Source organism: Entelurus aequoreus, linkage group LG14 (assembly GCF_033978785.1).
Source record: "Entelurus aequoreus isolate RoL-2023_Sb linkage group LG14, RoL_Eaeq_v1.1, whole genome shotgun sequence".
NCBI lineage: Eukaryota > Metazoa > Chordata > Actinopteri > Syngnathiformes > Syngnathidae > Entelurus > Entelurus aequoreus.
In genome coordinates, this window is record NC_084744.1 from 31,482,334 (window position 1) to 31,752,829 (window position 270,496).

The window sequence follows — 270,496 nt, forward strand, 5'->3', positions numbered from 1 at the left end:
GCGGTCAGCAGCACCGCGTATTTTAGCCACCTACCAAAAGACAAACATAGTCAAATAAAGGTCAGTTAAAATGTATATGTTACACCCCTGTAGAGGGGGGAATATTGAACAGAAACACGGACACGATGTTCACTCATTCAAGTCCAGTCCAATTTTCCAAAAACATACACTTTTAAACAATACTTTTTAAACATTGCACCTTTTTAAACATTTCTCTTTTTTTTTAAGCATTACATTTCTCTATTCAAAACATGAAAGAAGTAGAAAAATAAAGCATTGTGCTGGAAATTTAATCTGTAAAAATATATAATATTTGTATCATATTTTTATCAATAGCTAATCAGATCAGAACTGACACTCCTTTAGTGTAAACACAAATAGAAATGCATAATTATCATCACCAAATATAACTGATAAAGCATTGACTTTTAACTTTTCATTTTCCTGTACAAAATAACAACAGCAGAGCAAAATCTTTCATCTCAAAATCTACTCTCATGAAAACGACTACACAACATAAAAAAATACATCTCTGCATCAAACTACTCTCAACACGCACGCGCACATGCACGCGCACATGCACGCACACACACGCGGATGCACGCACACGCAGTCACACGCGGTCATCCACACGCTGGCAGCTTTAAAGCATGTAGGTATATACCTTACAGACAGAGAGCAAAAATACATTGCAAAGTGTTGAATAACCACATTTCTTTACCTGTAGAGGGGGGAATATTGAACAGAAACACGGACACGATGTTCACTCATTCAAGTCCAGTCTGTAATGGCTGAATGAAAGAACGTGTCTCCCCAGGCAAAAGTAGTTGAAACCCGATCAGTAACTAAAACAACAATTAAGCATTTTTAAAACGCAGGTACTAAAGAAAAACAACATAAAACCAGGAAGTATTTTCCAAACAAGCATTAGAATGTTTTTGACACAGATTACTATTTTTTTAATTTGTCTTTTTAGACTCTTTTGCACCAGGCAACAGTAATAGATGGCAGATCACCTTATCACAGCTTGGTTTGTCTTCATACCCTTTTTTTAAACTTTGTAAAGTAATTAGTTATGATGTTCTTTCTCCCTTTTTTTCTTACTTTTACCAGATACTATAATAAATTAAAGCTTTGTTTTTCTTCCTTCTCGTTTACTGTCTGCATGTTCATATTTACAGCAATTTTATAACTACTACACACTCCCCCTCAATATAGATGTCGTCCTCGACATTCATCGAGTAAGGCAGTCACCTAGTATACAATTCAGATTCTCAGCAGTTCGTGCATAGACAATCGGCCCACCCAAAGTCCTTGCGCTTAACCGGTAACGTCTATTCTAAATCGCAGCTGTTTCAACAGTCCAGGACGAGTGTGCGTGTGTATTAACACTGCTTTCGCAAAAGTCCATGAGTGTAGCAGGATGTGTGTGTTTGTGTGCACTCTGCTTTCGCAACGGTCCATGAGTGTAGTGGGATGTGTGTATGTTTGTGAGCACTCTGTTTTCGCAAAAGTCCATGAGTGTAGTGGGATGTGTGTATGTTTGTGAGCACTCTGTTTTCGCAAAAGTCCATGTGAGTGTGAATGTGCGTGTCAAAGAGTCCATGAATGTATGTGTATGTATATGGGTGTGATGTGTTCAGTTTCACAAGAGTCCATGTGAGTGGTTACCCGTACAGAAGCACAGGTTGGTAGGTGGGGGCCTGAACATAATCTGGCCACCGGGTCACTGGTTGATAGGCTCCGTAATGTTGCATTGGGTACATGGATCTGGCTGGGACATCCATATTGTAGCAGGCTGGATTACCAAACTCATCATAGGTGAATAACTTTGGTGGTCGTCGTTCCCTCTTTGAGCGTTCTTGTGCTTGTCTGTTGTCACTGTGGCTTTCATGTGCAGGGAGTGACAGAGGTGGCAGCACAGGGTCATTTCCAAGAATTCCAAGTCTCTCAGGTGCCTCATCGCTATTCAGCAAATCAATCCTGCTGTGATCCTCCTCCGGCTGTAGCAGTCTTTCCTGTTCCTCTCCTTGTTTGTCATGTGTTCTTGTAGGTTCAGTGCCTACCGACTGGCCAGTATGCTCCTCTTCATTACATGTCTGCGGCTGTGCATCTTGAGGAGGTTGTTGAGGTAGGTAATAAAACCAGTCATCCTCTGAGTCCTCATCACTGTCATCCTCTTGCTGAGTATTGATCGTCCCCTCATTTGTCGTTTTTTTTCTCTGCGGTCTAGCAACTTTTAGGGGAACTTCCAAGGGCAGGTGATCGCACGGGAGCAAGAGATTGCGGTGTAATATCCTGTTATCTCTCCCTTTTCCTTGTTCCGGTACAACTTCGTAAACTGGAGCATCCTTATTCACCCTACGAACAACCTTGTGGATAATTTCCTCCCAATGGCTGCGTAGCTTGCCAGTTCCTCCTCTTGGGGTCAAGTTCCTGACCAGAACACGGTCTCCTGGTTCCAACTCTGAGCTCCTCACTTTGCGATCATGGTTTCTTTTTCCTCTTTCAGCTGACTTTTTTGCATTGTTCTTTGTAATTTCGTAGGCTTCCTGCATCCCTTTTCGCCACTTCCGCATGTACTCTCTGTGGTCAGGTGTACCTGTTGCTGGTGTCAGTCGGAAGAGTATGTCGACAGGTAGTCTTGGCGTCCTCCCAAAAAGAAGATAAAATGGAGAAAAGCCAGTGACTTCACATCTTGTACTATTATATGCAAAAACCAACTTATTCAATGAGTCTTTCCAGCTTGATTTCTCTTTTTCTGTCAGTGTTCTCAGCATCTGTATGAGTGTACGATTAAAACGTTCGACTTGTCCATTTCCTTCAGGGTGGTAGGGCGTTGTTCGCGAACCTAACACTCCAGAGGTCTTTTTCAGCTGTGCTATGAGCTGGTTTTGAAATTCACCACCTTGATCATGATGGATACGTTGAGGGAATCCAAATTTCAGTGCATAATCATTGAAAAGTTTATCTGCCACTGTTTTTGCTGACTTGTTGGTTGTAGCGTACGCTTGGGCAAATCTTGAGAAATGGTCAATAATTACCAAAATGTACTCATACCCGCCTGCACTCTGGTCAACATGTAGAAAATCAATGGAGACTAACTCAAAGGGCTGAGTTGTGACAATGTTGGTTATGGGTGCCTTAATCTCTCGGCTGGGCTTCTTGTTTTTCAAACATGAACAGCTTCGAGCCACATAGTGTTGAATGTCCTGTTGCATATAGGGCCAAAAGAAGCGTTCTCTTACCAGCGATGTGGTTCGGTCAATCCCTTGGTGCCCCATATCATCATGCAGCTCCTTCAGAACAGTTGCTTTGTACTTTTCTGGCAAAACGAGCTGTGTTCGTGTAGCTGTTTTTCGACGCAGGACGCCGTCATCATCCAAGGTAAGTTTTTCCCATTCACTCATCAGTCTTTTACTCTGCGCACTGAATGATTTTAACTGTTTGTTTTCAGGTCTCTTATTTAACTGACGACACTCCATCACTGGGCCGATATTTTTATCTTCCTTCTGAGCATGACAAATCTTCGCTAGCGAGAGAGGCTGATGTTCTGGCTTGTTGATGTCTTTACACTGAGCAGACAGAGCCATGGACCACACTGTGTTAGAATTTGGGTCCTCAATTGACTGTACGACTGCTTGTACCGAACGAGATGACATTTCCTCAGTACAGTCTTTAAACATTGTCTCAATATCCAATGGCATCCTCGAGAGTGTGTCGGCATCAACGTTTTCTTTTCCTGGCCTGTATCGAATGGTGAGGTGAAAATCCGCTAATTCAGCAACCCACCTGCATCCAGTTGCATTTAGTTTAGCTGTAGACAAGACATATGTGAGCGGATTATTGTCCGTGTACACAGTGCATGATGAACTGATCAAATAGTCCCTGAATTTTTCACACACGGCCCACTTAAGGGCGAGGAACTCTAGTTTTCCAGAATGAAAATGGTAGTTCTTCTCGGATGTGGTGAGGGCTCTGGACGCATATGCTATTACACGCAGTTTTTCTTCCTGTTCCTGATACAAAACTGCACCCAGGCCCAGGTTGGAAGCGTCTGTGTGTAAAACAAAAGGTTTGTTAAAGTCAGGAAAGGCAAGGATTGGTGGTTCAACTAAGTGATCCAACAGTTCCTCAAGTAAGTGTTGATGTTTTTCTGTCCATACAATGGGCTGGTTGGATGGCGCGCCATTGTGTTTTCTTGTAAGCTGTCTTGTTCTTTTAGCACGTTCGTCAGTCTTTTGTACATCAGCAGGGGTTCTCATGAGGTCATAGAGAGGGGCAGCGATTTGAGAAAAATCCCGAATATACTGACGGTAATAACTCAGGAGACCCATGATAGCTCTTAATTCTCCCACATTGGTTGGTGGCTTGTTTTTTAGGGCTCTGACAGCTATGGTGTCAGCAGGGTCCATTTTGCTACCCTCTGCTGAAATGACCCGCCCAAGATAGCGAACCTCTCGTCGAAACATCTCACATTTGGACGGCTTCAACTTTATACCGTTCTCTCTCAGGCGCCTCAGCACAGTTCTGACATTTTCAACATGGCTTTCAAATGACTGACTGAACACAAGGACATCGTCAAGATATGGTACACAAATGTCATCTCGAACCCCCTCAAGACATTCTTCCATGCACCTCTGGAAGGCAGCCGGTGCATTCATTAGGCCAAAAGGGATTCGAATCCATTCATATAAACCCCAGGGGGTCACAAAAGCAGTGAGGGGGCGACTCTCTTCTGCCATGAACCCCTGGTGGTAGGCTTTCCCCTGGTCTAAGAGTGAAAACCAGGAGTTGCCACCCAGGCCATCCATGATGTCCTGCACCCTGGGGATGGGCTGACGGTCTGGTACAGTCTTACGATTTAACTCACGGAAGTCTATACACAGTCGTAAGCTCCCATCCTTTTTCCGGACACACACAACTGGGGACGCGTAGGGGGAGTTTGATTTGCGCACCCAACCTTGTGTGATGAGATCATGTAGGTAGCTTTTCATTTCCTGATACAGTGGTTTTGGTACAGAGAGGTAGGTCTTGGCCACTGGCTCTGTGTCTTTCAGTGAGATGGTGAGCTGCAGATTCTCAATACAGCCGATGTCGTCATCAGAGTTTGAGAAGGAGCCTGACTCTTCTTTTAACATTTGTTTCACTCTTTCTTTTTCAGGTGAGCTGAGATGATCCAAGTTGACTGGGGGATCCCATTCACCACCAGAAGCTTTTTCATTCCTTACTCCCACATTACTCACTGTTACTGGAGGGGTGGTGCAGGGCCGTTCAAAGACTGTCGCTGGATAAACTGCTTGAACTTGCTGTACCGTCCCAATAACAGTTCTGCCAGTGAGCACGATGTCATGATCTGTTGGGTTTTGCACGTCGACAAGTATGAATGGTTTTGCAGCCTTCCTCAACATCACAACAGTGTCAGTAAACTCAAGGCCCTCTGGCCATTGTGGATTAACACTAGGCTCAAAGATCAGCGTTGTCTCCTTTTGTAAAGGTGCAGTCAAAACTCGACACTCTACTTTTACAGAGGTGTGTCTGGGGATGTGCACTCGCTCTCTGGTCGTCTTAACTGCATACTCCCGAGGTTGCTGCTCAGCAGTAATTTGCTCTAAAAAAACTTCAGCCTGATCCATCCCAAAGCCAGGAAAAGCTGCTTGGACAGTTTTGATTAGCTGCTGTTTATTGGTGGCATTATCCTGCTGCAGTTCAGTAGCAACTATCAGTCCAATCACATTTGAGCCAATGATAGGTTGAGAAAGACTGTTACCTTTAATGATCAGGGTGGGAACAATGACCTCTGCTGTAGGGACTCCTTCTGAAGCTAATTTAAATGTCACCTCTATCCATCCTGTGTATGGCATGTCTCCCCCATTAGCTGCAATGAGGTTTAAAGTTTCATCAGCTTCAAGAAGTTCAGAAATGTCCCTTAATGTTACATGTGGTAAGTGCTCTGTTTTCCATTGTTCACTCACTACAGTCACTTGTGAGCCAGAGTCCCACAGAGCTCTAACCTGCTGACCTTGAATATGGCAGTCAATTAAATATCTCCTTCCAACTAGTGGAGCGACTTTGACCTGTTTTCTCTTTTGTGGTGTAGTTTGGACTGTATTGCATGAGGTTGTTGTACATTGATTCCTGTGGACTTCCCTATGTTCATGTTGACATGTTTTTGAACAGTATAACACACCTTTACATGTTGCACATTGTCTCAGCCTCACATTTCTTCCACGTACACCACACTTTGCACAGACTTGGGGCACGATTGATGAGACGGTCACTCCCTGCCCCGCTGGGGTGACCCTTGCCCATTTAAACCACTCCCTCTGAATGGACCTGATCTTCCCATTCTGCAACCAGCTGCGAAGTGTTCACTACTGCCACACTTGAAGCAGTGAATGCAATCTTCAGTGTTTGTCTGCTGGCAAGCATAACATCTTATTCTACGGCGTGGTGCAGGTGTGGGCGGAGCATATTGATTGCCAAACCTTTGGTTGAGTTGAGGATAGCAGTGTTGTGCTGCGGGGGCAGGAGTGGCCCAGTGTCTCTGTGGTGGGTGATAGTGAACTGGTGCTGACTGATGTGGAGGGCAGTCTGGTGCAGCTGATGGATCTGGGTGCTGTCTGGGGAAGTAAGAAGGCTGCTGCATAGACTCTTTAATGGAAGCCACTTCAGCTTTAAGATCTTTTAAGAGGGACATGTTAGCTTTCATCTCCTGCAGTTCTGTGAGAATATCAGTTTGATTCTTATTGTGGCTTGTTTTCTCCTTCTTTTCAGCTGGAGTGTGGTCAGACTGAGCAGAGTGAACAGCTACAGGTCGCTGTGGTGTTGTCATTTTTTTCTTGTCTTGCCTCTCACTTTCGTAGGCACATGCAGTATTCAGTTTCTCAAACAGGAGTTCATCAGGAACACGAGCTTGCTCTAGATATGGTTGGAGATCCCGTTTGATATTATCATTCTGCAAGCCAGTCATAACTGAGTGAAGGAACATGTTCTGCACTAGCACTGGGTCGTACCTTAAGCCTGACTCCGCCTCCTGTGAGGCAAACAGAATCTTCTGTCTTAGATCGAGAGCACGGATGAGGAAGTTTTGAGAAGTCTCTTTTGTGCCTTGGACTTCAGATGACAGCTGCTTATATAATTCTGTGGCACTCTTTTCTTGGTAATGACAGCGGAGTATTCTTCTCAAAGTCGGTAACGTGAGGTCACTTTTCCCCTCTAAGTAGCTGCGTAACTGCATTCCTGGAACAATGGCTCTTATGACAGCATCAACAATTTCAGTCTCTGGGAAACCTTTGAGAAGGCCATGCTCAATCTGTCGGGCTAAGCTGGAAAATGTGAGGCGGTCCTTTTGTCCTGGTTCTCCAATTTGTCCAGCTATTTTAAATTCTTTGTGCCAGGAGATAGGGGTTTGAGGTCCTTTTGGCTCTTCCTTTGGTACTACCTTATTACAGATCTTGTCTACTTCGTCTTTGAAGGAGAGGAGCTCTGCCATTCCCATATCCTCGAGTTGCTCTAGCTCCTCTCTCTGCAGGTGGTTACTTATCATTGTAATTAACGATGCTCTATTTTTTCCTTCCACATGTTTAAGAGCATCTCCAGCAATAGCAAGAGAGACACACAGTTCTTTTAGATTGTCTGCTGACAGTTTACATAAAAGTCCAATTAGTTCCAACTGCAATGTCTCTATCTCAGTTGACTCCATTATTGCTGTGGCAACGACTCAGTGTACTGTTGCAGTGGTAGTTTGTGTGCTAAACCTTGGCAATGGCGCTCCTGGTGCTTTAAGTTCACCTCAGATTGCTTGTGCTGTGTTGTAGACACTCCAACCGTCACCGTTTCAGTCACTGGATGCTGCCTCCCTGGGTAAGTTGAACGGGACTGAATGAGAGCTGGGGACGTCTGTCGCTGGCAGAAGTCGAACCTCGTCTCACCCGATCCCAGCGGTGCCTCCAAAATGTTACACCCCTGTAGAGGGGGGAATATTGAACAGAAACACGGACACGATGTTCACTCATTCAAGTCCAGTCTGTAATGGCAATTTTCCAAAAACATACACTTTTAAACAATACTTTTTAAACATTGCACCTTTTTAAACATTTCTCTTTTTTTTTAAGCATTACATTTCTCTATTCAAAACATGAAAGAAGTAGAAAAATAAAGCATTGTGCTGGAAATTTAATCTGTAAAAATATATAATATTTGTATCATATTTTTATCAATAGCTAATCAGATCAGAACTGACACTCCTTTAGTGTAAACACAAATAGAAATGCATAATTATCATCACCAAATATAACTGATAAAGCATTGACTTTTAACTTTTCATTTTCCTGTACAAAATAACAACAGCAGAGCAAAATCTTTCATCTCAAAATCTACTCTCATGAAAACGACTACACAACATAAAAAAATACATCTCTGCATCAAACTACTCTCAACACGCACGCGCACATGCACGCGCACATGCACGCACACACACGCGGATGCACGCACACGCAGTCACACGCGGTCATCCACACGCTGGCAGCTTTAAAGCATGTAGGTATATACCTTACAGACAGAGAGCAAAAATACATTGCAAAGTGTTGAATAACCACATTTCTTTACCTGTAGAGGGGGGAATATTGAACAGAAACACGGACACGATGTTCACTCATTCAAGTCCAGTCTGTAATGGCTGAATGAAAGAACGTGTCTCCCCAGGCAAAAGTAGTTGAAACCCGATCAGTAACTAAAACAACAATTAAGCATTTTTAAAACGCAGGTACTAAAGAAAAACAACATAAAACCAGGAAGTATTTTCCAAACAAGCATTAGAATGTTTTTGACACAGATTACTATTTTTTTAATTTGTCTTTTTAGACTCTTTTGCACCAGGCAACAGTAATAGATGGCAGATCACCTTATCACAGCTTGGTTTGTCTTCATACCCTTTTTTTAAACTTTGTAAAGTAATTAGTTATGATGTTCTTTCTCCCTTTTTTTCTTACTTTTACCAGATACTATAATAAATTAAAGCTTTGTTTTTCTTCCTTCTCGTTTACTGTCTGCATGTTCATATTTACAGCAATTTTATAACTACTACATATACTATATTAAGAATATGTGTACATATTGCATAGGGCCCTGACATCTAAAAAGTACAACTCTGTTCATTGTTATGTTCATGTATTTGTTATGTTTTTCATGTGTACGCACACATAAACACACATACAGTATGAGGTGAGATCAATGAGATAAGGTAAGAACAGGATAGAAACTGCTGTGGAACTAGTTACAATACAATATGCCATGGAAATACAATGTTAACACTTTTGTACAAATAAGTACAGTTGCACTTGTTTTTTCAAATGTGTTTATTCTGTAAAGGAATGAGTTAAATGTTTAAAATGACTGGTTAATAGTGCTATTATGAAGTGCAATGTCAGCACTATTTTTTTTCCTGCAATTTCAAATGCACTTGTTTTAATAAATAAATACAGCGTTTTAAAATCATACACAATATGTGTAAATATATTGGTCTGTGGTTAAAAGGACTTGAAAGGACTCGAAACTCAAAATGCAGGACTTGGGACTTGACTTGAGACTTTCCAGTCTTGACTTTGGACTTGACTCGGGACTTGCCTGTCTTGACTCGGGACTTGACTCGAGACTTGAGGGCAAAGACTTGAGACTTACTTGTGACTTGCAAAGCAATGATTTGGTCCCACCTCTGCAATCTGCTGTATGTGCTTTTTTTTGTTTTTACACAAATACTTGAGACATTTGACACTTGTTTTGCATGACTGCAAGCTAAAAGTGTTATCATGTGTGTAATGACAAAGCACCTCCAACACAGAATTGTATTTGTCAAGTCTTTACTGAATAAAACAGCCAGAATGTACATGAAACATAGTACACATAAAACACTGAATATCAAGAGTATATGAACGGCCTACTTTGTTTACTTCCCAAATGACATCCTCGCCATGTTTGGCAATCAAGCAAAAATATGACTATGCAAAAAGGAACGGAAATAACAGCAAATATTTGAAAAATATATAATTTTGCAACGCTTTGTCATAAATGTTGTGTCACTGTCCCCCTCCGTCACACTAACTGGTAGGTTGGCTACCCAATTCACTACTTTTGTAGGTAATGACCGAATTCCCTCGGTACTATCAATTCACGTAAAATCAAACGGTGCCATAGTTGGATACCTTTGTTGCATGTGACGTCATGTCCGGTTTCAGACTGGTCATGTCTGCTTTCAGACTAAACACGGGCTCATGTAAACAATCACTCAAGCAGCACTGAGGCCGGACTCAGCCAAACTCCCTCTAAGTCACCTTGACATTTTCAACACCAACAAAGTGTGCTTCATAAAAAAAAATGCTCAAAGGTAAAGTAATGCTACACTCTTTCAAAATGTGCTAGCTTAATGCTAATTTACACAGGATTTGCCATAGACAGCCTACTATTAGCATGGGCGATTTTACATGGTGATTTCAACACCTTGGAATTTGGTAAAGGAAACTACAACTAAGATTATAGTTAGAATTGTACAGTTTTGTGTAATGAGGACAATACTTACAGTATTGACACTTTGTAGGGCGCAACCTAACAAATTAATCTTCCTGGAAAAAAGCTACTTTCTAGTTTGACAACATAGCATAAATAGTTATACAGTGCTGCCATCTAATGGTCTTGGAAGTGCATTGCAAATGAGACTAATGTCATCAGAAAACAAGATATAACAACTGGACAACATTTTTAAATGTTACTGTCAGGTTCAAACACTGATGACATCTATTAAACAAGACAAAAGGCAAGGAATCAAACAGAGACAGAATTCAATGTGGACTCAATATTGAGGACAGACATGGCCACTGTACTCTCTGTACAGTCTTGCACCACGCTCTGACGAAGAAGGTTTTTGTCTTCTCTTTTATTTAGATGTTCAATGTTTCCGAAAACAACACATTTCTCAACAGGAATGGGGAGTATGTGAACAGTCCTTGTTTTCGGTCACATTGAAGACAAAATAAGAAGATCCCTCGGGCTTGGGCTTGTCCTGGATTCAGCTTGATCAGGTTTTCAAGGACAATGGATGACCCCTCCCGTCTCATTCCACCGTACACAGCGGAATCTTCCAAGCATTTGGCTTGGTGCAACAAAGACAGTTTCCTGTCTGTTCATTGGAAACTCAGAACGGAAAGTTTTTTGATAATTTAAATAAAAATTTTCTGACAGTTACATCAAAAAATGATTACCAAACCAATAACATTAACATACAAAAGTTCTTAAAATGGTACTATTGATCCAAAATATTAGTGAAAATAATGATGACGTGACACAGGGTGATATTCACTGATAAGCAGCTGTCTAATGGTTTGAAAAGGAAAGAAGAAATCCTTGTCAATGTGATGACACATGAGCCCCAAATGATGACATCACAACTCCATGGACACACAGATCAACATCAACATGATTGACTGGCAAAATATTGTTGAAAAATGCAGATTTTCTCAGCCATAAAGAGCCAAAGAAGACATGATGGATGAGATGAGGAGCAATTAGTGCATAAATGTCCAAGTGTGATGAGGTCCCTCAGCGATGGAGACATCTCTCTGTGTTCCAGTGCACAAAGCATCCTGGAGGAAGAAGATGACTCAGCACATTCCCAACAAAAGCAGGTGAATCCAAGTGCAGATGTTAGCATGTGGCAGAGTGAGAGCCAAGTTGAACATCATCTTCACACAAAGTCAGAAGAACATTTGGAGGTGCATGAAAAAGAAAAGTCCTCACTGTGTCTCACTCAGCCTTCAGCCTTCACGTCTCTCTGAGAGCTCGTGTAGTAGAATTTCTGACCTTTGACCTATATTGCATGTCTGTCAAGAATGTACGCTCATTTAATCCTCTTATATTCTGTGCCAGTGGGACAAAGGTGAATATGGAGTTGTGCCAACCTGTCTACAGAATGTTTAGAATTTCCAAATATGACTAAGAGATACAAGGTTGTTTTGGAACAGACAAAACCAAAACAAAACAATCATGACGCATTAGATAACAAACAATGACGCACAAGAGACATATAAAAAATGGCAGAAGACCGGAACTCGACAGTGATTTTGGCTTGTGTGTGTCTTGTTTACTCCGGAGTAACATGTGGTCTGTCTGCACGGCCAACTTAATTCAACCTGCTCTTCTGATAATGGGTAAATAAATTTGTTGTACTAAACTACTTTTGTTGCCTGCTTAAGCTTCGGACAATCCACTACACAAATTGGCGTCACGAGTGGAAGACGGGGACTGCTCTAACTGTCCTAGCACTGGCTGACTGAGGTGCGTCCGTGTGTCCTGCCACCCAAACCGCCAAAGTATATGATCACCAATTAGACGACTCATAATAGGAGCCTTTTGACTCTTATATATGGTGGGACTCAAGGTATGGCCGCTCATGTGAACTATCCTTACAACAATTAGAATGGTGTAAGATGGACAACTAATGACCCGCATTGTTCCCTCTGTCCTGCCTACGAAACCAAAAATTTAGGTCAAATGATAAAACAGGGCGTAGCTGCCGCTGATTGAACCGATACGCAAATACCACATTTTCAATTATTTCGGTTGTCTGTTAAAAACAAAGCTATTGGTTGCAATTTGGACACTCCTGCTGTAGGCTACAAGGAGCTAGCAGCTACACAACAGCTGAGCTAAAATAAAATTCAAGCATATCAAAAAAAAAAATTGTAGTTGCTTATTACATACACAAAGTCGCTTAGAAACAGAAGTCTGTAAAAAGTATTCAGTAACAAACGTGTCCGCATTATTAAACTTTCTACCACAGGAAACATACTGAACAAATACAGCAGTTACTGTCAGACTCTAATCCGGATTACCTTGTCTATCAGAGACATGGTTAAAACCCACAACACCTTTTGTTCTAATTAATGTCCCGGGGGACAAGATTACAGAAAAGACAGATCGAGTGACAAAGGGGGGAGGAATTATGATTTATGAAAGGGAAAACATTAAAAGTAGATCAATTTGAGTATGTTGAAATTAAAATCACATTTTCCTCAGAAATGTATTTCAAAGTAATTGTAGTATACCGACCGACCACAGCTAAAGACATTTTTCTTGATTCATTTTCAGACATCCTCAAACAGCATAGTATGAAAGAAGTAACGTCATGGGGGACGTTAATCTGGACTGGTTAAATAAAACACGTAGAAAGAAACTTAAGGATATTATAAACGGCTTCTACATGATACAAATGATAAGCAGCCCTACTAGAATTACAATTGGATGACAAAAATCAAAGAGAACATCTGTAAATACACGAATACAAAACCAGAAAGAAGAGTGCTAAAATAAAAATACCATTGGATTCTAATAAAGACATGAGGACTCAGCTCTCATAAGAGCAATTATAACAGGTCTAAATACAGATCGTATGATTTAAAAGTTTGGAGGAACAAAGTTACAATGTTTATGCGGAAGTCTAAGGCTGACTTTCACTTAGAATTAATCAAAGCTGCAAAAGGGAACATTAGAAAGTTATGGAAAACCAGATACAAACTTACGGAAGGAGAGCAAACAAGAAACAACATTATAACATTAAATATCAATGGCGCTACTGTCGCAGACAGTCTGGACATAAGTAATAATTTTAATGAACATTTCATCCAGTCTGTACAAACCCTGAATTAAAAGTCCCTCAAAATCAGTGCAAATAATTGTCATTTATTCAGGATGGACTAATTTTAGAATTAACAAATGAAACAAAGTCAAACAAAATCTTCACTGCATTATCAGACTCACGATCTAGAGATATATATATATGGGTTGGACACTATCTTCCTAAAAACATATAAGGATTGTATTATTGCTCGTATAACAACAATTGATAAATAAATCAATAACGGAAAACACTTTCCCTACCACGTCGAGAAACTGCTACTATGATTAAATCCATAAAGCAGGAAATAAAGAAGACCAGAACATGTACAGACCAATTAGCCTTCTCCACGTTATAACAAAAGGAATAGAAAATTTTAAGTTAAAAGGTGGCTTTGGAGCAATCAAGGCTGCTCACACGGTCACTAAGAGGGGCATTATGTTGACACATCAACTTAATGTGTAGTATATTTATCCATGAGAGCATTTTTGTTGTAAATTGTGAGGTATGGCTGTTAAAATCTTGGTTGTTGTTACGAATGATGACAGATGTGAACAAAAGCATGTATTGTCTTTGTGTGATGATGTAAATAAGGTGTGGTTGTATTGTATATTAAAGGCCTACTGAAATGATTTTTTTTTATTTAAACGGGGATAGCAGATCTATTCTATGTGTCATACTTGATCATTTCGCGATATTGCCATATTTTTGCTGAAAGGATTTAGTATAGAACAACGACGATAAAGATCACAACTTTTGGTATCTGATAAAAAAAAGGCTTGCCCCTACCGGAAGTAGCGTGACGTAGTCAATTGAACATATACGCAAAGTTCCCTATTGTTTACAATGATGGCCGCATGAAGTGAGAGAGATTCGGACCGAGAAAGCGACAATTTCCCCATTAATTTGAGCGAGGATGAAAGATTTGTGGATGAGTAAAGTGCAAGTGAAGGACTAGTGGGGAGTTGAAGCTATTCAGATAGGGAAGATGCTGTGAGAGCCGGGGGTGACCTGATATTCAGCTGGGAATGACTACAACAGTAAATAAACACAAGACATATATATACTCTATTAGCCACAACACAACCAGGCTTATATTTAATATGCCACAAATTAATCCTGCATAAAAACACCTACGTGTTTGTTATGCTAGCTCCTAGCTCCTCTGCTAGCTCCTAGCTCCATAGAACACGCCAATACAATTCAAACACCTGATCAACACACACAATCACTCAGCCCAAAAGACCGTTAACCTAACCCAATGTTCATAAAGCTTATATATTTTTAAAAAGTTACGTACGTGACGCGCACATACGGTCAAGCTATCAAATGTTTAGCAGCCAAGGCTGCATACTCACGGTACCTGATATTCAGCTGGGAATGACTACAACAGTATATAAACACAAGACATATATATACTCTATTAGCCACAACACAACCAGGCTTATATTTAATATGCCACAAATTAATCCTGCATAAAAACACCTACGTGTTTGTTATGCTAGCTCCTAGCTCCTCTGCTAGCTCCTAGCTCCATAGAACACGCCAATACAATTCAAACACCTGATCAACACACACAATCACTCAGCCCAAAAGACAGTTCACCTAACCCAATGTTCATAAAGCTTATATATTTTTAAAAAGCTACGTACGTGACGCGCACATACGGTCAAGCTATCAAATGTTTAGCAGCCAAGGCTGCATACTCACGGTACCTGGTATTCAGCTGGGAATGACTAAAACAGTAAATAAACACAAGACATATATTTACTCTATTAGCCACAACACAACCAGGCTTATATTTAATATGACACAAATTAATCCTGCATAAAAACACCTACGTCTTTGTTATGCTAACTCCTAGCTCCTATGCTAGCTCCTAGCTCCATAGAACACGCCAATACAGTTCAAACACCTGATCAACACACACAATCACTCAGCCCAAAAGACCGTTCACCTAACCCAAGGTTCATAAAGCTTATATATTTTAAAAAAGTTACGTACATACGCAAAAAAAAAGTTGCGCACATACGGTCAAGCGATCAAATGTTTAGAAGCCAAAGCTGCATACTCACGGTAGCACGTCTGCGTCTTTGTCATCCAAATCAAAGTAATCCTGGTAAGAGTCTGTGTTGTCCCAGTTCTCTACAGGCGTCTGTGTATCGAAGTCAAAAGTCCTCCTGGTTAGAGTCTCTGTTATCCGAGTTCTTCCATCTTGACTGCATCTTTCGGGAATGTAAACAAAGGCGCGCCGGCTGTGTACTGTTGTTGCTGACTTCGTTCGAAAAATACGTCCGTTTCGCACCGACAACTTTCTTCTTTGCTTGCTCAGCTTCTTTCTCCATAATGCAATGAACATAATTGCAACAGATTCACGAACACAGATGTCCAGAATACTGTGGAATTATGAAATGAAAACAGAGCTTTTTCGTATTGGCTTCAATGTGGAAGGCATACCCGTGTTCGCCGGGCTACGTCACACGCATACGTCATCCTCAGAGGCGTTTCGAACCGGAAGTTTAGCGGCAAATTTAAAATGTCACTTTATAAGTTAACCCGGCCGTATTGGCATGTGTTATAATGCTAAGATTTCATCATTGATATATAAACTATCAGACTGCGTGGTCGGTAGTAGTGGGTTTCAGTAGGCCTTTAAGTATGTGTCCATGAAGGGGCATTTGGTGACTTTTCTTAAAATTGATTACATGCTACAGTATGATTATTTTTGATTAATTATTGATTATTATGAATGTATATAAATTATGATTAATTAGTGTCATAATTTTATTGCTTGATTTTTGGATCCCTTTAATTTAGGTAGCCAGGGACTACAGATGGAAAGTAGCTATTTAGATATAATCTGGTACAGAACATATCTGTTTCTGAACTTAATGTTTCTGTGCATTGTCCCATCATAGATAGACTAAATTAAATACAACTATTTAGTGAATTATTGAGGCCACAATAATTCACCAGGTGTTGTAAAATATCAAAGTACTATTGCAAAAGCGAACAGTGACCTCAAACATGACCTGTCCTCCGCCTCTGTTCTTGCTGCACTTGACTATCAGCTGCCTTTTCTTTTTCTTGGATGTTTCTGAAACTACTAATACTACTACTACTATTACTATTACTATTACTACGACTAACACTGTCGCTGTGAGAGGGACAGAGGGGGGAGGTGAGTTTGGATTGGGTCAAGTTTGAGCGTGTTGAGGTTTTATTTAATCAATATGATCAATCCGGTACAAGGATAAAGGAACGTAATGATTTAGATTGACAATTGCAGTGGTTGGCGAAAGCAACCCCAACCTCAAAGGAGGGTGCCAATTCAGTAATTAAATGTTTTGTGAATGATCTAATATCCCGACATGGTTTCCCCAAAAAGATTAGGTCAAACAACGGCACCTATTTTAAGAAAACAGGTTAATCTTCTTCAGTCACAAGATCAGCACTTCTCAGGACCAGCAGCTTCCTAGGAAGGTGGAAAGACCATGAGACCAAAATGGTAAGTTTGCAAAATGTATAATTTGTGTGCCAGTTCCTCTGTGCAGATTTGAGGATGAAAGCAGCCACTCCAGATTCCCTTGCACTCGCTAAGAGGGGCACGGTCAAAGCCAATCCAGGACCAACACCCGATACCTGACTGGAAGGAACCGAGAGGAGAGACAACACCTTGCCAGCAATGACGAGAACGACTAAGGTTGCCAGCCAATATGTGTCCATCGGGACTCCAGCAGCTGTGGAAGGAGGCCCTGAAGCAAGCCGAGGGCCTGGACCAAAGCCCCACACCCCATACTCTGCCCCAGCCTTCCCCATAGCCCCCACAGCTCCAACTCTACCTGAGTTTTCCCCAATTTCGGCCAGCACGCACCGGCCACTGAACAGTCTGCCCAATGGACTGAACCACACCCCAAGAAGAGATAGAGACAGACTGTTTGAGTGGATCGCTTTCTTCACCAAGGCAGCCAAAAGCCCAACGAGGTGTCGACAGGCCATCAGCCTGAGGCACCACCGAGCCATCTATACGAGCACTAATCGAACATGGACTCATACGAAATTCAGTTGTGTGTTCAAAATCAATTGATAATTAACAATATTGGTAACTACATTCATTGCAAATGCCGGGAAAAATATTTTTGCAAATGTCTTACAGTCATAAGTCTATATACATTCATCTATTTATGTTCAATGATGTTCATGATCAAAGTATTTGTTATTCCTTTACTAAATCAAAGGGTAGGCCACTAAATGTGTTCTGTGAGATGGTTTTACTGCAGGCTGGTAACAGCGATCGCTCTGAAGGAGGGTCATAGACGGAATTTTTGCCTCGTATAAAAACATTGAGGTTTTTGCCTCTATCTGTGGTAGAGATTTAACTTAGTGGTCTACATCAGAAATTGTTTTGGTCCAGGGTCTTAAGACCCTGGAAGGCGGGTATGTAGTAGAATTTCTGACCTTTGACCTATATTGCATGTCTGTCAAGAATGTACGCTCATTTAATTCCTCTTCTATTCTGTGCCAGTGGGACAAAGGTGAATATGGAGTTGTGCCAACCTGTCTACAGAATGTTTAGAATTTCCAAATATGACTAAGAGATACAAGGTTGTTTTGGAACAGACAAAACCAAAACAAAACAATCATGACGCATTAGATAACAAACAATGACGCACAAGAGACATATAAAAAATGGCAGAAGACCGGAACTCGACAGCGATTTTGGCTTGTGTGTGTCTTGTTTACTCCGGAGTAACATGTGGTCTGTCTGCACGGCCAACTTAATTCAACCTGCTCTTCTGATAATGGGTAAATAAATTTGTTGTACTAAACTACTTTTGTTGCCTGCTTAAGCTTCGGACAATCCACTACACTCAGGGGCGGATTAAGAAATTTTGGCCCCCTGGGCCTGACATGGTCTTGGCCCCTCAACCCCCCGCGCGTGTGGGCGCACACACACGCACGCACTATGCAAGAAATACTGTATACTGTGAACAGACATGCACACTGTACTGTACAGAAGAGTGCACATACTGCACACACACTATTAGGTATACCACACAGACACTGACAAGCACAGGTTTCACACAGACACAGGGGGAGGGGATAAATGGCCTAAAAATAAACATTTTTGAAAATGATTACGCCCACTTCAGTGATGGTGCATTGGGTCATTTGAGAGATATTATGTATTGGAAGTTGGTAGCTATCATGAAATAAACCCCCCAACCCACCCAAAAAACTAAATCGGACATGATTTTTGCCCCCTTTTCCTCCCTTCTATCATTAAAAATAAAATAATATCTTAGGAAAACACATTGGCATAACGGCAGCTGTGCAGCAAATTGAGGCTCAAAGTCTGTATCTATTTGTGGTTAAGCTTGAGGAGAAGGAGAAAGGTAAAATGATAACATGCATCGGAGAGCACCACAAAGAAAGGTGTAGGCCAGTTCATGGTACAAGGGCTGCATGCAGGTCAAGATAGCCCATTTCCAAGAATGCTATAGTGGCTGGACAGGCACTGGACATGTCCTGAACTCAGTGTCAGACGTGGCTGCCGAATACTTGGATGAAGTGAAGCAGCTGACAGATCTCATGCTGCCCCATCTGAAGACTGTCCTGGCCAGGCAGAGGATGGATGAGGAGACCTTCCCAATGGACCCTGTCAGTGAACAGGCTAGTAACATTGATGGCACCCCTGTGCACAACATTGGGATGGAGAGACAATGTGGCAAGGTGGACTACAAACTGAAGAAGTTGGGCACACTGAACGCAGTCAATAGGTCAATAATTTTACAGAAGAGCCAGGAGCTTCAGAGGTTTCAAGGCAGCAGCACAAGCAAAAAGGGAGGTTGAACTCAACTGGAGTAAATTCATGAAGGCAAAATTCGAGAGTAGGGCAGATGAGAAACAAGAGATGGCTCAAAGAAAGGAGAGTAAGAGACTAGACATGCTGGACACACTGAAATCTTTTGATGGCCCCTTCACGATAGTGGGGAAGTTGAAAAGTTCCTTGTGGATGAAAGTCTGCACAAGAATGCAAAGCTGCAGAGAATGAAGCTTGAGGTTCAGTTTGCCAGAGAAAGCACCAAGCTTCTGCCTAAAGTCAATCCTATCTTCACAATCCAGGTGACACTTCCCAGAAATGGCAAAAGTGCAATTCTCCAAGTCATAATGGATACTTAGAATTTTATGGTGGTGGTAAGTATTCATGAAAACAGGTAGCCTAACATTAGTGAATGGGTGAATTCTGGAAATAACCTAAAAATCTTACACAGTGCACCTTTAAGCAAGGGGTTTCTTTCGTGCTTTCAATTTTGCAAAATCATCCACCACATCATTGAAGTCCAACTCTCTTGTCAGCTCACTCTCAATTGCCATTAGAGATAACGCATTTAATCTTTTCTGAGTCATTCTTGTGCGCAGCTCATTTTTTACTCTTGACAAAAGAGAGAATGAGCGTTCTCCCTCACAGTTACTGACCGGTAGAGTGAGAAAAATCTGTAGCGCAATGTATGTATTAGGAAACGTAGGCTGTAGTCCAAAATGTATTATTGTTTTGAGCAGTCCTGAAGGGGTCCTCTCCTCATCAGTGTTGTTGAGCTGTATAAAAGATTTGAACTGTATAAGCTCCTGTCCAAGACTTTCATTGAGGTCAGATGGGTATGATTCAGTGAGAATCTTGGCCTTGTGAAGGACTGAAGCATTGGACTCTGTATCCAAAGAGAAAAGGACACTGAACAAATTGTTCAGATGTTTGTAGGCCTCCAGACGGTGATTAAGGCTTGAACTCAGTTGATCAATAGAGGCAATAAATGTCTCTATTTGAAACAGTTGCCTTCCCTCAAGCACAACATCTGGGGATGCTGATTCATCAGCAAACTTTTTACGTTTCCTCGTCCGTTCAGCCCTGTAAGATGGGGTGCCACCCAACATGTTTAAGGCTTTCTGCTCAAAATGATCAAATAGATCTCTTTGGGAGAGAACAAAGGTGCGCAGAGATTCCAGCAATCTAACTGCTGTACCAAGGTCCATGTCTGCTTTTTGAAGTTGCAGACTTGTGGCCTGAAATCTGGACAGAACAGTGTCCCAAAAGCCTGCCATGAAGGCCATCTCAAGTGAATCCAGCTTCCGCACTAGACTGTCAGCTTCAGTTCGTGTGTCTCGTTTCTCTGTGTCATCAGTGGAAATAACCTGTAGTGCTGCTTTTATTTTACTGTAGTTCTGCCACAGTGCTTTGGTAGATTCTGCACGGCAACTCCAACGCGTGTTGGATAAAGCTTTAAGTGTGAGATCTATGTTGGAATTGCCAAATACCCTGTCCCATCGGTGTGTGGATGCAGTTGTGAAGTTGTAAATAGACTGAATCAAGTCAAAATACTTAGAGACTTCATTTCCACATCTGTCAATGCTGTTGACTCCCACCAAATTCAAAGAGTGAGCTGCACATGGAATATAGTGTATTAATGGGTTGCTTTTCTTTAAGTGAGCCTGCAACCCATTATACCTCCCTGACATGTTGCTGGCATTATCATAAGCCTGCCCCCTGCAATTTGACAGCTCTAACCCTAGATTTTCCAACACAGACATGACACAGTTAGCCAAACTTTCACCTGTATGGCTAGTAATGGGCTCAAAACCCACAAAGCGTTCAACAACACTGCCCTCTTTGCTAACAAAACGGAATATGAATGTCAATTGGTCCACATGAGATAAATCTGGGGTTGAATCCACAATGATAGAGTAGTATTTGCTTGCTTGCAGTTCATCTGCTATAGCCTGTTTGGTTTTTGCACCCATCAATTCAATGAATTCCTCACAAATGGTGGAGGACAGATATGAGGTATTACCTCGACCCATCTGCCCAAACTTTCTGATGTGATCCTTTAGAAAGGGATCAAATTCAGCCAGGACCTCCAGAATACCAAGGTAGTTCCCATTAAGAGGAGACCCTAACGATTCATTTTTACCCCTAAATGCAAGGCCCCTTTCTGCAAGGAATTTAATGACTGCAACAACTCTTTGTAACACCTGCCTCCAATAGCTGCTCTCTGCCTGAAACTGTTTGAACAGGTCTGCATCAACTGTGGCACCTTTGGCGCGGTTCAAGACTGCTTGCATGCAGGTTATGTGCTCAGCACTTCGCTCATGTTCACCAAATCTTTCTGAGTGTTTCCAATCACAATAGCCTGTCACAAAAGAATGCGTTTTTGGGGAAAACAGTTTGCATGCAAAGCAGTAAACATTACCAGTAGAGGGAGAGTACATCAGCCACTCTCTTTGTACTCGTTGTCCATTGGGCAAGTGTGAAGTAAAATGTTCATTGTTTAGGCATCGGGTTTTGCCTCCTAGCCCACTGTTCCTCACAGAAGCTGGATAATGGCTGTGACGGTTGTGAAATGATTTTGCACCTCTTTGAATAAGAACTTCCTTCATTGACTCAGTGAGGGTCTCAGCCCATTTAGCGGGATCACTAGGTAGAGTTGTCACTGTAGATGGTGTTGAAGAAAGATTCAGCTCATTTTCTATGCTGTCCAGAGGTGCAGTGACCTCACATTCATCCGAGCAACTGGCTACTGCTGAATTGGTTGAATCATAAGCATCAGAAGCATTTGGTTCAGTGTCTACACTTGTAGTGGTCTCAGGATCTTGGGAGCTACATGCTAGCTCAGGTGCATTGCTAACCTTAGCTGAATTTGCAGTAGCATTTATAGAATTGCTTTCAGTAGATGTCTTTGTACTGAAGAAGCTGGAGATATTTGGAACACTCTCAAGTAAAACTGATTCCTTTTTTTTCTTTTCTTGCTGAATTTTTTTTCTAGCTCCTCCACTTAAACGTTTATGATCCATATTTCCCTTCTTTCTTTGCACATTGGCTCTTTGCCTATCACAACAGATAAACCAACTATGTGTGTGTGTGTGTGTGTGTGTGTGTGTGTGTGTGAGTTTGTTTGTGTGTTTATGATCGGTGCTGCTTCCTTCAAGTGTGTGAGGTGATTTAGAAAACTAGCAACCCAGCATCAACACTCCAAAGCAGAGAATAACAGCTTACTAGCATAGACAATTGAGAGCAGAGAATCAACTGATTCGTCTGATAGACAGCAGGAGAGCAGAGTGGTCAGTGATGATCGAATCAAGAAAATGTCTAAATGGCAAGGGAACAGACTGATTTGTACTGAGGAGAAAGAGAGAGAGAGCCAATTACAGTGAAATATATTCCAAAAGAGCCAAGTGACTAGCTGAAGGCAGGGACAAATGCCTTGGAGTGACCAACAAGAGTGCAAAGTACCAAATGGCAAAATGTGGAAAGACCAACAGGCAGATCTGCTTTTACCTCTTATCTTCACAACCAAAAAGTTGCTAAATGATGTTTTCAGTCGCTAGCCAGGTATGGCCAAAAGACGCGAAATCTAGCGGCAAAGTCGGTCAATCACACTGACAGTGAAACAAATATTTTGAAAAGATAATAATTGTACACCTTTGTGCACTTTAGTCCATCCATCTTCAACCGCTTATCCGGAATCGGGTCGCGGGGACAGCAGCTCCAGCAAAGACCCCCAGACTTCCCTCTCCAGAGCAACATTTGCGACTTCCTCCTGGGGAATCCCGAAGCGTTCCCAGGCCAGAGAGGAGATGTAATCCCCCCATCTGGTCCTTGGTCTGCCGCGGGGCCTCCTCCCAGTGGGACGTGCACTTTAGTCTTCTATCTAAATATTTTCACAAAGGACACCAAGGCAGCTTGCTAGCTATGATGGGAGCAACGATGTCTGATAGACAGCAGGAGAGCAGAGTGGTCAGTGATGATCCAATCAAGAAAATGTCTAAATGGCAAGGGAACAGACTGATTTGTACTGAGGAGAAAGAGAGAGCCAAGTACAGTTAAATATATTCCAGAGCCAAGTGACTAACTGAAGGCAAAGACAACAGCCAGATACCTTAGCAGAGACCAACAAGAATTCAAAGTACCTAATAGCAAGATGGCGAGACCAACACAATAAATTGTATTAGGATTTAATTTATTAACGTTAATCTTAACAGCCAAAAAGTTGCTGAATAATGTTTGTAGTCGCTAGCCAGGTATGCCCAAAACAAGAGTCGCTAAACCTAGCAGCAAAGTTGCTTAATTGCAACACACTCTAGGATTCAGGGGAATTAAGGATAATAAAGATATTAATTGTACAACTTTTTGTACTTTTTTTCTAGTTTTTTGAGTCGCCAGCCATGTATGGCCAAAAGTCGCTAATTGAATGCCAACGTTGCTTAATCGCCAACACACTGGGACTCACTGAAGGACTGACTGAATAAAAAAGATAATTAAGATAATTGTGTACTTTTCTCTTCTGATATTTTCTCTAAGGACCCCAAGCTATCTGCAAGCAGCAATAATGTCTGACAGACAGGAGAGCAGAGTGGTCAGTGATGAATGGCAAGGGAACAGGCTGATTTGTACTGAGGAGAAAGAGAGAGAGAGAGCCAATTACAGTGAAATATATTCCAAAAGAGCCAAGTGACTAGCTGAAGGCAGGGACAAATGCCTTGGAGTGACCAACAAGAGTGCAAAGTACCAAATGGCAAAATGTGGAAAGACCAACAGGAAGATCTGCTTTTACCACTTATCTTCACAACCAAAAAGTCGCTAAATGATGTTTTTAGTCGCTAGCCAGGTATGGCCAAAAGACGCGAAATCTAGCGGCAAAGTCGGTCAATCACACAGTGAAACAAATAATTTTAAAAAGATAGTAATCGTACAATGTCTTGTACTTTTGTCTTCTTTCTTAATATTTCTCAAAGGACACCAAAATGTCGCTATCTGCAGGCAGCTTGCTAGCTATGATGGCAGCAACAATGTACCTTAGAGTGACTGACCAACAAGAGCTCAAAGTACCTAATGGCAAAATGTGGAGAGACAGACACAATAAATTGCATTAAGATGAAGAGAACTGTTGCTATTATTAATCTTAACATCAACCAGAAAGTCGCTAAATGTCACCAGCCAGGTATGGCCAAAAGTCGCTTAATTGGCCACACAGTAACAGAGAAACTAACAAAAAAAAGATCATAAAGATAATAGTTGTACAACTGTGTGTACTTTTGTCTTCTTTCTAAATATTTTCCCAAAGGACACCAAAATGTTGCTATCTGCAGGCGGGAGCGTGCCTATGTTCCCCGGGTCCTATGTTCCCCGGGTCCTATGTTCCCCGGTTGTTCCTGGGTCTTTGTATGCGACCGGGGAACTTAGGACCCTTTTTCTAAAAAAGGGTCCTATGTTCCCTGCATTGTATCTGGCGAAATTGCGAAATTGTGCCCTGACCAAAACCATCCCTAAACCTAACCTGTCACAGGGCGTTGTGGAGCACTTTTTTTTGGCGAAATTGTGCCCTGACCAAAACTATCCCTAAACCTAACCTGTCACAGGGCGTTGTGGAGCACTTTTTTGGCGAAATTGTGCCCTGACCAAAACCATCCCTAAACCTAACCTGTCACAGGGCGTGCGGCAGCAGATAGAGCAACTCAAACGCGAACTTCCTTCCTTCGACAACTTAAACGCGTCTCTGTCATGCGTGTCTGCGTGCGTCTTACTTAGTCGCGCATTGGAAGCAGCGGGGAACATAGAACCCTTTTCTGGAAAAAGTGTTGTACGTTCCCCGCAGCGGGGAACATAGAACCCTTTTTTTTAAAAAGGGTCCTTAGTTCCCCGGTAGAGGGGAACATAGGACCCGGGTAACATAGGGACGGGGAACATAGGGATGACCCGCTGCAGGCAGCTTGCTAGCTATGATGGCAGCAACGATGTCTGCCAGACAGGAGAGAGTGGTCAGTGACGATCGAATCGAGAAAATGACAAAATGGGTCAAAGACCAAAAAGTTATTAACTGACAGCAGTGACAAATGTCAGACTGTAAACTTTCTCGAAAGAAAAGGACAAAATGGGAAGATGCTGATAATAACAGCAAAATGGAAAATATAAGAATTTCCAAGTAATGCTCAACTCAAGTGTGTGTGTGTGTGTGTGTGTGTGTGCGCGCGTTAAACTTCTTGTTGAATGATTTCAAATTATCTCTGAGTCTGAACTGAGGGAAAGGAAACCAAATTTTGAGCAGTCTCTCACGAGTTCAAAATACCAAATGAGGAGATTCTAAAAGAACAGACCGGTTTATGAAAGACTTGATGGGGGAGGGGCACAGCTAAGAATACTTGAGTGAGATTCTGTGATCCAAATTCGAGATAGAGCTTTTTGATAATGATAATTTGTCAGAGTAAGGTTGTGTAATCAAAATTTGAGAATGAGCTTTGTCAATCAATCAAGAATATTTGCATTAAGTTCTGTGATCAAAATTCAGAAACAACCTTTAATAATTGATAAAGAATATGTGAGTGAGGTTGTGTGATCCATCCAATTTGAGAATTAGCTTTGATAATAATGATTGAGAGCCTCTGGCCCTCTGTGGATCATGGCCGCGGGGCCAATTTTGCCTGGCCCCTTGGGGCCTCTGTGGGTCGTGGCCGCGGGGCCAAGTTGGCCTGGCCCCTTGGGGCCTCTGACCCTCTATGGATCGGGGCCAAGTTGGCCTGACCCCTCGGGGCCTCTGGCCCTCTATGGATCATGGCCGCGGGGCCAAGTTGGCCTGACCCCTTAGGACCTCAGGCCCTCTGTGGGTCGCGGCCGCGGGGCCAAGTTGACCTGGCCCCTTGGGGCCTCTTACCCTCTATGGATCGTGGCCGCGGGGCCAAGTTGACCTGGCCCCTTGGGGCCTCTGGCCTTCTGTGGCTCGCAGCCGCGGGGCCAAGTTGGCCTGGCCCTTTGGGGCCTCTGGCCTTCTGTGGGTCGTGGCCGCGGGGCCAAGTTGGCCTGGCCCCTTGGGGCCTCTGACCGTCTATGGATCGTGGCCGCGGGGCCAAGTTGACCTGGCCCCCTGGGGCCTCTGACCCTCTATGGATCGTGGCCGCGGGGCCAAGTTGGCCTGGCCCCTTGGGGCCTCTGACCGTCTATGGATCATGGCCGCGGGGCCATGTTGGCCTGGCCCCTTGGGGCCTCTGGCCCTCTGTGGGTCGCGGCCGCGGGGCCAAGTTGACCTGGCCCCTTGGGGCCTCTTACCCTCTATGGATCATGGCCGCGGGGCCAAGTTGGCCTGGCCCCTTGGGGCTTAAGATTATTATTTTTGCAAAAGTAGTTTTGCTTGGGTCGCGGCCGCGGGGCCAAGTTGGCCTGGCCCCTTGGGGCCTCTGGCCCCCTGGGCCTGGGCCCGGTAGGCCCGGTCATTAATCCACCTATGACTACACTCGTTACCAGCGTCACCAGCTGTGGGAGCACAAAAGGCACCGTGAGCTGGTTACGCTGCTCATGCTAAGCCAACACCTCACTCTGGTGAAGGAAGTCCATCCAGAAGGTGCATCTTCACTCATATCACATCTTTTCAGCTGTCAATTCAATCAGAAGCAGAATTCTGCTCTTCTACTTCCTGACTAGTCTAAGACTAAGTCTCCAAACAGGTTCAGCTTGGCTTCAAGGCTCATGTGCAAGCAGCCCTCCAGTGTCTTAGTCAGGTAAGTGTCCCATTAGTGCCATGCCTCCGTTTCCTTTCACTTTGCCCATTTCATCTTCTTCTTTTTAGCTGCACATACAGTCCTGGTCAAAAGTGTACATACACTTGTAAAGAACATCATGTCATGGCTGTCTTGAGTTTCCAATCATTTCTACAACTCTTATTTTTTGGTGATAGAGTGATTGGAGCACATACTTGTTGGTCACAAAAAACATTCATGAAGTTTAGTTCTTTTATGAATGTATTATGGGTCTACTGAAAATGTGAGCAAATGTGCTGGGTCAAAAGTATACATACAGCAATGTTAATATTTGCTTACATGTCCCTTGGCAAGTTTCACTGCAATAAGGCGCTTTTGGTAGCCATTGACGGAGATATATATATATATATTCATACATCCATATTTTTGTGTTACTTCTTTACTTTCATAGTCATATTACAAATAGCTAATGTTCCATATTGTACTCTTTTGCTTTCAAATCATCTAATGACAAAGTGCTTGCACTGGGGCCGGCCTTGATGTAGAAGGCAGAGAGGAGGAATCCTCCTTGCTTTCCTTCCCAGGCCGACTCTAGATAAGAGACACAATGAGCATGGGTTTGGGGTGAGAGAGAGGAGGGCGGGGGGAGATATTGAAGAAGAGAGTGTTTTCCGTGATGTTTTCAGATCTGATAAGTCGCACCGGCTGAAAATGCATAATAAAGAATGAAAAAAACATATATAAGTCGCACTGGAGTATAAGTCGCATTTTTGGGGGAAATGTATTTGATAAAATCCAACACCAAAAATAGACATTTGAAAGGCAATTTAAAATGTCTAAAGAATAGTGAACAACAGGCTGAATAAGTGTACGTTATAAGAGGCATAAATAACCAACTGAGAAGGTGCCTGGTATGTTAACGTAACATATTATGGTAAGAGTCATTCAAATAACTATAACATATAGAACATGCTATACGTTTACCAAACAATCTGTCACTCCTAATCGCTAAATCCCATGAAATCTTATACGTCTAGTCTCTTACGTGAATGAGCTAAACAATATTATTAATGTGTTAATAATTTCAGACATAAGTCGCTCCTGAGTATAAGTTGCACCCTATGAAAAAAACTGTGACTTATAGTCCGAAAAATACGGTAATATTGGCTGCATTTCTGATAGTTGTTTGTGTGCCATGTTGTTCCAGACCACAGCAAATGTTACCCAGCTTGCATAGATTCTAATCAATTCATTAGAAGAAGACAGCCCGCCATTTCCTTTAACTTGGACACACACATCTATACCTTTGGCCATTCTAAGACAGTCATTTCGAGGAGTTGTCTCACCCTCTGAGAAGGTTTACTAATGTTTTCCAATGTTGTAAAAATAAAAGTAGGCTAATATAGCTAATATAGACACTTAAATCTGTGGGCTCTGTACCGAGGATGTCGTTGTGGCTTGTACAGCCCTTTGAGACACTTGTGATTTAGGGCTATATAAATAAACATTGATTGATTGATTGATTGAAATCATGTGTTGTCTTCTTTATAACACTTGTATAAGACTTTTAAAGCCATTTTGATAGTAGGCTAATATAACTAATACAGACACCTACATCATGTGTTATCTTCATTAAATCACTTATATAAGGCTTTTAATTTTTTGCCGTTCCAAACCAATTTTTTATTTTTTTTTGGACCCAAATGGCTCTTTCAACATTTTGGGTTGCCGACCCCTGGTATATACCAATAATAATGGAAGATGAGGGTGCTAATGCACAATCTTATTGATGTACTCTTCTCTTATTATAAACAGGAGGCTGCAACAACACTCAATCTAGGCCAGGGGTCACCAACGCGGTGCCCGCGGGCACCAGGTAGCCCGTAAGGACCAGATGAGTAGCCCGCTGGCCTGTTCTAAAAATAGCTCAAATAGCTGTACTTACCAGTGAACTGCCTCTATTTTTTACATTTTATTTATTTACTAGCAAGCTGGTCTCGCTTTGCCCGACATTTTTCATTCTAAGAGAGACAAAACTCAAATAGAATTTGAATATCCAAGAAAATATTTTAAAGACTTGGTCTTCACTTGTTTAAATTAATTCATTAATTTTTTTACTTTGCTTCTTATAACTTTCAGAAAGACAATTTTAGAGAAAAAATACAACCTTAAAAATTATTTTAGGATTTTTAAACACATATACCTTTTTACCTTTTAAATTCCTTCCTCTTCTTTCCTGACAATTTAAATCAATGTTCAAGTAAAAAAAATGTTTTTATTGTAAAGAATAATAAATACATTTTAATTTAATTCTTCATTTTAGCTTCTGTTTTTTCGACGAAGAATATTTGTGAAATATTTCTTCAAACTTATTATGATTAAAATTCAAAAAAACTATTCTGGCAAATCTAGAAAATCTGTAGAATCAAATTTAAATCTTATTTCAAAGTCTTTTGAATTTCTTTTAAAATTTGTGTTCTGGAAAATCTAGAAGAATTAATGATTTGTCTTTGTTAGAAACATAGCTTCGTCCAATTTGTTATATATTCTAACAAAGTGCAGATTAGATTTTAACCTATTTAAAACATGTCATCAAAATTCTAAAATTAAATTACTAATGATGTTCCATAAATTAGTTTTTAAATTTTTACAAAAAGATTCGAATTAGCTAGTTTTTCTCTTCTTTTTTTGGTTGAATTTTGAATTTTAAAGAGTCGAAATTGAAGATAAACTATGTTTCAAAATTTAATTGTCATTTTTTTCGTGTTTTCTCCTCTTTTAAACCGTTCAATTAAGTGTAAATATCATTAATTATTAATAATAACATAGACTTAAAGGTAAATTGAGCCAATTGGCTATTTCTGGCAATTGATTTAAGTGTGTATCAAACTGGTAGCCCTTCGCATTAATCAGTACCCAAAAAGTAGCTCTTGGTTTCAAAAAGGTTGGTGAGCCCTGATCTAGGCCAAGCTGGCTGTACACTGTGGCATTGAACCCAGCACAACTGGAAATGCCACAGCACAAGACAACACTAAGATCCTCCCTATGACCAAGGACTCGGAGGACAGCATTCCAGATGCCTTTGAGGTGGTGCCAAGAGTTCTTGTCCAGCATGACTATGCCAAATGGACACCACCTCAGAACTGTTAACAGTTTGAGAAATGTTTTTCTTTAATTTTTTTAAGCCGCTGCACTCCTCCACTTTGACCACTAGATGATGCTAACGGTCAGTGTTGTGTAGTAACCCAGTACAATACAGTACTGCCCTACTTTGGTTTTTGGAAGTGATCCATTTCAAAAGGTCGGAAAAAAACGACACAGTTTTATCTTTAAGAAATGATGCAAATCCAAAGACGCCCAAAATACGAACGCAAAACACATTTTATGGGGAATAACTCAAGTTTGACATGCAACAAACAATCTGACGCTGAACGTGAGGAGCGACAAGATGTGCATCTAATTATTCACACCTTTTGTAAGAGACATTTTTTTTGTACTAGCAAATTGGAACCAGCGCTTTATCCTTTGTATGTGACCTTGTGGGATAAAATATCTGTTTTTCATGAATAATGCTCAAAAAACAAGTCTATTTTTTTAATTGGTCAATTGGTTCACCTGTCTCTGATTGGCAATCTGGGCACACCTGTTCCAAGTTGCCAGTCAGGCTTCTTTTTATGCCAGCCCTGCCCTTCTGTCAGTGCTGGGCCATTGCTTGCCCTTGCTTAGTGATTGTTGTTTTGCTCATGCTTGTAATTGCAAGTTTCCTGTGCACTTCCCAGCTGCACTTTTTCGACCTTGTTTTTGAGTATTGACTACATTGGAGTGTGAGTGTTGTCTGTCTATCTGTTTTGGCCCTGTGATGAGGTGGCGACTTGTCCAGGGTGTACCCCGCCTTCCGCCCATGTGCAGCTGAGATAGGCTCCAGCACCCCCCGCGACCCCAAAAGGGACAAGCGGTAGAAAATGGATGGATGGATGGACTATATTGACGTAAAGTAAAGTAGACCATAAGAATGTACAGTATTTACCTTGGAGACTGGACTTTTACGGTATCTCCTTCCAGCTGCTTCTCTGGCAAACACACCATCAGCAGCTTCTACATACTTTCATGGATACATGTTTGCCTTTTAGACGTCTGCTATGTCAGGACAAGAACACTTAAAATGTTTTGTTCGTAAGACTTGAATAAGATGATTAAAGTGATATTTGACAATCATGTAACTATGCTAATAGGCTGTGTTATTCTTAAATGTTCTATTAAATCAGTTTCTTGGCACAACATGTTGCAAAGCTCCACACTGCAAATGCAGACTAGCGTATTGAGAAAGAAGCTGTGCAAAGTAGTTGTTGCAGGGTTAATAGATTAGTAGAAGTACATTAGAGTTAAATATGTGAGTTCACGTAGTTAAAATATATATTATATTCCATCCATCCATCCATTTCCTACCGCTTGTCCCTTTTTGGGGTCGCGGGGGGTGCTGGAGCCTATCTCAGCTGCATTCGGGCGGAAGGCGGCGTACACCCTGGCATTCACACTCACATTCACACACTAGGGCCAATTTTAGTGTTGCCAATCAACCTATCCCCAGGTGCATGTCTTTGGAAGTGGGAGGAAGCCGGAGTACCCGGAGGGAACCCACGCAGTCACGGGGAGAACCTGCAAACTCCACACAGAAATATCCAGAGGATTGAACTCAGGACTACCCAGGACCTTCGTATTGTGAGGCACATGCACTAACCCCTGTTCCACCGTGCTGCCTATATTATATTATTAATATATATTATGTTCTATTGTTTCTCTCCGGGTACTCCGGCTTCTTCCCACCACCACGGACATGCACCTGGGGATAGGTTGATTGGCAACACTAAAGGGTCCCGAGTGTGTGAATATTGTCTGTGTTGGCTCTGTGATGAGGTGGAGTTCCACCCGAGTGCAGCTGGGATAGACTCCAGCCCCACTGCGACGCTGAGAGGGACAATTGGTAGAAAATGGATGGATGGATGTTATATTGTATCATATTATATTATATCGTATTTTCTTTATTTTACGTATCAAGTATTACTAAATTAAATGCGTCAAATACTATATTATACTATTTATACTGCTATTAAGTGCCAAATATATATACAGTATTTTTTTTAGCAGTGTAAACATAATTTCATGTTATTTCATGCATACACTTCTTTTAAATGTCTAGTTGTATTTATTGTATTCGTATATACTTGTAATATGTGTGTGTGTGTGTGTACATACACACACATATATGACATATATGTGTGTGTATGTACACACACACACATATATTACAAGTATATATGTTAACATTAAGTATTTGTGTGTAAATGTGAATGTATGTATAATTTTATTGGAATACAATATGTATTATTATATTTATTATTAAAATATTTTGGTGTTAAATATATTTGTTATTATTATGTATCAGTCTGTCTTGATATGCAAACAAACAACAACGTTCCTTTGACTCTCCTGCGCATGACACATCTCGCGAGAGCAGAGTGGTACCGTCTTGTAACGTCAAGTGTGCGAACTGTCGTGAAAGCACATCGACGCAGAAAGAAATAAGCAGTGTCATTATTTTTCCTCCAGTTTGTAAAATTTAATGTCCTATAAATTACATATTTAATTATTTATTCAGGGATAAAATCGTCTCGGTGCGCGAGAAGCACTTTGCTGCTTCTCGTGCTCGTTTATTGTTAGTTAGCTTAGCTCGCTAGTTAGCTTAGCTTGTTAGCTGCTAACATAAGTTATCAACACATCGCTAAGTAGAGATCAAGTGTGAGAGTAAAGTGTTGTGATTGTGTGAAAATGTCTACATTACAAATGTTGAGAGCGTTGGTGGATCAGCGACTAACTGCTGCCGTTGAAGAAATATTTGTAGTGTTCGAAAGAACGATAGCAGAATACGAGGCGGAACTTTCTAGAACAAAAGAGGAGAACAAACAACTACTGGACGCTGTTTTCAAGAAACATCAAGTTGTGTTACACAGAACAGGTTTGTTGACTTCTTACTCTCAAATGTTTACTAACTTGATATTTGATTAATAACAAGAAAATGACATTTGGTATAATTGAAGTGAGTGGAGTAGCCTTGCAAGTGAAAGTAAACAATCTGGCCTGCAAATGAAAGAAGATTCATAGAACAGAGTAATGTAACTAAAGAAGAACATGGATAATCAACAGAAAACATGTCTAGATTTTGTTACAGAGGTAGTCTCGCAAAGTGTTTTTCAACCACTGTGCCGCGGCACACTAGTGTATCGTGACATATTGTATGGTGTGCCGTGGAAAATAATGTAATTTCACCTAATTGGGTTAAAAATATTTTTTGCAAACCACTAATTATAATGCACAAATGTGCCGTTGTTGAGTGGCTGTGCTGTCTAGAGCAGTGCTTTTCAACCACTGTGCCGCGGCACACTAGTGTGCCGTGAGATATTGTCTGGTGTGCCGTGGAAAATTATGCAACTTCACCTAATTGGTCCAAAAAATATTTTTTGCAAATCAATAATTATCATCTGCAAATAATGTGCCGTTGCTTAGTGTCTGTGCTGTGTAAAACTCGGCAGGGTAACCACGTAATACTCCATGTCAGTAGGTGGCAGCAGGTAGTTAATTGCTTTGTAAAAGTCGGAATGTGTCGGGTAAGACAAGGATGGTTTGTTGTGATCCCAATATGCAGACCACATCGGGAGGCAGTGTGCAGGTAAAAAGGTATGTAATGCTTAAACCAAAAATTAACAAAAGGGAAATGGAAAGGCAATGGCTATGCAAAACGAAAGTAAAACTGAACTGGCTACAAAGTAAACAGAAACAGAATGCTGGACGACAGCAAAAACTTACAGCGTCCACAAAGTACATCCGTTCTTGACATGACAATCAACAATGTCCACACAAGGAAGGATAGCGACAATGTAAATAGTCTTGCTTGCTAACACAAACCAGGTGTGCGGAATAGCACTCAAAGGAAGACATGAAACTGCTAGAGGAAAACACCAACAAAACAGAAAGGGCCACCAAAATAACAGCGCAAGACAAGAACTAAAACACTACACACAGGAAAACACCAACAAACTCAAAACAAGGCACGACGACCTGGTGGAGTTTCATTTTTTAACGTTTTCTGCTGGTGGTGTGCCTCCGGATTTTTTAATGAGAAAAATGTGCCTTGCCTCAAAAAAGGTTGAAAAACACTGGTCTAGAGCAGTGGTTCTTAACCTGGGTTCGATCGAACCCTAGGGGTTCGGTGAGTTGGCCTCAGGGGTTCGGCAGGGCCTCCGCCACGGAGGTAAAGACACATCCGACTTATCGTGTAAATAAAAACTTCTCCCTATCAGCGTATTATGGATACCCCCAAACAATGTTCCCTCCAATTTTCCATCTGATTTGCAGGTTGTTTGATTGATCGATTGAAACTTTTACTAGTAGATTGCAAAGGAAGAGAATACATTATATGAAACAGTACAGTATACACAGTACAGTACATATTCCGTACAATTGACCACTAAATGGTAACACCGAATAAGTTTTTCAACTTGTTTAAGTCGGAGTACACGTTAATCAATTCATGGTAATGTGTGTAAGGTGTGTCATTTGTTGTGAGTTCATGCACTGTGTTGGTTTTGTTCTTTGAACAAGGTGATGTTCATGCACGGTTCATTTTGTGAACCAGTAAAAAAATATATGATTTTTTCTTGAATTTGAAAAAAGAAGGGTTTGGTGAATGCGCATATGAAACTGGTGGGGTTCGGTACCTCCAACAAGGTTAGAGATTGGCAGAGTTACCGTGTAATACTCTTCCATATCAGTAGGTGGCAGCAGGTAGCTACTTGCTTTGTAGATGTCAGGAACATGGTTTGTCGTGATCACAATATGCAAAGGACAGCAGGAGGCAGTGTACAGGTAAAAAGGTATCTAATGCTTAAACCAAAAACGAAGAAAAGGCAAGTGCCGCTAAGAAAAGGCATTGAAGCTTAGGGATGGCTACGCAAAACGAAGCTAAAACTGAACCTGCTGCAAAGTAAACAAATACAGAATGCTGGACGGCAGCAAAGACTTACAGCGTGTGGAGCAGCAGACGGCGTCCACAAAGTACATCCATACATGACAATCAACAACAAAATAGGAGCGCAAGACAAGAAGTAAAACACTACACACAGAAAAACACCAAAAAACTCAAAATAAGTCACGGCGTGATGTGACAGGTGGTGACAGTACACCTACTTTGAGACAAGAGCTATATTGATGCATGGTTGGTTATGGTTTGAATTCATATCCAACAATTGCGAGAACAACTTTTTATTGTCAATATCAGCTGCTGAATTTCATTTTTTTATTTGTTCTGCTTGCTGTGTGCCTCGAGATTTTTTCAATGAAAAAAATGTGCCTTGGCTCAGAAAAGGTTGAAAAACACTGGTCTAGCAAACCAAAACGACAGCAAGCATTAAAGTGTCTGTCTACAATTTGCTTAAAGTTACTTTTTGTTTTTTACAAACAAATAGAACTAGATCATCACCGGCTTGCTTATGTTACTATTAGTGGCTTAACAGAACGTTTACATATTTTTAATTGTCCATTTTTTTTTCACAATGACTAACTGAGATAGGCTCCAGCGACCCCGAAAGGGACAAGCGGTAGAAAAGTGGATGGATGGATAATTATATTGAATAAAAATGGTTAGGAATTAGTTTAGTGTTCATGCTTGTCACTTACTGCTGTCTCGTGCACACACTGGGAGCGTGTGCACATACACTGAAACAGTCAGAGAGAAGCAACTAACAATTTGCAGTCATGTTGTTGTTGTCATGATAGAATATACATTCAATGATAACTAGGGATGTACGCTTAGCTTCTTCACTCGAAAATAGAAGTAATATGAAATGTTCTAAACAATTATAATATTAGCACTCAAACAACATATACAGTAACACACGTGCACTCATACTAATAAGACCTCATTCAGTTTTTTATAGCCAAGTAATACATACATTGGTAGTGCAACACTCAATATGGCTTCCGGTCCATGACTCAAATATGTCCGTGTGCAACATGAACACAAATAATTCCTATTGTACATGCACACTCACATTACATGCTAATTGACTATATTGATTTCCATCCATCCATCCATTTTCTACCGCATATTTCATTCGGGGTTGCGGGGGACGCTGGAGCCTATCTCAGCTACAATCGGGCGGAAGGTGGGGTATACCCTGGGCAAGTCGCCACCTCATCGCAGGGCGACTGTATTGATTTATATAATATATTTGATATGATGTATCATATAAAAGGTCTGTACTTTGCACATGCCTGCCATACATACATATTATTTCCAGCTGAGTGTAATTATAATGAACAGAAACCCAGTGATGGATGTGTGTGGTCTTTACAAGTAGATGACATAACTGCATTTCACCTTCCACTGCACACATAGTTGACTTCTTTAAGACTTAATAAAAACAGGTGTTGATGAAATACTTTCCTGCTCTGAGATGTTGCAGTACATCATGTTGGAGGTGTTCAACCTCTTGTGCTAGTATAAATGCTGATAAAAATAAATGTTTCTCATCTTTATTTCCACAAATTACATATAGGACTAATAACACTGCCGATAAATACCAGTATCGATAAGGAATATCGATAAGGGTAACGTATCGATAACATTCTAATGATATACATCACTACCCTTTAAAGGCCTACTGAAATGACTTTTTTTTTATTTAAACGGGGATAGCAGATCCATTCTATGTGTCATACTTGATCATTTTGCGATATTGCCATATTTTTGCTGAAAGGATTTAGTATAGAACAACGTCGATAAAGTTTGCAACTTTTGGTCTCTGATCAAAAAAAACCTTGCCCCTACCGGAAGTAGCGTGACGTTGTCAGTTGTTCACTCCCTCATATTTTCCTATTTTCAATGCAGCTAGAGCTATTCGGACCGAGAAAGCGACGATTACCCCATTAATTTGAGCGAGGATGAAAGATTTGTGGATGAGGAACGTCAGAGTGACGGACTAGAATGCAGTGAAATACATATTTTTTTTCGCTCTGACCGTAACTTAGGTACAAGCTGGCTCATTGGATTCCACACTCTCTCTTTTTTCTATTGTGGATCACGGATTTGTATTTTAAACCACCTCGGATACTATATCCTCTTGAAAATGAGAGTCGAGAAGGCGAAATAGACATTCACAGTGCCTTTTATCTCCACGACAATACATCGACGAAGCTCTTTAGCATGAGCTAACGTGATAGCATCTGTCTCAAATGCAGATAGAAACAAAATAAATAAATCCCTGACTGGAAGGATAGACAGAAGATCAACAATACTATTAAACCATGTACATGTAACTACACGGTTAATAGATCTCAGCCTGGCAAAGCTTAACAATGCTGTTGCTAACCAAGCTAAGGCTAACTTAGCAATTTAGCAACCGGACCTCACAGAGCTATGATAAAAACATTAGCGCTCCACCTACGCCAGCCAGCCCTCATCTGATCATCAACACCCGTGCTCACCTGCGTTCCAGCGATCGACGGCGCGACGAAGGACTTCACCCGATCATCCGTGCGGTGGGCGGCTAGCATCGGCTAGGCGTCTGCTATCCAAGTAAGTTGTCCTTGTTGTGTTGCTACAGCCAGCCGCTAATACACCGATCCCACCTACAACGTTTTTCTTTGCAGCCTCCATTGTTCATTAAACAAATTGCAAAAGATTCACCAACACAGATGTCCAGAATACTGTGGAATTATGAAATGAAAACAGAGCTTTTTTGTATTGTATTCAATGGGGAAGGCATACCTCTGTTCCCCTGGCTACGTCACACGCATACGTCATCCTCCAAAGGCTTTTTCAACCGGAAGTTTAGCGCTTAATTTAAAATTGCACTTTATAAGTTAACCCGGCCGTATTGACCTGTGTTGCAATGTTAAGATTTCATCATTGATATATAAACTATCAGACTGTGTGGTCGGTAGTAGTGGCTTTCAGTAGGCCTTTAATGCTTCTTGTCAATCTGGTGCGCCTTTTGTATTAAAATAGTCCCAAATAGACCTTCTCATCGGCAGAGCACCTTATAATCTGGTGAGCCCTATGGTCCGAAAAATACGCTATTATTAAATGTACCTTATGTCCCTTATTTTTATGAAATGTTGCTTACCACCATAAAGGTGTGGACTGGATGAATGATGCATTCTCAGTTCTAACTGTAAAGCAATTTGAGTGTCAGGAAAATCGTTGTCAAAAATTTACATACACGTGTAAAGAACATAATGTCATGGCTGTCGTGAGTTTCCAATCATTTCTACAACTCTTATTTTTTTGTGATGTAGTGATTGGAGCACATACTTGTTGGTCACAAAAAACATTCATGAAGTTTGCCTCTTTTATGAATTTGATATGGGTCTACTGAAAATGTGAGCAAATGTGCTGGGTCAAAAGTATACATACAGCGATGTTAATATTTGCTTACATGTCCCTTGGCAAGTTTACCTGCAATAAGGCGCTTTTGGTAGCCATCCACAAGCTTCTGCTTGAATTTTTGACCACTCCTCTTGACAAAATTGGTGCAGTTTAGCTAAATGTGTTGGTTTTTTGACTTGGACTTGTTTCTTCAGCATTGTCCACACATTTAAGTCAGGACTTTGGGAAGGCCATTCTAAAACCTTCATTCTAGCCTGATTTAGCCATTCCTTTACCACTTTTGAGGTGTGTTTGGGGTCATTGTCCTGTTGGAACACCCAACTGCGCCCAAGACCCAACCTCCGGGCTGATGATTTTGTCCTGAAGAATTTGGAGGTAATCCTCCTTTTTCATTGTCCCATTTAAAGCACCAGTTCCATTGGCAGCAAAACAGACCAAGAGCATAATACTACCACCACCATGCTTGCCAGTAGGCGTGGTGTTCCTGGGATCAAAGGCCTCACCTTTTCTCCTCCAAACATATTGCTGGGTATTGTGGCCAAACAGCTCAATGTTTGTTTCATCTGACATCACACGGACAAAGATAAGACCTTCTGGAGGAAAGTTCTGTGGTCAGATAAAACAAAAATGTAGCTGTTTGGCCACATATACATGTGTGTGTATACATACATATATATATATATATATATATATATATATATATATATATATATATATATATATATATATATATATATATACCGTAATTTCCGGACTATAAGCCGCTACTTTTCCCCCTCGTTCTGGTCCCTGCGGCTTATACAAGGGTGCGGCTTATTTACGGCCTGTTCTTCTCCGACATCGACGAAGAGGATTTCGGTGGTTTTGGTACGCAGGAAGAAGACGATGACACAATGATTAAAGACTGACTTTTCATATACCGGTAGGCTGGTTATTTTGATAACGTACAGGCGAGCACTTTGTATTACTTTGCACCGTTGTATTATTTGTACTCTGCACGAATGCTGTTCGCCATGTCAAAGATGTGAAAGTTTGATTGAATGATTGAAAGATTTATTGTTAATAAATGGGACGCTTTGCATTCCCAAACAGTCATCTCTGTCCCGACAATCCCCTCCGTGGTAGCAGGAACCCCTATATACTACGGTAATTACACATCAAAACCCTGCGGCTTATAGTCGGGTGCGGCTTATATATGGAGCAATCTGTGTTTTCCCCTAAATTTAACTGGTGCGGCTTATAGTCAGGTGCGGCTTATAGTCCGGAAATTACGGTATATATATATGTATATATATATATATATATATATATATATATATATATATATATATATATATATACATATATATATACACTCACACACATGTATATATCCAGCTCACCCCGCGACCCCAAAAGGGACAAGCGGTAGAAAATGGATGGATATATATATATATATATATATATATATATATATATATATATATATATATATATATATATATATATATATATATATATGAAAATGGATGGATATATATATATATATATATATATATGTATATGTATATATATATATATATATATATATATATATATATATATATATATATATATATATATATATATATATATATATATATATATATATATATATATATATATACACACTACCGTTCAAAAGTTTGGGGTCACCCAAACAATTTTGTGGAATAGCCTTCATTTCTAAGAACAAGAATAGACTGTCGAGTTTCAGATGAAAGTTCTCTTTTTCTGGCCATTTTGAGCGTTTAATTGACCCCACAAATGTGATGCTCCAGAAACTCAATCTGCTCAAAGGAAGGTCAGTTTTGTAGCTTCTGTAACGAGCTAAACTGTTTTCAGATGTGTGAACATGATTGCACAAGGGTTTTCTAATCATCAATTAGCCTTCTGAGCCAATGAGCAAACACATTGTACCATTAGAACACTGGAGTGATAGTTGCTGCAAATGGGCCTCTATTCACCTATGTAGATATTGCACCAAAAACCAGACATTTGCAGCTAGAATAGTCATTTACCACATTAGCAATGTATAGAGTGTATTTCTTTAAAGTTAAGACTAGTTTAAAGTTATCTTCATTGAAAAGTACAGTGCTTTTCCTTCAAAAACAAGGACATTTCAATGTGACCCCAAACTTTTGAACGGTAGTGTATATATACACTCACACACATGTATATATCCAGCACACCCCGCGACCCCAAAAGGGACAAGCGGTAGAAAATGGATGGATATATACATATATATATATATATATATATATATATATATATATGTATGTATGTATGTATGTATGTATGTATGTATTTATATATATTTATTACACCAAACACGTGCAACTGCCAGGCCAGATATGACCTTTGCCTCTTATTATTCCAACTTTCAAATGGATTTCCAATGTCTCGAAAGATTAAGCGGAAAATCATCGTAATTCTTGTCGACCAGCAGGGTGAGCTCGTCACGAGTTGGCTGGCATGAAGTACATTATTTCTTGTGTAATTATGACTTATTCAGAGCGCAAACAGCACACTTTCACGTATGGCGTTTACGATTTACGGAGTGCTGGTATTACTTTAAGGATGTGTTTATGTAAATAAGGTGGATTGGACCTTGGTCTTGGAAGGCATTTCCCTGAAGGTCTTCATGTGTAAGCTGGAAGTACCTTAGTTGCTGTGACGGGAAACTGATGAGATTGTGGTATATACTGGTGAAGGACAATGTCTTATGTGACTGAGCAAAGCTGGACGTTTGTAAGGCATGTGTTTGTCTTCTCGTGTCCCGCAGACCTCGATGAAGACCATCATCTCTGTGAGCAGGAGGAGGAAACACAGTCCCCCCACATTAAAGAGGAAGAAGAGGTACCACAGCTCCAACACAATAAACAGGAAGCAGAGGAACCACAGTTCCCCCACATACATGAGGAAGAAGAGGTACCACATTCCCAACACATTAAAGCGGGAGGGGAGGATCCCCAGTCCCCCCATATTAAAGACGAAGCAGCAGAACACAGCATCAGTCAGGAGGGAGATCATAATGAAGGACTGGTGGAGTTCCCAGTGACTGGTGTCCCTGTGAAGAGTGAAGATGATGAGGTCAAAGGTGAAAGTGAGGAGAAGAGAGAGGCGGAGCCTCCAAGCAGCAGCTCAACACAACACATGACAACAGAAGCTGATGGAGACCACTGTGGAGGATCACAAGCAGACAAGCTCTTAGCTCCACTATCAGATAGTGAGGACACAACGTCACACTCTCCTGACACTGATGATGAACACTCTAAAGATGATAAGACATGTCACACTGACAACACTCACTTGAAATGTTCTCACTGTGACAAAACCTTTAGTTACCATTGTCGTCTGAAAACACACATGAGAATACACACTGGAGTTAAATCTTTTTCCTGTTCAGTGTGTGGAACACGTTTTGTACACAAAGAAAACATGAAAAGACACATGAGAATACACACTGGAGAGAAACCTTTTAGTTGTTCAATCTGTGGCTTATCTTTTACAAGGAAGGAACATATGAAAGATCACACAAGAACACACAAAGGAGAAAAACCTTTTTCCTGTTCAATCTGTGGTTTATCTTTTACAAGGAAGGAAAATATAAAAGAGCACACCAGAATACACACTGGAGAAAAACCTTTTAGTTGTTCAATCTGTGGCTTATCTTTTACATGGAAGGCCAGTTTGAAAGATCACACAAGAACACACACTGGAGAAAAAACGTTTTCCTGTTCTGTTTGTGATTCAAGCGTTGCACGAAGTCGAGATCTGAAAAGACACATGAGAACACACACTGGAGAAAAAGTGTTGAGTTGCAGTGTGTGTGATGAAAGATTCTCTCATGAGTACCAACTTAACAAACACAAGTGTGCTGGTGAGAACAGCAGCAGTAAAATAGAAAAGCGCCCCGCAGACCTCCACCAGGCCAAATCTCCCAGTAGTAAAGAATCCTTCAAAAGAAGGCTGAATCCAAATGATGATCGGGATCAACACCAAAATCTAATCACTTGTTCCTTATCCCATTTCTGACATGTCCTGAAAGTTTCATTAGCGTCTGAATATACTTTTTTTGTTATGATTCCAACTAAATGACAATCAATCAAGCCCCAAATCACTTTTAGTTACTTTTCAATTACTTCAATATAAACATGTAAATATGTTTCTTAGTTACACATCCTGGAAAACAATATCCACACAACAGTTTACATGTATTATTCATTCTTACTAATGTATTTAGTTGTGTACTAACACATCAATCTGTATTTCTGCTAATATTTAAGAAGTGATGATGATGTTATGGTTCAGTGTGCCCCTTCACAGGCTTGCTGTCTCCAAATCAAGTCTCCACCATGGTGGTGCCAGCGGTCCTACTACGTGTACTTGTACACTATACAATATAATTATGCACAACTTTTGTAAGAGACATTTTTGTTTGTACTAGCAATTTGAAACCAGCGCTGTATCCTTTGCATGTGACCTTGTAGAATAAAATGTCTGTTTTTTATAAACAATGGTCTGATTTTTTGAGATGGTTAACAACAAAAAACAAGTCAAATGTTTTAATTAGTCAATTGGTTCACCTGTCTCTGATTGGCAATCTGGGCACACCTGTTCCAAGCATACTTGCCAACCTTGAGACCTCCGATTTCGGGAGGTGGGGGGCGTGGTCGGGGGTGGGGCGCATGCGTGGTTGTGGGCGTGGATAAGAGGGGGGGAGTATATTTACAGCTAGAATTCACCAAGTCAAGTATTTCATATATATATATATATATATATATATATATATATATATATATATACACATCCTGAAAATATGCAAACAAAACTGATTAGATAATTGATACTTCAAACTTGCATAAATAAATCTTAAGGAATATAACATAACTTGGCTTCTGAGAGCTTCAAAATGTAATGAACAAAATGCTAAAGTTGTTGATAAAGAACTAAGAAATGATTTTAATAATTAAATATGGTCATTTTAAATAAATTATGATCATTTAAAATTAATTATTTCAAATATGTTTATGTTAATGTATAATTCTATGGCTGGATGTAATAAGGAGTCAGAAAAAAACAAATAAAAATACAATTAATTTTGATGTTTTTAGCAAAATATAGTAAAAATGTATTTTTTTTATTTATTTTTTATTAATAAATATATTTATTTTTAGGTAAGATAAACATAATAATACAATTTATCTCTAGTCTGGATGATTTAGTTCTTGTCACCCTGTTGTCCTCCCGTCTCTTCCCCAAGGATGGCTCCCTGAGCTGGGCAAACGCGTGGAGATGCCCTACGTCATCAACACGGTCGGCGGCCCGTCGGCGCGCAGCTCGTACATCGCCGCCCTCTACTTCACCCTCAGCAGCCTGACCAGCGTCGGCTTTGGCAACGTGTGCGCCAACACGGACGCCGAGAAGATCTTCTCCGTCTGCACCATGCTCATCGGCGGTATGCTGGACGCCTCGTATGGACTAACGTGATTGGGCAAGCACGCTGTTTATATCGTGGGAAAGCGGACGTGAAAAAAGGCTGTCCTCACTCAGGTCCGCATGGAGCTGGAGGGGGCGTGGCCTCCAGCTCCGGCTAAAAATCGGGAGATTTTCAGGAGAATATTTGTCCCGGGAGGTTTTCGGGAGAGGCGCTGAATTTCGGGAGTCTCCAGGAAAATTCGGGAGGGTTGGCAAGTATGCTCAAGGTTGGCAAGTATTACCACTGGTCATTGTGATTATATTATGTATTCCAAATGTCATTTTGTTGTTATTAGTCAAATATAAAGTTAGTAAACACGTGAGAGTAAGAAGTAAACAAACCTGTTCTGTGTAACACAACTTGATGTTTCTTGAAAACAGCGTCCAGTAGTTGATTGTTCTCCTCTTTTGTTCAAGAGAGTTCCGCCTCGTATTCTGCTATCGTTCTTTCTAACACTACAAATATTTCTTCAACGGCAGCAGTTAGTTGCTTATCCACCAACACTCTCAACATTTGTAATGTAGACATTTTCACACGTTTTTGTTTTTTTTGTCATAAAAAAATACAATCATGTGTGCTTACAGACTGTATCCCTGCAGACTGTATTGATATATATTGGTATGTAATGTAGGAACCAGAAATATTAATAACAGAAAGAAACAACCCTTTTGTGCGAATGAGTGTAAATGGAAAAAATGTATTTATTTTTTTAAATTTTTTTTATTTCTTTTGCGGCCCGGTACCAATCGATCCTCGGACCGGTGATTGGGGACCACTGCATTAAAATATACAACACGCATAAAAACAATAAAATCCACTTCTACCCTGTGACACCCACACTGAATTGGGTTTTAAAAAAGGCATAAACACCACCCAGTTGGCAGCTATACCAAAATAAGGCAAGGATAGAATTGAGTGTGTATCTTACAGGTTGTCAATGTATTAAACTATATTGATACATAATGATCAAACAGGTTTTATACATCAACGCCAAACACAAGACAATATAAGAAAGACACTACATATTATGGATCATATACAAAGAAAAAACATTGAATCAATTGTTATAAGTGTGGATGCTGAAAAGGCCTTTGACTCGGTCAATTGGAATTTTCTTTACAGAGTTCTATACAAATTTGCCTTCCAGGATATAATTATTAAAACTATACAGGCACTATATAACAATCCTACTGCTAGGATTAAAGTCAATGGATAATTATTAAATAGTTTTACCTTAGAAAGAGGTTCTAGACAGGCATGTGCATGGTCACCATTACTCTTTGCATTCTACCTGGAGCCACTAGCTCAGTCTATCAGACACAATGAAGATTTTAAGGAAATTATGATTAAAGGGAGAGAGTATAAATTGACTTACTATGCGGATGACATTTTAGTCTACCTCTGGCACCCAACATACTCTCTTCTTAAATTAATGCAATCATTTGAACAGTATGGTCAATTATTAGGATATAAAATCAATATAGGTAAAACCCAGCTACTCTCATATAATTATAACCCACCAGGGGAAATCAGAAGCAGTTACCCCCTGATATGTCTTCTAAATACCTGGACATCATTTTATCAAAATATCTTACAAAATTATATGTGTACAATTATCTACCCATACATAAAAAAATAAAAGATGACATAGCACGATGGAACTTAATTCCTTTTTTTAGCCTTAGCTGTAGAATTGATTCCATTAAAATGAATGCATTTCCAAGACTGGTGTACCTCTTTCAAAACCTATCAATAGAGATGAACCAAAACCAATGATAAATGGGTTATACTTGTATAGCGCTTTTCTACCTTCAAGGTACTCAAAGCGCTTTGACAGTATTTCCACATTTACCCATTCACACACCGATGGAGGGAGCTGCCATGCAAGGCGCTAACCAGCACCCATCAGAGGCAAAGGGTGAAGTGTCTTGCCCAAGGACACAACGGACGTGACTAGGAAGGTAGAAGGTGGGAATTGAACCCCAGTAACCAGCAACACTCCGATTGCTGGCAGAGCCACTCTACCAACTTCGCCACGTGTAATGACAGATTAAAAAATGCTCAGTTTTGAAACTATTAAAAGGACACATTTATTTATTTACCTCAGTAGAAGCATTTAAGTCCCATCTTAAAACTCATTTGTATAATCTAGCCTTTAAATAGACCCCCCTTTTTTAGACCAGTTGATCTGCCGTTTCTTTTCTTCTCTCCTCTTCTCCCCTGTCCCTTGCGAGGGGGAGTTGCATAGGTCCGGTGGCCATGGATGAAGTGCTGGCTGTCCAGAGTCGAGACCCCGGGTGGACCACTAGCCTGTGCATCGGTTGGGGACATCTCTGCGCTGCTGACCCGTCTCCGCTCGGGATGGTTTCCTGCTGGCCCCACTATGGACTGGACTCTCACTGATGTGTTGGATCCACTGTGAACTGGACTTTCACAATATTATGTCAGACCCACTCGACATCCATTGCTTTCGGTCTCCCCTAGAGGGGGGGTTACCCACATATGCGGTCCTCTCCAAGGTTTCTCATAGTCATTCACCGACGTCCCACTGGAGTGAGTTTTTCCTTGCCCGTATGTGGGCTCTGTACCGAGGATGTCGTTGTGGCTTGTGCAGCCCTTTGAGACACTTGTGATTTAGGGCTATATAAATAAACATTGATTGATTGATTGATTGATTGATAAAAAAAACAAGACTCCTATCGATATTTGCAGTAGCGGCATTTTGGTAATATGAAGGTGAAAAATGTAACAAAGACAAACATATGTTTAATTGAACTGTTTTCAAAAGTCTGTAATTCAGAAACTATTGATAGAAGTGTTTCATGCTTGTATAAGAAATCACACTCAACTTCATATATTAAAACAACATGGGAGAAGGAAGGAGGGATAACTATATCTGAGGAAGAATGGACAATAATGTGGAAATATCAATGGACTTGTACCAGCTCACCCAAGTGGAGGGAGTTTGGCTGGAAAAGTTGGATCCGATTTTTTATTCCACCTTCTCAGAAGTCTCATTATGATAACAACTCCCCTGCCTGTTAGGGAAATTGTGGGAATCCAAACGCAAACCACTAGCATGTTTTCTGGGACTGCTCCGCCATAAAGGACTATTGGAAAGAGATACACCAAGCTCTACAGGATATTTTCAAATGACCCCTTGAAAGTAAGATTCTGTTTTTCGGACATGTACCTCAGGATTGGCTGAAAAAAGATAAATACTTCATGAATATCCTACTAGTGGCTTGTAAAAAGAGCATTACCAGGAAATGGATATTACAGGAGAGCCCAACTTTGAAGCTATGGATGGAAATCACAATGGACATTTATAAAACAGAGAAGATAACTGCTTTTATTAATTATAAATTAGAGAAATTTACTTCATACTGGGAATACTGGGTCGATTATGTCACGCATCATAACCCTGATTTTATTTTTTCTAATTAGTGATTAAACTGTTTCAAAAAAAGATTACTCCCTATATGTCTATTGGGTTTTTTTTCTATTTATTTATTTACTATCTGTTTATATTATTTTATTTTTTATTATTATCGTTATTATTGTTATTATTATAAAACTTTTTTTTTTTTGTTGCTGTTTTTCTCTTTTGGGGGGGGGGTCATCGTTGGGAAATAAACAAAAATAATATTTTGACCTTTAGGGCAGATAATAGATGTATGATATATGCAAATATGATGTAATGGATAAGAATGTCTGATGCTGGATTTCAATAAAAATAATAATTTGTAAGTAAAAAATTAATCTAAATTAAAAAACAATAGTTGTATTGATAGAAGTAGTACTCACTTCTCTCATCCGGGCTGTAGCCTCCAAATAAAAGACAAGTGAGGCGACATGAGAACAACATTGTGTCAATCCTGCCTTCCAGTCACAGTGTGCTGACATGACACTAGATTGTTTATCCCTCATTATCCAGGGTGTCAATCTTGGCTCAGGTCATTTCTGAGAGTCCATTTGTCACATCTGGTTACACCAGGCCGTGCCTTATGTTTGCATTGTGTTACTGTTCTCCGGTGTTTAGTGTTTTAGTTCCTGTCCTGTGCTTTTATTTTGGCGGCTCTTCCGGTTTTGTTGGTTGTTTTCCCTGCACCACCCAGTTAGCCGCTCCACTTCATTTCTGTAGGCAGACTCATCCCTCCCAGAAATGAGTCCCAGTACTGTGGTGTCGTCTGCAAATGTAATAGTGGTATTGCTGGCATGAGCAGGGATGTAGTCATGAGTGTAGAGGGTGTAGAGTAGGGGGCTTAGCACGCAGCCCTGGAGGGAGCCGGTGCTGATGCTGATGGATGTTGAGAGGTAGGAGCCTACTCTCACCCTCTGAGAGCGATGTCCAGGAAGTCCAGGATCCGGTGGCAGATGGAGGAAGACAGTCCCAGCCCCGTCAGTTTGGGCACCAGTCTGTGGGGGAGGATGTTATTGAACGCAGAGCTAAAATCAACAAAAAGTAGCCTTGCATAGCTCCCCTGCTGCTCTAGGTGGCTCAGAGCAGTGTGGAGGGCTGTTGCGATAGCATCCTCTGTAGATCTGTTGGCCCTGTACGCAAACTAGGGAGAGTCCAATGCAGGTGGCAGATTTGAGGTGATGTGCCCCAGAACCAGAGTTTCAAAGCACTTCATAATGATTGGTGTAAGTGCAACTGGACGGTAATCATTCAGGCTGTTTACTGCAGATTTTTATGGCAGTGGGACAATAACAAAGTCCTTTAGACAGGGTGGGACGATGTACTGGGACAAGGACTGGTTGAAAATCCTGGTAAAAACAACAGCCAGCTGGTCTGCACAGGTCTTTAGTACACGTCCAGGTACTCCATCCGGTCCAGCAGCTTTCCTTGGGTTCACCCTCCTTAGTATGCCCTGCACCTCATGTTCCTCCAACATGAGGACGTTGTCACGGGTTGAGGGTTGTGATGTGACTGCATGTGGTTGCTTCACCTCGAAGCGAGCGAAGAAGATGTTCAGTTCCTCCGCCAGCGAGGCGTCTCCGTCAGCCACAGCGAGGTTGTTGGATTTGTAGCCGGTGATGTGCTTCACCCCCTGCCACACCTGCCTTGTGTTGTTGCTGCTGAGGTGTCCCTCTATTTTCTTCTGATATGCTGTCTTGGCCTCTATGATGCCTCTCCTCAGGCTAGCTCTGGCAGCACTGTACTGTGCCCCATCACCACACCTGAAGGCCTTGTTCCTCTCCTTCAGCAGGGTCCTGACCTCACCAGTCATCCAGGGCTTTTGGTTTGGATAGACCCGGATGGGCTTCTCGGTCATAGCAATATCCGTGCAGAACTTGATATAGCTCAGCACAGATAAAGTGTAGTCGCCCAGGTCCTGCTGTTCAAAGATGCCCCAGTTTGTTCTTTCAAAGCAATCCTGGAGCTGCTGAGAGGCGCCCTCAGGCCAGATTTGAACAGTCTTAGTTGTCGGGGGAGCACTTTTCCTGAGGGGGGTGTATGCTGGGATTAACAACACTGACAGGTGGTCGGACTGACCCAAATGTGGTAGTGGCTTAGCCCTGTAGCTACTCTTGATATTAGAGTATGCCTTGTCCAGAGTGTTTTTCCCCTAGTTGCACATTTAATGTGCTGGTGGAATTTAGGGAGCACAGTTTTCAATTCTGCATGATTAAAGTCCCCAGCAATGATACGCACTTTGTTGACTGCTAATGGGGTCATGTAACACCCTGAGGGCCGTACTAGCATTAGCTGCCGGTGGTATGTAAACAGCCGCTAGCATGACAACATTAAACTCCCGTGGAAGGTGGATGGGTCTGCATTTCACAGTAACATACTCCAAATCTGATGAGCAGTGACTGGTAACAGTCTTGGTGTTGGTGCATCAGCTGTTGTTGACGTAGATGCACAGCCCCCCTCCTCTGCTCTTACTGGAGTCTTTGGTTCTGTCATGCCGATGTGTTGTGCGGCCCGCTAGCTCGATAGCTCGATGAGCGGGTGAAGCCACTTCTCCGTGATGAGCAGAATGCAGCTGTCCCCGACCATCTTATTTGTCGCAATCTGCAGCTTCAGCTCGTCCAGCTTGTTGGCGAGGGATCTTGCATTCGATAAAAAAATGCTGGGAAGCGATGGTTTGAATGGCAGCTTGCGGAGCCTAGCTAGCACGCCAGCTTTGCAGCCTCGCTTTTGCTTCCTGTTTCTCCACCTCCTTCTCCTGGGAAATGTAATCCACGGAGAGCCCGGTGTCCTGGCTATGTACGCCGGTATCTCGTGTAAGCGAAGAAATTCAGCTGTGACGTCTTGCTCACTCCGTAGTCCCAATTTAAGAAGTTCGGGTCGACTGTAGATGTTAGTCGCCCGGCATAATGTGGACAGACACAAATTGTCCCTTTTGCTACCTTCGTTGTCCGCACATTGGTAGAGTGGCCGTGCCAGCAATCGGAGGGTTGCTGGTTACTGGGGTTCAATCCCCACCTTCTACCATCCTAGTCATGTCCGTTGTGTCCTTGGGCAAGACACTTCACCCTTGCTCCTGATGGCTGCTGGTTAGCGCCTTGCATGGCAGCTCTCGCCATCAGTGTGTGAATGTGTGTGTGAATGTGGAAATACTGTCAAAGCGCTTTGAGTACCTTGAAGGTAGAAAAGCGCTACACAAGTATAACCCATTTATCATTTATTTATCATTTATTCACGGGTGACGATCGACTATACTTTTTGATGCCAATTTCTAGTTTGTGGACGCCGTCTGCTCCACATTTCCTGTGAGTGTTTTGCTGGGTTTCAGCAATTTGTTTTGTTTTCTTCATAGTTCCCTGTTGCTCTTGGTTTTTGTTCTTTTATCAATAAATATCCCTTTTTTTTACTGCATGGTGCCACCTCGTTCGTCTGCATCTTAAAAATCACTAAAGGATTTTATGTAGCATTCCCAATTTCCAGTTTTGGGTGAACTCTTGTGAAATATTCACTGTCATGTTACTCTTTATAGTTAATTAATTAGTCAATTAAGAAAATATTTACTGGGTCCTGCTGCTAGTTCACTTTTTGTGGTGTCATTTTGCTACCTGTTAAGGAAATAATTTGTTTTTAAATATATATATAATCCTCCATATTGGCAGCCATAGTGATTCATTTATTCAGCAGACCAATAAAACTTGGATCTGACATAAAAGTAAACACAAATGCTGTCTTCCTCGCTGATAAAACACGATAGCAACATGCATCAGTTAGCTCACGATCGCCCCCACTTCTCAGTGTGGCGAGTTGGAGTACTACAGGAGGCACTCTTAATACAGTGCTTAAATCTGTATTATTAGTCGTATTATATAGGAATAATGAGGTCACGTTTATAGTAAAACATTAATGCTAAAGTTTCGTCCAGTAGTGGACCAGTAACGTCTGATGATGATGATGATGACAATGATGACGTATCTGTGCAAGTGAACCCTTTCCACAGACTACACACACACCAGAAACATAAATCTTAGAAGCCTACAACAATATATTTGAAGAAGACTTTAGGATTAAAAGTGAAGATGTGAGGTGAAATAAGTACAAATGCAGCAATAAAAACAAGCAACTCCACTCACGATAGCTCTAAAGTTCAGTGATGTGTTGCTAACTTCAGCCTTTTTCTTCTTTGTTGATGTTTTGCAGTAGTTAACATCCATGATGTAACAATGCTGCTAATCTACCAGAGTCCACATTTTGTTAACAATTTTATTAATTCATATTTTTAATTGGACAATAACATCAACAAAATAGAATGGGAAACTTTTTTGATTGTATAAGACACAAAACCAAATGAAAATTATAATATGTCCTCTGTTTAACATTGAGGAAATAAAATAAAATAGTAGCTACAAATAAAATATTCAATAAATGCACATAAATTAAAAAGTAACTACAGGAGAACGTATAAGACTAGAAAATGAGAAGCACTACATACAACATCAAATATATACATTCATATTAAACATTTAAGTACATTTAGCACATTTTAAATCCCTGCAGCTTCCATGACTGTTACACACTTGTGTTTACTGACCTGCTTCTTGTACATGAACCTTTTAAGACACACAGTGCAACTAAACTGTTTCTCTCCAGTGTGTGTTCTCATGTGTGTGGTCATGTGTTGCTTGTTGGAGAAACTCTTCTTACAAACAGAGCAAGTAAAAGGTTTATCTCCAGTGTGTGTTCTCATGTGTGTGGTCATGGTATGCTTGTTGGAGAAACTCTTCTTACAAACAGAGCAAGGAAAAGGTTTCTCACCAGTGTGTGTTCTCATGTGTACTATCATGTCACACTTAGTGTTGACTCTTTTAGCACAAACTGAGCAAACAAAAGGTTTTTCTCCAGTGTGTGTTCTCATGTGTTTTTTCATATGGGAATTTACGGAGAATCTTTTCGGACACACTGAGCATAGAAAAGGTTTCTCCCCAGTATGTATTCTCATGTGTGTGGTCATGACAAGCTTTCTGGAGAAACTCATCTTACAAAAAGAGCAAGAAAAATGTTTCTCTCCAGTATGTATGCTCATGTGTGCGGTAATTTCACGCTTTGTGGAGAAACGCTTTTTACAAGCAGAGCAAGTAAAAGGTTTCTCACCAGTGTGTGTTCTCATGTGTAATATCATGTCATACTTAGTGTTGACTCGTTTAGCACAAGCTGAGCAAGAAAAAGGTTTCTCTCCAGTATGTGTTCTCACGTGTAATATCATTTCATTCTTAGTGGTGAATCTTTTAGCACAAGCTGAGCAAGTAAAAGGTTTCTCACCAGTGTGTGTTCTCATGTGTGTGGTCATATTACCCTTACTGGAGAAACTCTTCTTACAAACAGAGCAAGTAAAAGGTTTCTCTCCAGTATGTATTCTCATGTGTACTGTACAATTACTCTTCTGTCTAAATGATTTCCCACATTCAGAGCAGTCAAAGTGTTTGTTGTTAGTGTGATGTCTCGTATCACCTTTAGAGTCATTTTTACTCTCCAAAGGTTTTTGGATGTGGTCACTGTGATCAGACATCATGTGGTCCATGTTTGACAGTGGAGCAAAGATGCTGTCTGGTTCTGACTTTATATCTTCACAATGCTCTCCATCAGCTTCTGTGATGTGTTGACTTACAAGCTCCGCCCCTCTGTTCTCCTCACTTTGACTGTGATGAAGCTGTAAGGACTGAGCTTCATCTTCATCATGAAGTTGCTCCTCTTTAATGTGGGAGGGGGCCTGTAGCTCCTTCTGTCCCACACTGGTGTGCCACTCCTCTTCATGACTCCCCGCTGACACCCGCTGGATGTCTGCAGAACAAAAAACACAAATAAGGCGTTACTGTATTTTACTTTGCAGCTCTTATGCCAACCATCCACATTATGTGAGGTTGGCCTAAATATATGCATAAAAACTATAATATCTAAATCATTTATAGCTCTTATTACACATCTTACTGGAAGTATTTTATGGTTGTGGACTTGTATTAACCAACAACAGGACAACAATCAAATATGGTGATGATTGAATAATAGTTAGTTAGTTAAATGGGTGGCAGATGTGGGGTCCACATGCTTGTTTGTTTACATCAGGGGTCACCAACGCGGTGCCCGCGAGCACCAGGTCGCCCGTAAGGACCAGACGAGTCGCCCGCGGGCCTGTTCTAAAAAAAAAAAATTAAATCTACATAGAAAAAACACAAGATACACTTTCAATCAGTGCATCAACCCAAACAACCTCCCCCATGCACACTCATCCACACCCACTCACACAAAAGGGGTTATTTCTTTCTGCTACCAATATTCTGGTTCCCACAACATAGACAACACATCTGCAAGGGACACAGTCCCTGAAGCACACATGATTGTATAGGCTGCTGGTCCACTAACATTTTCATTAATTACTATTTTTTATGTAATTATTTTTATATTGTTTTACTTTCTTTTTTATCCAAGAAAATGTTTTTTATTTATTTATCTTATTTTATTTTTTAAAAAAGGGCCTTATCTTCAACAGACCAGGTTGTCAATGAAATTAGATTTGTTTAAAGGGTTTTTTAAACCAGGCCCAGTCCAGATAATGTCCAAGTCGGACTCAGCAACACACACCTTCATTCATGTACACAGAAAAAAATTAGGGAACACAACAGATTGCATATAATTTATAAACAAAACTACATTTTCAAAATAAGCATTTATGTACAGTCCAGATTATGTCCAGGTCTCTCAAATTAGGGAACACAACAACAGATATCATATAATCTATAAACATAATTATACTTTCAAAATAAGCCTTTGAGGACTTCTCATCTTTTTTTTAAAATGTTTTTTGGCATCATTATCGTTTTAAACCATGTCACTTTCTAAAGTTAGAAAATACTGAATAAATGTTTCAAAGAAAGTAATACTAAGTGAATATCTGTTTTTGGCCTTAAAAATAAACATTTTACCGAGTACTATAATTAAATTGACTAAATCATGATTGTCAATGAACTCTCCTAAAATAACAGAAACCACATTAAAGGCCTACTGAAACCCACTACTACCGACCACGCAGTCTGATAGTTTATATATCAATGATGAAATCTTAACATTATAACACATGCCAATACGGCCGGGTTAACTTAAAAAGTGACATTTTAAATTTGCCGCTAAACTTCCGGTTCGAAACGCCTCTGAGGATGACGTATGCGCGTGACGTAGACCGGGGAACACGGGTATGCCTTCCACATTGAAGCCAATACGAAAAAGCTCTGTTTTCATTTCATAATTCCACAGTATTCTGGACATCTGTGTTCGTGAATCTGTTTCAATCATGTTCATTGCATTATGGAGAAGGAAGCTGAGCAAGCAAAGAAGAAAGTTGTCGGTGCGAAATGGACGTATTTTTCGAACGTAGTCAGCCACAACAGTACACAGCCGGCGCTTCTTTGTTTACATTCCCGAAAGATGCAGTCAAGATGGAAGAACTCGGATAACAGAGACTCTAACCAGGAGGACTTTTGACTTTGATACACAGACGCCTGTAGAGAACTGGGACAACACAGACTCTTACCAGGATTACTTTGATTTGGATGACAAAGACGCAGACGTGCTACTGTGAGTATGCAGCTTTGGCTTCTAAACATTTGATCGCTTGACCGTATGTGCGCAACTTTTTTTTGCGTATGTACGTAACTTTTTTAAAAATATATAAGCTTTATGAACCTTGGGTTAGGTGAACGGTCTTTTGGGCTGAGTGATTGTGTGTGTTGATCAGGTGTTTGAATTGTATTGGCGTGTTCTATGGAGCTAGGAGCTAGCATAGGAGCTAGGAGCTAGCATAACACGTACCGTACCGTACGTGCGCGTCACGTACGTAACTTTTTAAAAATATATAAGCTTTATGAACCTTGGGTTAGATGAACGGTCTTTTGGGCTGAGTGATTGTGTGTGTTGATCAGGTGTTTGAATTGTATTGGCGTGTTCTATGGAGCTAGGAGCTAGCAGAGGAGCTAGGAGCTAGCATAACAAACACGCAGGTGTTATTATGCAGGATTAATTTGTGGCATATTAAATATAAGCCTGGTTGTGTTGTGGCTAATAGAGTATATATATGTCTTGTGTTTATTTACTGTTGTAGTCATTCCCAGCTGAATATCAGGTACCGTGAGTATGCAGCCTTGGCTGCTAAACATTTGATAACTTTACCGTATGTGCGCGTCACGTACGTAACTTTTTTAAAATATATAAGCTTTATGAACCTTGGGTTAGGTGAACGGTCTTTTGGGCTGAGTGATTGTGTGTGTTGATCAGGTGTTTGAATTGTATTGGCGTGTTCTATGGAGCTAGGAGCTAGCAGAGGAGCTAGGAGCTAGCATAACAAACACGCAGGTGTTTTTACGCAGGATTAATTTGTGGCATATTAAATATAAGCCTGGTTGTGTTGTGGCTAGAGTATATATATGTCTTGTGTTTATTTACTGTTGTAGTCATTCCCAGCTGAATATCAGGTCACCCCCGGCTCTCACAGCATCTTCCCTATCTGAAACTCCCCACTAGTCCTTCACTTGCACTTTACTCATCCACAAATCTTTCATCCTCGCTCAAATTAATGGGGAAATTGTCGCTTTTTCGGTCCGAATCTCTCTCACTTCATGCGGCCATCATTGTAAACAATAGGGAACTTTGCGTATATGTTCAACTGACTACGTCACGCTACTTCTGGTAGGGGCAAGCCTTTTTTTTATCAGATACCAAAAGTTGCAATCTTTATCGTCGTTGTTCTATACTAAATCCTTTCAGCAAAAATATGGCAATATCGCGAAATGATCAAGTATGACACATAGAATAGATCTGCTATCCCCGTTTAAATAAAAAAAAATCATTTCAGTAGGCCTTTAAGCTTCATAAACAAACCAATCCTTAAACACATTTTTTCAACTTCCACCCAAAACAAAGACACAATATGACAATACCAAAACAAATGCAGGGTGGATTCAGGCTCCTGACAACAAAATCGGCAATCATCTGACTCTGTCATATTCCATAATTTTAACATTTTCCCTGTGGGTAAGAAGTTATAAATAATTGTAATTTGAAAATAACGATTTTGCACATCGATAGTGGTTTTATAGATTAGTTTGAATATGGCATCCCATGGCAACGGGCAGTCAAAAAAGTCCTCCCATTTTCCATTTGTGTTGTATGAGGCAGCCTTCAAAGATTTCTTTATTGAATAAAAATTATATATTTTTCCATTTATTTTAGTTCCTTTTTGCCAACTAGAATTTCTTATTAGAGGTTTACAAACTAATAATTTAGTAGTTCCATAATTAATTATTTGATTCCATCTTTTCCCAATTACTCCAGTTACCGTATTTTCCGCACCATAAGCCGCACCTAAAAACCACAATTTTTCTCAAAAGCAGACAGTGCGGCTAATAACCCGGTGCGCCTTATATATGGATTAATATTCATATTTATTTTCATAAAGTTTAGGTCTCGCAACTACGGTAAACAGCCGCCATCTTTTTTCCCCGTAAAAGAGGAAGTGCTTCTTCTTCTACGGTAAGCAACCGCCCCCATAGAAGAGGAAGTGCTTCTTCTTCTACGGTAAGCAACCGCCCCCATAGAAGAGGAAGCGCTTCTTCTTCTACTGTAAGCAACCGCCAAGGTGAGCACCCGCCCCCGTAGAAGAAGAAGCTCGCGGATATTTAATTTCATTTGTTTTTCTGTAAAGACAACAAAATGTCTCCTACTAAGAGACACGCGTACAAGGTTCCACTGACTTTTGATATTCATGTGAACCGCACTGTGGATACAACGGGAACACGTACGGTGAATATTCGCACCACAGGGAATGAGAAGTCGTCCTACTGTGGTTGTAGCTTGCCATGCTAACGGCCAGAAACTTCCACCCACGGTGATATTCAAAAGGAAGACCTTGCCAAAAGAGAACTTTCCAGCCGGCGTCATCATAAAAGCTAACTCGAAGGGATGGATGGCTGAAGAAAAGATGAGCGAGTGGTTGATAGACGTTTACGCGAAGACACCGGGTGACTTTTTTCACGCAGCGCCGTTCCTGTTGATCTACGACTGCATGCGCGTCCACATCACAGATGGTGTCAAAAAACAAGTGAAGCACACCGAAGAAGAATAATTCGAGGGATTTGTAGATGAGTAATAACTTCAGAAAGTGAGCTTTAAATGTTTATTTTGTGTGTTGCGTGACACTAACGTATGAGCAACGTTGAGTTATTGATGTTGCTATTGCTCTGCACTATTTTGAGTGTTACTATTTTTGTGATTGCACATTTGTACATTACATTTTGGGGGTGAACAGAGTTGTTAGAACGCTGGTTTGTAATATATTATTAAAGTTTGACTGACCTATCTGACTGTTTTGTTGACATTCCCTTTAGCGTAGCGTAGGTGCGGCTAATGGCACGGGGCGGCTAATAGGTAAACAAAGTTTTGAAATATTCCGTTCATTAAACGTGCGGCTAATAACACGGGGCGCCTTATGGTGCGGAAAATACGGTAGTTGATAAAATGAAAAGCTTGAGCAAGCATCACCATACATAGCTCTAAATTCATCATACTTCATAATTTTACCATTCTCATTGATAATATCATTGACAAAAATGATTCCTCTTTCAAACATATTTTTCCAAAAGAAAGGCTTTCCATCTATTACAATATTAGAGTTCATCCATATTAACTGCTGCAAAATATCATCTCTTTTTTCTGGCACATAAAATTGAAAACACCACTATGAGTGGATTGTTTCCTTTATGAACCCCGCCATGTTTCCCAGCAGACTCTCTGGGAGGGGATCACTTGTAAAAAAGGATACAATTTCTTTTGATACAGTACATGTTTTTTGTCCAACAGGACATTTGTGTACCACTCAATGTTTAAATACATCTTTGGAACAATTGATGCTTTTAAAGACAGACACATTTTATTGAATAAACATTTGGGAGAAAAATGTGTGTGTTTAAAAATTCAGTTTGTTAAATGACAGTGTTTTAAAATGCAGTGTAAAAAATCAGAGCAGGAAAAAAATCTCTCGTCTGGTCCTTACGGGCGACCTGGTGCCCGCGGGCACCGCGTTGGTGACCCCTGGCCTAGATCTTTCAGATTTTCTGGGACAACAACACCAAGTATGTTAACTGGTCCATCTGTCCACAAAACAGGCACTTTACATTCCATTCGAAAGGACGTTCCCTTTAGATTTCCGATCCTTAACATTTTACATTTATCATAATTAAGCTTAAGGCCAGATTGCTGTGAAAATATGTCCAAAAGATTAAGAAGGTTCCGCAAACAATGAGGAAAAATCTTATCTTTGTGAATCAGCCTTTTCTGACATGAACTTCATCAAGAACAAACACAGAACACGCCTCACTGATGCACATCTGCAAGACTCACTCAGAGTTGCAGTGTCAAGTTACACACCAGAGTACAACACACTAGTTAACAGCATGCAATGCCAGGCTTCCCACTAACTGACAAAGAAACAGATAACAGATTTGGTGTCCAGTTCAAAGTGTGACATGATTTAAAAATTTGAGAGTTGACTTTTGTATTTTACATGAGTTATTATTTGTACAAACATGGTGCAAAGTAATTCATGATTTGTTAAAAAATGTTAGTGGCTAGCTAGTTAAAATGGGATATTGTGATTTCACAAGATTGTCTTAGAAGTGATCATTTGAAAATGTTCAATTTGAAAAATGTGCACTTAGAGAAAATATAAAAATAAAGTGTTGCATATTGATATTTATCTGTTTCTATATATATTTATTGTGAGAAATCATTAAGATGATCAGTGTCTCCACAAAGATAAATATCATTAATTATTAATAATAACAGAGTTAAAGGTAAATTGAGCAAATTGGCTACTTCTGGCAATTTATTTAAGTGTGTATCTAACTGGTAGCCCTTCGCATTAATCAGTACCCAAGAAGTAGCCCTTGGTTTCAAAAAGGTTGGTGACCCCTGGTTTACATGGACGCGTCCTCGCAAGACGCAAAGTTGAATGATAAAATCCAACCTTACCCGAACAAAAACCATGCATGGTTTATCAGCGAGAGTCTTGATACTATTTTACTTGACCCAGCCACACACAAATAAATTGTAGTCATCCATGCCTTTTTAAGCTTTCATGTCTTTTGTGGTGTAGAATGACGTCTGAAACTCAAGATAGTTCCACATGTCTGGGAAGGCGACCGACGGATATTCCTTGCTATTACTCAACAAATCTTTAGGGACCTATTTTGTTTCATAGTTAGATTTTTTTCTCGTATCTGCTTTTCACAGGAAGATCTAGGCCAGGGGTGTCAAACTAATTTTAGATGGGGGGGGGGGCACATGGAGAAAAATCTACTCCCAAGTTGGCCGGACTGGTAAAATCACAGCAAGATAAATTAAAAATAAAGACAACTGCAGATTATTTTCTTTGTTTAAAAATAGAACAAACACATTCTGAAAATGTACAAATCATAATGTTGTTGGGTTTTTTTACACTTACAAGTTGCGGTTAATAGTATTCTATCTTTATTTGTCCTTTTTTACACTTTCAGAATCAATTATGTGATAATGTTCTTTAGTCAACTCATTGGTGTTAATTTTCAATCTATAAAGATGAAATAAGAATATCAAAATCAAATTACAGGATGTTATTGATGTAGTTTGCTCATTTTCCCCCACTGGTGGGCTAACATTATGTGTTTGTTTTTTGTTTTTTTACATATGTAGCATCATCTACAAAGATACAAAGAATTGCTATTGCGACATCTAGAGGACACATTTAAAGCAGCAGTTTCTTTCATTCAAAAATGTCGACTCATATTTGTACTTAGCAAACTCATCCCGCGGGCCGGATAAAACCTGTTCGAGGGCCTGATCCGGCACGTGGGCCGTATGTTTGACGCCCCTGATCTAGGCTCTTTGTGTATTCAGAGAGTTGCTAGCTGCACAACAGACGTCTTGACTTGGTTGACCACCACGTTTTTCACTTCCCGGAAGAAGTCACGTGACTGAATACAAATATGTCAGGTTCAAACACCAAACTATCTATCAAACGTGACAAGAAGCAAGGAATCGGGCAGAGACAGAGTTCAATTTTGCTCATGAGGAGAAACGTTTGGGGCTGCACACTCAGTTACAGTCTCCCACCACGCTCTGAGGGGCAGTCCCACGCGCTCCTCTATTTATTCAGGTGTTCCCTAGTTATCACTGATGCTGCTTCTAGGGGGAGTGGACACATATTACGCAAGCAGCCCCAGTATCACAATACGTGATTATTCAGAATGCAAATGTGCTTGAGCTCGAGATTTCGCCCTGGCTCTGCTTTGTCTGCATGTTGTAGTCTTATCTTCGTTGAGGTACTTGAAGTCCGTCCTTGGCTGTTATAGCGGGCTGGAAGACAGAAACTGCTGCCGCGAGACAACTTGCAGTGGAAGATAACAAGTTAGGTAAACGCTTCCCGGTTCCTGCTAAGTTGCAACTTGTGCTTGGTTTACTCGGACAACATGAATAGGAATCCAAGATGGCAGCCATGTCTATTCTGTGTTCAGTGTGTTCTTACCTAAGGTTTGAGTTTTTGTGTTGTTTATGTATGAGATTTTAATTAATTTTAGTCTGAATGAGTGGTACTCTGCAAGATAAACAGAGTGGGTTTTCTGGTGGATAGTTTCTCATCAAATGTCAATGGATTGCCATAGACTTTGGCCTACCTATAATCCACCTGTTCAGGTAGCAGTAGCAGAAAGCTAGCACCATTCGGCCTGCCTGCTAGCCTTCCACCATCGGCCTGACTGCAGCTAGCCTTCCACCATCGGCCTGACTGCTGCTAGCCTTCCACCATCGGCCTGACTGCAGCTAGCCTTCCACCATCGGCCTGCCTAATAGCCTTCCACCATCGACCTGACTGCTGCTAGCCTTCCACCATCGGCCTGACTGCTGCTAGCCTTCCACCATCGGCCTGCCTGCTATCCTTCCACCATCGGCCTGCCTGCTGCTAGCCTCCACTATCGGCCTGACTGCTGCCAGCCTTCCACCATCGGCCTGACTGCTGCTAGCCTTCCACCATCGACCTGACTGCTGCTAGCCCTCCACCATCGACCTAACTGCTGCTAGCCCTCCACCATCGGCCTGACTGCTGCTAGCCTTCCACCATCGGCCTGACTGCTGCTAGCCTTCCACCATCTGCCTTCCTGCTAGCCTTCCACCATTCGGCCTGCCTGGTATCCTTTCACCATTCGGCCTGCCTGGTATCCTTCCACCATCGGCCTGACTGCTGCTAGCCTTCCACCATAGGCCTGCCTGATAGCCTTCCACCATCGGTCTGCCTGCTAGCCTTCCACCATCGACCTGACTGCTGCTAGCCTTCCACCATCGGCCTGCCTGCTAGCCTTCCACCATCAGCCTGACAGCTGCTAGCCTTCCACCATCGGCCTGCCTGCTAGCCTTCCACCATCAGCCTGACAGCTGCTAGCCTTCCACCATCGGCCTGCCTGCTAGCCTTCCACCATCGGCCTGCTGTTTGCCTCCAACCATTGGCTTAGTCTACGGGCTTCCACCCATAGGCCTGGGTTGCTAGCCTTCAGCCCTGTCTGCTATCATCTTCAAAAGTGGTAAAATAAGTGGAACTTCTCCTCTCACTATGTCACAAATCATTATATTGTGTTTTATACTTTTGTGTGGTTTTACTGATGTCCCAAATGGGTCTGGTCACCCCCCCTCACAAGCTATGCTACTTCAAGATGACAACTTTGATAATTTGACATTTCATCATAGTGGCAGCTACAAAATAACCTCGGCCTTATCTCAGTTGAAGATTTCTGTGACTTTGGACAAAACAAAATGGCTGCATTCTATGGTAGAGTCCATTCATTCTTATTGTTTCCTTGTTTTGAGAGATCACATCAACATTACTGCATCCTCCCGTATTGGGAGCACTTACTTTCACAGATTAAAGACAGACTCAAAAGATGGTAACTTTAAGCGCAAATGTTTAGTTATATTATTGTTATTGCTCTCAGGAAATGTTGAGACTAATCCAGGCCCTGATACACCTTCACAATGTTTTATACCTGCAGATTTTAAAACTAGATCTGGTTTTGGGATTATTCATATCAACGTTAGGAGTTTACTCCCTAAACTGGATATGATAAAGATCTGGATAAACTCAACAAATGCTGATATTGTAGTCTTATCTGAAACTTGGCTAAAACAATCTGTGCTTGATAAAGATATTTACATTCATGGCTCTAATGTCTATCGTACTGACCGACAAAGAATAGGTGGTGGAGTGGCCATATATATTAAGCAGAGGTTTGATGTTAAATTAGTGCTCTCTGAATCAGTAAGTAAAGAACTTGAACTGTTAGCACTTGAAATTGAATTAGCTAGAAATCACCACATTATGCTAGTGGGGTGTTATAGGCCTCCATCTGCCCCTAGTAATTCTCTATCTACTCTTGTGAAGCTTCTGTCTCAACTGAAATACAATGAAATAGTGATTTGAACTGGGACTGGCTCACATCTGTGTCTGACTCTTTGAAAGCACAGTGTGAATCTCTAAATGTAACACAATTAATTAACTCACCTACAAGACCTAATCCTAAATGCCCTCAAAAAGCTATACTCATTGACTTAATTCTAACAAATATGCCCTTTAAATGTGTTGCATCTGGTGTTTTCCCTCATGATGTGAGAGATCAATGTGTGATTGCAGCAGTGCGAGACACAAGGATTCCTAAAAGCAAGCCTCGTCTTCTTGAAAAACGTAATATGAAATTATTTGAGACGCAAGCTTTTTTTACATGACTTGCATCTTTTTAATTGGGATATAATTGCTCTTTTTGATAACGTTGAACTGGCTTGGAAATATTGAAATATTGAACAAACATGCCCCTTTTAGAAAATGTAGGGCTAAAGGCCTACTGAAATGAATTTTTTTTATTTAAACGGGGATAGCAGATCCATTCTATGTGTCATACTTGATCATTTCGCGATATTGCCATATTTTTGCTGAAAGGATTTAGTAGAGAACAACGACGATAAAGGTCGCAACTTTTGGTCGCTGATTAAAAAAAGCCTTGCCTATACCGGAAGTAGCGTGACGTCACCGGAGGAAGGACTCCTCACATTTTCCCATTGTTTACAATGCAGCGAGAGAAATTCGGACCGAGAAAGCGACGGTTACCCCATTAATTTGAGCGAGGATGCAAGATTCGTGGATGAGGAAAGTGAGAGTGAAGGACTACAGTGCAGTGCAGGACGTATCTTTTTTCGCTCTGACCGTAACTTAGGTACAAGGGTTCATTGGATTCCACACTTTCTCCTTTTTCTATTGTGGATCACAGATTTGTATTTTAAACCACCTCGGATACTATATCCTCTTGAAAATGAGAGTCGAGAACGCGAAATGGACATTCACAGTGACTTTTATTTCCACGACAATATATCGGCGAAGCTCTTTAGCTACTGAGCTAACGTGATAGCATCGGGCTCAAATGCAGATAGAAACAAAATAAATAAATCCCTGACTAGAAGGATAGACAGAAGATCAACAATACTATGAAACTAAGGCTGAAACGACGCGTCGACGTAGTCGACGTCATCGGTTATGTAAATACGTCGACGCCGTTTTTGTGCGTCGACGCGTCGCATAATTACGTCACACTACCGTCATGGTGGAGCGCAAAGCAGACTGTGCGAGCGAGGGGAAAAACGCACGCCAAAAGTCGTCAAAAGTGTGGGAGTATTTCAATACACAGCCTAATAATGTTGTTGTATGCACAGTGTCGAGCGTAAATGTCCTATCATAGCAGCACAACGGCTATGAACGAACATTTGAAAAGAAAACCATCAACCATCAACTAGTCAATCGTCCGCGTTAGCATACGTTGTCATCATTACACAAAAACATGAATGTGTCATTTGTATCTGCTAGGGGTGTAACGGTATGTGTTTTGTATTGAACCGTTTCGGTACGGGGCTTTCGGTTCGGTACGGGGGTGTACCGAACGAGTTTCTAAGCTAAAGCTAACTTTAGCTGCTAAAGTCTTAACAAGTTGCTTTGCTCCTTCTGCGGCTGCCTCTGTCTCAGCACGCAGCATTGTCCCACCCATACAACCATCTGATTGGTACACACGCAGCATTGTCCCACCCATACAACCATCTGATTGGTACACACGAAGCATTATCAGCCAATCAGCAGTGCGTATTCAGAGCGCATGTAGTCAGCGCTTCAGCGTGGAGCAGATAGGTGTTTAGCAGGTGAGCATCAGGCAGCGGACTCTCCCCAAATGATAATAAACACCTCCCAGTCAACTACTAGTAACATCACTATGAGCCCGTTGACCTACTAGAAACTTAAACTGCAGCTCAGCTCACTCGCAGTCCTGGCTTGAGGTGAAGGCTAATTACCTCTCAGTTCCTGCCACATCGACCCCTTCTGAGCGCCTATTTTCAGCTGCTGGGAATATTGTAAACAAGAAAAGAAGCAAAGCAAGTAGACATGCTAACCTTTCTTCATTACAACTGTTAGTCACTCACTGGAATGAGTAGAATTGGTTATTGTGTACTGTGTTGGACTGGATGTTTATTTTGCACATTTTAAAAGCAATACTTAATGTTTACAGTGCTCCAGAATATTTAGATTGGCACTTTTTTGTATTGATGTTTATCTTTATTTTTGCACATTTTAGCAAATAAGCAATACTTTCACTTTTGTTGAAATGTTTACACTTTTGTTACAGAATATTTCGTTTTGCACTTTTTTGTATTGGATGTTTATCTTTGCACATTTTAAAGCAAAATAAGCAATACTTTTACTTTTGAAATGCTTATACTATTGCAGAATATTAAGATTTGCACTGGATGTTTACTTTTATATTTGCACATTAAAAAGCAAATAAGCTACTTTTAATGTTGTTAAACGTTAAAAGTTTTAAATGTTTACATTGTTACAGAATATTTTGTCATGTTGTTGTCAATGTTGACTGAGTGGCCATACTTTTTTTTTTTGTAAATAAAAGCCATGCCTTTTGAAAAAACTGGCCTACTTTTATTTTTTCATCTTCATTTTAAATAAAATAAAATAAAAAATAATCGGTAAAAGGAAAAATAATCTATAGACGAATCGAAAAAATAATCTATAGATTAACCGATTAATCGAAAAAATAATCTATAGATTAATCGATAGAAAAATAATCGTTAGCTGCAGCCTTATATGAAACCATGGACCTGTAACTACACGGTTAATGCTTTCCAGCTTGGCGAAGCTTAACAATGCTGTTGCTAACGACGCCATTGAAGCTAACTTAGCAACGGGACCTCACAGAGCTATGATAAAAACATTAGCGCTCCACCCACGCCAGCCAGCCCTCATCTGCTCATCAACACCCGTGCTCACCTGCGTTCCAGCGATCGACGGAAGGACGAAGGACTTCACCCGATCATCCGTGCGGTCGGCGGCTAGCGCGTCTGCTATCCAAGTCAAAGTCCTCCTGGTTGTGTTGCCGCTAATACACCGATCCCACCTACAACTTTCTTCTTTGCAGTGTTCATTGTTCATTAAACAAATTGCAAAAGATTCACCAACACAGATGTCCAGAATACTGTGGAATTTTGAGATGAAAACAGAGCTTTTTTGTATTGGATTCAATGGGGTACCAATACTTCCGTTTCAACGATTGCCGTCACGCGCATACGTCATCATATGTAGAGGTTTTCAACCGGAAGTTTAGCTGGAAATTTAAAATTGCACTTTATAAGTTACCCGGCCGTATTGGCATGTGTTGCAATGTTAAGATTTCATCATTGATACATAAACTACCAGACTGCGTGGTCGGTAGTAGTGGCTTTCAGTAGGCCTTTAAAGGACGTGACAATCAGTGGTTTACAACGGACCTGTCAGATGTATTGCATGAGCGTAATGCTGCTTGGGCCAGGGCACGCAAGTCAGGGTTAGAAGCAGATTGGTTGAATTTTAGACAATTAAGAAATCAATGTACCTCTCTCCTTCGGAAAGTCAAATCAGAATTGTATTTCTCACAACTGAAAACCTCAAACACCCAAAGAAGTTTTGGAAAATCATCAAATCTTTGTCCGCTTGCTTTAAAGGCCTACTGAAATGAATTTTTTTTATTTAAACGGGGATAGCAGATCTATTCTATGTGTCATACTTGATCATTTCGCGATATTGCCATATTTTTGCTGAAAGGATTTAGTATAGAACAACGACGATAAAGATTGCAACTTTTGGCATCTGATAAAAAAAAGGCTTGCACCTACCGGAAGTAGCGTGACGTAGTCAGTTGAACATATACGCAAAGTTCCCTATTGTTTACAATGATGGCCGCATGAAGTGAGAGAGATTCGGACCGAGAAAGCGACAATTTCCCCATTAATTTGAGCGAGGATGAAAGATTTGTGGATGAGTAAAGTGCAAGTGAAGGACTAGTGGGGAGTTGAAGCTATTCAGATAGGGAAGATGCTGTGAGAGCCGGGGGTGACCTGATATTCAGCTGGGAATGACTACAACAGTAAATAAACACAAGACATATATATACTCTATTAGCCACAACACAACCAGGCTTATATTTAATATGCCACAAATTAATCCTGCATAAAAACACCTGCGTGTTTGTTATGCTAGCTCCTAGCTCCTCTGCTAGCTCCTAGCTCCATAGAACACGCCAATACAATTCAAACACCTGATCAACACACACAATCACTCAGCCCAAAAGACCGTTTACCTAACCCAAGGTTCATAAAGCTTATATATTTTTAAAAAGTTACGTACGTGACGCGCACATACGGTCAAGTTATCGAATGTTTAGCAGCCAAGGCTGCATACTCACGGTACCTGATATTCAGCTGGGAATGACTACAACAGTAAATAAACACAAGACATATATATACTCTATTAGCCACAACACAACCAGGCTTATATTTAATATGCCACAAATTAATCCTGCATAATAACACCTGCGTGTTTGTTATGCTAGCTCCTAGCTCCTCTGCTAGCTCCTAGCTCCATAGAACACGCCAATACAATTCAAACACCCGATCAACACACACAATCACTCAGCCCAAAAGACCGTTCACCTAACCCAAGGTTCATAAAGCTTATATATTTTTAAAAAGTTACGTACGTGACGCGCACTTACGGTACGGTACGTGTTATGCTAGCTCCTAGCTCCTCTGCTAGCTCCTAGCTCCATAGAACACGCCAATACAATTCAAACACATGATCAACACACACAATCACTCAGCCCAAAAGACCGTTCACCTAACCCAAGGTTCATAAAGCTTATATATTTTAAAAAAGTTACGTACATACGCAAAAAAAAGCCAAAGCTGCATACTCACAGTAGCACGTCTGCGTCTTTGTCATCCAAATCAAAGTAATCCTGGTAAGAGTCTGTGTTGTCCCAGTTCTCTACAGGCGTCTGTGTATCCAAATCAAAAGTCCTCCTGGTTAGAGTCTCTGTTATCCGAGTTCTTCCATCTTGACTGCATCTTTCGGGAATGTAAACAAAGAAGCGCCGGCTGTGTACTGTTGTGGCTGACTACGTTCGAAAAATACGTCCATTTCGCACCGACAACTTTCTTCTTTGCTTGCTTGGCTTCCTTCTCCATAATGCAATGAACATGATTGAAACAGATTCACGAACACAGATGTCCAGAATACTGTGGAATTATGAAATGAAAACAGAGCTTTTTCATATTGGCTTCAATGTGGAAGGCATACCCGTGTTCGTCGGGCTACGTCACGCGCATACGTCATCCTCAGAGGCGTTTCGAACCGGAAGTTTAGCGGCAAATTTAAAATGTCACTTTATAAGTTAACCCGGCCGTATTGGCATGTGTTATAATGTTAAGATTTCATCATTGATATATAAACTATCAGACTGCGTGGTCGGTAGTAGTGGGTTTCAGTAGGCCTTTAATTCAGTCAATCTCCCACCTAATATACTTGTTGAAGGTGTCAAAGTAAGTGACAGAAGAGAAGATGAAGTTTCAAGATGGCGGCGCTTCACGGCGGCAGCTTCTTGCGAGCACTCCTGGAAGTGTAGACCGATTTGGCAAAAATACCCCGTCAATTCAGTTAATTTCATGGCTGGCTCACAGCGTGTTCACTCCGTGATCACTTACGACCGACTTACGATTCTGGATGTGGAGAGATCGGGCCATTTTGGGCTGAAAGATGCGTGTACGGTGGACCTACTCGCTAGCTTGGGAATTCTTCGCAAGCTACATCCAGCAGTGGCCTTTGAAGCAGCGGCGTCCACTACCAGCGGAGACAGTCAACGAAAGAGACGTAAGCGGTGCGCTCGGTCGGGCGGGGCTAGCAACAAAGCTAAAGGCGTTGTTGTTAGCGGGGCTAACGAAAAAGCTAAATGCTAATCCACAAAGAAGCGCTAATAAGGAGTCTGTTAAGATAGAACTAGCCAGCGCCAGGCTGGATAATCCATTCACACATAGCAATTCTCTTAGAATAATATACAACTCACATAATGTTTTTTCTGCGTCAGAGGTGGACATGCATTTTACGGAGGTGGCAAACAATCTAAAAATTCCTGTCATATCAATTCCTAGATATGGTCGAAATTATTTAAAGTGCACTACGCATAATAAACGTAACATTATTAATATTGCTACTACGGATTATTTCAACAAAAACTCCTCAAAACAGCCCACTACCTATAATATGGGCTTTTTAAACATAAGGTCATTGTCTTCCAAAACGTTATTAGTTAATGAAGTCATTAGAGACAACAATCTTGATGTCGTTGGTCTAGCCGAGACCTGGCTCAAACCAGACGAATTTTTTGCGCTGGGTGAGGCGTCTCCTCCTGGCTATACGGGAACGCATATTGCCCGTCCCATTAAAAGGGGTGGGGGTGTTGCACTAATATACAACAAAAACTTTAGCCTTACCTCTGACCTAAATAATAAATATAACTCGTTTGAGGTGCTTACTGTGAGGTTTGTCACACCGCTGCCTCTGCACCTGGCTGTCATCTACCGCCCCCCAGGGCCCTATTCGGACTTTATCAATGAATTTTCAGAGTTCGTTGCTGATCTAGTGACGCACGCCGACAATATAATCATAATGGGAGACTTTAACTTCCATATGAATACCCCATCGGACCCTCCATGCGTGGCGCTCCAGACTATAATTGATAGCTGTGGTCTTACACAAATAATAAATGAACCCACGCATCGCAACGGTAATACGATAGATCTAGTGCTTGTCAGGGGTGTCACCACCTCCAAAGTTACGATACTCCCGTACACTAAAGTAATGTCCGATCATTACCTTATAAAATTCGAAGTTCTGACTCAATGTCAACAAACTAATAATAATAACAACTACTATAGCAGCCGCAACATTAATGCTGCCACAACGACGACTCTTACTGACCTACTGCCTTCGGTAATGGCACCATTCCCAAATTATGTGGGCTCTATTGATAACCTCACTAACAACTTTAATGACGCCCTGCGCGACACCATTGATAGTGTAGCACCGCTAAAGCTAAAAAAGGGCCCCTAAAAGGCGTACCCCATGGTTTACAGATGAAACTAAAGCCCAGAAATGATCATGTAGAAAGCTGGAACGCAAATGGCGTGCGACTAAACTTGAGGTTTTCCATCAAGCATGGAGTGATAGTTTAATAACTTATAAACGCATGCTTACCTCAGCTAAAGCTAAATATTACTCAAATCTCATCCACCTCAACAAAAATTATCCTAAATTTTTGTTTAGTACAGTAGCATCGCTAACCCAACAAGGGACTCCTCCCAGTAGCTCCACCCACTCAGCAGATAACTTTATGAATTTCTTTAATAAGAAAATTGAAGTCATTAGAAAAGAGATTAAAGACAATGCATCTCAGCTACAACTGGGTTCTATTAACACTAATACGACTGTATATACGACGGACACTGCCCTCCAAAATAGTTTCTCCCTCTTTGATGAAATAACATTGGAGGAATTGTTAAAATGTGTAAATGGGACAAAACAAACAACATGTTTACTTGACCCAATTCCTGGGAAACTTATCAAGGAGCTTTTTGTTTTATTAGGTCCATCAGTGTTAAATATTATAAACTTATCACTTTCCTCTGGTACTGTTCCCCTAGCATTCAAAAAAGCGGTTATTCATCCTCTACTCAAAAGACCTAACCTCGATCCTGACCTCATGGTGAACTACCGGCCGGTGTCCCACCTTCCGTTTATCTCGAAAATCCTCGAAAAAATTGTCGCACAGCAGCTAAATGAACACTTAGCGTCTAACAATCTCTGTGAACCTTTTCAATCCGGTTTCAGGGCAAATCACTCTACGGAGACAGCCCTCGCAAAAATGACTAATGATCTATTGCTAACGATGGATTCTGATGCGTCATCTATGTTGCTGCTTCTTGATCTTAGCGCCGCTTTCGATACTGTTGATCATAATATTTTATTAGAGCGTATCAAAACGCGTATTGGGATGTCAGACTTAGCCTTGTCTTGGTTTAACGCTTATCTTACTGACAGGATGCAGTGTGTCTCCCATAACAATGTGACCTCGGACTATGTTAAGGTAACGTGCGGAGTTCCCCAGGGTTCGGTTCTTGGCCCTGCACTCTTTAGTATTTACATGCTGCCGCTAGGTGACATCATACGCAAATACGGTGTTAGCTTTCACTGTTATGCGGATGACACCCAACTCTACATGCCCCTAAAGCTGACCAACACGCCGGATTGTAGTCAGCTGGAGGCGTGTCTTAATGAAATTAAACAATGGATGTCCGCTAACTTTTTGCAACTCAACGCTAAGAAAACGGAAATGCTGATTATCGGTCCTGCTCAACACCGACATCTATTTAATAATACCACCTTAACATTTGACAACCAAACAATTTAAACAAGGCGACTCTGTAAAGAATCTGGGTATTATCTTCGACCCAACTCTCTCGTTTGAGTCACACATTAAGAGTGTTACTAAAACGGCCTTCTTTCATCTCCGTAATATCGCTAAAATTCGTTCCATTTTGTCCACAAGCGATGCTGAGATCATTATTCATGCGTTCGTTACATCTCGTCTCGATTACTGTAACGTTTTATTTTCGGGCCTCCCTATGTCTAGCATTAAAAGATTACAGATGGTACAAAATGCGGCTGCTAGACTTTTGACAAAAACGAGAAAGTTTGATCATATTACGCCTATACTCGCTCACTTGCACTGGCTTCCTGTGCACCTAAGATGCGACTTTAAGGTTTCACTACTTACGTATAAAATACTACACGGTCAAGCTCCTGCCTATCTTGCCGATTGTATTGTACCATATGTCCCGGCAAGAAATCTGCGTTCAAAGAACTCCGGCTTATTAGTGATTCCCAGAGCCCCAAAAAAGTCTGCGGGCTATAGAGCGTTTTCTATTCGGGCTCCAATATTATGGAATGCCCTCCCGGTAAAAGTTAGAGATGCTACCTCAGTAGAAGCATTTAAGTCTCATCTTAAAACTCATTTGTATACTCTAGCCTTTAAATAGACTCCCTTTTTAGACCAGTTGATCTGCCGTTTCTTTTCTTTTCTTTTCTACTCTGCTCCGGGGTGGACCGCTAGCCTGTTCATCGGATGGGGACATCTCTACGCTGCTAACCCGTCTCCGCTCGGGATGGTTCCTGCTGGCCCCACCATGGACTGGACTTTCGCTGATGTGTTGGACTTTCACAATATTATGTCAGACCCACTCGATATCCATTGCTTTCGGTCTCCCCTGGGTGGGGGGGGGAGGGGGAGGGGGGGATACCCACATATGCGGTCCTGTCCAAGGTTTCTCATAGTCATTCACATTGACGTCCCACTGGGGTGAGTTTTCCTTGCCCGTATGTGGGCTCTGTACCGAGGATGTCGTTGTGGCTTGTACAGCCCTTTGAGACACTTGTGATTTAGGGCTATATAAATAAACATTGATTGATTGATTGATTGATTGAAATGGGTAGTTATTTTAATAATCATTTTATTTCCTCTGGTTTTCTCTATAATTCTGACAACTCTACTGAAGTTCCGTTGAACCGTTGAAAATACCCAGGTTTTTAACTTTACGCCCTTTACCACAACAGAGGTCATGAAGGCTCTAAAACAACTTAAACTTAGAAAGCCAGCTGGCTCAGACAAGTTGAAGCCGCTCTTCTTAAAGTTGGCAGCTGAAATTATAGCTGGACCACTGACTCACATTTTTAACCTTACTCTAATTTCAAATGAAATCCCCTTGGATTGGAAATCTGCCCTTGTAATCCCCCTATTAAAAGGAGGTGACCCTAGTAATCTAATTATCTTTAATTAATCTAATTACAGACCGATCTCTAAACTCTCTGTTCTGGCAAAAGTGCTTGAATCCCTTATCAGTGAACAGATAAAATATTTTTTGGACACCAACTTTATTCCGCCACCATTTCAGTCAGGTTTTGGCAAAAATCACAGTACTGTTACTGCTGCTATGAAGTTTATAAAATGATGTAGCTGAAGCTCTTGACAAGAAGCAGTGCTGTCTGTCCCTCTTTATTGACTTTTCAAAGGCATTTGATACTGTTGATTATGTAATTTTAATCAAACGTCTTTCAGCTGTTGCTTTTTCTCAGCAAGCAGTTGGATGGTTTGCAAATGACCTCACAAGTAGAACTCAGGCTGTTCAGATAGAAGGTTCCTTCTCTGACGTACTGCAAGTGGAAAAGGGTGTCCCACAAGGTTATGTGTTGGGCCCATTATTAATTAATAATTAATAATTTTGGACAGAATATTCCGAACTCAACTTTCCATTCCAACGCTGATGATACTGTCATATACTGCACAGCACCCACTCCTGCTGAGGCCTTTAAATATCTACAACATGCATTTGACAGAGTACAAGAACAACTTTGCGATCTTCAACTGCTTTTAAATGCAGAGAAACCAAAGTGTATGTTCTTTACCATATCAAAAACTGTAAGATCAGCACGGTGTGAGAACATTTGAACAAGAAATGGGCAACAAATTGTGTTAGTATCTCCATCCATCCATCCATCCATCTTCTTCCGCTTATCCGAGGTCGGGTCGCGGGGGCAGCAGCCTAAGCAGGGAAGCCCAGACTTCCCTCTCCCCAGCCACTTCGTCTAGCTCTTCCCGGGGGATCCCGAGGCGTTCCCAGGCCAGCCGGGAGACATAGTCTTCCCAACGTGTCCTGGGTCTTCCCCGTGGCCTCCTACCGGTCGGACGTGCCCTAAACACCTCCCTAGGGGGGCGTTCGGGTGGCATCCTGACCAGATGCCCGAACCACCTCATCTGGCTCCTCTCGATGTGGAGGAGCAGTGGCTTTACTTTGAGCTCCTACCGGATGACAGAGCTTCTCACCCTATCTCTAAGGGAGAGACCCGCCACCCGGCAGAGGAAACTCATTTCGGCCGCTTGTACCCGTGATCTTGTCCTTTCGGTCATAACCCAAAGCTCATGACCATAGGTGAGGATGGGAACGTAGATCGACCGGTAAATTGAGAGCTTTGCCTTGCGGCTCAGCTCCTTCTTCACCACAACGGACCGATACAGCGCCCGCATTACTGAAGACGCCGCACCGATCCGCCTGTCGATCTCACGAACCACTTTTCCCTCACTCGTGAACAAGACTCCGAGGTACTTGAACTCCTCCACTTGGGGCAAGATCTCCTCCCCAACCCGGAGATGGCACTCCACCCTTTTCCGGGCGAGAACCATGGACTCGGACTTGGAGGTGCTGATTCTCATCCCAGTCGCTTCACACTCAGCTGCGAACCGATCCAGTGAGAGCTGAAGATCCTGGCCAGATGAAGCCATCAGGACCACATCATCTGCAAAAAGCAGAGACCTAATCCCGCAGCCACCAAACCGGATCCCCTCAACGCCTTGACTGCGCCTAGAAATTCTGTCCATAAAAGTTATGAACAGAATCGGTGACAAAGGGCAGCCTTGGCGGAGTCCAACCCTCACTGGAAACGTGTCCGACTTACTGCCGGCAATGCGGACCAAGCTCTGACACTGATCATACAGGGAGCGGACCGCCACAATCAGACAGTCCGATTCCCCATACTCTCTGAGCACTCCCCACAGGACTTCCCGAGGGACACGGTCGAATGCCTTTTCCAAGTCCACAAAGCACATGTAGACTGGTTGGGCAAACTCCCATGCACCCTCAAGGACCCTGCCGAGAGTATAGAGCTGGTCCACAGTTCCACGACCAGGACGAAAACCACACTGTTCCTCCTGAATCCGAGGTTCGACTATCCGGCGTAGCCTCCTCTCCAGTACACCTGAATAGACCTTACCGGGAAGGCTGAGGAGTGTGATCCCCGATAGTTAGAACACACCCTCCGGTTCCCCTTTTTAAAGAGAGGAACCACCACCCCGGTCTGCCAATCCAGAGGTACCGCCCCCGATGTCCACGCGATGCTGCAGAGTCTTGTCAACCAAGACAGTCCCACAGCATCCAGAGCCTTAAGGAACTCCGGGCGGGTCTCATCCACCCCCGGGGCCCTGCCACCGAGGAGCTTTTTAACTACCTCAGCAACCTCAGCCCCAGAAATAGGAGAGCCCACCACAGATTCCCCAGGCACTGCTTCCTCATAGGAAGACGTGTTGGTGGGATTGAGGAGGTCTTCGAAGTATTCCCTCCACCAATCCACAACATCCGCAGTCGAGGTCAGCAGAACACCATCCTCACTATACACGGTGTTGATAGTGCACTGCTTCCCCTTCCTGAGGCGGCGGATGGTGGTCCAGAATCGCTTCGAAGCCGTCCGGAAGTCGTTTTCCATGGCTTCCCCGAACTCCTCCCATGTCCGAGTTTTTGCCTCCGCGACCGCTGAAGCCGCACACCGCTTGGCCTGTCGGTACCTGTCCGCTGCCTCAGGAGTCCTATGAGCCAAAAGAACCCGATAGGACTCCTTCTTCAGCTTGACGGCATCCCTCACCGCCGGTGTCCACCAACGGGTTCTAGGATTACCGCCACGACAGGCACCAACTACGTTGCGGCCACAGCTCCAATCAGCCGCCTCGACAATAGGGGTGCGGAACATGGTCCACTCGGACTCAATGTCCAGCACCTCCCTCGCGACATGTTCAAAGGTCTTCCGGAGGTGGGAATTGAAACTCTCTCTGACAGGAGACTCTGCCAGACGTTCCCAGCAAACCCTCACAATGCGTTTGGGCCTGCCAGGTCTGTCCGGCATCCTCCCCCACCATCGCAGCCAACTCACCACCAGGTGGTGATCGGTAGAAAGCTGCGCCCCTCTCTTCACCCGAGTGTCCAAAACATGAGGCCGCAAATCCGATGACACAACTACAAAGTCGATCATGGAACTGCGGCCCAGGGTGTCCTGGTGCCAAGTGCACATATGGACACCCTTATGCTTGAACATGGTGTTCGTTATGGACAATCCGTGACGGGCACAAAAGTCCAATAACAACATACCACTCGGGTTCAGATCCGGGCGGCCATTCTTACCAATCACGCCTCTCCAGGTTTCACTGTCGTTGCCAATATGAGCGTTGAAGTCCCCCAGTAGAACGAGGGAATCACCCGGGGGAGCACCCTCAAGTACTCCCTCGAGTGAATCCAAAAAGGGTGGGTACTCTGAGCTGCTGCTTGGCGCGTAAGCGCAAACAACAGTCAGGACCCGTCCCCCCACCCGAAGGCGGAGGGAAGCTACCCTCTCGTCCACCGGGTTGAACTCCAACATGCAGGTTCTGAGCCGGGGGGAAACAAGAATTGCCACCCCAGCCCGTCGCCTCTCACTGCCGGCAACGCCAGAGTGGAAGAGAGTCCATCCCCTCTCGAGAGAACTGGTTCCAGAGCCCTTGCTGTGCGTCGAAGTGAGTCCGACTATGTCTAGCCGGAACTACTCCACCTCGCGCACTAGCTCAGGCTCCTTCCCCCCCAGCGAGGTGACGTTCCACGTCCCAAGAGCTAGCTTCTGTAGCCGAGGATCGGACCGCCAAGTGCCCTGCCTTCGGCTGCCGCCCAGCTCACATTGCACCCGACCTCTATGGCCCCTGCTATGGGTGGTGAGCCCATTGGAGGGGGGACCCACGTTGCCTCTTCGGGCTGTGCCCGGCCGGGCCCCATGGGGACAGGCCCGGCCACCAGGCGCTCGCCGTCGTGCCCCAACTCCGGGCCTGGCTCCAGAGGGGGGCCCCGGTGACCCGCGTCCGGGCGAGGGAAATCTGAGTCTCGGTTCTTGTATTTCCATAGAAGTCTTCGTGTGTGTTAGTGTTAGTATCTTCTTTTAAATATTTAGGATTTTTAATTGATGACCACTTGAGTTTTAAGGAGCACATTCAGTATGTTGTAAAAAAAAACTGAAACTTTTACTGGGATTTTATTTTAGAAACAAGTCTTGCTTTTCTTTTACTGTGAAACAGAAATTGGTGGAAACAACTTGTTTACCTGTTATTGACTATGGAGATGTGTTGTACATGAATGCTACTGCTGGTTGTCTCCACAAGCTGGATAGTGTGTACCACGGGGCACTGAGATTCATCACCAACTTACTCACCATTGTGTGTTATACTCAATGGTTAACTTACTCACCATTGTGTGTTATACTCAATGGTTAACTTACTCACCATTGCGTGTTATACTCAATGGTTAACTTACTCACCATTGCGTGTTATACTCAATGGTTAACTTACTCACCATTGCGTGTTATACTCAATAGTTAACTTACTCACCATTGTGTGTTATACTCAATGGTTAACTTACTCACCATTGTGGGTTATGCTCAATGGTTAACTGGACATTTTTATGTGCTCGACGCCTCAATCATTGGTATGTGTTCATCTACAAAACCATTCTGGGTATCACCCCATCTTATCTGTCTGGTATTTTTACAAAGAAACAAGGAAGTCACAATCTTCGTTCAATGAATGTTCTGCAGTTTGTCGTCCCCAAAGTAAGAACTGAACTGGGCAAGAAAGCATTTAGGTTTTCAGCACAGAAGGCTTGAAATAAGCTACAATCAAAGCTTCAACTTCAAACCCTTGTTACATTAAATGAGTTTAAAACTTCTGTGAAAGGATTGCAGTCTACCTTGTCTGTATGCACATGTGTCATGTGAGCAAGTTTTAATGTTGTACATTTGATGTTTTATGTGTTGTTTACTGTTTTTAATGTAACCTTGCTGCTGCCCTCTTGGCCAGGTCTCCCTTGGAAAATAAATATTTGATCTCAATGGGATTTTACCTAGTTAAATAAAGGCTAAATAAAAAAAATCACTGAATATTACACACTGCAGACTTCCTGAGAGCCAACAAACACAATAAAACATCACTTACTGTACAAGGTCTGCTGTCACTATTACGCAGCCTGATAGAATTTTGTTATATTTCCGTTTGGATGCAGAATGACTCATAAACGTCGCACGGAAAAGGTGGGTGACGTCAAGCGTCTTTTTGTGTGGTTCACCATTGCCGGGTCTAAATTGGCTGTCAAACGATACCAACTTGTCAGAGTACATCCTCATCCTTCTACTATCCAGGTGAGAGGCACGATTCATGATCTGGAATAATTTTTCACCAGTACCGAGGCCAGGAAGGAGCTCACCAGCCGGTGACATCAACTTCGGAACACAATCTATAAATAGTTTGTCTGTGTTAGCACTTATAATAACAATATCACTAATACTTGGTTGGTATTCAAGCCACGAAATGCAAATGGAGTATTGTTGGTGCTTTTTGGATGGTTATAGAGGACCTCCCATTGGCTCCATTGCAAGTGGACTTTTATTTACATTTATGAGTTAGAATGTGATGAAAAAAAAAAAAATTCCATCCTCATGTCTTTTATAATGATTGTGAACGATAGAAAACATTCCCCCAAAAAGTGCAGTTCTCCTCTAAATTCCAGTGATTAGATTTAAGACTTGAAGTCTATGAGCATGAAGTGATGAAGCCTACTTGGATGAGAGGACAAACGTCTTCTAAGACAAAGTGAACAGTCCAGTTGTGATGGATTGAATGCCCTGAGAATAAAATGATATGTGGATGTTGTGCTTACTTGGACTGTGATGAAGCTGTGAGGACTCAGGTGGTTTGTCTTCATGCTCTTCAGTCTTCACAGAGACAACAGTCAGTGGAAACTTGGTGACATCATCCTCCTCCTGCCCTAGAAGACACTCTCCCTCCTGAGTGATCCACACTTCCTCCTCTTCCTCTTTAATGTGGGGGGGCTGTAGATCCTCCTCTTCCTCTTTAATGTGGGGGGACTGCTGGACGTCTGTTGGGTAAATAAGTAAATAAGATAAAGAGAGAATATAAATAGTTTTGGACTGACACTGTTAACACAATGACATTATTTGTGTTCTTTCCTGTGTTGTGTTAAAAGTGTGTAGCAAAACAACCAATAAAAACACAGGAAATACCTCCTCTTGTTCCAGCCACTAAAATTCATTCAAAAGTGAGTACAAAAACAGACTTGGAAATTTGATGATGGGCAATTTGAAAAGTTTTTTTTATAAGTACGAGGCAACATTGATTGAGGCATTCTTAACTTTACACTCACTGATGTAAAGTGTGTAAATATTTTATTCTGTATACGGTCTATGACACCTAAACTTTATTTCTAAACTTAACCATAATCTTTTAATGACATAGTCATTACCATAACTTCAATACCATGGAAATAAAAAAAATCTAATTCCAAAATCATTTAAAAAAAAACAAACAATAATGGTATGTTTTTGTCATCATGTAGAATACTTTTTTGTGGTCATTTTGTTGGCTGGGCCAAAAAGAACTTTTACCAAAACATGTTTTATTATGTGGTGTTTTTATGGAGTATCTCCATCAACAATTCCTCTTTAGGAATTGGAGACCATCTACGACACGCTGAAGGAAAGTCAGTCACCTTTATGTTCTTTTAATAAATAAAGTGTTGACTACTTTGGTTACTGAAAATAAATGTTTACTTTAACTTATTGATGCATGTAAGTCAGAATCAGGAAGTAAAATTATAACTTTAATTAGATTTGATTACGGTATAAAATGTATTTAGTGACTTTGTGAGTTTTGTGTAAACATGATACAGGTTTACATCTTCTTGGGGACTGGAACACATATGTCCTGAAAGGATGCAACCAATTTTAATATCTTCACTAAGCTGTGCCACCAACATTGTCTCGCTTAGCTCATTAAGCAAACTACCAGGGTGAGTGAGTCCTTTTAAACCATCATAGACCTCGTTGTTATTTCTGACCAGTCTAAGATCACCACAAGTGGAACTACTGTATGCGGCTTAAGTGATCATTCCATGAATTTCTGTATCCATAAAGAACATAGAATCAAGGCTGGTAGCCACAAAACAAGCAAAGGTAGAATCCTCAAGACCTAGACTAGCAAGGCTTTCAATGACAAACTTGGCATTGCTTGCTCCGTACTTGCAAGTACACAAGTCCTTGGGTCAATTCCTAACCTCAGAAAAGTAAATAACTTCACAGTCAAAGTGGGTGACAATATTATAACAAACAAAAAGGAGATTGCCTATCTTGGCTGCATTGTAGAGACTAATCTCTCCAGTGAAAACATGACTACTAAGGTAGTCAAAGAATCAACCGACGAATTCTGTTCTTACTAGTGTTGTCCCGATACCAATATTATGGTACCGGGACCTGTCCCCAAAATGTATTTCGATACTTTTCTAAATAAAAGGGACCACAAAAAGTGCATTATTGGCTTTATTTTAACAACAAATCTTAGGGTACATTAAACATGTTTCTTATAGCAAGTTTGTTATTAAATAAAATAGTCAACATACTAGACAACTTGTCTTTTAGTAGTAAGCAAACAAAAGCTCCTAATTTAGTCGGCTGACATATGCAGTAACATATTGTGTCATTTATATTCTATTATTTTGTCAAATTTTTTAAGGACAAGTGGTAGAAAATGGATTATTAATCTACTTGTTCATTTACTTTTAATATCTGCTTATTTTCTGTTTTAAAATGTTCTATCTACACTTCTGTTAAAATGTAATAATCACTTATTCTTCTATTGTTTGGATACTTTACATTAGTTTTGGATGATACCACAAATTTGGGTATCAATCTGATACCAAGTAGTTACAGGATCATACATTTGTCATATTCAAAGTTCTGATGTGTCTAGGGACATACTTCCTGAGTTTATAAACATAATATATATATATTTTTTAACCAAAGATGATGTTGTGATGCCAAAAAATATTGATGCAATCATAGAAGTAGTACTTTTTAGAGGCGGTATAGTACCCAATATGATTCATTAGTATTGCGGTACTATACTAATACCAGTTTACCATACAATGCTAGTTCTTACTTAGTAGGATCACCCCGCTGGTGGGTAGAAATACACTTAAGACTCTAACACAAGATATCATTTAACCCCACTTTGACTACGGAGTTCATGTTTAGTACCGTGACGCCTTGAAAGCCCTAAAAAACTAACTCCAGACAGCCCAAAACAAAATGATTGGGCTTCTACTCAACTGTCCATCTCGGGCTCACCTTTCTACCAACCATTTCCTTAACGTGGGGAGGCTCTTGGTATCTGATAGAGTACATCTTCTTGCAGTTGGTCTGGTGTAGAAGATACACCATACTAATAAAATACTCATGTACCTGTCAAGATACTTCAAAATATATTCACCATTATAACACCAGAGGTAGTTGTACAAATCACATTCAACCCAGATTTCACTCCAAAAAAGGTTCTAATTCGTGTGCCTGCTATACCACCAACATGTGGAAGTCCCTATTAAAAAGAAAACATATTACAGGTTGCGGCTACTCGTAACTGGGAATATACAAAGTCTTTTACCTATTTGAAATTATATTTTCATTTATTTTCTTAAAGTATATTTGTATTTTAAATGCTACTTTCTACATAGTACTGTGTGAGTTAAAATATATATTTCAACTGAAACCATGTCAGGCTTTCTTGTAGCAGTGAATGTGTACCGTGATGAAACTGTACCCTTTCCTATGCAAACTTCTCATAAGTCCTTCAATCAATCAATCACACATTGTTACAAACTGAGAGGAACATCAACCTCAAACTGTCTCGTTTTCATGAAGAATCTAAATCTTGGCATTGCATCATCCCCACAAGACAAAGCATCTTCCTATTGAAGAAAAGTGTTAATAATGAAATATAAAGTTAGTAAAGATGTGAGAGTAAGAAGTAAACAAACCTGTTCTGTGTAACACAACTTGATGTTTCTTGAAAACAGCGTCCATAAGTTGATGTTGTCGCTCCTTCTCCTCTTTTGTTGGACAAAGTTCCTCCTCATACTTTGCTATCGTTCTTTCGCACATTTTCACACAATCACAACACTTTACACTCACATTTGATCTCTACTTAGCGATGTGTTGATAACGTCCGCGTCTCTTTGTTAGCAGCTAACAAGCTAAGCTAACTAGCAAGCTAAGCTACCACATAAAGTGCGCTCAGACTAATGTATCCGGATACAAACAATGACTAACAATGTTTCATCTACTACACGACATATATGCGTACATGTATGCACTAAATACAAATACAGAAACAATAATGGCCAGTGGCCACGTTTAGGCCTTCTCTGTCAAACGCCATTTTGCTTTTTACTCCTTCGTCTTCTTTGGATTTCCAGCAGACTAGTAGAGCATCTTAGGCCTCCACAGCTTCTTAACGGGACTTCTTCGTCCTGTCCTATGGTCCATACTACATTCTACAGTACAGGAGGTCGCGCTAGCAACCTTTCAATTAGTGATGGGAGGAAATGTGCGGAGGCTTCCAGGTTTATGACGTGTACTTTTTCTTCTTCTTTGGTTTAATGGCGGTTGACAAGCAACCTTGTGGTGTGCATTACCGCCACCTACTGAAATGGAGTGTGGACGGAGATGGATCCCTACTCTATATTATTTTGTTCAACCCAGTCTTTTTTTGAATGTATATAAAATGTTTTATAACCTATGTGTTCTGAGTGCAATCCTAAAATATCTTCCACTACTAACCTAATCTTCTCTTTCACTAACTTATTTCCCAGTATTTGCCTTTCTCTATTGTATTTCCTACAATGTATTAAAACATGTCCTACACTTTCTATCTGATGACAACAGTCACACAGTCCTGTATTATGTTTCCTATCAATGTCAATCAACTATTTAGATATGTATGTCCTAATGTCATTCTAGTAATAATGTCTTCTTCCTTCCTATTTCTATTCCTCCTCTCATTACACCTACTCTCCTCTGGACTTTGTAATACTCTCTACCTTTTCTCTCCTTATTCCAATTATCCTGCCACTTTTTATTGTGTTCTATCTTAATGATGTTCTTCACTTCTTCTTTACTGTGGTTCATCTCCATGTTTACTTCTGTTTTAGTGCTTGCTTGTTTTGTGTATCTATCTGCTAACTCATTGCCCACAACTCCTACATGAGCAGGTACCAGAGAAATGTTACCACACTTCCTGCTTTATTTATTCTGCAGATTGCCTGAACTATTTCATCAACTAAATCTGGTCTTGTTTCTGATGCTATGTTTTTTATGTTTTTATCACCCCCACAAGCACGGCCAATAACCCCTGAGGCAGATGGCTCATCTGAGGAACGTTGTAAAATAAAAATAATAAAACTTGTAAAATAGTAAGAACCATAAGTAGAGAAACAAAAAATTAAATATATTTAAGACATACGTATGAAGATGAATAGAAAAAAAAGTTAAAATATACAAATTAAATGAATATATAACGCCTTTTACCATCCAAAATCGCTGCCATTGTGTCCTTGGGCAGGACACTTCACCCCTGCCCCCGGTGCCACTCACACCGGTGAATTGAATGATGAATGATAGGTGGTGGTCGGAGGGGCCGTTGGCGCAAATTGCAGCCACGCTTCCGTCAGTCTACCCCAGGGCAGCTGTGGCTATGAAAGTAGCTTACCACCACCAGGTGTGAATGAATGATGGGTTCTACATGTAAAGCGACTTTGGGTACTTAGAAAAGCGCTATATACTAAGTGGCGTTTGTGCCTTTTTTAAGACCCAATTCAATGTGGGGAATAAAACAGGTATTCATTCTTTTTTAAATTCCTTATACCACTCTGCCGTGTAACCGTCTGATCCTGGCGATTTACTTAATTTAAGCCTATTAATTGCAACTTTTAATTCATTTTCAGTTATATCTGCAGATATTGTTTGGTTTTGTTTTTCATCTAAAGTAGGTAAAGCCAGGGAGTTTAGGAAGCTGTCAATTTGGGTTATGCTCCTACTAGAGACCTCAGAGTATAAAGTTTTATAAAAATGTTCGAAGGCTTCCTGGATTTCGTTTGGTTTAGTTTTTATCTCTTTTGTTCTTGGATCCCTGATTTTATGAATTGTGTTTTCCGCTATCTTTTTTTTTAGTTTCCAGGCCAATATTTTCATAGACTTAGAGCCACTTTCATAGTGTCTCTGTTTCAAGAACATTAGATTTTTTTAAATTTCTTGTGTGGCCAAACTGTTAATTTCATTCCTTATTTCCCTTAATGTATCCTGTGCCAAATCTAGTTTGTGTTTTCTTTCTAATTATTTTAGTTTTTTTATTAAGTCATTTGATTTTGTATTCTCATTTTTTTTCTTAAATGAAGATATTGCTATAATTTTACCTCTTAAAACAGCTTTCAGGGTGTCCCATAACATGGGAGGCGAAACCTCTCCTGTGTCATTGAACTCCAAGAAGAGATTAATTTCAGATTTAATTTGTGTTTTAAATGATAGGTCATTCAGCAGACTTGAGTTTGGTTTCCATGTATTCTTTTTTGCCCTCAGATTAAAGTCAATAGATAGGTATATAGGTGCATGGACACTTTGATCTATCCACTTAGTTGGAGAGAGGCAATTATCTCAGCTATACCAAAAGAAGGCAAGGATATAATTGAAAGTGGATCTTACACGCCAATATCGGTTCTCAATGTAGATTATAAATTATTTACTTCCATTATGGCCAAACGATTAGAAAATGTCTTACCTATATTGATACATAATGATCAAACAGAAAAGCGCTATATAAATCCCAGGTATTATTATTATAATTATTATAACAAATAAATACAACTAAATAAAATGTTGCATAACTAATAGGATGAAAAGTAAAATACAAATTACTTCAATAAAATAATTGATATCAGGTAAAAGCCAAATCAAAAAGGTGGGTCTTAAGCCTGCTCTTAAAAACATGAACGTTCTGAGGTCCTCCGGCAAGCTGTTCCATATACAGGGGCCATAATGGTAGAAAGATGCCATCCCGTGACTTTGTGTCCTGACTTTTGGAATAATTAGGAGATGAGTGCCGGAGGATCTCAGGGCCTGGGAAGGTTCATCGGGTAAAAGCAAATCTGAAAGATAGGAAGGCCCAATACCATATAAACATTTATAAACCATAAAAAAAAAACTAAAATTGATCCTGAGAGGGGAGTCGATGCAGAGATTTTAAAACTGGCGTAATGTGAGCCTGCCTTCTGGTCTTCATCAGGACACATGTTTGAATTTTGGAGTAATTGCAAAGGTGTAATAACTTTTTTAAGAAGAGCAGAAAGCAGGGCGTTATAATAATCTTTACGACTTGTAATAAAAGCATGCATTAGCGTCTCATGTTGCCCTGAGAGAGAATTGGGCAAAGTCTGGCTATATTCTTAAGAGGATAAAAACCTATTTTTGTTATATTTTTTATATGTGGTATAAAACTAAGGTCAGAGTCAAAAACGACGCCCAGATTTTTCACTAAAAGTGATGGAGTTAATGACAATAATTGCAGTTTTGATATGTGTTTCTCTCTCAGGGTCTCAGGGCCAATGACTAAGACTTCAGTCTTGTCCTGGTTCAGCTGTAAAAAGGTATCTGCCATCCAGGACTTAATATCTGAAATGCAATTAAATAGAGTATCAATTGGTCTTGTGTCATCAGGAGGCATGGAAATATACAACTGTGTGTCGTCAGCATAACTGTGGACATTAATTTCATGTCTCCTGATGACACTGCCAAGTGGAATCATGTCAATATTAAAAAGAATAGGACCTAAAATTGATTCCTGAGGCACACCACATCTGATATCACAGGTATTTGAGTAGCATGTATCCATACTTACTAAACATGTTCTGTCTGACAGATAGGAAGTGAACCATTTGTGAACAGTACCAGATAGGCCCACTAGGTGTTTCAGTCCATTTAAAAGAATGAGGTGATCCACAGTATCAAAGGCAGCACTAGGATCCAGTAGAACCAAGACTTACAGTTTTTGAGAGTCAGCACTCAACGTGAGATCGTTTACAATCTTTAAAAGGGCCGTCTCTGTACTGTGGTTCACCCTAAAACCAAACTGAAACTTCTCTAAAATTTTGCAACTATTTAAAAAAATCATATAATTGTTTGAAAACAAGTTTTTGTACAATTTAACTTAAAAATGCAAAGTTTGATACTGGTCTGTAATTCTTAAAATTGCCAGCATCTAAATTGCTTTTCTTTAGCAGGGGCCTCACCACCGCTTTTTTAAAAGCAGCAGGAAAGACCCCCGTTTGAAGTGAGCAATATAAGATGTTTAAAATCTCCTCTCTCAAAGAACCATCAAATATTCTTAAAACATTAGTTGAAATTGAATCTAAAAGACATGTGGTGGGTTTAATAGTAGAAAAAACTTGATGCATCTGTATGTATTGTAACATATTCTCTGAGTATTTTTCCTCAATCCATTTTTCTGTCTGGTAATGATTTAAACTTTTATTCTTTAATAATTGCATATCTACATCTGGGATATGGTACATCCACGGGGGTATTACAGGGATTGGAACTGTAGGCTAACTTTAATATTGTCAATTTGAACTTTTTTACAATATGTCTACTATTACTGTGGATAAGCGCGTCCGAGTCTATTCCAACACAAAGCCATGGATGACGAGAGAGGTGCAGAGGCTGCTGAGGGAGAGGGACACCGCGTTCAGATCTGGCGACGGGGAGCTCTACAGCACTGCCAGAGCCAGCCTGAAGCGTGGTATCAGGGAGGCTAAGGAGGACTACAAAACGAAGATTGAGGACTGCTTCCAAAGCAACGACTCCAGGAGGGTATGGCAGGGGGTCCAGCACATGACCAACTACAGGCCCAGCAACCTCCCGGCTGGCAGGGGAGACCCCCGGCTGGCAGAGGAACTGAACTCCTTCTACGCCCGCTTTGAGGTAACACCATCGGAAGCAGTCACACTTCACTCAGTAGCAACACCTCACCCAACAGCCACACCTCAATCAGCAGTCACACCTCACTCGGCAGACCACAGCAGCCTCACCCTTTCAGTGACGGAGCACAAGGTCAGACGCACACTGAAAGCCGTGAACCAGAGGAAGGCTGCGGGACCGGACGGCGTCTCCGGATGGGTGCTGAGAGACTGCGCTGATCAGCTGGCTGGTGTCCTCACCGACATCTTCAACCGGTCCCTGTCCCAGGCCACCGTCCCATCCTGCCTGAAAACCTCCACCATCATCCCGGTCCCCAAAAAGAAAAACACTGTCAGCTGTCTGAACGACTACCGGCCAGTGGCACTCACTTCCATCACAATGAAGTGTTTCGAGAAACTGGTCCGGACCCACATCCTCTCATCCCTACCGCCCGCATTGGACCCCCATCAGTTTGCCTACCGAGCCAACAGGTCTACGGAGGACGCCATCGCTACGGCTCTCCACTCCGCCATGTCCCACATGGAGGGGGGGAGCTATGTACGGCTGCTCTTTGTAGACTTCAGCTCTGCATTTAATACCATCTTACCTGACAAACTGGTGACCAAGCTAGCAGACCTCGGAATATCCAACCCCACCTGTCTCTGGATTAAAGACTTCCTGACTGACCGCCATCAGAGGGTGAGGATGGGTACCCACACCTCCACAGCCCTCAGCCTCAGCACCGGCTCACCTCAGGGCTGCGTGCTGAGCCCCCTGCTCTACTCACTCTACACCCACGACTTCACAGCCACCCACCCCGGCAACCACATCATAAAGTTTGCCGATGACACAACGGTGGTGGGCTGCATCTCTGGGGTCGACGAGATGGCATACCGGGACGAGGTGGAGCAGCTGGCAGTGTTGAGCAGGGTGAACAACCTGAAGCTGAACCAGCTCAAGACCCAGGAAGTGATCTTGGACAGCAGGAGGAGAAAAACTACCATACAGCCCCTGTACATCGACGGGGGCTGTGTGGAAAGAGTCTCATCCCTACGCTTCCTGGGAGTTCACCTGGATGAGGACCTGTCCTGGAGGACCAACACCACGGCCATCGTCAAGAGGGCACAGCAGAGGCTCTACTTCTTGAGAGTACTCAGGAATCTCCACCTGAGACAGGATCTGCTGGTGTCCTTCTACCGCTGTTCTGTGGAGAGCATCCTCACATACTGCATCTGCGTATGGTTCTGCAGCTGCACAGCAGCAGAGAGGAAAGCTCTCCAGAGGGTCGTCAACTCGGCCCAAAAAATCATTTTTGAATCTTCTTTTCTTTACGATGTGTATTTCTACCTCTCTTCCACATCACTCCATCATCACAAACAGTGCCACTTGGCTTTAAAAAACATATCAAACAGATGTGCCAGAGTCTTAAATACAACATAAAAACGTTCAAATGTATCAGGAATTCATTAACACTGGAGGCAGCTCAAACGTATTTTATGCACCTGGGGATAGGTTGATTGGCAACACTAAATTGGCCCTAGTGTGTGAATGTGAGTGTGAATGTTGTCTGTCTATCTGTGTTGGCCCTGCGATGAGGTGGCGACTTGTCCAGGGTGTACCCCGCCTTCCGCCCGATTGTAGCTGAGATAGGCTCCAGCACCCCCCGCGACCCCGAAGGGAATAAGCGTTAAAAAATGGATGGATGGATGGATTATGTCTCGTTTTTATTATTGTATAACATGTTGGTCGCAGGCAAGCAAAATGACACTGAGGCCATTGGAAACTTTACACAAACAATCCCTCAAAATCCTTGACCGAAAACCACAACACCACCATCAGGGCCGGCCCGTGGCATAGGCCGTATAGGCAAATGCTAAGGGCGCCGTCCATCAGGGGGCGCCACGCCAGTGCCACAAATGTTGGAGAAAAAAAAAAAAAAGTTGGTACTATTATTTCTAAATACAAAAAATAATCCCACGTTAATTAAAATGCAAAGTAAAGCCTATTTAATAGAAATATTTGTTACAACATTACGCCCCCCCCCCCTCGCCCCCCGCACGGTGCGCCCCCTCCCTTCCCTCCCTTCAACACAAGATGTCAAAACGGCCAAAAATGTCAGGTGCCCAGGGAAGAAAAAATAGAAAAGAAGAGGAGGAGAAACGAGAAAAAGACAGAGGTAGCAGGTAGGTAACATTAGCCTACATGAAATTATTTGTCTGTTACAGAATGTGATGATAACCTGGCTTTTTTAGCATTAAGCCAATGTTACATGATTCAGCAATTGCTAATCAATAAATAGCTAGTTCTGTTTTAACATCGGGTTAATATTGTGGAGGGGGCTAAATTGTTATGGAAAATAATAATGTAACGTTAGGTAATTACAGTACTCCCACCTTACATTCCTCAGGGACATTTGTATTAGATCTTTTAAGCAGGTGTTTTTTGTTTACATTGTTATTGCCTTCTGGTTATCTAATGTTTGCCCTGCAGGTAATAGTCACTTTTCCACCCCTTTATATATTAGGTATAGTTGTAAGCCTAGTTGTTAAAGTGCACATCATTAATGTTAATTAAGCAATATCACATGAGAGGGAATGCTGTTTTTTTTAATTTGAGCACTGCTGTGATCGGTTAAAGATAATCATAACATAACATTCTCATATAATATGTTGATTTGCTTTCTTTAAGTAAAAAAAAAGGTCAAAGACAAAGCTATTCGGTTTCTTGTGAGTATATACACTTCACTGCCGATGTGGGGGGGCGCCACCTAAAATCTTGCCTAGGGCGCCAGGTTGGTTAGGGCCAGGCCTGACCACCATCATTGTTTAGTTCTCCAAAAATATAGATTGTTAAATTTAGCTAACATTCAAAGATTAGCATCAATACGAATGGCCCATCGAATCCTAAATAACACTGCACCAGCGCCACTTAAGCACTTTGTCCAGTTTACATCTGCTGTGACAACTAGAAAAACACGAGCCTCCACCAGGGGGCAGTGTAGCGTACCCAGATGTAAAACCTCTTTTGCACAATCAGCCTTTTCATATAAAGCCATAAAGGAATGGAACGACCTCACAACAAACTTGAAAAGTCTAACAGATTACTCTTCATTCACAATTGAAGTTAAAAAGTGGCTTTGGAGCAATCAAAGCTGCTCACACGGTCACTAAGGTGGCATTATGTTTGACACATCAACCGAATGTGTATTATATTTATCCATGAGAGCATTTTTATTGTAAATTGTGAGGTGTGTCTGTTAAAATCATGGTTGTTTTTACAAATGATGACAGATGTGAACAAAAGCATGTATTGTCTTTGTGTGATGATGTAAATGAGGTGTGGTTGTATTGTATATTAAGTATGTGTACATGAAAGGGCAGTTTATGACTTTTCTTAATTTAAAAACATGCTAAAGTATGTTTTTATTGTCATAATTTTATTGCATGATTTTTTGTATCCCTTTAATTTAGGTAGCCAGGGACTGCAGATGGAAATTAGCTATTTAGCTATAATCTGGTACAGAACATATCTGTCTTTGAGCTTAATGTTTCTGCGCATTGTCCCTTCAAATAAAGACTAAACTAAACTTCCACTAACCCTTCCACTTCACTAAACACTTCATTTATCATTATTGAAAACAGTACTGGATTATTATACTGACTTTTGAGGGCAAGAAGGAGACTTTTGCAGAGTGATCTCGGAGCCTATTGTTGATTAGCAGAACAGGGACTTGAATCCCGGAAACTCAGACTGAAAGTCTGATGTTCTTACGACGGAGCAATTCAGGGTTTCTTCACAACACATAAAACTACATACAAATAAAGCAAAACGCCTCCGGCAAAACTCTGGTTGCATATTTGACCCCGTTCTTGGAAATACTGGTAGATTTGATTGAAATGTGTTGCTTTCTTGGAACGGAGCCAGTTCAAAGCATTGTTCTCAAATGTTTAGCAGGGTTAAGGTCGAGTCTCTGGAACGGACATCCCAGAAACCTGCCTGAAACCCTTTAAAACCAGATTTTATGTGTGTTTAATATTGTTGTCTTGTTGGAAAACCTGCTTGTGTACAAAGATCAACCTTTTCACTGTTGATTGGTGAAGCAAAGTCTCATCCGACCAGTAAACTTTTGTCGAAACAAATGCTTGAACGTGTGGGTGTCTTCTAAGTAAATCCATCTTAGAGTTGGCAACTTGGGGACAGAGGCTTCTTTCTTGGTCTGTAGCCTCTCAGTCTATGACCGTGTAAAACTGCTTTGATTTCAAGCACTTGGCGGGCTTAAAGGCCTACTGAAACCCACTACTACCGACCACACAGTCTGATAGTTTATATATCAATGATGAAATCTTAACATTGCAACACATGCCAATACGGCCGGGTTAACTTATAAAGTGCAATTTTAAATGTCCCGGGGAACTTCCGGTTCGAAACGCCTCTGAGGATGACGTATGCGCGTGACGTAGCCCGGGGAACAGAGGTATGCCTTCCACATTGAAGCCAATACGAAATAGCTGTTTTCATCTCATTCTGGATGTATTCTGGACATCTGTGTTGGTGAATATGTTGCAATTATGTTCATTGCATTATGGAGAAAGAAGCTGAGCAAGCAAAGAAGAAAGTTCTCGGTGCAAAGCGGACGTATTTTGCGAAGGAAGTCAGCAGCAACACAACACAGCCGGTGTTTCGTTGTTTACATTCCCGAAAGATGCAGTCAAGATGGAAGAACTCGGATAACAGAGACTCTAACCAGGAGGACTTTTGACTTCGATACACAGACGCCTGTAGAGAACTGGGACAACACAGACTCTTACCAGGATTACTTTGATTTGGATGACAAAGACGCAGACGTGCTACCGTGAGTATGCAGCTTTGGCTTCCAAACATTTGATCGCTTGCACGTACGTGCGCGTCACGTACGTAACTTTGTTTAAATATATAACTTTTATGAACCTTGGGTTAGGTGAACGGTCTTTTGGGCTGAGTGATTATGTGTGTTGATCAGGTGTTTAAATTGTATTGGCGTGTTCTATGGAGCTAGGAGCTAGCAGAGGAGCTAGGAACTAGCATAAACACCTAGGTGTTTTTATGCAGGATTAATTTGTGGCATATTAAATATAAGCCTGGTTGTGTTGTGGCTAGAGTATATATATGTCTTGTGTTTATTTACTGTTTTAGTCATTCCCAGCTGAATATCAGGTACCGTGAGTAGCAGCTGCGATTCCAAACATTTGATCGCTTGCCAGTACGTGCGCGTCACGTACGTTACTTTGTTTAAATATATAAGCTTTATGAACCTTGGGTTAGGTGAACGGTCTTTTGGGCTGAGTGATTGTGTGTGTTGTGCAGGTGTTTGAATTGGATTGGCGGCTTATATGGAGCTAGGAGCTAGCATAGGAGCTAGGAGCTAACATAACAAACACTTAGGTGTTTTTATGCAGGATTAATTTGTGGCATATTAAATATAAGCCTGGTTGTGTTGTGGCTAATAGAGTATATATATGTCTTGTGTTTATTTACTGTTGTAGTCATTCGCAGCTGAATATCAGGTCACCCCCGGCTCTCACAGCATCTTCTCTATCTGAATCGCATCCACTCCCCACTAGTCCTTCACTTGCACTTTACTCATCCACAAATCTTTCATCCTCGCTCAAATTAATGGGGAAATTGTCGCTTTCTCGGTCCGAATCTCTCTCACTTCATGCGGCCATCATTGTAAACAATAGGGAACTTTGCGTGTATGTTCAATTGACTACGTCACGCTACTTCCGGTAGGGGCAAGCCTTTTTTTATCAGATACCAAAAGTTGCGATCTTTATCGTCGTTGTTCTATACTAAATCCTTTCAGCAAAAATATGGCAATATCGCGAAATTATCAAGTATGACACATAGAATAGATCTGCTATCCCCGTTTAAATAAAAAAAATTATTTTCAGTAGGCCTTTAAGGTTTGACAGTTTCTAGCCTGTCACTGAACATCCGTTCATCCATTTTCTACTGCTTATCCCTTAAAACTGGGAAATTCAACACATGAGCCGGCTATAGCAGTGATGAACAAACAATATCAAAGTGGGTTTGAGGTTCTAGGTCACATGACTAAAGCTATTGACAGTTGAAATGTTCTTTGCGAGCCAATGACAAGTACTTTATTAACAGTCCCTTAAAATAAAGCACTTGTCAGCACGGACTGACAGACGGGGCATGAGTTTTCAATGCCGGGGACAAACAGTCAGCCTGGCTGGATGTTTAATGTCTGTTGAATATCCAACTTCAAACTAACTTCACCTCCGTTCGACACTTGGCGATCACTCCAGCAGCACTGAGAGCGGACTCAGCCAAACTAAGTTCAGGTAAATGATGCAATTGTAAGGGCCAACAAATAAATGAATTCAAAAAACGCTACAACGTAAGTAAAGTAAGGCTCCACTTTTCCGAAAGTTGTGCTAGCTTGATGCTAATATACATTGGCTTTGCTATTGACATGCTACTGATTAGCATTAGCAATTTCTCATGACGATTTTAACACCCCCAAATTAGTTAATGAAAACTATAACTCAGATGAACATTACAATCAAACAGCTGGTGTGTAATAAATACAATATTTACAGTATGAACACTTTTTTGGGCGCAACAAAAAACATTATGAATTTACACGACTGCCATCTACTGTATTGGACTTGCAACTGTAAATAAACTTACTTGTAAATGACGATTTGAAAATCAAACAAGATGTAACAAAATGACAACAGTTATCATAACAAGCTCATTGTTAAATGTTGCAATAAAAATTTAGATTTATTTATCATAAACAATTAATATTATTAACACACAAAAGTACCAAAAAGTTGAGGACTGGTGTCGATTCCAAAGTACCGGAATGTGTACCGTATTGGTGGGAATGTGAACGGTACTTATCTCTACCAGCAAGTGTTGTTGTACTGGACACACAATACTCCACTATGGAATTGTTGTTATATTAACATGAGAAACAAATCCATCTTTGTACAGCAATGGTTTTGAAAAAGGTCGCTGATGCACTTATTGACTGATAAAAGTATTTTATTATTTGAAGATTTTATTAAGAACGACTTGTAAATAAAGATAATTACAATCACAACACAATCATCATATTACAAAAGAAATAAAGATAATTAATAAAATTTATTATAGAGACCCAACAAATGATTCATAAAGTCACACATTTTAAAATTGTATAAAAGACAACTGTTCACATGATGTATAAAGTAAATAATAATATGCTTCCTGAAGTGGTCCAGAAGGTGTTTCAGATGTGAACCAGTACATATGTATATCATATAAAGGTGCTAATCTATGGGATCATTAACAATTAGAAATAGAAATCCGTAACACTTCAATATTCCAAACACCTATATAAAACACTTTTATGAATAAGTCTAAAATTGTATTATGAATATATATACACATAAAATGTTTAGTGTGTAAAATATGTCTTGTACTGTTTACTCTCACCTTTTCAGTCAAATTGTTCTGTAAATGTTTTAATAAAAGTACACAATGTTGCATTTTAATGCATGTACTTGACTGAAAAAAGCACTAATATAAAATATCTAATTTATAAATGTAGAAGCATATTAAGAAGATTATTACACAAACAACAATGTCACACATGTTATATGTGCTGATGTAGTTAGAAAGTCAAAATTAAAGTCTTGACAGTTTATTTCTAATCCTGCAGTTTCATTTGCTGCTGCTGTTCTCACCAGCACACTTGTGTTTCTTACACTGGTACTTATATGAGAATCTTTCACCACACACACTGCAACTCAACACTTTCTCTCCTGTGTGTCTTCTCATGTGTGCTACAAGGTTTGGTCGTTGACAAAAGCTTCTGTTGCAGATTGAACAGGAATGTGATTTTTCACCAGTGTGTGTTCTCATGTGTCTTTTCAAATTGTGACTTTCTCTAAAACCTTTACCACAGATTGAACAGGAAAAATGTTTTTCACCAGTGTGTGTTCTCTTGTGTACTTCCAAATGGTTTCTTTGTACAAAACTTTTACTACAGATTGAACAGACATAAGGTTTTTCTCCGGTGTGTATTCTCATGTGTACTTTCAAATTCTGACTTAGTCCACAACTTTTACCACATACTGAGCAGGTAAAGGGGTTTTCTCCAGTGTGTATTCTCATATGTGTTTTCAGATCACTATGGTATTTAAAGGTTTTGTCACAGTGAGAACATTTCAAGTGAGTGTTGTCAGTGTGACATGTCTTATCATCTTTAGAGTCTTCATCATCAGTGTCAGGAGAGTGTGACGTTGTGTCCTCACTATCTGATAGTGGAGCTAAGAGCTTGTCTGCTTGTGATCCTCCACAGTGGTCTCCATCAGCTTCTGTTGTCATGTGTTGTGTTGAGCTGCTGCTTGGAGGCTCCGCCTCTCTCTTCTCCTCACTTTCACCTTTGACCTCATCATCTTCACTCTTCACAGGGACACCAGTCACTGGGAACTCCACCAGTCCTTCAATATGCTCTCCCCCCAGACTGATGTTGTATTCCACCTCCTCTTCTTTAATGTGCGAGGTCTGTGGCGCCTCCTCCTCCTCTTTAAAGTGGGGGGTCAGTGGTTCATCCTTGTTTTGTTTACAGTTGGGGGTCAGTGGATCCTTCACTTTCTTTATAAAGTGTGGGGTCTCTGGCACTTCCTCTTCATCTTTAAAGTGGGGGGGGAGTGGGTCCTTGTCTTCCTCTTTAAAGTAAGAGGGCTGTGACTCCTCCTTCACCATCCTGAAGCTCCACTCCTGTTGCTCAGAGAGAAGATGATCTTCACAGACGTCTGCAGAACACATTACAATGAATTTTATTAGAAATAAACAGGACTTTTCCTCATGTGTTTGTTTCAACTCTGAGGTGGCACGCAGGGAAAAAGCTGAGCCCACACAAACCCTCATGGTAGCACAAGACATTCTTCTATCCTTCCTAGGTGGGCCCACACAAACACGCACACACACACATCAACATGCCTTTCATAGCACCCTCTCCATTTTACAGAGTTCCAACAATGAAGAGGCGTAGTATAGTTCACATACACGCGCCTGTTAAATGACATATATTAGATATATAGAGATGACATAGACACATCTTTCATAGATTTTCAAAACAACTGACATCTGACAAATCAGACTGTAAAATACATGATCATCTTTATAGATCAGTCAAATCATACTGTCAGTGACCTACTGATCACACTGGAAGCCGGGGTGTGGCTTAAAGGTCATAAATCATTTTGATTGATGGGTTTTTGACTATTTGACAGACAGTGGGTCCTATATTGTCTTATGGCCCCCACCTGCTGTTCCCAAACTCTCACATTTTCTTATAATAAAGCCGACAGTTGACTTTGGAATATTTCGGAGCAAGGAAATTTCACGACTGGATTTGTTGCACAGGTGGCATCCTATGACAGTTCCACGCTGGAAATCACTGAGTTCCTGAGAGCGGCCCATTCTTTTACAACTGTTTGTAGAAACAGTCTCCATGCCTAAGTGCTTGATTTTATACACCTGTGGCCGGGCCAAGTGAATAGGACACCTGATTCTGATCATTTGAATGGGTGGCCAAATACTTTTGGCAATATAGTGTATTTTCTCCTGTGTCACATTATTGAGGAACATTAAGTTGGGTTTTCTATCCATGGTGTCATTATAGTCCTCAGTTGAAACTGGGTCTGGAATCATTTCCTCCAATTTTGGTCCAATATTTACAAATTATTGAAACTTTCAAGTACTTCCTTTATGTTGTCATTATTTTTGTTTCCGTCTGAGAAGTATTGAGGGTAATCTCTCTTAGTGCCATTTTTAATAATGCTATTGAGCAGTGGTCCCCAACCTTTTTGTAGCTGCGGACCGGTCAACGCTTGAAAATTTGTCCCACGGACCGGGGGGGGGGGGGGGGGTTTGTTTTTTTTGTCATAAAGAAATACAATCATGTGTGCTTACGGACTGTATCCCTGCAGACTGTATTGATCTATATTGATATATAATGTATACATTGTGTTTTTTATGTTGATTTAATAAATTTAAAAAATAATAATAATATATATACACTACCGTTCAAAAGTTTGGGGTCACATTGAAATGTCCTTATTTTTGAAGGAAGAGCACTGTACTTTTCAATGAAGATAACTTTAAACTAGTCTTAACTTTAAAGAAATACACTCTATACATGGCTAATGTGGTAAATGACTATTCTAGCTGCAAATGTCTGGTTTTTGGTGCAATATCTACATAGGTGTATAGAGGCCCATTTCCAGCAACTATCACTCCAGTGTTCTAATGGTACAATGTGTTTGCTCATTGGCTCAGAAGGCTAATTGATTATTAGAAAACCCTTGTGCAATCATGTTCACACATCTGAAAACAGTTTAGCTCGTTACAGAAGCTACAAAACTGACCTTCCTTTGAGCAGATTGAGTTTCTGGAGCATCACATTTGTGGGGTCAATTAAACGCTCAAAATGGCCAGAAAAAGAGAACTTTCATCTGAAACTCGACAGTCTATTCTTGTTCTTAGAAATGAAGGCTATTCCACAAAACTGTTTGGGTGACCCCAAACTTTTGAACGGTAGTGTATATATATTTTTTAATTTCTTGTGCGGCCCGGTACTAATCGGTCCACGGACCGGTACTGGGCCGTGGCCCGGTGGTTGGGGACCACTGCTATTGAGGATGCCCCATGTTGCGCTCATATTGTTTTTGTTTCTGTTTTTGACTCTAATATTATGTTCTACATGTTCGTAGTATGCTAGTTAGCTTTTTTTCATACTTTTGTACTTATTTCCTGCCTCTGTAGTTCTTTGTGTTATATATTTTATATATAATGTATTCCTCTTATTACAAACATTTTTTAATCCTTTTGTCATCCATGGTTGATTGTTCTTTCTCTGCTTTCTGCTGAGTTGTTTTCATGGACAATGTTTTTTATAAAGTATTATGAACGTGTTTAAGAAATGTTCATATGCTTCGTCAACATCACTTTCATTGTACACATTGTCCCAATTTTGCTTTTCTAGCTCCTTTTTTAAAGCAATCATCCTCTTCTCTGTGCTTAGTCTTCGAAATGTCTTTTCGTCTTCCATGTTCTTCTTCTTGTAGTTTCCATCATATATTGAGAAAACTGACAGATGATCACTAACGTCGATTATAAGTAGACCACTTGTAGTGTTATTATCAAAATCATTGGTAAAAATATGATCAATAAGCGTGGCACAGTGTCCTGTGATTCTGCTTGGCTTTGTGATTTTAGGATATAAACTGATGCTGTACATTGTATCAATGAAGTCATCAATAGACTTTTGCTTTTTAGGGTTCAATAAGTCAATATTAAAGTCACCACATAAGAACATTATTTTTTTACCATTGTCCATGTAATTTGCTTTGATCCAATCTTCAAATGTTTCTATACTTGACTTAGGTGATCTATATATACAACTGATGAATATGTGTTTGCTTTTTTCTTGACATATTTCAATGGTTATACATTCTACAAAACCCAAAACCAGTGAAGTTGGCACGTTGTGTAAATCGTAAAAGATTAGTAAAGTGCAATTTTAAATTTCCCGCTAAATATCCTGCTGAAAACGTCTCGGTTTGATGACGTTTGCGCGTGACGTCACAGATTGCAGCGGACATTTTGGGACAGCATTGTGGCCAGCTATTAAGTCGTCTGTTTTCATTGCAAAATTCCACAGTATTCTGGACATCTGTGTTGGTGAATCTTTTGCAATTTATTTAATGAACAATGGAGATTGCAAAGAAGAAAGCTGTAGGTGGGAAGCGGTGTATTAGCGGCCGGCTGCAGCAATACAAACACGTAGCCGGTGTTTCATTGTTTACATTCCCGAACGATGACAGTCAAGCTTTACCATTGGCCTGGGACAACAGAGACTCTTACCAGGAGGACTTTGAGTTGGATATGCGCTAACGTGAGTACGCAGCAGCGGCTTCCAAACATTTGATCGCTTGCCCGTACGTGCGTGCCGCTATGTGCATGTCACGTACGTAACTTTGGGGAAATATATGTGCTGTATGAACTTTGCGGAAGTGAACGGTACTTTGGGCTGTGGGATTGAGTGTGTTGTGCGGGTGTTTGATTTGTATTGACGGGTTATATGGACGGGAGGGGGGAGGTGTTTGTTATGCAGGATTAATTTGTGGCATATTAAATATAAGCCTGGTTGTGTTGTGGCTAATAGAGTATATATATGTCTTGTGTTTATTTACTGTTTTAGTCATTACCAGCTGAATATCAGGTCCCACCCGCCTCTCACAGCATCTTCCCTATCTGAATTTCTTCCACTGCCCTATAGTCCTTCACTCTCACTTTCCTCATCCACAAATCTTTCATCCTCGCTCAAATTAATGGGGTAATCGTTGCTCTCTCGGTCCGAATTGCTCTCGCTGCTTGTGGCCATGATTGTAAACAATGTGCAGATGTGAGGAGCTCCACAACCTGTGACGTCACGCTACTTCCGGTACAGGCAAGGCTTTTTTATCAGTGACCAAAAGTTGCGAACTTTATCGTCAATGTTCTCTACTAAATCCTTTTAGCAAAAATAAGGCAATATCGCAAAATGATCAAGTGTGACACATAGAATGGATCTGATATCCTCGTTTGAATAAGAAAATCTCATTTCAGTAGGCCTTTAACTATCTGTATAAAGTGAGGAGACTAGAATTGAAGTTCAACAGTTTATTGTACAAATGGACTGGGATATGTAACTCATCTTTACGGGTAGTTAAAGGCCTACTGAAACCCACTACTACCGACCACGCAGTCTGATAGTTTATATATCAATGATGAAATCTTAACATTATAACACATGCCAATACGGCCGGGTTAACTTATAAAGTGACATTTTAAATTTGCCGCTAAACTTCCGGTTCGAAACGCCTCTGAGGATGACGTATGCGTGTGACGTAGCCCGGCGAACACGGGTATGCCTTCCACATTGAAGCCGATATGAAAAAGCTCTGTTTTCATTTCATAATTCCACAGTATTCTGGACATCTGTGTTCGTGAATCTGTTTCAATCATGTTCATTGCATTATGGAGAAGGAAGCCAAGCAAGCAAAGAAGAAAGTTGTCGGTGCGAAATGGACGTATTTTTCGAACGTAGTCAGCCACAACAGTACACAGCCGGCGCTTCTTTGTTTACATTCCCGAAAGATGCAGTCAAGATGGAAGAACTCGGATAACAGAGACTCTAACCAGGAGGACTTTTGATTTGGATACACAGACGCCTGTAGGGAACTGGGACAACACAGACTCTTACCAGGATTACTTTGATTTGGATGACAAAGACGCAGACGTGCTACTGTGAGTATGCAGCTTTGGCTTTTTTTGCGTATGTACGTAACTTTTTTAAAATATATAAGCTTTATGAACCTTGGGTTAGGTGAACGGTCTTTTGGGCTGAGTGATTGTGTGTGTTGATCATGTGTTTGAATTGTATTGGCGTGTTCTATGGAGCTAGGAGCTAGCAGAGGAGCTAGGAGCTAGCATAACAAACACGCAGGTGTTATTATGCAGGATTAATTTGTGGCATATTAAATATAAGCCTGGTTGTGTTGTGGCTAATAGAGTATATATATGTCTTGTGTTTATTTACTGTTGTAGTCATTCCCAGCTGAATATCAGGTACCGTGAGTATGCAGCCTTGGCTGCTAAACATTCGATAACTTGACCGTATGTGCGCGTCACGTACGTAACTTTTTAAAAATATATAAGCTTTATGAACCTTGGGTTAGGTAAACGGTCTTTTGGGATGAGTGATTGTGTGTGTTGATCAGGTGTTTGTATTGTATTGGCGTGTTCTATGGAGCTAGGAGCTAGCAGAGGAGCTAGGAGCTAGCATAACAAACACGCAGGTGTTTTTATGCAGGATTAATTTGTGGCATATTAAATATAAGCCTGGTTGTGTTGTGGCTAATAGAGTATATATATGTCTTGTGTTTATTTACTGTTGTAGTCATTCCCAGCTGAATATCAGGTCACCCCCGGCTCTCACAGCATCTTCCCTATCTGAATAGCTTCAACTCCCCACTAGTCCTTCACTTGCACTTTACTCATCCACAAATCTTTCATCCTCGCTCAAATTAATGGGGAAATTGTCGCTTTCTCGGTCCGAATCTCTCTCACTTCATGCGGCCATCATTGTAAACAATAGGGAACTTTGCGTATATGTTCAACTGACTACGTCACGCTACTTCCGGTAGGGGCAAGCCTTTTTTTTATCAGATACCAAAAGTTGCAATCTTTATCGTCGTTGTTCTATACTAAATCCTTTCAGCAAAAATATGGCAATATCGCGAAATGATCAAGTATGACACATAGAATAGATCTGCTATCCCCGTTTAAATAAAAAAAAATCATTTCAGTAGGCCTTTAAATTCGACAGAACACGACAACCACGTGGTTGCAAGACCACGTTGCAAGTACCAGACGGAATGCATCATCCTCACAAGACAACCCAACTTCTTATACACAATATATTGAATAACAGTGTAATAATTGAATATAAAGTTAGTAAAGATGTGAGAGTAAGAAGTAAACAAACCTGTTCTGTGTAACACAACTTGATGTTTCTTGAAAACAGCGTCCAGGAGTTGATGTTGTCCCTCCTTCTCCTCTTTTGTTGGACAAAGTTATGCCTTGTCCTCTATCGTTCTTTCGCACATTTTCCCACAATCACAACACTTTACTCTCACACTTGATCTCTACTTAGCGATGTGTTGATAACTTCTGTGTCTTCTGTTAGCAGCTAACAAGCTAAGCTAACTAGCGAGCTAAGCTAACTAACAAGCAAAGATAGCAGGAGAAGAAGCGGCACAGTGCTTCTAGCGCATCGAGACGATTTATCCTTAAATAAAGAATCAAATATGTATTTTATACGACGTAAATATTTCTAACTGGAGAACAAATAATAAGACTTATTAGCGTCATGCGCACTTCTTTCTCCGTCGAAGTGCTTTCACGACAGTTAGCACGCTTGACGTTACAAGGCAGTACTGCTCATAGACGTCCCACTGCCTTGTAACGTCAAGCGTGCTAACTGTCGTGAAAGCACTTCGAGGCAGGAGTAGGAGGAGACTAGGGATGGGCGATACCACACTTTTAGGATTCGATACGATACCGATACTTTTCTTGCATTTTCATCGATACCGATACCATTAATTTCTTATTGGCAATTTTTGTCAGTCAAAGATATTATTACTATTGTTATTATTTAAGACAAATCACAAGACAAATACAGACCATTTATACCACATTTATTATGGTCAATATATCATAAAAGTAAAATTAAAATAAATAACATAAATATGAAAAATAAATTAATAAACAAAAATATACACATTTTCACTTTTCTTATTTCTCAAAAAAAAAGTATTGGTAGAAAAAGCTTAAAAAAACAATTATTCATAACAATGTTATGTTTCAAACCTCTTTGTGGAAGTAAACTTATAACACTTCTCTGAAGCAAAGTCAATAATTTCCTTATCACAATAAACTAGGATTTCCTTGTCCTATAAACCTGCATACGAAAGACAGTTCCCTGAGAAAATGAACTTGGAAAAATGATCTACAAAAATGTCTGACACCATCACACCTTTAGTGTACTCGAGATATGTCGTCACACGTCACACTTTACTGAATTCTCAGATTGCTGTTCAGGAAAAGTAACAACGCTGTCGGCTGGCTGTGTGTGTGTTGCACGTTGACGACGCTCATTCGCTGTCTCCTGTCACGTGACTGGGCCGGCTCTATACTCTGCCAGGTACAGGGGTGTCCCAGCACATAGTAAGTTAAGTAAGTAATCAAAAACATCTGAAAGTGATGCTTGCACCCCCCACACGCCATTTTTTGGTTTATATCGATACTTTTTTCAGAAAAGTGATGCCAAATGAGTAGCGTGTGAGTATCAATATATCGATACCACAGGATCGATACGCACATCCCTAGTAGGAGGAGACAGGAGGAAGGCGGATGTAAACCAAGGAGCGGCGGCTAACAGTGAGAGTATCTAAATCTTCTTGGCGGTTGTGAATAAACTGTTTTGTGAGTGGATGGAGATGGAAGGGGATAGTGAGGGGATGTATGAGGAAGGTATGGACATGGATAGGACTAGAGGGGAGAGAGGAAAGAAGGGGAGTGGAGGGCATGAAGGAAAGTCGAGTGCTAAAAGAGTACATGAAGACGATGAAGAAGTAGAAAAGAGGAAAAAGATTATGGAAGATAATTACAGGATCATATATACATTTAAATCAAGACATGAATGACATAAGTTTGATGACACTGGTTAAAGGCCTACTGAAATGAGATTTTCTTATTCAAACGAGGATATCAGATCCATTCTATGTGTCATACTTGGATCATTTCGCGATATTGCCATATTTTTGCTGAAAGGATTTAGTAGAGAACATCGACGATAAAGTTCGCAACTTTTGGTCGCTGATAAAAAAGCCTTGCCTGTACCGGAAGTAGTGTGACATCACAGGTTGTGGAGCTCCTCACATCTGCATATTGTTTACAATCATGGCCACCAGCAGCGAGAGCGATTTGGACCGAGAAAGCGACGATTACCCCATTAATTTGAGCGAGGATGAAAGATTTGTGGATGAGGAAAGTAAGAGTGAAGGACTAGAGGGCAGTGGAAGCGATTCAGATAGGGAAGATGCTGTGAGAGGCGGGTGGGACCTGATATTCAGCTGGGAATGACCTCCCCCCTCCCGTCCATATAACCCGCCAATACAACTCAAACACTCGCACAACACACTCAATCCCACAGCCCAAAGTACTGTTCACCTACGTAAAGTTCATACAGCACATATATATTTACTCAAAATTACGTACGTGACATGCACATAGCGGCACGCACGGACAGGCAAGCGATCAAATGTTTGGAAGAAAGCTGCGTACTCACGGTAGCGCGTCTGCTATCCAACTCAAAGTCCTCCGGGTTGTGTTGCTGTAGCTAGCCGCTAATACACCGATCCCACCTACAACTTTCTTCTTTGCTGTCTTCATTGTCCATTAAACAAATTGCAAAAGATACAACCAACACAGATGTCCAGAATACTGTGGAATTTTGCGATGAAAACAGACGACTTAATAGCTGGCCACAATGGTGTCCCAATATGTCCACACAATCCGTGACGTCACGCGCAAACGTCATCATACCGAGACGTTTTCAGCAGAATATTTCGCGGGAAATTTAAAATTGCACTTTACTAATCTAACCCGGCCGTATTGGCATGTGTTGCAATGTTAAGATTTCATCATTGATATATAAACTATCAGACGGCGTGGTCGGTAGTAGTGGCTTTCAGTAGGCCTTTAAGGGGTTAAAGAAGGACATTGGAGAGGTGGAGATAGCAAAGGTGCTCAGGGACGGAAGTCTTTTGATTAAATGTAAAAATGGAGAGCAAAATAATTAAGCAATGCGGTTGCAAAAGCTGTGCAATAAGATAATAAAGGAAATAATGGACGTGGGAGAACAAAAGGGGGCAAGAGGAGTCGTCGACAGGAATCCCAAGAAGTGAAAATTTAGATTATTTGAAAAGACAAATAAAAGGGGGAACTGTCACAATGATGACGAGAATGATGGCATTTAGAAATGGAGAAAAGACGGAGAGCGAATCTGTGCTAGTACAGTTTGTCCAGGAAGTCCTTCCAGAAAGAATCATGATAGGGTTTTTAAGCTTTTATGTTAGAGCTTACATCCCACCCCCAGTACGCTATTTCAAGTGCCAACACTATGGACACATAGTAGTGTGTGTCATGCTAAGATGAGACGTGGAAGGTGTGGAGGGGAGCATGAATATGGACAATGTGGAAGTCATGAACAGGTCAAGTGTTGTAACTGTGGGGGAATCACACAGCAGCTTATGGGGGATGTGTCATTAGGAAACAGGCAACAGAAGTACAGCAAATCAGAGTAGAAAGAAATATTACATACGCAGAGGCAGTTAAAGTAAGAAATCAAGAAAGTGTAGAACAAGATAGAAGTGAGAACAGTTCATGTAATAAAAAACAACAAAAACAGGAAATTCCATGGACTAACTAGTTGTGTTCCTGGCATATGTAATAAACTGTACAGAACAGGCAAGAAATAAGACTGAGAAGATCAAAATAATTGTCAAAGCAGCAGCAAAGTTTTTAAATGTAAAAGAACTATCTTTGGAACAGGTGCAAGGTGATCTACAGAGAGTAGACGAGACAGAGTCATGTGACCACAATCCATCGCCATGTTCATTGTTCAGTGGAATGCCAGAAGTTTAATAGCAAACAGACATGAATTAAAGGGATTTATTAAAAATATGAAAAGTAAACCACATATAATATGTATTCAAGAAACATGGCGGAAGCCAAAGTTGAACTTTATAATAAAATAACAATACGTAAAGATAGGAATGATGGGCAAGGAGGAGGATGTGCCATATTTATTAAAGAAGACATGCATTATACAATATTAAAAGTAACACAGGAACTAGAAATAGTAGGGGTAGAAATATGGAATAATAAAGAAAGGTACAAAGTGCTAAACTTCTATAATGCATGCAAGAAATTAAAAATTCATCAACTAGAAACAATAGTCGAGCACTGGAGTGGCAATATCATTTGGTGTGGTGACTTTAATGCACATAGCATAGTGTGGGGTGAAAGGAGGACTGGAATGGGGAAACATTGGAAGCATTTTTGGAGGAAAAAGAATTGGTGTGTGAATGATGGGTGGGGAACAAGGTTAGATGTAGTTACGGGTAAAGAAACAGCAATAGATTTAACTAGGGATGATGCTCGAAACAGATTTTCCCGGTTGTTCGATAAGAAAAGAACCGAGTCCTCGGACTCGAATCCCTTTTTGAGAACCGGTACCCGTTATCGAGACCACTATAGTAAAGAAAAAGAGTTGGTTCTTTATTCGAATCCCTGGGAACGAATCCCGTCCCGACCAGAAATGCCCCGTGGGACATCACAAGAAATGACGTCACGTAGCTCAGTCATTAGGCGCAGATGGGGAAAGCAGGAAAAACAATGGACCGGAAAAAGTGCTCCAAGGTGTAATAAAGTTCAAAACAAAAGGTATAATCCAATGAATAACTTTACTGAGAGATTTGAGCAAGGTACAAACACATGACGAACACTTTTACGACCAACCGGAAACATAGCAACCAGGCTAGCAACGCACCTCCTTTACGGCAGCTGTCGCAACGTTCTTAAAGCAACCGCAGCACATACATATATATACAACACATCTCCCTTTTTTAACTTTTGTTTTTCTTTTCTTGTAAAAAAAACAAAATCACGCTGTATATGTGTTGTCTGTCTAATTATAAATAATGCAGACGAGGCGTGTTGGCTGAGTTCTTGACGTTTACTTTCACAGCGTGCTCATAACCTCATTCTTAGCTGCCGGGTGTCGACATGCAACAACACTTTTCGGGGCTACCGCGCATGCTCGTCACTCCCGTTGCATGCTGGGTAGTGTAGTTGTTATATTCCCTAGCTCAGTGGTTCTTAACCTAGGTTTCATCGAACCCTAGGGGTTCGGTGAGTCGGGCTCAGGGGTTCGGCGGAGGTCAAAACACACCCGACTCGTGGTGTAAATAAAAACTTCTCCCTATCTGCGTATTACGGATACGGCAACAGCAGAAGTCAGACTGATTTGCAGGTGTGTCATTTGTTGTGAGTTTATGCACTGTGTTGGTTTTGTTGTTTGAACAAGGTCATGTTCATGCACGGTTCATTTTGTGCACCAGTAAAAAAACATGGTAACACTATAGTATGGGGAACATATTCACCATTAATTAGTTGATTATTAACATGCAAATTAGTAACTTATTGGCTCTTAACTAGTCATCATTAAGTACTTATTAATGCCTTATTCGGCATGGCCTTATTATAACCCTAACCCTCTAACCCTGGCCCTAACACTCTAACCCTAACCCTAACCAAATAACTCTAAATTAAGTCTTTGTTACTTAGAATATGTGCCCCATACTAAAGTGTTACCAAAAACATATAACTTTGTCTTGAATATTATTTTATAAACAACATTTTATTTTTCACTAAAGAAGGGTTCGGTGAATGCGCATATGAAACTGGTGGGGTTCGGTACCTCCAACAAGGTTTAGAACCACTGCCCTAGCTCATAACATCACATATTTCCCCCTATAAAGAAATGATGTCAACACAATAAAGTGTATTTCTTTTTTTTAGCTTTAACTTTTCATTTTTTAGCATTGTAACCACATTTGCAAACAACTTTTCTCTTCATATAATTTTCTTTCAATAAAGAAATTAAGTGCAAAAATGTCAAAGCATCATAACAAACAGTTATGTCAACAATTTTATTTTTTTTAAGAAACAATTAGTTTAAATATTGGGTATATTTATATATACAGGTTAAAAATATGACACCAGGAAAAGAGCAGGTGAGTTATCAGATGGTCAAAAACGTAAGTAACATTGGCAAAGAAGTGGTCTTGAAATGATATAATAGGATATATGAAGAAGGAAAATGAGCAGCTGAGTGGAAAGAAGCTGTAATAATTCTAATATGCAAACCAGGGAAAGACCCGGAAGAGGCAGGTAATTATAGGCCGATAGCATTGACCTCACATTTAGGCAAAGTAATGGAAAAAATGATTAATGAAAGACTAGTATATTATTTAGAGTCAAAAAAATTAATAAAAAACTACCAAAGTGGATTTGGGAAAGCAAGAAACACAAACGAGCAGCAGTGCAGCTGGAAAAGGAAATTAGAAAGGGACAAATAAATAAATAAAGTATAATTGCAGTATTTTTTGACATAGAGAAAGTTTATGATATGTTGTGGAAACAGGGCTTGCTGATAAAACTAAATACAATCAGGATTAGAGGGAAAATGTATAGATGGATAAAAGACTTCTTAACAAGTAGAACATTATTAGTAAAAATAGAGAACGAATATAGTAGAGAATATGAAGTGGAAAATGGGACTGATTGATTGATTGAAACTTTTATTAGTAGTTTGCACAGTGAAGTACATATTCCGTACAATTGACCAGTAAATGGAAACACCTGAATAAGTTTTTCGACTTGTTTAAGTCGGGGTCCACTTAAATTGATTCATGATACAGATATATACTATCAGATATATACTATCATCATTATACAGTCATCACAAAAGATAATCATCAGGGTATATACATTGAATTATTTACATTATTTACAATCCGGGGTGTGTGTGTGGGGGTGGTGGTGGGGGGGGGGGGGTAGGTTTGGTTGTTATCATCAGTCATCAACAATTGAGAACAGAGAAATGGATATTGAAACAGTGTAGGTCTGACTTGGTAGGATATGTACAGCAAGTAGTGGACATAGAGAGAGAGAGAAAGAGAGAGAGAGAGAGAGAGAGGGAGAGATCAGAAGGCATAAGAAAAAGTATCTACATTTGATTATTTACATTTGATTATTAACAATCCGGGGAGGGTGTTAGTTTAGGGTTGAAGTTGCCTGGAGGTGTATTTTTAGTGTGGTTTTGAAGGAGGATAGAGATGCCCTTTCTTTTACACCTGTTGGGAGCGCATTCCACATTGTTGTGGCATAGAAAGAGAATGAGTTAAGACCTTTGTTAGATAAGAATCTGGGATTAACGTGGTTAGTGGAGCTTCCCCTGGTGTTGTGGTTATGGCGGTCATTTACGTTAAGGAAGTAGTTTGACATGTACTTCGGTATCCTGCAAGGGAGTATAATAAGTCCAGTACTATTTTAAATATTGATAAATGAAGTGTTTAGTGAAGTGGAAGGGTTAGTGAGGGTGGCACTGTTTGTGATGATGGAGTGATGTGGAAGAGAGGTAGAAATACTCATCATAGAGAAAAGAAGATTCAAAAAGCGGTAAATAAATTCCAAGAATGGGGAACAGCTTGGGGTTTAAGATTCTCTGTTGGAAAGACTAAAGTCATAAATTTTACAAAGAGGAAAGTTCAAAACAAGCTCCAAATTAAACTCTATGGAGAAAATATAGAAGAGGTACAAATATTTAAATATTTGGGAATATGGTTTGATAAAAATATTAACTGGTCAACCCACATCAGCAAAATAGTGGAGAAAAGTAAAAATGCGTTAAATATAATGAGGGCTTTGAGGGGTAAAGATTGGGGGGCTGATAGGCAGACATTGAAAGCAATATATATCACTTCAATTCCATCTGTTATTGATTATGGATGCATCATTTATCGATCTGCTTCAAAAATATTACTTGGGAAAATAGACAGGATCCAATCACAGGCACTGAGGTTATGTTGTGGAACTACTAAATCAACCCCAGTTGCAGCATTACAAGTAGAAATTAATAGAAAAGCTTTAGACATGAGGAGAGATCAACTGTCAGCAGTTTATTGGGCAAACTTAAAAGGGTCCAAGCAAGGACATCCAACTCACCAAGTGTTACTAAACTGCCAAGAAAAAGAGAAGCAAACAATTATTAGTTTGGGATGGATAATAGGAGACATATGTGGAAAAAGCTCAAATTGACAATATTAAAGTTAGCCTACAGTACCAATCCCTGCAATACCACCGTGGATGTATGACAACCCAAATGTAAAAATTCAATTATTAAAGAATATCAATTTAAATAGTTACCAGGTAGAACAATGGATTGAGGAAACGTTTTTAGACAACATCATAATATACACAGATGCATCAAAAACTATAAATAATAAAGTAGGAGCTGCAGCTGTTATCCCACAAGGAAACATAGTATTAAATAAAAGAATCAATGATAAGTTATCTGTTTTTACGGGGGAATTGGTCGCAATTTATATGGCAGTTCATTGGATAGAGGAAAATAAAGCAAGGAAAGCAGTCGTGTGCTCGGACTCCAGCAGTGCATTGATGAGCATAAAAAACATAGCATCAGAAACAAGACAAGATTTAGTTGATGAAATAGTTCAGGCAGTCTACAGAATAAATAAATCAGGAAGTGTGGTAACATTTCTCTGGTACCTGCTCATGTAGGAGTTGTGGGCAATGAGTTAGCAGATAGATACACAAAACAAGCAAGCACTAAAACAGAAGTAAACATGGAGATGAACCACAGTAAAGAAGAAGTGAAGAACATCATTAAGATAGAACGCAATAAAAAGTGGCAGGATAATTGGAATAAGGAGAGAAAAGGTAGAGAGTATTACAAAGTCCAGAGGAGAGTAGGTGTAATGAGAGGAGGAATAGAAATAGGAAGGAAGAAGACATTATTACTAGAATGAGATTAGGACATACATATCTAAATAGTTGATTGACATTGATAGGAAACATAATACAGGACTGTGTGACTGTTGTCATCAGATAGAAAGTGTAGGACATGTTTTAATACATTGTAGGAAATACAATTGAGAAAGGCAAATACTGGGAAATAAGTTAGCGAAAGAGAATATTAGGTTAGTAGTGGAAGATATATTAGTATTGCACTCAGAACACATAGGTTATAAAGTATTATATACATATTTTAAAAACACTGGGTTAAATAAAAGAATATATAGTAGGGATCCACCTCGGTCCACACTCCATTTCAGTAGGTGGCGGTAATGCACACCACAAGGTTGCTTGTCAACCGCCATTAAACCAAAGAAGAAGAAGAAGACTTAGTGCTTGCGTGGACCGATCGGGTGATAAAGCAAGATGGCGTCTGACGGAGAAGGCCTAAACGCGGGCATTATATTTCTGTATTCTTACATATATGTTGTTTAATAGAGTACACACGGTTAATAATTGTTTGTAGCAGGATACATTAGTCTGAGCGCACTTTGACACTCCTGTTTGCTAGCTTCATTTAAGGTAGCTTGCAGCTAGCTTAGCTGGCTAGTTAGCTTAGCTTGTTAGCTGCTAACAAAGAGACGCGGACGTTATTTAAACATCGCTAAGTAGGGAAGTAATGTGAGTGTAAAGTGTTGTGATTGTGTGAAAATGTGCGAAAGAACGATGGCAGAGTACGAGGGGGAACTTTGTCCAACAAAAGAGGAGAAGGAGCGACAACATCAAGTTGTGTTACACAGAACAGGTTTGTTTATTTCTTACTCTCACATCTATACTAACTTTGTATTTCATTATTAACACTTTTCTTCAATATATTGTGTATAAGAAGTTGTGTTGTCTTGTGAGGATGATGCGTTCCGTCTGGTACTTGCAACCACGTGGTTGTCGTGTTCCGTCGAATTTAACTACCCGTAAAGATGAGTTACATATCCCAGTCCATTTGTACAATAAATTCTTAAACTTCAATTCTAGTCTCATCACTTTATACAGATAGTTAATAGGACAAAATAACCTGGGAGGACTTTGCCCTTTAAAGGGGAAATCCTGAACATAATCATGACGTCGGGGCAGTATTAAGATGATTTAATCACATCACATTCATGTTCTTGTTACATGATATATGTTTGTTCTATGTTCTAATGTTAAGGGGAACTGCACTTTTTAAAATTTTGGAATCATTCACTATCTCTATGTAAGACAAGCCCACATGTTTTATTTACAACAAACTAGGTGAGTAATATAAAAATAAAATATTCCGTCTAAGCATGGGCCCTTTGGGAGCGGGCCCAAAGTGAGGCCAAGGGGGGAAAAACCCTCATAGACATAGCACACATAAACATGTGTGTAAGATGGAAACATCATTGAACACAAAGGACATTAAAGACATTAAAGGCCTACTGAAAGCCACTACTACCGACCACACAGTCTGATAGTTTATATATCAATGATGAAATCTTAACATTGCAACACATGCCAATACGGCCGGGTTAACTTATAAAGTGCAATTTTAAATTTCCCGGGAAATATCCGGTTGAAAACGTCTCGGTATGATGACGTTTGCGCGTGACGTCACGGTGTCAAAGGAAGTATTCGGACCCAATGTGTCACCATACAAACTGCTCTGTTTTCATCGAACAATTCCACAGTATTCTGGACATCTGTGTTGGTGAATCTTTTGCAATTTGTTTAATGGACAATGGAGACTGCAAATAAGGAAGTTGTAGGTGCGATCGGTGTATTAGCGGCGGACAACAGCAACACCAGGAGGTTGTGTTGTGTTTGAGCTGGATAGCAGACGAGCTACCGTGAGTACAGCTTTGGCTTCCAAACATTTGATCACTTGCCCGTACGTTTCTTGCCGACTCTGATGGCGGCCGGGGTGTCGTCGAAAGCTACAACGCCCGCCGCCGCTCCGTAGCTAAGTTAGCTTCAATGGCTCGTTAGCAACATCATTGTTAAGCTTCACCAAGCTGGAAATTATTAACCGTGTATTTACATGTTCATGGTTTAATAGTATTGTTGATCTTCTGTCTATCCTTCCAGTCAGGGTTTTTTTACATTTTGTTTCTATCTGCATTGGAGCCTGATGCTATCACGTTAGCTCCGTAGCTAAAGAGCTTCAACGATGTATTGTCGTGGAGATAAAAGTCACTGTGAATGTCCATTTCGCGTGCTCGACTCTCATTTTCAAGAGGATATAGTATCCGAGGTGGTTTAAAATACAAATCCGTGATCCACAATAGAAAAAGGAGAGAGTGTGGAATCCAATGAGCCAGCTTGTACCTAAGTTACGGTCAGAGCGAAAAAAGATACGTCCTTCACTGCCTCTCTAGTCATTCACTCTAACGTACCTCATCCACGAATCTTTCATCCTTGCTCAAATTAATGGGGTAATCGTCGCTTTCTCGGTCCGAATCTCTCTCGCTCCATTGTAAACAACAGGGAATTGTGAGGAGTCCTACCTCTTGTGACGACACACTATTTCCGGTACAGGCAAGGCTTTTTTTCATCAGCGACCAAAAGTTGCGAACTTTATTGTCGTTGTTCTATACTAAATCCTTTCAGCAAAAATATGGCAATATCGCGAAATGATCAAGTATGACACATAGAATGGATCTGCTATTCCCGTTTAAATAAAAAACATTCATTCCAGTAGGCCTTTAAAAGAGCAGAGCTGATGCAACCAGCTGCCACTCCAGCAGTGCAGTTTCTACATACAGCTACAAAAGTAAAACAACAAAAAAATATATATAATTAACCAATAATATATATTGTGCACACGATTGCAATTCATTTGATTAAAGTCTGAATGTTGTTAAAACAGTTAGCGCCATCTTTTGACACTTCTTCCACACCCGTCCTTGCACGCTACACCGCTACAACAAAGATGGCGGGGAGAAGACGCTGTCAAGGGTGAGCCACGTAAATAAGACCACCCACAGAACGGCACATCCTGAAGCGATTTAGAAAAAATGAAAAGACCCCTTTAATGCGCCTTTTGTATGAAAATAGACCTGACCAGACTCCCGCTCATCAGCAGTGCACCTTATAATCCGGATCACCCTATGGTCCAGAAAATACGGTACCTTAAAATCGATTTATCTTCAACTTTCTCTTCTTACTTTTTTCCCCAAAATAAGAAGAGATGGACACACACACACTGACAATTTCTAAATAAAAACAAAGCATTGAGGATTTGAGGAAAAATGTAAACCTGTGTCCACATGTTTACACAAAACTCACACACTCACTAAATACATTTTATACTGTAATCAATTTTAATTGAAGTTATAATTTCACTTCCTGATTCTGACTTACATGCAACAATAAGTGAAAGTAAACATTTATGTTCAATAACCAAAGTAGTCAACACTCGATTTATTAAAAGAACATAAAGGTGACTGACTTTCCTTCAGCGTGTCGTAGATGGTCTCCAATTCCTAAAGAGGAATTGTTGATGGAGATACTCCATAAAAACACCACATAGTAAAACATGTTTTGGTAAAAGTTCCTTTTGGCCCAGCCAACAACATGACCACAAAAAAGTATTTTGCATGATGACAAAAACATACAATGAATGTTTTTTAATTGATTTTGGAATTAAGATTTTTTATTTCCATGATATTGAAGTTATTGTAATGACTATCACATTACAAGATCGTGGTTAAGTTTACAGATAAATCTTAGGGGTCATAGACCATATACAAAATAAAATATGTACACACTTTACATCAGTGAGTGTAAAGTTAAGAATGCCTCAATCAATGCTGCCTCGTACTTATAAAACCTTTTCAAATTCCCCCCCATCAAATTTCCAAGTCTGTTTTTGTACTCACTGTACCACTTTTGAATTAATTTTTGGAAAAAATGAGGTATTTCCCGTGTTTTTATTGGTTGTTTTGCTACACACTTTTAACACAACACACGGAAGAACACAAATAATGTCATTGTGTTAACAGTGTCAGTCCAAAACTATTTCTCTTCTCTCTTTATCTTATTTACTTATTTACCCAACAGACGTCCAGCAGCCCCCTCACATTAAAGAGGAAGAGGAGGATCCACAGTCACCCCCTATTAAAGAGGAAGAGGAGGATCCACAGTCACCCCACATTGAAAAGGAAGAGGAGGAAGTGTGGATCAGTCAGGAGGGAGAGTGTCTTCTAGGGCAGGAGGAGGATGATGTCACCAAGTTTCCGCTGACTGTTGTCTCTGTGAAGACTGAAGAGCATGAAGACAAACCACCTGAGTCCTCACAGCTTCATCACAGTCCAAGTAAGCACAACATCCACATATAATTTTATTCTCAGGGCATTCAATCCATCACAACTGGACTGTTCACTTTGTCTTAGAAGACGTTTGTCTTCTCATCCAAGTAGGCTTCATCACTTCATGCTCATAGACTTCAAGTCTTAAATCTAATCACTGGAATTTAGAGAAGAACTGCACTATCGTTCACAATCATTATAAAAGACATGACGATGGATATACATTTTTTAATCACATTCTAACTCATAAATGTAAATAAAAGTCCACTTGCAATGGAGCCAATGGGAGGTCCTCTATAACCATCCAAAAAGCACCAATAATACTCCATTTGCATTTCGTGGCTTGAATACCAACCAAGTATTAGTGATATTGTTATTATAAGTGCTAACACAGACAAACTATTTATAGCTTGTGTGTCTATGTTGACATCACCGGCTGGTGAGCTCCTACCTCGCCTCGGTGCTGGTGAAAGATTATTCCAGATCATGAATCGTGCCTTTCACCTGGATAGTAGAAAGATGAGGACGTACTCTGACAAGTTGGTACCCTTTGACAGCCAATTTAGACACAAAAAGACGCTTGACTTCACCCCCCTATTCCGTGCGACGATTATGAATCATTCTTCATCTAAACGGGAATATAACAAGATTCTATCAGTCTGCGTCATAGTGACAGCAGATCTTGTACAGTAAGTGATGTTTTATTATGTTTGTTGGCTCTCAGGAAGTCTGCAGTGTGAAATATTCAGTGATGTTAAAAAAAAAAAAAGCAAACGTGATGTGTTTTTCAAATTACTGCGCTAATGAGCAAAAATACGTAAATATTACATCTTTTTAAAAATATGCCTGTTACTAAATGACATATATACCTACTGCATGTACATAAGACCATAATGGAGGTGTTTGGATGCTTTTTAAGTTCTTTGTAGTGCGACTCTAATAGCCTCTATTGTAAGCAGACTTTTGATCGCATGTATTTACTATTTAGAATGCATAAAAAAGAAAAACGTGTGTTCTTGATAGGCAAAATAAATAAAAGTGTGGTTCCCTTTTAAGTGAAGTGAAGTATATTTATTTAGCGCTTTTCTCTAGTGCCTCAGAGCGCTTTACATAGTGAAACCCATTATCTAAGTTACATTTAAACCAGTGTGGGTGGCACTGGGAGCAGGTGGGTAAAGTACCTTGCCCAAGGACACAACGGCAGTGACTAGGATAGAACCTGGAACCGTCAAGTTGCTGGCACGGCCGCTCTTCCAACTGAGCCACGCCGGCCTTAGAAATCTCGTAAAAATCATAAATACATCCTAGAAATGTCTCAATAATTCCTTTAACAATATTTTTATTTAGGGACTTTCTAATGTAACGTGTTTCTATCTACACTTCTGTTATAATGTAATAATCACTTATTCTTCTCTTTTGTTAAAATGTAATAAGCACTTGTTTTGTTGTTTGATACTTTAGTTCTGGCTGATACTACAGATGTAGGTATCGATCCAGTACCAAGTAGTTACAGCCAGGGTCAGTATCGGTCATACCAATGCGGATACTGATATCAAAATGTTTCTAGATAATTGAACAATTCAATTTTTGTTCGCAATCATAATCAGACAAAAATGTTAGAATATCAATTGAATATTTAAATATGGCTCTGAATTAAAGCATTTGGTTTATGCCCTTAAAGTCTTCCTTTTTACTGAGTTTGTAAACAATAAAAAAATATATATAATACAAAATATCGATCAAACCGCTGTATCGACCTTATAATGATGTTATACTTGGTATTGTTACTGTCGATTTTCGTATGGATCGGTCAGTATTTGTTTAAATTTAAGAGCTTTAACAGGGTTTCCGTGGGTCATTAAAAATCATTGAATGGACTTTGCCTAAATTAAGGCCTTAAATGGTATTAAAAAGCATTAAATACGATGTCCAGAGGCATTAAAATATTCGTGCAATCGTAGGCTGGGACTGATATAAATGAAAATAAACCTAATAACTTTGATTATTGCCTTCATCAATAAATTGCTATGTCAGTGTGTTTCCTTCTTGGTCTCTGGATTTTAAACTGGACTAAGAGGTCTCACTCTGCATCACTCTCAGCTCCTGAGCATGTTAATTCCACAGTACACTTACATGAACGAAGTGAGCCTCTTGTCACTCATTCACAATCTTTGTTTCGGCTACTTGCAATTCTCCTCCACACGTTTTCCTGAGTGCAGTAGTGTTAATGTTCATGTTGGAGATGGAACTACTCATTTTAATACAATGTTGAATTTTTATGTACCGTATTTTCCAGACCATAGGGCGCACCGGATTATAAAACGCACTGCCGATGAGCAGGTCTAGTCATCGGATTATAAAGCGCATTAAAGGGGTCATATTATTTATTTTTTTCTAAATGTAAAACACTTCCTTGTGGTCTACATAACATACAGTATAATGGTGGATCTTCGGTCAAAATGTTGCATAGATGATGTTTTACAGATCATCTTCAAGTCACTTTCTGACGGTCACTTCAGGAAGCGCCATTTTGTGGGCAGTCTTATTTACATGGCTCACCTTCGACAGCGTCTTCTCCCCATCATCTTTGTTGTAGCGGTGTAGCGTGCAAGGACGGGAGTGGAAGAAGTGTCAAAAGATGGAGCTAACTGTTTTAATGACATTCAGACTTTACTTCTTTCTTTTCTTTTCTTCTTTAGTTTATTTGGAACATGAACACACTTACAGCATAATACATCAGACAATTTCATATCATTCACTTTACATCATGTCCGAAAAGCAGTAGGAAGACACAAAGCTTATTTAATCCTACCCCGTTTCCACTTCAGAGCGTTTACAAATATATATGTTACTCTTGCGTTCAAAAAAGTTCGAAAAAATAAAAATAAAGATAGCGAAGTAGTCCTGAGGAGGAGGTATTTGACTCACTAAATTCCTTAATAAGCACTCGCGGAGATATGTCGAGATTCCATCCATCCATTCATTTACTACCGCTTATTCCCTTCGGGGTCGCGGGGGGCGCTGGAGCCTATCTCAGCTACAATCGGGCGGAAGGCGGGGTACACCCTGGACAAGTCGCCACCTCATCGCAGGGCCAACACAAATAGACAGACAACATTCACACTCACATTCACACACTAGGGCCAATTTAGTGTTGCCAATCAACCTATCCCCAGGTGCATGTCTTTGGAGGTGGGAGGAAGCCGGAGTACCCGGAGGGAACCCACGCAGTCACGGGGAGAACATGCAAACTCCACACAGAAAGATCCCGAGGCCGGGATTGAACTCACGACTACTCAGGACCTTCGTATTGTGAGGCAGACTCACTAACCCCTGTTCCACCGTGCTGACTTGTCGAGATTCCAAATCATCATAATTTATTTTCACAAACAAAAAATATTCTCCGTGGTTGACTTCATAATAATCAAAATAACTTATTTAGCGGTAAATAAACTGTTCCACTCCTCACTCCTTCAACATGATTGACACACAAAAAGGGCACCACAGCTGTCCTGTCTTCTTCATTATAGGAGGAGGAAGTGGCTCACCATCAGGAGCGTGAGCAGCTGAAAACAATCAGTCAATCACAATTCATCTAAAACATCCAATAATTCATCAACATCAATATTGACATTATTTGATTTCATTGTCAAAACAATTAATAAATAAATAATATAGATAGGCTCCAACATCCCGGCCCCTAGTTGTGGGCTTCAGCAAAACAATTACATAAATAATAATACGGTATTCAAAGAAGCCATAATAGAACAATACAACACAAATTAATGATGTTCTTCAAATTCAAAGTTAATTAAGTTACTTGAGTTACTAGTCAAGTCTCATCAAAGTCCATAGTCATATCAGACTATCTGAAGCGGTCCTCGAGTCATCGAGGCTGGAGAACCGAAGCCCCCCTCAGTCCATCAAGCTGCTTCCATTAGCAGGCAGAGCTTATCTATTGGTCGTTGTACCGTGTTGGTCTTGGTTTTAACCAAAACACTTCTCACGAAGCCTTTGGAATCTAGAAATGTTTTTACAGTACGGCCCATAATCCATGAGTTTCTTAAAGTCCAGCACTATTTGCCTCTGCCTCATCACTGTCACAATCCTGGGCTGGTCTTCTTTGCTGTCGGACTTGAGTGGACTGCTTGGTCCAGCCCTTCTGTTTATTCTACCTCCCACTCTGAGGATACCATTATAAGATATAAGTTAGAACTTTACGCTACTTTATATTAGAAATGGCAACAGCAGAGGATGAATGTCCCATAACAAGAAGATCGAGAAAAAGAAGCTTAGATAGACTATGGTATTGGCACGGACTACAGTGGCGGACGTGTGAACATTTTCAGGACTTATGCAGATCCCAAATACACATCAGCAGGTACCAGAAGGTAAGAAAAGTTGGTTTTGCATAATATTGTGAAACAAAACGCCAGATAATGTCTGCTAATGGGTGCCATGTTGTGGTCCTTATACACACACCATAGTTATACTTGTATCTCTGACTAGGGTAGCCGTAATGGACTGATCCATCAAGCGGTACGGCTTCAAAAATATACTAAAACATTTGGACAGATTTTTGAGTGTCGTGTGTAATGTTCTTATTCCCCCCCCCCCCTCCCTCCACACCTCTGATTGTAAATAATGTAAATAATTCATTGTCATTATCTTGTGTGATGACTGTATTATGATGATAGTATATATGATAGTATATATCTGTATCATGAATCAATTTAAGTGGACCCCGACTTAAACAAGTTGAAAAACTTATTCGGGTGTTACCATTTAGTGGTCAATTGTACGGAATATGTACTTCACTGTGCAACCTACTAATAAAAGTCTCAATCAATCAATCAATCAATTCAATGGAACATTTAAGGTGTTGTTTACTGGTGTCATATTGCAGTCTAAGTCTACATGTATCTCTTATGTGTGACTGCCATCTACTGGTCACACTTATCATTACACCATGTACCAAATAAAATTGCTTCGAGGTCGGTAAGCACAACCACAAATATTCCGTACATTAGGCGCACCAGGTTATAAGGTGCACTGTCGAGTTTTGAGAAAATGAAATGATTTTAAGTGTGCCTTATAGTCCGAAAAATACGGTAAATTAAAATAAACCTAATAACTTAATTCTTGCTGTCATCATTAAATTGCTATGTCCATGTGTTTCCTTGTTGGTTTGTGGATTTTAAATTGGACTAAGAGGTGTCACTCTGTGCATCGCTCTCAGCACCTGAGCATGTTAATTCCACAGTAGATTTATATGAACAAAGTGAGCCTCTTGTCAGTCATTCACAATCTTTGTTTCGACTACTTTCAATTCTCCTCCACACGTTTTCCTGTGTGCAATAGTGTTGGCGACACTCGCTTTCATGTTGAAGATGGAACTAGTAATTTTAATACAACGCTGTAGTACAGGCCCCCATATAGCTGCCCGGGATATGCCTGTTATGATTCTTTAATTTTGGGCCTTTTTAGAATCAGCATGTCTTCGTCCATTTGTGTCAAGGAGGTGAAATTAGGTCTGAAAACCTTTTGACAAGTTGACTTCATGTCCATTAGGTCTTTTCAAAGTGTAGAATACCATCCGCCTTAAACAGAATATTCTACTTTGAGAGTAAATTGGATCTTTTATTTTGTGTTTATGCATGACTTCCTGTCCCACACGAGCAGATTTTAGCCGGGCGGTGCAAACTGACAGATTGACTTGAAAACAAAAAACGGAACGGGTCTGTCGCCGTAGCGCCGCCGTTCCACATCCAGTGGAAATCCCTGGTTACACTTACAAACGTTTCGTGGTGAGATAAATGAAGAAACCACAAAGCAACAGGAAATACACTTTCAACCCACAGCACTCACAGTGAGTGAACTCGACCACAAGATGGCGTCATAGCAGAGACAACAATACGAAATACAGATACAACCTAATCTTTTCTCCAAGTTTATACAGCAGGAACTGACATTAAAGGCCTACTGAAATGAATGTGTTTTATTTAAACAGGGATAGCAGATCTATTCTATGTGTCATGCTTGATCATTTCGCGATATTGCCATATTTTTGCTGAAAGGATTTAGTAGAGAACAACGACGATAAAGATTGCAACTTTTGGTATCTGACAAAAAAAGCCTTGCCCCTACCGGAAGTAGCGTGACGTAGTTAGTTGAACATTTCCGCAAAGTTCCCTATTGTTTACAGTGATGGCAGCCAGAAGTGAGAGCGATTCGGACCGAGAAAGCGACAATTTCCCCATTAATTTGAGCGAGGATGAAAGATTTGTGGATGAAGAAAGTGCAAGTGAAGGACTAGTGGGGAGTGGAAGGGATTCAGATAGGGAAGATGCTGTGAGAGCCGGGGGTGACCTGATATTCAGCTGCGAATGACTACAACAGTAAATAAACACAAGACATATATATGTATATACTCTATTAGCCACAACACAACCAGGCTTATATTTAATATTCCACAAATTAATCCAGCATAAAAACACCTAGGTGTTTGTTATGCTATCTCCTAGCTACTAGCTCCCGTCCATAGAGTGTCCGCCCTGAGATCGGTAGGTTGTGAGTTCAAACCCCGGCCGGGTCATACCAAAGACTATAAAAATGGGACCCATTACCTCCCTGCTTGGCACTCAGCATCAAGGGTTGGAATTGGGGGTTAAATCACCAAAAATGATTCCCGGGCGCGCTACGCTGCTGCCCACTGCTCCCCTCACCTCCCAGGGGGTGATCAAGGGGATGGGTCAAATGCAGAGGACACATTTCACCACACCTAGTGTGTGTGTGACAATCATTGGTACTTTAACTTTAACTTTAATAACCCGCCAATACAATTCAAACACCTGCACAACACACACAATCACTCAGCCCAAAGTACCATTCACCTAACCCAAGGTTCATAAAGCTTATATATTTAACCAAAGTTACGTACGTGACTCGCACGTACGGGCAAGCGATCAAATGTTTGGAAGCGCGAGGGTGGGACCTGATATTCAGCTGGGAATGACTACAACAGTAAATAAACACAAGACATATATATACTCCATTAGCCACAACACAACCAGGCTTATATTTAATATGCCACAAATTAATTCCGCATAAAAACACCTAGGTGTTTGTTATGCTAGCTCCTAGCTTCTAGCTCCCGTCCATACAACCCGCCAATACAATTCAAACACCTGCACAACACACACAATCACTCAGCCCAAAGGACCGTTCACCTAACCCAAGGTTCATAAAGCTTATATATTTAACCAAAGTTACGTACGTGACACGCACGTACGGGCAAGCGATCAAATGTTTGGAAGCGCAGCTGCGTACTCACGGTTCTGCGTCTGTGTATCCAAATCAAAGTAATCCTGGTAAGAGTCTGTGTTGTCCCAGTTCTCTACAGGCGTCTGTGTATCGAAGTCAAAGTCCTCCTGGTAAGAGTCTCTGTTGTCCGAGTTCTTCCATCTTGACTGCATCTTTCGGGAATGTAAACAAAGAAACACCGGCTGTGTTGTGTTGCTGACTTCCCTCGCAAAATACTCCGCTTCGCACCGACAACTTTCTTCTTTGCTTGCTCGGCTTCTTTCTCCATAATGCAATGAACAAATTGCAACAGATTCACCAACACAGATGTCCAGAATAATGAGATGAAAACAGAGCTAGTTTGTATTGGCTTCAATGGGGGAGCCATACCTCTGTTTCACTGGCTACGTCACGCGCATACGTCATCATCCAAAATAATTTTCAAAAGGAAGTTTAGCGGGAAATTTAAAATTGCACTTTATAAGTTAACCCGGCCGTATTGGCATGTGTTGCAATGTTAAGATTTCATCATTGATATATAAACTATCAGACTGCGTGGTCGGTAGTGGTGGGTTTCAGTAGGCCTTTAAAATCACAGGAGGCACTGGAGCCTATCCCAGCTGCACTCAGGTGGAAGGGAATTTATCGCAATATAGATTTTAGGCCATATTGCACATACCTTGTAAAAAGTGGTCTTCTTTTCCTGTGAATAATGTTGTGAAGAGCAGTGTGTTTGTTTTCAGGCCAATTCATATAATAACTTGTTATTATATGAATTGTGAACATGTGAACTTACTGAATGCCTCATGTGACTGAGCAAATCTGGACATTTCTCAAGCATATTTGTCATTTTGTGTCCTGCAGACGTCTGTGAAGAACAACTTCTGCCTGAAAACCAGGAGTGTAGCTTCAGGATGGTGAAGGAGGATCCATCACCAGACTCACTGACCCCCCACATTAAAAAGAAAGAGGAGGAACACAGCATCAGTCAGGAGGCAGATCATCTTGAAGGACTGGTGGAGTTCCCAGTGACTGGTGTCCCTGTGAAGAGTGAAGATGATGAGGTCAAAGGTGAAAGTGAGGAGAAGAGAGAGGCGGAGCCTCCAAGCAGCAGCTCAACACAACACATAACAGAAGCTGATGGAGACCACTATGGAGGATCACAAGCAGACAAGCTCTTAGCTCCACTATCAGATAGTGAGGACACAACGTCACACTCTCCTGACACTGATGATGAAGACTCTAAAGATGATAAGACATGTCACACTGACAACACTCACTTCAAATGTTCTCACTGTGACAAAACCTTTAAAAGCCATAGTCATCTGAAAAGACACAAGAGAACACACACTGGAAAGAAACCTTTTTCTTGTTCAATCTGTGGCTTATCTTTTACAAGGAAGGAAAATATGAAAGAGCACACAAGAACACATAAAGGAGAAACAACTTTTTCGTGTTCTGTGTGTGATTCAAGTTATGTACGAAGTCAAGGTTTGAAAGAACACCCGAAAAGATACACTGGGGAAAACCTTAAGTGTTCTGCGTGTAATTCAAGTTGTGTCCAAGGTGAACATTTGAAAGTACACAAGAGAACACACACAGGAGAAAAACCTTTTACCTGTTCACTGTGTAGTAAAGGTTTTGCACAAAGTCAAAATTTGAAAGTACACATGAGAACACACACTGCCAAGTGCAGCGGCAGCGATCGTTTATTGTTTCCTCTCGCCTGGACTTATAACATGGAGGATTACATATCTAAAATAAAACACTTTTCTAAACTGGACTTTCAATCGAAGCAGGACGTAATAATTAAAGGAAGACCAATGCCAAAGCTAAAAGGTTTGCATCAGACTTCGGGACAGAAGACCCGTTCTTTTCAAACGGTGTGGTACACACGAAAAGGCTGGCTGTGTGGATGTCCAGCAAGAAACCGCCTTTTCTGCTTTTCCTGTCTTCTTTTCTCTTCTTGTGACAATGCCTGGACTCAGATGGGATATTGTGACCTGAAGAATTTGCAGAGAAGCCTCATCAAACATGAGCGGTCGACCACTCACATTCAAAGCCAGATCGCGCTCAAAACGTTCAGGGTGTCCAGGATAGACTTGGCTTTGGATGAACAGCAAAGACTCAACATCAGCACCCACAATGCTAAGGTAAAAGAGAACCGAGGGATTTTAAAAGACCTCATCAATGTCACCTGCTTCCTCGCCAAACAGCAACTGGCATTCCGTGGAAATGAAGAAAGTACAGGCTCTACCAATCGTGGCAACTATGTTGAACTCTTGCATGCTATTGTTGAGAAGGATGACAGGCTAGCTAGGCATTTGGAGACATCCACTGTATTTTCTGGTTTGTCAAATGGAATACAGAATGATTTAATCGAAGCAGTTGGGGATGTCGTTAGAAATGACATTAAAAAGGAGATCAGTGCAGCCCCATTTGTTGCTGTAGAAGTGGACGAGACCACAGATGTCACAAACCAAGCTCAGATTTCTGTCATATTACGGTATGTGGCTACAACTGAAGCAGGCTGTGAGGTGAGGGAGGCGTTTTTGGGATTTGATGACGTCCGTAATGACCGACGCGCTCCTGCCATTGCTGAGTATGTCCTGGGAGTGTTGGAGAAGTATCACTGTGTTGAAAAGCTTGTAGCTCAGACCTATGATGGGGCCGCTGTAATGGCCTCAGAGCTTAATGGCGTGCAAGCTAAAATTAAAGAAAGAGTGCCCGAAGCCATGTTCACCCACTGTTACGCACACAAGCTGAACTTAGTGCTATTGCATTCAGCAAAGTGCATGCCCGAGTGTCGCACGTTTTTTAAAACAGCTGAGGGACTAGCCTCATTTTTCAGCAAGTCCACAAAGCGCACTCACTTGCTGGATGATGTTGTCAAGCGCCGTTTACCCAGAGCAGCGCCCACAAGATGGAGCTCTAACTCTAGGCTGCTGCAGACAATAAGCATGCACCACGATGATCTGCGCTCGTTATTTCACATCATCATTGAAAATCCTGACAGCTGGGATAATGACACGCTGATGATGGCAGCAGGATACGATCAGTGGCTGTCAAAAGCATCTACATGCTTTCTCCTTATGGTATATGAGTACATTTTCAATGAGACTAGTGCACTTTGTAGAGTGCTGCAAAACAAAGTGATGGACATTGAATATTGTCTTGCACCCATCCGCGACACCATTGAAGCTCTCGAGCGCATGAGACTGGAGTTCAAAAGTTTCTGTGACCGATTTGAGAAGAAATGCAGCGCACTTGGCCTGGCAGAGAGTGGAGACAGACAGTCAATTAGATTTGAACGAAAACGAGTGTTCTGTAACATTCTGGATGACATAAGCTATCAAATGAAGGCTAGGTTTGATCATTTTGGTGAGCTGGCTTTCCTTGGTTTGGTTGATTGTTCAAATTTCAGTGAAATGTCAAAACATTTTGATGACACAAAACTGCAGAGCCTGTCAAAATATGCCAGATTCTTTGACTTTGTGCAACTAAAGGCGGATCTTGTTGGACTGTATAGCTCACAAACGGTGAGGGATGAATGTAAATCTCCTGGACAGCTTCTCAGCTTTTTGGCCCAGAAGGACCTCATCCAAACTGTTCCTGAGGCGACAAAGTTACTCCAGCTAGTGCTCACTGTTCCAGCTACTACAGCATCGGAGGAGCGGTCATTCTCAGCACTGAAAAGAATCAAAACATACAGTCGGAACAGGACCGATCAAGGACGACTTTCTTCCCTGGCAGTGATCTCCATCGAGACAGAAAGACTTTTACAACTGAAGAAAGATAAGGAAGACTTCTATAAACAAGTTATCGATGCTTTTGTTCAGAAGGAGCGGCGCATGGACTTCATTTATAAGTAAAGGTAAGACCATAATAACGTTATTTTTTTATTAAATGTGCTTTTTTGTGTGCTTCAGTTTATATGTGTAAAGAATGCTGGTATGAGCTTTTAAACATAACGTGTTACCTGCTGCCAATCAAATGGTGAATAAGATACTCTTTAGGGTTCATATTTTTGCAAATTTGACTGTGATGAAGTCAGTGCCTCACCAGCCATGAACCTCACCGCACGTCACTGGTGACAGTTCTGATTGATAATAAAGAAAAGAATAACAATAGGAAACACGTATTAGGAGTATGTTAAAAGCACAGCCTGTGGTGGAAAAAAAAAAAAATATATATATATATATATATATATTTATATATATATATTTATATATATATTTATATATATATATATATATATATATATATATATAAAATACAAAATAAAAATACAATAAAAAGCTTAGTCACTCACCTATTTCTTTCTCCAGGGAAACTTTCTGCTGCGCTTCCTGCGACCACAAAGAGCGGTCCTAGTGCCTCCATGTACCCTAACCGCCATTAAACAGAAAAAAAGAAGAACGACGAAGCCAACTTGGAAGTGGTCCATTGAAAGGTTGATAGCGCGACCTCCTGCACTGTAGAATGTAGTATGGACTGTAATGTTTACAGCTGAGACCTTTATTGTGAAAGTCTGTTCCTTACTGCTGTAACAGGATGTATGGCACTTCACTAACCGGAAGTGGAGGAGATGCCGGTGTTCGACCAAGAGGTAAAATAAATAAAGAGCTCCCGGGCTAAACTGAGAATTAAGAGTCCAGTTATTATAAAGATTAGTTTATTATACTTCTCGTGTGTAGCTAATCACAACATGGTGTCAGAGTAAAAGTAATAAGACTACGAACCCGCGAGAAAAAAGTAAACTCGTCGAAAAAAAAAGGTGGGTAAGAAGTCAACAATGGAAGCGTTTGGCGTACCTACCCCGAAGATGGACTGGGATTCATCTAACCTACCAGATGCGAGATTCAAGCAACATGCAGAACTCATGTTCACAGGACCGCTCAAACAGAGAGCAGAAGAGGAAAAATGCAGCTTTCTTCTGCTGTGGATCGACGACAAAGGACGGGACATCAGCAACACGTGGACACTGACTGAAGATGAAGCTAAGTTGCTAAAAACATACTACGACAGATTCTCAGAATACCTCACCCCGAAAGCAAACCCTATATTTGCAAGATATAAATTCCAGGAGAGACGCAAGGAAACTGAGTCATTTGAGCACTTTGTGACAGATCTCAAGCTACTAGTTAAAGACTGTAACTACACAGACAGCGACGAGATGGTCAGGGACCGTATAATTTTCGCTACCAACTCACCCAGAGTGCGCGAAAAACTACTCAGCCAGGGGCCGGAGCTCACGCTCGAAAAAACGATCGATATAGCCCGCTCCCATGAGCTATCACAAGTGCAGCTAAAGGCTATGGCTAACGGTAGCCACGAAGTACACGCAATCCACCGCAAACCTGGAAGGCCAAGTTTCATAAAGGGAGCTGGCAGGCACCATGACAGCCCAAAAGTGCATGAAAATGCCTGCAGCAAGTGTGGAGGACACCACAATAAATCAACAGAGTGCCCAGCAAAAGGTAAACAATGTTTAAAGTGTCGAAAATTCAATCACAATGCAAAAGTGTGCAAAACTAAGTCCCACACCCAAGGTAGAACAGTGCACAGAGAAATCCACACAGTTGGTGAAGACAATGAATATGATAGCTCAGAACTATTTGTGGACAGTGTTACTACAGAAAAAAAAGATGAGGAAAGTGCATATGCAGCCATTGGATTGGGGCTACAGAACAGAAAATTGACTTTTAAGCTAGACACTGGGGCACAAGCAAGTGTGATACCAGCCAAAGACTTTAATGCGCTAATGCCCAGCACACAATTAATGACTGCTGACCGTAAGTTAACAGGCTACGGCGGACATGCGCTGGAAGTGAACGGCTACTGCAAAATAGCAAGTACATACAAAGCTAAGTCAACCACAGAAAAGTTCTACATAGTGAACTGTAAAGGCCCACCCATCCTAGGCTACAAAGCCTGCAAGGCCCTGGGACTCATCAAAGTAGTGTACGCAGTCGACAGTGACGAAGGGAACAGCACCCAGTCAGACCACATCCTAAGTGAGTACTCAGATGTTTTTAAAGGCATCGGCACATTCCCAGGTGAATGCAATTTCAGAATAGACCCCAAAGTAGCAACAGTTGTCTGCCCACCACGGAGGGTACCATTTGCTCTTAAAGACTGTCTAAAAATAGAGCTAGACAACATGGAAAGGGACAGAATAATATGCAAGGTGACAGAGCCCACTCAGTGGGTTAATGCCCTAGTAGTGTGCGAAAAGCCCAAGACACGCAAACTCAGAGTGTGCCTAGACCCAAGACCCATAAAGTTAAAAGTTAAAGTACCAATGATTGTCACACACACACTAGGTGTGGTGAAATTTGCACTCTGCATTTGACCCATCCCCTTGATCACCCCCTGGGAGGTGAGGGGAGCAGTGGGCAGCAGCGTAGCCGCGCCCGGGAATCATTTTTGGTGGTTTAACCCCCAATTCCAACCCTTGATGCTGAGTGCCAAGCAGGGAGGTAATGGGTCCCATTTTTATAGTCTTTGGTATGACCCGGCCGGGGTTTGAACTCACAACCTACCGATCTCAGGGCGGACACTCTAACCACTAGGCCACTGAGTAAACAAGGCAATAATGAGGCCATATTACCCCCCACCCACACGTGACATCCAAGTTAGCATGGGCAAAGTATTTCAGCATCCTAGACGCAAGATCAGGGTATAGAGCAATCAAGTAAAGTGAGGAATCCTCCCTGCTCACTACATTTAACACCAATTTTGGAAGATACCGTTTCCTCAGGCTGCCTTTCGGCATCGTGTCCGCCCAGGACGAGTTCCAGAGGAGGGTGGATGAGACATACGAAGGCCTGAGAGGAGTAGCTGGCATCGTTGACGACATCATCGTGTTTGGAAAAACAAAGCAGGAACACGACAGCAATCTCCGGGCCATGCTCGACCGCACCAGAAAGAGAGGCATACGACTGTATCCAGATAAATGCCGCATTTGTGTTTCAGAGGTTAGCTACTTTGGCCATAAGCTCAAAGCCAACGGTTTGAAACCAGACCCACTTAAGGTGAAAGCCATCAGAGACATGCCACCGCCAACAAGTGAGGCAGAGCTTGAAACCGTGCTAGGCATGGTCAACTATCTAGCGAGATTTGCACCCAACCTATCTGAGGTGTGTGCACCACTCCGACTACTGCTAAGACAGGACACAGAGTTCATATGGGGCACTATTCATGATAATGCGTTTCAGAAGATGAAAGAGATCATCACAGCGGAGCCAGGGCCAGTGTTGGCTTACTTTGATCCTGAAAAAGAAGTGACACTGCAAGTGGATGCGTCAAAAAACGGCCTGGGTGCAACCATCATGCAGGAAGGAAGACCTGTAGCATATGCATCCAAGCTGCTCACCAGCACAGAGCAAAATTACGCCCAAATCGAGAAGGAGCTGTATGCAGTCCTGTATGGGTGTAAGAGGTTCCATGAGTACCTCTATGGGCGAAACATAACTGTGGAATCAGACCACAAACCGCTAGAGACCATTCTCCGCAAACCCCTAGCCCTTGCTCCACCGCGTTTACAGCGCATGATGCTTGCATTGCAAAAATACAGCTTAACTCTCACCCACAGACCAGGCAAAGAGATCCCTGTAGCCGACACACTGTCGAGAAAGTCCATGGATGAAGAGGACAAGTCTCTATCCGAGGCTATAGAGACACAAGTGCATACTGTCATTAGCACAGCCCCGGTGAGTACTGACAGGCTGGACAACATCAAAATGGAGACAGCTCAGGACGAGCAGCTCTCTAAGCTAAAGCAAGTCATCCGGTCAGGCTGGCCGGAGACACGAAAACGATGTCACCCACTCGTCAGCGATTACTGGAACCACCGTGACGAGATCACAAAAGCCGATGGGATCCTCCTAAAGGGTGAGAAAATAATCATTCCACACAAGCTCAGACCACACATGCTAAAATGCATCCACACAGGACATTTAGGAGTTGAGAAGAGCAAACACAGGGCAAGAGACATAATGTTTTGGCCTGGCATGGGTCAACAGATTGAGGAAACAGTCCAAAGATGTGACATATGCCAAACACATCGTAATGCCAACACCAAAGAACCCATGCTCTCACATGACATTCCAGAGACCCCATGGGAGACTGTAGCAACAGATCTATTCACATGGAACTCTGAGAACTACATCATCATCTGTGACTACCTCAGCAGATACTTTGAAATTGAGCGCCTGCATAACATCACCACAGCCGCTGTCATTCACAAGATGAAAGCGGTGTTTTCTAGGCAAGGAATCGCCCGCCGAGTCATCAGTGATAATGGGCCATGTTACAACTCAAGTGAATTCAAGCAGTTCGCAGAGTCATGGGGTTTACAACACATCACCTCGAGCCCGCATTACCCGCAGAGCAACGGCTTAGCAGAAAAGACTGTTCATTTTATAGACTAGGCTCAGTGCTAGTTGTTTAACTCTGTCCTCCACCTTGAGCCAGCCCACTTTAGAGAAGTGGGTAGGAGTGAGGTGGGATCTGGGGTGGAGGTCTACCAGTAACCTGACTAGCTTGTTCTGAGATGTTTGGAGTTTAGATTTGAGGGTTTTGGAGGTGCTAGGGTACCAGGAGGTGCATGCGTAATCGAAAAAGGGTTGAACGAGAGTTCCCGCCAGAATCCTCAAGGTGCTTTTGTTGACCAGAGAGGAGATTCTGTAGAGAAATCTCGTTCGTTGGTTAACCTTTTTGATTACCTTGGTTGCCATTTTATCACAGGAAAGGTTAGCCTCTAGAATGGAACCTAGGTAGGTGACCTCATCTTTCCTGGTGATAACAATGTCACCCACTTTTATGGTGAAGTCATTGACTTTCTTGAGGTTGATGTGGGACCCAAACAGGATGGATTCTGTTTTACCCAAGTGTATGGATAGCTTGTTGTCAGCGAGCCAGGTGCAAGTTCTACAGAGCTCAGCACTGAGGATTTTCTCCACCTGTGACTTGTCCTTGCCGGATACCAGCAAGGCAGAGTCATCCGCAAACAAAAACAATTCACAGTCGCATGCCGATGACATGTCGTTTATGTATATTAGAAACAGTAAAGGTCCCAATATACTGCCTTGGGGGACTCCACAGCTCACCGAGAGGGGGGGGGGACACGGTGCCGTTCACCTCTACCACCTGCTCCCTCCCCTCCAAGTAAGATTGCATCCAGCTCCATGAGTTTTTGTTAAATCCGATTGCTCTGAGCTTATCCAACAGTATAGTGTGGTTAACGGTGTCAAAGGCCTTCTGATGGTCCAGCATGACCATGCCGCAGTATTTGCCCGCGTCCACCTCATGTTTGATGTGGTCGGTCAGATAGAGAAGGCATGTGTCAGTGGAGTGGTTAGTTCTGAAGCCGGATTGGAATGTGTACATGAGTTTATTAGTGGCAAGGTAACTATCGACCTGTTCATAAACCATTTTTTCCATTACTTTCGAAATGGAACTGAGAATAGAAACAGGTCGGTAGTTGCCAGGTTCCAATTTGCTTCCTTTTTTAAAGAGGGGAGTTACTCTTGCAATCTTAAAATCTTTTGGTTCCTTGCCTTGTGTAATTGATAGGTTTATTATGTGCGTGATGATCGGGGCAATGATGGAGGCAGAGTCCCTGAGGAATCTGGAGGGAATATTATCAAGGCCGGTGGCCTTGTTAGGGTGGAGCGCGCTCAATTTTTTAAACACCTCATCAGCTGTGACCATTTCTAATTTGAAATCATCGTTGGATACTCCTAGCTTTCTGTAGAAGGCTTAAATGTGTTCTACACCAAAGCGACCAGAGTGGTGGGACAGCTTGTTGACAAGGGTTGCGGCTATGCTGGTGAAAAAGATGTTAAGTCTGCTAGCTACCTCCATTTTGTCTGTAATGAGGGAGTCACCCTCCTTGATGCTGATGTTGGTGAGTCTTGTTTTAAGTTTCTGGCTGCAACCAGGAAGCTGGTTGTTGAGAATTTTCCAGAGCTCACGTGGCTTATTTGTGTTTTCCTCTATTTTGTCGTTAATGTAATTTTTTTTTAAGGATTTAGTCAGGTTGGTTGACTTATTTCTTAATTTATTGCATTGCTTTTTGAGAGTTGATAGGAGTAATTTGAGGTTGATATTATTGAGGCAAATGAGGCATAATGATGCAATATGTACATATAGCTAGCCTAAATAGCATGTTAGCATCGATTAGCTTGCAGTCATGCAGTGACCAAATATGTTTGATTAGCACTCCACACAAGTCAATAACATCAACAAAACTCACCTTTGTGTATTCACGCACAACGTTAAAAGTTTGGTGGACAAAATGAGACAGAAAAAGAAGTGGCATAAAACACGTCCTAGAAAGTCAGACAAAGTTATACATGTAAACAAACTAAGGTGAGTTCAAGGACCGCCAAAATTAGTAGGACAAAACGGCGCTCGCCAAATACTCGAATCAGTGAAGCATGTTTAATACAAACAGTGTGCTTTATAACAATTAGGGAGGTTTGTGTCATGTTTGTCCTCCTACAGAAACCATATTTATACAAAAAATATATATTTTTTCCCCTCATCTTTTTCTATTTTTCATCCATTTTTGAAAAAGCTTCAGAGAGCCACTAGGGCGGCGCTAAAGAGCCGCATGCGGCTCTAGAGCCGCGGGTTGCCGACCCCAGGTGTAGGCGGATCGCTGCCCTAAAACTAAAAAAAAAAAAAAAGATTGGAAAGAAGAAAAAAAACAAACCTGTTTTGTAACATTGCACTGCATTAATAAGTTACATTGCGAGATGTTCATTGCTCTTCATTTGTTCCAGAAGTAACACACTTAGTACTGCAGCACTTTTGAATATACTGATGTTATATGGTGTACCGACGTTATTTGCACTGCTAAAGATTTACAGCATATTATGACTCAAATGTTGCGGCTCAGAATTGTGTTTAAGTACCTTAGTTTTTCTGCATGCCATTGATAATCTCCATTTACACATCTTATTTTGTTGAGGGGAGATGTAATGTTTACAGCTGAGACCTTTATTGTGAAAGTGTTCCTTACTGCTGTAACATGATGTATGGCACTTCACTAACCGGAAGTGGAGGAGATGCCGGTGTTCGACCAAGAGGTAAAATAAATAAAGAGCTCCCGGGCTAAACTGAGAATTAAGAGTCCAGTTATTATAAAGATTAGTCTATAATACTTCTCGTGTGTAGCTAATCACAACATGGACCATAGGACAGGACGAAGAAGTCCCGTTAAGAAGCTGTGGAGGCCTAAGATGCTATACTAGTCTGCTGGAAATCCAAAGAAGACGAAGGAGTAAAAAGCAAAATGGCGTTTGACAGAGAAGGCCTAAACGTGGCCACTGGCCATTGTTGATTTTGTATTTGTATTTAGTGCATACATGTACGCATATATGTCGTGTAGTAGATGAAACATTGTTAGTCATTGTTTGTATCCGGATACATTAGTCTGAGCGCACTTGTGCTAGCTTAGCTTGCTAGTTAGCTTAGCTTGTTAGCTGCTAACGCGGACGTTATCAACACATCGCTAAGTAGAGATCAAATGTGAGTGTAAAGTGTTGTGATTGTGTGAAAATGTGCGAAAGAACGATAGCAAAGTATGAGGAGGAACTTTGTCCAACAAAAGAGGAGAAGGAGCGACAACATCAACTACTGGACGCTGTTTTCAAGAAACATCAAGTTGTGTTACACAGAACAGGTTTGTTTACTTCTTACTCTCACATCTTTACTAAATTTATATTTCATTAGTAACACTTTTCTTCAATAGGAAGATGCTTTGTCTTGTGGGGATGATGCAATGCTTTGATTTAGATTCTTCATGAAAACGAGACAGTTTGAGGTTGATGTTCCTCTGTTTGTAACAATGTGTGATTGATTGAAGGAGTTAGGAGAAGTTTGCATAGGAAATGATACAGTTTCATCACGGTACGCATTCACTGCTATTAATAAAGTATATCTGATTCTGATTCTGCTACAAGAAAGCCTGAGCTTGTTTCAGTTGAAATATGTGTTTAAAGGCCTACTGAAATGAATTTTTTTTATTTAAACGGGGATAGCAGATCTATTCTATGTGTCATACTTGATCATTTCGCGATATTGCCATATTTTTGCTGAAAGGATTTAGTATAGAACAACGACGATAAAGATTGCAACTTTTGGTATCTGATAAAAAAAAGGCTTGCACCTACCGGAAGTAGCGTGACGTAGTCAGTTGAACATATACGCAAAGTTCCCTATTGTTTACAATGATGGCCGCATGAAGTGAGAGAGATTCGGACCGAGAAAGCGACAATTTCCCCATTAATTTGAGCGAGGATGAAAGATTTGTGGATGAGTAAAGTGCAAGTGAAGGACTAGTGGGGAGTTGAAGCTATTCAGATAGGGAAGATGCTGTGAGAGCCGGGGGTGACCTGATATTCAGCTGGGAATGACTACAACAGTAAATAAACACAAGACATATATATACTCTATTAGCCACAACACAACCAGGCTTATATTTAATATGCCACAAATTAATCCTGCATAAAAACACCTGCGTGTTTGTTATGCTAGCTCCTAGCTCCTCTGCTAGCTCCTAGCTCCATAGAACACGCCAATACAATTCAAACACCTGATCAACACACACAATCACTCAGCCCAAAAGACCGTTTACCTAACCCAAGGTTCATAAAGCTTATATATTTTTAAAAAGTTACGTACGTGACGCGCACATACGGTCAAGTTATCGAATGTTTAGCAGCCAAGGCTGCATACTCACGGTACCTGATATTCAGCTGGGAATGACTACAACAGTAAATAAACACAAGACATATATATACTCTATTAGCCACAACACAACCAGGCTTATATTTAATATGCCACAAATTAATCCTGCATAATAACACCTGCGTGTTTGTTATGCTAGCTCCTAGCTCCTCTGCTAGCTCCTAGCTCCATAGAACACGCCAATACAATTCAAACACCCGATCAACACACACAATCACTCAGCCCAAAAGACCGTTCACCTAACCCAAGGTTCATAAAGCTTATATATTTTTAAAAAGTTACGTACGTGACGCGCACTTACGGTACGGTACGTGTTATGCTAGCTCCTAGCTCCTCTGCTAGCTCCTAGCTCCATAGAACACGCCAATACAATTCAAACACATGATCAACACACACAATCACTCAGCCCAAAAGACCGTTCACCTAACCCAAGGTTCATAAAGCTTATATATTTTAAAAAAGTTACGTACATACGCAAAAAAAAGCCAAAGCTGCATACTCACAGTAGCACGTCTGCGTCTTTGTCATCCAAATCAAAGTAATCCTGGTAAGAGTCTGTGTTGTCCCAGTTCTCTACAGGCGTCTGTGTATCCAAATCAAAAGTCCTCCTGGTTAGAGTCTCTGTTATCCGAGTTCTTCCATCTTGACTGCATCTTTCGGGAATGTAAACAAAGAAGCGCCGGCTGTGTACTGTTGTGGCTGACTACGTTCGAAAAATACGTCCATTTCGCACCGACAACTTTCTTCTTTGCTTGCTTGGCTTCCTTCTCCATAATGCAATGAACATGATTGAAACAGATTCACGAACACAGATGTCCAGAATACTGTGGAATTATGAAATGAAAACAGAGCTTTTTCATATCGGCTTCAATGTGGAAGGCATACCCGTGTTCGTCGGGCTACGTCACGCGCATACGTCATCCTCAGAGGCGTTTCGAACCGGAAGTTTAGCGGCAAATTTAAAATGTCACTTTATAAGTTAACCCGGCCGTATTGGCATGTGTTATAATGTTAAGATTTCATCATTGATATATAAACTATCAGACTGCGTGGTCGGTAGTAGTGGGTTTCAGTAGGCCTTTAACTCACACAGTACTGCGTTGAAAGTCGACAAAAATACTGCAAGAAAGTAAATGAAAATAAAATAAACTCAAAAGGCTTTGTATATTCCGAGTTACGAGTAGCCCTAACCTGTAATGTCTTTTTCAAAGCAACTTTGAAGGAAATGAGGGATTTACACTTTTTTATGGCTATTGATAGGAAGTTCCACATGTTGGTGGTATAGCAGGCAAGCAAATTAGAACCTTTTTTGGAGTGAAATCTGGGTTGAATGTGATTTGTACAACTACTTCTGGTGTTATAATGGTGAACATATTTTGAAGTATCTAGACAAGTACATGGGTATTTTAGTGGTATGGTGTATCTTGTACACCAGGGGCCGTACTTATCAAGCTTCTTAGAATTACTCCTAAGAAGTCTGCTAAGAGTTGACTTAAGAGTAAATAAATTCTTCGCTGAAAGCTGCACTTAAAAGTTAGTTATCAAGCGTCTTACTCACACTTTCAGCGAAGTGTAGGACTGAATCTTAAGTGTCACACTCAGAGCTGAATTACAACATTACTATGTGCCGTAAACGGAATTTTAGGTGACGTCATTTCTGTGTCCATAGAAATGACCAATCACGGAAGGGAATCCGTTGTTTAAGAATAAAGAAATATCTTGGAAATATTTAAGTGGACAATGGGAGTGTATATTTTGACAATAAACTACAAAATAATACAAAACAAACTAGTCCCCGCCGGCACTCACGCTACCGCTCCCTCTGTTCTCTCGCCCACACACTCACTGACGTCACTCACCTCACGGCCACACACATACGCTACTGTCATAACATTTTCTTTCCAATTCATTAATTAGGCAACTAATTTGAAACTGGTGTGGGTGGCTCTATATATACTAGCCCACTGCAGACACATGCAGAAATCAACAAGGAATCGAAAAGTATTAAATCTGTGACAAAAATAATATCCGCTCTGTCTAAACAATACCGTTTATCAGCTGCTCGTCATCAAAAAAAACAAAACATTGTTCCGTTCCCTGAACGTTCGCGCACGTCTCTCGCCTCAGTGCCATCCCCTGCTGGCAACTCCTAACCACTTAAGACACCTCTGAAGGTCTCTTAAATATCGTGGAGAGTGGGAGTGATTCTTAGACTTAAGAACGTTGATAAAAAGCTTTTATTCTTAAGTTTGAGAGTAGGACTAAATTTCGCAAATTCTCAGGACTTAAGTGTAAAATGGCACTCTAAGAAGCTTGATAAGTACGGCCCCAGACCAACTGCAAGATGTACTCTGTCGGCCACCAAGAGCCTCCCCACGTTAAGGAAATGGTTGGCGGAAAAGTGAGCCTGAGATGGACGGTTGAGTTAAAGCCCAATCATTTTGTTTCAGGGCTTTTAAGGCGTCACAGCACTAACCATGAACTCTGTTGTCAAAGTGGGGTTAATTGAGTGCTTGTGTTAGAGTATTTAGTGTGTTTCTACCCACCAGCGGGGTGATCATACTATGTAAGAACTAGGTATTGATTGATTGATTGAAACTTTTATTAGTAGATTGCACAGTAGAGTACATATTCCGTAAAATTTACCACTAAATGGTAACACCCAAATAAGTTTTTCAACTTGTTTAAGTCGGGTCCACGTTAATCAATTCATGGTACATTGGGTTGTACGGTATACCAGTATTAGTATAATACCGCAATTCTAATTAATCATAGTCGGTACTATACTGCCTCTAAAAAGTACTACTTCTATGATTACATCAATATTTTTTGGCATCACAACATTTTCTTTAGTTTTTTAAACATTTATATTATGTTTACAAACCCAGGAGCTATGTCCCTGGACACATGAGGACTTTGAATATGACCAATGTGTAATCCTTTAACTACTTGGTATCAGATTGATACCCAAATTTGTGGTATCATCCAAAACTAATTTGAAGTATCCAAACAACAGAAGAATAAGTGATTATTGCATTTTAACAGAAGTGTAGATAGAACATGTTAAAACAGAAAATAAGTAGATATTAACAGTAAATGAACAAGTAGATTAATAACCCATTTCCTACCACTTTTCCTTAATAATTTTGACAAAATAATAGAATATAAATGACACAATATGTTACTGCATATGTCAGCAGACTAAATTAGGAGCTTTTGTTTGCTTACTTACTACTAAAAGACAAGTTGTCTTGTATGTTCACTATTTTATTTAAGGACAAACTTGCTATAAGAAACATATGTTTAATGTACCCTAAGATTTTTTGTTAAAACAAAGCCAATAATGCACTTTTATTGTGGTCCCTTTTATTTAGAAAAGTACCAAAATATTGGTATCGGGACAACACTAGTAAGAACAGAATTTGTCGGTTGATTCTTTGACTACCTTAGTAGCCATTTTTTCGAGATTAGTCTCTACGATGCAGCCAAGATAGTTAATCTCATTTTCGTTTGTTATAATATTGTCACCCACTTTGACTGTGAAATTATTTACTTTTCTGAGGTTAGGAATTGACCCAAAGACCTGTGTACTTGCAAGTATCAAGGGTGAGTCTTAAAGTGCCAGTTTGTCATTGAAAGCCTTGCTAGTCTTGGTCTTGAGAATTCTACCTTCGCTTGTTTTGTGGCCGTCAGCCTCGGTTCTATGTTCTTTACGGGTACAGAAAATCATGGAATGATCACTTAAGGCCGCATACAGTAGTTCCACTTGTGGTGATCTTAGACTGGTCAGAAATAACAAAAAGGTCTATGATGGTTTAAAAGGAATCACTCACTCTGGTAGTTTGCTTAATGAGCTAAGTGAGACAATGTTGGTGGCACAGCTTAGTGAAGGTTTTAAAAATAGGTGCATCCTTTCGGGACATATCTGTGTTTCAGTTAGGGATGTCCCGATTCAGGTTTTTGCACTTCCGATCCGATACCGATGTTGTTTTTGCACTTCCGATCCGATACCGATACTGGCCGATACTGGCCTATCCGAGCATGTATTAAAGTTTAAAGTTATTTAGCCTACTTAGTTTTCAGATTCATGTTGAAAAGGGTTTTAGTACTCTTGATAACCACTAGCCAGCTGAATTAGGTGAGTTTGAATAATACACAATGGTTGGTAACAAGAAACTGACCTGTTTATTCAAGTATAAACACAAAATAGACAAAATTATACATGACAAACAGAAATGGCATCATTGAACTAGGGCTGGGCGATATGGCCTTTTTTTAATATTGCAATATTTTAAGGCCATATCGCGATACACGATATATATGTGGATATTTTGCCTTAGCCTTGAATGAACACTTGATGCATATAATCACAGCAGTATGATGATTCTATGTGTCTACATTAAAACATTTTTCTTCATTCTGCATTAATATATGCTACTTTTAAACTTTCATGCAGAGAAGGAAATCACAACTAAAAAAATCACTATTTTTTTTCATACGATGTTGATCTGGAAATGTTTGCCTCGGCATTTTGATGGTGTGGGCGTGCGGCACCGAACATAGATGTTGACATGCGGAGTAAGCACTCTTCATTCTCTAGCAGGGGACTTTTCAAATGATGCTACATATTAGCAGTAATGCTACTTTTTATAGCAACGCTTTTGCTCCACACTTGACAAATTACGGTTGTCTGTTCAACATATTCCAAACCACCGCCAGACGATGAACCCCCTGCTGTTTTTTGGGGGAATTAATTAATTCTTCCTTCATTCGTATTACCACTCGCGCGGCTGCGCTAGCATCACAGCTAATGTTAGCCATGCTGCTATGTGACGTTGCTCACGTGACAGTATGTGACGTATGTAAGAAGGTGCTTTGCTGTCTGTGAGAAGGAGACACAGGAAAGAGCGGGAAGAACCTGTCGTGTAATGCTAGCAGCTAAAATCAACTGCGTGAGAACGTATACTCCAATATCACCATATAGTCCTTTTCTAAATCGGACAGAGACAGCTAACATTTTTACCGGTAACTTTTAATTCACATGGCCGTCTTAATGGTTAGGACACAGACCTGTGGAAGTGTTGAAGGTGTGCTGTAAAATGCGGAACGGAAATTAGGGAGCAGCAGAAAAGTGGAATGTATTATTTAAATCGGTGCATTGGAAAACACGGACCGGAATTTTTTTAAAAACTGGATCTGGATCGGCATTTTCCCATGCCTTGCCGATACGCACTTTTTGGCAAATATCGGCGGCCAATCCGATCCAAATATCGGATCGGGACAACCCTAGTTCCAGTCCCCAAGAAGATGTAAACCAGTATCAACATGTTTACACAAAACTCACACACTCACCAAATACATTTTATACTGTAATCAAATCTAATAATTTCACTTCCTGATTCTGACCTACATGCATCAATAAGTAAAAGTAAACATTTATTTTCAGTAACCAAAGTAGTCAACACTTGATTTATTCAAAGAACATAAATGTGACTGACTTTCCTTCAGCGTATCGTAGATGGTCTCCAATTCCTAAAGAGGAATTATTGATGGAGATACTCCACAAAACACCACATAGTAAAACATGTTTTGGTAAAAGTTCCTTTTTGGCCCAGCCAACAAAATGACCACATAAAAGTATTTTGCATGATGACAAAAACATACCATGAATTAGGGCTGGGCGATATGGCCTTTTTTTAATATCTCGATATTTTTAGGCCATGTCATGATACACGATATATATTGCGATATTTTTTAGATTGTCAGAGACATTTTAAAACAAGCTATTAGTGCACTTTTGTGCATGATGTCACTAAGATGACAAATCAAAACAACACTAAATTAAAGTGCACTTTTTGTACAGAACGCCACTACAATAGTTTAAAAAAAATAAAGTGCACTTTTGTGCATGATGTCACACAAGATATTTCAAAAAGTGTCAAATAAAAATGAGCTGCATAATAGGAAATCAAATAGTGTATGTCCTTTGTTATGTGGTAGGTTCCGGCGGACGTTATCTCCTTCTGTTGTTGACTATTTGTTTCATACGGTGTTGATCTGGAAATGGTTTCTTTGGCATTTTGTGGGTGTGGCACCGAACGGAGATGTTGACATGCGGAGTTTCAAGCACTCTTCATTCTCTGGCAGGTGACTTTTCAAATGATGCTACATATTAGCAGTAATGCTACTTTTTGTAGCATTACGCAGCTATGCTTTTGCCCCACACGTGACTTGACAAATATGTCTGTTCGACATATTCCCGCTTGAAGCCAAACCACCGCCAGACGATGGACCCCCTGCTGTTTTTCTTGGGAATTAATTATCCCTTCATTTGTTACCAGATTGGCACCTTCTTTCTCTCGTGTTACCACTCGCACAACATCTAACGTTACCATGCTGCTACCTCTTTGCTCCGCGAGGCCGTATACGTATGTGACGTATGTAAGAAGGTGCGCTTGTTTAAGTCTCTGTGAGAAGGAGAGACTAGAAAGAGTGACAAGAGCCTGTAGTGTAATGCCCGCAGCTAAATGCAACTGCGTGAGAACGTATATTCGAATATCACAATATAGTCATTTTCTATATCGCACAGAGACAAACCCGCGATATATCGAGTATATCGATATATTGCCCAGCCCTACCATGAATGTTTTTTTAAGTGATTTAGGATTTTTTTTTGTTTCCATGATATTGAAGTTATGGTAATGACTCGGTCTTTACAATACCGTGGATACGTTTAGAGATAAAGTTTAAGTGTCATAGACCGTGTACAGAATAAAATATTTAAACACTTTACATCAGTGAATGTAAAGTTAAGAATGCCTCAATCAATGCTGCCTCGTACTTGTAAAACCTTTTAAAATTGCCCCCTATCAAATTTCCAAGTCTTTTTTTATACTCACTGTACCACTTTTGAATTAATTGTAGTGGCTGGGACAAGAGGAGGTATTTCCTGCGTATTTATTGGTTGTTTTGCTACACACTTTTAACACAACACAGTAAAGAACAGAAATAATGTCATTGTGTTAACAGTGTCAGTCCAAAACTATTTCTATTCTCTCATTATCTTATTTACTTATTTACCCAACAGACGTCCAGCAGCCCCCTCACATTAAAGAGGAAGAGAGGGATCCACAGCCGCCCCACATTAAAGAGGAAGAGGAGGATCCACAGCCGCCCCACATGAAAGAGGAAGAGGAGGAAGTGTGGATCACTCAGGAGGGAGAGTGTCTTCTAGGGCAGGAGGAGAATGATTTCAGCAAGTTTCCACTGACTGTTGTCTCTGTGAAGACTGAAGAGCATGAAGACAAACCACCTGAGTCCTCACAGCTTCATCACAGTCCAAGTAAGCACAACATCCACATATCATTTTATTCTCAGGGCATTCAATCCATCACAACTGGACTGTTCACTTTGTCTTAGAAGACGTTTGTCCTCTCATCCAAGTAGGCTTCATCACTTCATGCTCATAGACTTCAAGTCTTAAATCTAATCACTGGAATTTAGAGGAGATCATTCACAATCATTATAAAAGACATGACGATGGATATACATATATTTTTTTAAATCACATTCTAACTCATAAATGTAAATAAAAGTCCACTTGCAATGGAGCCAATGAGAGGTCCTCTATAACCATCCAAAAAGCGCCAACAATACTCCATTTGCATTTGGTGGCTTGAATACCAACCAAGTATTAGTGATATTGTTATTATAAGTGCTAACGCAGACAAACTATTTATAGCTTGTGTGTCTATGTTGACATCACCGGCTGGTGAGCTCCTTCCTCACCTCTGTGCTGGTGAAAGATTATTCCAGATCATGAATCGTGCCTCTCACCTGGATAGTAGAAGGATGAGGACGTACTCTGACAAGTTGGTACCGTTTGACAGCCAATTTAGCCCCGGCAATGGCGAACGACACAAAAAGACGCTTGGCTTCACCCCCCTTTTCTGTGCGACGATTATGAGTCATTCTTCATCTAAACGGGAATATAACTAGAGTCTATCAGTCTGTGTCATAGTGACAGCAGACCTTGTACAGTAAATGTTTTATTATTATTATTGGCTCTCATGAAGTCTGCAGTGTGTAATATTCAGTGATGTAAAAAAAAAAAGCGAACGTCGTGATGCGTTTTTGAAATGAATGCGCTTATGAGCAAAAATATGTAAATATTACATCTTTTTAAAAATATGCCTGTTACTAAACGACATATATACCTACTGCATGTACATAAAACCTTAATGGAGGTGTTTGGATGCTTTTTAAGTTCTTTGTAGTGCGACTCTAATAGCCTCTATTGTAAGCAGACCTTTGATCACATTTATTTACTATTTAGAATGCATAAAAAAGAAAAATATGTGTTCTTGATAGGCAAAATAAATAAAAGTGCGGTTTCCTTTTAAGTAAAGTGTATTTATTTAGCGCTTTTCTTTAGTGACTCAGAGTGCTTTACATAGTGAAACCCATTATCTAAGTTAAACAGTGTGGGTGGCACTGGGAGCAGGTGGGTAAAGTACCTTGCCCAAGGACACAACGGCAGTGACTAGGATCGAACCTGGAACTGTCCAGTTGCTGGCACGGCCGCTCTACCAACCAAGCCACGCCGGCCTCAGACTGTATTAAAATCTATCAAAATCTCGTAAAAATCGTAAATACATCCTAGAAATGTTTCAATAATTCTATTAAGAATATTTTTATTTAGGAACTTTCTGATGTAACGTGTTTCTATCTACACTTCTGTTCAAATGTAATAATCACTTATTCTTCTCTTTTGTTAAAATGTAATAAGCACTTGTTTTGTTGTTTGATACTTAAGTTCTGGCTGATACTACAAATGTAGGTATCGATCCAGTACCAAGTAGTTACAAGGGCAGTATCGGTCATACCAATGCGGATACTGATATTTATATTTTTCAAGATCATTCAATGAGGCAATTTTTGTTCGCAATCATAATCAGACAAAAATGTTAGAATATCAATTGAATATTTAAATAGGGCTCTGAATAAAATCATTTGGTTTATGCCCTTAAAGTCTTCATTTTTTACTAAATTTGTAAACAATAACAAAATCAACAGAATATATAATACAAAATATCGATCACTGTATCAACCTTATATTCTCATACCGTATTTTTCGGATTATAAGTCGCTCTGGAGTATAAGTCGCACCGGCCGAAAATGCATAATAAAGAAGGAAAAAAACATATATAAGTCGCACTCGAGCATAAGTCGCATTTTTGGGGGAAATTTATTTGATAAAAGCCAACACCAAGAATAGACATTTGGAAGGCAATTGAAAATGTCTAAAGAATAGTGAACAACAGGCTGAATAAGTGTACGTTATATGAGGCATAAATAACCAACTGAGAACGTGCCTGGTATGTTAACGTAACATATTATGGTAAGAGTCATTCAAATAACTATAACATATAGAACATGCTATACGTTTACCAAACAATCTGTCACTCCCAATCGCTAAATCCCATGAAATCTTCTTCCTCGTTGTCGCTCCTGGTATGCGCCGCTGGCGTCTTTTCTTTCTGCTGCTCGATCGCCGTTTTGTGGTGCATATTTCACTACGTCCAGCTTGTAATCTGCAGTATGTGATTTCCTTTTCGGTGCCATTTTAGTTCAGCCCTTCTCAGTTTTTATAAGTTACCACCAGTGTTGGGACTAACGCGTTACTAAGTAACGCGTTACTGTAACGCCGTTAGTTTCGGCGGTAACTAGTAATCTAACGCGTTATTTTTTTATATACAGTAACTCAGTTACCGTTACTGCATGATGCGTTACTGCGTTATTTTACGTTATTTTTATGTAGTATCGGCTAGAAACTGAAGATCTGAGTGTGTTTTATTGGAGCGCTCCAGTGGAAAAGAAGAGGCGTGCTTTCCCCCACCCACAGAAAGCACGCCTCCCCGCAGGGGAGACGTTCCTCCAGAGCCGTACTTCGGGTCTAACAACCTTCACTTTACCCGGAAGAGGGTCTTTACAGCTGAGGGTGAATGACGAGCCCGGCAGTTTGTTGCAACTTTGTGACTTTATTGCACGCAGCCATCCACCAAGCTAGAGCACCTACACGCACTCACTGTCGCCGCTCCCTCACCTCTCTCGCCCACTCACTCACTAACGTCACTCACCTCTCATGCTGTCATATCTTAAAGGGCCACACACACACACACACACATACGCTACTCTCATAACAACTAACAAGACATCATGGCGAAGCCAGAAGTCGAGTTTTTTAACATGGAGACATTCTCAATACTTTTCTTTTGTCGAGCACAAAGAAAATAACATTTTAGTTAAATGTAAGTTGTGTCTTGGATCAAAGATCCTATCTACTTAGAGTTAAAGTTAAAGTGCCATTATGTTGCAGCTACCGTATTTTCCGCACCATAAGGCGCCCCGTGTTATTAGCCGCACGTTCAATGAACGGCATATTTCAAAACTTTGTTTACCTATTAGCTGCCCCGTGCTATTAGCCGCACCTACGCTACGCTAAAGGGAATGTCAACAAAACAGTCAGATAGGTCAGTCAAACTTTAATAATATATTACAAACCAGCGTTCTAACAATTCTGTTCACTCCCAAAATGTAATGTGCAAATGTGCAATCACAAAAATAGTAACACTCAAAATAGTGCAGAGCAATAGCAACATCAACAACTCAACGTTGCTCATACGTTAGTGTCACACAACACACAAAATAAACATTTAAAGCTCACTTTCTGAAGTTATTACTCATCCACAAATCCATCGAATTATTCTTCTTCGGTGTGCTTCACTTGTTTTTTGGCACCATCTGTGAAGTGGACGCGCATGCAGTCATAGATCAACAGGGACGGAGCTGCGTGAAAAAAGTCACCCGGTGTCTTCGCTCATCTTTTCTTCATCCATCCATCCCTTCGAGTTAGCTTTTATGATGACGCCGGCTGGAAAGTTCTCTTTTGGCAAGGTCTTCCTTTTGAATATCACCGTGGGTGAAAGTTTCTGGCCGTTAGCATGGCAAGCTAGCTAGCTCACGGTGAAAGACTACTTCTCATTGCCTGTGGTGCGAATATTCACCGTACGTGTTCCCGTTGTATCCACAGTGCGGTTCACATGAATATCAAAAGTCAGTGGAACCTTGTACGCGTGTCTCTTAGTAGGAGACATTTTGTGGTCTTTACAGAAACACACAAATTAAATGAAACGTAATATCCGCGCGCTTCTTCTTCTACGGGGGCGGGTGCTCACCTTGGCGGTTGCTTACAGTAGAAGAAGAAGCGCTTCCTCTTCTATGGAGCGGTTGCTTACCGTAGAAGAAGAAGGGCTTCCTCTTCTATGGGGAAAAAAGATGGCGGCTGTTTACCGTAGTTGCGAGACCTAAACTTTATGAAAATAAATATTAATATTAATCCATATATAAGGCGCACCGGGTTACTAGCCGCACTGTCAGCTTTTGAGAAAAATTGTGGTTTTTAGGTGCGGCTTATGGTGCGGAAAATACGGTATTTAAAATAGTTTTGTCAATTTTTTCTGGCCTGAAATAAATTGGCCCTTTGAAACATATCTGTGTCTTTGTGTGTTGTATGTAGACCACATTGCTTGTGTGTTGTATGTAGACCACATTGTTTGTGTGTTGTATGTGGACCACATTGTTTGTGTGTTGTATGCAGACCACATTGCTTGTGTGTTGTATGTATACCACATTGCTTTCTGAGTTCAGTGATGCAAATGCATGTCAAGTTGATCAACAGATGGTATTATTCTCCAGTGCAATAACAGTACTGAAATGAAGGCTAAAAGGGCATTAATGGGAGCCTTAAAAAAAAGGGGGGGGAAAAGATCTAACTAAATAGTTACTTTTCAAAGTAACGCATTACTTTTTGGTGTAAGTAACTGAGTTACTTTTGAAATAAAGTAACTAGTAATTGTAACTAGTTACTGGTTTTCAGTAACTAAACCGACACTGGTTACCACCAATGTTGATGTGATCCATTTTAATAGCTACAGCAGTAGCATATAGCAGTTAGCATCCCATGACCCACAATGCACCCATGACCCGCCCCCGCCAAATTCTTATTGGTTGACGTGTGAGTGACGATTGCTGACATTCGCCTCGTCTCTTACGCGAATGAGATAAATAATATTATTTGATATTTTACGGTAATGTGTTAATTATTTCACACATAAGTCGCACCCCCGGCCAAACTATGAAAAAAACTGCGACTTATAATCCGAAAAATACAGTACTTGGTATTGTTACTGTCGATTTTTGTATTGATCGGTCCACATTTGTTTAAATTGAAGAGCTTTAGCAGGGTTTCTGTGGGTCATTAAAGAAAGGTCTTAAATGGTTATGGAATTAAAGGCCTACTGAAAGCCACTGCTAGCGACCACGCAGTCTGATAGTTTATATATCAATGATGAAATCTTAACATTGCAACACGTGCCAATACGGCCGACTTATAAAGTGCAATTTTAAATTCCCCGGCAAACTTCCGGCTGAAAACGTTTCGATATGATGACGTTTGCGCGTGACGTCAACGGTTGAAGCGGAAGTATTCGGAGCCCATTGAATCCAATACAAAAAGCTCTGTTTTCATCTTAAAATTCCACAGTTTTTGGACATCCGTGTTGGTGAATCTTTTGCAATTTGTTTAATGAACAATGGAGACTGCAAATAATTGCCATTTTGTGTCCTGCAGACGTCTGTGAAGAACAACTTCTACCTGAAAAACAGGAGTGTAGCTTCAGGATGGTGGAGGATCCTTTAAAGAGGAAGACCAGACGCCACGGACCCTCTGGCGTCTCCTTTTCCTCTTTGACACAGACCCTTCCCTGTAAAAAGGAAGAGGAAGACTCACTGACTACCCACATTAAAAAGGAAGAGGAGGAACACAGCATCAGTCAGGAGGGAGATCATATTGAAGGACTGGTGGAGTTCCCAGTGACTGGTGTCCCTGTGAAGAGTGAAGATGATGAGGTCAAAGGTGAAAGTGAGGAGAAGAGAGAGGCGGAGCCTCCAAGCAGCAGCTCAACACAACACATGACAACAGAAGCTGATGGAGACCACTGTGGAGGATCACAAGCAGACCAGCTCAAAGATGATAAGACATGTCACACTGATAACACTCACTTGAAATGTTCTCACTGTGACAAAACCTTTAAAGACCATTGGCATCTGAAAAGACACATGAGAACACACACTGGAGAAAAACCTTTTCCCTGTTCAATCTGTGGTAAAGCTTTTGTACACAGTCACTATTTGAAAGTACACATGAGAGCACACACTGGTGAAAAACCTTTTATCTGTTCAATCTGTGGTAAAGGTTTAGTAGAAAGTCACAATTTGAAAGTACACATGAGAACACACACTGGTGAAAAACCTTTTTCCTGTTCAATCTGTGGCAAAGGTTTTGTAGAATCTCACAAATTGAAAGAACACATGAGAACACACACTGGTGAAAAACCGTTTTCTTGTTCAATCTGTGGCTCATCTTTTTCAAGGAAGGAACATTTGAAAGTACACATGAGAAGACACACTGGCGAAAAACCTTTTTCCTGTTCAGTCTGTGGTAAGGGTTTTACAAACAGTCCCAATTTGAATGTACACATGACAACACACACTGGAGAAAAATCTTTTATCTGTTCAATCTGTAGTAAAGGTTTTGTTCTAAGTAAATATTTGAAAGTGCACATGACAACACACACTGGTGAAAAACCTTTTTCCTGTTCAATCTGTGATGAGGGTTTTTCAAATAGTCACTATTGGAAAACACACATAAGAACACACACTGGTGAAAAACCTTTTTCCTGTTCAGTCTGTGGTAAGGGTTTTACAAAAAAGCACGATGTGAAAAAACACGTTAGAACACACACTGGCGAAAAACCACATTCCTGTTCAATCTGCAACAAAAGCTTTTGTGATCGATCAAACCTTGTAGCACACATGAGAACACACCCAGGAGAGAAAGTGTTGAGTTGCAGTGTGTGTGGTGAAAGATTCTCTTATAAGTACCAGTGTAAGAAACACAAGTGTGCTGGTGAGAACAGCAGCAGCAAATGAAACTGCAGGATTTGAAATAAACTGTCAAGACTTTAATTTTGACTTTCTAACAACATCAGCACATATAACATGTGTGACATTGTTGTTTGTGTTACAATCTTTTTAATATGCTTCTACATTTATAAATTAGATATTTTATTTTAGTGCTTTTTTCAGTCAAGTACATGCATTAATATTCAATATTGTGTATTTTATTTTAAATTTGAACAACAATTTGAAAAGGTGGGAGTAAACATCCATCCATCCATTTTCTACCGCTTATTCCCTTCGGGGGCGCTGGAGCCTATCTCAGCTACAATCGGGCGGAAGGCGGGGTACACCCTGGACAAGTCGCCAACTCATCGCAGTGGGAGTAAACAGTACAAAACATATTTTACATACAATAAACATTTTATGTGTATATATATTCATCAGACAATTTTAGACTTATTCATAACAGTGTTTTTTTTAGGTGTTTGAAATATTGAAGTGTTACATAGTTTTATTTGTAATTATTAATGATCCCATAGATTAGCACCTTTATATGATATACATATGTACTGGTTCACATCTGAAACATCTTCTGGACCACTTCAGGAAGCATATTATTATTTACTTTATACATCATTTGAACAGTTGTCTTTTATACAATTTTAAAATGTGTGACTTTATGAATCATTTGTTGGTCTCTATAATCCATTTTATTAATTATCTTTGTTACTCTCTTTTGTAATATGATGATTGTGTTGTGATTGTTTTATATGTATGTCCCCAGAATCTTTATGCAATATAAAAGTGAGAAAAAATGGCTGAATTGTTTGTGGAAGGATGGTTTTGTTTTTACAAACTTACATTTGTGGATAAAACAAAAACTCCCAATATTGTGTTTTAAAAATGTATTTTTACTTATTTTTTTATCATCCCCAAAACAATATGAATTTCAGAAAACCGGTGTGGAGTGTCAGGCAAAAGCCAATATTGTACATCACCCCACAGATATTTACTTTGCAAACATTCATAAAATAAACTGTTTATTTTGTGTCTTTATCACAGAACGAACAAGCGTTGTCTTCATTTGCAAAACATCCTAAAAATAATTTTAAATGGTCTATTCCGTCTTTTTTTTCTTAAATTAACTCCTTTGCTTTTGGAAGAATGGAAATGTTCAAGTGATTTGTATTTTTTGTTTGTTTGTTTGTTTTGTTCCAGAGAAAATACAGCGAAGAAGGAATAGTAAAGAATTGTCTAATTTCAGAGTTTCAAATTTGTATTATTGTGTCCATCCACCAAAAGCCCAGCAAGTTTAGAAAATAGTTCTGAAAAACATTATATGCTGTATTTAGAATATTTTGAACGAAAGCTTTTATATATATTTTTTCATATTTTTGTTAATTTGCAGGTTGTACTTAATGAAATCTTCAAATAATAAAATAATTTTATCAGTCAATAAGTGCATCAGCGACCAAATGCCTTTTTCAAACCATTGCTGTTTAAAAATGGATTTGTTTCTCATTTTAATATAACAACAATTCCATAGTGGAGTATTGTGTGTGATGAAGTTGTGTTTGTAAATTAGTTTCCAGTACAACAACACTTGCTGGTAGGGATGGGTACCGTTCACATTTCAACTGATTCGGAACGAATTCCACTACCTCGAAATTAGAGATGTCCGATAAATGCTTTAAAATATAATATCAGAAATTATCGGTATCGGTTTCAACCTCCCGATTTTCCCGGGAGACTCCCGAATTTCAGTGCTGCTCCCGAAAATCTCCCGGGGCAGCCATTCTCCCGATTTCCACCCGGACAACAGTATTGGGGGCGTGCCTTTAGCGTCCTCTACAACCTGTCGTCACGTCCGCTTTTCCTCCATACAAACAGCGTGCCGGCCCAGTTACATAATATATGTGGCTTATACACACAAGTGAATGCAAGGCATACTTGATCAACAGCCATACAGGTCACATTGAGGGTAGCCGTATAAACAACTTTAGCACTGTTACAAATATGCGCCACACTGTGAACCCACACCAAACAAACAAGAATGGCAAACACATTTCGGGAGAACATCCGCACCGTGACACAACATAAACACAACAGGACAAATACCCAGAACCCCTTGCAGCACTAACTCTTCCGGGACGCTACAATATACACCCCCCGCTACCACCAAAACCCGCCCACCTCAAACCCGCCCTCCTAACCTCAACCCCCCCCCCCCCCCCCCCCGTTTTGAGGCATGTTAAAAAAAATAATGCACGTTGTGACTTCAATGATAAATATGGCAGTGCCATGTTGGCACTTTTTTCGATAACTGGGGTTGAAGTTGTTCTCTTATTTTGGAAAACCGTGTTTTTGATTGATTGATTGAAACTTGTATTAGTAGAGTGCACAGTACAGTACATATTCCGTACAATTGACCACTTAATGGTAACACCCGAATAAGTTTCTCAACTTGTCTAAGTCGGGGTCCACGTTAATCAATTCATGGTAAAGTTACATTGTTTAATGCATCCAGCGGGGCATCACAACAAAATTAGGCATAATAATGTGTTCATTCCACGACTGTATATATCGGTATCGGTTGGTATTCGGTAATTAAGAGTTGGACAATATCAAAATATCGGATATCGGCAAAAAAGCCATAATCGGACATCTCCACTCGAAATCGATACCGATCCTCAACGGTACAACTTTTCGGTACTTTTGTGTGTGTTAATAGAAATAATTGTTGGTGATAATTAAATCTCAATTTTCATTCCAACATTTAAAAATGAGCTTATTATTGATAACTGTTGTCCTTTCATTACATCGTGTTTCATTATCATAGTATCATTTATAAGTAAGTTTATTTACAGTTGCAAGTCCAATACGCTAGAGGGCAGTCGTCTAAATTCATAGTGTTTTTGGTTGCGCCCAAAAAGTGTTAATACTGTAACTATTGTATATATGTTGCACCAGCTGTTTGATTGTAACGTGCATCTGAGTTATAGTTTTCATTAACTAATTTGGGGGTGTTAAATAGTCATGACAAATTGCTAATGCTAATCAGTAGCATGTCAATAGCAAAGCCAATGTATATTAGCGTCAAGCTAGCAAAACTTTCGGAAAAGTGGAGCCTTGCTTTACCTACGTTGTAACGTTTTTTGAGTGAATTTCTTTGTTGGCCTTGACAATTGCAACATTTACCTACAGGTAGTTTGGCTTAGCATGCTCTCAGTGCTGCTGGAGTGATCACTAAATGCCGAACAGAGGTCAAATTAGTTCCAAGTTGGATATTTAACAAACATTCAACATCCAGCCAGGCTGACTGTTTGTCCCCGGCAATGAAAACTCATGCGACGTCTGTCAGTCCGTGCTGACAAGTGCTTCAGTTTAAGGGATCGTCAATAAAGTACTTGTCATTGGCTCACTAAGAACATTTCAATTGTCAGTAGCTTTAGTCATGTGACCTAGAACCTCAAAACTATAGGGATAAGCAGTAGAAAATACATTGATGGATGTTTAGTGACAGGCTGAAAACTGTCAAACCTCAAGCCCGCCAAGTGCTTGAACTCAAAGCAGTTTTACACGGTCATAGACTGAGAGGGTGCAGACCAAGAAAGAAGCCCCTGTCCCCTAGTTGCCAACTCTAAGAAGGATTTACTTATAAGACCCCCACACGTTCAAGCATTTTTTGGGACAAAAGTTTACTGATCAGATGAGATTTTGCTTCACCTTCAATCAACAGTGAAAAGGTTGATCTTTGTACAAGCAGGTGTTCCAACAAGACAACATTATTAAACACACATAAAAAACTGCTTTTAAAGGGTTTCAGGCAGGTTTCTGGAATTTCCGTTCCAGAGACTGGACCTAAACCTTGCTAAACATTTGAGAACAATGCTTTGAACTGGCTCAGTGCCAAGAAGGCAACACATTTCAATCAAATCTACGGGATTTTTTTTGTCAAAAAGTCTGGATTTTTTACAAGTGTCAAAAAGTCGGGATTTTTTCTAAGTGTCAAAAAGTCGGGATTTTTTTCTAAGTGTCTAAAAGTCGGGATTTTTTCTAAGTGTCAAAAAGTGGGTAATTTTCGTAAGTGTCAAAAAGTTGGGATTTTTCGTAATTGTCAAAAAATCTGGATTTTTTGTAAGTGTCAAAAAATCGGGATTTTTTTGTAAGTGTCAAAAAGTCAGGATTTTTGTAAGTGTCAAAAAGTCTGGATTTTTTCAAAGGGTCAAAAAATCGGGATTTTTTCAAAGCGTCAAAAAGTCTGGATTTTTTGTAAGTGTCAAAAAATCGGGATTTTATCTAAGTGTCGAAAAGTCGGGATTTTATCTGTGTCAAAAAGTCTGGAGTTTTTTTTAAGTGTCAAAAAATCTGGATTTTTTTTTTTTAAAGTCTGGATTTTTTTCTAAGTGTCTAAAAGTCTGGATTTTTTGTAAGTGTCAAAAAGTCTGGATTTTTTTGGTCAAAAAGTTTGAATTTTTTTTCTAAGTGTCACAAAATCTGGATTTTTTGTAGGTGTCAAAAAGGTCGGGATTTTTATAAGTGTCAAAAAGTCGGGATTTTTTTTAAGTGTCAAAAAATTGGGATAACACTTAGAAAAAATCCTGACTTTTTGACAAAAAAAATCCCGACTTTTTGACACTTCAACACAAATTTCTTTCAAACACTGATTTTTTACACACTGAATTTCAAAACACTGATTTTTTTAAATGAATTTTTATACAATTAATTTTTACCCACTGAATTTTAAAACCCAGAATTTTTTTACACTGTGTCTTAAAACACAACGCTTTTAAAAACAGAATTTTGGTACACTGTATTTTTGTAGTCTGAGTTTTAAAACACAAAATTTTTTCAAGCACTGAATTTTTATACCCTGAATTTTAAAATATATTTTTTTAAAACACTGTTTTTTATACACCAAATTTAAAAAAAAAAAAATTTTCATACACTGAATTTTAAAACGTTGATTTTTTTAAACACCGTTTTTTTTATACATCATATCTACACTGAATTTTTACACACTGAATTTTAAAACACTGATTTTTTCAAACACTGTTTTTATACACCAAATAAATAAATAAAATGCACACACTGAATTTTAAAACTCTGTATTTTTATAACCTGAGTGTTTTGGAATGTACTAAATATAATATAGAAAGAGTGACTATGAGTGAACAAGTGAGGGTACTGCATGGGACCTGTGGATAGGACGTCTTTGAACAATACTGGACTCAAGGAGAGATTGTCATGTCATTATAAAATGAAACTGAAGATGGCAGTAATGCAACACAGATGGATGCCAGCTGCCGTAAAACTGAAAAGAAGAAGAAGGATTAACGTCAAGTGTGCTAACTGTCGTGAAAGCACATCGACGGAGATAGAAGTGTGCAGGACGCTAATAAGTCAGTCTTATTATTTGTTCTCCAGTTTGAAATATTTACGTCGTATAAAATACATATTTGATTCTTTATTCAAGGATAAAGTCGTCTCGATGCGCTAGAAGCACTGTGCCGCTTCCCTGCTATCTTTGCTTGTTAGTTAGCTTAGCTCGCTAGTTAGCTTAGCTTGTTAGCTGCTAACAGAAGTTATCAACACATCGCTAAGTAGAGATCAAGTGTGAGAGTAAAGTGTTGTGATTGTGTGAAAATGTCTACATTACAAATGTTGAGAGCGTTGGTGGATCAGCGACTAACTGCTGCCGCTGAAGAAATATTTGTAGTGTTAGAAAGAACGATAGCAGAATACAAGGCGGAACTTTCTAGAACAAAAGAGGTGAACAATCGACTACTGGACGCTGTTTTCAAGAAACATCAAGTTGTGTTACACAGAACAGGTTTGTTGAATTCTTACTCTCACATGTTTACTAACTTTATATTTGATTAATAACAAGAAAATGACATTTGGAATATATAATATAATCACAATGACCAGTGGTGGAACAAGTCAGAACTGGGGCCGGCCCCATGACGGGGCCCCCTAAACCCAAATAATAAAGCTAATCCTAACATAATTTTACAACATACACATGCCTCTCTGGGTTTACCGCCAAAAATCTTTAACCAGGTTTTAAAAAGTTTGCCAGCCATTTTTGCTGAAATTTGCATTTTCCCGACATGTATTTATTTTCTCACTTTCACCACAGCATCAACCCGTTCACAGGATGTTGAAAAATTATCAAAGGGGATCTGATTTTTTATTTTTATTTTGCCTATCATTCACAATCCTTATGTAAGACAATAATAAGTTTTCATTGTTTATATAATAACTAACCTCTAAGCCACTGAGTAGGTTGTCCTGTTTGTACATTAATCCTACATGGATGATGTCGTTCACAACAACACAATCAGATGAGATGTGTTGTGGGTGTATGGATTTTCCTTGCCAGCTTTAGCTTCGTAGTTTAGTCGCTATTTCGAATGACCGCCTCAAGGACGGGACGGTTGCGTGTTTCATAGTAACGTGTAGGTTTATTACCATTGCGGGGGAGTTTTCTGTGTCTACGTACCTTCGACACATCCGTACACCCACCGGAGTGACGGCACACTTTCTCCGCCGTGTGTTTGAGGAGCCTGCAAAAGACCTGCACATACATGTAACAATCATGTTCAATCAACAATACAGTTTGGTGTAAACCTAAATAAAACCGATACAACCATAAAGGATAAAGGTTGGCTTTTTAGCTTAATGCTAACATACAATGGACGACCACATTGACAGACTAACAAAAATTAGCACTGCGATCGTTTTAAACATGTACAAAGGTTTAACAAATAGGAGTTTAGTTGAACAAAACTGACATAAAACAACAGAAGCATTTTTACTTACATACATATATCCACCAAACTGTGGAGAAACTAAACTTTGTACTACTAGGCCATCATGTTCATCAAACCTTAAAACTCTGATTTAGTATGGGACATTATTGCCAGGTCTTCTTGTATCGCAAAATTGTGAAATAAAAATTCTTTCACCCACAAAGACCCCAAACGTCCAGATTTTTAACCGCTGATTTGTATTTTTGATGTTCAGTTGGCCGACCAGAGGAATTAGTTGTCACGACAGCTAACTGTATCTTCTTACATCACACGTTCAACCATCCTCCATTGCAGCAAATACATTACATTTCTTAAAAGTATTATTATCACTGAAGGACTGTAGAATGAGGCTAAACATGTTACACACAAAGGACGGGCAAGCTAAGAGCTAAGCTAGCTGCTAAACTAGCTTGAAACAAGAAGAAATAAGTGCTTAGTCATTTTTCCCATTCAAAATGAATTGGTCGTTTTTCAAACTTCTACCATTTCCACTTTTTTCAACCGATTCAAATCATTCCACCTTCAACATATTCCGCTAATCCTAGACATTCAAACTATCATTTTTCCAAGGTCCAAAAAATTCAAAGAATACCCAGAATTCCCGTTTTTTCAAACCCTTTTGTCACCCTTTTTTCTGTCGACCGCATTTTTCAACCCACTTCAATCTTTCCACCGGCAAATCATTCCTCTTAATTAGGACAAAAAAACGAAGTGTTTTTTTCTGGAAAAATTCCAGCTTTTTCCGAAATTCCAGGAATTCCATAATACTATTTCTCAATGGAAAAATGTTTACTACTTCAACATTTCTCGACCGATTGGAAAAATTCCAACACCAACCATTCACTCATTCAGAACATTCAAATTTTTTAGCATTTTCAAAAAAATTCCCGCTTTTCCCAAAATTTCCAAATTTCCAAATTTCCATGAAATTCTCATTGAAAATAATGGGAAATTGTTCAAAGTTAAAAAACTCCAACATTTTTTACCCGATTCACACCGTTCCAACTTCAAACTGTTCAGCCTATTCGGTAATGACGGGCTTTCCCTTGACAAATTCCAAAAATTCCCAGAATTCCACGTTTTCCGGGACATTTTTCCCCATTCAAAATGAATTAGCCATTTTTCAAAATTACACCATTTCCACATTTTTCAACCGATTCAAACCATTCCACTTTCAACATATTCCACTAATTCTGGAAATTGAAATTACACATTTTTTTAACCCACTTCAACCGTTCCACCGTCAAATCATTCCTCTTAACCAGGACATAAAACAAAGTTTCTTTTTGAACTTGAAAAATTCCAGTTTTTCCCGAAATTCAAGGAATTCCATAATACCATTTGTCAATTAAAAATTTTACGACATCAACATTTCTCAACCGATTTGAAACATTCCAACACCAACCATTTCAACTCATTCAGAACATTCACATTTTTTAGCATTTTCCAAAAAAAATCCCGCTTTCCCCGAAATTCTACAAAATTTCCATGTAATTCCCTTTGTAAGGAATAAAATGAAAGTTCCACAACTCGCACATTTTTCATCCGATTCAAACCGTTCCAACTTCAAAATATTCAGTGTGTTCAGGAATTGTGTGCCCCCTTTCAACACTTAATAAAAGATATTCCCGGATTTTCTAGAATTCCCAGTCTTTAGGGACATTTTCCCCATTCAAAATTAATTATCCATTTTTCAAACTTCCACAATTCCCACATTTTCAAACCATTCCACCTTCAACACATTCAATTCATCCTGGAAATTCAAACAACCATTTTACCACATTCAACAAATTTCCAGGAATTCCTGTTTTTTTCTAACCTTATTTCCAACCTTCTTTAGTGTGATGACTCCTTTCACATTGTTCAACTAATTTCAACCGTTCCACTGTCAAAACATTCCTCTGAGTCAGGACAAAAAAACAAGTTGGTTTAAGAACTTAAAAAATTCCCGGTTTTCCCGAAATTCAAACTCTTCAGCATTCAAACCATTCCAACATTCAAACTATTCTTACAATCATACTACATTCTGTCAGCATTTCAGTTCAACTTCAGCATTGGAGCATTCACACGCAATTCCTTCAGGAGTTGCTTCATCTAGTTATTAGTATTATTATAATTAAATGTAGTTTACCACATTGAATGTGTGGATTACATGAATGATTGATTCTCAGTTCTCACTGTAACGCAATTTGAGTGTCTAAAAACACACTAAATTAATCTAATCCATTATTACTATTATTAATAAGGTAAACAAGTTATATTTTGAAGAAGTAGTCAGTAATCTGATTACTTCTTTCCAGTTTAACTATCGCAACACTATCTAAATCAGGGGTCTCAAACTCAATTTACCCGGGGGCTACTGGATGCAGAAACTGGGTGAGGCTGGGCCGCAAGAAAAGATTTCTTTAAAAAAATCTAACATGCACTTTTTAATGAATTCACCTTCTTTGAATGGCTTTCCCGCCCTAGCAACCATCTCACTCACCATATAGCCAGCTTTGACTGCTGCATCGCTCTTTTCGCGTGCTTTCTTGAAGAAATCTTGTTGCCTCAGTAGACTGGTTTTAAAATTTGCAACCCGGTTCACTCTCTCATCTCCCTGATATTTTGCATACTCCTCAGCATGTCTTGTTGTATAATGACGTTTCAAATTGTATTCCTTGTGCACCGCAACTTTCTCTGTGCAAATAAGACACGTCGGGGTGCCCCTGTGCTCAACAAAGGAATATTGCATCTCCCACTTTTCCTGGAATTGTCTTTGCTCATCACTAACCTTTCTCTTCACTGCAGGCTTTGAAAAAGACATGTTTGGGGTTGTGGAATATATTTGTATTTAGCCCACGCACGGAGAATAATGTTATTTCCGCAGTGTGTGTCGTTCCGCTTTTCCTCCCTACAGCAACACGGCGGTCGGCGGATAATAGCCGGGAAAGTACCGGGATAGCGAGCGCAAAAAAGTGACGGCTCCCGGAGTGTTATCCGGCGTCATATAGAAATATATGTAGTGTTCATCGTGTGAGGCAATGCAAATTAAACAATAAAAAAAACAAATAACGGTTTGAATTGGTCCAGGTTATCGGGGACTGTTATTACTGACGGACAGGTGTCGCGGTGTGACTGCAGCCAGGCATGTAAGAAAACCCTCGTCTCCATGGCAACGTTTCTGTCGCTTTCACTCGTTTGCCGCTTTTCCACTAACACAGTGGTAGGCAACCCAGAACGTTGAAAGAGCCATTTTGGAGCCAAATAACAAAAATCGTCTGTCTGGAGCCGGAGGGAGGGCTCGCCGTGGAGCTTACAGTTACGGTAGCACAATTAGCCCTTAACGGGCTAACATCACGACTAACGTGTTACACGTCCGATTCGCCCAGCGACTCTCTGCCGGAGTATTAGCGCTGGGGTCCAGTGCACCACAGTTTTGTATTGTCGCTCGGTCCTTCGGCGGAGTGCTTCGGAAGCTACCGGACCGCTCCTCTCCCCGGCCCGGACTGTTTACAGCGGCGCCAGGGGAGGGAGCGATAGAGAGACACACATACAGTGACTGAGAAAGCGAGCAGGCGGGCGGGTGGGCGGCATGCGAGGGAGGGAGGGGGGGAGGAAGGGCGCGTGCTGGTCTAGAGGAAAAGCGGCAAAACGTTTCTCAGCTTGCATCACGCAAGTGACGTCAATGTTCGGCCCCCGAGAGCCGTATACCACACCGTGATTGGTAGATTCCTTCAGCTCCGCACACAACGCTGTCAAGCGCCATTCATATAAAACTTGCGGGCCGCACTAACATTAAACTTTCATATTAAGGTGGGGGCCGCAAAATAACGTCTCACAGGGCGCAATTGGCCCGCGGGCCGCGTGTCTGAGACCCTTGATCTAAATGAAAGCAAAACAGATGTCATCTTTTTTGGCCAACATGTTGACTGTGCTCATGCTTTTTTTAGAGCAGACATGTCTCTAAAGATGAATGTGAAAATCCACTGTAAATATTGTCCACCAGCAGAGGGAGCTCATCACTAGTACTACTGCGTGGAGGCTGGCATGTGGTACATTATTTCCTGGGTGTGTATGACTTATTCAGAGGGATAACAGCACACTTTCACGTATGGCGTCTACCATTAAAGGCCTACTGAAATGATTTTTATTTATTTAAACGGGAATAGCAGATCCATTCTATGTGTCATACTTGATCATTTCGCGATATTGCCATATTTTTGCTGAAAGGATTTAGTAGAGAAAATCGACGATAAAGTTCGCAACTTTTGCTCGCTGATAAAAAAAAGCCTTGCCTGACCGGAAGTAGCGTGACGTCACAGGAGCTAGTATTCCTCACAATTCCCCATTGTTTACAATGGAGCGAGAGAGATTCGGACCGAGAAAGTGATGATTACCCCATTAATTTGAGCGAGGATGAAAGATTCGTAGATGAGGAACGTTACAGTGAACGACTTGAGAGGCAGTGATGGACGTATCTTTTTTCGCTCTGACCGTAAGTTAGGTACAAGCTGGCTCATTGGATTCCCCACACTCCTTTTTTTTTATTGTGGATCACGGATTTGTATTTTAAACCACCTCGGATACTATATCCTCTTGAAAATGAGAGTCGAGAACGCGAAATGGACATTCAGTGCCTTTTATCTCCACGACAATACATCGGCGAAATGCTTTAGCTACGAGCTAACGTGATAGCATCGTGCTTTAACTGCATATAGAAACAAAAAAATAAACCCCTGACTGGAAGGATAGATAGAAAATCAACAATACTATTAAACCGTGGACATGTAAATACACGGTTAATGCTTTCCAGGCTGGCGAAGGTTAACAATGCTGTGCTAACGACGCCATTGAAGCTAACTTAGCAACTTAGCAACGGGACCTCACAGAGCTATGCTAAAAACATTAGCTCTCCACCTACGCCAGCCAGCCCTCATCTACTCATCAACACCCGTGCTCACCTGCGTTCCAGCGATCGGCAGAAGGACGAAGGACTTCACCCGATGCGTTTGGCGGCCCGGAGACGTAGGAAGTCAAGGTGGGGTCGGCGGCTAGTGCGGCTAGCGCTCCAACAAAGTCCTCCTGGTTGTGTTGCTGTAGTCCGCTGCTAATACACCGATCCCACCTACAACTGTCTTCTTTGCAGCCTTCATTGTTCATTAAACAAATTGCAAAAGATGTCCAGAATACTGTGGAATTATGAAATGAAAACAGAGCTTTTTGTATAGGATTCTACGGGTACCATAACTTCCGTTACTCTGACTTCGTCATGCGCATACGTCATCATACCGCGACGTTTCAGCCGGATATTTCCCGGGAAGTTTTAAATGTCACTTTATAAGTTAACCCGGCCGTATTGGCATGTGTTGCAATGTTAAGATTTCATCATTGATATATAAACTATCAGACTGCGTGGTCGGTAGTAGTGGGTTTCAGTAGGCCTTTAAGGATTGCAGGAATTACTTTTAGGATGTTTTTATATGAATAAGGTGGATTGGACGTTGGCCTGGGAAGGCATTCCCCTGAAGGTCTTCTTCATGTGTCAGCTGAAAGTACCCTGACTGCTGTGAGGGGAAACTGATGAGATTGTGAGATCATACACTACCGTTCAAAAGTTTGGGGTCACCCAAACAATTTTGTGGAAAAGCCTTCATTTCTAAGAACCAGAATAGACTGTCGAGTTTCAGATGAAAGTTCTCTTTTTCTGGCCATTTTGAGCGTTTAATTGACCCCACAAATGTGATGCTCCAGAAACTCAATCTGCTCAAAGGAAGGTCAGTTTTGTAGCTTCTGTAACGAGCTAAACAGTTTTCAGATGTGTGAACATGATTGCACAAGGGTTTTCTAATCATCAATTGGCCTTCTGAGCCAATGAGCAAACACATTGTACCATTAGAACACTGGAGTGAGAGTTGCTCGAAATGGGCCTCTATACACCTATGTAGATATTGCACCAAAAACCAGACATTTGCAGCTAGAATAGTCATTTACCACATTAACAATGTATAGAGTGTATTTCTTTAAGGTTAAGACTAGTTTAAAGTTATCTTCATTGAAAAGTACAGTGCTTTTCCTTCAAAAATAAGGACATTTCAATGTGACCCCAAACTTTTGAACGGTAGTGTATGTTGGTGCAGGAAAATGTCTCATGACTTTTCTAAAGAATGTATGTTTTCTCCTGTCCCGCAGATGTCGTAGAAGAACATCTTCCTCGTGAGCAGGAAGAAGAGCCACAGCCCCACCACATTAAAGAGGAAGACAATGTACCACATTCCCATCACATTAAAGAGGGAGGAGAGGAGCCACAGCCCCCCCATATTAAAGAGGAAGACGAGACGCCACAGACCCATAGTGTTAAACTGACCCTTCACATTAAAGGTCAAGCGGCGGACCCACTGATCTTACACAGCAAAAATGAAGAGGAAGACCCACTGACCCCTCACTTTAAGGAGCAAGAGAACCCGCTGACCCCTCACATTAAAGAGGAAAAGGAAGACCCACAGAACCCCTACTTTAAAGAGGAAGAGGAGGACCAAGAGCCGCTGCACATTAAAGAGGAAGAGGAGGAACACCACATCCGTCAGCCTAAATGGTTGGTGGAGTTCCCTGTGACTGGTGTCCCTGTGAAGAGTGAAGATGGTGAGGTCAAAGGTGAAAGTGAGGAGAAGAGAGAGGCGGAGCCTCCAAGCAGCAGCTCAACACAACACATGACAACAGAAGCTGATGGAGACCACTGTGGAGGATCACAAGCAGACAAGCTCAAAGATGATAAGACATGTCACACTGACAACACACACTTCAAATGTTCTCACTGTGACAAAACCTTTAAATACCATTGTCGTCTGAAAACACACATGAGATCACACACCGGAGAAAAACCTTTTATCTGTTCACTCTGTGGTAAAGGTTTTGTACAAAGTTACAATTTGAAAGTACACATGATAACACACACTGGTGAAAAACCTTTTTGTTGTTCAATCTGTGGTAAAAGTTTTGCACACAGTTCATGTTTGTCAAAACACATGAGAACACACACCGGAGAAAAACGTTTTATCTGTTCAATATGTGGTAAAGGTTTTGTAGAATGTCGCTATTTGACAGTACACATGAGAACACACACCGCAGAAAAACGTTTTATCTGTTCAATATGTGGTAAAGGTTTTGCACAAAATCACAATTTGAAAGTACACACGAGAACACACACTGGTGAGAAACCTTTCACATGTTCAATCTGCAAGAGAAGCTTTTGTCAACAATCAAACCTTGTCGTACACATGAGAACACACCCAGGAGAGAAAGTGGTGAGTTGCAGTGTGTGTGGTGAAAGATTGTCTTCTAAGTACCAGTGTAAGAAACACAAGTGTGCTGGTGAGAACAGCAGCAGCAAATGAAACTGCAGGATTTGAAATAAACTGTCAAGACTTTAATTTGGACTTTCTAACAACATCAGCACATATAACATGTGTGACATTGTTACACACTTTTTAATATCCTTCTACATTTATAGATTAGATATTTTGTATTAGTGCTTTTTTCAGTCAAGTGCATGCATTAATATGAAATCAAAGTTTGGAGTGTCAGGTAAAAGCCAATATTGTACATCATCCCACAGAGATTTACTTTGCATACATTCATGAAATAAAATGTGTATTTTGTTTCCCTATCACAGAACGAACAAGTGTTGTCTTCAATTGCAAAACAACATCCTAAAAATTATTTTAAGTGGTCATTTCTGTCTTTTTTTTCTTAAATTAACTCCTTTGCTTTTGGAAGAATGGAAACTTTCAAGATATGAGTATTGTTTTTGTTCCAGAGAAAATACAGTAAAGAATAAATAGTAAATAATTAAAAAGATGATATATTGTAATTACAATATTTTAAACGAAAGCCTTTTTAATTTTTTTTTTTTTGCCCAGCTCATACTTAACAATGAAATCTTCATTGTTGTATCGTTGTTGAAATAATTGTTTGTAAGTTATCACAAAAAAACGTTGTATTACATTGTGTTCCTGATAAGAAGATAAAGGCTGTCTTCGAAGCCTACCAAGAGGAAGAAGGCTCGTAAAACTCCACTGTGACTTCAAGTCGGACAGATGGCAGGATCTTCAAACTTCCAGAAGGAAGTCTCTTTGAAGTATTTTACGAACTCTCTCTGAACTATTTTATGGAACTCTCTTTGAAGTGTTTAACAAACTCTCTGAACTATTTTATGGAACTCTCTTTGAAGTGTTTAACAAACTCTCTTTGAAGTGTTTAACAAACTCTCTCTGAACTATTTTATGGAACTCTCTTTGAAGTGTTTAACAAACTCTCTCTGAACTATTTTATGGAACTCTCTTTGAAGTGTTTAACAAACTCTCTTTGAAGTGTTTAACAAACTCTCTTTGAAGTATTTGGTAACCGAAGGCAACGCTGTTTACGACCCGCTGCCCTCTTGAAGCAGCTGTGGGGGGAGAGAGTCAAATAAAGAAAGGAGGAGACCAATTTTGGGCAGAGCGTGGTTTAAGACGGTTCCGAGAGGACTGTCACCACGTGTCTCCTCATAAGTCCAAATTTAATTATGTCTCTGTTTGATTCTTTGCCTCTTGTCTGATTAATAGATGTCAACAGTGTTTGAACCTGACATTTTCTTGGTCCTTCGAGCCGGATTCCAACACGCCTGACGATTCCAGCATGAATGAGTGAAACCAGAAAGACCATGGCATCGAAATCCTGATTGAGGAACTGCTTTTTTCATTTCGGCTGGAATTGGAAGACTGACGGATAACCGAGGACAAGAGGAAGGAACGCAGAGATCAGTGAGTACGTTTTGAATTACGAAGAAAGAAACGACAAAGAAAAAGCGTGTGACTGAGGGTTACGACACATAGACAAACCCTGTAAATCCTAGGCTCTAACAGATAAAAAAGGCCAATAAGAGGAGTGACGGAGCCGCAAAGGGAAAATATAAATAAATAAATAAAATAGAAATAGAAATAATAAAAATTCCGGGAAATTCAACATTGAAAATAAGCCAAATTAAGGAAAATTCTGTAACTAAACAGGCCAATATACAGAAGATAAACAGAATCTGCGAAAACTGAAATATCTGTAATATCCATAAACAAACATACTGGAGGGAGACGGAGCCCACAATAAATTGAAATATCCGTAAACTAATATCCTGAGGGGCGTCGGAGTCCAAAAACGCAGACCTAAAATGGTCTACTCAGTAAAAAAACAAACTGAAATTATTCCGTAAAAAACAACAACCTGGAGGGTGGCGGAGCCGACATGAAACATTGAAATATCCGTCAATCAATACACGGAAAGGTGTAAATGTGAGAGTATGTGTGAGTAATCGCCATTAGGCTATCACTCCATATTAAAGTTGTGAGAAGTAAATAGTGGGTTATTGAGGATGCTTTATGCATGACACCTCCACTCCATCTCCAGTAGAAGCGACGTGTACCACAATAATAAATTAAACCACTATCTTACAACAAAGACAAAAGTAATCCTTATAAATTCAGCTCTGTAGGGGACGACAGATTACTCCAAATTTACAAAATGGGAAAAGGGACAAGTAAACCAAAGGTTAGTCCAAAAGACGACTTAAAATGTAAAGACTGGAAAGTGGTAGAAATAACAAACCCAGATTTACTGAAATTTCTCGATGACTGGATCTCAAAACACAAATTTACCGGTTGCCTCAAAGTAGGTGATGTATTAAAATTGCAAAAATCAATAATAAGAATGAATGCAAAATGGAATAAACTAATGCTTACGACAGAGATAATGGGGGGTATTAACATGAGAGATGAAGAAAAGGTAGACTGAAGATATACATGTATGTTTGGACATATAAAGAGCGCTTTTATATATACAAATGTATATATAAAATTAAATAATGGAACAAATAAAAACCTAGATTAATAACTATAATAAGAGTTGAGATGTAAAGTATGATAAAATGATAAAGTGGGTTACATGTTTATTAGCTGAGGAAAGAATTGCTGACCTTTTCCCTTAGGAGTGCACTCACGCACTCACACACCACCTTGTGTGTGTGTGTGAGTGTGTGTGGCGCATTGGGGGAGGTGTGAAAATGAATGTATTACATGTAAGTTTAAAGGCCTACTGAAATGATTTTTTTTTATTTAAACGGGAATAGCAGATCCATTCTATGTGTCATACTCGATCATTTTGCGATATTGCCATATTTTTGCTGAAAGGACTTAGTATAGAACAACGTCGATAAAGTTCGCAACTTTTGGTCTCTGATAAAAAAAAACCTTGCCCCTACCGGAAGTAGCGTGACGTTGTCAGTTGTTCACTCCCTCATATTTTCCTATTGTTTTCAACGCAGCTAGAGCGATTCGGACGATTACCCCATTAATTTGAGCGAGGATGAAAGATTTGTGGATGAGGAACGTTAGAGTGACGGACTAGAATGCAGTGAAATACTTTTTTTTTTTTTCGTTCTGACCGTAACTTAGGTACAAGCTGGTTCATTGGATTCCACACTCTCTCCTTTTTCTATTGTGGATCACGGATTTGTATTTTAAACCACCTCGGATACTATATCCTCTTGAAAATGAGAGTTGAGAACGCGAAATGGACATTCAGTGCCTTTTATTTCCACGACAATACATCGGCGAAATGCTTTAGCTACGAGCTAACGTGATAGCATTGTGCTTTAACTGCATATAGAAACAAAAAAAATAAACCCCTGACTAGAAGGATAGATAGAAAATCAACAATACTATTAAACAGTGGACATGTAAATACACGGTTAAGGCTTTCCAGGCTGGCGAATGTTAACAATGCTGTGCTAACGACGCCATTGAAGCTAACTTAGCAACTTAGCAACCGGACCGCACAGAGCTATGCTAAAAACATTAGCTCTCCACCTACGCCAGCCAGCCCTCATCTGCTCATCAACACCCGTGCTCACCTGCGTTCCAGCGATCGCGGAAGGACGAAGGACTTCACCCGATGTGTTTGGCGGCCCGGAGACGTAGGAAGTCAAGGTGAGGTCGCGGCTAGCGCGTCTGCTCTCCAACAAAGTCCTCCTGGTTGTGTTGCTGTAGTCCGCTGCTAATACACCGATCCCACCTACAACTGTCTTCTTTGCAGCCTTCATTGTTCATTAAACAAATTGCAAAAGATGTCCAGAATACTGTGGAATTATGAAATGAAAACAGAGCTTTTTGTATAGGATTCTACGGGTACCATAACTTCCGTTAAACTGACTTCGTCACGCGCATACGTCATCATACCGCGACGTTTCAGGCGGATATTTCCCGGGAAATTTTAAATGTCACTTTATAAGTTAACCCGGCCGTATTGGCATGTGTTGCAATGTTAAGATTTCATCATTGATATATAAACTATCAGACTGCGTGGTCGGTAGTAGTGGCTTTCAGTAGGCCTTTAAAGTAGGTTTAACTTTGAAGTGTAGTATAACATTCTTAGGTTAGATTATGTTTCAGACATTTATAGTACACTATACATCTGAGTGTTGAGCTAAGATAAGATAATAACATAACATAGATTAAATAAAGAGGTATGGCAATCGCGACAACTATCAGCTAGCGATAGACAACTGTTTGCTTTGAATATTGTTGAATAATAATTGCAAATAAAAAATATAAACAATGGGAAGAATGTAAATTCTGAGTGTAAAAGTATAGATTAAGTGGCGTATAGACAGTTAAGTGAGTTTAAAACGTTACTTAAAAAATACATAAATTAATATGTATAACATTTGAATTAGGAGAAAAATAACATTGGTGTTATTAAATAATCTACCTAGTCCATCCATCCATTTTCTACCGCTTATTCCCTTCGGGGTCGCGGGGGGCGCTGGAGCCTATCTCAGCTACAATCGGGCGGAAGGTGGGGTACACCCTGGACAAGTCGCCACCTCATCGCAGGGCCAACACAGATAGACAGACAACATTCACACTCACATTCACACACTAGTGCCAATTTAGTGTTGCCAATCAACCTATCCCCAGGTGCATGTCTTTGGGGGTGGGAGGAAGCCGGAGTACCCGGAGGGAACCCACGCAGTCACGGGGAGAACATGCAAACTCCACACAGAAAGATCCCGAGCCTGGGATTGAACTCACGACTACTCAGGACCTTCATTTTGTGAGGCAGACACACTAACCCCTCTTCCACCGTGCTGCCATAATCTACATAGTGAAGGACACAAAATAAGCAAAATAAAGTCCAATTATGCAAAAGAGAAGTAAAGGATCTAGGACGTTCTCTAAACAGAGATGGACGCACTATTGTGGAAAATAGAAAAACAAAGTACTACAAGTAAAAAAACCACAAACAAATGATGTAACTTTTAGGATTAACAAATTATTGTAGAAGTTAGATACCAAATTATGCTGAAATAGTAGCCCCTTTAAGTAAATTAATGAACAAATGTAATCACCTGTAGAGTGGAATTCAGAAGCTAAAGCAGCATTTTGTGAAATAAAAATACAACAGAATGTGCGATTGTTACAGTAACGAAAATTTTGAAAGCTATCAAATGACCATCAATTTGCTGAATGCAAGCGGCAGAACTAGAATCATTAATAGAAGCATGTAAAGTAATGAAAATCAAAAGGTCACAATATATATAAAGATAGCCAAAATATAGGAATGATAAAGTCAACAGGAAAATCTGTAACACATTGGAGAACTGATTTTAAAAAAAATAAGGGGAAAAAAATAATTAATAGAAGCAGTACAGCTACCAGCTAAAATAGCAATATGCAAAAGTGCAGCACACACCAAAGGAACGGACACAGTATCACTAGGAAATGTGTTTGCTGACAAAAAAGCAAAACAAGCCACAGAAAAGGAAATACAAATTTCAAACTACAAACTAGTGACATGAATAATGATGTACTAAAAGATATACAACAACAAAGTACTCCAAAAGAGAAAGAGAAATGGATACACATTTGATTTTGATAATGAAGTGGATCCAGAGACTCAAATATTTAAGCATATCAAGGATTCTTGCCAATATTACACTGAGGAACAACTTGATGACGTAGGCATAGAAAATACATTTTCTTTGATTCATTTTAATTGTAGAAGTCTACCAAAACACTTTTCTAAAATCAAAAATGTTTTGGAGTCGCTTAAAGGCCTACTGAAAGCCACTACTGCCGACCACGCAGTCTGATAGTTTATATATCAATGATGAAATCTTAACATTGCAACACATGCCAATACAGCCGGGTTAATTTATAAAGTGCAATTTTAAATTTCCCGCTAAACTTCCGGTTGAAAACGTCTATGTATGATGACGTATGCGCGTGACGTCAATCGTTGAAACGGAATTGCCAGCCCACTTTGGAGAAGTGGGTAGGTAAACTAGCGAAAGAGAATATTAGGTTAGCAGTGGAAGATATATTAGGATTGCACTCAGAACACATAGGTTATAAAGCATTATAGACATATTTAAAAAAGACTGGGTTGAATAAAATAATATACAGTAGGGATCCACCTCGGTCTACACTCCATTTCAGTAGGTGGCGGTAATGCACACCACAAGGTTGCTTGTCAACCGCCATTAAACCAAAAGAAGAAGAAGAAGAAGGCTTTGTTTATCCCTCACGAACTTTGACTTCGACAAATTGGACATGCGCAGAAGCCAACTTGGAAGTGGTCAATTGAAAGGTTGCTAGCGCGACCTCCTGTACTGTAGAATGTAGTATGGACCATAGGACAGGACGAAGAAGTCCCGTTAAGAAGCTGTGGAGGCCTAAGATGCTCTACTAGTCTGCTGGAAATCCAAAGAAGACGAAGGAGTAAAAAGCAAAATGGCGTTTGACAGAGAAGGCCTAAACGTGGCCACTGGCCATTATTGTTTCTCTATTTGTATTTAGTGCATACATGTACGCATACATGTCGTGTAGTAGATGAAACATTGTTAGTCATTGTTTGTATCCGGATACATTAGTCTGAGCGCACTTTATGTGCTAGCTTAGCTTGCTGGTTAGCTTAGCTTGTTAGCTGCTAACAAAGAGACGCTGACGTTATCAACACATCGCTAAGTAGAGATCAAATGTGAGTGTAAAGTGTTGTGATTGTGTGAAAATGTGCGAAAGAACGATAGCAAAGTATGAGGAGGAGCTTTGTCCAACAAAAGAGGAGAAGGAGCGACAACATCAACTACAGGACGCTGTTTTCAAGAAACATCAAGTTGTGTTACACAGAACAGGTTTGTTTACTTCTTACTCTCACATCTTTACTAACTTTATATTTCATTAGTAACACTTTTCTTCAATAGGAAGATGCTTTGTATTGTGGGGATGATGCAATGCTTTGATTTAGATTCTTCATGAAAACGAGACAGTTTGAGGTTGATGTTCCTCTCAGTTTGTAACAATGTGTGATTGATTGATTGAAGGACTTATGAGAAGTTTGCATAGGAAAGGGTACAGTTTCATCACGGTACACATTCACTGCTACAAGAAAGCCTTGCATGGTTTCAGTTGAAATATTAGTTTAACTCACACAGAACTATGTAGAACGAAGCATTTAAAGTACACAAATACAGAAAATACAATTTAAAAAAAGTAAAAGGCTTTTTCTATTCCCAGTTACAACCTAAAATGTATTTTCAAAGCAGCTTTGAAGGAAGTAAGGGATTTACACTCCTTTATGGCTATTGATAGGAAGTTCCACATGTTGGTGGTATGGGTGAGGGCCGACATCCGGGCAACTGAGCTACATACGGGTTCTTCGAGCCATAGCAACCAGACTGGCGTTGAAAACAAACCGTTGCCATTACTCTTTAACCTGTCGACCTACGCTGATTAAACCCGTCATTCTGCCTCCAAAATGCCGAAAAATTGTGTTGTTTTTGGTTGTGCTAACCACAACTGGAAACAAGGAAAACAAAGGTCATATTTTGTTCTGCCAAAGCGTGATAAAAGCCCACAGAGACGAGACAAATGGCTCACAGCTTTACACCGGGAAAACGAGGACGGTTCTCACTGGAGTCCCCCAAAGTCCCGGGTCGTGTGTTCGGACCACTTCGTTTCTGGTAAATATAAGGAACAAAAATCCACCTTCTTAACCACAACTTGGCTATACCGTCCGTGCTAATGTTGTACTTGTTGAATTTGTACCTTATTTTTATTATTTGTACCTTACGTTCGACAGCTGAAGTTGTTGTTGTATAAAAATAACATGCGGTGTATATACTATATAGTCTATAGCCTGCATAGGCTATTTTCGAAAACCGGTTTCGTTTAAATTTGAATCGGCTTTCTATAGATATGAAATAATATACCTGGTGCGCTTGTGAGGTAGACGTATAGATTTCCAAATTCCATGTCCGGCCATTGTGTAGGATTATCAGTCCACGCATCTGCTGGAAGGCGGTAAGGGCAGTCGTTTAATCCAACTACAGAACATTTTAACTCGTATCTTAACCTAGCCTCACTGGAAAGACTATTTACATAATCATACGCCATTTAGAACAGTTTAAAATGCCGTGAAACCTCGTTAAATGCTTTTTCTGTCAATGCTGTGTTCGCTGTGAGCTGGTTTGTTTTCAACTAATTCAATATGGCGACCGGTTGTTAGGGGATTGGTAGGTGGAAGTGACGTAGGTCCGCCCTCGCCTATAGCAGGCAAACGAATTAGAACCTTTTTCGGAGTGGAATCTGGGTTGAATGTGATTTGTACAACTACCTCTGGTGTCATAATGGTGAATATATTTTGAAGTATCTTGACAGGTACATGAGTATTTTAGTGGTATGGTGTATCTTCTACACCAGACCAACTGCAAGAAGATGTACTCTGTCACCTAACAAGAGCCTCCCCTCGTTAAGGAAATCTGTCACCTACCAAGAGCCTCCCCACGTTAAGGAAATGGTTGGCGGAAAGGTGAGCCCGAGATGGACGGTTGAGTAGAAGCCCAATCATTTTGTTTTGGCTGTCTGGAGTTAGTTTTTTAGGGCTTTTAAGGCATCACGGTACTAAACATGAACTCTGTAGTCAAAGTGGGGTTAAAATGTGTTGTGTTAGAGTGTTAAGTGTATTTCTACCCACCAGCGGGTTGATCCTACTATGTAAGGTTGTACGGTATTAGTATAGTACTGCAATACTATCCATCCATCCATCCATTTTCTACCGCTTGTCCCTTTTGGGGTAGCGGGGGGTGCTGGAGCCTATCTCAGCTGCATTATTCATATTTGGTACTATACCGCCTCTAAAAAGTAAGACTTCTATGATTACATCAATATTTTTTGGCATCACAACATCTTTCGTTTTTTAAATTTATATTATGTTTATAAACTCAGGAAATATATCCCCGGACACATGAGGACTTTGAATATGACCAATGTATGATCCTGTAACTACTTGGTATCAGATTGATACCCAAATTTGTGGTATCATCCAAAACTAATGTAAAGTATCAAACAACAGAAGAATAAGTGATTATTACATTTTAACATAAGTGTAGATAAAACATTTTAAAACAGAAAATACGCAGATATTAACAGTAAATGAGCAAGTAGATTAATAATCCATTTCCTACCACTTTTCCTTAATAATTTTGACAAAATAATAGAATATAAATGACACAATATGTTACTGCATATGTCAGCAGACTGATACTCCATAAAACACCACATAGTAAAACATGTTTTTGGTAAAAGTTCGTTTTGGCCCAGCCAACAAAATGACCATAAAAAAGTATTTTGCATGATGACAAAAACATACCATTTAAGTGATTTTGGAATTTTAAATTTTTTATTCCCATGATATTGAAGTTATTTATGGTCATGACTAAGTCATTACAAGATCATGGTTAAGTTTAGAGATAAAGTTTAGGTGTCATAGACCGTATACACTAGGGATGTCCGATAATGGCTTTTTGCTGATATCCGATATTCCGATATTGTCCAACTCTTTAATTACCGATATCAACCGATATATGTAGTCGTGGAATTAACACATTATTATGCCTAATTTGGACAACCAGGTATGGTGAAGATAAGGTACTTTTTAAAAAAATTAGTGAAATAAGATAAATAAATTAAAAACATTTTCTTGAATAAAAAAGAAAGTACAACAATATAAAAACAGTTACATAGAAACTAGTAATGAATGAAAATTAGTAAAATTAACTGTTAAAGGTTAGTACTATTAGTGGACCAGCAGCACGCACAATCATGTGTGCTTACGGACTGTATCCCTTGCAGACTGTATTGATATATATAGATATATAATGTAGGAACCAGAATATTAATAACAGAAAGAAACAACCCTTTTGTGTGAATGAGTGTAAATGGGGGAGGGAGGTTTTTTGGGTTGGTGCACTAATTGTAAGTGTATCTTGTGTTTTTTATGTTGATTTAATTAAAAAAACAAAACAAAAAAAACGATACCGATAATAAAAAAAACGATACCGATAATTTCCGATATTACATTTTAACGCATATCTCGGCCGATAATATCGGCAGGCCGATATTATCGGACATCTCTAGTAAACACAATAAATATTCACACACTTTACATCAGATGAGTGTAAAGTTAAGAATCCCTCAATCAATGTTGCCTCGTACTTATAAAAACTTTTCAAATTGCCTCCCATCAAATTTCCAAGTCTGTTTTTGGACTCACTTTTGAATTAATTGTAGTGGCTGGAACAAGAGGAGGTATTTCCTGCGTATTTATTGGTTGTTTTGCTACACACTTTTAACACAACACAGGAAAGAACACAAATAATGTCATTGTGTTAACAGTGTCAGTCCAAAACTATTTATATTCTCTCTTTATCTTATTTACTTATTTACCCAACAGACGTCCAGCAGCTCCCCCCACATTAAAGAGGAAGAGGGGGATCCACAGCCATCCCACATTAAAGAGGAAGAAGAGGATCCACAGCCCCCCCACGTTAAAGAGGAAGAGGAGGAAGTGTGGATCACTCAGGAGGGAGAGTGTCTTCTAGGGCAGGAGGAGGATGATGTCACCAAGTTTCCACTGACTGTTGTCTCTGTGAAGACTGAAGAGCATGAAGACAAACCACCTGAGTCCTCACAGCTTCATCCCAGTCCAAGTAAGCACAACATCCACATATCATTTTATTCTCAGGGCATTCAATCCATCACAACTGGACTGTTCACTTTGTCTTAGAAGACGTTTGTCCTCTCATCCAAGTAGGCTTCATCACTTCATGCTCATAGACTTCAAGTCTTAAATCTAATCACTGGAATTTAGAGGGGAACTGCACTTTTTTGGGGAATTTTGTTCATCGTTCACAATCATTATAAAAACATGACGATGGATATATATATATATATATATATATATATATATATATATATATATATATATATATATATATATATATATATATATATATATATATATATATATATATATATATATATATATATATATATATTTGTAAATCACTTTCTAACTCATAAATGTAAATAAAAGTCCACTTGCAGTGGAGCCAATGGGAGGTCCTTTATAACCATCCAAAATACACCAACAATACTCCATTTGCATTTGGTGGCTTGAATAGCAACCAAGTATTAGTGATATTGTTATTATAAGTGCTAACGCAGACAAACTATTTATAGCTTGTGTGTCTATGTTGACATCACCGGCTGGTGAGCTCCTTCCTCGCTGGTGAAAGATTATTCCAGATCATGAATCGTGAATCTCACCTGGATAGTAGAAGGATGAGGACGTACTCTGACAAGTAGGTATCGTTTGACAGCCAATTTAGACCCGGCAATGGCGAACGACACAAAAAGATGCTTGGCTTCAACACCCTTTTCCGTGCGACGATTATGAGCCATTCTGCATCTAAACGGGAATATAACAAGATTCCGTCAGTCTGCGTCATAGTGACAGCAGACCTTGTACAGTAAGTGATGTTTTATTATGTTTGTTGGCTCTCATGAAGTCTGCAGTGTGTAATATTCAGTGATGTTTAAAAAAAAATGCGAATGTTGTGATGCGTTTTTAAAATAAATGCGCTAATGAAAAAATACATAAATATTACATAAAAAAATGTACCTGTTACTAAATGACATATATACCTATTGCATGTACATAAAACCTTATTGGAGGTGTTTGGATGTGTTTTAAGTACTTTGTAGGCAGAATAGTGCGACTCTAATAGCCTCTATTGTAAGCAGACTTTTGATCATATTTATTTACTATTTAAAATGTATAACAAAGAAAAAATATGTGTTCTTGATAGGCAAAATACATTTAAAAAGTGTGGTTCCCTTTTAAGTGAAGTGAAGTAAACGAGACAGTTTGAGGTCGATGTTCCTCTCAGTTTGTAACAATGTGTGATTGATTGATTGAAGGAGTTATGAGAAGTTTGCATAGGAAAGGGTACAGTTTCATCATAAATGATAAATGGGTTATACTTGTATAGCGCTTTTCTACCTTCAAGGTACTCAAAGCGCTTTGACAGTATTTCCACATTCACCCATTCACACACACATTCACACACTGATGGCGGGAGCTGCCATGCAAGGCGCTAACCAGCAGCCATCAGGAGCAAGGGTGAAGTGTCTTGCCCAAGGACACAACGGACGTGACTAGGATGGTAGTAGGTGGGGATCACGGTACACATTCACTGCTACAAGAAAGCCTGACATGGTTTCAGTTGAAATATTTTTTTTAAACTCACACAGAACACAGTACTATGTAGAACGTAGACAAAAATACTGCAAGAAAGTCAATGAAAATAAAATAAAAGTAGAAGGCTTAGTATATTCCCAGTTATGAGTAGCCGCAACCTGTAATGTCTTTTCAAAGCGACTTTGAAGGAAGTAAGGGATTTACACTCCTTTATGGCTATTGATAGGGAGTTCCACATTTTGGTGTACAGCAGGCAAACAAATTGGAACCTATTTTGGAGTGAGATCTGGGTTGAATATGACTTGTACAACTACCTCTGGTGTTATAATGGTGAATATATTTTGAATTATCTAGACAGGTACATGAGCATTTTAGTGGTGTGGTGTATCTTGTACACCAGACTAACTGCAAGAAGATGTACTCTGTCGGCCACCAAGAGCCTCCCCACGTTAAGGAAAGGTGAGATGGACGGTTGAGTAGAAGCCCAATCATTTTGTTTTGGGCTGTCTGGAGTTTGTTTTTCAAGGCTTTTAAGGCGTCACGGTACCAAACATGAACTCTGTACTCAAAGTGGGGTTAAATGAGTGCTTGTGTTATAGTCTTAAGTGCAATACTACCCAAAGGAGTAGTTCTACTATGTAAGAACAGAATTTGTTGGTTGATTCTTTGACTACCTTAGTAGTCATTTTTTCACTGGAGAGATTAGTCTCTACGATGCAGCCAAAATTGGTAATCTCATTTTTGTTTGGTATAATATTGTCACCCACTTTGACTGTGAAGTGATCTACTTTTCTGAGGTTAGGAATTGACCCAAAGACCTGTGTACTTGCAAGTACCAGGGGTGAGTCTTAATTTGCCAGTTTGTCATTGAAAGCCTTGCTAGTCTAGGTCTTGAGGATTGTAGCTTTGCTTGTTTTGTGGCCGTCAGCCTCAGTTCTATGTTCTTTATGGGTACAGAAAATGATGGAACAATCACTAAAGCCGCATACAGTAGTTCCACTTGTGGTGATCTTAGACTGGTCAGAAGTAACAACGAGGTCTATGATGGTTTAAAAGGACTCACTCACCCTGGTAGTTTGCTTAATGAGCTAAGTGAGACAATGTTGGTGGCACACCTTAGTGAAGGTTTTAAAAATGGGTGCATCCTTTCAGGACATATCTGTGTTCCAGTCCCCAAGAAGATGTAACCCTGTATCAACATGTTTACATAAAACTCACACACTCACCAAATACATTTTATACTGTAATCACATCTAATTAAAGTTATAATTTCACTTCCTGATTCTGACTTACATGCATCAAAAAGTGAAAGTAAACATTTATTTTCAATAACCAAAGTAGTCAACACTTGATTTATTAAAATAACATAAAGGTGACTGACTTTCCTTCAGCGTGTTGTAGATGGTCTCCAATTCCTAAAGAGGAATTGTTGATGGAGATACTCCATAAAACACCACATACTACCATGAATTGATTAACGTGGATCTCGACTTAAACAAGTTAAAAAAACGTATTCGGGTGTTACCATTTAGTGGTCAATTGTATTGAATATGTACTGTACTGTGCAATCTACTAATAAAAGTCTCAATCAATCTCTCAAAAGTAAAACATGTTTTTGGTAAAAGTTCATTTTGGCCCAGGCAACAAAATGACCACAAAAAAGTATTCTGCATGATGACAAAAACATACCATGAATGTTTTTTTTAAGTGATTTTGGAATCAGATTTTTTTTATTTCCATGATATTGAAGTTATGGTAATGACTTTGTCATTAAAAGATTATGGTTAAGTTAAGAGATAAAGAGTAGGTGTAATAGACCGTATACAGAATAAAATATTTACACACTTTACATCAGTGAAGTTCAAAATGCCTCAATCAATGCTGCCTCATACTTATAAAAACTTTTCAAATTGCCCCCCATCCTATTTCCAAGTCTGTTTCGGTACTCACTTTTGAATTGATTTTCGGAAAAAAGGAGGTATTTCCCGTGTTTTTATTAGTTGTTTTGCTACACACTTTTAACACAACACACGGAAGAACACAAATAATGTCATTGTGTTAACAGTGTCAGTCCAAAACTATTTATATTCTCTCTTTATCTTATTTACTTATTTACCCAACAGACGTCCAGCAGCCCCCTCACATTAAAGAGGAAGAGGAGGCTCCACAGCCCCCCCACATGAAAGAGGAAGAGGAGGAAGTGTGGATCACTCAGGAGGGAGAGTGTCTTCTAGGGCAGGAGGAGGATGATGTCACCAAGTTTCCACTGACTGTTGTCTCTGTGAAGACTGAAGAGCATGAAGACAAACCACCTGAGTCCTCACAGCTTCATCACAGTCCAAGTAAGCACAACATCCACATATCATTTTATTCTCAGGGCATTCAATCCATCACAACTGGACTGTTCACTTTGTCTTAGAAGACATTTGTCCTCTCATCCAAGTAGGCTTCATCACTTCATGCTCATAGACTTCAAGTCTTAAATCTAATCACTGGAATTTAGAGGGGAACTGCACTTTTTGGGGGAATTTTTTCTATCGTTCACAATCATTATAAAAGACATGACGATGGATATATTTAAGAAAAAAAAAATGTCACATTCTAATTCGGGCTGGGCGATATGGCCTTTTATTAATATCTCGATATGTTTAGGCCATGTCACGATACACCATATATATGTGGATATTTTGCCTTAGCCTTGAATGAACACTTGATGCATATAATCACAGCAGTATGATGATTCTATGTGTCTACATTAAAACATTCTTCGTTATTATTTGTGTTTCTGTCTAAGAAGTATTGGGGTAATCCCCCCAAATATAAGCTTTGGCTTCAGCCTATTCCTTTTTCGGTAATTATTTTTCTTTTGTGTGTGTGTAAATGTGTATGATTGTTAAATATGTATCATCTGTACTGTTAAACTGATCACACAAAATGGTTGATGGTTGATTATATGATGGAAATAAACTTATTTCATTAAAAAAAAACATTTGGGACGTGGGTTGTCTTACGTCAGCACCGGGATTGGTAAAATCAGCTGCTCACCTGGCGGGTTTTTTGGGGATGAATAGGGAAGTCCTTCTTTAGCTGCCGTCTTTTTTTATCATATATTGCTGCCTTTGCACCTGTCAATGTTCACTTTTGTATGCACGTTAAATCCACAAAAAATCCTGACTTTGAAGCAATGTTCACATACTCTAGTATTTGGCTCTCTATTAGATGTGACAGTGCCTACCTCTTTAGGACCACCCTTTCTAGATATATAAAGATGTGTATTTACAACATTAATATATACATACTGTGCAAATATAAAATAAGGTAAGCTTTTAGTTAATTTTAATAAGTTTTGCTTTAAATTTTTTGTTTGTAATTTTTATTTTTTAATATTCATTATTTACTTCAAGTTATTACAGTATGTCTCTGTATACATATTTATTTGATACATTTTGGCCAAAGGAGGCACATTTCAATTTCTTACTCACACTTGTTATTACATATGATGGCCAGAGGGGGATGAATAGGGAAGTCCTTCTTTAGTCCTTTAGCTGCCGTCTTGTTTTATCATATATTGCTGCCTTTGCACCTGTCAATGTTCAATGTTTATGCACATTAAATCAACAAAAAATCCTGACTTTGGAGCAATGTTCACATACTCTAGTATTTGGCTCTCTATTAGATGCAATGTTTTTGGGACAATGATTTATGTCTTAACTTGTTCACACCTCCTCATATGGAATTTACTTTTCCTTCTTCATGTCTCAAGAACACACACACACACACGCACGCACGCACGCACGCACGCACGCACGCACGCACGCACGCACACACATTATTGTATGTGTGACCTTCTTGACAACCTCTGAAAAATGCCTACCTCTTTAGGACCAGCATTTTTAAATATATAAAGATTTATATTTACAACATTAATAATATATACATACTATGCAAATATAAAAATGGTAAGCTTTTAGTAAATTTGTTTTGGATTTAGTTTTTTGTAATTGGTTTTCAATCTTCATTATTTACTTCAAGTCATTACGATCTCTCTCTATCTATCTATCTATCTATCTATCTATCTATCTATCTATCTATCTATCTATCTATCTATCTATCTATCTATCCATCTATCTATCTATCTATCTATCTATCTATCTATCTATCTATCTATCTATCTATCTATCTATCTATCTATCTATCTATCTATCTATCTATCTATCTATCTATCTATCTATCTATCTATCTATCTATCTATCTATCTATCTATCTATATATATACATATCTGTTTCCCACACATTCATTTATTTGTGGCGGCCCGCCACGAAAGAATTACGTCCGCCACAAATTTAAAAAAATAAATAAATAAATAAATAAATAAAAAACAAATTAAAAAAAAATATATATATATATATATATTTTTTTTTTGTCCTCTCCAGCTTCTCAGGCAAATCATATAGTTGATGTAGATGCCCATATCGGCTTTTCAGATTTACTTTACAAAAGAGAAGTGTAGGATACTTCTCTTGTTGCCTTATTTGTATTTGACTTTATTAAATGTATTTATATTAGAAACACAACATGTGTACTAACAAAGGGTGCAAAGTCTGCAGGCAGTAGGAAACACATGGTTAAGTGTAGGGAGTAAAACTGATGGCAGTCTAAAGTTCAAGATTTTTGGAGCTCTTTGTTCAGTGGATCAGATGTTTGATGAAGCTCTGTGTCTATCTACCACCACTACTGTTTTCTGTTTATTTGTTACTGACTGTGGCAGGACACCTCTGCCTCTGTTTCACTTTATGTTGCTGGTAAATAATATGGTTGTAGTAGTAGGCTAAAGTTAAAGTATTTAGTATGCACTAATTAAAGGGGCAGAGCTTTATGAGACATTTTAGCTTTTATGTTTTATAAGATATATTTTTTATAAGAACCACAATTAATAAATATATTTCAGTGAATAACTTATTGTTCAAATCTGTATTATAAATATCTACATAAAGTGTTGTAATTATATTGTAAAATGGATGGATGGATGGATGGACGTTTAAAACAAAACTGTTATTATTAATTAGTAAGTATACATTTTTTGAGCCTTTTTAGAGAAAATCATATCATTGTAGTAAATTATGCAAATTACTCGATGATGTCATGGTGACCACGCCCATCGCCACGCCCATAGCCACGCCCCCACCACCACAGGTATCTTGGCAGTTTATGGGAAACACTGTATGTATATTTATATATATATATATATATATATATATATATATATATATATATATACATTACATTGTTTTGATTCATTTCAATATCTTACATAAACTTGTTATTACATATGTTGACCAGATGTTGAGATATTTGCTGGGCGTCCATATTGGTTCTCCACCAGCGTCCCACTTTTGTTGATAAATAAATCTAATCGGCTATTGAATAGTTTTTCCGTGATTTTGGAGAATGGTGGAAGTAATGAAACTGGTGTGTAGTTAGTAAACTGGTGTATGTCTCCATTCTTATAAATTGGTACGACTTTTGCAATTTTCATTTTGTCAGGGAATTTGCCGGTTAGAAATGATACGTTGCTGATATTGATATTGTCAGAGGTTCTGAAATGTCTTCTATAACCTTTTTTCATGGTTACCATATCTATTCCATGACAGTCGCTTGAGGTCTTGGATTTACAATGTTTTACAATTTTGATTATTTCTTCTTTTGTCACGTTCTTAAGAAACATAGAATTGGGATTTCTGTCTATGAGCTCACTCAAGTCCTCAACTGACCCATCTTCTGCATTTGGAATTCTTTGTTCCACATTTTTTCCCATATTAACAAAGTAATCATTAAAACGTTCAACTATTTGGTTCATATTGTCTTTTTTTGTATTTCCATGTAGAAAGTACTGGGGGTAATCTTTCTTAGCAGCATTTTTAATGATGCTATTTAGGATGTCCCATGTTGCTCTCATGTTTCTGTTCTTTGTCTGTAGTATCCCTTCTTACATGTTCCTAGTATACCAATTAGCTTGTTTTTTTATACTTCTTATACTTATTTTCTGCCTCTATAGATGTCTGTGTTATTAATATTCCATATCATGTATTTTTTTGTGACAAGCATTTTCAGTCCTTTTGTCATCCATGGTTGGTTGTTTTTCTTTTGCTTCTTACTAACTTCTTTCCATGGACAACATAAACATTGATATTATACATGTGGGCCAATATATATAATAAATGCTGTTAAATGTAGCTTTGATGCGGCAAGCTACTTTTGCAGTGTAGCTTGTAGTGTAGCTTGCTACAATTCTCTGAGGATAGATTAGCTACATTTAATTGAGAGTAACTTGTAGCTTAGCTTACTACATTGTCCAGGTAGCTTGCCCATCACTGTCTATTTGGCCTCGCTCACATGTCAATAGTTTGAATACTGCAAACTTCAATACAGTAACACCTCATTTGTTCTGCAGATGTCCAGCGGGTGTCAGCGGAGAGTCATGAAGAGGAGTGGCACACCAGTGTGGGACAGAAGGAGCTACAGGCCCCCTCCCACATTAAAGAGGAGCAGCTTCATGATGAAGATGAAGCTCAGTCCTTACAGCTTCATCACAGTCAAAGTGAGGAGAACAGAGGGGCGGAGCTTGTAAGTCAACACATCACAGAAGCTGATGGAGAGCATTGTGAAGATATAAAGTCAGAACCAGACAGCATCTTTGCTCCACTGTCAGACATGGACCACATGATGTCAGACTCTTCTGATCACAGTGACCACATCCAAAAACCTTTGGAGAGTAAAAATGACTCTAAAGGTGATACGAGACATCACACTAACAACAAACACTTTGACTGCTCTCAATGTGGGAAATCATTTAGACTGAAGAGTAATTTTACAGTACACATGAGAATACATACTGGAGAGAAACCTTTTAAATGCTCTGTTTGTAAGAAGAGTTTCTTCAGAAAGGGTGACATGACCACACACATGAAAACACACACTGGAGAGAAACCTTTTTGTTGCTCAGCTTGCGCTAAAAGATTCAACACTAAGAATGACATGACCACACACATGAGAACACACACAGGTGAGAAACCTTTTACTTGCTCTGTTTGTAAGAAGAGTTTCTCCAGGAAGGAACTCATGACCACACACATGAGAACCCACACTGGAGAGAAACCTTTTACTTGCTCAGCTTGTGCTAAAAGATTCAACACTAAGAAGGAAATTATATTGCACATGACAACACACACAGGTGAGAAACCTTTTACTTGCCCTGTTTGTAAGAAGAGTTTCTCCAGAAAGCAAATTATGACCAGACACATGAGAACACACACTGGAGAGAAACCTTTTACTTGCTCAGCTTGTGCTAAAAGATTCAACACTAAGAAGGAAATTATATTGCACATGAGAACACACACAGGTGAGAAACCTTTTACTTGCCCTGTTTGTATGAAGAGTTTCTCCAGAAAGCAAAGCATGACCAGACACATGAGAACACACACTGGAGAGAAACCTTTCGATTGCTCAGCGTGTGCTAAAAGATTCAACACTAAGAAGGAAATGATATTGCACATGAGAACACACACAGGTGAGAAAACTTTTACTTGCTCTGTTTGTAAGAAGAGTTTCTCCAGAAAAGATAACATGACCACACACATGAGCACACACACTGGAGAGAAACCATTTAATTGCACTGTGTGTGATAAGATGTTCAGGTTTAAGAATCAGGTCAGTAGACACAAGTGTGTAACAGTCATGGAAGCTGAAGGGATTTAAAAACACTTAAGCAGTGATTGTGCTAAATGTAGTTTAAAAACACAGCATGTTTAATATGAATGTATATTTGATGTTGTATGTAGTGCTTCTCATCTTCTAGTCCAGGGGTCGGCAACCCGCGGCTCCGGAGCCGCATGCGGCTCCTTGACCACTCTGAAGCGGCTCAGCTACATACATGCCGACGCCCCCGATTTTCCCAGGAGACTTATGGATCTCAGTGTCTCTCATAGATTACTCCCAGGGTAAAAATAATCCTATTTCCACTTTAATTACTAAATAAAGGACGTGCCCTAATTGCACTGCAGTAATTGTCCTCTATAGCATTTACAAACAGCGTGCCAGCCCAGCCACATGTTGTATGTTGTTATTACTTGCACACACAGGAGACAGCAAAGCATACTTACTCATCAGCCACACAGCTTACACTGACGGTAGCCGTACCGTATCAAACAACTTTAACATTGTTACGTTACGAATATGCGCCACACTGTGAACCCACACCAAAAAAGAATGAAAAACACATTTCTGGAGAACATCCCACTGTAACACAACATAAACACAACACAACCATTACCCAGAATCCCATGCAGCCCTAACTCTTCCGGTCTACATTATACACCCCCGCTACCACAACCCCCCCCCCCACACACATCAACCCCCCCACCCTCTCCGTGCGTTGGTTGAGCGGAAGAGTTAGGGCTGCATGGGATTCTGGGTATTGGTACCGTCAGTGTAAGATGTGTGGCTGCTGAGCTAGTACGCCTTGCTGTCACTTACGTGAGCAAACTGAAACTGCATTCTACATGTGGTCGAGCAGGTACACTATTAGGGCAGTCTGTAGAGGGCGCCAAATGTAGTGTCATCACGCTCTGATATTCGGGAGTCTCCCGGGAAAAAATGAGAGGGTTGGCGAGTATGATGCTGTCAAGCGCCAATTATTCAAAACTCGCGGGCTGCACTAACATCAAATTTCCACATGAAAGTGTGTGCCGGTGCGTGTGTCTGAGACCCCTGGTTAACATAGCACAAAGCATTTAAGCTCTGTATGCGGTGTTTTTCATTTTATATTTACATTTTTTTTTTTGTGGCTCCCATTACTCTCTTTAATTCGTGAAAATTGCCAAAATGGCTCTTTGAGTGGTAAAGGTTGCCGACCCCTGTTCTAGTCTTATATGTTGTCCTGTAGTTACTTTTTAAGTTGTGTGCATGTATTGAATATTATATATGTAGCTACTATTTTATTTTTCTTCTCATCTTTGAAGAGAGGACATCTTATTATTTTCATTTGGGGTTTTTTCGTCTCATAAAATCACACATTTTTTCAATTGCATTTTATTCATGTTATTATCCAATTAGAAGTATGAATGAATGAAATTGTTAACAAAATGTGGACTCTGGTAGATTAGCAGCATTGTTACATCATGGATGTTAACTACTGCAAAACATCAACAAAGAAGAAAAATGCTGAAGTTAGCAACACATCACTGAACTTTAGAGCCATCGTGAGTGGAGTTGCTTGTTTTTATTGCTGCATTTGTACTTATTTCACCTCACATCTTCACTTTTAATCCTAAAGTCTTCTTCAAATATATTGTTGTAGGCTTCTAAGATGTATTTTTCTGATGTGTGTAGTCTGTGGAAAGGGTTGTTGTCCCTTGTGGATCCATTTGTTCACTTGCACAGATACATCTTCATCATCATCACCGGCCCACTACTGGACTAAACCTTAGCATTAATGTTTTAATATACGTGTGACCTCATTATTCCTTGATAATAGGACTAAAAATACAGATTTAAGCACTGTATTAGAGTGCCTCTTGTAGTACTCCAACTCGCCACACTGAGAAGTGGGGGCGATCATGAGCTAGCAGCTGCATGTTGCTATCATGTTTTATCAGCGAGGAAGACAGCATTTGTGTTTACTTTTTGTCAGATCCAAGTTTTATTGCTCTGCTGAATAAATGAATCACTATGGCTGCCAATATGGAGGATTATTTATATATTTAAAGGCCTACTGAAAGCCACTACTACCGACCACACAGTCTGATAGTTTATATATCAATGATGAAATCTTAACATTGCAACACATGCCAATACGGCCGGGTTTACTTATAAAGTGCAATTTTAAATTTCCCGCTAAACTTCCGGTTGAAAACGTCTATGTATGATGACGTATGTGCGTGACGTCAATGGTTGAAACGGAAGTATTCGGAGCCCATTGAATCCAATACAAAAAAGCTCTGTTTTCATCTAAAAATTCCACAGTATTCTGGACATCTGTGTTGGTGAATCTTTTGCAATTTGTTTAATGAACAATGGAGACTGCAAAGAAGAAAGTTGTAGGTGGGATCGGTGTATTAGCGGCGGACTACAGCAACACAACCAGGAGGACTTTGAGATGGATAGCAGACGCGCTAGCCACCGACCTCACCTTGACTTCCTCCGTCTCCGGGTCGCCGACCGCATCGGTGATCGGGTGAAGTCCTTCGTCGTACCGTCGATTGCTGGAACGCAGGTGAACACGGGTCGTGATGAGCAGATGAGGGCTGGCGTAGGTGCAGAGCTAATGTTTTTAGCATAGCTCTGTCGAGGTTCCGTAGCTAAGTTACCTTCAATGGCGTCGTTAGCAACAGCTTCGCCAAGCTAGAAAGCATTAACCGTGTAGTTACATGTCCAGAGTTTGGTAGTATTGTTGATCTACTGTCTATCCTTCCAGTCAGGGGCTTATTTGTTTTGTTTCTATATGCAGTTAAGCCCGATGATATCACGTTAGCTCAGTAGCTAAAGTGCTTCACCGATGTACTGTCGTGGAGGTAAAAGTCACTGTGAATGTCCATTTCGCGTTCTCGACTCTCACTTTCAAGAGGATATAGTATCCGAGGTGGTTTAAAATACAAATCCGTGATCCACAATAGAAAAAGGAGAAAGTGTGGAATCCAATGAGACCTTGTACCTAAGTTACGGTCAGAGCGAAAAAAGATACGTCCTGCACTGCACTGTAATCCTTCACTCTCACGTTCCTCATCCACAAATCTTTCATCCTCGCTCAAATTAATGGGGTAATCGTCGCTTTCTCGGTCCGAATCTCTCTCGCTGCTTGTGTAAACAATGGGGAAATGTGAGCAGCCCTTCCTCCTGTGACGTCACGCTACTTCCGGTACAGGCAAAGCTTTTTTTAATCAGCGACCAAAAGTTGCGAACTTTATCGTTGTTGTTCTCTACTAAATCCTTTCAGCAAAAATATGGCAATATAGCGAAATGATCAAGTATTACACATAGAATGGATCTGCTATCCCCGTTTAAATAAAAACATTTCCTTTCAGTAGGCCTTTAAGAACACATAACCACCGCCATAACCACAACACCAGGGGGATCTCCACTAACCACGTTAAACCCAGATTCCGATCTAACAAAGGTCTTAACTCATTCTCCTTCTATGCCACATCAATGTGGAATGCGCTCCCAACAGGTGTAAAAGAAAGGGCATCTCTATCCTCCTTCAAAACCGCACTAACAGAACACCTCCAGGCAACTTCAACCCTAAACTAACACCCTCCCTTCCACATCCTACCTCCCCGGACTGTAAATAATCAAATGTACATAATCAAATGTAGACACTTTTTCTTATACTTTCTGATCTCTCTCTCTATGTCCACTACTTGCTGTACATATCCTACCAAGTCAGTCCTACACTGTTTTAATGTCCATTTCTCTGATGATGCAATTGTTGATGACTGAAGTGTTGATACCAACCAGACCTAACCCCCCCCCCCCCCCCTCCACATCCCACACCCCGGATTGTAAATAATTCAGTGTATATACTCTGATGAGTATCTTGTGTGATGACTGTAGTATGAAAATAGTATATATCTGTATCATGAATCAATTTAAGTGGACCCCGACTTAAACAAGTTGAAAAAAAACTTATTCGGGTGTTACCATTTAGTGGTCAATTGTACTTCACTGTGCAATCTACTAATAAAAGTTTCAATCAATCAATCAAAACATACTTTCCTTAACAGGTAGCAAAATGACACCACAAAAAAGTGAACTGGCAGAAGGACTCAGTAAATATTATATAATTTTATTATTTTACTAAGTAATTAACTATAAAGAGTAACATGACAGTGGATATTTCACAAGAGTTCACCAAAAAGTGTAAAATGGGAATGCTACATAAAATGCTTAACATAGACTGATACTGATACTGTGTAATCATTTATTTGTCCTAAAATTATTTTGAGATATAAATTGATGTCCCCCCAAAGTTAAACTCATTTCTACGCTCACTGTGTGAAGACTGGAGGTTAATGTACTAATAAAGTCAAAACATTTACCAAAAATGATGTGTATATATGTTACCCAATAAGAAGATGCTAACGTTAAGCTAACTAGCGAGGTGATGCTGTGAAGAGCTGCTCCGCAAAGTTGGCATACAACCAAAAAATACTTTAAAATGTTATTATTAATGTTCACTTTCAATGTACTTATTTTGAACATGTCAAAACTTTACAAGCACAACTTTTGCTCAAGTGATCAACCGTCCAAAATGAGTGGAAGAAGCAGAGCTTGTCTGGTCCCCCCCAGTGGAAAAACTAAATGCCACTCAATGATGTGTTCAGTTCAGTTTATTTATTTATATCGCACATTTAAAACAACCTCAGTTGGCCAAAGTGCTGTACAGACAGAAGACATAAGGGGCACATAGTGTCACATTAACATGGTAACATAGGAGGATGAATACAATACAATAGTAAAATACCAAAGTGCTGTACAGACAGAAGACATAAGGGGCACATAGTGTCACATTAACATAGTAACAATAAATACAATAGTAAAATATACCTTAAAAGAAGTGCAGAATGTATCACCTAAAATACTAAAATGTAATAAATAAATACAAATGGATAACACAAGAAATAACAAAACAACCAAGATATCCTGCCTAACTGGATTTGAACGCCAGGGAGTAAAAACATATTTTTAGATTTAAATAGTCTCAGAGACTGGGAGGATCTAATAGATAGTGGAAGGTTGTTCCACAGTCTGGGCCCTGCCGCTGAGAAGGCTCCATCTCCTCTGGTTTCTAGCCTAGTTTTTGGGACAGCCAGAAGGAGCTGGTCTGAAGACCTCAGGGTCCTGCTGGGATAATAAGGCTGCAGCAGCTCAAAAAGATAGGGCGGGGCTTCTTGGTGTAAGCATTTAAAAACAATAAGTACAATTCTAAAATGAAGGGAAGCCAGTACAGGGGTAATGTGCTCACGTCGGTTGGTTTTGGTTAAAAGACGAGCAGCAGAGTTCTGCAAGCGCTGCAGCCTCTGGAGAGAGTCCTGATCCAACTTACGATTCAGTTCTGAAATGGTCCCAGTCTGTGTTCCCACAGCTGGACCCATGTCTTCCATTGCGACGGGCAGCCTTTGAGGTCCTTGAATGTCTGCCATCGTCTTCCGAATTTGAGGATACACCAAAGCAATGCCCAGCCCAATCAGCAGGTGCCCAGCGATCACGGTTCCAAATAGGTAGAGGTCTTCCACGTCCTGGACGGTAAGCACTGAGAGGTACATCATTCTCCATTTCTCCCAGGAGTCTCTCATGTACCCTGCAGCAAGTGTTCCATCAGGGCAGCCAGGCTCCCCAGAACCCCCACATCTACGGTCCCCTCCAAGGTTTCTCTTTGTGCCCATTGGGTTGACTTTTTTTCTTGCCCTGATGTGGGATGTTGTTGTGGCTTGTGCAGCCCTTTGAGACACTCGTGATTAAGGGCTATATAAATAACCTTTGATTGATTAATTGATTTATCTTAATTCAACTTTTAAAATCAGCTGTAAGTCCGCGTGTTTGATCGTGGCAGCGAGAAACCAGCGAAGAAGAAAAGCCGGAAGTTAGCAACACGCAGGTTGTGTTTGTTTAAAAAATGTGTCCGGTCAGAAAGGTGAGAATGTTGATGGGACAGCGACTAAATTCTGTTCTTGAAGAAATATTTGGAGTGTTTGAAAGAACCATAGTAGAGTACGAGGAGGAACTTTCTAGGACAAAGGAGGAGAACAAAGGTCTAGAAGAACTACTGGATGCTGTTTTCAAACCTCAAGTTATGCTACACAGAGCAGCTTTGTTTACATCTTTTTACATCTCTACATCTTTTATACTTTACATCTTTTTACATCTCAGTTAAAAGTAACTTTTTGTGCACTGAATTAACATTTTGCAATTTGATTGGTAAAAGCATAGATTGTGTGCATATGTACTAATATCATATTGACATATATATATGTATATATATATATATATATATATATATATATATATATATATATATATATATATATATATATATATATATATATATATATATATATATATATATATATATATATATACACACACACATACATACATACATACATACATACATACACTACCGTTCAAAAGTTTGGGGTCACCCAAACAATTTTGTGGAATAGCCTTCATTTCTAAGAACAAGAATAGACTGTCTAGTTTCAGATGAAAGTTCTCTTTTTCTGGCCATTTTGAGCGTTTAATTGACCCCACAAATGAGATGCTCCAGAAAGTCAATCTGCTCAAAGGAAGGTCAGTTTTGTAGCTTCTGTAACGAGCTAAACTGTTTTCAGATGTGTGAACATGATTGCACAAGGGTTTTCTAATCATCAATTAGCCTTCTGAGCCAATGAGCAAACACATTGTACCATTAGAACACTGGAGTGATAGTTGCTGGAAATGGGCCTCTATACACCTATGTAGATATTTCACTAAAAAGCAGACATTTGCAGCTAGAATAGTCATTTACCACATTAGCAATGTATAGAGTGTATTTCTTTAAAGTTAAGACTAGTTTAAAGTTATCTTCATTGAAAAGTACAGTGCTTTTCCTTAAAAAACAAGGACATTTCAATGTGACCCCAAACTTTTGAACGGTAGTGTATATATATAAGTTGATGTGAGACAACTCTACTTCCATAAATATTGGCTCATTAATTGTTTAAGATTTTTACATCTTCTGCAGACTGTTTTTATACCAAATCACTGTCAATGATTCCTCTTTGAAAGTTATTAAGACACAAGGTTGATACTCACCTTCCCCATCATGATCTCTGGGTGTTTAAGTCAGTAAAGTTGTCATAAAAGTCAGTCGTCTCTTTTTAATAGTGGTAGAGAGCACTGCACCGTTATTCTTCACTACCTAGCCCATACCAACACACCCCAAAAAAATGCCCTCACTCATCAACAAATATAACGGTGTCGGAAAAGGAGTAGGAAGAAGCAGAGCTTATGTATTCTACCCCTTTTCATATCATAGCAGTTTAATCATTTGTTGTTCTGTTTTTTAACAGAACAGTGAACAAGTAAATACATTATTTACAATAAGTAAGTAAACAAATAATAAATACTTAAATATTAGACATGTGAACATCTACACAACAATAATAATAATAAAGAAAAGGTTCAAGATGTTTATCATAAGTCTTATTCTTTGTACTTAGTGAACACTTGTAGTTTGAACACTTTCTTAAACTTATTGCTTTGTTTGATTTCTTTGCTTAATCATTCCATCATTTAATTCCACATACTGATACGCTAAATGTTTTAAGTGTTGTACGTGCATTCAAATGTTTTAAATTAGATTTTTCTCTAAGGTTATATTTATCCTCTTTTGTTAAGAAGATTTGTTGTAGATTCTTTGCTAGCAGGTTATAGTTTGCTTTGTACATCATTTTACATGTTTGCACACTCACTAAGTCCTCGAAATTCATTATATTTGATTCAATAAATAGATTGTATGTTCTCTATATCCAACATTATGTATTATTATAATTGATCTTTTTTGTAACACAGTTAGTAAATGAAGCGCACATTTGTAGTTTCGCCATATTTCTACACAATAAGTCAGATATGTAACACTAGTGAGCAGTAGAGAATACAAAGTGATTTTTAGTCTAGAACATGTTTCTATTGTGTTGGTGATCTGGTGGTTATTTGGATGAATGTCATTGATGTTGAAATGTTGGTTCTCTATCTGTATTGGTTGTCTGTGAGTATTTCATTGTTATTTATGAATTTGTCCAATCTGTTGTTAAACAGTTTTTCAATCATTTCATAAAATTGTAGAAGTAAAGAAACAGGTGTGTGGTTTGTAAACCGCTGTTTTTCTTCAGTCTTATAAATTTTTCATATTGTTTGGGAATTTACCTTTTTGAAATGATATGCTGCTGTTATATGTTAAAGGTTGTGAAATCTCTTCAATAATCTCTTCAATGTAATGTAGTATTTAGTAGATAGATACCACAATGTCCTTTCAACCATTCCTAAGAGACTACAATTTAGCCTCCAACAAATAACAGGACTTAGAAATGTTGTGAAAGACGTGAAGTTGTGAAGAAGGAGCTGAGCCGGAAGGCAAAGCTCTCAATTTACCGGTCGATCTACGTTCCCATCCTCACCTATGGTCATGAGCTTTGGGTTATGACCGAAAGGACAAGATCACGGGTACAAGCGGCCCAAATGAGTTTCCTCCGCCGGGTGGCGGGGCTCTCCCTTAGAGATAGGGTGAGAAGCTCTGTCATCCGAGAGGAGCCAGATGAGGTGGTTCGGGCATCTGGTCAGGATGCCACCTGAACGCCTCCCTAGGGAGGTGTTTAGGGCACGTCCGACGGGCAGGAGGCCAAGGGGAAGACCCAGGACACGTTGGGAAGACTATGTCTCCCGGCTGGCCTGGGAACGCCTCGGGATCCCCCGGGAGGAGCTGGACGAAGTGGCTGGGGAGAGGGCCCCGACCTCGGTAAAGCGGAAGAAGATGGATGGATGGATGGGTTCTTTTATGAATTTATTATGGGTCTACTGAAAATGTGAGCAAATGTGCTGGGTCAAAAGTATACATACAGCAATGTTAATATTTGCTTACATGTCCCTTGGCAAGTTTACCTGCAATAAAGCGCCTTTTGGTAGCCATCCACAAGCTTCTGGCAAGTTTCTGGTGGAATTTTTGACCACTCCTCTTGACAAAATTGGTGCAGTTCAGCTAAATGTGTTGCTTTTCCGACAAGGTCCAACTTGATTGCCTCTTCTTCCGCCAGAACTAATCCAATCCACACACAAATGTCAGTACTAAAGGGCCCTATGTTATTATGTGCCCAGAGCATACTTGCCAACCTTGAGACCTGCAATATCGGGAGGTGGGGGGGGGCTGTTTGGGGGCGGGGGGCGTGGTTGGGGGCGTGGTTATTTACAGCTAGAATTCACCAACTTGAGTATTTCATATATATATATATATATATATATATATATATATATATATATATATATATATATATATATATATGTGTATGAAATACTTGACTTTCAGTGAATTCTAGCTATATATATATATTTTATTTTTTATTTTATTTACATAGAAAAAAACAAACAAACTTGAATTTAAGTGTTCCAGTGGCTATCCATTAGATGGCAGTATTGTCCTGTTTAACTTCTCCGTTCATGATGAGTATATCATGTTGGCCGCCATGTCTGCAATTTCCTCGTTCTTCTGATTCGTCTCATTGTTGTGTGCGCAGTTGTGCACTCTCTAAAAGCCCTAGATGCTATGACGTCACTGGGCAGGCAAGCTGTTTATATTGTGGGAAAGCGGACGTGAGAACAGGCTGTCCCCACTCAGTCTCAGGTCCGCATTGAGCTGGAGGGGACGTGGCCTCCAGCTCCGGCTGAATACCGGGAGTTTGTCGGGAGAAAATCTCTGCCGGGAGGTTGTCGGGAGAGGCGCTGAATATCGGGATTCTCCCGCTAAAAACGGGAGGGTTGGCAAGTATGGCCCAGAGTGAAATAGCTGCTCGTTAACCTGGTGCTTTGCTTTCTCCAACATGAATATAAACATTCACCATATGCAAAACACAATACGAGTTCATTCATCCACTTCAACCCAGACGAGGGACGTAAATGCGCATTGTGCACATTTTGTGAATCTGTCACTTTCACACTGGCTTCTGTGACATAGTGAGTGTCATCCGAGGCCAGAAAGGTTCAGAGAGAGTATAGCCAACAGGGTTTTGGAGTTGGTGTCCAACATGGCACCCTGTAGTCACGTGAAGGGTTTTTAACCAATCATTTGGGAGACTGTCTGGCCATACTCTCTCTAATTGGTCAAATCCCCTCAGGTGACTACAGGGCGCCTTGTTAGACACCGACTCCGAACCCGAGTTGGCCAAACTCTCTCTACACGACTCTGGAAAGGAGCACACATCAGTGACTAAGTCTTACATTGTTGTATTCATATATGTTTATATTGTTCAAAAATTGAAAGTCAAAATCATTTAATGATGTTGAAAACTTCCCCTGTATTTACCGGGTGGTGTGATCAATACCAAAATGTACAGTAAAGCCCACAAACACTTGCACTTTGTCAGCAAAGTTCTTGTAAAAAAGAAAAGAAAAGAAGAATGTTGCTGAGCTAATGCCCCGCCTATCCTCCCCCGAGTCACTAACCACTTCATCTGGGACACAAATGACAAGACAAAAAGTGAAAGACAGCTTTAAGGACTTCAACACAAAATGTATGCATCCTTTGTAACGGCCACTGGGGGGCAGTAGAGGTAACTATTCCAGCAAGGTTTTACAAAGTGTTTTACAAGGTCTGACTCAAATTGCCTACCTGGTCTGTGTGACTACACTCTGGCAACCCATGTTGTCTGATATAGTCCTCAAACATACATGTTGCTACTGTAAAGGCACGCTGGAAAAGGTTGACATAGCGTGTAAAGTAGTCCCTAACCACAAGTACACACCTGTTGCCCTGAGATGTAACAGGTAAGTCAGTAATATTCATAGCGGCAGATCCTATCATGTTGAAGTTACCATCTTTACCTTTCATGATGGTCACTGCGGTTAAGAGACTTGGATCAAGCGTCCAGTCAATGTTTGGCTTTACCGTGTCTAACTTCACATTTCACTTTCCTTTTCTTGGATGCTTTGCCACCAGAAGATTCAGCCTCACGCTTTTCTAGTCCTCCCACTTTTAGTACTTTGGCCACAGCGAGTCAATCACGTGACTTGTTTCAGCTTTAGTTTTTACTTCCTGATCCAACCCTGGCTTGGAATGTAACCCTGGCTTGGAATCTAACCCATGCAAGGCAGAACTACCAAATGTGAGTGACTATCACAAACAGAAATACAACTATAAAATGTGTGAAGTCAGCACAAAGCGTCAGATGGACAGAACAAATGTGCCAAGAGCCAAGGTCAAAGATTTCTTCTGCTTGGAGACGGCACATATCTGACATTAACATACACACCTTGATGACTTACCCACTAGATTTCTAAAGTCTGTGCTGAGCAGTTTGTCCTTCATCTAGTTAACGTCTCACTTCAGACTGGAACATTTCCAAAGGCCTTAAAGGGGCTGTTAGCAACATTTACACAGATGTCTAGAGGGCGCTAACTTTACAATTTATTTCACACAGCATATCCCTCCTTCTTTCGGCTTCTAGGCCGTAATGATGTAACTACATACGTACGTAACACATGCATTAGCTTTGGGTGCTGTTAGCTAATAATAGCGATTTGGATAGTTAATATCATACCTGCCATTTTTGGGCAAAGTCCTGAAAAAAGGTGTCTCCCAAAAGCTGGTGATGTGCAATACGGGTCCGATACTGATACGTTGCGCAAATATACTTAATGGGTCCGGTAATGTTTAAAAAGTACTGTATTTTGAGTGCTGCTAATCTTGGGGAATCATCTTCGAACGATATAAAGTCAGAGGGCGAATCAAATAATGGTGTTATTCTGCACTAAATGTGTTATCTTGTCTATATTCAACTCTGTATGAAGTGTCTTCAAATAGTCTACATAAAAGGAAACATACATTTGCTGTTTTATAATACTGACTGACTCATTTTACTTGCCAGTAATTTTCTTAAATAAACAAATGACCGACTGAATGACTGAGCACAGCACAATGTGCCGCTGCGCTACGTACTTACCTCTGCGGGAGAAAAAGTAGTTCCCACCTTTCGCGTTTCATTTTGACAAGATCTCAGTGATTTAGTAACTGTGTTCATGTTAATGATAAACATCAGGTCAAATAACTAAAGTATCAAAACTATCAATATTTTGACTTGAGAATCGACAGTAGAGCATAAAGAGCTGGTATCGGTCATATTGAAATTTCAGTACATTGAGCTACCAAAAGCTTGGTGACTTTCTCCTGTTCAACAATGTGTTTGCTACTTTCCAATCAGGCTTTAGGTTCCACCACAGCACTGAAACAGTGATAAGGTGACAAATGATATCGGCCTGTGAACAGATGCAGGACAAGTCTCAGTCTTGGTTCTGCTGGACCTGAGGGCTGCCTTTGACACAGTTGACCATACTATCTTATTACAGAGGTTAGAAAACTGGGTGAGAATATCCGGTTCTGCTCTTAACTGGTTCAAGTCCTATCTCGATCACAGGACATACTTTGTTGGAATTGGTAACTGTGTCTCTGACCAAATGGCTATGACCTGTGGGGTTCCTCAGGGCTCTATTCTGGGACCCTATTATTCAACTTGTACATGCTGCCACTAAGCCAGCTCACATGCAGTTTCAATGTGTCATACCACAACTATGCAGATGACACTCAGATCTACGTGTCACTGACGGCAGGTGAACGTCGGCCTGTTGATTCACTTTGTCGCTGCATGGAACAGATCCGTGTGCGGATGCAAAACCATTTTCTTCAGCTGAACTCAGACAAATCCAAAATGAGTGTCTGTGGCCCAAAGAATCAAAGAGAAACTGTCCTTAAAAAACAAAAAATTATAATTGCATATGGAACTTCGTTACTGCTCATGTCTTTAAACCATAGGAGGTTTCAAATTGTTTGCTAAGATGTAGTTATAATATTTCAGAATTTCCAGTAAAATGATAACATTTTCATAGTGGATTTCTATTGTCATGGTCAATGATATACAAACACAATTCCTCTCCCAACAGATATTATATTTGCAATATCAAGACATTAGATATAAGAATATATATATGTATATATATATATATATATATATATATATATATATATATATATATATATATATATATATATATATATATATATATATATATATATATATATATATATATATATATATATATATATATATATATATACTCTATAAATTAAAAATAATTTAGCTCAGTATATGGTCTACCTGTTACACCTGTGAATATTTCATTATTTGGATGCAATACCAGAAGGTGCTAGAAGGTTACTAATCTAAGGATCTGAAATGTAACGTCTTCAACTTTTACTCCAATGATAAATTTATTGCTAATACGTGCTCACTATTGACTGATAAATCCTCAAATCAGTGCTTTAGTGATACTTTACAAAGCGACATTGTTTTCAAACCTGCAGCAGTTTTTACTGGAATAACTTGTAAATATAGACTGGAAATCAACTTGGCAAGAAAATATTTACTTTCTCAAATGACCTCGCAGATGTTACTTTAAAGACCAAAGTGCTTAAAATGCAAGACACAAGATCGACTCACTGTGCTCTTTTTTTGTCAACGCAAACAAAACTATATACACTACCGTTCAAAAGTTTGGGGTCACCCAAACAATTTTGTGGAATAGCCTTCATTTCTAAGAACAAGAATAGACTGTCGAGTTTCAGATGAAAGTTCTCTTTTTCTGGCCATTTTGAGCGTTTAATTGACCCCACAAATGTGATGCTCCAGAAACTCAATCTGCTCAAAGGAAGGTCAGTTTTGTAGCTTCTGTAACGAGCTAAACTGTTTTCAGATGTGTGAACATGATTGCACAAGGGTTTTCTAATCATCAATTAGCCTTCTGAGCCAATGAGCAAACACATTGTACCATTAGAACACTGGAGTGATAGTTGCTGGAAATGGGCCTCTATACACCTATGTAGATATTGCACCAAAAACCAGACATTTGCAGCTAGAATAGTCATTTACCACATTAGCAATGTATAGAGTGTATTTCTTTAAAGTTAAGACTAGATTAAAATTATCTTCATTGAAAAGTACAGTGCTTTTCCTTCAAAAATAAGGACATTTCAATGTGACCCCAAACTTTTGAACGGTAGTGTATATATATATATATATATATATATATATATATATATATATATATATATATATATATATATATATATATATATATATATATATATATATATATATATATATTTATTTTTTTATTTTTATTTTTTATTTTTTCAGGATTCCTAAAAGAGGCTACTTTTAGACTTGGTGGACTATAAAGCTATCATCAACAGCGAAAGTCTTGTGTTGTTTTTAGACTTCTATAAAACATTTGACTGTGTTGAGCATCCATTTATTCTGCACACCTTGAAATATTTTGGATTTGGACACAAACGTGTCGCTACAATTTAAATGTTATACACCAGGGGTGTCAAAGTCAAATGGACGGAGGGCCAAATAAAAAATTTAGCTACAAGCCGAGGGCCGGACTGTTCGAATGTTCATTGAAAAATTTTTAAATGACGCATATAGTCTAGTGAACCTAATTGAACCTACTGAAAACCTAACAAATATATTCCAATATGATCAGATAAATAAAGCAATATTTTCTTATGGCTCTGTCAGTAATCTTTAATTTTCAACAGACACAAAAGACAAATTTCCTTTATATAAAAATCCCCATAACATGAACATTAAATGAAAGAAACCGGTATTCAAGGCACCATCAGTAGCCTATATTTTCTATTTTAGCAAAAGTGGGCTAAATTTACTTCAAAGAAAAAAACAATAATAGCAATTTTCTATCATCCACTCAACTGAAATATTTTTAAAATATAATTAAATTGAAATACAATAAAATAAAGTGCAAAAATCTATAAATCAAAAACAACACTTTGTTTAAGGAGAAGTAACATGCAGTGAAAACAAATATTAAACTTTAACTTTTAAACTTGAATTGAGTAAAAACTCTAAATATGTGATTGCACAGTAATGTTCACATTAAACCCCCCTCCTCCCTCCGTGGGAGGGAGGCGAGTTGGGTGCCCGAAACCCCCCGCTGGTTTCGGCCCGCCCCTTGGCGCGCGTGGCACGGCGGGCTCCGCGACCCGACGGCTGGCCCTCGTGGCTTGACGGCGGGCGCGTCCCGACGGGCCGCGCGTAGGGGTCAAACGCAGAAGTCTCAGGGCCTCGTGGTGAGGGGGTGGCCTGCGGGTTTCGGCCCGCTTGACCCCCCCGCTCCGCTTGGCGCGCGCGGCACATGACGGGTTCCGCCACCGACGCTCGGGCTGCAGCCCGACGGTGGTGCGGGCCCGGCGGTGACGCGCGGTTTGGGGAAACAAAGCAGAAGTCTCAGGGCCTCGGGGCCGGGTTTCGGCCCGCCCCCTTGGCGCGCGTGGCACGGCGGGCTCCGCGACTGACGGCCGGGCTGCAGCCCTTCGGCCGGCAGGCGCGTCCCGGCGGGCCGCTCGCCCCCTTTCGGAACCTTGGACCGGCATCCGCTTGGTGCGTGTAAAAGATCTGCGGTCTAAAAAAAAATAAAAAAAAAAATAAAAAAGATCTGCGGTCTGCGGGCCGGTTCTAATAATAAATCAAGATCATCCCAAGGGCCGTAAAAAACCTTCTCGCGGGCCGGATATGGCCCGCGGGCCTTGACTCTGACATATGTGTTATACACCAACATTAATAGTTGAGTAGCTCTAGACTGAGGGACTTTTCCAAGATTTGATGTCAAAAGAGGAATAAGACAAAGCTGTGGAAGATCACCTTTACTATTTATAATGGTGGCAGAAATGTTAGCTATTTTCATGAAGAACTCTTTTATAGAAGGCATTCAAGTGATGGGAAATGAGATATTGATAAGTCATCTGGCTGATGACGCCACCCTTTTTTTGAAAAATCATCATCAAATCCCTTTGGCCCTACAAGCTATTGATTTGGTTTCTAAAGCTTCTGGACTGGACTTCAACACGGACACGTGTGAAATCCCCACCTTACACCATTGTCCAAGCACAACATTGCACAATATCAAAGTGAAAGATGAGGGCAAATATTTAGGCATTGTTTTATGTAACAAATAAGATCAGAGCAGATAAAGTCAACTTGGCTGTAAATCAATCCTAAACAGGTGGCTTCAGCGGGACTTATCCATCTTTGGAAGAATCTTGCTGACTAAAATGGATATCATGTCCATTGATTGATTGATTGAGACTTTTATTAGTAGTTTGCACAGTGAAGTACATATTCCGTACAATTGACCACTAAATGGTAACACCCAAATAAGTTTTTCAACTTGTTTAAGTCGGGGTCCACTTAAATTGATTTATGATACAGATATATACTATCATCATAATACAGTCATCCCACAAGATAATCACATTGAATTATTTACATTATTTACAATCAGGGGTGTGGAGGGGGGGGGGGGGGTAGGATATGGACATCAAGTAGTGGACATAGAGAGAGAGAGAGAGAGAGAGAGAGAGAGAGAGAGAGAGAGAGAGAGAGAGAGAGAGAGAGAGAGAGAGAGAGAGAGATCAGAAGGCATAAGAAAAAGTATCTGCATTTGATTGTTTACATTTGATTATTAGCAATCCGGGGAAGGTGTTAGTTTAGGGTTGTAGCTGCCTGGAGGTGAACTTTTATTGCGGTTTTGAAGGAGGATAGAGATGCCCTTTCTTTTATACCTGTTGGGAGCGCATTCCACATTGATGTGGCATAGAAAGAGAATGAGTTAAGACCTTTGTTAGTTCGGAATCTGGGTTTAACGTGGTTAGTGGAGCTCCCCCTGGTGTTGTGGTTATGGCGGTCATTTACGTTAAGGAAGTAGTTTGACATGTACTTCGGTATCAGGGAGGTGTAGCGGATTTTATAGACTAGGCTCAGTGCAAGTTGTTTAACTCTGTGCTCCACCTTGAGCCAGCCCACTTTGGAGAAGTGGGTAGGAGTGAGGTGGGATCTGGGGTGGAGGTCTAGAAGTAACCTGACTAGCTTGTTCTGGGATGTTTGGAGTTTAGATTTGAGGGTTTTGGAGGTGCTAGGGTACCAGGAGGTGCATGCGTAATTGAAAAAGGGTTGAACGAGAGTTCCCGCCAGAATCCTCAAGGTGCTTTTGTTGACCAGAGAGGAGATTCTTTAGAGAAATCTCGTTCGTTGGTTAACCTTTTTGATTACCTTGGTTGCCATTTTATCACAGGAAAGGTTAGCCTCTAGACTTACCTACCCGGCTTGTTCCCTGCCTGCTACAACCAAGACTGTTCAAACTATTAATGACGTCAACCTAAAATTCATTTGGAAAAACAAATGTCATTATATAAGAAAAGTAGCAATGATTAAATGTGTTGAAGAGGGTTTTAAATTGACTTGAATCTAATGATTGGAGTCTTAAAATTAAAATGGTTGAATCTTGTGAATTCACATTCAATATGGTGTATAATTCAAAATGTCGTATTCCAGAGATTGGGAGGTATACGTTTTCTGTTGTGACTTTCATGTAAATTCATTACCAGTCAAACTGTTTAATTTCCACCCACAGACCCTACTTTATTGTTTAAACACTATTTGTATCCCCTCAATACACCTAAATGGAATTAGTGTTACATTCTAGTTCATAGAAAATCCATAAACCTGTAAATAGAAGAATGTAACTCTACAGGAATTTGGGCTGTCATGTGTGTGTGCACATGCACATGCTGCAACTTGCACACCTTGACACCGTGAATATTCATGATAGACAACAAGTCCACCATTGTTTATTCATTTTAATAAGTGGTATGACCGTGTGAGAACTTCTGTAACTAAGACAAATCTACATGTGTGACACGTTAGCCTGGTGAGAATGTTTCTTACCACCCAGCCACCAATGTATGTGACACGGTTGTCCGGTAAGGGACAGTTCGGATTGTAAATAATGTAAATAATTCAATGTGATTATCTTGTGAGATGACTGTATTATGATGATAGTATATATGATAGTATATATATGTATCATGAATCAATTTAAGTGGACCCCGACTTAAACAAGTTGAAAAACTTATTCGGGTGTTACCATTTAGTGGTCAATTGTACGGAATATGTACTTCACTGTGCAACCTACTAATAAAAGTCTCAATCAATCAATCAATGTTTTAAAGGCTTAGACGCTACAATATGACTTATGTCAAATGTTCATCTTGTTGTTGTGTATTGTTCTTATAAAGTTTGTGTGTGTATTATAATAAAGCTGCTTCAGAAAACATGACGTCACCCTCGCTAGATTCACTTTTATTCTTGTAATGATGATATGACTTTTATTTTGTTAATATTCACGTGTTAGCTGCAGTGGATGAACTGCGTTGCTGTCAAATATTTGTCTCCTCCTCCAGACACTTCTTTCAAGTCACGTGATTTTATAGAAGCTCGTTTCTGTTTTGGCGTCCATTTCATGTTTACTCGTCAAGCAAGTTGTCGTCGCCTTGTTTTTCTCTGACGATTAAAACTCCAAACTTTTTTTTATTGACTTGTGCACTTGTGACATTTAATGATGAACTTGCTTTTCTTCTTTCTCCTAGTTGTACAAACACACAGCGTGACGCCTGGTAAGTCCACTTTCTTTACAACTTTATACACCTCATTCCTACATGCTCATTTCATCCTAAATACTTCTTCTCATTATTATCTTCTTTTCACCAACATCAATCAGTGAATAGTTTGCATCTTCATTTGTTGCTCAAACATTTCATGAGTCAAACTTGTTCAAGTTGTCTCACTTTAGCAGCAAAATACATCAAACTTTTTACTTATAAATAAATGATAAATGGGTTGTACTTGTATAGCGCTTTTCTACCTTCAAGGTACTCAAAGCGCTTTGACAGTATTTCCACATTTACCCATTCACACACACATTCACACACTGATGGCGGGAGCTGCCATGCAAGGCGCTAACCAGCAGCCATCAGAGGCAAAGGGTGAAGTGTCTTGCCCAAGGACACAACGGACGTGACTAGGAAGGTAGAAGGTGTGAGCATTTCCGGAAACGTTGGTTTCACTTTTAAATAGGAAAATAACAATAATTAATCCAGGAAACAATCAGTAGTATCAGTTATAAGATGAGATGTTGATCACAATCATTTCATGTACACAAAAATTACTCTATTGTTGGGAATTATTCTGAAATAATGGATATAATTGACCCCCAAAGGGACAAGCGGTAGAAAAATGGATGGATGGATTATTGTTTATTGTTTATTGTTTATTGAGGATCCCCATTAGCCGACACACAAACGCCAGGCTAGTCTTCCTGGGGTCCTTTTCAAAAGTTCAAAGTAAAATAATAATACACAGATCCAGTTACAAATTAAACAAAAGAAAAATACAATTCTCCAAATAATGAAATAAAATAAGAGTACACAGATCCCGTTACAGAACATATACACATCCAGTTACAATAAAAGAAAGGAAAAAGGGAAAGACAAAAAAATAAAAGTTGTCAAACTGATAACATGAAATATGAACTCTTAAGTCTAAAAAGTGACTTTACATGTTTCTTAAATGCTTTTTTACTGTGAATAGTCCTAATATGTAAATGAAGAGTATTCTAATATTGTTGTTGTATTCCATTGTAAACATTCCATAAGGCGCTGCTATATTTCCATGCTTTGGCAGTGACATCACTAGTTTGAACTTCCCCTCACCTAGAAAAACTACTTGTACTTCTCTGCTAGCAATAATGTCATATATTTATTTGACACTTACACTTGTAGAAGGAAATAAGTCAAGTTATTCATGTGTGTGGTCTTAAAGTGAGGTATAAATATGAAATATTAGAACAGGAAGTGATTGTTTAGTGTGAGAAGCAGCAGTGTTTGAAGTTGAAATGAAGACAGCATCATTTCAAACAGGAATTGTTCAACATGAAACTAAACAATCAAATGTTCTTTTTCTGCCTTTTGTCTTTCAGTGATTCATTCACTCAAGTATTTCACCACTGCATCCTCTCAAGTTCCAAACTTCCCAGAGTATGTGAGTGTTGGTTATGTTGATGAAGTTGAGATTAGTTACTATGACAGCAACATCAGGAAAGCAGAATCCAAACAGGACTGGATGAACAAAATCACAGCAGAGAATCCAAACTACTGGCAGATAGAAACAGAGATCAATGTTGTTAATGAACATATCTTCAAAGACAACATTGAAAAAGCCATGAAGCGTTTCAACCAAACTGGAGGTTTGTTTATGTTGAACTTTCTACTATTCTAATATATTTGATATTTTTATACTGTATTAAAAACACACATTACTGCACTGATATACCTTGTCTCTGTCCATCCCATAATAACCTACAACAAAGACATGTTGTGTGTTAGTTTCACTCTGCTTTACAACACTTTGTGTCTCTCAGGTGTTCACACTTACCAGATGATGTCAGGATGTGAATGGAATGATGAGACTGATGAGGTTAAAGGTTGGAGGCAGATCAGTTATGATGGAGAAGATTTCATATCGTTGGACATGAAGACATGGACATGGACTGCAGCAAAACCACAAGCTTTCCCCACCAAACTCAAGTGGGACCAGTACATATTTCTACTAAATGACAAAAAGTATTATTTCACTGAGGAATGTCCTTCTTACTTGAAGAAGTATGTGGAGTATGGGAAGAAGGTCCTAATGAGAACAGGTAGAAGCACACCTCTTACTTTCACCTTTTAACATGTTAGCACTCCCCCTATAGGAACATTACTGACATTACACTTTATACTCTTTTCTCTTCACCTCCTCTTTTCTCCATCTTTACCTCTATTCTCTCCGTTGACCTCCATCTTCTCTCCACGTCATCCTCCATTCACACGTCACTTCCTGGGCAGAGCTTCCAGAGGTGTTCCTCCTCCAGAAGACGCCGTCCTCTCCGGTCACCTGCATGGCGACAGGTTTCTACCCCGACCTAGCCGACCTGTTTTGGAGGAAAGACGGCGAGCAGATGTTCGAGGACGTGGAGCACGGAGAGCTGCTCCCCAACCACGACGGAACCTTCCAGATGTCGGTGGAGCTGAAAGTGGAGGTGACGGCCGAGGTGGAGGGCAAGTACGAATGTGTGTTCCAGCTGTCTGGCGTCAAGGAGGACCTGGTCACCAAGCTGGAGAGAAGAAGCATCCTGAGCAACGCAAGCCATGAAGGTGAGATGTTGAATAGTGTCAATGTAACCACCTGATGTTCCTTCATGGGACTTATGAAGCAGCTGTCAAACAAATCAATCATACCATACCAACAGGCAACGTGAGCGTCACTGCCACGCTGGCGGTCCTCGCTGTGGTGGTCCTCCTGGCGGCCGCCATCATCATCATCATCTTCATCATCAAGCGTCGCCCAAGCAGACAAGGTGAGGGACACAAATGTTTCCTCTTTCAGGAAGACGCGGAAAAGTCTCTGCTGTCATTCATGAGATGTGAATTTCACCTGCTTTCTCTTTCATTTCAGTCCAATACGATCCAGCTGGTAAGTAAAACATCTTCTCTTTCTTGGAAAGCATAACAATAAACAAAGCAGTGGTGAAGCATCACTCACACACTTTGTAAGTTTACCCCCACAAAGATTGAAGTTATTCATATCATTTATTACAAATTTGTTATGTCAGGTATATTCAATATAATATTGACTTTCTGTTTCTGTTACCATCAACATTCTGGATTGTTGCTATCTTTGTAAGGGTCAACTTGCAAACTTCCTGTTTTAAGGTGTGATGTAGACACGTGTTACAGGAAAATAAAAGCTTCCCTCCATTAGGAGTAGCTTGATACTGGTGTAAGCGCACGCAATAGAAAGTATCACAGACAACTTTTGATGAGTCGTCATGATAATGAACATCAAGGGCCTGATATACTAATGCTAGGTTCACACCAACGGTGCTTTGACGGCGCTTTAAAGCGGCATGCAAAGCGGCGTTAAAGCGTAACAAAGCGTGATTAAAGCGTGAGGGTCGTAATGGATCGTGGGAAAGCTTGCGGCAAGTTCGCCAACAATTTTTAAACGGTTTAAAAAAAAATTGCGCTCTGTCAAGAATGGAATAAAGCACCGAGAGCGTATCAAAGCGTGACAAAGCTCAGCAAAGCTTGACTCAAAGCGTAGGAAAGCTTAACAGATCTTGTTCAAAGCGCGACTGTGATATTGACTAGTGACATTGAAACTTTATGTAAAACCAACACAGGATTACAAATCCATTCTCTTTTGCATCATTGCCTTTTTTATACGATGATCATTGTTTCTGTAGAGTTTGCTGTTTGATGTTACAGTTTGACATTACTGTCTATAATTTTTCTGTATGAAAATGTAAACAAAAATGGTTCATATAAAACATAATATAACGGAAAAAAAAGAGAAATTGAAAAAAATGAATATAAAAAATGGTGGAAAACAGTATACTGAGTTTTTCACTTTTTTTTTTTTACTTATTTGTTTATCATATTTCTCTTTTTTATTACATTGTGTTTTATGTTGTATATAATAAAACGAAAAGAGAAATCAAATAAATAGATAAATCTAAAAAATGTGGGGAAAACTTAGTATACTGAGTTTTTCACATTTTTTTTTACTTATTTGTTTATCATATTTCTCTTTTTTATTACATGTGTTTTATATTGTATATAGATCTGTTGTGTAGGACTAGATGTTACAATCCCCTAATGCATACTTGAGACACCTATGCGACTTTGTGGGATGGTCAAGTGAGTGAAGGCATCCTCTGGGTTATCAAGTGGGCGCCCCCCATCCTCAGTGTTTCGCTGATAGGCCCACGACACCTCCAGAGGGTTCAGCAGTGAGTCCCAGCGTCCCAGGATCACTCCCTAGATGCCATCACTCACTTGAAAGCCCAGGTGGAGTCCCTTCGCTTGACCCACAGCCACTGACTCCCCCTTTCAGCGGCTTTTGAGAGGTCTTTCACTGCCTGCCGGTGGGCCTTCCCTCGCACTCCCATTTCCCTGAGGAGCCTGGATGTTGAGGTGGCCACGAATCCTCTGCAGCCTACTTCCACTGGGCGTACCCTCGCTTTCCAGCCTTGTTGTTGCGCATCGGCTGCAAGCTCAGTGTACCTCAACTTCTTGCGCTCGTAGGCCTCCTCCATTGCACTCTCCCAGGGCACCGTGAGCTCTATGATGTACACGAGCCTGAGCGAAGCTGACCACAGAACAAGATCTGGCCGCAGGTTGGTGGACGCAATCTCAAGTGGGAAGCAGAGTCTCTGGCCCAGGTCTACCAGCAGTCCCCAGTCCCGTGCCCCGCCTAGCTGTCCAGTGTCTGGTCTTGTGGGGGTGAGGTTGGCTTGACCCTCGCCCTCCCGGACAAATGTTGTTGCTTGCCAACGGGATGAAGAAGGAGGAAGGGCATTGACACTTGTCCGTCGACTTCCCAGCACTGCTGCAAGACACTTTAGCACCTGGTTGTGCCGCCAGGTGTAACAGCCTTGGGTGAGGCTGGTCTTGCAGCCCACCAGGATGTGCTTCAGTGTTGCTGGACTCGGACACAGAGGGCATGTGGGGTCTTCACCATACCACTGGCTGAGGTTTTTTGGAGAAGGCAGGACATCGTAGGCAGCCCTGATGGTAAAGCTTGGCCTGAATGCCTCTATCTCCCACAGCTCTTTCCAGGAGATCTTCCTCTTCTCTACTCCTTCCCATGTCATCCACTGCCCTTGTTTTGCCTGCGCCACAGCTTGTGCGCTCCTTCTTGCTTCCTCTTCCCGACGTATCTCCTGGACCACCAGCTTGCGTCTCTGAGATGGAGTGGCCTTGCTCCAGGCTGGTGTACTGGCCCCGAGGCCAAGACCACTCCTCCCCTACAGTACTCGGCCCACAATGTCTCTGTGCCTGAGTGCTGCTTTAGCCTGCTCAGTTGCAGCCAGTGGGGTCCACTTCCTCCCAGTAGCCAGAATGGGGGCAGCTTGGGCTACAAATGGATCACTCGAATCCAGTAGCATCATCTCCAGTCTGACTTTGGCGCACTTGAACTCCTCTGAGAGACTGGAAATGGGCAGTTCTAACATTCCTTTGCCGTAGAGTCCAATACTGCTGAGGCACCTGGGAAGGCCAAGCCACTTCCTTGCATATGAGCTAACCAGTCTCTCCAGCTTTTCCACCTTAGAGAGCGGGACTTCATAGAGGGTTAGTGGCCACAATAGGCGTGGAAGTAGTCCACACTGCATGCACCAGAGCTTCAGCTTGCCAGGGAGCAGGGTTCTGTCGATGTTCTCCAGGCCGCTGGCTACCTCCTTCCTGAGCTGATCTACCTGCTCTTTGTCTTTGAGGGAGGCATCATACCAACGACCTAGGGACTTCACAGGCTTCTCGGAGACTGTTGGAATAGGTTCCTCACCAATGTGAAAGCGGTGGTGTGACAGTTTCCCCTTGTCAATAGAGATGCTTCTGGACTTGCTTGGCTTGATCTTCATGCGAGCCAGCTCGATGTTTTCTTGGAGCTTTCTCAGAAGCCGTACAGTGCAAGCCTTGGTTGTGGTGAGTGTTGTGAGGTCATCCATGTAGGCTCTGACAGGCGGAAGCCTCAGGCCAGGTCTTATTAGCTGTCCCCCAACCACCCATCGCGATGCCCGGATGATCACCTCCATGGCCATGGTGAAGGCCAGCGGGGAGATGGTGCAGCCGGCCATGATTCCCACCTCCAGGTGTTGCCATGCTGTGGTGTACTCGGCAGTTGTCACGCATAGCTGGACGTCCTGGAAGTAGGCCTTGACAAGGGCTGTGAGAGCTGCTGGGACCCTGAAGTAGTCGAAAGCTGTCCACAGGAGGTTGTGAGGGACTGAGCCAAAGGCATTGGCGAGATCCAGGAAAACCACATAAAGGTCTGTTCTCTCCTTCTTGGCAACCTGGATCTGAAAACGAAAAGAGAAATCAAATAAATAGATAAATCTAAAAAATGTGGGGAAAACCTGAGTTTTTCACATTTTTTTCTTATTTTTTTCTTATTTTTTTGTCATATTTCTTCTATTTATAATTCCAATGCGTAACAGAGCGTAACAATGCACAACAGAGCTTGATAATTGTGTCAGAGCCTGATTTAAAGCGTCAGGATCGCATCAAAGCGTAATAAAGTTCAATAAAACGCAATAAAACGTATCAAAGCGTGATTTAAAGCGTATCAAAGCGGGATCAAAGCGACATCAAATCGTGAGGAACGGTAACAAAGCGGCAACTAATTCGTATCAGAGCGTATCAAAGCATAACATTACTTCGGAGATCGGGATATTCGTGGAAAAATTGACAAAAATGACGCATTGCTCGCCGCTTTAAAGCGCGGCAAGCGCCGTTGGTGTGAACCAGGCATAAAGGTTTGTGTGTATTAAAACATGTGCAAACCTGATCTACTTAACTCGTGCGCAGAGTCTCTGAAATGAGCAAAATAGAGAACACAATCCATTTAGTGTGTGTGTCTTCATGTATGTGCAGAATATATGCTGATTATCAATCCCCCACAATAGTAGGAGGAGGAGATACAAATGTAACTAAATGAGGCAATTCCTGAAGGAATTGTGTGTGAATGCTCCAATGCTGAAGTTGAACTGAAATGCTGACAGAATGTAGTATGAATGTAAGAATAGTTTGAATGTTGGAATGGTTTGAATGTTGAAGAGTTTGAATTCCCAGGAAAACCGGAATTTGGTTTGAAACTTGGGAAAGTGTTAGTTTGAATGTCCAGGATGAGAGGAATGTGTTAATGTTGGAATGCTTTGAATAGATGGAAAAATGTGGGAATTGTGCAACTTGGAAAAATGTCCCATTCATTTCAATGGGAACTTCCTGGAAAATTGGGGATTTTTTTGGAAAATGATTAGGAGCATGAATGTCCTGAATGAGCTGAATTTGTTGGTGTTGGAATTGTTTGAATAGGGCAAGAAATGTTGAAGTAGTAAATGGTATCAGGGAATTTGGGGAAAATTTGCATTTTTTTTTTTTGAAAATGGTCAAAAACGTGAATGGTCTGAAGGAGTTGAAATGGTTGGTGTTGGAATTTTTCAAATCGGTGGAGAAATGTTGAAATAGTAACATGTTGAATTGAGAAATAGTATTCCTGGAATTAGTTTTTTGTCCTGATTAAGAGGAATGTTTTGACAGTAGAATGGTTGAAATGCGTTGAAAAATGTGAAAGCAGTAATAATAATAATAATAATGGATTAGATTTATATAGCGCTTTTCTAGACACTCAAAGCGCTTCACAGAGAAGTGAGAACCCATCATTCATATTTACAACTCATTCATTCATCATTCATTCTCCGGTGTGAGCGGCACCGGGGGCAAGGGTGAAGTGTCCTGCCCAAGGACACAACGGCAGCGATTTTGGATGGTAAGAGGCGGGGAGCAAACCTGCAACCCTCAGGTTTCTGGCACGGTTGCTCTACCCACTACGCCATACCGCCCCGTAGTAGTCGCCAGAAAAAAGGGTGGAAATGGGGCTTTGGAAAACCAGGAATTCTGGAAAATCCTGGAATTTTTTTTAACTTGGAAAAAGGGAAATTTGAATTTCCAGGATGGTGGAATGTGTTGAAGGTGGTTTAAATAGGTAGAAACATTTGGAAACGGTGGAAGTTTGACAAATGGCCAATTCATTTGGAATGGGAAAAATGTCCTGGAAAACCTGGAATTCTGGGAAATCTGGGAATTTTTGGAATTTGTCAAGGGAAAGCCCGCGATTCTCGAATAGGCTGAACAGTTTGAAGTTGGAACGCTTTGAATCGGGTGAAAAATATGGAAGGTAGAACGCGCCAAAATGTTAAGCAGAAGAAGAAGTTGAATAATAAATCGATGAATTTTGGTGTAGAAAAGCACATGTGTGAATGTTTGGAGCATTCACACAATTATTTATCATCTCACACAGAACAGACTCAAGAATAAAGATGAAGAAGGTAGCTAAAGAGAAGAAGATAAAATGGGCTTGGTGAAAGGAAACGGAGGCATGGCACTAATGGGACACTTACCTGACTAAGACACTGGAGGGCTGCTTGCACATGAGCCTTGAAGCCAAGCTGAACCTGTTTGGAGACTTAGTCTTAGACTAGTCAGGAAGTAGAAGAGCAGAATTCTGCTTCTGATTGAATTGACAGCTGAAAAGATGTGATATGAGTGAAGATGCACCTTCTGGATGGACAGAGTGAGGTGTTGGCTTAGCATGAGCAGCGTAACCAGCTCACGGTGCCTTTTGTGCTCCCACAGCTGGTGACGCTGGTAACGAGCTCTCAGAGAGACGTGAAGGCTGAAGGCTGAGTGAGACACAGTGAGGACTTTTCTTTTTCATGCACCTCCAAATGTTCTTCTGACTTTGTGTGAAGATGATGTTCAACTTGGCTCTCACTCTGCCACATGCTAACATCTGCACTTGGATTCACCTGCTTTTGTTGGGAATGTGCTGAGTCATCTTCTTCCTCCAGGATGCTTTGTGCACTGGAACACAGAGAGATGTCTCCATCGCTGAGGGACCTCATCACACTTGGACATGTATGCACTAATTGCTCCTCATCTCATCCATCATGTCTTCTTTGGCTCTTTATGGCTGAGAAAATCTGCATTTTTCAACAATATTTTGCCTGTCAATCATGTTGATGTTGATCTTTGTGTCCATGTAGTTGTGATGTCATCATTTGGGGCTCATGTGTCATCACATTGACAAGGATTTCTTCTTTCCTTTTCAAACCAATAGACAGCTGCTTATCAGTGAATATCACCTTGTGTCACATGTCAGCATTATTTTCACTAATATTTTGGAACAATAGTACCATTTTTCAGTACTTTTGTATGTTAATGTTATTGGTTTGGTAATCATTTTTTCATGTAACATTTAAAAATGTTGTCCAGTTGTTATATCTTGTTTTCTGATGACATTAGTCTCATTTGCAATGCAGTTGCACTTCCAAGACCATTAGATGGCAGCACTGTATAACTATTTATGCTATGTTGTCAAACTAAAAAGTAGCTTTTTTCCAGGAAGATGAATTTGTTAGGTTGCGCCCTACAAAGTGTCAATACTGTAAGTATTGTCCTCATTACACAAAACTGTAAAATTCCAACTATAATCTTAGTTGTCGTTTCCTTTACCAAATTCCAAGGTGTTGAAATCGCCATGTAAAATCGCCCATGCTAATAGTAGCCTGTCTATGGCAAATCCTATGTAAATTAGCAATAAGCTAGCGCATTTTGAAAGAGTGTAGCATTACTTTACCTTTGAGCGTTTTTTTATGAAGCACACTTTGTTGGTGTTGAAAATGTCAAGGTGACTTAGAGGGAGTTTGGCTGAGTCTGGCCTCAGTGCTGCTTGAGTGATTGTTTACGTGAGCCCGTGTTTAGTCTGAAAGCAGACATGACCAGTCTGAAACCGGACATGACGTCACATGCAACAAAGGTATCCAACTATGGCACCGTTTGATTTTACTTGAATTGATAGTTAAGGGAATTGGGGTCATTACCTACCAAAGTAGTGAATTGGGTAGCCAACCTACCAGTTAGTGTGACGGAGGGGGACAGTGACACAAAATTTATGACAAAGCGTTGCAAAATGTTTATATTTTTTGAAAATAGTTGCTGTTATTTCCGTTCCTTTTTGCATAGTCTTATTTTTGCTTGATTGCCAAACATGGCGAGGATGTCATTTGGGAAGTAAACAAGGTAGGCCACTCTTGATATTCAGTGTTTTATGTGTACTATGTTTCATGTACATTCTGGCTGTTTTATTCAGTAAAAACTTGTCAAATACAATTCTGTGTTGGAGGTGCTTTGTCATTACACACATGATAACACTTTTAGTTTGCAGTCATGCAAAACAAGTGTCAAATGTCTCAAGTATTCCTGTAAAAAACAAAAAAAAGCACATACAGCAGATTGTGAGACAAAAAATTAGATTTTTTTTTTCTAGCTGTTTGAATTATTTAGTGATAATTTGGGGTTGCCAAGCGTCTCTTGAAAAACAGAATTAGAATGAGAAACAAAAGTATGTGTCACGTAATGAGCCTAAAAGGGCCGCACTTTGTCTGGTGTTATTGCCCTTCAGTTTCAGTTCAGTTTATGTGGAACATGCATACGATACATGTAATGCATCACATATTTCCAGTTGCTTCATGACAGCACGTCCGAAAAGGAGCAGGAAGAAGCAGAGCTTATTTAATCCTACCCCTTTTCATATCATAGCAATTTTATCCCATTTCCTTGTTCTCTGTAACAGAACAGTGAATACATAATTAATACACAATAGTAAGTAAACAAATATTAAATACATAAATAATCATTATCTAAAAAAAAAAGGTTCAAGATGTTCATAATTCTTCTTCTTTGTACTTTTTGAACAGTCTCTTAAACTGGATCATATTGGTGCTTTGTTTGGTTTCTTTAGTTAATCCATTCCATCATTTAATTCCACATACTGATATGCTAAAGGTTTTAAGTGTTGTACGTGCATACAAATGTTTTTAATTAGATTTTCCTCTAAGGTTATATTTATCCTCTTTTGTAGAGAAGAATTGTTGTACATTCTTGGCTAGCAGGTTATAGTTTGCTTTGTACATCATTTTAGCTGTTTGCAAATTGCACCAAATCGTTGAATTTCAATATTTGTGATTGTATAAATAAAATGATTGTATGTTCTCTATATCCAACATTATGTATTATTATAATTGATCTTTTTTATAACACAGTTAATGAATGAAGTGCACATTTGTAGTTATTTCCCATATTTCTGCACAATAACTCAGATATGTAACACTAGTGAGCAGTAGAGAATATGAAGTCATTTTTGGTCTAGAACATGTTTTGCTTCATTCATTATTGACGTGTTTGTTGCTACTTTATGTTGTATATTTTTTACATGAGGTTTCCTGTTCAGTTTATCATCTATTATTACACCCAAAATGTGTTTTATTTTACCCTTTCAATGTCTACTCCATCTATTTGTATTTGTGTTTGACTTTCCCTTCTACTGTTACCAAATAACATTATTTTAGTTTTACTGAGATTCAAAGATAGTCTGTTTTATGTCAAACCATCTTTTTAATTTGTTCATTTCTTTTGTTATTATTTGTATTAACTTCTGTGTGTTCTCTCCTGAACAAAACACAGTTGTATCATCTGCAAATAAAACTAACTTTAAGTCATTTGTAACTTTACAAATGTTGTTTGTATAAAGATTGAACAATCTTGGTCCAAGTATTGATCCCTGAGGTACGCCACACGATATTTTGAGCTGTGTAGAAGTGTGTTCTCCTATCTTCAAGTATTGTTTCCTGTAGTGACGACTATGACTGGATTAATATGGATTAGCAATCACTTCAGAGTGTCTGGTCAGGACAGCAATTATTCGTTCAGGTGAGTGCAGGAGGAATAATAGATTGTCCAAATCCAGATTTGTAGGTTCAATTGTCTATTGAAGACTTGCATGAGTTGTGAGTGTGTGTGTGTGTGTGTGTGTGTGTGTGTGTGTGTGTGTGTGTGTGTGTGTGTGTGTGTGTGTGTGTGTGTGTGTGTGTGTGTGTGTGTGTGTGTGTGTGTGTGTGTGTGTGTGTGTGTGTGTGTGTGTGTGTGTGTGTGTGTGTGTGTGTGTGTGTGTTGTTTCCTATACAAAACAAATACCATCATTATAAATCAACTAAAGTGAGCACAATGCAATGAAATATAGGCACAAGCCTGCTACAGGGCTGTTAAATATACATCACTTAGCTGTGTATACACATGTACATAAATGCACAGAATTTGACCATCCCAGCCCTAAGTAATGTAATGAGTAATGGAATGTAAATAGCATCACAACAATAATTGTAAATGGTAAGTTGGGGCTAACAAACATGTCCAATGCTACAAACAGGCCCCAACCAGGGTGTGATATTCAGCTAGCAGTTAGCTCGTCAACCTGATGCCAATCAGCCATTAGACTACAATAAAACTGACAGAATGAGTTGCAATACAATTGTAAGCACATAACAAGTGATATTTAAGTGTATATAAAGTAACTCACTACACTGCCAATTAAAGGCCTACTGAAAGCCACTACTACTGATCACGCAGTCTGATAGTTTATATATCAATGATGAAATGTTAACATTGCAACACATGCCAATACGGCCGGGTTAACTTATAAAGTGCAATTTTAAATTTCCTGCCACACTTCCGGTTCAAAACGCCTTTGGAGGATGACGTATGCGCGTGACGTAGCCAGTTTAACAGAGGTATGGCTTCCCCATTGAAGCCAATACGAAATAGCTCTGTTTTCATCTCATTATTCCACAGTATTCTGGACATCTGTGTTGGTGAATCTGTTGCAATTTGTTCATTGCATTATGGAGAATGAAGCTGAGCAAGCAAAGAAGAAAGTCGGTGCGAAGCGGAGTATTTTGCGAGGGAAGTCAGCAACACAACACAGTCGGTGTTTCATTGTTTACATTCCCGAAAGATGCAGTCAAGATCGAAAAACTCGGACAACAGAGACTCTTACCAGGAGGACTTTGACTTCGTTAACAGACGCAGACGCGATACCGTGAGTACGCTTCCAAACATTTGATCGCTTGCTATAACTAGCTCGAGCTAGGAGCTAGGAGCTAGCATAACAAACACCTAGGTGTTTGTTATGCGGGATTCATTTGTGGCATATTAAATATAAGCCTGGTTGTGTTGTGGCTAATAGAGTATATATATGTCTTGTGTTTATTTACTGTTGTAGTCATTCCCAGCTGAATATCAGGTACCACCCGCGCACTTCCAAACATTTGATCGCTTGCCCGTACGTGCGTGTCATGTACGTAACTTTGGTTAAATATATAAGCTTTATGAACCTTGGGTTAGGTGAACGGTCCTTTGGGCTGAGTGAGTGTGTGTGTTGTGCAGGTGTTTGAATTGTATTGGCGGGTTTTATGGACGGGATCCCGTCCATATACCGCTCGAGCTATAACTAGCTCGAGCTAGTAGCTAGTAGCTAGGAGCTAGCATAACAAACACCTAGGTGTTTTTATGTGGGATTAATTTGTGGCATATTAAATATAAGCCTGGTTGTGTTGTGGCTAATAGAGTATATATATGTCTTGTGTTTATTTACTGTTGTAGGCATTCCCAGCTGAATATCAGGTCACCCCCGGCTCTCACAGCATCTTCCCTATCTGTATCGCTTCCACTCCCCACTAGTCCTTCACTTGCACTTTCCTCATCCACAAATCTTTCATCCTCGCTCGAATTAATGGGGAAATCGTCGCTTTCTCGGTCCGAATCTCTCTCACTTCTGGCGGCCATCATTGTAAACAATAGGGAACTTTGCGTATATGTTCAATTGACTACGTCACGCTACTTCCGGTAGGGGCAAGCCTTTTTTTTATCAGATACCAAAAGTTGCGATCTTTATCGTCGTTGTTCTATACTAAATCCTTTCAGCAAAAATATGGCAATATCGCATTTCAGTAGGCCTTTAAACAATTGACTTTGAAGTTCACAGTAACTTTCAGAGCTTGATGATGCAATGATGCGTTCAATGCCCCCTCCAGTGTCGTAAAAGTGAACTACACTCAAGCAGCCCAATGACACAAAAAGAAAACAAGCGTTACAGAGGCAGACTTTGTACACCTCCTGTTGGTTAAGTAGCTTCTAACCCAGTTCAAGACCAACCCTCTGATTCCATACCCTTCTAATTTGTTTATTAAGATGCTATGATTGTGTCAAATGCTTCTTTTTGCTATCTTTTGCATTGGTGATCTCTTCCGGTATTTCAATGGACCACTTCCAAGTTGGCTTCTGCGCATGTCCAATTTGTGGAGGTCAAAGTTCGTGAGGGATAAACAAAGCCAAGCGACTCCATACTTTTTTAGTAAACTTCGTCCGTTCATGGTTTGTTTTTATACTCTTTAATGTGAATAGTAGTAGATATATTTCTGATTTGTTTATTCCGCGTCGTGTATATTTTTCAATATGCCGAAGACAATTTGTGCAGTTGTGAGATGTTCTAATAGTACATATCACCTCACAAGATGGAAACAAACTATGTGTGACATTCAAGAGTGTTATTTTGACTCAGGAAGATGTGTTTGTGATCCACCATTCAAACAGTACCAGTTTCCAAATGATCCAGACATGAAAATAAGATGGATTAAGGTCGTTAATAGGAAATGTAAGAACGCTAATAACAAGTGGGTGGACTGGAAGCCTCCAAAAGACTCACAGATCTGCAATAAACTTTTCTTGCATGGTAAACCAACGGATGAGCACCCTTTGCCATTGTTAGAAATGGGCTACACATCAACAGTTAGCGTGAAAAGAAGAAGAAGACTAGTGCGGCATTGACCTACAGAAACGTCAACATCAGCGTCAACTACTGCTGCTGCTTCCATGGATGAAGTTATCCCACAGACTGGCCAAGTAGAGGATAGTTCTGAATCCACCACACCACGTATGATAAAACATGACATGGACAGTAGTTGAAATAAACATTGTTGAAACAAATTGCTACATTATACAATAATGTTGTGTACAAATATTCATAAGAGGTACATTACATCATTGTTATCCTGTAATCACAAATGTTCTAAGTGTCATGGATTATCTACTAATAGGTTATATCAATTGACAGTTATTTGTTTACTAAAAAGTACCAATTAACAGTTTTATTACTTGGTAAATGATTTTAAATGACATATTCTTCTTCTTTTTTTCAGTCCCCAAAACTCAACACTGGAGTGGAATCTGTGGAACATGATCATCATCATTGCTGATAGGATTGTAGAACAATTCCTTCATCCAACCTGCAAGGAATAGTCATACATTTAGTATAATGGTGTGTAATGTGTTCAACGTCATAAGTAGGGGTGAATGTCATTCTGTTTAAAGTGAAGAACTTTTCAAATTAATGAATTAAATATTTCATAGATTGCATTTACCGATAATTATTCTCTAAGCAGTCTGTTGAAAATAAAACAAAACTATTGCAACTATAATTATGTTTAGCTATTGCATCAAAATAAATGATGTACCAAGTATTTAAATACATGCACAATTGTGTTGGAAACTTACTATACCAAATATTGCTAAATAAAATTACCAGGTATGGGACAGCTAGATATTGGTGAAAAAACTAAACAAAAAACGTTCATGTAGCTAAAATGTGGTGATCTCACCATATGGTATCATCAAAATACAAACATAAAGGAAATCTGACCTGTTGTGAAATAACTGTAACCCTTGCCTTCTTTATAACTTTGAAGCATTCTTGTGTCCATGTTTGTAACACCAAGGTACATGCCTATATCAAAGTACATGTTTGTAACACCAAGGTACATGCCTATATCAAAGTACATGTTTGTAACACCAAGGTACATGCCTATATCAAAGTACATGTGTGTAACACCAAAGTACATGCCTATATCAAAGTACATGCGTGTAACAACAAGGTACATGCCTATATCAAAGTACATGTGTGTAACACCAAGGCACATGCCTGTATCAAAGTACATGTGTGTAACACCAAGGTACATGCCTATATCAAAGTACATGTTTGTAACACCAAGGTACATGCCTATATCAAAGTACATGTGTGTTACACCAAGGTACATGCCTGTATCAAAGTACATGTGTGTAACACCAAGGTACACGCCTATATCAAAATACATGTGTGTAACACCAAGGTACATGCCTATATGGTAGAGTGGCTGTGCCAGCAATCGGAGTGTTGCTGGTTACTGGGGTTCAATTCCCACCTTCTACCTTTCTAGTCACGTCCATTGTGTCCTTGGGCAAGACACTTCACCCTTTGCCTCTGATGGCTGCTGGTTAGCGCCTTGCATGGCAGCTCCCGCCATCAGTGTGTGAATGTGTGTGTGAATGGGTAAATGTGGAAATAGTGTCAAAGCGCTTTGAGTACCTTGAAGGTAGAAAAGCGCTATACAAGTATAACCCATTTATCATTTATTTATATCAAAGTACATGTGTCTAACACCAAGGTACATGCCTATATCAAAGTACATGTGTGTAACACCAAGGTACATGCCTATATCAAAGTACATGTGTGTAACACCAAGGTACATGCCTATATCAAAGTACATGGTAGGCAGCCAGAGCTTCATGCCATCCTTTTCTCCTACCCAACCATCAGAAATAAAGAGAGGGTCTGGCAAAAAGTTAACAGTGTCTTTTACTAACAAAGTGTTTTGGTAGTCCTCAGCCTTTTCGTCCTTCACCTCTTGTTCGCTTTTCTTGGCTTGGACTCCCATTTACCACGCAGCAAAAGTCCTGGCAGTAATATCTCTTTTATTTCCGAATGCCTTGAATCCACAACGACACAAATGGGCTTTCAAGGAGTCAACACTCCATCGCATAAAATATTAAAAGTCGACATTCGCTTCCAAATCAACACCACTCGAGAATAAGGAAGTCATTTTCTCGGTTTGTTTATCCCCCTCAACCTTTGACCCGTCAAATGAGAGTCTCGCGAGAACGAGACCACTGAATCCTCCAACCATCTATGCCTCCAACTGGTCCATCCAAAGAAGACGAAGGAGTAAAAAGCAAAATGGCGTTTGACAGAGAAGGCCTAAACGTGGCCACTGGCCATTATTGTTTCTCTATTTGTATTTAGTGCATACATGTACGCATATATGTCGTGTAGTAGATGAAACATTGTTAGTCATTGTTTGTATCCGGATACATTAGACTGAGCGCACTTTATGTGCTAGCTTAGCTTACTAGTTAGCTTAGCTTGTTAGCTGCTAACAAAGATACGCGGACGTTATCAACACATCGCTAAGTAGAGATCAAATGTGAGTGTCAAGTGTTGTGTGTGAAAATGTGCGAAAGAACGATAGCAAAGTATGAGGAGGAACTTTGTCCAACAAAAGAGGAGAAGGAGCGACAACATCAACTATGGACGCTGTTTTCAAGAAATATCAAGTTGTGTTACACAGAGCAGGTTTGTTTACTTCTTACTCTCACATCTTTACTAACTTTATATTTCATTATTAACACTTTTCTTCAATAGGAAGATGCTTTGTCTTGTGGGGATGATGCAATGCTTTGATTTAGATTCTTCATGAAAACGAGACAGTTTGAGGTTGATGTTCCTCTCAGTTAGTAACAATGTGTGATTGATTGATTGATTGAAGGACTTAAGAGAAGTTTGCATAGGAAAGGGTACAGTTTCATCACCGTACACATTCACTGCTACAAGAAAGCCTGGCATGGTTTCAGTTGAAATATTTGTTTAACTCACACAGAACTATGTAGAAAGTAGCATTTAAAATGCAAATATACTGCAAGACAATAAATGAAATTTTAATTTAAAAAAAGTAAAAGACTTTTTCTATTCACAGTTACGATTTGCCACAACCTGTAACGTATTTTCAAAGTGGCTTTGAAGGAAGTAAGGGATTTACACTCCTTTATGGCTATTTATACGGAGTTCCACATTTTGGTGGTATAGCAGGCAAACAAATTAGAACCTTTTTTGGAGTGAAATCTGGGTTAAATGGGATTCATACAACTACCTCTGGTGTTGTAATGGTGAATATATTTTACATTTTGGAAGTATCTAGTCAGCTGCATGGGTATTTTAGTGGAATGGTGTATGTTGGTGTATGATATCAGATTGATACCCACATTTGTGGTATCATCCAAAACTAATGTAAAGTATCAAACAACAGAAGAATCAGTGATTATTACATTTTAACAGAAGTTTAGATATAACATGTTAAAGGAGAAAGTAAGCATATATTAACAGTAAATGAACAAGTAGATTAATAATCAATTTTCTACCACTTGTCCTTATTAATTTTGACAAAATAATAGAATATAAATGACACAATATGTTACTGCATATGTCAACAGACTAAATTAGGAGTCTTTGTTTTTTTACTTCCTACTAAAAGACAAGTTGTCTAGTATGTTCACTATTTTATTTAAGGACAAACTTGCAATAAGAAACATATGTTTAATGTACCCTAAGATTTTTTGTTGAAATAAAGCCAATAATGCACTTTTTTGTGGTAACGAAAAGTATCGAAATACATTTTGGTACCAAAATATTGGTATTGGGACAACACTAGTAAGAACAGAATAGGTCAGTTGATTCTTTGGCTACCTTAGTAGTCATTTTTTCACTGGAGAGATTAGTCTCTACGATGCAGCCAAGATAGGTAATCTCATTTTTGTTTGTTATAATATTGTCACCCACTTTGACTGTGAAGTTATTTACTTTTCTGAGGTTAGGAATTGACCCAAAGACCTGTGTACTTGCAAGTACGGAGCGAGTCTTAATTTGCCAGTTTGTCATTGAAAGTGTTGCTAGTCTTGGTCTTGAGCATTGTAGCTTTGCTTGTTTTGTGGCCGTCAGCCTCAGTTCTATGTTTTTTACGGGTACAGAAAATGATGGAATGATCACTTAAGCCGCATACAGTAGTTCCACTTGTGGTGATCTTAGACTGGTCAGAAGTAACAACGAGGTCTATGATGGTTTAAAAGGACTTACTCACCCTGGTAGTTTGCTTAATGAGCTAAGTGAGGCAATGTTGGTGGCACAGCTTAGTGAAGGTTTTAAAAATGGGTGCATCCTTTCAGGACATATCTGTGTTCCAGTCCCCAAGAAGATGTAAACCTGCATCAACAAAACTCACACAGTCACCAAATACATTTTATACCGTAATCAAAACTAATTAAAGTTATAATTTCACTTCCTGATTCTGACTTACATGCAACAATAAGTGAAAGTAAACATTTATTTCCAATAACCAAAGTAGTCAACACTTGATTTATTAAAAGATCATAAAGGTGACTGACTTTCCTTCAGCGAGTCGTAGATGGTCTCCAATTCCTAAAGAGGAATTGTTGATGGAGATACTCCATAAAACACCACATAGTAAAACATGTTTTTGTTAAAAGTTCCTTTTGGCCCAGCCAACAAAATGACCAACAAAAAAGTATTCTGCATGATGACAAAAACATACCATGAATGTTTTTTTTAAGTGATTTTGGAATTAGATTTTTTTTGTTTCCATGATATTGAAGTCATGGTAATGACAATGTCAATATTTACACACTTTACATCAGTGAAGTTTAGAATGCCTCATTTAATGCTGCCTCATACTTATAAAAACTTTTCAAATTGACCCCCATCAAATTTCCAAGTCTGTTTTTGTACTCACTGTACCACTTTTGAATTAATTTGAGGAAAAAAGGAGGTATTTCTCGTGTTTTTATTGGTTGTTTTGCTACACACTTTTAACACAACACAGGAAAGAACACAAATAATGTCATTGTGTTAACAGTGTCAGTCCAAAACTATTTATATTCTCTCTTAATCTTATTTACTTATTTACCCAACAGACGTCCAGCAGCCCCCTCACATTAAAGAGGAAGAGGAGGCTCCACAGCCTCCCCACATTGAAGAGGAGGCTCCACAGCCCCCGCACATTAAAGATGAAGAAGAGGAAGTGTGGATCACTCAGGAGGGAGAGTGTCTTCTAGGGCAGGAGGAGGATGATGTCACCAAGTTTCCACTGACTGTTGTCTCTGTGAAGACTGAAGAGCATGAAGACAAACCACCTGAGTCCTCACAGCTTCATCACAGTCCAAGTAAGCACAACATCCACATATCATTTTATTCTCAGGGCATTCAATCCATCACAACTGGACTGTTCACTTTGTCTTAGAAGACATTTGTCCTCTCATCCAAGTAGGCTTCATCACTTCATGCTCATAGACTTCAAGTCTTAAATCTAATCACTGGAATTTAGAGGGGAACTGCACTTTTTTGGGAATTTTTTCTATCATTCACAATCATTATAAAAGACATGATGATGGATATATATATATATCTTTTAAATCACATTCTAACTCATAAATGTAAAATAAAAGTCCACTTGCAATGGAGCCAATGGGAGGTCCTCTATAACCATCCAAAAAGCGCCAACAATACTCCATTTGCATTTTGTGGCTTGAATAGCAACCAAGTATTAGTGATATTGTTATTATAAGTGCTAACGCAGACAAACTGTGTGCCTATGTTGACATCACCGGCTGGCGAGCTCCTTCCTCACCTCGGTGCTGGTGAAAGATTATTCCAGATCATGAATCATGCCTCTCACCTGGATAGTAAAAGGATGAGGACGTACTCTGACAAGTTGGTACCCTTTGACAGCCAATTTAGACCCGGCAATGGCGAACGACACAAAAAGACGCTTGGCTTCACCCCCCTTTTCCGTGCGACGATTTTGAGTAATTCTTTATCTAAACGGGAATACAACAACATTCTATCAGTCTGCATCTTTGTGACAGCAGACCTTGTACAGTAAGTGGTTTTGTATTATATAATTGTCGGCTTTCATTAAGTCTGCAGTGTAATATTCAGCGATATCGTTAAAAAAACAAAACGCTGTGATGCGTTTTTTAAATGAATGCGCTAATGAGCAAAAATACGTAAATATTACCTTACTTTTCGAACCATAGGGCGCACCGGATTATAAGGCGTACTGCCGATGAATGGTCTATTTTTGTTTTAGTTTTATTATTTTTCATATATATATATATATAAGTCACACTGGATTATAAGGCACATTAAAGAAGTCATATTATTTTATTTTTTTCTAAACGTAAAAGACTTCCTTGTGGTCTACATAACATGTAATGGTGGTTCTTTGGTCAAAATGTTGCATAGATGATGTTTTATAGATCATCTTCAAGTCGCTTTCTGACGGTCACTTCAGGATGCGCCGTTTTGTGGGCAGTCTTATTTACGTGGCTCACCTTCGACAGCGTCTTCTCCCCGTCATCTTTGTTGTAGCGGTGTAGCGTGCAAGGACGGGAGTGGAAGAAGTGTCAAAAGATGGAGCTAACTGTTTTAATGACATTCAGACGTTACTTCAATCAACAACGGAGCAGCATCTCCTCATCCGTGGCTCACTAGTGCAACAACAACGCCCGAAATGTGTCCCGTGAAAACCGTCCGACCGGAACTCTCATAACTAAAGTTCCGTGGGTGAATAATGTAAACTCACTACACCGGTATGTTTTAGTGCTTTCATGGCGAGTTTACTGACAGATATAAGTAAGAACTTTAAACTAATATATATTAGAAATGGCAACAGTGGAGGATGAATGTCGCATAACTAGAAGATAGAGAAAAAGAATATGCTTATCTACTATGGCAGGGGTGTCAAACTCAAATACAGAGTGGGCCAAAATTTAAAACTGTACAAAGCCGCGGGCCAAGGTTGAACAAATTAACCTTTTAATAGGGACCCAAACAAGTTTTGCATTGAATATTGAACAAGCAAGGCTTATATAACTTTATAGAGACATGCAAAATCGAGTTTCAAATAATAATAATAATAATAAAACAATTTCAATGGCATATCAAATAAAATTTTAATACAAATTGAATGCCTCTTTTCTATTCTGAGGTAAATATCAAAATAAAATTTTTCCACAGGCTAATAATACATTTGAAAATAAAATAACAATAATGAATGAATGAATTAAACATTCAAGCCTTGAAGTAGCAAGAGAAAGTGCATGAATAAAACATTAATTATTGCTCAGTTTGCTACACTGATTTGCTTTAACACTGAATATGGAACAAGCAACGCTTATATAACTTAATAGTGCAAAATCAACTTTCAAAAAACAAACGAAAAAACATCAATGGCATATTAAATTAAATTTAAATAAAAAATTGAATGCCTCTTTTCTATTTACAGCCTTCTGAGGTAAATATCAACATTAACTTTTTCCACAGGCTAATAAATTTGAAAATATAATAAAAATGAATAAATCAACCATTCAGGACTTTTTACTGCTGTTTGCCACACACTGATCTAATCTGATGTGCCCAAGCCAGATACCTGGCATCTTTTCTGGGATGCTAGTTCATTAATGTCGGGGCTCAGACTTTGAGCTGAAGCAACCTTCATTATCGAACAAAGGTGTTCATCAGGAATCAATAAAGTACTATCTATCTATCAATCAGACGTATCCTGTGAGACGTTTTCGTCATCTTCATTGGGGAGAAAAATTGCTCACATAGATAAGTGCTGCCGAACATGGAGAGCAATTGAGCAGCTGGGGTGCGGAGCTGAGGCATTGTGTCAGGGAGGAATTGTGGAAACTCTGCGGCGCCAACAGCATCATACTTTGACTTCAGCGTGTCATCCCACTGGAGGTCAATCAGCTCAATTTGGAGGTTAGTTGGTGCTTTTTCCACATCAACTGCGAAGGGATTACTAAGCAGTTCAGATCTACTTTTCTGACCATCAAAGTCGCCAAATCGCCGGCTAAACTCAGCGCCAAGTGCACCGAGTTTTTCAGCAAACTGTGCGCACATGGCGGTAGAGATCTGCGCTTTTATGGTTTGGCAGCAGGGGAAATGGCCAAGGTTTCCTTGCGGCAGCTGATTCTCGCACAGGCAGAGTTTAGTTTTAAAAGCTCTCACTGACGAGTACATATCTGTGATGATGCGGCCCCGCCCCTGTAGCTGCAGGTTCAGTGCATCAAGATGGCTTGAGATGTCACACAGAAACTTTTGCTCCCGGAGCTCTGCTGTGTCCTTCCCTTTGCTTTGCAGAAACTGACATATTTCTTCACGCAGCTCGAAAAATCTGTTCAGTACTTTTCCGCGGCTTAGCCATCTCACCTCTGTGTGATACAGCCCGTCTGTCAGTTCCGAACCTAACTCGTCCAGAAACGACTTAAAGGCCTACTGAAAGCCACTACTACTGACAGTTTATATATCAGTGATGAAATCTTAACATTGCAACACATGCCAATACGGCCGGGTTAACTTATAAAGTGCAATTTAAAATTTCCCGCTAAACTTCCGGTTGAAAAACTCCTTTGGACATGACGTATGCGCGTGACGTCACGACGGCAACGGAGGTATTCGTACCCAATGTGTCACCGTACAAAAAGCTCTGTTTTCATCTAACAATTCCACATTATTCTGGACATCTGTGTTGGTGAATCTTTTGCAATTTGTTTAATGAACAATGGAGATTGCAAAGAAGAAAGTTGTAGGTGGGATCGGTGTATTAGCGGCTGGCTGTAGCAACACATCAAGGAGTACTTACTTGGATAGCAGACGCATCTGTGATCGGATGAAGTCCTTCGTCGCGCCGTCGATCGCTGGAACGCAGGTGAGCACGGGTGTTGATGAGCAGATGAGGGCTGGCTGGTGTAGGTGGAGGGCTAATGTTTTTTATCATAGCTCTGTGAGGTACGGTTGCTAACTTAGCTTCAGCGTCGTTAGCAACAGCATTGTTAAGCTTTGCCAGGCTGAGAATTATTAACCGTGTAGTTACATGTCCATGGTTTAATAGTATTGTTGATCTTCTGTCTATCCTTGCAGTCAGGGATTTATTTATTTTGTTTCTATCTGCATTGGAGCCAGATGCTATCACGTTAGCTCAGTCGCTAAAGAGCTTCGCTGATGTATTGTCGTGGAGATAAAAGTCACTGTGAATGTCCATTTCGCGTTTTTGACTCTCATTTTCAAGAGGATATAGTATCCGAGGTGGTTTAAAATACAAATCCGTGATCCACAATAGAAAAAGGAGAGAGTGTGGAATCCAATGAACCCTTGTACCTAAGTTACGGTCAGAGCGAAAAAAGATACGTTCTGCGATGCACGCTAGTCCTTCACTTTCACGTTCCTCATCCACGAATCTTTCATCCTCGCTCAAATTAATGGGGTAATCGTCGCTTTCTCGGTCCGAATCTCTCTCGCTCCATTGTAAACAACGGGGAATTGTGAGGAATCCTACCTCCTGTGACATCACGCTACTTCCGGTATAGGCAAGGCTTTTTTTTATCAGCGACCAAAAGTTGCGAACTTTATCGTCGTTGTTCTATACTAAATCCTTTCAGCAAAAATATGGCAATATCGCGAAATGATCAAGTATGACACATAGAATGGATCTGCTATCCCCGTTTAAATAAAAAATAATAATTTCAGTAGGCCTTTAAACTGACCTTTGGCTCTTATAAAGTTAACAACTTGTGTTACTGTGGTCATAACATGTTCCATCTTTAGGGCTTTAGCACACAGTGACTCTTGATGTATATAATGCAGTGATAAACAGATAGCTCACCTGCACAGTTCTCTTCCCGCATCTTTTCACGAATCCTGCCCACCAGTCCATTCTTTTTACCACTCATCGCTGGCGCACCATCAGTGGTTAATCCCATGAGTTTATTCCACGGCAGGTTTATTTCAGTTACCGTATTTTCCGCACCATAATCCGCACCTAAAAACCACAATTTTTCTCAAAATCTTTAAGCCTTATATATGGATTAATATTAATATTTATTTTCATAAAGTTTAGGTCTCGCAACTACGGTAAACAGCCGCCATCTTTTTTCCCCGTAAAAGAGGAAGCGCTTCTTCTTCTACGGTAAGCAACCGCCCCCATAGAAGAGGAAGCGCTTCTTCTTATACTTTAAGCAACCGCCAAGGTGAGCACCCGCCCCCGTAGAAGAAGAAGCGCGCGGATATTACGTTTCATTTCATTTGTGTGTTTCTGTAAAGACCACAAAATTTCTCCTACTAAGAGACACGCGTACAAGGTTCCACTGACTTTTGATATTCATGTGAACCGCACTGTGGATACAACGGGAGAACGTACGGTGAATATTCGACTTCACTGTGGTTCTAGCTTGCCATGCTAACGGCCAGAAACTTCCACCCACGGTGATATTCAAAAGGAAGACCTTGCCAAAAGAGAACTTTCCAGCCGGCGTCATCATAAAAGCTAACTCGAAGGGATGGATGGATGAAGAAAAAATGAGCGAAGAGACCGGGTGACTTTTTTCACGCAGCTCCGTCCCTGTTGATCCACGACTGCATGCGCGTCCACATCACAGATGGTATCAAAAAACAAGTGAAGCACACCGAAGAAGAATAATTCGAGGGATTTGTGGATGAGTAATAACTTCAGAAAGTGAGCTTTAAATGTTTATTTTGTGTGTCGTGTGACACTAACGTATGAGCAACGTTGAGTTATTGATGTTGCTATTGCTCTGCACTATTTTGAGTGTTACTATTTTTGTGATTGCACATTTGCACATTACATTTTGGGAGTGAACAGAGTTGTTAGAACGCTGGTTTGTAATATATTATTAAAGTTTGACTGACCTATCTGACTGTTTTTTTTTACATTCTCTTTAGCGTAGCGTAGGTGCGGCTAATAACACGGGGCGGCTAATAGGTAAACAAAGTTTTGAAATATGCCATTCATTGAAGGTGCGGCTTACAACACGGGGCGGCTTATGGTGCGGAAAATACGGTATAGATTTTTTTTTTTATTAATCTATAGATTATTTTTCCTTTTACCGATTATTTTTTTATTTAAAATGAAGATGAAAAAATAAATGTAGGCCGGTTTTTTCAAAAAGCATGGCTTTTATTTACAAAAAAAAAAAGTATGGCCACTCAGTCACCATTGACAACAACATGACAAAATATTCTGTAACAATGTAAACATTTAAAACTTTTAACATTTAACAAAATTAAAAGTAGCTTATTTGCTTTTTAATGTGCAAATATAAAAGTAAACATCCAGTGCAAATCTTAATATTCTGCAATAGTATACGCATTTCAATATAAAAGTATTGCTTATTTTGCTTTAAAATGTGTAAAAATAAAGATAAACATCCAATACAAAAAAGTGCAAAACGAAATATTCTGTACCAACAGTGTAAACATTTCAACAAAAGTGAAAGTATTGCTTATTTGCTAAAATGTGCAAAAATAAAGATAAACATCCAATACAAAAAAGTGCAAAACAAAATATTCTGTAACGGTGTAAACATTTCAACAAAAGTAAAAGTATTGCTTATTTGCTAAAATGTGCAAAAATAAAGATAAACATCCAATACAAAAAAGTGCAAAACGAAATATTTTGTAACAACAGTGTAAACATTTCAACAAAAGTAAAAGTATTGCTTATTTTGCTTTAAAATGCAAAAATAAAGATAAACATCCAGCACAAAAAAGTGCCAATCTAAATATTCTGGAGCACTGTAAACATTAAGTATTGCTTTTAAAATGTGCAAAATAAACATCCAGTCCAACACAGTACACAATAACCAATTCTACTCATTCCAGTGAGTGACTAACAGTTGTAATGAAGAAAGGTTAGCATGTCTACATGCTCTGGGGTGAGGCTGTTTTTTTTCTTGTTTACAATATTCCCAGCAGCAAATATTCTGTAACAACAGTGTAAACATTTCAACAAAAGTGAAAGTATTGCTTACTTGCTAAAATGTGCAAAAATAAAGATAAACATCCAATACAAAAAAGTGCAAAACGAAATATTCTGTAACGGTGTAAACATTTCAACAAATGTAAAAGTATTGCTTATTTGCTAAAATGTGCAAAAATAAAGATAAACATCCAATACAAAAAAGTGCAAAACGAAATATTTTGTAACAACAGTGTAAACATTTCAACAAAAGTAAAAGTATTGCTTATTTTGCTTTATAATGTGCAAAAAATAAGGATAAACATCCAGCACAAAAAAGTGCCAATCTAAATATTCTGGAGCACTGTAAACATTAAGTATTGCTTTTAAAATGTGCAAAATAAACATCCAGTCCAACACAGTACACAATAACCAATTCTACTCATTCCAGTAGTGACTAACAGTTGTAATGAAGAAAGGTTAGCATGTCTACATGCTCTGGGGTGAGGCTGTTTTTTTTCTTGTTTACAATATTCCCAGCAGCTGAAAATAGGCGCTGTCACGCCAAATTTCTTCCCCCCTACAACCCCCCCCCCCCCCCCCATTTACTTCCGGTCACGTCATCCCATAGCTTGTGTTTGTAATTTTTAATTTTTTTTTAAAATAATATAGCGTTAACAAAACGTCTGTATTAATCGGACAAATTAACTTGAGGATATTCCTGACTGAATGCACATTTGACTCGTGGACATATGCGGAAATGAATAACAGTAAGTAAATGGAGGGGGGGAAATTTGGCGTGACCGCGCTCAGAAGGGGTCGATGTGGCTGGAACTGAGAGGTAAGACCGATGATGATAGTATGATTAAAGTGAAAGTTAATTGTTCGTTTGTACATAGTATATGTAACTGTTAATGTTGTAAAAGGTATTTGCACAACTAATTAACGTTAGCGTTAAAGAGGAGCGCATCTTTGTAAACACTGAACAGGCACGCCAAACGCGTCTCTCAGAGCGAAACGGTGTTTTATTTTATGAATTTACAACGCAGATACAAATGACACATTAATGTTTTTGTGTAATGATGACAACGTATACTCACGCAGACGATTGACTAGTTGATGGTGATGGCAAGAACGATGTCGGGTGTTTTCTTTTCAAATGTTCGTTCATAGCCATTGTGCTGCTATGATAAGCCATTCCCGCTCGACACAGTGTGCATACAACAACATTATTAGGCCGTTTATTGAAATACTCCCACACTTTTGACGACTTTTGGGGTGCTTTTTTCCCCTCGCTCGCATCGTCTGCTTTGCGCTACGCCATGACGGTAGTGTGACGTAAATATGCGACGCGTCGACGCACAAAAACGGCGTCGACGTATTTACGTAACCGATGACGTCGCCGCGTCGTTTCAGCCTTAATGTTGTACTCCTTAGTTACCGACACGTTGGCTCCACAAACGAGACAAACAGGTCTGTCTTTTACATATATAAACAGATATTCTGTCTCCCACCTGTCCAGAAAAGTTCTATTTTCTCCCTTCCTTTTCGCCATTTTTGGTAGGGGTAACACAGTGACACTGACAGTTGTAGTATGAGGCCGCAGCAGGTCTGGGAAAGAGGCACGGGGAGGCGGGGTGAGCCGGCCTGCTTTCAGCCGAAGCGTTGCGCAAGAACACGGATCGCTACTGACCCAGAGGAGAGAGCATGGCTGGCGCGCCAAAACAACAGCGGAGCATTATGGGATTTGTAGTATTAGCTGTGAATGCGGTGTTACAGCGGCACCACCGCTGTATAATACCAGCGGGCCAGCTCTAATGTTAATTTGATATTGCCTCAATGGCCAAATGAAATTACACATCGGGTCAAATTTGGCCCGCGGGCCAGAGTTTGACACCAATGGACTATGGCATCGGCACGGACATGCGCACATTTTCAGGGCTTATGCAGATCTCAAATACAGATCAGCAGGTACCAGAAGGTAAGAAAAGTTGGTTTTGCATAATATTGTGAAACAAAACACCAGATAATATGTCTGCTAATGGGTGCCATTTTGCGGTCCTTATACACACACCAATAGTAATACTTGTATCTCTGACTACGGTAGCCGTAATGCAGGGGTGCTCATTACGTCGATCGCGAGCTACCGGTCGATCGCGGAGGGTGTGTCAGTCGATCGCCAGCCAGGCATTAAAAAAATAGTCCTAAAAATGAGCGATCATAAATCTTCACTATGACGTCACTTTCGTCACTTGATTGACATTCACGGCACCTGAGAGTCTTCTGAGATGACGCTGGCTGCTGTAGGCTCATTATTAAGAAAAAATTACCGACAGGATGAAGGCGAGAGACACTTTTTATTTCAACAGACTCTGGCGCCGTACCTGTCGTCAAAACTCCAAAGACCGACTGCACAGTTCCTGCCTTCACAATAAAAGCTCTGCTTCATCCTGCCTGCGCTAAGAGTCTCAGAAAGCTGGCGTGCACAAGCTAGCAAGCTACGGAGTTTGCCGCAAATGTATTTCTTGTAAAGTGTGCACTGTATATAAAGGAGTATGGAAGCTGGACAAATAAGATGCCAAAAACCAACCACTTTCATGTGGTATTGGACAGAAAGGAGGACTTTTTTTCTCCATTTGAAAATGTGGACGTTATCAGCACCACTGTCTGATTCCTATCAAAGCAAGTCGTCAGAATCAGGTAATACACCAACTTATATTCTTGACCTCATGAAAGAAAGGAATCTATATGTGTTAAACATGCTTGCATTATCTTTAAACACCTTTAACTTGTTAACAATATTAACTATATGTGTTAAACATGCTTGTATTATCTTTAAACACCTTTAACTTGTTAACAATATTAACTATGTGTGTTAAACATGCTTGTATTATCTTTAAACACCTTTAACTTGTTAACAATATTAACTATATGTGTTAAACATGCTTGTATTATCTTTAAACACCTTTAACTTAACAATATTAACTATATGTGTTAAACATGCTTGTATTATCTTTAAACACCTTTAACTTGTTAACAATATTACCTATATGTGTTAAACATGCTTGCATTATCTTTAAACACCTTTAACTTGTTAACAATATTAACTATATGTGTTAAACATTCTTGTATTATCATTAAACACCTTTAATTTATTAAAAATATTAACTATATGTGTTAAACATGCTTGCATTATCATTAAACACCATTAACTTGTTAACAAAAACGTATATTTCATAAATAAGTAAATATAAATTATATATATGAATGAGGTTGATCCCCGCGACTTGATCAATTGAAAAGTAGCTCGCCTGCAGAAAAAGTCTGAGCACCCCTGCCGTAATGGGTTGACAACCCATTAAGCGGTGGGGCTTCAAAGTCGTACTAAAAACATTTTGACAGATTTTTGAGCACCATGTGTAATGTTCTTTATTTTCAATGGAACATATAACGTTTTGGTGTTGTTTACTGGCGTCATATTGCAGTCTACATGTATCTTTTATGTATGACTACCATCTACTGGTCACACTTATCATTACACCATGTACCAAATAAAATTGCTTTGAGGTCAGTAAGCACAAACAGAATTATTCCGTACATTAGGCGCACCGGGTTATAAGGCGCACTTTCGAGTTTTGAGAAAATGAAAGACTTAAAGGCCTACTGAAATGTTTTTTAAATTATTTAAACGGGAATAGCAGATCCATTCTATGTGTCATACTTCATTATTTCGCAATATTGCCATATTTTTGCTGAAAGGATTTAGTAGAGAAAATCGACGAGAAAGTTCGCAACTTTTGCTCGCTGATTAAAAAAAAGCCTTGCCCCTACCGGAAGTAGCGTGACGTCACAAGCAGTAGTGCTGCTCACAATTCCCCGTTGTTTACAATGGAGCGAGAGATATTCGGAGCGAGAAAGCGACGATTACCCCATTAATTTCAGCGAGGATGAAAGATTTGTGGATGAGGAACGTTAGAGTGACGGACTAGAATGCAGTTCAAGACATATCTTTTTTCGCTCTGACCGTAACTTAGGTACAAGCTGGCTCATTGGATTCCACACTCTCTCCTTTTTCTATTGTGGATCACGGATTTGTATTTTAAACCACCTCGGATACTATATCCTCTTGAAAATGAGAGTCGAGAAGGCGAAATGGACATTCACAGTGACTTTTATCTCCACGACAATACATCGACGAAGCTCTTTAGCATGAGCTAACGTGACAGCATCTGTCTCAAATGCAGATAGAAACAAAATAAATAAATCCCTGACTGGAAGGACAGAAAGAAGATCAACAATACTACAATCAGGAGACACCGAACCAAACACTGGACATGTAAATACACGGTTAATGCTATGCCGCCTGTTGAAGCCTAGCAATGCTGTTGCTAACGACGCTAACTTAGCAACGGGACCTCGTCAGAGCTATGATAAAAACATTAGCGCTCCACCTACGCCAGCCAGCCCTCATCTGCTCATCAACACCTGTGCTCACTTGCGTTCCAGCGATCGACGATGCGGTCGGCGGCCCGGAGACGCAGGAAGTCAAGGTGAGGTCGCCGGCGCTAGCGTCTGCTATCCAACAAAGTCCTCCTGTTTGTGTTGCTGTAGTCCGCCGCTAATACACCGATCCCACCTACAACGTTCTTCTTTGCAGCCTCCATTGTTCATTAAACAAATTGCAAAAGATTCACCAACACAGATGTCCAGAATACTGTGGAATTTTGTCGAAGAAAACAGCTTTGTGTATTGTGTCCAATAGGGTCCAAACACTTCCGTTGACCTCGCGACGTCACGTTCATACGTCATCCTCCAAAGGCGTTTTGAACCGCAAGTTTCCCGGGAAATTTAAAATTGCACTTTATAAGTTAACCCGGCCGTATTGGCATGTGTTGCAATGTTAAGATTTCCTTTAAAGGCCTACTGAAACCCACTACTACCAACCACGCAGTCTGATAGTTTATATATCAATGATGAAATCTTAACATTGCAACACATGCCAATACGGCCGGGTTAACTTATAAAGTGCAATTTTAAAATTCCCGCCACACTTCCGGTTGAAAAACTCCTTTGGATATGATTTATGCGCGTGACGTCACAAAAGCAACGGAAGTGGTTGGACCCCATCGGACCCGATAGAAAAGCCTCTTGTTTTCTTCAACAAAATTCCACAGTATTCTGGACATCTGTGTTGGTGAATCTTTTGCAATTTGTTTAATGAACAATGGAGACTGCAAAGAAGAACGTTGTAGGTGGGATCGATCGGTGTCTTAGCGGCTAAGTACAATACTGTAATATCTGTGATATTTGCATTAGTGTACTGTGTCTTTAAGGGTTTGGGGAACGCGCATGCGCGAGTGAGTTGGCGGAGAACTTGAGTGTGTGTGAGCGTGAGTTTTGGCTAACAGCAGCTTGTGTATGTGTGTGCGTTACTTTTTGAACTACAACCAGTTACCGCTTGTTAATAAAGCGATTGAGCAGTGCATCCTCGTCTGTGTGACTCCTTCTCCACTGCGGGGCATTACAATACTTACAGCAACACAACAAGGACTACTTACCCTGACGCCTAGCCGATGCTTGCCGCCAAACCCACGGATGAAGTCCTTCGTCGCGCCGTTGATCGCTGGAATGCAGGTGAGCACGGCTGTTGATGAGCAGATGAGGGCTGGCTGGCGTAGGTGGAGCGCTAATGTTTGATCATAGTTCTTTGAGGTCCGGTTGCTAAGTTGCTAAATTAGCCTTAGCGTCGTTAGCAACAGCATAGTTAAGCCTTACCAGGCTGAGAATTTTTAACCGTGTAGTTTCATGTACATGGTTTAATAGTATTGTTGGTCTTCTGTCTATCCTTCCAGTCAGGGGTTTATTTATTTTGTTTCTATCTTCATTTGAGAACGACGCTAGCATGTTAGCTCAGTAGCTAAGTGTGTCACCGATGTATTGTCTTGGAGATAAAAGTCACTTTAAATGTCCATTTCGCGTGCTAGACTCTCATTTTCAAGAGGATATAGTATCCGAGGTGGTTTAAAATACAAATCCGTGATCCACAATAGAAAAAGGAGAGTGTGGAATCCAATGAGCCAGCTTGTACCTAAGTTACGGTCAGAGCGAAAAAAGATACGTCCATCACTGCCTCTCAAGTCCTTCACTGTAACGTTCCTCATCTACGAATCTTTCATCCTCGCTCAAATTAATGGGGTAATCGTCACTTTCTCGGTCCGAATCTCTCGCTCCATTGTAAACAACGGGGAATTGTGAGGAATACTAGCTCCTGTGACGTCACGCTACTTCCGGTACAGGCAAGGCTTTTTTTATCAGCGAGCAAAAGTTGCGAACTTTATCGTCGATTTTCTCTACTAAATCCTTTCAGCAAAAATATGGCAATATCGCGAAATGATCAAGTATGACACATAGAATGGATCTGCTATTCCCGTTTAAATTAAAAAAAATCATTTCAGTAGGCCTTTAAGTGCGCCATACAGTCCGAAAAATACGGTACATGAACAAAGTGAGCTTCTTGTCAGTAATTCACAATCTTTTCTTTCGGCTACTTGCAATTCTCCTCCACCCGTTTTCCTATGTTGGTGACACTCGCTTTAATGTTGGAGATGGAACTAGTCATTTTTATACAACGCTCACTTTTAATGTACACATTGCTTTGAAACCGTAGGAGACACATTTTTATTCAAGTCAATGTTTCAGTTTCAACCGCCTGCGCACAGCGGCTCAATTGACCTGAAATCTGTTTGTGTGGGACAGGAAGTCATGCTAGAATGAATGCTAAAAAAAAAGACATCCATCGTCGTGTCTTTCATAGTGATTGTGAACGATAGGCAACATTTGAAAAAAAAAAAATTCCAGTTCAGCTTTAACACAAACAGTTTATTATGTCCTTCAAGAGGAGCAGAAGCAAATAGTCGGTCCTGCCATTCGAGATCGTGTCTCGAGCCTTGCCGTCCATCAATTCACACATTCAAGTGTCTGTGACGGCACGGACTTGACTCGTGGAAAAGACGACAGTTTTGCCTTGCAGAACCACAACTTTTTTTTTTTTTGTCGCAAACAACAACACAACAGTAACATCATCCCTGGCGAGTGTTGTACACACATACATCTTATTCACCTCCTTCTAACCCCGCCCTCGTATCAGCTGGTAATTGACACAGGCCCCCATATAGCTGCCCGGGATATGCCTGTTATATGATTCTTTAATTTTGGACCTTTTAGAATCAGCATTTTTTCGTTCTTTAAATGATAAATGGGTTATACTTGTATAGCGCTTTTCTACCTTCAAGGTACTCAAAGCGCTTTGACAGTATTTCCACATTCACCCATTCACACACACATTCACACACTGATGGCGGGAGCTGCCATGCAAGGCGCTAACCAGCACCCATCAGGAGCAAGGGTGAAATGTCTTGCCCAAGGACACAACGGACGTGACTAGGATGGTAGAAGGTGGGGATTGAACCCCAGTAACCAGCAACCCTCCGATTGCTAGCACGGCCACTCTACCAACTTCGCCACGCCGTTCTTTGTGTCAAGGAGGTGAAATTAGGTCTGAAAACCTTTGACAAGTTGACCTCATGTCCATTAGAACTTTTCAAAGTGTAGAATACCATCCGCCTTAGACACAATATTTTACTTTGAAAGTAAACTGGAACATTTATTTTGTGTTTATGTATGACTTCCTGTCCCACACGAGCAGATTTTAGCTCAATTGAACCGCCTTGTTGTGTCGACCACTAAATATAGAAGCCAGGCGGTGGAAACTGACACATTGACTTGAAAACAAAAAACGGAACGAGTCTGTCGCCGTGGCGCCGTCGTTCCACATCCAGTGGAAATCCCCGGTTACACTTACAAACGTTGCTTGGCGAGATAAACGAAGAAACCATACTTCGGGTTCAAGGCACGAAGCAAAAGGAAATAGACTTTCAACCCACAGCACTCGCAGTGAGAGAACTCGACCACAAGGTAGCGTCATAGCAGAGACAACCATACAGAATACAGATTTACACTGTAAACGACCTAATCTTTTCTCCAAGTTTATACATCAGTAACTGATATTAAAATCACAGGGGGCGCTGGAGCCTATCCCAGCTACACTCAAGTGGAAGGGAATCAGAATCAGAATAGTTTTATTGCCATTGTTTGAGAACGGGTTAACAAAAATTTTCTTGGTGCAAACGTGCAACATGAAACACATATAACACAGATTTGGTAATAAAAGGAGCTGTAACTGAGCTATCAGATCTTGTTATAGACTTGGAAGGAATTCAAGGAGCTGCTGTTAGGAGTTATTGTTCATTTCAGCTGTGATCCGACCCACACGCCTCCTGGTCCTGGAGGAGAACAAGTCCTGGAGGGATGGGAGCTTGCAGCCAATCACCTTCTCAGCAGCACGTACGATGCGCTGCAGTCGATGCTTATCCTGGACTGTGGCACCGGGGAACCACACGGTGATGGAGGAGTTGAGGATGGACTCTATGATGGCTGAGTAAAACTGCACCAGCATCTCGGTCGGCACCTTAAGTTTCCTCAGCTGCCGCAGGAAGTACATCCTCTGCCGGGCCTTCTTGATGAGGGAGCTGATGGTCGGCTCCCACTTGAGGTCCTGGGTGATGGTGGTGCCCAAGAAACGGAAGGAGTCCACAATGGAGACGGGGGTGGGAGAGTCAATCAGGGTGAGGGGGGATGGTGGGGCTGTGACTTTCCTGAAGTCCATGATCATCTCCACTGTTTTCTGGGTGTTCAGCTCCAGGTTGTTGAGGCTGCACCAGGACGCCAGCCGGTCCACCTCTCTCCTGTAGGCGGTCTCATCGCCATCCGAGATGAGCCCGATGAGGGTGGTGTCATCCGCAAACTTGAGCAGTTTTACGGACTGGTGATTGGAGGTGCAGCAGTTTGTATACAGGGAGAAGAGCCAGGGGGAGAGTACACAGCCCTGAGGAGTACCAGTGTTCGTGGTTCGACTGTCCGAGACAATCTTCCCCAGCCGCACGTGCTGTCTTCGGTCTGTCAGGAAGTCATTGATCCAACTGCAGAGGGAGTCGGGCACGCTGAGCTGGTAGAGCTTGTCTCGTAGCAGTCCAGGGAGGATGGTGTTGAAGGCAGAGCTGTATGGCAATATAGATTTTAGGCCATAATGCCCACTCGTAAAAAGTGGTCTTCTTTTCCTGTGAATAATGTTGTAAAGAGCATTGTGTTTGTTTTCAGGCCAATTCATATATTAACTTGTTTTTTTAAGTACATGTGAACTTACTGAATGCCTCTTGTGACTGAGCAAATCTGGACATTTCTCAAGCATGTTTGTCATTTTGTGTCCTGCAGACGTCTGTAAAGAACAACTTCTGCCTGAAAAACAGGAGTGTAGTAACTTCAGGATGGTGAAAGAGAATCCATCAAAGAAGACCAGGCACCACAGACCCTCTGGTGTCTCCTTTTCCTCTTTGACACAGACCCTTTCCTGTAAAAAGGAAGAAGAAGACTCACTGACGCCCCACCTAAAACAGGAAGAGGAGGAACACAGCATCAGTCAGGAGGGAGATCATCTTGAAGGACTGGTGGAGTTCCCAGTGACTGGTGTCCCTGTGAAGAGTGAAGATGATGAGGTCAAAGGTGAAAGTGAGGAGAAGAGAGAGGCGGAGCCTCCAAGCAGCAGCTCAACACAACACATGACAACAGAAGCTGATGGAGACCACTGTGGAGGATCACAAGCAGACAAGCTCTTAGCGCCACTATCAGATAGTGAGGACACAACATCACACTCTCCTGACACTAATGATGAACATGATAAGACATGTCACACTGACAACACTCACTTTAAATGTTCTCACTGCGACAAAACCTTTAAACCCCTTAGTCATCTGAAAAGACACATGAGAATACACACTGGTGAAAAACCTTTTTCTTGTTCAATCTGTGGTAAAGGTTTTGTAGAAAGTTTTAAATTAAAAATACACATGAGAACACACACTGGTGAAAAACCTTTTATCTGTTCAATCTGCAGTAAAGGTTTTATAGAAAGTTGCACATTGAGAGTACACATGAGAACACACACTAGTGAAAAACCTTTTTCTTGTTCAATCTGTGAAAAAGGTTTTGTACAAAGTCATAATTTCAAAGTACACATGAGAATACACACTGGTGAAAAACCTTTTATCTGTTCAATCTGTGGTAAAGGATTCGTACAAAGTCCCAAATTGAAAGTGCACATGAGAATACACACTGGCGAAAAACCTTTTTCTTGTTCAATCTGTGGTAAAGCTTTTGCACAAAGGTCATGTTTGAAAATACACAGAACAACACACACAGGAGAAAAAATATTTATTTGTTCAATCTGTAGTAAAGGTTTTGTTCTAAGTAACTATTTGAAAGTGCACATGAGAACACACACTGGTGAAAAACCTTTTTCCTGTTCAATCTGTGGTAAAGGTTTTGTAGAAAGTTTTAAATTAAAAGTGCACATGAGAACACACACTGGTGAAAAACCTTTTATCTGTTCAATCTGCAGTAAAGGTTTTGTAGAAAGTTGCAAATTGAAAGTACACATGAGAACACACACTGGTGAAAAACCTTTTTCTTGTTCAATCTGTGGTAAAGGTTTTGTTCTAAGTAAATATTTGAAAGTGCATATGAGAACACACACCGGTGAAAAACCTTTTATCTGTTCAATCTGCAGTAAAGGTTTTGTAGAAAGTTGCAAATTGAAAGTGCACATGAGAACACACACTGGTGAAAAACCTTTTTCCTGTTCAATCTGTGGTAAAGATTTTGTTCTAAGTAAATATTTGAAAGTGCACATGAGAACACACACTGGTGAAAAACCTTTCTCCTGTTCAATCTGTGGTAAAGGTTTTGTAGAAAGTTGCACATTGAAAGTACACATGAGAACACACACTGGTGAAAAACCTTTTATCTGTTCAATCTGCAGTAAAGGTTTTGTAGAAAGTTGCAAATTGAAAGTACACATGACAACACACACTGGTGAAAAACCTTTTTCCTGTTCAATCTGTGGTAAAGGTTTTGTTCTAAGTAAATATTTGAAAGTGCATATGAGAACACACACCGGTGAAAAACCTTTCTCCTGTTCAATCTGTGGTAAAGGTTTTGTACAAAGTCACAATTTGAAAGTACACATGAGAACGCACACTGGTGAAAAACCTTTTTCTTCTTCAATCTGTGGTAAAGGTTTTGTGTTAAGTGAATATTTGAAAGTGCACATGAGAACACACACTGGTGAGAAATCTTTCATATGTTCAATCTGCAACAGAAGCTTTTGTAAGCGATCAAACCTTGTAAGACACATGAGAACACACCCAGGAGAGAAAGTGTTGAGTTGCAGTGTGTGTGGTGAAAGATTCTCTTCTAAGTACCAGTGTAAGAAACACAAGTGTGCTGGTGAGAACAGCAGCAGCAAATGAAACTGCAGGATTTGAAATAAACTGTCAAGACTTTAATTTGGACTTTCTAACAACATCAGCACATATAACATGTGTGACATTGTTGTTTGTGTAACAATCTTTTTAATATGCTTCTACATTTATAGATTAGATATTTTATATTGGTGCTTTTTTCATTAAAGTGCAACATTGTGTACTTTTATTAAACATTGAACAGAACAATTTGACTGAAAAGGTAATAGTAAACAGTACAAGACATATTTTACATACAATAAACATTTTATGTGTATATATATATTCATAATACAATTTTAGACTTATTCGTAATAGTGTTTTTTATAGGTGTTTGAAATATTGAAGTATTACATATTTCTAATTGTTAATGATCCCATAGATTAGCACCTTTATATGATATACATATGTACTGGTTCACATCTGAAACATCTTCTGGACCACTTCAGGAAGCATATTGTTATTTACTTTATACATCATTTGAACAGTTGTCTTTTATACAATTTTAAAAATGTGTAACTACTAATCTTTTGTTGGGTCTCTATAATCCATTTTATTAATCATCTTTATTACTCTCTTGTAATATGATTGTGTGGTGATTGTTTTATATGTATGTACTCGGACATTTATGCAATAAAAACGTGAGAGAAAATGGCTGAATTGTTTTACACACATTTGTGGATTATAAAAAAAAAATCCCCATGGCCTCAATAAACAAACAGGAAGTCCCAGAGAGTACTTTGGACTGCGTGGTATGCTTTGATACACAATCCACTAAATTATTTATTCTAGTCTTTAATCGTTTGTTCTTCCCTTGAGCTATGCAGCGAGAGGAACATGAGGGGAAAGAAGTCGAAAGTGGAGCCATGAAAATGCTTTCAACCACAAGGAAGCTGCTGATTTACTTAATAATTGTGTGTTTTTTCTGGTGTGTAAACATTTAGTTATTTAATTTTACATCCTCTCATTTATTTCTTTTTTCTCACCTCGGTCTTCGACATACTTAGGCTACTTTTGTATTTCTCTAAGTGTTGGAACATTTGATTTGAGCATCTTCCTGGTTCAATTTGTGTTTGGAATCACAGAAATATCCGCACACTTTCTGTGCATCTGGTTTTTGGAGTTGTTGGGAAGAAAAAAGTCTGATTTGAACCATCCTGGCAAGTGGCTTGTTCAGTCTCCTGACCGTGGCTTTCTCTCAAGGTGACTCCATAATTGTTCACAGAAATGATGCCTTAGCTTGGACATATTACACTCACATATCTTTCACTTGTTCCCATTCCAGACGATGCTGTTGCTATTACGACTCTTGTAACGACAGGGAAGTTCTTCTTGGACTGGAATATTTTGGTGTGTATGGTGAAGTGAATTAGTGAAGTGAATTACATTTATATAGCGCTTTTTCTCAAGTGACTCAAAGCGCTTTACATTGTGAAACCCAATATCTAAGTTACATTTAAACCAGTGTGGGTGGCACTAGGAGCAGGTGGGTAAAGTGTCTTGCCCAAGGACACAACGGCAGTGACTAGGATGGCGGAAGCGGGGATCGAACCTGCAACCCTCAAGTTGCTGGCACGGCCGCTCTACCAACCGAGCTATACCGTCTACTCTCAAGAACTGTTCCCACTTCAGTCAGGTAAGCAATATATATATACTGTGTATGAATGTTCTCATTCATCCAGGTCATTGTAATCTCAGGGCATTCAATCGATCGCAACTGGACTGGTTGGTTTGTCTTAGAAGACTATTCGCCTCTGATCCGAGTAGGTCTCAACAGTTCATGCTCATAGACTTAGATTGGTCAGATCTAGTCTTAGACTTAGATTGGTCAGATGTAGTCTAGCGGCTAGTGCCAGAACCCTAAATATGTATACCAGTCCAGTTGCGATTGCTTGAATGCCCTGAGATCAACATATATACTGTGTATTCTTCTCAGGGTCACATGGTTGTGAGGGCCATGACTCTGTTTTAGTTCTCAAAGTAAGGCCATACAGCAGGGATATTAAACTTAATTGTTTTGGAGCCCACACATTTCCAGAAAGCTAAGAACTGAGGGGCTTCTGTTACAGAATGCAGAAAACATTAAAAAATTAAACTCAGCCGTCGATATTGACAATAAAATGTTGTTCTTGCAAATGTTGGATATGAATTCAAACCATAACCAAGCATGCATCACTATAGCTATTGTCTCAAAGTACTGTCACGAGCTGTCACATCACACCGTGACCTATTTGGAGTTGTTTGGTGTCTTCCTGTGTGTAGTGTTTTAGTTCTTGTCTTGCGCTCCTATTTTGGTGGCTTTTCCGGTTTTGTTGGTATTTTCTTGCAGCAGTTTCATGTCTTCCTTGAGTGCTATTCCCCACACCTGCTTTGTTTTAGCAATCAAGGCTATTTAAGTTGTCGCTATCCTTTGTGTGGACATTGTTGATTGTCATGTCATGTTCGGATGTACTTTGTGGACGCCGTCGGCTCCACACGCTGTAAGTCTTTGCTGTCGTCCAGAATTATGTTTTTGTTTACTTTGCAACCAGTTCAGTTTTAGTTTCGTTTTGCAGAGCCTTCCCTAAGCTTCAATGCTTTTTCTTAGCGGCACGCGCCTTTTGTTTATTTTTGGTTTAAGCATAAGACACCTTTTTACCCGCACACTGTCGCCTGCATATTGTGATCATGACAAACCATGTTCCCGACATCTACAAAGCAATTAGCTACTAGCTGCCACCTACTGATATGGAAGAGTATAACATGGCTTCTCCACCGAGCTCTAGACAGCACCGACACATTTGCAGATTATTATTACTGGTTTGCAAAAAATATTTTTAACCCAAATAGCTAAAATTACATATTCTCCCACAGCACACTAGTGTGCCGCAGCACAGTGGTTGAAAAACTCTGTTCTAGAGAACCAGCGTCTTCTACATTAGACATTTGATTTTGGTTCATTCATTTTGTCAGAGTTAGAGGAGCACTGTGTTGTTTTAAAGGACCTTATGCAAAAAAGCTAGTCAATCATTTGAATGAATATATATTAGTTCAGGGTATGTACAAACCCCGTTTCCATATGAGTTGGGAAATTGTGTTAGATGTAAATATAAATGGAATACAATGATTTGCAAATCATTTTCAAACCATATTCAGTTGAATATGCTACAAAGAAAACATATTTGATGTTCAAACTGATAAACATTTTTTTGTGTGCAAATAATCATTAACTTTAGAATTTGATGCCAGCAACACGTGACAAAGAAGTTAAGAAAGGTGGCAAAAAATACTGATAAAGTTGAGGAATGCTCATCAAACACTTATTTGGAACATCCCACAGGTGAACAGGCTGATTGGGAACAGGTGGGTGCCATGATTGGGTATAAAAGTAGATTCCATGAAATGCTCAGTCATTCACAAACAAGGATGGGGCGAGGGTCACCACTTTGTCAACAAATGCGTGAGCAAATTGTTGAACAGTTTAAGAAAAACCTTTCTCAACCAGCTATTGCAAGGAATTTAGGGATTTCACCATCTACGCTCCGTAATATCATCAAAGGGTTCAGAGAATCTGCAGAAATCATTGCACGTAAGCAGCTAAGCCCGTGACCTTCGATCCCTCAGGCTGCACTGCATCAACAAGCGACATCAGTGTGTAAAGGATGTCACCACATGGACTCAGGAACACTTCAGAAACCCACTGTCAGTAACTACAGTTGGTCGCTACATCTGTAAGTGCAAGTTAAAACTCTCCAATGCAAGGCGAAAACCGTTTATCAACAACACCCAGAAACGCCGTCGGCTTCGCTGGGCCTGAGCTCATCTAAGATGGACTGATATAAAGTGGAAAAGTGTTCTGTGGTCTGACGAGTCCACATTTCAAATTGTTTTTGGAAACTGTGGACGTCGTGTCCTACGGACCAAAGAGGAAAAGAACCGTCCGGATTGTTATATAGCATCTGTGATGGTATGGGGGTGTATTAGTGCCCAAGACATGGGTAACTTGATCAAGATGGCGTCGCTTCACGGCGGCAGCTTCTTGCATGCGCTCTTGGAAGTGTAGACCGATTCAGTCAATTTCATGGCTGGCTCACAGCGTGTTCACTCCGTGATCACTTACGACCGACTTACGATTCTGGATGTGGAGAGATCGGGCCATTTTGGGCTGAAAGATGCGTGTACGGTGGACCTACTCGCTAGCTTGGGAATTCTTCGCGAGCTACATCCAGCAGTGGCCTTTGAAGCAGCGGGGTCCACTACAAGCGGAGACCGTCAACGAAAGAGACGTAAGCGGTGCGCTCGGAAGCAGAAGCGGGGATGTCGGGCGGGGCTAACAACAAAGCTAAAGGCGTTGTTGTTAGCGGGGCTAACGAAAAAGCTAAAAGCTAATCCTCAAAGAAGCGCTAATAAGGAGTCTGTTAAGCTAGAACTAGCCAGTGCCAGGCTGGATAATCCCTGCACACATAGCAATTCTCTTAGAATAATATACAACTCACATAATGTTTTTTCTGCGTCAGAGGTGGACATGCATTTTACTGAGGTGGCAAACAATCTAAAAATTCCTGTCATATCAATTCCTAGATATGGTCGAAATTATTTAAAGTGCACTACGCATAATAAACGTAACATTATTAATATTGCTTCTACGGATACTTTCAACAAAAACTCCTCAAAACAGCCCACTACCTATAATATGGGCTTTTTAAACATAAGATCATTGTCTTCCAAAACGTTATTAGTTAATGAAGTCATTAGAGACAACAATCTTGATGTCGTTGGTCTAGCAGAGACCTGGCTCAAACCAGACGAATTTTTTGCGCTGGGTGAGGCGTCTCCTCCTGGCTATACGGGAACGCATATTGCCCGTCCCATTAAAAGGGGAGGGGGTGTTGCACTAATATACAACAAAAACTTTAGCCTTACCTCGGACCTAAATAATAAATATAACTCGTTTGAGGTGCTCACTATGAGGTTTGTCACACCGCTGCCTCTGCACCTGGCTGTCATCTACCGCCCCCCAGGGCCCTTTTCGGACTTCATCAATGAATTTTCAGAGTTCGTTGCTGATCTAGTGACGCACGCCGACAATATAATCATAATGGGAGACTTTAACATCCATATGAATACCCCATCGGACCCTCCATGCGTGGCGCTCCAGACTATAATTGATAGCTGTGGTCTTACACAAATAATAAATGAACCCACGCATCGCAACGGTAATACGATAGATCTAGTGCTTGTCAGGGGTGTCACCACCTCCAAAGTTACGATACTCCCGTACACTAAAGTAATGTCCGATCATTACTTTATAAAATTCGAAGTTCTGACTCATTGTCAACAAACTAATAATAATAACTACTATAGCAGCCGCAACATTAACGCTGCCACAACGACGACTCTTACTGACCTACTGCCTTCGGTAATGGCACCATTCCCAAATTATGTGGGCTCTATTGATAACCTCACTAACAACTTTAACGACGCCCTGCGCGACACCATTGATAGTGTAGCACCGCTAAAGCTAAAAAGGGCCCCTAAAAGGCGTACCCCATGGTTTACAGAAGAAACTAAAGCCCATAAATTATCATGTAGAAAGCTGGAACGCAAATTGGCATGTTGGGATCCAAGATGGCGCCAGTTTCTGCCTTCCTTTTTCGCCCTCTGGCTCCTCTCCCCCGGCGAAAGCGTCATCGGCGCCGTGGTAAACGTGGCGGCCAGCTGGTGAAAGTTAGGGCACTCCTGGCCCGGCTTTCCGTGGCTTCCCGAAGGAGGTATGGTCCGGTACCTGGTTTCTTCCTGCACCCACGTTTGCTGGATCCCGCCGGGTCCTGGATTGTTCCTGTCGTCGGTCTGCAGGGGGAACCTCGCCCGCCGCGCTCCTGCTGTCCCCGCCCCCGGAGGTGCGGAGTGAACTCCCGCCACCTGCAGGCTCTGTGTCGGGCCCCACCCGGATCAGCAGCGGCCTTGGACGCGCCGGCCCCCGTTAAGTTCGGTCTTGTTAACGCAAGATCCTTGACAAACAAAACATTATCCTGAAGGATTTATTCGTTTCCCGCGGACTGGACTTCCTCTGTGTGATGGAGACATGGCTGAGAACTGGTGAGTTCGCTCCTCTAAATGAACTTTTATCACCGGAGTGCTCATATTTTAATTCTCCGCGGTCGTCTGGCCGAAAAAGGAGGAGGATTAGCAGTCGTTTTTAAAAATGACTTTAAATGCCGTCAGATCCGCCTGCAATCCTCCTTTTCAAGCTTCGAACTATGCATGTTTGAGCTGGGTCTTTCTGATGTCGTCCTGTGTGCCGTCGTTTATCGACCACCCAAGTACCACAAAGACTTCATAAATGACTTTTCTGAATTTCTGGCCGAAATTCTGCCCAAATATGATCGTGTTCTTATTGTTGGTGACTTTAATATTCACACCTGCTGCCCAGACGAACCTCTATCCAGGAGCTTCCTGAATGTCATTGACTCTTAATTTTATACAGTCTGTATCTGGTTCCACACATGAACGTGGGCATACACTAGACCTCGTATTGTCTCATGGTTTTAATGTTGACAATGTCGTTGTTGGTGATGCTGTGTTTTCTGATCATAGTCCTGTTATGTTTAATTTAAGTTTGGACCCTGATGTGAAACCACTTGCCGTGCGTCATGGGCGTGTTATTAGGTCTGACACCGCAGCCACCTTCTCCTCTTTATTCACTGTGTCCATGCAGAGTATATCACACTCTGCAGACACTGAAAAATTGATGTGCTCTTTTCTTTCTATATGTTCTGAGGTTCTGGATAGTATAGCGCCCCTCAAAGCTATACGTTTAAAGCCAAAACAGGAGCCTTGGCTCAATGAAACCACACGCACAGCTCGGCATGAGTGGCGAAGGGCGGAGCGCAAGTGGAAAGAGGATCACTTGGAGGTTTCTTATCAAATTTTAAAAGAAAACTGTCAGAACTATTAAAGTGTGGTTAAAGCTGAGAAAACAAAATATCTGTCAGACTTAATTTTAAATAGTATCAGCAAGCCACGTGTTCTTTTTAATACTATTAGTTATGTTCTTAATCCGAATCCAGCCACTTTACTGGAGATGACAAGTGGAACTTGTGAAAAATTTCTCTCCTTTTTTAACGATAAGGTTGCTTTTATTCGGGCAAATCTTTCTCGCTCTCCATTGAGTTTTAATGTGGCCACTCAGTGCTCGGCTGTGTTTAATCAGTTTGAGCCTGTGTCCTTGCCTGAGCTTACAGGAATAGTCCACAAACTGAAACCCTCGTCCTGTCCCACAGACACAGTCCCCCCTCGCTTTTTTAAAGAAATCTGGGACACTATTGACTTGTCTGTTAAGGACATCATCAACATTAGCTTGATTTCTGGCTGTGCCCCTCTTTTTGTAAAAGAGCTGTTGTCGAGCCTTTGATAAAAAAAAACAGGTGTAGATCTGACAAGTTTGTCAAATTATCGGCCCATTTCCAAATTACCTTTTGTGTCAAAAATTCTGGAGAAATGTGTTTTAGCGCAACTGCAGCCTTTTTTAGATGAAAATAGCACTTTAGATCCATTTCAGTCTGGATACAAGGCTTTGCACAGTACTGAATCTGCACTTTTAAAGGTTTTTAATGACTTGCTTTTAATGTCTGATTCTGGTAGCTCTGCCATTTTAGTGCTTTTAGATCTTACAGCTGCCTTTGATACAGCCGACCACACAATTCTTTTAGACCGCCTGAGAGACTGTGTGGGTGTCAGGGGGACTGCATTAGAGTGGTTCAGATCCTACCTGTCAGAGAGGTCCTTCTCTGTCAGGCTGGGGGACGCCACCTCTTCTTCTGCTCCGCTTTACTGTGGTGTCCCCCAGGGATCCATTCTAGGCCCCATCCTGTTTTCCTTGTACATTCTTCCTCTTGGAGAGATTTTTAAGAAACATGGAGTGTCTTATCACTTTTATGCAGATGACTGCCAAATTTATATGCCAATTTCAAAAGGCCACAGCCCCCTGACACCCCTTCTCAACTGCCTATGTGACGTCAAGGCTTGGTTAGCCCAGAATTTTTTAATAATGAATGAGGGAAAAACGGAAATTTCAGTTTTTGGTCCGGCCCTCACTGACTTGGGACCATTGCAAAATTATGTGCGTCCCAAAGTCACCAGCCTTGGCGTCACTATAGACAGCGATTTTAAATTTGACAAACAAGTCAATGGCGTTTTAAAATCGTGTTTTTATCATCTTCGTCTTTTAGCAAAGGTAAAACCATTTTTATCTTTTAACCTTTTTGAACAAGTCGTGCATGCTTTTATTTCAAGTCGCCTGGACTACTGCAATGCACTTTATGCTGGCATTAGCCAAAAAGCTCTCTCCCGGTTGCAGTTAGTCCAGAACGCGGCAGCACGACTTTTAACAGGGGCCAGGAAACGCGAGCATATAACCCCAATTCTTCGGCGTTTGCACTGGCTCCCTGTTCATTTTAGAATTGATTTTAAATCCTTGCTGTTTGTTTTTAAAGCTTTACATGGACTGGCACCTCAGTATATCTCGGACCTCATCCAAATGTACACTCCTGCGCGCGCTCTGAGGTCCGAGAGCCAGCTCCAGCTCGTGGTGCCCAGGACGAGACTTAAAACCAGGGGAGACAGGGCCTTCTCTGTGGTCGGCCCTAAACTCTGGAACACTCTGCCCCTCCATGTTCAAACTGCTTCCACAGTGGAGTGTTTTAAGTCTCGTCTTAAGACCCACTTTTATTCTTTGGCTTTTAACACTACGTGAGTTGTGTGGTCTTCAGTCCTCTGTTGTCCTGTGTGTTTTTTTTAAAATAAATTTTGATGTCTATTTTACTGTTTTAATTGGTTTTACCCTTTAAAAATCGCTTTTAATCATATTTATTTTTTATATTGTCTCTGTATTGGTTTTCTATTCATTTATTCTTTGTTTTTATTCAGTCATTGGTGTAGCATAATATTGTTTTTAATATTGTTTTTACCATGGCTGTGCAGCACTTTGGAAACATTCTTGTTGTGTAAATGTGCTATATAAATAAAGTGGATTGGATTGGATTGAAATGGCGTGCGACTAAACTTGAGGTTTTCCATCAAGCATGGAGTGATAGTTTAATAACTTATAAACGCATGCTTACCTCAGCTAAAGCTAAATATTACTCAAATCTCATCCACCTCAACAAAAATGATCCTAAATTTCTGTTTAGTACAGTAGCATCGCTAACCCAACAAGGGACTCCTCCCAGTAGCTCCACCCACTCAGCAGATGACTTTATGAATTTCTTTAATAAGAAAATTGAAGTCATTAGAAAAGATATTAAAGACAATGCATCTCAGCTACAACTGGGTTCTATTAACACAAATACGACTGTATATACGACGGACACTGCCCTCCAAAATAGTTTCTCTCTCTTTGATGAAATAACATTGGAGGAATTGTTAAAATGTGTAAATGGGACAAAACAAACAACATGTTTACTTGACCCAATTCCTGGGAAACTTATCAAGGAGCTTTTTGTATTATTAGGTCCATCAGTGTTAAATATTATAAACTTATCACTTTCCTCTGGCACTGTTCCCCTAGCATTCAAAAAAGCGGTTATTCATCCTCTACTCAAAAGACCTAACCTCGATCCTGACCTCATGGTAAACTACCGGCCGGTGTCCCACCTTCCGTTTATCTCAAAAATCCTCGAAAAAATTGTCGCACAGCAGCTAAATGAACACTTAGCGTCTAACAATCTCTGTGAACCTTTTCAATCCGGTTTCAGGGCAAATCACTCTACGGAGACAGCCCTCGCAAAAATGACTAATGATCTATTGCTAACGATGGATTCTGATGCGTCATCTATGTTGCTGCTTCTTGATCTTAGTGCCGCTTTCGATACTGTTGATCATAATATTTTATTAGAGCGTATCAAAACGCGTATTGGGATGTCAGACTTAGCCTTGTCTTGGTTTAACTCTTATCTTACTGACAGGATGCAGTGTGTCTCCCATAACAATGTGACCTCGGACTATGTTAAGGTAACGTGCGGAGTTCCCCAGGGTTCGGTTCTTGGCCCTGCACTCTTTAGTATTTACATGCTGCCGCTAGGTGACATCATACGCAAATACGGTGTTAGCTTTCACTGTCATGCTGATGACACCCAACTCTACATGCCCCTAAAGCTGACCAACACGCCGGATTGTAGTCAGATGGAGGCGTGTCTTAATGAAATTAAACAATTGATGTCCGCTAACTTTTTGCAACTCAACGCTAAGAAAACGGAAATGCTGATTATCGGTCCTGCTCAACACCGACATCTATTTAATAATACCACCTTAACATTTGACAACCAAACAATTAAACAAGGCAACTCGGTAAAGGAATCTGGGTATTATCTTCGACCCAACTCTCTCGTTTGAGTCACACATTAAAAGTGTTACTAAAACGGCCTTCTTTCATCTCCGTAATATCGCTAAAATTTGTTCCATTTTGTCCACAAGCGATGCTGAGATCATTATCCATGCGTTCGTTACATCTCCTCTTGATTACTGTAACGTTTTATTTTCGGGCCTCCCTATGTCTAGCATTAAAAGATTACAGATGGTACAAAATGCGGCTGCTAGACTTTTGACAAAAACAAGAAAGTTTGATCATATTACGCCTATACTGGCTCACTTGCACTGGCTTCCTGTGCACCTAAGATGCGACTTTAAGGTTTTACTACTTACGTATAAAATACTACACGGTCAAGCTCCTGCCTATCTTGCCGATTGTATTGTACCATATGTCCCGGCAAGAAATCTGCGTTCAAAGAACTCCGGCTTATTAGTGATTCCCAGAGCCCAAAAAAAGTCTGTGGGCTATAGAGCGTTTTCTATTCGGGCTCCAATATTATGGAATGCCCTCCCGGTAAAAGTTAGAGATGCTACCTCAGTAGAAGCATTTAAGTCTCATCTTAAAACTCATTTGTATACTCTAGCCTTTAAATAGACTCCCTTTTTAGACCAGTTGATCTGCCGTTTCTTTTCTTTTCTTTTCTACTCTGCTCCCAACCCGGGGTGGACCGCTAGCCTGTTCATCGGATGGGGACATCTCTACGCTGCTGACCCGTCTCCACTCGGGATGGTTCCTGCTGGCCCCACCATGGACTGGACTTTCGCTGATGTGTTGGACTTTCACAATATTATGTCAGACCCCCTCGACATCCATTGCTTTTGGTCTCCCCTAGAGGGGGGGGGGGGGGGGGGGGGGTTACCCACATATGCGGTCCTCTCCAAGGTTTCTCATAGTCATTCACATTGACGTCCCACTGGGGTGAGTTTTCCTTGCCCGTATGTGGGCTCTGTACCGAGGATGTCGTTGTGGCTTGTGCAGCCCTTTGAGACACTTGTGATTTAGGGCTATATAAATAAACATTGATTGATTGATTGATTGATTGATAACTTACACATCTGTGAAGGCGCCATTAATGCTGAAAGGTACATACAGGTTTTGGAGCAACATATGTTGCCATCCAAGCAACTTTACCATGGACGCCCCTGCTTATTTCAGCAAGACAATGCCAAGCCACGTGTTACATCAACGTGGCTTCATAGTAAAAGAGTGCGGGTACTAGACTGGCCTGCCTGTAGTCCAGACCTGTCTCCCATTGAAAATGTGTGGCGCATTATGAAGCCTAAAATAGCACAAGGGAGACCCCCGGACTGTTGAACAACTTAAGCTGTACATTAGCAAGAATGGGAAAGAATTCCACTTAAAAAATGTGTCTCCTCAGTTCCCAAACCTTTACTGAGTGTTGTTAAAAGGAAAGGCCATGTAACACAGTGGTGAACATGCCCTTTCCCAACTACTTTGGCACATGTTGCAGCCATGAAATTCTAAGTTAATTATTATTTGCAAAAAAAAAATAAAGTTTATGAGTTTGAACATCAAATATGTTGTCTTTGTAGTGCATTCAATTGAATATGGGTTGAAAAGGATTTGCAAATCATTGTATTCTGTTTATATTTACATCTAACACAATTTCCCAACTTATATGGAAACGGGGTTTGTATAAGAATATTATTCTTCCATCTGCTCTTTTCTGATCATGGAAATGTATAAGAAACAAAAAAACAATGAAAGTGTGAAGTGTACGTGGCTTGTATATATGCATGTTCATGAAAGAAATACAAAGAAATGATGATGATGATGATGTACTATTAGAACATCCCACAACTGCACAAATTGTCTTCAACATATTGAAAAATATACACAACGCGGAATAAACAATCATTCAGAAATATATCTACTACTATTCATGCTAAAGAGTAAACACAAACCACCAACTGACGAAGTTTACTAAAAAAGTATGGAGTCGCTTGGCTTTGTTTATCCCTCACGAACTTTGACCTCCACAAATTGGACATGCGCAGTAGTGATGGGATCGGCAGTTCTTTTGACTGTACTGAATCACTAGAATCAGTTCCTTAAATTGATTCGTTCAAAAAATTTGTTCACCGAATCACCCCCCCCCCCAAAAAAAATGGGGGGGGGGGGCGTGCGTAGGACAGACAGTACAGTGCAGACATTCGCGCACTGCGTAGGGACTCGCGTTAATCTAACAACAACAACAGTTGCAGTAGAAGGGATAATAATAATAATAATAATATGAATCAGAATTGATCCCCAAGGAGAAATGTATTTTTGTTACAATAACTGTGTAAATAATAGCCTATGTATGTGTACATACATTAGTTATTATTTTTATTTTAAATCTTTTCAAAACAGCCTGCTTACACTTTACCCCCGGCCCCTTCTTTCTGTCTCCTCTACTAGTCTACTCTCATTTTGTTTTCATGTGGCTTGTTTTCATGGGATCGGCAGTTCTTTTGACTGTACGAATCACTAGAATCAGTGACTGACAACGCCACACTGTGGCCGCAGTTGAGTATGTGTACCGAATCTCTTCTGCAGTTCTTTTGACAGTACGAATCACTAGAATCAGTGACTGACAACGCCACACGGTGGCCAGTTCAGTACGTTTACCGAATCTCTTCTGCAGTTCTTTTGACAGTACGGATCACTAGAATCAGTGACTGACAACGCCACACTTTGGCCGCAGTTCAGTACGTGTACCGAATCTCTTCTGCAGTTCTTTTGACAGTACGGATCACTAGAATCAGTGACTGACAACGCCACACTTTGGCCGCAGTTCAGTACGTGTACCGAATCTCTTCTGCAGTTCTTTTGACAGTACGGATCACTAGAATCAGTGACTGACAACGCCACACTTTGGCCGCAGTTCAGTACGTGTACCGAATCTCTTCTGCAGTTCTTTTGACAGAATCACTCGCGGCATTGGGGCAAGCAGAGCAGAGAGCGAGAGCGTTGACGTTCACTGAGTGATTCATGTCGTTAATCCGCGGTGAACGAATCGTTCGCTCAGTCCCTCCCCCCGCCCTCTCATTGGCTGCGTCGTTCGCCGACGTCGAGGGTTCAGTGAGTCACAGAATGCGCCAGTTCCACTCATACCGGCATGGTCGCGGCGGAGCTCAACTGAACTGAGAAAGGAACAAATCAGTTCATGAAGTGAATCGGTTCAGTACGTTCACTCAAAAGATTCGTTCTTTCGAACGAATCGTTCGCGAACGACACAACGCTAATGCGCAGAAGCCAATTTGGAAGTGGTCCATTGAAAGGTTGCTAGCGCGACCTCCTGTACTGTAGAATGTAGTATGGACCATAGGACAGGACGGAGAAGACCCGTTAAGAAGCTGTGGAGGCCTAAGATGCTCTAATAGTCTGCTGGAAATCCAAAGAAGACGAAGGAGTAAAAAGCAAAATGGCGTTTGACAGAGAAGGACTAAACGTGGCCACTGGCCATTATTGTTTCTCTATTTGTATTTAGTGCATACATGTACGCATATATGTCGTGTAGTAGATGAAACATTGTTAGTCATTGTTTGTATCCGGATACATTAGTCTGAGCGCACTTTATGTGCTAGCTTAGCTTGCTAGTTAGCTTAGCTTGTTAGCTGCTAACAAAGAGACGCGGACGTTATCAACACATCGCTAAGTAGAGATCAAATGTGAGTGTAAAGTGTTGTTATTGTGTGAAAATGTGCGAAAGAACGATAGCAAAGTATGAGGAGGAACTTTGTCCAACAAAAGAGGAGAAGGAGCGACAACATCAACTACTGGACGCTGTTTTCAAGAAACATCAAGTTGTGTTACACAGAACAGGTTTGTTTACTTCTTACTCTCACATCTTTACTAACTTTATATTTCATTAGTAACACTTTTCTTCAATAGGAATATGCTTTGTCTTGTGGGGATGATGCAATGTCAAGATTTAGATTCTTCATGAAAACGAGACAGTTTGAGGTTGATGTTCCTCTCAGTTTGTAACAATGTGTGATTGATTGATTGATTGAAGGACTTATGAGAAGTTTGCATAGGAAAGGGTACAGTTTCATCACGGTACACATTCACTGCTACAAGAAAGCCTGACATAGTTTCAGTTGAAATATTTGTTTAACTCACACAGTACTATGTAGAACAGGGGTCACCAATGTGGTGCCCGCGGGCACCAGGTAGCCCGTAAGGACCAGAGGAGTAGCCCACTGGCCTGTTCTAAAAACAGCTCATATAGCAGCACTTACCAGTGAGCTGCCTCTATTTTTTAAATTTTATTTATTTACTAGCAAGCTGGTCTCGCTTTGCTCGACATATTTAATTCTAAGAGAGACAAAACTCAAATAGAATTTGGAAATCCAAGAAAATATTTTAAAGACTTGGTCTTCACTAACTGACAAAGAAACAGATAACAGATTTGGTGTCCAGTTCAAAGTGTGACATTATTTATTTAAAAATTTGAGAGTTGACTTTTGTATTTTACATGAGTTATTATTTGTACAAACATGATGCAAAGTAATTCATGATTTGTTAAAAAATGTTAGTGGCTAGCTAGTTAAAATGGGATATTGTGATTTCGCAAGACTGTCTTAGAAATGATCATTTGAAAATGTTCAATTTGAAAAATGTGCACTTAGAGAAAATAAAGTGTTGCATATTGATATTTATCTGTTTCTATATATATTTATTGTGAGAAATCATTAAGATGATCAGTGTTTCCACAAAGATAAATATCATTAATTATTAATAATAACATAGAGTTAAAGGTAAATTGAGCAAATTGGCTATTTCTGGCAATGTATTTAAGTGTGTATGAAACTGGTAGCCCTTCGCATTAATCAGTACCCAAGAAGTAGCTCTTGGTTTCAAAAAGGTTGGTGACCCCTGATATAGAACGTAGCATTTAAAGTACACAAATACTGCTAGAAAATGCAATTTAAAAAAAAGTAAAATGCTTTTTCTATTCCCAGTTACAACCTAAAATGTATTTTCAAAGCAGCTTTGAAGGAAGTAAGGAATTTACCCTCCTTTTTGGCTATTGATAGGAAGATCCACATGTTGGTGGTATAGCAGGCAAACCAATTAGAACCTTTTTTGGAGTGAGATCTGGGTTGAATGTGATTTGTACAACTACCTCTGGTGTCATAATGGTGAATATATTTTGAAGTATCTTGACAGGTACATGAGTATTTTAGTGGTATGGTGTATCTTCTACACCAGACCAACTGCAAGAAGATGTACTCTGTCACCTACCAAGAGCCTCCCCACGTTAAGGAAATGGTTGGTGGAAAGGTGAGCCCGAGATGGACGGTTGAGTAGAAGCCCAATCATTTTGTTTTGGGCTGTCTGGAGTTAGTTTTTCAGGGCTTTTAAGGCGTCACGGTACCAAACATGAACTTCGTAGTCAAAGTGGGGTTAAAATGTGTTGTGTTAGAGTCTTAAGTGTATTTCTACCCACCAGCAGGTTGATCCTACTATGTAAGGTTGTACGGTATTAGTATAGTACTGCAAAACTATCCATCCATCCATTTTCTACCGCTTGTCCCTTTTGGGGTCGCGGGGGGTGCTGGAGCCTATCTCAGCTGTATTATTCATATTCGGTACTATACCGCCTCTGTGCGATTCAAGAACTCCTTCATTCCACACTCCATCCAGCTGTATAATCACTCGCCATACAGCAATAGATGACATCTGCCTATTACCTGACACCTGACATGTTAGCTACTTCTCTTTGTTTATAATGTCTATTTTCTATTTCCTGCTGGATCTACTCTCTATTTTATGCTGCCGCTGTCACATATACTGTACATACTGTAATATTGTACATGGTCATTGGTATATATTGTATATATGTTATAGACATAATATAATATATCTGTATATATATTATTCTGTACACATATTATGTATATATTCGTATATATATGTTAGATTTTTTAAATCGCTATATTAGTCTATTTATACCTGCATTGTCCTTTCCATCCTTACACTTTCCATCATTGTAACTGAGCTACTGTGTTGAACAATTTCCCTTGTGGATCATTAAAGTTTGTCTAAGTCTAAGTCTAAAAAGTACGACTTCTATGATTACATCAATATTTTTTGGCATCACAACACCTTTCTTTTTTTTTTTTTCATTTATATTATGTTTATAAACTCAGTAAATATGTCCATGGACACATGAGGACTTTGAATATGACCAATGTATGGTCCTGTAACTACTTGGTATCAGATTGATACCCAAATTTGTGGTATCATCCAAAACTAATGTAAAGTCTCAAACAACAGAAGAATAAGTGAGTATTACATTTTAACAGAAGTGAAGATAGAACATGTTAAAACAGAAAATAAGCAGATATTAACATTAAATGAACAAGTAGATGAATAATCCATTTTCTACCACTTTTCCTTAATAATTTTGACAAAATAATAGAATATAAATGACACAATATGCTACTGCATATTTCAGCAGACTAAATTAGGAGCCTTTGTTTGCTTACTTACTACTAAAAGACAAGTTGTGTAGTATGTTCACTATTTTATTTAGGGACAAACTTGCAATAAGAAACATGTTTAATGTACCCTAATATTTCTGCTAAAATAAAGCCAATAATGCCCTTTTTTGTGGTCCCTTTTATTTAGAAAAGTATCAAAATACATTTTGGTACAGGTCCCGGTGCCATAATAATGGTATCGGGAAAACTCTAGTAAGAATAGAATTTGTTGGTTAATTCTTTGACTAAATTAGTAGTCATTTTTTCACTGGATAGATTAGTCTCTACGATGCAGCCAAGAAAGGTAATCTCATTTTTTTGTTTGTTATAATATTGTCACCCACTTTGACTGTGAAGTTATTTACTTTTCTGAGGTTAGGAATTGACCCAAAGACCTGTGTACTTGCAAGTACCGGGGTGAGTCTTAATGTGTCAGTTTGTCATTGAAAGCCTTGCTAGTCTAGGTCTTGAGGATTCTAGCTTCGCTTGTTTTGTGGCTGTCAGCCTCGGTTCTATGTTCTTTATGGGTACAGAAAATGATGGACTGATCACTTAAGCCGCATACAGTAGTTCCACTTGTGGTGATCTTAGACTGGTCAGAAGTAACAACGAGGTCTATGATGGTTTAAAAGGACTCACTCACCCTGGTAGTTTGCTTAATGAGCTAAGTGAGGCAATGTTGGTGGCACAGCTTAGTGAAGGTTTTAAAAATGGGTGCATCCTTTCAGGACATATCTGTGTTCCAGTCCCCAAGAAGATGTAAACCTGTATCAACATGTTTACACAAAACTCACACACTCACCAAATACATTTTATACTGTAATCAAATCTAATTAAAGTTATAATTTCACTTCCTGATTCTGACCTACATGCATTAATAAGTGAAAGTAAACATTTATTTTCAGTAACCAAAGTAGTCAACACTTGATTTATTAAAAGAACATAAATGTGACTGACTTTCCTTCAGCGTGTCACAGATGGTCTCCAATTCCTAAAGAGGAATTGTTGATGGAAATACTCCATAAAACCCCCACATAATAAAACATGTTTTGGTAAAAGTTCCTTTTGGCCCAGCCAACAAAATGACCACAAAAAAGTATTTTGTATGATGACAAAAACATACCATGAATGTTTTTTAATTGATTTTGGAATAAAGATTTTTTTAATTTCCATGATATTGAAGTTATGGTAATGACTTTGTCATTACAAGATCGTGGTTAATTTTACAGATACATTTTAGGTGTCATAGACCGTATACAAAATAAAATGTTTACACACTTTACATCAGTGAGTGTAAAGTTAAGAATGCCTCAATCAATGCTGCCTCGTACTTATAAAAACTTTTCAAATCGCACCCCATCAAATTTCTAAGTCTGTTTTTGTACTCATTGTACCACTTTTGAATTAATTTTAGGAAAAAAGGAGGTATTTCCCCTATTTTTTATTGGTTGTTTTGCTACACACTTTTAACACAACACACAAAAGAACACAAATAATGTCATTGTGTTAACAGTGTCCGTTAAAAAATATTTCTCTTCTCTCTCAATCTTATTTACTCATTTACCCAACAGACGTCCAGCAGCCCCCTCACGTTAAAGAGGAAGAGGAGGCTCCACAGCCCCCCCACATTAAAGAGGAAGAGGAGGATCCACAGCCCCCTCACATTAAAGAGGAAGAGGAGGAAGTGTGGATCACTCAGGAGGGAGAGTGTCTTCTAGGGCAGGAGGAGGATGATGTCACCAAGTTTCCACTGACTGTTGTCTCTGTGAAGACTGAAGAGCATGAAGACAAACCACCTGAGTCCTCACAGCTTCATCACAGTCCAAGTAAGCACAACATCCACATATCATTTTATTCTCAGGGCATTCAATCCATCACAACTGGACTGTTCACTTTGTCTTAGAAGACGTTTGTCCTCTCATCCAAGTAGGCTTCATCACTTCATGCTCATACATTTCAAGTCTCAAATCTAATCACTGGAATTTAGAGGGGAACTGCACTTTTTGGGGGAATTTTTTCTATCCTTCACAATCATTATAAAAGACATGATGATGGATATATATATCTTTTAAAATCACATTCTAACTCATAAATGTAAATAAAAGTCCACTTGCAATGGAGCCAATTGGAGGTCCTCTATAACCATCCAAAAAGCGCCAACAATACTCCATTTGCATTTCGTGGCTTGAATACCAAGCAAGTATTAGTGATATTGTTATTATAAGTGCTAATGCAGACAAACTATTTATAGCTTGTGTGTCTATGTTGGCATCACCGGCTGGTGAGCTCCTTCCTCACCTCTCTGCTGGTGAAAGATTATTCCAGATCATGAATCGTGCCTCTCACCTGGATAGTAGAAGGATGAGGACGTACTCTGACAAGTTGGTTCCCTTTGACAGCCAATTTTGACCCAAAAAGACGCGTTGCTTCACCCCCCTATTCCGTGCGACAATTTCGAATCATTCTTCATCCAAACGGGAATATAACAAGATTCTATCAGTCTGCGTCATAGTGACAGCAGACCTTGTACAGTAAGTGATGTTTTATTATGTTTGTTGGCTCTCAGGAAGTCTGCAGTGTGTGATATTCAGTGGTGTTAAAAAAAAAAAAAGCAAACGTCGTGATGCGTTTTTGAAATGAATGCGCTAATAGAGCAAAAATACGTAAATATTGCATCTTTTTAAAAATATGCCTGTTACTAAATGACATATATACCTACTGCATGTACATAAAACCTTAATGGAGGTGTTTGGGTGCTTTTTAAGTTCTTTGTAGGCAGAATAGTGCGACTCTAATAGCCTCTATTGTTAGCAGACTTTTGATCGCATGTATTTACTATTTAGAATGCATAAAAAAGAAAAATGTGTGTTCTTGATAGGCAGAATAAATAAAAGTGCGGTTCCCTTTTAAGTGAAATATTTTTATTTAGCGCTTTTCTCTAGTGACTCAGAGTGCTTTACATAGTGAAACCCATTGTCTAAGTTAAATTTAAACCAATGTGGGTGGCACTGGGAGCAGGTGGGTAAAGTACCTTGCCCAAGGACACACCGGCAGTGGAACCATCGAGTTGCTGATACGGCCGCTCTTCCAACCGAGCCACGCCGGCCTTAGAATGTATTAAATTCTATCAAAATCTCGTAAAAATCATAAATACACCCTAGAAATATCTCAATAATTCCATGAACAATATTTTTATTTAGGAACTTTATAATTTAACATGTTTCTATCTACACTTCTGTTCAAATGTAATAATCACTTATTCTTCTGTTGTGTTCAAATGTAATAATCACTTGTTTTGTTGTTTGATACTTTAGTTTTGGCTGATACTACAAATGTAGGTATCGATCCAGTACCAAGTAGTTTCAGGGGCAGTATCGGTCATACCAATGTGGATATTTACATTTTTCAAGATCATTGAATGATAACATTTTTGTTCGCAATCATAATCAGACAAACACACAGGATGGTGGTGTTAGAATAGCAATTGAATATTTAAATATGGCTCTGAATTTAATCATTTGGTTTATGCCCTTAAAGTCTTCCTTATTTACTGAGTTTGTAAACAATAACAAAATCAACAGAATATATATAATACAAAATATTGATCAAACCACTGTATCAACCTTATACTGATATTATACTTGGTATTGTTACTGTCGATTTTTGCATCATCGGTCCACATTTGTTTAAATTTAAGAGCTTCAAAAGGTTTCTGTCGGTCATTGAAAAGCATTAAAAGAAATTAAGTGGACTTTTCATTAATTAAGGCCTTAAATGGTATTAAAAAGCATTAAATATGATGTCCAGAGGCATTAATATATTCATACAATTGTAGGCCAGGACCGGTGTACCATATTTTCCGGGCCATAGGGCGCACCGGATTATAAGGCGCACCATCGATGAGCGGGTCTATTCAGGTCTTGTTTCATACAAAAGGCGCACCAGATTATAAGGCGCATTAAAGACCTACTGAAAGCCACTACTAGCGACCACGCAGTCTGATAGTTTATATATCAATGATGAAATCTTAACATTGCAACACATGCCAATACGGCCGGGTTAACTTATAAAGTGTAATTTTAAATTTCCTGCCACACTTCCGCTTGAAAACGTCTCGGTATGATGACGTATGCGCGTGACGTAGCCAGTTTAACAGAGGTATGGCTTCCCCATTGAAGCCAATACGAAATAGCTCTGTTTTCCACAGTATTCTGGACATCTGTGTTGGTGAATCTGTTGCTATTTGTTCATTGCATTATGGAGAAAGAAGCTGAGCAAGCAAAGAAGAAAGTTGTCTGTGCGAAGCGGATATTTTGCGAGGGAAGTCAGCAACACAACACAGCCGGTGTTTCATTGTTTACATTACCGAAAGATGTAGTCAAGATCGAAGAACTCGGACAACAGAGACTCTAACCAGGAGGACTTTGATTTGGATACACAGACGCGATACCGTGAGTACGTAGCTGTGCTTCCAAACATTTGATCGCTTGCTGTAACTAGCTTGAGCTAGGAGCTAGCATAACAAACACCTAGGTGTTTGTTATGCGGGATTAATTTGTGGCATATTAAATATAAGCCTGGTTGTGTTGTGGCTAATAGAGTATATTTATGTCTTGTGTTTATTTACTGTTGTAGTCATTCCCAGCTGAATATCAGGTACCACACGCACGCTTCCAAACATTTGATTGCTTGCCCGTACGTGCGTGTCATGTACGTAACTTTGGTTAAATATATAAGCTTTATGAACCTTGGGTTAGGTGAACGGTCCTTTGGGCTGAGTGTGTGTGTTGTGCAGGTGTTTGAATTGTATTGGCGGGTTATATACCGGGTACACGGGATCCCGTCCATATTACCCGCTCGAGCTATAACTAGCTCGAGCTAGGAGCTAGTGGCATATTTGTGGCATATTAAATATAAGCCTGGTTGTGTTGTGGCTAATAGAGTATATATATGTCTTGTGTTTATTTACTGTTGTAGTCATTCCCAGCTGAATATCAGGTCACCCCCGGCTCTCACAGCATCTTCCCTATCTGAATCGCTTCCACTCCCCACTAGTCCTTCACTTGCATTTTCCTCATCCACAAATCTTTCATCCTCGCTCAAATTAATGGGGAAATCGTCGCTTTCTCGGTCCGGATCTCTCTCACTTCTGGCGGCCATCATTGTAAACAATAGGGAACTTTGTGGATATGTTCAATTGACTACGTCACGCTACTTCCGGTAGGGGCAAGCCTTTTTTTTTATCAGATACCAAACGTTGCAATCTTTATCGTCGTTGTTTTATACTAAATCCTTTCAGCAAAAATATGGCAATATCGCGAAATGATCAAGTATGACACATAGAATAGATCTGCTATCCCCGTTTGAATAAAAAAATTGATTGGCAACACTGAATTGGCCCTCGTGTGTGAATGTGAGTGGGAATGTTGTCTGTCTATCTGTGTTGGCCCTGCGATGAGGTGGCGACTTGTCCAGTGTATACCCCGCCTTCCGCCCGATTGTAGCTGAGATAGGCTCCAGCGCCCCCCGCGACCCCGAAGGGAATAAGCGGTAGAAAATGGATGGATGGCATTTCAGTAGGCCTTTAAAGGAGTCATATATATATATTTTTTTTTTTTTTCTAAACGTAAAATACTTCCTTGTGGTCTACATAACATGTAATGGTGGTTCTTTGCTCAAAATGTTGCATAGATGATGTTTTATAGATCATCTTCAAGTCGCTTTCTGACGGTCACTTCAGGTTGCGCCGTTTTGTGGGCGGTCTTATTTACGTGGCTCACCTTCGACAGCGTCTTCTTCTGTCATCTTTGTTGTAGCGGTGTAGCGTGCAAAGACGGGAGTGGAAGAAGTGTCAAAAGATGGAGCTAGCTGTTTTAATGACATTCAGACTTTACTTCAATCAATAACGGAGCAGCATCTCCTCATCCGTGGCTCACTAGTGCAACAACGCCGGAAATGTGTCCCGTGAAAAACCGTTCGACCGGAACTCTAATAACCAAAGTTCCTTGGGTGAATAATGTAAACTCACTACACCGGTATGTTTTAGCGCTTTCATGGCGAGTTTACTGACAGATATAAGTAAGAACTTTACACTACTTTATATTAGAAATGGCAACAGCAGAGTGTGAATGTCCCATAACAAGATCGAGAAAAAGAAGTGTGCACATTTTCAGGACTTATGTAGATCCCAAATACACATCAGCAGGTACCAGAAGGTAAGAAAAGTTGGTTTTGCTAATATTGTGAAACAAAACGCCAGATAATATGTCTGCTAATGGGTGCCATTTTGCGGTCTTTATACACACACCATAGTAATACTTGTATCTCTGACTAGGGTAGCCATAATGGGCCGATAATCCATCAAGCGGTGCGGCTTCAAAGTCGTACTAAAACATTTTGACAGATTTTTGAGCGCCGTGTGTAATGTTTTTTTATTTTCAATGGAACATTTTAAGTTTTGGTGTTTACTGGCGTCATATTGCAGTCTACACATATCTTTTATGTGTGACTACCATCTACTGGTCACACTTATCATTACACCATGTACCAAATAAAATTGCTTCGAGGCCGGTAAGCACAACCAGAATTATTCCGTACATTAGGCGCACCGGGTTATAAGGCGCACTGTCGAGTTTTGAGAAAATTAAAGGATTTTAAATGTGCCTTATAGTCCGAACAATACGGTACATGAAAATAAACCTAATAACTTAATTCTTGCTGTCATCAATACATTGCTATGTCCGTACGTTTCCTTCTTGGTGTCTGGATTTTAAACTGGACTAAGAGGTCTCACTCTGTGCATCGCCCTCAGCACCTGAGCATGTTTATTCCACAGTAGACTAACATGAACAAAGTGAGCCTCTTGTCAGTCATTCACAATCTTTGTTTCAACTACTTTCAATTCTCCACCACACGTTTTCCTGTGTGCAGTAGTGTTAGCGACACTCGCTTTCATGTTGAAAATGGAACTAGTCATTTTAATACAATGCTGAAGTACAGGCCCCCATATAGCTGCCCGGGGTATGCCCGTTATGATTCTTTAATTTTGGGCCTTTTAGAATCAGCATGTTTTCGTCCATTTGTGAAATTAGGTCTGACAAAATGACTTCATGTCCATTAGGACTTTTCAAAGTGTAGAATACCATCCGCCTTAAACAGAATATTCTACTTTGAAAGTAAACTGGAACATTTATTTTGTGTTTATGCATGACTTCCTGTCCCACACAAGCAGATTTTAGCTCAATTGAACCGCCTTGTTGTGTCGACCACTAAATATAGAAGCCCGGCGGTGGAAATTGACACATTGACTTGAAAACAAAAAACGAAACGAGTCTGTCACCGTGGTGCCACGGTTCCACATCCAGTGGAAATCCCCAGTTACACTTACAAATGTTGCTAGGTGAGATAAACGAAACCACGAAGCAAAAGGAAATACACTTTCAACCCACAGCACTCGCAGTGAGCGAACTCGACCACAAGATGGCGCCATAGCAGAGACAACAATAGAGAATACAGATTTACACTGTAAACCAGTGGTCCCCAAACTTTTTGTAGCTGGGGACCGGTCAACGCTTGAAAATTTGTCCCACGGACCCGGGGGGGGGGGATTTTTTTTTTTTTCATAAAGAAATACAATCATGTGTGCTTACGGACTGTATCCCTGCAGACTGTATTGATCTATATTGATATATAATGTATATATTGTGTTTTTTATGTTGATTTAATTAAAAAAAAAAAAAAAAAAATTTACTTTTTTTTTTTTTTTTTTTTTTTTTTTTTAAATTACATTTCTTGCGCGGCCCGGTACCAATCGGTTACCGGTCCGCGGCCCGGTGGTTGGGGACCACTGCTGTAAACCAGTGGTCCCCAACCACCGATTGGTACCGGGCCGCACAAGAATTAAAAAAAAATAAATAAAAAAATAAAAAATGTTTTTTTTTTTGTGAAATCAACATAAAAAACACAATATATACATTCTATATCAATATAGATCAATACAGCCTGTAGGGATACAGTCCATAAGCACACATGATTGTATTTATTTATGTAAAAAATATATATATATATATATATATATTTTTTTAAATACACCCACCCCCCCACCCCCACCGGTCCGTGGGACAAATTTTCAAGCGTTGACCGGTCCGCAGCTACAAAAAGGTTGGGGACCACTGCTGTAAACGACCTAATTTTTTCTCCAAGTTTATACAGCAGTAACTGACATTAAAGTCACAGGGGGCGCTGGAGCCTATCCCAGCTGCACTTAAGTGGAAGGGAAATTATTGCAATATAGATTTTAGGCCATATTGCCCATCCCTCGTAAAAAGTGGTCTTCTTTTCCTGTGAATAATGTTGTAAAGAGCAGTGTGTTTGTTTACAGGCCAATTCATACAACTTGTTTTTTTAAGTACATGTAAACTTACTGAATGCCTCATGTGACTGAGCAAATGTGGACATTTCTCAAGCATGTTTGTCATTTTGTGTCCTGCAGACGTCTGTGAAGAACAACTTCTGCCTGAAAAACAGGAGTGTAACTTCAGGATGGTGAAGGAGGATCCATCAAAGAGGAAGACCAGGCGCCACGGACCCTCTGGCGTCTCCTTTTCCTCTTTGACACAGACCCTTCCCTGTAAAAAGGAAGAGGAAGACTCACTGACCCCCCACATTAAAGAGGAAGAGGAGGAACACAGCATCAGTCAGGAGGGCGAGCATCTTGAAGGACTGGTGGAGTTCCCAGTGACTGATGTCCCTGTGAAGAGTGAAGATGATGAGGTCAAAGGTGAAAGTGAGGAGAAGAGAGAGGCGGAGCCTCCAAGCAGCAGCTCAACACAACACATGACAACAGAAGCTGATGGAGACCACTGTGGAGGATCACAAGCAGACCAGCTCAAAGATGATAAGACATGTCACACTGACAACACACACTTGAAATGTTCTCACTGTGACAAAACCTTTAAATACCATTGTCGTCTGAAAAGACACATGAGAGCACACACTGGAGGAAAACCTTTACTACAAGGTTTTGAAGAAAGTCGCCATTTGAAAGTGCACGTGAGAACACACACTGGGGGAAAAACTTTTTCCTGTTCAATCTGTGGTAAAGGTTTTGTAAAAAGTTGTGGTTTGAAAGTACACACAAGAATACACACTGGTGAAAAACCTTTTTCCTGTTCAACCTGTGGTAAAAGTTTCACACAAAGTCAGGGTTTGAAAACACACATGAGAGCACACACTGGCGAAAAACCATATTCCTGCTCAGAATGTGGTAAATGTTTCACACAAAGTCCGGGTTTGAAAACACACATGAGAACACACACTGGTGAAAAACCTTTTTCTTGTTCAAGCTGTGGCTCATCTTTTTCAACGAAGGAACATTTAAATGTGCACATGAGAGCACACACTGGTGAAAAGCCTTTTTCCTGCTTAGAATGTGGTAAATGTTTTACTCATCACCGCAGTTTTAAAATGCACATGAGAACACACACTGGTGAAAAGCCTTTTTCTTGTTCAATCTGTGAAAAAGGTTTTGTACACAGTCACAATTTGAAAGTACACATGAGAGCACACACTGGAGAAAAACCTTTTATCTGTTCAATCTGTGGTAAAGGTTTAGTAGAAAGTCACAATTTGAAAGTGCACATGAGAACACACACTGGTGAAAAACCTTTTATCTGTTCAATCTGCAGTAAAGGTTTTGTAAAAAGTTGCAAATTGAAAGTACACATGACAACACACACTGGTGAAAAACCTTTTACTTGTTCAATCTGTGGTAAAGGTTTTGTTCTAAGTACATATTTGAAAGCGCACATGAGAAGACACACCGGTGAAAAACCTTTCTCCTGTTCAATCTGTGGTAAAGGTTATGTACAAAGTCACAATTTGAAAGTACACATGAGAACACACACTGGTGAAAAACATTTCTCCTGTTCAATCTGTGGTAAAGGTTTTGTACAAAGTCACAAATTGAAAGTACACATGACAACACACACTGGTGAGAAACCTTTTTCTTGTTCAATCTGTGGTAAAGGTTTTGGTAAAAGTAACTATTTGAAAGTGCACATGAGAACACACACTGGTGAGAAACCTTTCATATGTTCAATCTGCAGCAGAAGCTTTTGTCAACGATCAAACCTTGAAAGACACATGAGAACACACCCAGGAGAGAAAGTGTTGAGTTGCAGTGTGTGTGGTGAAAGATTCTCTTCTAAGTACCAGTGTAAGAAACACAAGTGTGCTGGTGAGAACAGCAGCAGCAAATGAAACTGCAGGATTAGAAATAAACTGTCAAGACTTTAATGTTGACTTTCTAACAACATCAGCACATATAACATGTGTGACATTGTTGTTTGTGTAACAATCTTTTTAATATGCTTCTACATTTATAGATTAGATATTTTATATTGGTGCTTTTTTCAGCCAAGTAAATGCATTAATATGCAACATTGTGTACTTTTATTAAACATTGAACAGAACAATTTGACTGAAAAGGTGAGAGTAAACAGTACAAGACATATTTTACATTTTATGTGTATATATATATTCATAATACAATTTTAGACTTATTCGTAATAGTGTTTTCTATAGGTGTTTGAAATATTGAAGTATTACATATTATTTCTAATTGTTAATGATCCCATAGGTTAGCACCTTTATATGATACACATATGTACTGGTTCACATCTGAAACATCTTCTGGACCACTTCAGGAAGCAATTTATTATTTACTTTATACATCATTTGAACAGTTGTCTTTTATACAATTTTAAAATGTGTAATTGTATGAATCATTTGTTGGGTCTCTATAATCCATTTTATTAATCATCTGTATTACTCTCTTGTAATATGATTGTGTTGTGATTGTTTTATATGTATGTACTCGGACATTTATGCAATAAAAACATGTGAGAGAAAATGGCTGAATTGTTTTACACACATTTGTGGATTATAAAAAAAAAATCCCCATGGCCTCAATAAATAAACAGGAAGTCCCAGAGAGTACTTTGGACTCTGGTATGCTTTGATACACAATCCACTAAATTATTTATTCTGGTCTTTAATCGTTTGTTCTTCTCTTGAACTACGCAGCTAGAAGAACATGAGGGAAAAGAAGTCGAAAGTGGAGCCATGAAAATGCTTTCAACCACAAGGAAGCTGCTGATTTACTTAATAATTGTGTCTTTTTTCTGGTGTGTAAACATTTAGTTATTTAATTTTACATCCTCTCATTTATTTCTTTTTTCTCACCTCGGTCTTCGACATACTTAGGCTACTTTTGTATTTCTCTCAGTGTTGGAACATTTGGTTTGAGCATCTTCCTGGTTCAATTTGTGTTTGGAATCACAGAAATACCCGCACACTTTCTGTGCATCTGGTTTTTGAAGTTGTTGGGAAGAAAAAAGTCTGTGATTTGAACCATCCTGACAGGTGGCTTGTTCAGTCTCCTGACCGTGGCTTTCTCTCAAGGGGACTCCATAATTGTTCACAGAAATGATGGCCTAGCTTGGACATATTACACTCACATATCTTTCACTTGATCCCATTCCAGACAATGCTGTTGCTATTACGGCTCTTGTAACGACAGGGAAGTTCTTCTTGGACTGGAATATTTTGGTGTGTATGGTCTACTCTCAAGAACTGTTCCCCACTTCAGTCAGGTAAGCAATATATATATACAGTGTATGAATGTTCTCATTCATCCAGGTCATTGTAATCTCAGGGCATTCAATCGATCGCAACTGGACTGGTTGGTTTGTCTTAGAAGACTATTCGCCTCTGATCCGAGTAGGTCTCAACAGTTCATGCTCATAGACTTAGATTGGACTTAGATTGGTCAGATCTAGTCTAGCGGCTAATGCCAGAACCCTAAATATGTATACCAGTCCAGTTGCGATTGCTTGAATGCCCTGAGATCAACATATATACTGTGTATTCTTCTCAGGGTCACGGGGTTGTGAGGGCCATGACTCTGTTTTAGTTCTCAAAGTAAGGCCATACAGCAGGGATATTAACTTAAATGTTTTGGGGCCCACATTTCCAGAAAGCTAAGAACTGAGGGGCTTCTGTCTTCACTATTAGTCCCATTTTTGTATATTCTCGAGAACCAGCGTCTTCTACAGTAGACATTTGATTTTGGTTCATTTATTTTGTCAGAGTTACAGGAGTACTATGTTGTTTTTAAGGACTTTCTGCAAAAAAGCTAGTCAATCATTTGAATGAATACATATTAGTTCAGGGTATGTATACCCATTTTGTCATGGAGGCTTTCTTCCTTTTACGACATGGCTCCGCGTATAACATATGGATTTTATTTAAAGTTTGTGTCAACATTTTATTCCCAGTGTTCTGTACTTCCAGGTCTGCTCTTCTCTCTCCTCAGGCAAACAGCTGTTGGATTATTGTCCATAGCTGGGCGAGTAGCTGGTCTCCTCTCTCCACCAATCAACATGTAGGCCTTTTATCACTGGTTACTACCCAACATTGTCTTCAACACCCTTGCAATGCTTAGTGGAGTTCTGGGTTTCTTCCTCCCTGAAACCAGGGACAAAGAACAGCCGGATTCTACCAGTGAGGTCGAGGGCAACAAGTAAGCCAACTAATCGATCTGTTTGTAGCATATAGTCTAGTCCAGGGGTCACCAGCGCGGTGCCCGCGGGCACCAGGTAGCCCGTAAGGACCAGATGAGTAGCCTGCTGGCCTGTTCTAAAAATAGCTCAAATAGCAGCACTTACCAGTGAGCTGCCTCTATTTTTTAAATTGTATTTATTTACTAGCAAGCTGGTCTCGCTTTGCTCGACATTTTTAATTCTAAGAGAGACAAAACTCAAATAGAATTTGAAAATCTAAGAAAATATTTTAAAGACTTGGTCTTCACTTGTTTAAATAAATGCATACATTTTTTTACTTTGCTTCTTATAACTTTCAGAAAGACAATTTTAGAGAAAAAATACAACCTTAATGATTTTAGGATTTTTAAACACATATACCTTTTTTACCTTTTAAATTCCTTCCTCTTCTTTCCTGACAATTTAAATCAATGTTCAAGTAAATTTATTTTTTTATTGTAAAGAATAATAAATACATTTTGATTTAATTCTTAATTTTAGCTTCTGTTTTTTCGACGAAGAATATTTGTGAAATATTTCTTCAAACTTATTATGATTAAAATTCAAAAAAAATATTCTGGCAAATCTAGAAAATATGTAGAATCAAATTTAAATCGTATTTCAAAGTATTTTTAATTTCTTTTAAAAATTTTGTTCTGGAAAATCTAGAAGAAATAAGGATTTGTCTTTGTTAGAAATATAGCTTGGTCCAATTTTTTATATATTCTAACAAGGTGCAGATTGGATTTTAACCTATTTAAAACATGTCATCAAAATTCTAAAATTAATCTTAATCAGGAAAAATTACTAATGACGTTCCATAAATTCTTTTTTTAATTTTTTCAAAAAGATTCGAATTAGCTAGTTTTTCCCTTCTTTTTTTCGGTTGAATCTTGAATTTTATAGAGTCGAAATTGAAGATAAATTATGTTTCAAAATTTAATTGTCATTTTTTTCGTGTTTTCTCCTCTTTTAAACCGTTGAATTAAGTGTAAATATCATTAATTATTAATAATAGCAGAGTTAAAGGTAAATTGAGCAAATTGGCTATTTCTGGCAATTTATTGAAGTGTGTATCAAACTGGTAGCCCTTCCCGTTAATCAGTACCCAAGAAGTAGCTCTTGGTTTCAAAAAGGTTGGTGACCTCTGGTCTAGTCTATGCTATGTTCTGGTGTTGGTGTGTTACGACAGTGAAGTGTGGTGCCGTAAAGCAGTTTGACCCGCGCCTTTTGGAAGTGTCGTAAATTAAAATAAACAGTCGTGTTAGCACACAGTGGAGTCTGTGTATCCTTGGATATAACATTGGCGACTAGGAAAAGCTTCTTTTTTCTCCTTGGCCTCACTTTATCGCTCTGCCCGGCGAGCCACCTATCCCTTGTCCCTGCTGGCATTTGTCTTTTTAGCGGCCATCGGGCTAACAATGCTAGGCCATTCTAATTCACAGCCTGGGTAGCGAGGGTTCAAGGATTTTTAACACTCTTGGACCTGTGCAGAATTAAGCGGACTGTGTCACTTTGCTTACCGGACATTTTGCTCGTACCTTGGCGTTACACACATGTACTTTGATATAGGCATGCACCTTGGTGTTACACACATGTACTTTGATATAGGCATGTACCTTGGTGTTACACACATGTACTTTGATATAGGCGTATACCTTGGTGTTACACACATGTACTTTGATATAGGCATGTACCTTGGCGTTACACACATGTACTTTGATATAGGCATGCACCTTGGTGTTACACACATGTACTTTGATATAGGCATGTACCTTGGTGTTACACACATGTACTTTGATATAGGCGTATACCTTGGTGTTACACACATGTACTTTGATATAGGCATGTACCTTGGCGTT

The 270,496-nt window shown here is 40.1% G+C and overlaps 6 protein-coding genes across 20 annotated transcripts in view; 4 read left to right on the forward strand and 2 right to left on the reverse strand.

Annotated features, from left to right (window-relative positions):
• Nucleotides 1-82,415, reverse strand: part of LOC133664736 (zinc finger protein OZF-like) — a 519,603-nt gene extending 437,188 nt beyond the window's left edge. The window contains exons 1-3 of the mRNA XM_062069618.1: nucleotides 81,803-82,415; nucleotides 78,635-78,853; nucleotides 51,805-53,383 (exon numbers count right to left, since the gene is read on the reverse strand). Coding sequence (XP_061925602.1) covers nucleotides 52,089-53,383; nucleotides 78,635-78,853; nucleotides 81,803-81,926 — 1,638 coding nt within the window. The 5' untranslated portion in view covers nucleotides 81,927-82,415 and the 3' untranslated portion in view covers nucleotides 51,805-52,088. Of the gene's footprint in view, nucleotides 53,384-78,634; nucleotides 78,854-81,802 lie in introns of the transcript that reaches the window.
• Nucleotides 32,694-43,080, forward strand: LOC133664744 (zinc finger protein 80-like). Its single transcript, XM_062069636.1, has 2 exons — nucleotides 32,694-33,200; nucleotides 41,434-43,080. The coding sequence occupies exons 1-2, from the start codon at nucleotides 33,014-33,016 to the stop codon at nucleotides 42,684-42,686; spliced, it is 1,440 nt and encodes a 479-aa protein (XP_061925620.1). The 5' UTR covers nucleotides 32,694-33,013; the 3' UTR covers nucleotides 42,687-43,080.
• Nucleotides 82,416-93,864: 11,449 nt separating the features above from the next.
• On the reverse strand, nucleotides 93,865-101,744 carry LOC133664750 (oocyte zinc finger protein XlCOF8.4-like). Its single transcript, XM_062069644.1, has 2 exons — nucleotides 101,362-101,744; nucleotides 93,865-95,581 (listed from the first exon to the last, which is right to left on the reverse strand). Exon 2 carries the CDS (start codon nucleotides 95,529-95,531, stop codon nucleotides 94,485-94,487), a length of 1,047 nt encoding a protein of 348 aa, XP_061925628.1. The 5' UTR covers nucleotides 95,532-95,581; nucleotides 101,362-101,744; the 3' UTR covers nucleotides 93,865-94,484.
• An 8,665-nt stretch (nucleotides 101,745-110,409) lies between these two features.
• LOC133664731 (zinc finger protein 431-like) lies at nucleotides 110,410-239,833 on the forward strand. 12 transcript variants are annotated; one of them, XR_009828612.1, is made up of 7 exons: nucleotides 110,410-110,844; nucleotides 114,117-114,371; nucleotides 141,516-141,770; nucleotides 176,997-177,215; nucleotides 220,929-221,177; nucleotides 236,090-236,460; nucleotides 236,532-237,084. XR_009828612.1 is itself a non-coding variant. In XM_062069592.1 (6 exons), exons 1-6 carry the CDS (start codon nucleotides 110,751-110,753, stop codon nucleotides 239,197-239,199), a joined length of 3,165 nt encoding a protein of 1,054 aa, XP_061925576.1. In that variant the 5' UTR covers nucleotides 110,410-110,750; the 3' UTR covers nucleotides 239,200-239,833. The 12 variants fall into 12 exon arrangements, 11 of the variants coding, with proteins under 11 accessions (XP_061925576.1, XP_061925575.1, XP_061925579.1 ...); XM_062069592.1 differs by lacking the exons at nucleotides 236,090-236,460; nucleotides 236,532-237,084 and adding an exon at nucleotides 237,107-239,833; XM_062069599.1 differs by lacking the exons at nucleotides 110,410-110,844; nucleotides 114,117-114,371; nucleotides 236,090-236,460; nucleotides 236,532-237,084 and adding exons at nucleotides 132,675-132,765; nucleotides 133,249-133,361; nucleotides 237,107-239,833.
• LOC133664749 (major histocompatibility complex class I-related gene protein-like) lies at nucleotides 201,044-216,943 on the forward strand. Of its 4 annotated transcripts, XR_009828614.1 has the most exons (9): nucleotides 201,044-201,200; nucleotides 202,562-202,828; nucleotides 203,003-203,281; nucleotides 203,469-203,777; nucleotides 203,873-203,980; nucleotides 204,079-204,096; nucleotides 209,817-209,877; nucleotides 210,032-210,098; nucleotides 210,227-211,320. XR_009828614.1 is itself a non-coding variant. In XM_062069641.1 (8 exons), the coding sequence occupies exons 1-7, from the start codon at nucleotides 201,143-201,145 to the stop codon at nucleotides 209,858-209,860; spliced, it is 1,083 nt and encodes a 360-aa protein (XP_061925625.1). In that variant the 5' UTR covers nucleotides 201,044-201,142; the 3' UTR covers nucleotides 209,861-209,877; nucleotides 210,032-211,320. The 4 variants fall into 4 exon arrangements, 3 of the variants coding, with proteins under 3 accessions (XP_061925625.1, XP_061925626.1, XP_061925627.1); XM_062069641.1 differs by having other exon boundaries at nucleotides 210,032-211,320; XM_062069642.1 differs by lacking the exons at nucleotides 209,817-209,877; nucleotides 210,032-210,098; nucleotides 210,227-211,320 and adding an exon at nucleotides 216,275-216,943.
• Nucleotides 239,834-252,662: 12,829 nt separating the features above from the next.
• On the forward strand, nucleotides 252,663-266,934 carry LOC133664735 (oocyte zinc finger protein XlCOF6-like). Its single transcript, XM_062069607.1, has 3 exons — nucleotides 252,663-253,366; nucleotides 257,604-257,858; nucleotides 264,524-266,934. The coding sequence occupies exons 1-3, from the start codon at nucleotides 253,243-253,245 to the stop codon at nucleotides 266,290-266,292; spliced, it is 2,148 nt and encodes a 715-aa protein (XP_061925591.1). The 5' UTR covers nucleotides 252,663-253,242; the 3' UTR covers nucleotides 266,293-266,934.
• Nucleotides 266,935-270,496: the final 3,562 nt, after the last annotated feature.

What these genes read in the sequence shown, in the direction of transcription:
- LOC133664744 (XM_062069636.1), top strand. Translation starts at nt 33,014, where the DNA reads ATGTCTACATTACAAATGTTGAGAGCGTTGGTGGATCAGCGACTAACT. An exon ending in AGTTGTGTTACACAGAACAG is followed by an intron (nt 33,201 to 41,433) that starts GTTTGTTGACTT and finishes CGTGTCCCGCAG; the next exon opens with ACCTCGATGAAGACCATCAT.
- LOC133664750 (XM_062069644.1), bottom strand. Translation starts at nt 95,531, where the DNA reads ATGGTGAAGGAGGAGTCACAGCCCTCTTACTTTAAAGAGGAAGACAAG.
- LOC133664731 (XM_062069591.1), top strand. Translation starts at nt 110,751, where the DNA reads ATGTGCGAAAGAACGATGGCAGAGTACGAGGGGGAACTTTGTCCAACA. An exon ending in AGTTGTGTTACACAGAACAG is followed by an intron (nt 110,845 to 114,116) that starts GTTTGTTTATTT and finishes TTTACCCAACAG; the next exon opens with ACGTCCAGCAGCCCCCTCAC. An exon ending in ACAGCTTCATCACAGTCCAA is followed by an intron (nt 114,372 to 122,530) that starts GTAAGCACAACA and finishes TGTGTCCTGCAG; the next exon opens with ACGTCTGTGAAGAACAACTT.
- LOC133664749 (XM_062069641.1), top strand. Translation starts at nt 201,143, where the DNA reads ATGATGAACTTGCTTTTCTTCTTTCTCCTAGTTGTACAAACACACAGC. An exon ending in GAAGGTCCTAATGAGAACAG is followed by an intron (nt 203,282 to 203,468) that starts GTAGAAGCACAC and finishes CTTCCTGGGCAG; the next exon opens with AGCTTCCAGAGGTGTTCCTC. An exon ending in GAGCAACGCAAGCCATGAAG is followed by an intron (nt 203,778 to 203,872) that starts GTGAGATGTTGA and finishes CCATACCAACAG; the next exon opens with GCAACGTGAGCGTCACTGCC.
- LOC133664735 (XM_062069607.1), top strand. Translation starts at nt 253,243, where the DNA reads ATGTGCGAAAGAACGATAGCAAAGTATGAGGAGGAACTTTGTCCAACA. An exon ending in AGTTGTGTTACACAGAACAG is followed by an intron (nt 253,367 to 257,603) that starts GTTTGTTTACTT and finishes TTTACCCAACAG; the next exon opens with ACGTCCAGCAGCCCCCTCAC. An exon ending in ACAGCTTCATCACAGTCCAA is followed by an intron (nt 257,859 to 264,523) that starts GTAAGCACAACA and finishes TGTGTCCTGCAG; the next exon opens with ACGTCTGTGAAGAACAACTT.